Here is a 288358-nt window from a genome sequence, read left to right as displayed (position 1 = left end):
CCGAATTTATAAAATACCTTTATCTCTGCTGTCATTTTAAAACTGCTTATCTTGAAAAATCCAATTTGGCCGTCGCTACAAAATAGCTGATTCCATATCATCTCAAAAAAAAGGTTGATTGAGATATGTGTATCAAACGAGCGAACTTGACTTGGAGAACATACTATGTATTTTCTGCAATCCACTCAATATCGGTATCAAATGAAATGTTTTGACTTATAGAATACAGTACAATGGTTTTATTGTAGAGAAATATTCTAATGAAACAGTAAAAAAAAACTTTTTAAGTTAAACGGTTTAATTGTGATTAAACATAATAATGTACTAAAAGCTAGAAAATAATTAGGCAAGTAGCAGTTAGCAGTTATCACACCTCTCCTTCTTTAGTCTAGGGCATTTATAAGACTAAAATAAAATCGTGGGGCACGTTGGATTTCCATTATCCACAATTAGCGACTTCATCATATGTCCCACGATTTTATTTTAGTCTTATCAATGCCCTAGACTAATGAAGGAGAGGTGTGATAACTGCTAACTACTACTTGCCTAATTATTTTCTAGCTTGTAGTACATTATTATGTTTAATCACAATTAAACCGTTTAACTTAAAATTTTTTTTTACTTATTTTTTTTGTTTGAACACACGCGCTGTCATGTCATTACAATGCATTGCGGTTTTCTCTGGCAATAGCAAAGACTGTTTCGGCTTTGCTCATGATATCGCCTCGAAAGGTAAAGTATTCTTCCTCACGCCGCTTTTGTTAGTTGTATCGTAGGAATCGCAGTCGTTCGTGTATGTCAACGTTGAATTATCGCTTTTTCCTCGAATCACATTTTCTCGCGTCACTGTACAGTTGCCTACTATGATTCCAGCAACGCTTGCACATTGAATCTACACACGTGCTCTCCTCTCCAGCTGGTGTTTCATAAGGACTGATGACATTAGCGTGATTGTGATATTGTAATTTGGTCAAGTGTGATTTGAAGTATTTCAATAATTCACTGTGCTCACTCAAGGCCAGCTCGCCGTCGATGCGCCTGGCTTTAGACGAACTGAGGTTACTTGGGAGTGTGTGGATGGAAGTTCGGTGTAGCGGTCTGTCATTTAACAACATAAATTTAAAAAATGTTTGAAAATCGACCGACGGTAAAAATATTCGAATATTGTTTATACAAAAATCACCACCACTTGTATGTATTGTTTGAAGCAAAAATGAGGAAAAAAAATTTTCATTCTGATGTCTACCAAGTTTTTTGTGCATAATTTCATCAAAATCGGTCGAGCCGTTTCGGAGAAGTTCGGTAACAAACACCGTGACACGAGATTTTATAGATATAAAGATTTGCTTTCTTTGAAAACATGTTCCAGTTTGATCTCATTTACGCGGATTAGAAAAAAAAATCACTGATTCGCTTCGAGAGTCAGATTTTATAGTATGCAACTTTTAGAAACATTGAAATTTTTTACTTGACCAGGCCCTATTAATTTAGGCAGCAAAGGAAGAAGACGATTATCATAACTTTAGTGAAAAGCTTGTAATCGTAGCTCAACATACTAATTGGACTTTTACCAGATAAGGCGTCGTGCAGAAATTACGTAACGCGAGTAGGGGAGAGGGGGGTCGAGATTTCGTTACTTAATGTTACATAAGGGTGAGGAGGGGTAGCCATAATCGTTACGTAACAAAATTTCTCTTTTATTCCTGAATAAATTCAAGCGCCCCTAGCTTCGATTCTGAGACCAAAAGAGGTGTATTTCCGTTAATCTATCGAATCATGATTCTGTCGTAGCTGGAAAACATAAGCTTATTCCGTCTATTATCGCAGGATGCAAAATAAAGCTAGGGCACCTCGATCATGCTGAAGTAGTTCTATGCAGCGTTCCAATATACGTTGCAGTTTGTTCAGGAAGGCACCATAATTAATGTGGATGGAGGACCAGACGAGAACCCTCGTATTAAAAAGATCATAGATATTTTCGATCTATCATTCTAGTCAATTGAATCTTGATGCAATATTAGTTGCTACAAAATCTCCAGCACGCAGTGCATTCAACTGAGTTGGATTGTCCCCCTTTCTCGGCAGGTTAAATACTTCCTCATGAACATGAGGGATCTCACTTGGATGAAAAACTTGAAACAAGGAACCCGGAAATGGTAACAAACATTTTTAGCAGTCGATGGATATCCCGTCAAAGCAGAATATAGGGGAAGGATGGTGAAGACGGACACCTTAAGTAAACGTTGATATTTTCCGTGAATTTCACAAAGAAAATATTTAGCTATCTCACCACAAATTGATAGTCTAGGTCTGGGTCTAGGTTTTTCTAATAAAATTTGTCTTTGAGGTAGACATTTTGCAAAATGAATGTGTCCGGCATTTTTGAAAAAATAAGATTGAGTCGGGAAAGACGGACGCTTGGGGTGGGAAAGATAGACACTATCTTAAAATTCAGGTCTATGTACTCGATAAGTTTTGGTGGTCTTCAAATAGGCCATAAAATGATCGAACAAAAAGGCTACACTGAAATCACCTGAAGGACTTGCAATTTGTCTTATTTTTCCATGTCTAAAATAGCTTCTGGCATTCGGAATAACAAATTCGGATCACGTTTTAAAAACCGCTCTGTTGATACGTCCATGATATATGGCTGCGTAGTTAGTGGGCATCTGTTAAACAAAGAAGTAGGAGATAATCAATTTGTTTTAAAAACGAAATGTTCGTCTTTAGTCGGTGAAGTGTCCGTCTTACCCGACTTGATTAGTATTTTATTTTCATCAATATTTCTGGAGTAAAAATGATAAAACTACACCGTTGCTTCGATAAACTGGAAGAGAAGTGATGGTAAAACACTCATGTAGCGGAAAATACCCAAAAAAATACTCGATAACAATGAGAACCTTATCTTCTGCAGACGAACATTTACATCGAGCTGCGCTCTGTAGATTTTTTTTTGTTTTTTTAAAAAAAAATTAACAGAAAGCCAGCTAAGTGTACACAATAAGTGTCACAGGTATTGATACACTGTATTGCAAGTTTGTACATCATTCAAATTTAAAATAAAAAATGTGATTAATTAAAAATACAGGGGTGTCCGTCTTTCCCGACTTTCCCCTATAAAGTCCGCAAACTCCCAAGTCGACGAGGCGGAAATAGAACAATATCAAGTCGAGTTGTTTGCCCGTCACGTAAGGACATCCCAAGACCTTTTGCAACAACAGGAACTGCTGCGTTGAACGAAGCAGTAGTTATTTTTGTGTATATCAACATCAATTTATACCAGTCCATGTTCCTCTCAGCTAAACGCCAGATGGTTTGAAAGCACCAATCCCAACAGATGTGAGCATTAATTTTCCATCTCGGTTTGTTCGAAATGAACTTGTCGAAAGTTCTTCCGAAGTCACTACTTGCATATAAAGAACTTTCGTCTGAACATTTGATTCCGACGCGGGCAGATATCTGATTTTTTTACGTTGATATTCTCATTACTAAAAAAAAGCTTTAAATTTTTTTTTCCAATTCGTTTATTTGTAAGGCTCAATCGCATAAGCTTTGCGGAGCCGCTAACTCAAGTTTTGTTTATACAAAAATTTCATCTTAAATCTATGTTTAGTAGGTTTCGACCGATTACTCGCGGTTTACTCGAGGTTAGAGGGGCAACAATTTTTGTGGGACGGGTCAGGTTAGGGATATGGATATGAGGTATCATTGTCTCAACCGAGGGTTGCCGCACGCACTGTAGCATTGTGCATAATGACCAGGGATAGCATCTGGTGTTCGACTAGCTGTCGAGGGTGGGCGACGGTGAGATGAGGGGACAAGACAAACAAACTAATAACGAAAAAGAAAAAAAACACAAAAGCATTAAATTCTTATACTAGACCGTTTCACAAACATATAGATCAACTGCATATAGCAGATGTCGCGAGTTCCCAACACGTCTCTAACAGGAACATAGGGTTGTCTTCCTTGGACCTCAAGGGCATTCAAAAGGTACTCTCTGGCTGCGTAATTATCCGTACATTGCCAAACTGCGTGATCGATGACATCGTAACCGTTTCCACACCGACAGACATTGTTTTGAACAAGATTTATTCTGTGGAGGTGCACATCTAGCGAGTAGTGGTTGGACATAAGTCTACTCATCACACGAATGAAGTCACGACTTACGTCCAAACCTTTGAACCACGCTCTCGAAGAAACATTTGGAATAATTGAATATAACCACCGCCCAAGACTTCCAGTGTCCCAATCGGTTTGCCAACTCAAGAGGGAATTCTGACGCAGTAATTGGAAAAATTCATCGTATAAAATCTGTCTATCAAACAATTCGCCTTCCTGGGCACCCACCTTTGCTAGAGTGTCCACCTTCTCATTGCCAGGAATTGAGCAATGAGAGGGGACCCATACAAAGGTTATCTTATAAGATCTTTCGATCAGTGCACTCATCTGCAGCCTCACATTTGTGAGGAAATAAGATGGGTGCCTACTAGTTCTCATCGACTGGAGAGCCTCAAGCGAACTGAGACTATCCGAGAAAATGAAGTAATGGTCTGCAGGCTTGTTGGAGATCATCCCCAATGCGAAGTCGATTGCTGCCAGCTCAGCAACATAAACGGAACAAGGTTCCTGCAGTTTACGGAAGGCGCTCGAATTTTCATTGAAAACACCGAAGCCAGTGGATCCATTGAGGCGAGACCCATCAGTGAAGTATCTTTTCATGCAATTGACTTTTGAGTACTTTCGGTTAAAAATACGGGGAATGTAAGTTGATCGAAGCTGATCTGAGATTCCAAGTATTGCTTGTTTCATCGACAGATCGTATTCAATTGAGGAACTGCTGATGGTGAAGTGAGCACGATCTGGAGTAAACGATGGAAGACAAATATCTGACGAAATATAGTGGTGGTAAATTCTCATAAACCGAGATTGTATATTTAGATGAAGAATTTTTTCAAAGTTTTCAATCAAAAGTGTGTTCGTGACTCCGCATTTCACCAGTATTCTGAGAGAAAGTTCCCAGAATCGGTTCTGTAGAGGAGTTACTCCTGCCAGAACCTCGAGACTCATGTTATGCGTTGAGTGCATACAGCCAAGAGCTATACGCAGACAATGATATTGAATTCGTTCCAGTTTTAGAAGGTGACTTTTAGCTGCTGAGAGAAAGCAGAAAGAGCCATACTCCAGAATGGATAGAATAGTTGTTTTATAAAGTGTTATGAGATCTCCCGGATTAGCTCCCCACCACGTGCCGCAAATCGAGCAGAGGAAGTTGACCCTCTTTTGACATTTTTGCTTCAAATACGTAATGTGGGTATTCCAAGTGAATTTTGAATCAAACCAGACACCAAGGTACTTGAAAGTCAATGATTGGGTAATGCTTTTGCCCAAAAGCTTAAGTTGCAATTGGGCTGGGAACCGCTTTCGAGTAAACACTACCAGTTCGGTTTTCTGCGGCGAGAATTCGATCCCTAAGTTCCTTGCCCAAGAAGACAAGTTATCTAAGGAATTTTGCAATGGTCTTTGCAAATTTTCGGCATGGAGACCTCTGACGGAAACCACACCATCATCTGCAAGCTGTCTAAGCGTGCATTGTTCTGCCAAACAACTGTCAATATCTTTCACATAAAAACTATAAAGAAGGGGGCTCAGACATGAGCCTTGGGGTAGACCCATATAACTATTTCTGGAAGTTGTCAGTTGTCCAAGGGTGAAGTTCATTCGCTTTTCTGACAACAAATTGTACAAAAAGTTATTCAAAATTCCAGGAAGTCCACATCTGTCCAGATTGTCTGACAGAATTTCTATGGAAACTGAATCAAAAGCTCCCTTAATATCCAAGAATACTGAAGCCAGTTGCTCCTTGTGCGCAAAGGCCAGTTGAATATCTGTAGAAAGCAACGCTAGACAATCGTTTGTTCCTTTGCTCTTGCGAAACCCAAATTGTGTACTTGATAGCAAATTATTTGTCTCGATCCATTGATCGAGTCTTCGAAGGATCATTTTCTCCAACAATTTTCTAATGCACGAGAGCATAGCAATCGGACGGTATGAGTTATGGTCAGACGCTGGTTTGCCAGGCTTTTGAATTGCTATCACTTTGACCTGTCTCCATTCGGGTGGCTCAATGTTGTTTTCTAGTAGGGTATTGAATAAGTCTAGCAAGCGTCTTTTCGCGATATCGGGAAGATTTTTTAGAAGAACGAATTTAATCATATCGCTTCCGGGTGAAGAGTTGTTCGATGAAAGAAGAGCCATAGAAAATTCCAGCATTGAGAATGGTCCGTCCAGAGGTCCACTGCTCGGAGACGTTTCTCGAAGAGTATGTTGGGCTGGAACTGAGTCTGGACAGACCTTTTTCGCGAAATCGAATATCCATCGGTTGGAGTATTCTTCACTCTCGTTGGTAGATGAGCGGTTACGCATGTTGCAAGCTACCCTCCACAAGGTTCGTATTGAGGTTTCACGAGAAAGACCTTCAATGAAATTGCGCCAGTAACCGCGTTTTTTTGCTTTAATTAATTGTTTCAGCTGTATTTCAAGCTTTGAATATTCCTCGAAGTGTGTGGATGTTCCATGTCTACGAAAAGCTTTGAAAGCATCGGATTTTTTCAAATACAATTTTGTGCATTCATCGTCCCAGCCAGGAGTGGCTGGTTTTCTTCACCAGTGTTCAAGATAGTCAAGTTGAAATCGTCACATAAATCGTAAAAAATAGCCGCTCTGGCGTCATCATAAGGATCACCCCACCCAGTACCATGAGAGTTCATATCATCCAGAATTAGAACTGGGGATGAGAGAATCGAGACTAGATTCCAAAGATGACTACGGCTAATGTTAGTATTTGGAGGAACGTATACTGAAGCTATGCAAAGTTCTTTATTCTTTGCAGTTATTTGACACAATTTCGACGTCTGATAGAGCTGGGAGAGGTATTTTATAGAAAGAGTAGCACTTTTTGATCCCCAAAAGTACTCCTCCATAAGAATCATTTCTATCCAGGCGAATAATGTTAAAATCGTGAAAGTTGAGTTCAGTGTCAGAAGAAAGCCATGTTTCAGAGAGGGCAAATATATCACAATCATAATTTTGAAGTAAAAATTTGAACGAATCTAGTTTTGGCACTAGACTACGGCAGTTCCATTGTAGCACATTGATCATATCTTCTACTACGCTAGGGGAATTATCCATCGAATGATATGATTGATGCAAGGAGGGGCCATGAAGCAGTCAATTGCTTAAGATAAGAATTTAAAGATGGAAGCAAGGCAGAAATAAAGCTTCTGAGGGGGTCTTGAATTTTTAACGTGTTTAGTATGAAGTCCACAATGTCCGAAAAAGCTATCAATCCTCGATTAGACGCGAATTTTCTACGAGAAGTTCGTGGAGCAGCGTTTTCATTTCTCTCTTCTCTGGGTAATGACGTAAAATCCTTGCTGCAACCAGGAACTGGCTGAGAAGGAGCCTTCGGATTCGTTTTTTTATTACTATTACCCTTGGAATTAGACAATCTTCCGAGGGTCACTTTAGGTTTCTTACGGTGCACCGTTGGTGAAGAGAGCTTTCTTTTTGATGATTCATCCTTTATTGAAGATTCTGGTGCAGCCGTAGTATGACGCTCATCAGAATCAGAGTCCGATTCTTGAGATGACAAAACCGAAAATTGGTTTTCATCTTGAGCGGCTGATGCGGTCTTTAGCATTTCAGCATAAGTCCGCTTGGAGCGTCCAGCGATAGAACGCTTCACTTTATCGGAGTGCTGTTTGTACCTCGGGCACTCATGTAGAGGGTGAGGATTCTCGCCACAGTGGATACATTTTTCCACTGTTTGTGTGCAAGAATCCTCACTATGTTTCTCGCCACATTTACCGCAACGAAATTTGTTGCCCCAGTGGCTAAACGAGTGTCCCAACTTTTTACAGTTGGTACAATTATAAACCCGTGGTACAAACAGGCGCACTGGGAAAAAAATATTTTCTACTTTCACATAGTTTGGGAGAACAGAACCTGCGAAAGTAATCCGAAAAGAGTGCGAGGGCTTATAAACTTTTTTGTTTTCTTCCAAAGATGCTGAATGCAGGTTTCTAACATCCAGGATCTTTACAAGATCACCTATCATCGAGTTTTTGAAAGAACCCGAAGCTTTTTTCAATTCATCGACACTCAGACTCGCGTCGGTTACTACGCCACCTCTCGAGAAGGGATGTAGATGTGATATTCCCTGTTAAAAACTTCGTGGTCAACAATCTTGTTGGCCACATCAAAAGTCAGTGCTTCTACACGCAGTTTATCCGGTCTCTCTTTATGTATCGAGACGCCCGAAAATTGACACAGCAAATCTCTTGAAATATCAAGAGTTCTCAACGATTTTCCCTTGGGCCGAAAGAAAACAACCCATGGTCCCTTTGAGGTCGATTGATAATAGCGCGTCCGCGCAACAATGGCATCGGTAGATGTCATAACGGTTGCGCAAACGGTGCGCAACCGTCTATGAAAAAAAACACACACACACACGCACGCGCGCTCAAAAACTCAACTTAAAACTAACTTAGACTAATAATTAACTGAAATTTAAGAAAAATATATAAATATATATATCTCAAAAAAAAAAATTCTTCCAAAAAAAAAAACAAAATACTAATTTGCGGTGTCCGAACAACCTTGAACACCCCTATTCGAAGCTATACAACGCCGCACGCTACGAGGTAAACACAATAGCGTGACGGCAAAAGTTGTTGTTTATTATACTTCTCTATGATGAAATCGATGCCGCTGGAACCAATTCACAGATCGCCGGTCCAGCGTTGCCGGAGAGGTGCTGCTTCCTCGCTGTTCCGGGTATTAACGGCACTTATCTTGCCACGAACGGTCAAAGAAAAAAAACCAAAGACACTTTGGCGGAGGGGGGAAAAAAACTTCACCAGCCAAAAGCTTTAAAATATTCCGACGGCTTTGACTTTGTGTACAAATTAATGTTACGTAACATAAGTGGGAGGGGGTTCGTCTTGCGTTACTTTTTGTTACATAGAGGAGGGGACCTCATTTTTAGCGATTTTTAGCACGACGCCTAACCCAAATGGTTTTGTTTCATTCAATAAGGCTAGGAGGTGAAGTTGAACCTAATAAATACATATTGAACGAAATGAGCAAGTGATCTTTAATTTATTCAAGAAACGTGAAGTAAAACAATCATATGTAAGTTCACCTGGAGTCGATAAATGTTTTTTAGTGAACTAATGTATTGCGTTAAGCAAATCATTCGGTCTACACATCGCCAAATTTCCTTCTACGGTGTTGAAGAAGTTCAAAACCTCATCTGCCCCAGTGTTATCATTACGAAAGAATTTAAAAAAATGTTCTCGTATGAAATGTATGATATTGCTAGGTTTTGATGATTTTATTAACTGCAAAATTAATCTGTAATAATTAACTGTAGATGATGATGATGGTCCCACCTACTTCCCCTACAGAGGTTTGAGCGAGACGAGTTATCTAAAAGATAATTTAATTATTTTCTCAGCATTGAAATCAGTCCAACCAAAAAAAAAAACAAAGAACTGACTTTATTTACAGATATAAGTTCAAAAAATTGCAATGTCAAATGACAAGCCAACACTCAGTCATGTCCGCCACAGAGCCGACACGGTCCCGCGAGGCCCTTGCAGCCAAATGGTCCACCAGAGCACAAGCCCAACCGCCAGCCTTGTATTGGATTGACTATGAATATCCTCATCCGGAGAAATCGAGAAACCGGACCGGCACTTAGAAAACTTTCAATTTAATATCCTTTATCATCACCAGGGTCATGACGGACATAATAGAGAGGACATAAATACAAATTTAAAAAATTAAATAGTTTACATAATATAATCCGTTCAAAAAAAGCTTCGTCAGGTTAATTGAAAATATTAAAAAAACAAACCGCAAAAAAATTCCACATTAAATTATCCGTTCGTATAAAACTTCGTTACAGACGCCGATCTTCGCCATAAAATTTAAAAAAAAACATATCGGTCGGCTGTTAATGAAACACAGCAATGCCTCTTATATTCTGTAACTGTTGTTGTTCGTTTAATATTATATGTCTTGGCATCGAGTTGAACACATTTGTACATTTGAAATACAACGAATTTTGTGAAGCACATGTCAAGAAATTGGGTGTTCTCAATTCATTCGCGTTTCTTGTGTTATAACTGGGAAAGTCACTTCCTCTTTCAACTCGATCGCACAAATATCGAGGCAGCAAACCGTTAACTACTTTGAAAATGAACACCAATTAACAATCCTTTGCTTCACAAGATAACCATTCCAGAGCGTCCAACATTAAATATGAGGAAGTGAATCTGTTACATTTTAGTATCAACCGCATTATTTTATTTTGCAAACGCTGTAATCTCGATATTTGTGTTTCATTGGCCAGAAATACAATGGAAGAGCAAAAGTCAAAATGAGTAGAGACGATTGATTTGTATAGCTGTATTTTGATGCAAATAGTTAAATCGTTTTTTGATCGGCATAAGATTCCATACTTCTTGGCAATTTTCTTGATGATGTGAGTCAATGTGAGTGTTGAACTTGAGTTTGTATAAACACGCCAAGATATTTAATTTCCCGAATGCGATCAATAGATTCATCATCAATAACAGTACAGACGTTTCCATTTGAACGATTTCGCGAGATTACCATAAATTTAGTTTTACTTATGTTCAATTTCAATTGCTTATACTTCAACCATCTACTTAAAGAATGTAAATCTCCATTCAAATGTAAAACGACCTGATCTAAATCATTAGCTGCAATGAATAACACAGTATCATCTGCAAAAAGATTGATATCACAAAATCGTAAAAATCGTCGCATGTCATTAGTGTACATAATAATTAAAATGGGCCCTAATACACCTCCCTGAGATACTCTGTCCTCTTTGATATTTGGAAAAAAAACTAGGTTTTTCATACCGCAGTAATCAATTAATAATAAGATCAATACTTGTCTAATTAGAGCCTATTAAGTGGCCACTTTATCGAAAGTCAAGAGAAAAACACCAGATTGAAAAACGCTATGAATTACCAGCAACAGTACCGATGCTAAAATATTCATCTGTTGCCAAATTCGTTCCCTATGTTTATAGAAATCACTGCCATGTGGCGATAGCGGCGGTTATATTGTGGTTATGATGAGTATCGATTGGTGGAAGATAGCATCACTAATTATTTCAATGTCAGTCACGGTTAGATGGCATCGATCGTCTCTCGGAGGAAAAAAACTTTTCCATGGAGCAAACGTTAAGATACCAATAAGCTCTATCAAATAAATTGAAACGAAAGAATTGTTTTGTTATTTATAGCATTTTAGAGCCCACAAATGGAATAATGTTCGTTCTTCTCAAAATGGGTGCCCCTTATAGCGTCATCAGAAGAGCGTTTAAGTTTGGACCGATTGGAAAACGAATCTACGATTGAACTTATTCAACCAATAATAATTACAAATGTTGTTTCGCATTTGTTTCACGCAGAAGCGTTAACGTATCATTGAATAATCAAACGTATGTAAACAGAATCAAATCCGATTTCACGGCATATAAATTATTTGCTTACACATAGGAAATAATGATGCATAAAATCCTATAATCGACGCTAAATGTAGAATTAATTTACCTTCCGTCTGGCCGATGGTACGCTTCGATTCCGAAAGAAGTCTTCTCACCCACAGCACAGCAGGTTTCGTATCCTCGACCCAGTTCACTGTCTTTCGGCACACCGCGCCGGATTTCAACGGCTCAGGCGAACCACGGGGAAAAAAGTTTCGAAAACAATTTATGCCACCCCTCCCTCCACTGGTGGCAGCCCCCGAATGCTGATTACTGTCCTAAACATTCATTTATCCGACAGCCGGTCAAAAAGCTGTGGGTGGCCCGAAGCTGGCGGCGGCTGCGGCGGTGGCGTTTCTTCTCCAATTGTTTATCGTGAGGCTCAGCTGCTCGCCGTACGAACTTCGGGGCAAGTCTGGCTGGGGCTGCTACAGAACTACTTTCACTTTTTGTCTTCAGCAGCTTCGTGTGGCCGTTATGGTTCCAAGGTAATAATTTTCAATAGCAATTTCCCCCACGCTCTTATTTTTCCCTGACATTTTGGGAAACACCAAAGCTCTCAAGTTTATCAAAGTGGATGGGGTGAAAACAAAGGGGGGGGGGAGAAGGAAACTTTGCTTCTTCAATTTTCCGCCCCCACGGGTTGAGTACCACAAAAACCAAATTCGATGAGACTTCCCGACGATGAACTTGTTTTCTTCGCTGGGAATGTAATGAACTTGTTCGGTGGTTTCCTTCCAAACAGCACTAATTTTCCGATAACATTTTTTTTTTCTTTGCCTTTTATGTTTCGCCGAGCTCTCTTCGGCTTCGAATGATTAGATCGTAGGCAAGCAGAAGGATGGTATTCGTTTGGTTCACACTCTACAAAATCTCATCATTGCAATCACCCAATCTAATCCCGACACTGTCATTCCAATCTCTCCCCGCACCGATCGATTCGAAATTGATTTCAGAAACCACAAAGCTTCGACACCTCTTCGTTTTCTTCTTCTCTCCACGTTCGCCGATCATCCCGCTATCGGAGGCTCCCTATCGGAAGCCCTATGGGGCCGATTCGGCAGTCGATGACACACAAGCGAGCGGTTTCCATTATCAGCGAGAGCGATTCGACACGCCTGTAATTATGCTTCCGAATGTACACCGACTCCGATAACGTATGTCGTCCCGAGCACTTGAAAATCACTTTCCCATCCCTGCGGAGGACGGTCTTCGCGGAAAACAGATTCCCACATCGCACCTAAACCAAAAAAAAAAAAAAAAAGAAATACTCAGCACACGCCCGTTCTCTATGATATAACACACAAACAAAACAAAAAAAATTAAATGCTCGCTCCTGATGGTATTTTGATTGCTTGCTATTGTGGGGTCCTCGAAGCGTACATTCGGGAGTAACCATTCACCAATTTGTTTTTAATAACAACGAGGCGCTACGCTTCTATCTTCCACACGCGCTCTCTCCAAAAGGGTTTCACAAACAAATCAACCCTTTTCATTTCCCGATTAGTTGGGGCTAAAATATCACCATAACACTATTTCAAGCGTTCAATCGGTTCCCATTTTCGGTGTCAACAAAAAACAGCAATGATTCAAAACCGTCTCTCCTCGGGAAGATAACACGGGAGTTACACACATCCGGTCGTTGTTTGGCCGTTTTGTGGCAGCAGCGGAAACGCGCAACGCTGCGAACGCATCGAAAGCAACACCCTAACTGAGCAGAAGAATTGCTGCCGTTGGTTTCGTTGTTGGGGATGGAAATCGTTCCGCCACTACTGGGACTCCCCACCACCCCTCCCTTCGCCATCAGTGTTACATCTGAGGGAAAGAAAAAAAAACACGGTTGCGTGAAACGAATCTCGTAAAAGCGTGTCTTATCGGAATTCTGCTCGTAAACATACGCGCGAGTTCTGCTCTGAGAGGATACGGATACCGTGCTCTGCTGGCTGCTGGCTGGACATCATCAGCTGGAGAGAGAGGATTTCCTTTGATTTTTGGGAGAGTTTGGGAGCACACATCCCTTCCGACGGGATGCTGTAGGATTCTGTGGGATTCTGTATCGGGAGAAGTGATACGATATAGGAGAGAAGCGAGTTTTCGTATAAGGTACTAGTTGTCATACCCGTTAGAAAATGGGACGATTGTTCTTGAATTCCTAAATTTTTAACTTTTTAATCTTTTTGTCTATCCTGTGATGTTACTTATAAATAATAATTTTGCATTCACATAATTTTGCATAACTCAATAGCTAATTAAGTAAACGCAACCAAATTTGGCATGTGAAGGTTTTAGGGGGCAAGAAACGTTTCTATGGTGAGTGGACACTCCTCCCCCCTCTCTCTCTAAGGGGGGGCTGCCATACAAATGAAGCATAAATTTCTGCATAACTCATGAACTAATCAATAAAATGGAATCAAACATGGCATATAGAGGATTTAGGGGTCGATGAATGCTGCTATGGTGGTTCGACACTCTCCCCCTCCTCTCTAAGGGGAGGCTACCATACAAATGATATTTGTTTATTTGTTATGTTGTTGGAAGAGAATTCCAAGGACAAACATCTCTTACAAATAATGTTTTCCCATATAATGCAGTTGTGTGTGTCGGTAAAACATATTTATTTAGTCTGTCACTTCTGAAGGGCGTCAATTTCTCATACAAATATGCAGGGCATTTTGTAGTGATTATTTTATGAATCAAAATACAAGAACGAGCTTTGATAAAGTTGTGGAATGAGTAACCCAAAAGTTCGCTTTGTAAATGAGAAACACTGTCCAGGCGGCTGATATTGAAAACGAAACGAACACAAGTATTAAGTGCTACCCTTAGCCTGTCCAAAGTGTGCATATTAACCGAAAGCAAAAGAAAGTCACACAATATGAAGTATGGTGAAATAAAACTTTGAAAAAATTTAAGCTTAGTCTCTTTATTCAAGCAATAACCCTTTTATTTGAAACATCGCAAAGTAGCGTAAATCTTGCCACATTGGGACAAAACAAATTTATCCCATTGGACATCGTTCTGAATTGTGAATCCTAGACTAGTGGCATTATCGACTTCGAAATTCGGAGGATCATTATCACTACCACGTTTAATGAACGAAGCTTGTGATTTTTGTGCATTGAGTTTCAAAAAATTAGCGTCTGCCCAAGTTTTTATACATTTTAAATCACCGTTCACTAGTCTACAAATAGTCTCGTTGTTCATACCATTACAATTCATAAATAGTTGAACATCATCTGCGAAATATATAAAAATCATGATCACTTTGCCACCACTGTCGATCAACATCATCATCAATTTTTAGCATAGCCGTTTTGGTACTATGACCCGCACGATAACCAGACTGAAAAGATGTTATTAAACTATGCTCATGCAAATAAGAGCACATTTGAGTTTTTAGAATTCTTTCGAAGCTTTCCGATTGTAATATGACTACTACACCACCCACGCGATAGTAAATAAAATTTAAAATTGTTCAATGCCATAGGCAATAAATCTCCAACGAGGGCGCCGGGCAATGCAAACATAAGTATTATTCGACTACAAGCCTCTTTACTGGGCCAAGGGTCTGTTTATTATTTATGGTTGCGTAACCCGATGCGCACCGAGCGTGGTCGCACGTTTGTTTTCCTTCCGCCTCGCCGCTAGCTTCGGCAAGACCACGAATGGTAAACACATGTGTAAGAGCCGCGCTGGGTGTCGTTTCCTTGTTATTAATTTTGGCATGCGGAACAGATGTTCTGCATATGACTTTCACCAGAGTGCGTCTGACCACGCCTAGAAAATTAAGATTTGTAAATAGCTAGGTAAATAGGAAATTAGTCAGATAATAAAACCAAACGAGCGGCTCTTGGGCCGGCAGTCTTATGGCGGGTTTACATTAGGGAGATCTATAGCTATAGATGGATTTATTCACGTGAAAATACGTGTAAACGGGTGAGAATAAATATGATACACTTAATCGAGGTATATATAACTTGAATAAATTCAGCATATGTAAACGCTTGTGAATTTCTCACTGGTGAGAAATCACTAAAGTTGGATGCAGTTCTACTTTAGGTGAATAATTTCACCGAAAATATGAATATATTCATTATAGATGTTCACGCTAGTGTAAACGGTTGATGCAATTTCTATAAATCTCATCATATTTCTTCACATGAATATATCACTGGTCTAAACCCACCCTTAGTCTCAGCTCAGACTCGGAGTCAGAGCTTTAGCACCAGGGATGCAAAATTTCGAAAGAACTTATTGAAATCGAAAAGCAATTTTTATCAGTGCAAAATATCTCCACCGACACTCTTCTCTTCTTTCTATCGCGGTGCCATTCAGCTCGCGCAGTCCGAAGACATCGGTCGCAAATTTGTTCGCGTCTATTGTAGAGTGGAGATTATACCGTTATCAGTTCGTGGCTGGTGAAGTTATTTCGCCCTTCTCTTTATTGCGCGAGTGAGGAGAGCAGCAATCACTACCAGCGTGAGGAAGAAGTCCTCCACGGCGGACGCGGTGCGTGTGCCGTATCATCGCTGCGTGTGCTTTAGCATCGTCATCGATTCCATCATCGTGTTGTGGTGCGATATACCGTTGCATCTGTGCCGAGCGATTGCCACGCGGTTCGATTGGGACACCGTTTCATTTCATTCGCATTGGTGTGCGATTTAGGTTAATATATATTAGGTTTAGAAATAAAAAAAAAATAAAAATTATATTATTTTATATCTGCCGTAATGGCAGAAGGTCATGTTCACATGGAGATTGAAACTACTGTTTCCTCCTCACTAGCTACAACGGGGGCTGGGAAGTCGCTTAAAAGCGTTCCCCCTCAGAAGATGTCTCTTCAGAGAAAGAGGTAATCTACCTTAACAAGCCCCCCTCAAGAAAATTGGCAAACTTTTCCTCTTCGCCCCCTCAATCTCCCGCTCCAGCTTCCGCTCTACTACCGAACTTGCCTCCCAGCCCTACTGATCCCGCTCCCGTTCAACAATCGACCTCGTCCTCCCCCTCAGTTGTTTCCTCTCCTCGTGTCAAGGTCTATCCAGACGATGCACTTGGAGCTGGTCCATGGGTTGTTTTTTTCCGGCCTAAACCAAAAGGAAAGTCAATTAATGTCATTCAGGTTTCGAAAGATCTGGCAAGATTATATTCCTCCGTGGTCGAAATCTCTAAGGTTAGACCGAACAAACTGCGTGTTGTCGTGAGTGATCGGAAACACGCGAATGCAATTGTGATCGACGAGAGATTCTCCCTAGAGTATCGCGTCTACGTGCCCTCCCATGACGTAGAAATCTCGGGGGTGGTAACTGAAACTGGTCTGACGTGCGAAATGATAAAAGAAGGAGTTGGTAAATTTAAAAGACTCCCGTTGGTGGGTGTTAAAATTTTGGACAGCCGCCAACTAGGAAAAGTATCCCAAGAAGAGGGAAAAACTAAATTCACGCCGTCAGACTCGTTTCGAGTAACTTTTGCTGGTTCCGCTCTACCTAACTACGTCATGGTGGGCAAATTGAGATTGCCTGTGTGACTCTTCGTGCCAAAGCCCATGACTTGCCAAAAATGCAAGTCAGTTGGTCACACTTCAGATCATTGTGCCAACAAGGAGCGCTGTGCCACTTGCGGAGAGCAACATGAGGGGAAATCCTGCAGTGCGACTGAGCATAAATGTCTATATTGCGGGGGATCCCCACACGAGCTCTCAGTTTGTGAAACTTACAAGAGTCGCTGGGAGAAACAGAAGCGCTCTTTGAAGGAACGCTCGAAACGCATTTTTGCGGATATTTTAAAGGGCGCTTCTCCACTGGCCCAACAACAACAACTAATCAACACACAAAATGTCTTCGCCACGTTGCCCGTTGACGAAATAGAAGCGGACACAGCTAACGGGGGCACACCGTTCATTTTCCAAGGGAATCCCCGGCGCAAAAATGTGACCACTCCCAAAGTTCAAGGACAAGCCCCTCCGGTGATACCCCCTGTTAGCATGCCTAAAAAGTCGAGTGCAGCGGAAAGGCAAAATCAGGTTCCTCCTGGTTTCCGTGGGAAAAATTCACCTTCGAATGGCCCAGCACTCGAGGAGACATCAAAAACCCCAACTGTCCCTGTTTTTCCGTCCAGTTCAACTTCCCAATCGGGATTTATAAAGTTGTCTGACCTTTTGGACCAAATCTTCAAGTGTTTTAATGTTTCCGACTCCATCAGAACCATTGTCATTTCAATGCTTCCAGTATTAAAGACAATTTTGCAACAATTGATGCAAACATGGTCCCTCCTTGCAATGATTATCTCTCTTGATGTCTAATTTAAATAGAGAGGTCGGAGATATCACTGTTTTACAGTGGAGTTGTCGTAGTCTTATCCCTAAATTGGATACATTCAAATTTTTAATTCATAAGTTCAATTGTGATGTTTTTGCTCTGTCCGAAACTTGGCTTTCTTCGCGAGATGATCTCTCTTTCCACGATTTTAATATCATACGCTTGGACCGTGATGACAGATACGGAGGGGTGCTATTGGGTATCAATAAGTGCCACTCATTTTTTCGAATTGACCTTCCACCTATTGGAGGGATCGAAGCTGTTGCTTGTCATGCAAACATCAGAGGCAAAGACCTCTGTATTGTCAGCTTGTATTGGCCTCCGAGAGCTGCGGTTAGCCGCAATCAACTTGTTGACATGTGCTCACTCCTTCCTGAGCCACGATTGATCTTGGGAGACTTCAACTCTCACGGAACTGCCTGGGGTGAACAGTACGACCACAATCGTTCATCGTTGATATATGACCTTTGTAACAGCTTCAATATGACCGTTTTGAACACTGGGGAAAAAACACATGTACCTAAACCTCCTGCTAACCCAAGTGCTCTTGACCTCTCGCTTTGCTCGAATTCACTATCGTTAGATTGCAAGTGGAATGTAATCCAGGATCCCAACGGTAGTGATCACTTGCCAATCGAAATTTCCATCACCATTGGGTCGAATTCTTCTGAATCTATAAACATGGCATATGACCTCACAAGACACATTGACTGGAAAAAATATGCGGACGCGATTGCTCTAGCCATCAATTCCAGAGATGGTTTACCTCCATTGGAGGAGTATAACTTCATTTCTCGTTTGATCTATGACAGCGTGGTTCGCGCTCAAACGAAACCCATCCCAGGCTCCACTATTCGTCGAAGGCCTCCCAATCCATGGTGGGATAGCCAATGTTCCAAGCTTTATCAGGATAAATCGAACGCATTTAAAGCTTTTCGGAAACGTGGAACCATTGAGAATTTTCAAACGTATTTGGACCTTGAAAATCAATTTAAAAACTTGATCAAAGGGAAAAACGTGCTTATTGGCGAAATTTCGTGGGAGGTTTGTCACGAGCAACGTCAATGAAAAAATTATGGAATCGCTCTTCATCGAATGAAAGCGAAGAATATTCACATCGATGGATTTTTAATTTTGCACGGAAGGTTTGTCCCGATTCCGCTCCTGTGCAAAAAATTGTTCGAGATATACCACTAGATAGGTGCGATCTTGATTCCGAGTTTTCGATGGTAGAATTCTCTCTTGCTCTCCTTTCTTGTAACAATTCGGCTCCAGGAACGAATAGAATTAAGTTCAACTTGTTGAAACACCTCCCTGATGTGGCGAAACATCGCTTGTTAAATTTATTCAATCGGTTTCTGGAGCATAATATTGTTCCAGATGATTGGAGACAAGTACGAGTTATAGCTATTCAAAAACCCGGAAAACCCGCGTCCGACTTCAATTCTTACCGCCCAATAGCAATGCTGTCTTGTATACGGAAATTGTTGGAGAAAATGATCTTGTTTCGCCTTGATCGTTGGGTTGAAACGAATGGCTTACTCTCAGATACACAATATGGGTTCGGCAGGGGCAAGGGGACGAATAATTGTCTTGCGTTGCTTTCTTCAGAAATTCAAATGGCTTACGCCGAAAAAAAACAAATGGCTTCAGTATTCTTGGACATAAAGGGGGCCTTCGATTCTGTTTCAATAGAGGTTTTGTCGGACAAATTACACTCTCGGGGTCTGCCGCCTCTATTGAATAATATGTTATATAACTTGCTTTGTGAGAAACAGTTGAACTTTTCTCACGGGGATTCGACAGTAAATCGGGTCTCCTACATGGGCCTCCCCCAGGGCTCATGTTTAAGCCCCCTTTTGTACAACTTCTATGTAAGCGACATCGACAATTGTCTTACACAAAATTGCAGCCTAAGACAACTTGCAGATGATGGAGTGGTGTCTGTCGTAGGATCAAACGAATCCGACCTGCAAGGTCCCTTACAAGATACCTTGAACAATTTTTCAACCTGGGCCATTGGGCTAGGGATCGAATTCTCCACGGAGAAAACAGAGATGGTGGTTTTTTCTAGGAAGCATAGACCAGCAAAACCAAAGCTTCAACTTTTGGGTAAACCGATCACTCATGCTATGTCATTCAAGTATCTTGGGGTCTGGTTCGACTCCAAATGTACTTGGGGGGCCCATATTAGGTATCTGAGTAAAAAATGCCAACAAAGAATAAACTTTCTCCGTAATATTACCGGCACCTGGTGGGGAGCCCATCCCGAAGATCTTATAATGTTGTATCGAACAACTATTCTCTCAGTGATGGAGTATGGAAGTTTCTGTTATCAATCAGCTGCCAAAACACATCTCATTAAACTCGAGCGAATTCAGTATCTTTGTCTCCGTATTGCGTTGGGATGTGTGCCCTCAACGCATACCATGAGTCTCGAAGTTTTGGCAGGCCTACTCCCACTAAAAGATCGCTTCAATTTATTATCTCTTCGGTTCCTCATCCGGTGTAAGGTTATGAACCCATTGGTGATCGGAAATTTTGAGCAGCTGATCGAGCTAAATTTTCATTCTGGTTTCATGAGCTCATATCATGAATTCATCTCCATGCAGGTTGATCCTTCTTCGTATATTCCCAACCGTGTTTGTTTTCCTGACTACATCAATTCCTCTGTGCATTTTGATCTGTTCATGAAGGAGAAAATCCATGGAATTCCAGATTATCATCGATCGGGGATCGTTCCTACGATCTTCAATGCAAAGTATGGGCGTGTCAATTGTGATAATATGTAATTTACTGATGGGTCCTCTATGAATGAGTCCACAGGATTTGGAGTGTTCAACGAAATTTTTAGCACCTCACACAGTCTTCAGAATCCTTGCTCTGTGTATATTGCTGAATTGGCAGCAATACATTGGGCGCTGGACAGCGTCGCCTCACGACCTGTTGAACACTATTACATTGTAACGGATAGTCTGAGCTCTGTCGAAGCTATCCGTTCAGTGAGGCCGGAAAAGCACTCGCCGTACTTCCTTGAGAGAATACGAGAAATTTTGAGTGCTTTATCCAGACGCTGTTATGTCATTACCTTTGTCTGGGTCCCTTCACATTGCTCAATTCCGGGTAATGAGAGGGCTGACTCATTAGCAAAGGTAGGTGCAATTGAAGGCGATATTTATCAGCGTCAAATCGCTTTCAATGAATTTTATTCTTTAGTCCGTAAAAATACCATCGCTAACTGGCAACGTAAGTGGAATGAAGATGAATTGGGTCGGTGGCTTCACTCGATTATCCCTAAGGTTAGCCTCAAACCATGGTTCAAAAGTCTGGACTTAAGTCGGGACTTTATTCGCACCTTCTCTCGACTCATGTCCAATCACTGTTCGTTAGACGCGCTACTCTTTCGTTTTAATCTTGCCGATGGCAATATCTGTGCTTGTGGCCAAGGTTACCACGACATCGAACACGTTGTTTGGTCGTGCGAGGAGTATCTTGTTGCCAGATCGAATTTAGAAAACTCTCTTCGGGCTAGAGGAAGGCAGCCCAATGTGCCGGTGAGAGATGTGTTGGCTCGGTTAGACCTTGATTACATGTCCCAAATATATGTCTTCCTAAAAGCTATCGATCTTCGTGTGTGATTGTCCTTATGTCTCCTTTTCCTTTTCCTTCGCGAGAAATCAAATCCCTTCTTACTAACAATAGAATAAGGTGAAATGTAAATACATGTTAGATATAAGATAGTCTTAAGAATTGAGTATGATGAATGTGAGTGCGAATGTGAGTGTGAACATTGTCAACATATCCTTATATCCCATCCTTTTCCTGAAACAAAATGTCACCCTTCTAAACTCGAGCAAGCCGCGAGTAATCGGTTCTCTACTTCATTAACATTAGAATTAATAAAAAAAATAGTGGGTTATATCTATGATATAACCGCAAGGTTCACGTGGAACTACCTTAGCTTAGCAATCATTCGTTTGTATTGATTAAATTCTTGATTGAATGAAACAGTTTCCAAATTCAATTGAGTTCAATATATTTGCTCTGTGAGTGAAAAAAATGAACAAATGCCGTGTAAAGTCAATTCATTTATTGTGATTGATTGTTCTTCGTTACAAGTAAATTTAATGACGGACCTTTTACGTTTGGTATGATGACTAGAACAAAATATATGTACGGAAGAATTATCAAACGTTTGATGAACCAGCCTAAGGCTGAAAATCTTTCCAATAAAGACAACAAAAAAATTATCAAACGATTATTTTATATTACATTTCCCTCTGAAGTTTACATCCCAAAAGTGTACATACTTTCGAATCTCGAATTTGCTTGAAACTGGGAAGTTCATTCGCTTCTAGTGTCTGCACGATTTTCCCAGGTTCCTAAGTTTAGAAGATCATGTTAGGACAGACATATTCCACTCTGCACAAAGGCAAGCGAGGACAAAAGTACTCGCAGTTTGCATTTATTTGCAGAGCCGATTTCCCCAGAAACCTCGGTTTTGAAGTCTGTGTTAGGGAAACACATTTCAATCGGAACATAAATACCCCCGATTTGGATGAATTTGCAATGCCGATTTCCCCTAGGCTGCTTGGTTTTGATGGCTGTGTTAGGGAAACCGTAAATCGGGCCAATCAAAACGATGCAGTTAGGGCGTTTAGATAACGCCTAATATTTTACAGTTATTCAATTGTTTATCTAATGAAAAACAACATTTTGTTAGTTGCGATAGATGCGTAGAAATATTCCCTATCAAGTGATGCAAACATCTCTCCTATCCAGTACGAAATGTTCGAGCTATAAGCATTCGAAATTTCTCATTTTTTCATGCATGTTCTGTGTTTAGGTTTTCATTTTACCCTCCATATATTCCGGTTAGACGTAGTCCCACGTCAAAATGTTTATGTATACTTGTAACTATACAGATAGGAGTTTGGCTCCTTTAAACTTAAGTAACTGAGCCTGTAAAAATAAACGATTTAATAAAAAAATAAAAAATCGCGGTGCCGCGGTGCCTATGACTGCTGGCTCACCATCACGTTTGTTTTGATATAGTTTTCGTTCCATCGACAGAAATATCAGTCCATTCTCGATGTCAGTGAATGCCCAAGCCGAAAATATCACCTTTCATTGCGACCTGGTGAAATTTTCGTTGGTCATACACCCATAAACTCAGCACTCGAATGCGCCGTTGCCCATCGATGTGTCCCGAAAAAAAATAGCGGCACAAAAATGGGACCGGGGCTAGAAACATACCAGGGAAACATATACACGAACACGCGTTTAAACGTCTGACGCGGTGTCAGTGAGATGATATTTCTCTGGATGGATATTTGTTCCCATCCACTGTCAGCTGATCGAAGATGCGTATGAATATTTCGGGTGTTCATTGTCAGTGAGACAGTGAAACGAATGAGTGTGGGGAATAATGCAAAAACCAAATGTTGCACCTGACGGAGTGTCGGTTGCATGTAATAAGGTTCGATTCATTTGTCATGAACTGCAGGGGCATTGATGATTGAATTTGGTGTTGTCTCAATATCTCGCGCTGTCAGTAAAATGAGTGTGAGATTTTGCTACTCTGTTTAGCACAACTTGCATTCGGTGTAAATGATTATTATTTGAAATCCGAACGATCTCCATTTGAATGACTTTCTCATGGCTACCTCGCGCCCCTTTTACATGGCGACCAAGTGACATCGAGCCGTGGAATGCCAATGCGAACACGTGCGAACAGTGAAAAAACTAGCAAAGTGCCGCAATCAGTGAACAATTAGAAATCAGAAGAAGAGAAATAACCGCGTTCTGTATAAGCGTGCAATGTCAAAGTGGTGTCACGATCAAAGTGGTGTTACAGTTAAAGCTCCGGTGCCTCCTGGAAATTGATCCGGTTGTAGTGAAAAAAGGAACAATATAAAAAAAAAACTAACATGCGAAAGAGCATAACGCAGTGCAATAAGTGACTTAATGAACATAACAAGTGGAAAAATTGCGGGAAAGTTATTGGCGTAGTCGAGTCAAGTAAAAAACGTCAGTGACCCCTAAATATGCACATATTTTCACTAGTGAACTAATGTTGAACTGAAGCTGAACAATCGAAGATAAGCAAAAGAAGGTTCCTCATCGAGCGTGATCCTGCATAACATTGAGTGTGCTCCTGTATATCATCGAATATGCTCCTGTGCGATCCTGTATAATCGATGGCCCGTTCCAGTTAGTGGCGTTTAGCGACCAAGCACCCCACCCCCCTCCGCCCCGCAGGCGAATGCAAAACCACATCATGGAGAGGACAGCAGCGAGATAACGTGGCGTAAGTCAGATCCGAAAAAAAAATATATAATAACAATGTAAAGCAAAGATTAAACGCAACTATAACCAGAGTCAGTTTGCAAATGATACAGTAAATAGTTAGGGACCAAGGTGAAAGGAAGGCCTCAAAAAGAAAATAATAATAAAAATATGTTAATATAACATAGCTTTCAAAAAAAAAAAAGAAGAGGATTATATAATTATACAAACTCTTCTGGGATAATTGGTTCATTTGTGGTATTCAAAATGGGACTATTCAGTACAAAACCGGTTGCAAACACGGGCGTTGCCCAAGTCCAGATACTTAACCACCTTGACAACCACAACACCGTTCACGAGGCTCAAGGAGCCATCATTTGTATCATATTCAGTGTTGTAAACGGTCGACATTTCTCTCAACCATCACATACTGCTCTTGCGCGAGAGTAACAGCTCAATATGTATTGCGAATGTGACCAAGAAAGCATTGCTCGGTTCGAACAGTCACCTCTGAAATAAACGCACAGCCGCAAACACGACAATCAATTGAACGTTTTCTAATTCTCTCTTTCTGTCGAACGTACCCAGAAGAGCGGTGAAAATATGCTATTTCCATTCTACCATTCGGGCTCATAACCATCCTTTAATTCCGGCTACTTTGACTGTATTTAAAATGTCATTTGACATTAAAACTGCAGTGGTATGTGTGTGATACACAATGAAAGAACGACCAATTTAACGATGTGTTCTCTCAAACATATGACACGTAGGGTGAACGCTTAGTTGTGACGTCATGACAGCGGCGTGAAAGACATCGACACCGCATAAACCTTTGCTTAGTAATCATTGGCCCTGGACTTCACTTTCATCATCAACGAGCACGAGGTAAGACGTTTCTCCGTTAGAATAGATACGCTGGGTGATTCCCAAAGAAAGATATATTTATGAAACACACATTGGCGATCCTGCCAGGAGTTGCTTAATAAAGCAACATTTAAAATCCTGGAACCTGATAATTTATTGTCAAGGTTTCAATAAATAAAAAAAATGTGAAAAGGGAATCACCCAGCTATTCGAAGAATTTAGTTTATGTCAATTCCTTTCAACGTAAAACTAAAAGTGTTGAAGCGGAACGGGATGTCCGCGATCAGACAGACAGGTTTCAGCGGAACGGGATGTCCGCAGTGATTTGGCCGAATGGAGTGTGTAGAGTAGTGGCGGAACGGGATGTCCGTAGTGAAGGCGGAACGGGATGTCCGCAGTGATGTGACGGAACGGGATGTCCGCAGATTTGCATTGTGATGAAAATTCAAAAGGAGTGTCCTCAGTATTTTGGTGGAACGGGATGTTCGCAAATTGCTCGTAGTGCAAAAAACTCTGTGTTTGAGCGGAACGGGATGTCCGCAGAGTAAAATGCCCAAAATTCAAACAGACTCAAATGTCGTTGCGACTATCCTTCTAGCGTTACAGAACGCCCATATTGGATCAATGTTCCGCAGTGTCTAAGAATACTTAGTCTAGATCTCATAGATTCATTTAGCCAAGAACTACCACATGATAAACTGTGCCAGTACAATTCCTTGCGACATGCTCCCGTATGTTAGTGGCAGTTATATTGCCTTTTCTTTGTGCGGTGTTCATCCCTAAATGTGAGACGATCAACGGAGAAGATATTGTATATTTGCCTTTACTAGAAATGTGCAAGATAACACTGAAACCATGTCGATTGTTGAATAACACGAGTTATTAAACCGAGTATCTAAAAAATATAACGAAACGTTGCATCCCTCCAAGTGTAAAAAAGTTTGGGAAGTGATTAAATTCAACGCAACATGATCTGTGGATTGCATTGCAAGGATCCACAGTACACCGATTACGAGCATCGTCAGATTCATTAACTCGTCGCCTGGGGAAAAGCAATTCAATATGTTCACCATTGCTATTTTTCGTCGTTGATTGGCACAATGCGAACAAATATTCTGCGTTAACGATCTTTGGCTAGCACAGTTCACGCAACATTTTTCATCGTTGCAATGATTTGGTTCGCCACCTGCACCTACGTGTGGCACATGAACTTCAAGGCGACCAAAAAATCCATTATCGAATCACTAAGGATTAATCGTATATCCTTTCAATTGTGTGGTTCTTGCCTCTGGTTCTGAGTGAAGGAAATCACGTAGTTGAGACTTGTTTCGTGGATTATGCAAATCGTCCCATAAGAGGGTTTCTTCCAGATCCTTAGAGATCTTTAGATAAACATGCAATATTATTGGCGAATACTTTTTGTGTTCGAGTATTGTTGACGATAATTAAGTTGAAAATTTCCTGCGAAAATCTTTCGGATGGGAATCTGTTCCATGTTTACATTCTTGTTCCTCGAGGCAACAATTTTCTGGTTTTTTGGGAAGGGGAATCGACAGCAGCATTTTTCGATATTGCTCCCAATGCAAGTACAACATTGCAAAGGTGGGTACCCGATGCAACATCAGTGTGTGGAAAATCAAGTTAGCATGAATAGAGGATTGTTTGGTCGCACGTTGAAGGTTATTTTCTGAAATATTGCGTATTTATCAATCAAGTTAGTTGTACAAACGAAAAGATTACTATTATCAGCGTGTACAATTCTGCGCTTTTTTTTGAGAAGAGGGAAGATGTGTGATACACAATGAAAGAACGACCAATTTAACGATGTGTTCTCTCAAACATATGACACGTAGGGTGAACGCTTAGTTGTGACGTCATGACAGCGGCGTGAAAGACATCGACACCGCATAAACCTTTGCTTAGTAATCATTGGCCCTGGACTTCACTTTCATCATCAACGAGCACGAGGTAAGACGTTTCTCCGTTAGAATAGATACGCTGGGTGATTCCCAAAGAAAGATATATTTATGAAACACACAGTATGCATTCTTCTTCTCTCTTTATTCTGCATTCAAGCGTAGCTGCACACATAAATCCTCCTTCTCACTCACACATCCATACACGATGGATGATATTTAGACGGATTGTTTTGATCAAAGCAACCGACAAACTATTCCCTATCAAGTGCGAATGTGTTGAATGAACGTTTCAAGAGATGAGCGTTCCCCGTGAACACTGTTGTTTAATTACGGAACGATGAACAGCTAATGAATAAGACGGAAAAAAACCGAAATGTCATATGACATTTTTAGGTCGACGGTACTTTGACTGTTCATGTTATGATGTTCATTAATGACACAACACATACGTCTCCATAATTAGTGATACGATGGTAACCATTACCAAGACTGATCATATTGGCTATAGCTATACTATTACTATTAGCAAAAGCGTGCAAGGCCAAGGATGCATGAATAAACATGCCATGAAAGCTGTTAAGGCTCACGTAGCAACTTCTGACAATGTGTAGACAAATCGAATAAAATCTAACAACAAAAAAACAAGCATTTTCTTTTCTTGAATGGAGGAAATCACAAACCTCATCCAATCGAATTTGCTGAAATTTAAACAAATTCATTTGATAATCAATAACGAACACGTCAAAAATTTGCGGAAGTCCACTTTGCAGAAACGTCTTTTCGAGGCCGAAACGCTCGTGAGACACATAAAAAAAAACTAGCATCAAACTTTCTCAACACTAATTACAACGCGGACATAGTCGAAAAAGTCGAGAAAGCAAATTCATTACTAAACTCGATCAAGGTTACAATCGAAAAAGGTAAACCGCGATCTTTTAAGGAGGTATATCTAGCCATATTATTCGCGATTACAATAACCAAGCGAGCAAAAATGGCAAATATATTAGAAATAATTAAAACCACATCCTCAATTGTACCACAATTCGATGGAAACGTGGATAAGTTAAAGGCCTTCACTGACGCATTGAATCTAGGTAAGACGCTAGAAACGGCAGAAAACAAGGCCACAATAATTAATGTTGTTTTGACCAAATTGGAGGGTAAGGCGAGAAATGCTTTCGCCGAGACGCCTCAATCTGTAAGTGACATTATAAAAACAATAAAAAGTAAAATTACCACATGTCCACCAGAACAAGTGTTAGCAAAAATGGCTAACCTCAAGCAAAACGGCAACATTGAATCGTTCTGTTTAGAATTAGAAAAATTAGTATTTAATCTCGAAACTGCCTACATTGCGAAAGAGACCCCGCCTCAAGTTGCTACAGCAATGGCAACAAAAGAAGGCAGCAAATTCTTAGCTGCAGGGCTAAGAAACGAAAAAAACTACCTTTATAATAAGGGCTGGATCTTTTAACTCCTATTCTGACGCCATGACTAGAGCGTTAATAACCCCAGCGCATCAATATTCAACTACTCTGGGTCAAATCAAAACAGAAATCCCGGTAATAATTATCGTCAACCGAATACTAGCTTCAATAATAGATGCCGAAACCAGCATAGTTTCAATCAATCAAGAAATTATCGTCAGAATTATGGGCAACATAATTTCAATCAAGCAGGAAATTATCGACAAAATTATGGGCAGCAAAGGCAGAATTTCAATCGCCAAGCACCCAACCACCAAAATAACAAAGCAAATTATTCAAGAAATCAAAATTTTAGAAGACAACGCGGAAACAACAATTCGCACCGTGCTACACATTTTGTGCGCGTTGCGGGAAACTTAGGGCCCCCGGCGGACAACCTCCAGCCCGTACCGGAGCCAGAACAGGAGGGAAGCACGATAAGAGAACTAACGTTCCAAAACAATCAATAAACATATACAACATAAAATTAACATGCTCTGTGTTCGTTACTTTAAAATTGAGCGTGTGCGAGAAGCCGTGTACTCTGATAATCGATACTGGAACAAATATCTCCCTAATAAAATAAAACACATTAAACAGAGACCAACTAGTGAATAGTAACAATAGATACGTGATAAACGGTGTGACAGATGGGAAAATCGAAACACTTGCTAGTACCCATACAACTCTAAACATTAACAATATGGATATTATTCCTCATCAATTCCAAATAGTAACACAAAAATTTCCTATTCATACAGACCGTAATTTTCTAACAAAATACGAATGCAACTTATGTCTGAAAACTTGGCTGTTAGCCTTTACATAAAATACTTATGGGTCATAAGTTTTCCAATGAATCTATATTGTTTTTCTTTTTCAAAGGTATTATTTTGGAGTATTTCCATGCTTGGGGATATTTGGAATGGATAATGATATTGTTGAACATGTATGTTAATGGATCAAGTAGAACAGGAACGATTAATTTTACAAATTTTATAGGAAGGTCGTCAAGACCCACAGCATTTGACGAAACTTCATAAATAGAATTTATAACATCGTAGTCCTGAATACAACGGAAGTGGAAACTAGCGTCCAAACCAGAATCAGGCATTTGATGAAATGAATCAGTAATTTCATTAGAAATTTTTTTGTGAAAGTTACCATTCATTTCATTTACATCGAAATTTATATCGTTTTGCATTGATCGGCTAGAAAATCCTAATGCCCGAAACTTTTTCCAAAACTCATTAGGTGACAAGCTAGCAGATAGTTGAGTGATGTAATAGTTACGTTTTGCCTGAACCACTAAAAGATTCGTTGAATTTCTCAATTGTTTAAAAAAAGTAAAACCATTTTGGTTCCTAGAAATTTTCCATTGTTTGTACGCAAGATCACGATCAATCATAGCCTTTTGAATTTGGGTATTAAACCAGGGGTTATGGCGAGCTTCATACCTGATTTTCACAATAGGAACACACCTGTCATACAATGATTTCAGGTAATGATTGAATAAATCAACTAGCACATCAGAGTTTTCGGATGAATAGTAAAAACCCCAATCAAGCTTGTTAAATTCTGACACAATCCTATCAGGATTGACCCGTTTGAAGTCACGATAAAAGAAATCATTAGGGACAGTATTTTTATCGAAATCAAGATAAGCAAAAATCAGATCGTGTTGTGACATATTCGGGACATCAATTTGACCAAATCTCAAAATTTTGCTCAAATTGTTAGTTATAATCAAATCGAGCTGCGATGCCCGAGAGGAATGAAAAAAGTCGGTTCATCACCAACTATTTTTAGTGACAATGAAGCCAGATCATCGGAGAAACATTCGGATTTAGGACTCTTACAAAGAATATTTGTGTTGAAATCCCCAAGAAGCAAAATATGATTTTTTCGTAAAAAACTCTGAACAATCTAACAGCGGGTGGTTATAAATTAATCCAACTAATATTTTTTTCAGAATTGATAATAATTTCAACGAAAATAAACTCTATTGTATGACCTTGACGTTCCACAAATAACGATTCCAAAACTTTGAATTTGTAACATTTTCGAATATACATTATTAATCCGCCTCCTATTTTCCCAATTCTATCATTTCTAATAGTGTTATAACCACTGACTTGAACTGAACTCGAATTTTTACTGTCATTCAGCCACGTTTCACATACACAAGCGATATCAACACTAGAAATGCTCATTATTTGAAGCAACTCATCCATTTTTATCGTATTCCTAGCGCATATGCTTTGCATATTCAAGCAACACACTGATACTTTATTAGATATTGCAGCAGAGTTCATAACAATTCCAGGGATGCAAATATTTGTAGAGGTGTTTGAAGAATTAGAATCTGCCATTATCTCGATAATAAACACTGTTCGAGCCATAATCAAAATTTGAATTTACATATAACTTCAACCTGGCTATAGTACTGTAAATCAGAATTTCGTTGTTTTCTATATAAAAACTACACTAGATTGAATCCATAAACATACTTTACTACATTCATTGAATTAATTGTGAAACTACGCTAGATTAGATTTCAAGATCAATTTATGAAACCTAAATTACACACTTTACCCTATTGCCAATGTACACACGCACACCATGACAACAGAAATGTATCAGACACCATATTCGCTTGTTTTTATATCGCAGAGTTAGTCCAATAAAGAACGTTGAAGAGAACAGTCGAGTTTCTCTTCCTATCCGAAACCGGAAAGTTTTGAGCGATCCCAATTCCGTAATTTTGTTTAAGTTGGTTACACGGTGCTTAGTGTTCGCGAAATTCTGGCTGAGGCACAGCCGTCGAGAAATCCCTTCGCGTGCGGAAATAAAATCACGCAGTGAACCGCGTATACATTGGTCCTTCGAACCGGATGCGAAGGTCATAACCAAAAGCCAGAATCAGTGTCCGACTAATATCGTGTAAAATCCGTTGGGTGCACTAACCCACGCCAATCCGCAGATTCCGATCCAAGTGCCGATTCGTACCAATTGTGTTGCAAACCGACTCCTAGTGCCGCCGGCATTACAGTTTTCTTTCAAAGAAGAAAGTGTCCTCCGTATCCAAGCCGATCGACGCCATCGCATTTTATCGCCACAAATTGAAAAGTGTTCCTTTGTGTACCGCACCCAAGCAAATCGACGCCATTGCTGTCCTAGTGTGGCGAAGAAAAAAAATTGTTTCCAGTGAATCGCGCATCCATTCCAAGCAACGCCGTTGCTATTCTTTCGAAATAGAGAAGAAAGTGTTCCACGAATATATCCCAATCCAAGTGCCACCATTGTCGAAAAAACGTGTTCTCAATTGTGTGGATAACCCGAGCCAAATAACACCATTGTCTTTTATCGCAAACAGAGTTTTCCTTTGTGTCGCAGACCCAAGCCAAGTGCCACCATTGTGTAACGTGTTCGCAATTGTGTGGGGAATCTAAGTATAGTTCCGCCATTGTATTTTTCCATCGCGTCATACAAAAAGCGTTCATATGTTTGTAGTTGTGTTGTGATGCGAAATAGCTACGTTATTCACACCAGTGCCCAAAACAAAATCGGAAACGTTCCGACAAATCATATCGAAAAGGATTGTGAAAAATAACGTCGCGTATGCAAATTTAAATCTTTGATCGAGTGATAACCTTCAAAAATGGCCACCAAAAAGAAGCTGAAAGAAAAGTTGATATTGCGAAAGTCATTAGAGTCTTCTCTAGACACTGTAGAAGCTTTCACCGATCAGTGCGATGAGGAAACTGATCCCAATCAAATCCTCGTGCGGTTGGACATGATCGATAACATTTTTCGTGAGTATAATAAAACCCAAAGTGACATTGAAAAATTAGATTGTGGAGAAGCGCCCCTTGCCAAGCACCTGATAGAACGGCAAAAATTTGAAACAGGATATTGTACCCTGAAAGGTTGGTTGATGTCCAGGAAACCAGCAGAAACAATTCCACCAGTAAGCACTTCTGTAATTACTCAGCAAATTCCACCGTCATCAGTTTCACCATCATTCCATCTGCGATTACCGAAAATCGACCTTCCGAAATTTGACGGAGATTTTTCACGATGGCTAGGTTTCCGTGATACATTTAAGTCGATGGTGCACGATGTTCTAGAAATTCCTCCAGTCGCGAAGCTACAGTTCTTATTACAATCACTAGAAGGTGAGGCGCGCAAGCCTTACGAGACGGTGGATATCGAAGCAGCCAACTATCACCCAACCTGGGAAGCTCTCCTCAAACGATATGACAATACGCGTTTCCTGAAAAAACAGTTGTTTAGAGCTCTGCATGATCTCAGCCCGATTAGCAGAGAAAACCCCCAAGATTTCCGAAAGTTAGTAGATGATTTCCAACGTCACGTAAGAGCTCTGGCGAAGTTAGGTGAGAACATATATGAATGGGATACTCCGCTCGTTTGTATGATGTGTTACAAATTGGATCCCATGACGCTCCGAGCATGGGAAGAATATGCCACAACTAATGATCAAGATGATTACGAACACTGCATCGAATACCTGTACCAGCGATTGCGTATTCTCCAGACGGTCTCCTCAGAAATCCAGCATCGTTCACAGGTGACTACGGATAAGCCTACCGAGTTTAGTCAATTTCCGAGAAGATACCCTCCCCCGAAAGCGATTGCAAACGTAGCCGCTCCAAATACGAATACGAATATAAATTTTCCTACTTGTATAGCATGTCCAGAAAGCCATTATCTATATCAGTGTCCGACGTTTCAAACCATTCCCGTAAGTCAACGAATAGAGCTCGTTAGCAAGAAAGGTCTGTGCTGGAACTGTTTCAAAACTTCTCATGTTGCACGCAGTTGTGATTCCAAATATAGTTGCCGCCATTGTCATGAGCGCCATCATACACTGCTTCACCAATCCGCTAATCCAGTACAACCATCCAAGATGTTGTCCTCTACAGCCCTATCCACACAAGCATTACCAGCTGCTAATATGGCAGACCCAAATGGAACAACCCATCCGAATAATGAAGTTAGCGTACCAGTTCAGCACCACTCATCCAATACAGTATTTCTATCGACGATTATTTTTTATATAACCGACAAATTTGGAAACGAGCATCAAGCAAGAGCGTTAATTGACTCGGGGTCCCAGTCAAATTTCATTTCGAAGAAGTTAGCCAACCAGCTGTGCCTGAACCCAGAACAAGTCAACATTCCAATTTCCGGAATTGGTGAAATGACTGTCACCGTTACCAAGTCAATTTTAGCTGATATTCGTTCTAGAGTAGAAGTATTATCGATCCAAACTCGAATTTTTAGTTCTTCCAAAACCAACTGTGAAAATCCCAGCAAATGACGTTAACGTTTCCTCGTGGAACATTCCTGAAACAGTCGAATTAGCGGACCCCTTTTTCAATATATCGAGACGTATTGATATAATATTAGGTGCCGAAAATCTTCATGAATACCTACGGGCAGGTAGGGTTCATCTCAACGAAAATTGTCCTGTTCTAGTCGAAACAGTTTTTGGCTGGGTTGTGATAGGTCGCTGGAACCACACGTTGCCATACCCTTCATCTGTGTGTCATACCGCATTGACGTACCGCAAATTAGAGGCAGTATTAGAGAGATTTTGGGAATTGGAATCCATTCAACCTCGGCGACTTTATTCCAATGACGAGACATCTTGTGAGGAGCTTTATGCAGCAACTACCAAACGAAATGAGAACGGAAGATATATCGTGTGTTTGCCGAGAACCCAAGACACCACAGTCAGACTTGGTGAATCCCGATCCATTGCAGAAAAACGCCTTTTTAGTTTGGAGCGCCAGCTTGCGATAGTGGCGGACATCGAGAAGATGTACCGTCAGATTGAAGTACATGAAAATGATCAACCCCTCACTCGCATACTGTGGCGAAAACGTCTTTCTGATCCAATATCCACATTTGAACTAAGAACCGTAACCTACGGTACCTCAGCTGCACCATTTCTCGCCACCCGCACACTCGTTCAACTCGCTAAAGATGAAGGTGACCGTTTTCCGTTGGCAAAGCAGATTGTCCTCGAAGATTTTTATGTCGACGACCTTATAAGCGGAGCGAATGATCTTCAGACTGCAATTCATCTCCGTCGACAACTAACTGCAATGTTAGAAACCGCAGAACTCAAATTAAGGAAGTGGGCCTCGAATGTTCCAGAAATATTAGCCGAAATTCCTGAGACAGATCGTGGCGTTCAGCCATGCTTCGAACTTTCCGATAAACAAGCAGAAACAACACTTGGCTTGGTCTGGGAGCCAAAGACAGACACACTACGATCCCGAATCAATTTACCACTTCCTGCGACAATCCTCACGAAGAGAAATGTTCTATCGTACATTGCACAAGTATACGACCCACTTGGCCTGGTAGGCCCCGTTATATCCACTGCGAAACAATTCATGCAACGTCTCTGGGCAATAACGACCGATGAGGGAAAGGTCTTTTCGTGGGATGAACCGCTCCCATCGAAACTCCAACGTGAATGGAAGGAATTCCATACTCAACTGAAGCTACTGAGTGAAATACGAGTTCCTCGCTTCGTTTCAGCACCATTTACGGAACATTTCCAGCTGCACTTTTTTTCGGATGCTTCCGAAAAATCGTACGGCACATGTGTATATGTACGTACGGAAGATAAACAACACAACGTAAAAATCCAACTCCTATCTGCGAAGTCCGCGTTGCTCCATTGAAGACACATCAATCCATCGCTCGTTTAGAGCTCTGTGCAGCATTACTCTCCACAGAATTGTACAGTAAAGTAACAGCTGCAATAAAGAAACAGGCTACAGTTTTCTTCTGGGTGGATTCCATGACAGTATTGCACTGGTTGAAAGCCTCACCATCACATTGGAAAACATTTGTCGGCAATCGTGTGTCGAAAATTCAGGAAGCCACCGTTGGATGCTCCTGGCATTATGTACCCGGAAGTGATAACCCCGCAGATGAAATTTCCCGTGGTCTTAGTCCTGACGAATTATACGTGGCTTTCCCAATTAATGGAATATTGGCCAGAGCAACCGCTGAATATCATCCAGCCCCCCGATGAATTAGCTGAGAAGCGCAAAATTTGCCATATTTCAAATATTCCATCACGTCAGCCGACGTTTAGTGACTGGTTATTCAGTCGTTACTCCAGTTATATCAAACTTCGAAGAATTACAGCACAAATTTTACGTTACATCCGTGCGTTGCACAAAACCGCTGCAGAAAATCATCCAACTGGGGCGTGTGCAACTTTATGCCAACCAACAGGTTCATTCTCATATTTTTCATATGAACACATGCAAACAGCCGAAGATTCCTTGTGTCGTCTCGCACAGCGTGATTCCTTTTCCGCTGAATTTGCAACTCTTCAGAGAGATCATCTGGTAGATAAATCCTCACATCTGAAATGGTTAAATCCATTTGTACGAAATGACATCATCAGAATTGGTGGACGAATTAGTCGATCAGCGATTCCCGAAAATGCCAAACACCCAATCGTATTGAGTGGAAAGCACCGACTCACTATACATTTAGCCGAATATTATCACCGAAATCTGATGCACGCAGGACCGCAATTAATGATGAACACCATTCGACAAAAATTTTGGATTCTTGGCGGTCGCAATCTTCTACGCCAGGCTTATCACAGATGTATTACCTGCTTCCGACAAAAACCTAAACTTATCCAGCAAATGACTGCTGATCTTCCTGCATCTCGTGTCAATCCCTCACGACCTTTCTCAGTGACCGGACTGGATTATTGCGGGCCAGTATATACAAAAGCTCTCCATCGCAAAACAGCACCAACTAAAGGTTACATTGCAATCTTCATTTGCTTTTCTACACGCGCAATCCACCTGGAGCTGGTCGGTGATCTCAGTACTGCGGCATTCATCGCGGCTTTACGGCGATTCATCTCTAGGCGTGGTAAAGTACAAGAATTGCACTCAGATAACGCCACCAACTTTAAAGGTACCGCAAACGAGCTCCAGCAGCTATACAAAATGTTAAAGGTGAATGATGCCGATCGCCAACTCATATTCAATTGGTGTGCCAATTCCGAAATCAACTGGAAATTTATACCCCCACGCGCATCCCATTTCGGTGGGCTATGGGAAGCGGCAGTGAAATCTACCAAAACTCATTTACTCAAGCAAATGGGAAATACCGTCGTTACACTAGAAGAGATGTTCACGCTCCTTGCACAAATAGAGATGTGTTTGAACTCTCGTCCTCTCACCGAAATGTCAAACGATCCAGGGGACTTAGAGGCCCTTACTCCAGGTCATTTTTTGGTAGGATCGAATCTACAGGCGATTCCAGAGTCCGACTTAAAACAAATACCGGACAATCGATTAAATCGTTGGCAGCTCGTCCAGAAGCGTATACAGCAAATATGGCGTAGATGGTATCCAGAATACATACAGCATCTACAACGTCGCTCTACCAAAGGATGCAAGCTATCGACTGAAATTCATATCGGTCAACTAGTGCTCATCAAAGATGACAATCTCCCTCCAGCCCAATGGTCCATTGGAAGAATAGTGAAGACTCATCCGGGACGAGATGGAATCGTCAGGGTAGTAACCTTGAAAACTCCAGTAGCCGATAATGTAATGCGACCTGTGGCAAAGATCGCTCTTTTGCCTGAACCAACGAACGTGGAATGTGAATCCGAAGACGAACCAAAATAATTGACAGAGAGAAACCAAGAAAAAGCAGTGAAAATTAAATATTAAAATAGACTAGGCTATTTTAAGGCGGCCAGGATGTTCGAGCCATAATCAAAATTTGAATTTACATATAACTTCAACCTGGCTATAGTACTGTAAATCAGAATTTCGTTGTTTTCTATATAAAAACTACACTAGATTGAATCCATAAACATACTTTACTACATTCATTGAATTAATTGTAAAACTACGCTAGATTAGATTTCAAGATCAATTTATGAAACCTAAATTACACACTTTACCCTACTGCCAATGTACACACGCACACCATGACAACAGAAATGTATCAGACACCATATTCGCTTGTTTTTATATCGCAGAGTTAGTCCAATAAAGAACGTTGAAGAGAACAGTCGAGTTTCTCTTCCTATCCGAAACCGGAAAGTTTTGAGCGATCCCAATTCCTTCATTTTGTTTAAGTTGGTTACACGGTGCTTAGTGTTCGCGAAATTCTGGCTGAGGCACAGCCGTCGAGAAATCCCTTCGCGTGCGGAAATAAAATCGCGCAGTGAACCGCGTATACAAACACTCCAGAAGCAATGCAGTTGTGTCCAGAAATATAAATATAAATTCATTGAAAAAAAAAATTATAACACTTATTCTAACAAGGACGCAAGAATACCATAGCAAAGAAAAAATTATAAACGGTAAAAAAACCAAGTGTAATAAATAATCTTCATTAAAATATAATTCAATAATCGGCAGTAACAGAACTCATCCAAGAAGAAGCCGGTCTCGTATTTCATTCAACAGCTCTCAATACAGAAACTATGGATGGGTTATACCTATGATATAATCGCAAGGTTGACGTAGGACTTCCGTTGGCGTAGTAATCAATTGTATTTCTTCAGTTAGCAGTAATCCCACCTCGGATGATCCTAATTGGGTACTGTATCGCCGCTGCGCAGAGCTATCTTTTGTGTGTATTGATTAAATTATTGATTAAAGTAGTGAATGAATGAAACTATTCACGAAATATAATTGCAAACGAATCCCAATTTAAGTCAATGCATTATGGTAGTAGTTATCGTAGCAAATAGTTACAAACTGTTTGCCTAATCATCAAACAGTATGCGTAGAAGTTTAGTTAGCTGGCAACATGAAGAGATATCTTCCAATGCAGTCTTGAATAATCGAGCCAAAGCGTTGCATTTGTACCCGCTTTTGTGGATCGTGTTAGCAAAACGAATTCCGGAGTGTAAAAATTCATTGGGGTATATAAGTATTGCCGACATGAATGTATCTGCAATGCCGAATTTCACAACTTCTTGGTTTCAGAATCTGTATTGGGAAAACATATTCCGGTTTGCAAAAATGCAAGCGAGTGCAAAAGTACCCGTAGTTTGCATCTACTTTGCAATGCCAATTTTCCCAGGCTCCATGTTTTTAAAATCTGTGTTAGGGAAACATTCCAATTTGTAAAAACGCAAGCGAGTACAAAAGTACTCGTAGCTTGCATCGGTTGTTGCAAAGTCGATTTCCCCAGGCTTTAAGGTTTTGTAGTCCGTGTTAGGGAAACATTCCAATTTGCAAAAACGTAAGCGAGTATAAAAGTACCCGCAACTAGCATCTATTTTGCAATGCCGATTTCCTCAAGCTCCATGGTTATGAAATCTGTGTTAGGGAAACATTTCAATTCGCAAAACGCAAATGAGTACAAAAGTACCCGCAACTTGAATTTATTTCGCAATGCCGATTCTCCCTGGCTCCATGGTTTTGAAGTCTGTGTTAGGGAAACATCCATCCATTCCAGCGATAGTACCTCAATCGTTGCACAATCATAACTGAGTGGATTTCCGAGCGGCGCTCACTTATATACCGATTGGTGTGATTTCAATAGCCTGTTTTGAAAGCAATTTTAGGGCTGTTGAAAAAAGTTTTTGGATCAAAAAGTAACAAGCATATAGCGCGTAGACATTTTATTTTTCGAATGAAGTGTTTATTATATCATTTCGTCCAGTTGTTTAGGAGCTATTAACACTCGAAATCTCGTTCTCCAGCGTAACGCTTTCGTTTTCGAAACTTTGAACTTACACCCCAGTATAGAAATGAAAGACGTAGTCCTACGTCAAAACAATTCGCAGCAACGGCAGGCACCAACAGCAACAGCAACAAACTCCAGTACCAAACGGTACCCGTAGAAATCAGCATACGTTTTGTCCAACGCTGATGATTACTTTCAGGAAAGGATTCATAGGAAAGAGTTAGGGATGGAGAGGACGGAAAGAGAGCGCTTATTTGGATGGGTATATCTTGAGTGATCGGCTATAACTTTCAGGAGAGGAATCATGGTAGGTAGGGGAAAGAGCGTTTTGACGTAGAATTACGTCTTTCGGGAACATATTGGGGTACAAATTGAAAATCTAAAATCGAGCACATTGTGAAAATTGTCCAATTTCAAACGCTTATTGCTCAGTCATTTTATGATGTATTGATGAAATTTTTGCGTCAATCGATTTCGGTACTTCATAACAATTTTTTATATTGAAGAAAATAATATATGTCATGAAACTCACTATCGAACAATTGAAAACCCTCAACCCCTATCCTAACGGAAATACCCACTTCTGATTGGTCGAAATTGACGACACATGCGGCGGGTCCCTATCAGAGACATCAAAACCAAGCTGGCTGGGGGAAATCGGCATTGCAAATATATGCAAGTCGGGGGCATTTTTATATTGCCAGTAAGGTGAGTGATACGATTAATTCTAGGAAATAAAATTTAAATTTGGAACCTTAATGTTGGTTGCTTCGTGAAATTTCATATCAATGACCGATCGTGTATTGTGAAAAATTTAGCACAAGTGGTCGGTGTTAAGTCAGACCGGACCATGTGAGATTTTTCTGATTTCGAGAAAAACGAGCTTGAAGTTTGGCGCTATAAGGGGCTTTCATTGAGCGTTCAAAACAATTACGATACGTTATTCCTGCTATACGCGAGATTCTCCAAATCTGATAAGTGTGGAATGCAGCTTACGTAATACTTAGTTAAATACAATCAATAACTCGAAATTTTTAATTTTGCTTAATTTAACACCGACCAAGTGTAAGTGCAAAATTGTATATGGTAACAGTTGTGTTAAAAATGACATTAAATATGAAACGATTCATTCCAATGATCATTAAAAACCAAGGTGTGTTCCCGCTCAAGAACCGGTCGTTTGATTAAAGTTGTCTGTTATGTTGTGTTCATTTTCACCCAAAGAAAGTTTATGTGGCGAGAAAAATTGGAAAAGGGAACAAACATTAGAAAAAGGTGATTTCCTGTATGCTCTACATTTAGTATTAGTTGTTGTTAGTCCAATTAAAATCCGTATTGGGTTGAATATACACAGAAAGTAAAAATTGTAAAATAAATTTATCTTCTCCATTTCAAATATGTTTTCTCTATATCAAAGTAACATGTTTTTACTGATGAGAAAAATTGATAATTGTGTTCGGTATTGGTAATTATCTCATTGGTGAGTTTTTTTCTCTATTTCATCCGTACATAACTCAGGAGGTATCTCGTCTTGGATCACAGAGGGTGGTTTTCATCATATCGTGTTCCACTTCGGTATATTCTATCTGATACGCACCATCCAACGACTGTCTACCATCCTTCTGTCATCATCACTCGGTAAACACTAGTGGAGTGAACAAACAATACTCAACAACTAAACAAAACGGCCCTTTTCAGGGCCACCAAATCATTAACAAAGAGTTTAACGATGTAACTCTTCAAACTTATCCAAAATCAACAGATAGCCCAACGGAATCCTACGTTGAATGCGGTCGTATCTCGGACACAACCCTCCTGTGACTTTTTTGGAAAGGTTTTAAATCGATTGTAGAAACTCCACCAGCTGATCCTCCGACAATAATTGATGTGGATCCCCATCAGCAGTCTTCATAACACAGATGATCCCGTTTCTCGTGAACACGGATTGCAGCTTCTCCTGATTCTTAGCAGTTAAAGCTTTTGATTTCAAATACCTGTCAGCTGTAGTTAGGTTTTCGTTCAGATATATTCTGTTGCGAGACTTAAACCCAATCTGCTCCAATGTGAGTGATCTTATCCGCAGATATTTATCAGAAAAGTCGTTGCGGTGATTGGTAATGGCATACTGCAGCAAGATAGGGTAATTCTTTCCAGGCGCCAAAGCGGATTTTGAAAGGCGGCGAGCATCGACTAGCGGTATTAGGTTATCGGGATATCCAAGCGTTTGACACCATTTGACGAAGTAAATCATTAGATCTTCGCTTTGTAAGTATGGCACTCCGCTAACGATCAAATCGTTGCTGGCACGAGAGCGAGATATTGCTTCATTCGCTGTTTTTATTGCTAGCTGGTTGTGATGAACAGATGATTTTAGTTCACCAACTCGTTGTCTATCTTCCGACAAATATCTGTTTTCGTGCTTTCTAGTTTTGACGAGAGCATGTCGGCGAGTTGTGAGATAGACATCTCATCACACGCGGTGAGACCATCTTCTGCTCCAAACTTGGCGCGTCTGGTTGTTACACCGTCTTTCCTTGAGCTAATCCTGTCAGACACCAGAAACAGGTACTCACGAGAACAAAAGCAGCAGCCTTTTTCAGAACGTTCAATGCAGCGAAATACTTTTCGTTTTTTGAATTGAATTTTCGAATTTTAAAAGCTGCCTTTCACTGTGTCCTGTTTGTATATCAGTTCAACTTTTAGGAACTACACTTGCGACGAATTTATCAGCGGTGATTCATGAGTGTTGGAGGTATTTGCGTCGGTGCTATATTACTAGTAACACTCCATTACCACATACTCAGACAGACAGTCTCCGCCCAGAGAGGTATCTGAACGGAGTTCCGTAGTGATGAAGAGTAGAGATCCTGTCTACAGCGCCAAAAATGTCTCCGCCCAGAGAGTTATCTGAGCAGCGTTCCAGAGTTGAGAGTAGACTGGCTACCCGATGTAGTAGAGAAAATTTGATCGAATAAAGTCAAGACGGTTGAACTTTACTGATTGAGGAAGTATTTGCGACTGACCTAATGATTAAGCTTTGCCCTATTTATACGGTAGCTATCTCTATAGTTCTATTTGCTTGGATTGCGTCCAGAATATTCGCTATAAACAATCGTGTTTGTATTCCCCGTTTTCTATAGCCAAATTGTTCCTTCCTCTGACAATTTGCTTTGTTGTTATTTACATTGAAGTAGATTGTTGTGGTTTTGTCTACTGGTTTCTGAACAGGTAAGTATTATGTAGTTTGAGAATGTCCTTTTCAGGTGATTGTGCTACGTATCCGTGGATGATGATGAAAGGTAAGTAACAATAAGTATGAATGTTAAATAGATGGACTAACTACACTTTGATTTCAGGTGCCGTATTGTATGTGTAATATAAGATTGTTTTTTTTTTTCAAATGAAACACAAATTTCTGGATAACTCGAGATCTAATCAAGCAAATCGAGCCAAATTTGACATGTGGAGGTTTCTTTCGCGAATCAACACTCCTCCCCTCTCTCTAAGGGAGAGGGGGGGGGAGTGGTGTCCACCATACAGATGAAGCATAAGTTTCTACATAACTTTAAGAACTAATCCCTCCGTAGGGGGGGAGTGGCCTGCATTACTCGAGAATCAATCACGCAAACGGAACAAAATTTGGGATGTGAGGGCTTTTGGGTATGAGAAATGTTTCTATGGTGGTATGACACCCCTCCCTCCTGTGGAATGGAGAGGGGGTCCCATAAAAATATTACACATATTTCAACCAAAAATATTCCAACCAAACATGACAATTGAAAATTTTCGGAAAACTCTGAAGGAAAAAGGGAAAATTCGGAAAATTTAATTCCCATATGTTCTACAATTACATAGTGACAAGTGCTGTTAGTCCATTTGATGTTTGCGCTAACGAAATTGATCTTTGTTCGAAACTGGAAATTTTTATGTGATGAAACGCACTCCTATATCTTCTTCTATCTATACCAAAAAAAAAAAAGGATCGCCGGATGTGTTGATAAGAGCAGAACTCGAGGAACGGTTTGTCCGATTTAGGGCTGTCTTTATTCTATCATATTTTCAGTATAAAACATTTATTCCATGTAACGGAGAAACATGTTATTTGCAAGTGGATGAAAAATCTTGAACGAGAATTGTGTCTGAAAATAATCTGATATTATAATGACGAGTTTTGGTAGAAGTATAAGGAATTTTATAGTAAAAGGTAATTTTAAAGGGTAGATTAGAAAATCAATCAATGATCAGTTCTGCGATTGGACCCACGTGCGATTATGAGGAAAACGTGAATGTAATAACGAAAAATAAATTTTGGGCGGGACGAAGTTTGCCGGGTCAGCTAGTGTAGAATAAACTTGAATATTTTATTTTTTATTTTATTTTATTTGTAAGTATGCATCGACACGAACTTCCCGAATAACACAATATGAGCTATCCTTATTTGTTCCTGATTTTTATTTTCACTCTTTTTCACTGATTTTTGAAAATTATGGTTGGCAACTCTGACTCATACGAGAAATCTGTATGAGAATCCTGTGAACCGAAGGGATTAGGGAAGTACTCCTACCAGAACTTCTAGACTCATCGTGCAGGTCGAATAGTTATTGAAAGAATCAGGGAAATACTTTCTTAATCTAGAGAACGGTTAATCTTAAAAACGGAGCGAATTTATTTGTTCTCTTTCCCGATGATTTTGTTCATTGCGCACATCAAATTTCAACTATATGTACCTAAACGCAAAAGTTATGTAAAAACTAGCTCATTGGCTTCAATTTGATATACAGTGCGGACCCGATTATATACAGTCTCCGATTTCTTTTCACTGTATATAATCGAATCCTGTATATAATCGAAAATTTTTTTATGCATATATTTTCCGTTTTTTGAAAGAAAAAGAAGAATTTAATTGTTGATTCATCCTCTTAAGGTGAAGGTGGAAGCTAGCCACAAATGGCTGCCACAATGGCGCTCATTTTTTTCATCTCCCTCCCTCACCCCTCGCCTGAAAATCAATAATTTTGCGAAACAGTGTGAAGAAAATAGTAATTTTCGCACACTTCCTATCAAGTAATATCAACCAAACTCTAATCGATTACTCACAAGATATTAAATTTTCATCTGCTGTCGCACTGTATAGTGAAAAACGTCGGAAAATTCGAGCAAGTGCTCTGAAAATTAAATTTTCATCTTCCAATCTTCGGCAATGGTTTTGTTTGTGTTGGTGAAAGCATCGTTATTTTTTCGACACTAATGCCAGACAACATCATCGAAACAGCTATAAAAACCACTCAATAAAATGTTATTCCTGAGTCATAGCGTTTCATGTCATGAAAATCAATAGAATAATATTGTGTTGATATCAATACAATTATTATTTTCGCGTTAATGGGTCTATAATGTAAGTTTTAGCAACTTTAACATTGGGTAAGAAAATTTTATTGTAGAGCTCGGAACACTGCCACGGCTGCCTATGCTTTCAAAAACAGTAAACGGAAAAGTATTACATTCAATCAACATGCCTCGGCCAACGAAGAGAAGGGTTAAGACTCTCCAACGTGAGTATGTGAAAACAATACGATCAACGAAGGAAAATATTAAGGAATTATCAACATCGAGTTACTATGCGGAGGAACTTGTTAATACCAAAAAAGCCCCAATCCGCATGTGTTATAAATTTGCTCATGTTACGCTCGCGTATAAACAAAATTTTACTTCATATGCAAATGCACCTTCTACGTATATTTATATTTGCAATTGTTCATCGGAACGTTCATACATTTTACTTTAGTATTGAATTGTTTTTTTTTTTCAAATGTATTCAAAGACTCGTGTCAATGAAGCGCCACACAGTCTGATAAGTGAATTAATCTATTTACGTGTGCTTTGCTCTTCTCTCACAAACACTATTACCCCATTTTTTCACGTGGGTTTACTATTACAATGGCTAGCTTCCACCTTCACTTTAAAGTCTGAAAACACATTTCTCACATGAAAAAAATATTTTTTCCAGAATCTCTCAGGAGGTGATAGATAATCACAGTTGAAGGAAAAAATCCTTCTACGCAGATGTTCGATTTTCAACAACGACAGAGTTGTACAGGGCAACTTCGATATAACGTACATTTCGCTTACAAAATTGTACGTTGTATCGAATTGTACGTTATATCGAAGCATAATAAAGAACCTACAAACGTAGCGTATAATACATTATTGTGTTGCTGTATTTTGGGAATGCTTAAAGGTACAAAACATGTTTAACATCAAAATACAGATAATTCAATGTCCTTTCAGGAAAAAAAAAATTCAAAAAAATTGTCCTCCACTTCACCTTCACTCTAGAAATGTGTACGTTATATCGAGGTAAAATGTGCGTTATAACGAGGGTACGTTATATCGAAGCTTTCCTGTAGTACTGTTGCTGTTGCCTCAAACTGGCTCTACACTAAAAAATACGCTGCGTGAGCCAATTATGTTGCTTTCATTTGAAAGATGCGAAAATTTGGTACAGGATATAGTAGTGGAACATCTAAATTAGTGTATTTAAATAACATTTTGGAAGCGAAAAATTGAAAAGTTAGTAGTTTTCTATGCGTAATTATTTATTTTATCCCAAAAATTCATATTAAACTTGATTCTTCTATAAATAAAATTAAAGCCCTCAAACCACTCTACAATTTGATCTTTGACGCCCAACTTCTATCTTTCTTAATTTAGATGCAATATCGATATAAACAATTCCTGTTTAAAAATCAAGTAAAGTTTTCAAAAATCGCGATTTTTACCCCACTCTACTCATAATAGCCACTTGAATTTCACCTTAACGTTGAAAGGTTACCTTTTTTTTTTAAATAAGTCATACTTGAACTATAGATTTTTTTTTCAAACTGTATATAATCGAGTCCAAAATTGTATATAGTCGAATCACATATAATCGAGTCTGTATATAATCAAGTCCGACCTGTATTGATCAACTGAATCGGCCCAGTAGCTCAAAATATGTGAATTTTTGAAAAAAAAGGCATTTTTGGAAAAAGGGAAAAATTTGATTTTTCGGACCATCGGTTAACTTTAAAAAATCCTAATTTAAAATCGGATCAAAATCATTGGATATGTTATGTAAAAAAACCTCAGCTTTAAAGAAAGATTGAAAAAATATAGCCACCTCTAGTCTAAAGCCATAAAAACAACCAAAAATTAACACAATCAATATTTACGAAATTTAAATCAAAGTTTGTAAAAATTGTAATATGTTTTTCATAGAATATTGGCTTCTACTTGATATGTCGAGCATCCGGAATCGGCATCCGGTAGTTCCAAAGTCATGAATTCTTGAAAAAAGTGGAAAAAAAATATTTTTAAAATGGAAATAGGCACCCTAATAAAAAAATACGAGTCTAATGTTTTGCAATAAGGAACAAAACTACCACATTTAAGAAAATCTGAGAACCGCTATAATGGTTTGACATAGAATTGCTGTAATATCTAATGATTTTGTACATCTTTCATATTCTTTCGTGTTCATATTGATCATCCCTACTGCTACCGGCATCGGCATGAAAATAATGAACGTCAGTCGATGACTACAAAACCAAACTCACTTTACCATCTGATCTTCCACCGCACCGCGTCCTGCCGGAAACGAATTCCCAGCGAACTCTTCCACCCGCTCGCAATTTTCCCATTTTCATGAGAGACAACGGTTGCGGCTGCGTGAATGCGTGGCATACAGTCCCAAAGTGAGCTGGTGAATTTATGCTCACCATCATCATCATCTGGTCACCGTCATCACCGATGACTGTAGTAGCCTGTCATCAGTTTATCTGTAGGTAAATTTTCTCTCTCTTGATTTTATACCACACAGAATCAGGCGAAAGAAAATCACCGCGGCGTAGGATTTTTCATCTCTTGTGTCTCGCAGCGAAAGTGGGAAAGTGCATTGAGAGTGGAGCTAAATTCGATCCCGCAGTAGCAGCAAGTAGCAGCAGCAGCAGCAGCAGCGGCAGGGTCACGGGGCGAAGGCGCTGAGGTTTGGAGTGATTGATTGTTTTGCTCTCTATGGGCGCTAAATGGGCGCTTTCTCGGTTGCAATGTTGCGGAGTGGGTGGTGGGGTAGAGTGGGAGAGAATACTATGCACTCAGCTGTTGCATTCTCCTGAGTTATGGTAGTTTTGTTTTGATGTTTGCTTTGAATGTCGTTCGAAAGCCGAATGATGTGTTTAAGGGATATTACGCCTCGCGTTTTCAATGATTGCTTGTTTTATTTATAATCAATAGAATGCGTTGCTATTAACACTAGGTTTGATGCATTTCGAATTTTATAAGGAAAATTACAAAAATCGGTTACATTTATATTTTATCTCCACATATTCCACTTTTATGCATTGATCGAGGTAAATATATATTGATGTCAATTTTCTTTTTTTCTTCCTTCAAATTGACACGTGTTCGTAAAGATGGTATATATAAAACAGTCCGTAATCCTAGTGTTAATACCATGACTATCGATCAAAGAAAATTGTTACCGCTCCTCGTTTTTCTCGTTTATGAGCAATTCCAAATGAAATTGACAAATAAAAAAACATGAGTATTTTTGATTCGAATGAAAGATAGTATTCCGTTTTGGTTGGAGGAAATATGATTTTTCCACAGCATTTCGGAGTTTCTTGACTCAAGTGAAATTTTTCAAAAGGGCGTATCGATTTAAGTAAGAGAAATCTTTGATCATTTATATCTCAATAACTATGAGTCCTACCAAAATAGTGTTTTAGAAAGAGTTCTAGAATATTGATGAGCAAAAGTGAAGAAAAAAACACTGAGAAAAAAATTAGTTATTTTTTTTTTTAGTTATTTTATTTTATTAATTTTTTATTTACAAGATAAATTAATTAATTTGCAATACATATACATAAAAATGGATTTCTGTCTGTCTGTCTGATTCTTATGGACTCGGAAACTACTTAACCGATCAACATGAAAATTGGTATGTATGGGTTTTTGGGGCCGGGGAAGTTTTTCGTGATAGTTTGAGACCCCTCGGAGAAACGGAGAAACATGATATTTGCAAGTGGTTGAAAAATCTTGATCGAGAATTGTGTCTGAAAATAATTTGATATTATAATGTCAAGTTTTGGTAGAAGTACTAGGAATTTTCTAGTAAAAGGTAATTTTCAAGGGTAGATTAGAACATCAATCAACGAATAATTCTGCGGTTGAACCCATGACAAATAATCAATAATCAAGCAAATGAAACGAAATTTGGCATGTGGAGGTTTTAGGGTACAATAAATGTTTCTATGGTGGTTAGACTCTCCACCCCCCTCTCAAAAAGGAAACACAAATTTCTGCATTACTCGAGAATTAAGCAAGCAAATGAAACCAAATTTGGCATATGGAGGTTTTAGGGTGCAAGAAATGTTTCCATGGCGTTTAGACACTCCACTCCCCTCTCTTATAGTAGGGGAGGGGGGGGTGTATCTGCCATAAATGTGTGTTTCATTACACATTTCTACATCACTCGAGAATTAATTAAGCAAATGCAACCAAATTAGGCATATGGAGATTTTAGGGTGCAATAAATGTTTCTATGGTGGTTAGACACTCCAGGCTCCTCTCTAAGGGTGGGCTGCCATACAAATGAAACCCAAATTTCTGCATTACTCGAGAATTAATCAAGCAAACGAAACCAAATTAGGTATATGGAGGTTTTAGGGTGCAATAAATGATTCTATGGGGGTTAGATACTCCACCCTCTTCTCTTAGGGTGGGCTGCCATACAATTTAAAAACAAATTTCTGCATAACTCGAAAACTAATCAAGCAAATGGAGCCAAATTTGGCATCTGAAGATTTTAGGGGGCACGAAATGTTTCTATGGTGAATAGACACTCCTTCCCCCTCTCTAAGGGGAGAAAAGGAGAGGGGTCTGTCTTTTTTCAATCATATTTTCTGTATCAAACATTTGTTCCATGTAACGGAGAAACATGTTATTTGCAAGTGGTTGAAAAATCTTGAACGAGAATTGTGTCTAATAATCTGATATTATAATGATGGGTCGATTAGAAGATCAATCAATGAACAGTTCTGCGATTTGACTCACTTTGACTTGCGATTAGTAAGAAAACGTGAATGATTGAAGGTATTGATAAAAAAACTAATTTTGAGCTGGACGAAGTTTGCCGGGTCAGCTAGTTTACTATAAAAAAGACAATAAATTAGATTTTTATTTTAAATATCTCGAGAATGGCTGCATTTAGAAGGAGATTGATAATGAGCTTTTTTCTTTTAAATCACATCAGAACTCATAATTTGTGGCTAAAAATGATTGTTAACATACAAAAATTCAAAAATTCAAAATACAAAAATTCAAAAAAAAAATTCAAAATCTCTATAACTCTGTCTAAGACACTGTTCCGGTAGGACTCATAGTTTTCTCTTACTAAAATCGATACGCCCTTTTCAAAAGTTACATCTAAGTCTAAAAATTCCCAAATGCTGTGGAAAACTTATATTTCCTCCAACCCAAATGGAATACAAACTTTCGTTCGAATCAAAAATACAAGTTTTTAAAATCTGCATTTTTAGTTCGATTTCATTTGGAATTGCACTTATATCAAATTAGCGGATTGGAGCTGTAATTTTTATTCTCGGTATAAACATTATGTTTACAGATCTGAAAAACACATCTTTTGTATTCATAACGTTTTTTGTCAGGTCACAAGTGAAATCATCGAGCATATTTCTCTTTCGATTTAAGTTATTCTTCCAACTTCCAAGTAAACTTTTGTGATAGAAAAAATATCTACATATCAACTTATACATCGATGTGCGAGGAAGCCGTACCCCCATGGAATCAATTCGGTCAATTCTCTCGAACGAACGAATGAATAGCAGGAGCGTGACGCGTCATGCTTCATCGATGCAGAACCTCATATTGTTGAATCCAATTCATCAGTATTCGAGACGCCTCTGGTATTGAATTATTCGATAGAACAAACTGCTGCTGGGGGGATAATTTGATAATCAAATGAAACGATTACCTGCCAGTGAACTAAATGGAATGAAAAGCCCTGAACGTAACAGAGCGATATCCTTTTAGATATCGAATCGTAAATGTGATTGTCTAGGGTCAGGTTATTTTTCAACTGTTTTCGTATTTCAGTTTCATGAGAATTTAGAGTGGTGCCTTCTACAGGTTGAGCCATAAGCGAACATTATTTGTTTTCGAATTTAAAAATATTTTCTTTCAAAGAAAAATTGCTTGTCAAAGACAGAAACGTTTCGGTTTATTTTATAATTGATAAACGCCTCAAAGTAAAATTTGATAAATTTATTTTCTATATAATTCTCGAGACTCAGGAAGGTTAAAGTCTAAGGACTTTAGTTTAGAAACTCTTATCATTCAATCGAAATCAACTAACCGCCTTACATCGACGCACCGCGTTAATCGTTCGTCAATCTCTCACACGCGGGATGCGAAACGCAAATCTCTAGATGCTGGCCGAAAATAACGAGATTTGGCCTCCTCGCATGGGGCGTTTAGCTAGTAGTGTGGAGGAGTTCGGAAAATTCCGACACACGCACACACTTGTGCCGGACAACACACACGAGCAAGGCGTACAGTTCTGCGCCACTTAACAGTGTTAATGCCAAGAAAATGCTGCTTGGCATGTGATGTAACTATGGTTGGTCCCCCGCCCACGCGGCACGCACCTCCTCACCGTCCAGTGGGAGGCGAGAATTTATTTATACTTTGTCGATTTCGGTGAGCGGTGGTGTAGTACAAAGTATACTTAGTTGTTGGTTTGAATTGTGGTGGCACTTCCAACGGACGATGATTATGTGTCCCTTCCAAAATAAATTGTTTTCGGAATTGGTTGGGAAATTGTTTATGGGATTTTGAATTATACTGTGTATAATGTGTCCTCGAAATGCTAAACATTTTCAGTTGATTAAAATTGATTAAAACTTTATTTTATTTTTGAAGTTCAATGACTACAAATTACAGTAAAATTATCTGAATTCACAATTCACACCTTCTATCCTTTCATCAGATTGTGTACCGCTGTTTTAAACACCTTGAGCTCCTAGCAACCAGTCGATGAATATCCAACTCGTTACTGCACAAACTAAAGCCAGCAGAATTAGCTCGAGTGCAAGAACTCCGTCTCTAGGTACATCATAAAAATACCTTCAACAGTCGAGAATGCAATCATGTTCTGGAAGATATAATTTTTAAACTGCGTTAATGTCTTGTTAAACAAAACTATGTATAAAACATTAATGTCTGCCTATAGGAAATATACTTGTGTTTTCCCAAAATATCGTCAACGAAATTACCGGAAAACACAGTATGGACTATCCTGATTTCTCCTGATTTTTATTTTCATTCTTCCTTATTTTAGAAGATTGCAGTTTGCAACCCTGACTGTAGGGAACTGTTTATTTGACCTCCTCACAACTCCAGCTTGTAATTTTATTTTATTTTTATTTAGAATTTTTCTTCCGTTTAATTATTCTTGTGTTCTTGAAATATTAATAAACAAATAATGAAATAAATGATGGTTTAATTCTATTTGTTTCTATTTGTTCAGAGCTCGAAAAAACGCCCAATTCGCACATCTTCATTACCCCTCATTGTGTTGTTTGTGTATTAAGTCAGAGTTAAAATAATAGTGCAAACCAATACAAACAAGAGGCGAGCAGTGCTGAAAGCAGCTCTGCAAGCAGGTCGACGCCTTGCACATGTTGGCAAGAAAGTGGCGTCAAGTTGTTCGATGAATGCATGTTGAAGGTCGATAAATCGATTGCAAGGTGGCAGCATTTGAGGTCGATTGTTGACATTTCATCGACCCAATCTTGGCAGGCAAAACGGAATATGGGTGGTAGCCCACAATCCAGTCGACGAACAAAATATCGACCTAACATTGGCCGAAATGCTGTGACTTCTCCGTCTTGCCTACACCCAGAAAACAGATTACTAAAATATGCCAAATCTTTGGTAAGGCAAACATTAGTAGAATGTACAGATTTTCTGTAAATATTAATCAACTGTATGTAAAATCAATGTTAGATGCAATATACATCCTTGCCAATGATTGGTACATTTTACTACGCGGTATCGGTAACTTTAACGATTGTCATTGCTGGAAACCGTGAATGAAATGTAAACAAAACATTATTAACCTAATTGTCGAGCTGATAATTGAGTTGAGCGGAACTACTTTTCGATATTGTTTCTCCACAGAAAAAGGTCGAATTTATCCAGACAGGTGAGTGACGTTCTTGAAAATTAATTCAATTTATGTTCTTTAATCAACATTGATACATATTGGACAGCCAAATAATGATCCATGCTCGTCTGCTGCGGGAGAAAGTGAAGACATTACTTCAATAATGAGGAATCTGGGTAATTCGAGACACTAAAACGAGTCTAGTTGAGTTCTAATTCCACCGCTATATTGTCGGATTTGGTCAAGGGCAACTTCATAAACTGTTTTCCGACGATTGTGATCGGTGGTTCGATCAATTGGATGTTTTCGAAATCGTCAAAACGAAGGTTCCGTTTTCACTGAAGCTGCGCTTCAACTCAATGTTGAAAAGGGGCATAGAACTGGCCCTTTGATGTAGTCTATCGTAGCTGTTTGTAGTAATCATTCAGTATTTTTTTCATAATTTGTAGCCGAGAATCTAACTTAATCGATGCAGGATCAGATGTCGGACGCTGCAATGGCCATGCCTCATGTTAATATGCATTGTAATGTGGTTTAAATCGCATTTTAGATAGTTCAATAAATGACTAAAAATGCATACAATAGATCAATAATTACTGTTATACTGGCTGGTTTCACATTTGTTTACCAATGTTATCGCGTAATATGTACGAATTGGCGATCTAACATACAAATCTACACCTAGGCGGCGTTGCGGTGAAAGTGATGATGGTTTTAAATTTTGCCATGTGAGCTTATGGAAGGTTTGTAGTTCTTTCCATAAATTACAATGTTATAATCATAAAAGATTATTTAATTGCGATGAGTTTGTAAGAAATTTAATTCTGCGCAATTTTATATATAACATGTTATTTATTTACCTCTTTCAGTAGTGAAAACTATAAAAATGTTGACAATGGTTGAATTAAAGAAGGAAATTCAAGAGCACAATCAAACACAAGTAGAAAAATGCACGATTCCTGCATGTGAGAACTACCTTGGAAAGCCCGGAAGTAAAATATACGTGTTTTGTTTTTGAGTTTTAGGTTACATTTTCTTAGTTCAAAAACAAAATCCAGATGTCTCACCGATCGTTTACGTTTTGCGTTAGATCGTCAATAAAGTGCGCTACAAATACAACTGTGAAGTCAACGTAAAGTAATGAAATGTCAAATATTCTCCCATGGAAATCGTATGGTAACATTCACATACACCATCGCCGGCAGAATAAGTCCAAGAGAATATTTGACGGGACGATGACGGTGATGTTGTATGTGTAGCGCACTTAATTCATATCGCAAAAAGCAACTAATTGGTAATATTTACCCAAAAAATAGTCATATATACCAATTTTTCCTAAGAGTGTATAGTTCATTGGTTGAAAATACGAAATGGTATCACTGGTAGTCCGCTAAACTGTCATCTCAAACAAAAACAAATGGACCATATAACTAGTGAGTAAGGAAACTGTTATCGCTTTTTCTTTTTTTTTATCCCATTTATTTATTTTATTAGGCTCATTAGCATTTTAGCTGTAACAGAGCCGGGTTTTAATCGTGTACATGTACATATGTTTATGTTTCTATAAATTGTAAATTACACAGTAGTTAGTAGTAGCCATTTAGGCGTTAAGTTTTCTGTTCCATTTAATTATGGTAAATTGCACGGTAGTAGCCATTTAGGCGTAAGGGTATTCTTTCTGTTCTTCCATTGTTCAGCAGACCGGACAGCAGAGACAGTTGATATTGATCATTGTTGGGTTATTTATAGAACAGCAGCCCGATGTGTCTTGCAGAGCAGAGCAATTGTATGGATGAATCGATCTTATTTCGACCGTGGATCGTTCTCCATCGCTGATTGTTGCGTGGACGTAGTTATTCTATAATAACACAAAGATGGTCAATTGAGGGCCCTGAGTTTGAACTCACGATCGATCGCTTGGTAAGCGAACGCGTAACCAAGTAGCTACGAAGACTCCCTTATCGCTTTTTCATTCATTAATTATTTCATTTTCTTTCAGACTATGATGTGAAAACATCTGGCTTTTCTATAGCCATCAATAGAAACTAGCCGGAAGATGATTTCCCCCATTACCAGTCGCCAAACAACAAGAACAACAGTGCAGATTTTCACCATTATCACAGGAGCCAACAACATCTGCAATTCCAATCAGCAGTATCCTCCAAAAAAAAAATAATGTTCATTCGTGCTATAATACCTTATTGGGATCATGCCTACAGTCAGCAAGTGGAAATCACTCCAACTAATAGCGATATGACACCCTGATAAGGCTTACAACAAATAGGGGCCCGCCACAATAGATGAAATAACTGGTCGTAGTGGAAAATGTACCCAACAGGAAAAAAAAAATCCTCCAAATCCATGCCGGGGACAGCAACAGCAGAATCGAATCCTCGGTCACAAATGTGTATCAAGGAAATAAAAACTATCAACGCAGGAGGTATTTATCAACGAGCTCAGCTGGACTCGAAACGTCAATCCGGAAACCCCGGAATTAAAAGTTCCGCTGTATTGTGGTTATTTGTATATCACAAACACATATTGTTTTGTAATACGTATTTTTTCGAGTAATAAAATGACTAAAATTGATTATGTATTTTCCTTTTAATATTTCATTTCATTTTAATAACAAACCAATACATACAAAAGGCAAGCAGTGCTGGAAGCAGCGCTGCAAGCAGGTCGACGTCTTGCACATGTTGGCAAAAAAGTGGCGTCAAGTTGTTCGATGAATACATATAAAAGGTCGATAAATCGATTGCAAGGTGGCAGCATTTGAGGTCGATTGTTGACATTTCATCGACCCAATCTTGGCAGGCAAAACGGAATGTGGGAGGCCAATTGTCGTGGAAACCGATAAAATCGTTGAAATCATCCAAGTAGACCAGCATGTGAGCACTCGCTCGATTGACCAGGAACTGGGTATAGACCATAAAACCGTTTGGAATCATTTGCAGAAGATTGGATTCCACAAAAAGCTGGATGTATGGGTGCCACACGAGTAGACGCAAAAAAATCTCTTAGATCAAATCAACGCCTGCGATGCACTGCTGAAACGGAACGAGCTCGACCCATTTTTGAAGAAGATGGTGACTGATGATGAAAAGTGGATCACGTACGACAACCTAAAGCAAAAAAAAGTCGTGGTCGAAGCGCGGTGAGCCGGCGAAAACCATCACCAAGCCCGGATTGACGGCTAGGAAGGTTTTGCTGTGGGTGGGATTGGAAGGGAATCATCCACATATTAATCATTTACTAATAGAATAACGAGAAGTTCGAAGTAGGGTGTCTTCGTAGCCTAATTGGTTGCGTGTCCGCTACTAAGCGAACAATCACGAGCTTATAACTTAGGGCCCTCAATTGACCATCTTTGTGTGTTATTCTAGCAGCTACGCCCATGCATCAATCTCTCACTCCACATACGATCGATCTGCTGCGACGGTAATTGGTGCTATTTATAAACACAACAATGGAAGCCTCAGTGTTGTGTATCGATGGAATAAGAATAAATACTCTAACGCCTATATGGCTAATGTGTAATAGATAAAAATGTGTATCAATGAGATAGGATGATTACTTATATATGCGTAATGTATCAACATGAGAAAAAATGTACACGATAAATTCGGCTCTGTTACAGCTGAATTTGCTAGATGAGCCTAGTAATAAAAACAAACAGATAAAAAAAATAATATATATATATATATATATATATATATATATATATATATATATATATATATATATATATATATATATATATATATATATATATATATATATATATATATATATATATATATATATATATATATATATATATATATATCTGTCTGTCTGTCTGATTCTTATGGACTCGGAAACTACTGAGCCGATCAACATGAAAATTGGTATGTAGGGGTTTTGGGGCCGGGGAAGGTTTTCGTGATAGTTTGAGGCCCCTCCCCTCTCTCTAAGGGGGGGATGCCAAACAAATGAAACACAAATTTCTACATTACTCCAGAATTAATCAAGCAAATGAAACCTAATTAGGCATATTGAGGTTTAAGGGTGCAATAAATCTTTATATGGTGGCTAGACTCACCACCCACCTCTCTAAGGGGGGGGGGGGCTGCTATACAAATGAAACACAAATTTCTGCATTACTCGTGAATTAATCAAGCAAATGAAACCAAATTTGGCATGTGAAGGTTTTAGGGTGCAATAAATGTTTCTATGGAACCAAATTGAGCATATGAATGTTTTAGGGTACAATAAATGTTTCTATGGCGGTTAAACATTCCACCCTCTCTCAAAGGGGGGGCTGCCATACAAATTAAACACAAATTACAGGGGGCACACAAACACAAACGTCTGCATAACTCGAGAACTAATCAAGCACAATTTGTGATGTGAGGGTTTTTGAGTATGAGAAATGTTTCTATGATGGCATGACACCCGTCCCTCCTCTGGAATGGAGAGGGAGTTCCATAGAAATATTACATATATTCCAACCAAACATGATAATTGCAAATTTTCGGAAAATTCTGAAGGAAAAGGGAAAATTCGAAAAATTCAATAACCATTAGCATTAGCATTAGCATTAAGCAAGTTGCACAATATCGTAGGTGGTACGAATTCAGAACTGTTACGTCAAAAGCTCGCCTCCATCCGTTACTGACGATTGGGATGAAGGCATGCTTTCTCCAACAGTTAAGAATTGTCCTGGCGACGTCCTTGCAACTGCTGAGGAAAGGGAAGGATTGTTAGTTCGATATTTACTTAAGAGAGATGCAGAGAACTCTACAACCTCTCATAAATGTCTCGGGAGTTTTGGAATGTGTTAGTAGTGAAGGTATGCCATAGGATACACTCAGCCGGTGTTACTGGCGTAGCTTGTGATTGATAATTATGTACTATTGCTATTACTATTACTATTACTATTACTATTACTATTACTATTACTATTACTATTACTATTACTATTACTATTACTATTACTATTACTATTACTATTACTATTACTATTACTATTACTATTACTATTACTATTACTATTACTATTACTATTACTATTACTATTACTATTACTATTACTATTACTATTACTATTACTATTACTATTACTATTACTATTACTATTACTATTACTATTACTATTACTATTACTATTACTATTACTATTACTATTACTATTACTATTACTATTACTATTACTATTACTATTACTATTACTATTACTATTACTATTACTATTACTATTACTATTACTATTACTATTACTATTACTATTACTATTACTATTACTATTACTATTACTATTACTATTACTATTACTATTACTATTACTATTACTATTACTATTACTATTACTATTACTATTACTATTACTATTACTATTACTATTACTATTACTATTACTATTACTATTACTATTACTATTACTATTACTATTACTATTACTATTACTATTACTATTACTATTACTATTACTATTACTATTACTATTACTATTACTATTACTATTACTATTACTATTACTATTACTATTACTATTACTATTACTATTACTATTACTATTACTATTACTATTACTATTACTATTACTATTACTATTACTATTACTATTACTATTACTATTACTATTACTATTACTATTACTATTACTATTACTATTACTATTACTATTACTATTACTATTACTATTACTATTACTATTACTATTACTATTACTATTACTATTACTATTACTATTACTATTACTATTACTATTACTATTACTATTACTATTACTATTACTATTACTATTACTATTACTATTACTATTACTATTACTATTACTATTATTATTACTATTACTATTACTATTACTATTACTATTACTATTACTATTACTATTACTATTACTATTACTATTACTATTACTATTACTATTACTATTACTATTACTATTACTATTACTATTACTATTACTATTACTATTACTATTACTATTACTATTACTATTACTATTACTATTACTATTACTATTACTATTACTATTACTATTACTATTACTATTACTATTACTATTACTATTACTATTACTATTACTATTACTATTACTATTACTATTACTATTACTATTACTATTACTATTACTATTACTATTACTATTACTATTACTATTACTATTACTATACTATTACTATTACTATTACTATTACTATTACTATTACTATTACTATTACTATTACTATTACTATTACTATTACTATTACTATTACTATTACTATTACTATTACTGAATTTCTTCGAAATGACATCAATCCATCATTCTGTGTAACTGACCCTGTAAAAAGAAACGGATTAGTAAAAAATAAAATAAACAACACTATTGGAAGCGCTTAAGGTGTAAACATGGAGAAGGAATTGTCCGGCATCCAAAAATCGGTCATCTTTGGCACCTGCGCGATAGTTCGACAATTCCTATGTCAGGACTGAAACGGCACGAGCATGCAAGATACGTGCAATCCATAGAGCCTAGTCCCCCTTTTGGCATTCAGTAGCCCGGGGTTTGGTGATTCGAAAAATTCAATAACCATATGCTATAAAATTATATAGTGACAAATGCTATTAATCCTTTTGATGTTTGCGCTAGCGAAATTGATCTTTGTTCGAAAATGGAAATGGATTTTAATGTGATGAAACGCCTATATCTTCTTCTATCTATACCAATACAAAAGTATAACCGAATGTGTTGATAAGAGCAGAACTCGAGGAAGGAATTATCTAATTTAGGGCTGTCTTTATTCTATCATATTTTCAGTATAAAACATTTATTCCATGTAACGGAGAAACATGTTATTTGCAAGTGGTTGAAAAATCTTGAACAAGAATTGTGTCTGAAAATAATCTGATATTATAATCATGAGTTTTGGTAGAAATATTAGGAATTTTATAGTAAAAGGTAAATTCAATGGGGTCGATTAGAAGATCAATCAATGAACAGTTCTGCGATTGGACCCATGAACTTGCTCATAGTAAGAAAACGTGAAAATTTTGGGCTGGACGAAGTTTGCCGGGTCAGCTAGTATAAAATAAAAATAAGAAAAAAGAAGTTTGTGAAGGCGCGATCTGGCGTAGTGGTAAAATCCATATCTCTCACGCTAAAGATCACGAGTTTACCCTCCTTTCCTTCCTTTGCGGGTAATTCGTCCCCTTGCTATAAATAGTAGAATAAGTTGAAATGTAAATACACTATAGATATACGAATAGATTTATAAATTGAGTGTTCATCAACATTGTTACAATTTCCTTATATCCCATCCTTCTCCTAAAAATATGTCACCCTCCTAAACTCGAGTACACCGCGAGTAATCGGTTTTCCACCTTACTAACCATAGATGTAAGAAAATTGTTTATATATATAGTTTTAAAATTATATTTAAGAATTCGGCTCCTTTAAACTTAAGTAACTGAGCCTGTAAAAATAAACGAATTAAAAAAAAAAAAGATCACGAGTCAATTCTCACTCCCGACATCCTTCCAAAAATAGAAGTAAAAGTGGCGAAGCAGCCAAAAGTATTTAAAAGTCACTGTATTGTAATAGCGGAAAAAACAGAAGTTATTTCGTAAAATAAATGTTCTATTCTATGCTACCAGTTAGTTCTATTTATTATATTCAGCATTATTAAACTTAATTTTTTTATTCACTTTTAGTTATTCAAACAATATCAAGACTACGAGAAAAATAAGAATGAGAGTAATTTTCTCATTTAGTTCAGAATCGTGCTCACCGCGCGGCCAACGCCGTTGGGAAGTGAGTGTCGCACGCGCGCACCGCTAGCGGCTTAGGGGACAACGCATCATCACCTGCTGCGCCGTCGCCACCGCAGCCGCAGAAGAAAAAAAATCAACGAGGGCCGATCACGAACGAATGGGCCACGAGATGGGCCAAAAATCAAATCCCGTCCCGGTGGTCCTGGTGCTCGTTAGTCGACCACTGGCCTTCGGGCCCGCTTGTCCCCAGAAGATTGAGACCTGTTCAAACGCTCGCGTGTGCACCGCGTTAGAAGCGAAGAAAAGCCAACGGCCAGTGGCCAGCGAAGCAGAAGGTTTGACCTTTGCGCGGAACACGTGGTCCGGTGATTTTCGCTCCAGGAGTTTGTGGCGTATGTGAGGGTGTGTGTGTGTGTGTGCGTGAGCATTGACCCCGTGCGCGCGCTTCCTGAACCGTTTCTCGCTGTTCGATTAATCAGTTTTAACAGGAAGTGGGTGAGTGTGTCCGCCTGGTGACGAAACCGTGGAAAAGAAGTTCCCATTTGGGTGTGAAAATTTCTCACGGTCGGTTGCGCAAGTGTGCTCCCGCGTTGATGTGTAGTGGTGTGAACGGTGCGGGTGCGCGGTTTGGTAGCTGCGCAAAGTGACACCCCGGGAAAAAGAAGGAAAAAAGTGGGTTTTCGGATTTTCTCTTCACGCCGCGATTCCTCTCTCCTCCGTCCGATCCGTGTGAACTAAACACTCCGAAAACCACTTTGATGCATTGTCAACGATGTTGAGGAACGCCGGAGCAGGTATCGCTTGGGGAAGAGAAACTCCAAAAAACACTTGTTTCAAGCGGAGAGTGCTTCAAAGCTAGAGCCCTGTTAGTCTCTTGAAGAAAATCACTGCAGGCTGCACTTTGCCTAGCTACTGTGGAAATCACTCTTTAAAGTGCGAGCTTTTATCCTTTTGCCAGCGAGAAACGTTTCCCGGGAACACAGTTTTTAGTAGAGCGGTGGAAGAGGGGGAAAACGAAGAAGGATAGTGGAACTAGCAAGCCAAAACCGCAGCGCTCAGACGAGAGAACGCAAGCGGAACGTGAAAATCGTCGACTGTGTGTCCTTTGAAGATTCTCCACTCTGACTCTGATGCTGGATGTGGTTCCAACGAGAGGACACGAATCGAGGAAAAAGTAAGTGAGACACTAGTGTGGGATACTTTTTATGCTGAAGGCTTCTATTTCATATCCCCCTTCCCGGTGGGGGTTGGGTTTTTCACTGGATGGGAATAATTGTCTGCCTGGGGTTTTTGTTTTCGAGTGATTGTTGATGGATGGAAAGGAAAATCACCACAAGCGCATTTAGTGCCCCAAGGTTGCCACAATTGCACTGAAGATATTGCAATTGCACTAGAAATAAACTCCGACTGTATCGATGTTGAGCTCAAAATGTAATTCCCCTGTTGCTGTTGGTTCAACTAAAATCTATAATTCCACTGAAGTCTGTCTCACGAGAAGTAAAATGTTTCTAGTTCAGAAATTACTTCATAACGAGACGGATTTTCTCGAGAACAAGTGTTCGCAAAGTTCGCCAGACAAACATTTTTACTTTCTTGTGGGAAAACGAAAAGAAAACATTCGCTGTTGGTGACACTTGCGACCTGTTACATAACAGCGACATCAATAATATTGACAAGATACACAACATAAAAGCAATACAAGCTAAATCGAAAAGAGTTTGGTTGTTGGTACTCCAACCATTGATGTTTGGTCATTTTTGTTTCAAATTTATGTTGAGTAAGTCCGAGATAAATCATGGTGAAAAATTGTGCAAAAATAAAAAAATTGTGCAAAAATAAAAAAAATCACATCTAGAGCCTGAACTCTCTCCTCAACACAGACGCATTAGTTTTTTTTTTTTCAATTAAAGTAGTTTTCATGGAACTGGATCTACTTTTTCGTTCGTTCGTCATAAATAAACCGAGCCTACAAATATACTGCCAAACCATTTTTATCATAACATACATCTCATCAAAATCTACGTTTGGAACATATTTGATTATAATAAGAAAGTCGCACAAGTATGATAGCGAACATAAGGGGATAATATCTCCAGAAGTCATTCTACTTGGACATCGATAGGCATCATCTTGAGAGTTCCTCAGCTCCTTTTATATGCCACTCGTAATAAACTTCATTCACCCACTGGTAGGTAAACAGCGCAAATCTAATAAACTACGAACGAACAACTCGCTTGTTAGCCATTCGTCGCCACTTCTTTCCACTCACCCACTCACTCTCTCAAATCGACTTGCCTGAATGGGACCCATTTTGTATGCAATCAAAGCCCATCCATGCCTTATCCGCACGATTCCGCACAAAGTGCGAATAAATTGTCGTTGGACATCAACAAAACCGTCTCGTTGGAAATGGGTGGTCTCAGAACTGGGTGCTGCTGTCTGTTGCTTCCCGTCGTCATCTTCACGGAGATCTTCTACGTCAGTTTTTTGCTCCGCAGTTTTTTTTTTGCACTATTGAAGCCGGTCATGATGCTGAAGTATGTATTCGCAATCATTTGTCGCTTCGCTTGCCCTCGAGAGATACTCTCGGTGTGGCTCATTTGTGCCATTTCTGCTGTCGGAGCCGATTTTTTGTTCAGTGGCCATGCCTTCGAAATTTGGATATTTGCCTTCTCAACTTTGTGGTTCTTAGCTCAACGTATGTTCATTTTAAACCGCGATGCCCCTAGGACACCTAGGTCACGAAAGTCACTCGATGCTAATGTGCTCATGATTGATTGCATGACTTGTTGAATCATATTCTTCACCGATAACATGAAAGACGCTGAAGGACCAGGGGAATCGGAATGCGATTCGGGCTTTTGAGGAGTTACTGCATTTAGCTACGCTTGAAGGGGAAGTGATATAGCAGCTCCTTCGGTAGATTATGAACGTTTATTTTTACATAAATATATAATTACTAGCTGACCCGGCAAACTTCGTCTCGCCCAAAATTTATTTTTCGCTATCACATTTACGTATTCTTACTAAGCGCACGTTCGTGGGCCCAATCGCAAAACTGTTCATTGATTGATCTTCTACGCTACCTTTCAAAATTACCTATAAAATTCCTAGTAATTCTACCAAAACTCGTCATTATAATATCAAATTATTCTCAGACACAATTCTGGTTCAAGATATTTAACCACTTGCAAAAAACATGTTTCTCCGTTACATGGAATAAATGTTTTATACAGAAAATATGATAGAATAAAGACATCCCTAAATCGTACAATTAATTTCTCGAGTTTTGCTCTTATCAATACATTCGGCGATCTATTTATATTTATATAGATAGAAGAAGATATGACAGTGCATTTTATCACATTAAAATCAATTTCCACTTTCGAACAAAGATCAATTTCGTTAGCGCAAACATCGGATGGACTAACAAAGCTTATCACTATGTAATTGTAGAACATAGGCGAATTGAATTTTCCGAATTTTCCAAATTTTCCATCAGATTTTTCGAAAAATTTTCAATCGTTATGTCGGAATATGTTTGGTGGAAATATGTGTATTATTTTTATGGGGCCCCCTCTCCATTCCAGAGGAGAGAGGGGTGTCATACCATCATAGAAACATTTCTCATATCCAAAAAGTCTCATATTCCATTTGCTTGATTAGTTCTCGAGTTATTCAACATCCCCCCCACCACTTCTAAAGAGGGAAAGGAGTGTCAAACCACCTTAGAAACGTTTCTTGCCTCCTGAAACCTCCACATTCCAAGTTTGGTTCCATTTGCTTGATACGTTCTCGAGTTATGCAGAAGTTTGTGTTTCATTTGTATGGCAGCCTTCCCTCAGAGAGGAGGAGGAGTGTCCATAGAAACCATAGAACCATAGAAACGTTTATCTATCCCTTAAACCTCTATATACCAATTTTGATTCCATTTGCTTGATAGTTCCTGAGTTATGAAGACATTTATGCTTCATTTGTACGACCGCCAGCCTCCTCCCCAAAGAGAGGGGGAGGGGTCTCGAACTATCATAAGAACCTTCCTCGACCCCAAAGACCCCTAGAATCAGACAGACAGATAGACAGAAATCAATTTTTATAGATATAGATTGCATTTGATTTTTGTTTTATACAAATTTCTTACAAGTTAAGTAAACAGCTTATGCTTTGCATTTAAAGGCCGGATAAAAAATATGCATCAAGCACTATGCACGTTTTATTTGATTTCTTTTAAAATTGAATGTTGGACATTATTTTTTAAATTATTTAAAAAAAACCTACTTAACCTAACCTTAACAGTAACCTATGAAATTACTATACAAATTCCGAACAATCAAATTCTCGGAATAGGAGCACTCTCCCCAATTTTCTGAATATATTAGGATGTAAGTAATCCATTATTTTTGGGTGAAATTCAAAACTATTTTTCATATGCTTCGGAACGTCCGATTTGGGTAAAATATGCACCGTTTTGTTGTTAAATTGTTTTAATTCTAATTATAGCTTCATAATGTCTCTATCATACAGGTCTTGGCCCTTATTGGCGAAAAACACTAGCAATAGATTTTTAAAATCTTCTCTTGATTCCAATTTCTTAACACTCTGGAAATTGTGCAACGCGAAAAAAGGTGGTAATCGTTTGATGCCAGGTCCAGACTATATGGTGGATGCATCCAAACATCCCAATCAGGCTCTCGGAATTGTGTGGCCTTGCGTTGTCCTGATGGAACAAAACACCTCTTCTGTTGGGCAATTCTGGACGTTTCTGATCAATCGCTAGCTTCAATCGGTCCATTTGTTGACAGTAGAGATCTTAATAATAAAATTGCACAAAAAAAAATTTTTTTTGAAAAAAATAAAAACAATTTTTTTTAGATTGAAAGAAAATTTCATAAAATTTAAAAATTAACTAATCTGCACGTATTTTATTATTGCAGTATCGGCACCATAAACACCATTTACAATTTCAGCGGCCTGGCTTGCATTTTCACATTTATAAGAGAAAAAAAGTATAAAATGTACCGATTTTTCTCTTTATTGACCTCCATTGTTAACACCCTGTATCTCGCAACTGAATGGAACAATAAAAATACAGCAGAAGATTTTTTTGACATATGACTATGTCTTTGACTTCTATATTCCATGCCAAACCGATACAGTGGTTCTTAGATTTTCGTGAAAAGTGGTAGTTTGTTTCCTTACTGCATAATATTAGACCCGTATTTTTATATTTTTCTATTAGGGTACCCATTTCTATTTTAGGGTGCTCCGAAAAAATAACTTTTCCTCGTTTTTTCCAAAAATGAATTTTATAAAAAAATCATAACTTTTGATTTACTCAACCGATTCGGATGATCGACATATCAAATTAAAGCCATTTAGCTTTATTATATTATATTTGATAATCAAATTATATTATTAAGTGTGTTATTTTTCCAAAACAGACTGTTGATATGTCGATCATCTGAATCGATTGAGTCGTTCAAAAGTTATGATTGAAACAACAAAATTTCGAAAAAAGGGGAAAACCGATTTTTCGGACCACTCTAAAATGGAAATGGGCAGTATAATAAAAAAAAGTTCTAGTTGTATTCATTGTATCGAGTCATACTATAGCTTGTTGGAAAGATATTTTTGCGCGCTATAATATAGTCCTTGACAGTGTTTTGTTTGGTTAAGTCGTTCGTGAGTTATAGTGTCGCAAATATGGAACAAAATAAAGAGAAAATCCGACATATTTTACAGTACTACTATGACAAAGGCAAAAATGCAACTCAAGCTGCCAATAAAATTTGTGCAGTTTATGTACCCGATACAGTTTACATTTCCACCGCACAACGATGGTTTCAACGTTTTCGTTCTGGTGTAGAGGTCGTCGAAGATGCGCCACGCTCCGGAAGGCCTGTCGTCGAAAATTGCGACAAAATCGCTGAATTAGCCGAGAAAGACCGGCGTAGTAGCAGCCGTAGCATCGGACAAGAGCTGGGGATATGTCATCAAACCGTTATTAACCATTTGAAGAAGCTTGGATTCACAAAGAAGCTCGATGTATGGGTGCCACACACGTTGACGCAAAAAAAACATCTTTGACCGTATCGACGCATGTGAATCGCTGCTGAATCGCAACAAAATCGACCCGTTTCTGAAGCGGATGGTGACTGGCGATGAAAAGTGGGTCACTTACGACAACGTGAAGCGCAAACGGTCGTGGTCGAAGCCCGCTGAAGCGGCTCAGACGGTGGCCAAGCCCTCATTAACGGCCAGGAAGGTTCTGCTGTGTGTTTGGTGGGATTGTCAAGGAATAATCTATTATGAGCTGCTTCCCTATGGCCAAACGCTCAATTCGGACCTGTACTGCCAACAACTGGACCGCTTGAAGGTAGCACTCATGAAGAAGAGGCCATCTTTGATAAACAGAGGCCGCATTGTCTTCCATCAGGACAACGCCAGGCCACACACTTCTTTGGTGACGCGCCAGAAGCTCCGGGAGCTCGGATGGGAGGTTCTTTTGCATCCGCCGTATAGTCCGGACCTTGCACCAAGTGACTACCACCTGTTTTTGTCCATGGCGAACGAGCTAGGTAGTCAGAAGTTAGCCACAAAAGAGGCCTGTGAAAATTGGCTATCCGAGTTTTTTGCCAATAAGGAAGCGAGCTTCTATAACAGGGGTATTATGAAGTTGGCATCTCGTTGGGAACAAGTCATCGAACAAAACGGCGCATATTTGACTTAAAACAGATGATTGTAACTAATTTTATGAACAAATGAAAATTTAAAAAAAATACCGCAAGACTTTTTTGACAGCCTAATATTTTCTAGTGTATTGGTATTTGTGACTACCATACACTGAATGATTTTCATATGGGTGTGTGTGCAAGCACTGAGCGTAAACGAATGTTTTCGTATTTCCAACTGTCAAGTTTCTATAAGACCAGTTACGTTTTTCGTTGTTTTAGTTGTTTTGATCAATTAAATCTGGAAAATGCCGAAGGGAAAAGTCCTCACGGAGAAAAACGAAAGACAAATCGATGCATTTCACCAAGAAAATGTTGGTATCAGAGAAAATTTCTCGTCGGATTGGACGATCCCATTAAGTAGTGCTCAATTATTTGACGAATTCTCAAGGATATGGTGAGAAGGAGAGAGCCCCACGTAAATCGAAACTCTCTGACCGGGATAAGCGGGAAATAGCTAGAACAGCCTCGAATACCTCGAAATCTCTTATGCAAATAAAGCAATATTTCAATTTAAATGTTACTCGGGTGACAATTCGTCAAGTTTTGGTAAAAAATACTCACATAAAGAGGGTTTAAAACGTTAAAGCTACTCATCTTACACCATCTCACATCGAAACGCGTCTGGGTTTTGCCAAAGCTTACGTGAATGGACAGTGGGACATGGTATGTTGTGACAAAGAATGTTACCGAAAGAATACATTTTGCTATACACCATAACGAAAAGTTCCTCAATGTATAGGTTATCTTCACTGACGAAAAAAGTTCAATTAGGACGGTCCTGATGGTTTCAACGTGTACTGGCGTAATTTACGGAAGAAGGAACAGTAGGGGTAGTGGGGGCAAATTGGTCATGGGGGGCAAAGTGGTCAGCTGCTTGTTTAGTACTAAAACTATTGACTATAGATGCTGTATTGATAATCACCTTATGTTTGAAGCATTTAATGACTTTTGAGTCACTCTGTACTTCAGTAGTGCGACAGCTCTGTCGAAATATAAATAAAAAAAGAAATTGCTCTCTCGATAGCCATTCGGCCATAGTTCTGTCCGCATGGTATCTAAGGAATTTTGAAATTTAGTTTATTCAATCTGATATGTTGGACAAATCATCAGTTTGGACGATTGTTCACATATTCTAGGAGAGCTGAACAGATATTTTATTTAATCTCAGCGATTAATTAGAATAGCACTCACTTTGATATTTGGGGGCAAACTGGTCATAGGTGAATAACGACTTACAATGTTTTGACGTAGGATTACGTCTTTCGGGAACATATTGGGGTACAAATTGAAAATCGAAAATCGAGCACATTGTGAAAATTGTCCAATTTCAAACGCTTATTGCTCAGTCATTTTATGATGTATTGATGAAATTTTTGCGTCAATCGTTTTCGGTACTTCATAACAATTTTTTATATTGAAGAAAATAATATATGTCATGAAACTAACTATCGAACAATTGAAAACCCTCAACCCCTATCCTAACGGAAATACCCACTTCTGATTGGTCGAAATTGACGACACATGCGGCGGGTCCCTATCAGAGACATCAAAACCAAGCTGGCTGGGGGAAATCGGCATTGCAAATATATGCAAGTCGGGGACATTTATATTGCCAGTAAGGTGAGTGATACGATTAATTCTAGGAAATAAAATTTAAATTTGGAACATTAATGTTGGTTGCTTCGTGAAATTTCATATCAATGACCGATCGTGTATTGTGAAAAATTTAGCACAAGTGGTCGGTGTTAAGTCAGACCGGACCATGTGAGATTTTTCTGATTTCGAGAAAAACGAGCTTGAAGTTTGGCGCTATAAGGGGCTTTCAGTGAGCGTTCAAAACAATTACGATACGTTATTCCTGCTCTACGCGAGATTCTCCAAATCTGATAAGTGTGGTATGCAGCTTACGTAATACTTAGTTAAATACAATCAATAACTCGAAATTTTTAATTTTGCTTAATTTAACACCGACCAAGTGTAAGTGCAAAATTGTATATGGTAACAGTTGTGTTAAAAATGACATTAAATATGAAACGATTCATTCCAATGATCATTAAAAACCAAGGTGTGTTCCCGCTCAAGAACCGGTCGTTTGATTAAAGTTGTCTGTTATGTTGTGTTCATTTTCACCCAAAGAAAGTTTATGCGGCGAGAAAAATTGGAAAAGGGAACAAACATTAGAAAAAGGTGATTTCCTGTATGCTCTACATTTAGTATTAGTTGTTGTTAGTCCAATTAAAATCCGTATTGGGTTGAATATACACAGAAAGTAAAAATTGTAAAATAAATTTATCTTTTCCATTTCAAATATGTTTTCTCTATATCAAAGTAACATGTTTTTACTGATGAGAAAAATTGATAATTGTGTTCGGTATTGGTAATTATCTCATTGGTGAGTTTTTTTTCTCTATTTCATCCGTACATAACTCAGGAGGTATCTCGTCTTGGATCACAGAGGGTGGTTTTCATCATATCTTGTTCCACTTCGGTATATTCTATCTGATACGCACCATCCAACGACTGTCTACCATCCTTCTGTCATCTTCACTCGGTAATCACTAGTGGAGTGAACAAACAATACTCAACAACTAAACAAAACGGCCCTTTTCAGGGCTACCAAATCATTAACAAAGAGTTTAACGATGTAACTCTTCAAACTTATCCAAAATCAACAGATAGCCCAACGGAATCCTACGTTGAATGCGGTCGTATCTCGGACACAACCCTCTTGTGACTTTTTTTTACTAAAGCTGATATACCTCATCGCATTCTGCTCTTGAAGAGGTTCCTTTTGTGACTTTGACCCTAGGAAAATATACCACTCCAACTAAACCAAGCCTCATTATGCGGAACGTTATGTGTTTCTTACTACATTTTTGAATGCATGAGAAAATTTAAATTGGGACTGTAGGTGAATAGGCCAAGCATATTTCATACATGTACCTGCTATATCAAATACGATTTGAACAAATTTGGACGAATAAAACGCATAATTCAATCCCATTTAGCTTGATATGTAAGAGTGACCACTTTACCTTCAAGCAAAAAAAAAAGTTCGATTTTTCACCTTGTTTTCTAATGATAAAAAATGTACTATTTTGATTTTTTATACTAAAAGCCGTGTGCTATCTTGAACAACAATGAGTTGAACTATAATATTCTTCGAAAAACGCGAACTGAAGCGGTATGTGGACGCCGGAAATTGGCATATTCCTTAAGGTGACCACTATGCCCCCACTTCCCCTATTTTTGAACCAGGAATTTTGGTGGAGGTTCATACATGGTTTGGGCGGGATTCTGTGCAATTGGAAAGCTCAAGATAACTTTCACATCATTCAAGGATTACATGCATATTCTGGAATCCTCTCTCCTACCGTTGTTGCGTGGATATCGTCACAAAAAAATCACATCCCAGCAAAACAATGCTATTATTCATATCAGCAAGGAAACTAAGTAATGGATTGAGGACCAAAAACTTAATTTTTTTGACTGGTCGGCTCGCTTTCCAGATTTGAATCATGTTGAAAATCTTAGGGGGATCCTTGTACGCAGAATCTACACTGAGGAAAAACGGTACACTACGATTGAAGAATGGTGATTACGTCTCCTATGAAAACATGGGCAGTTTACCTGAGTACTGTACAGATATTTTCATGATTGGGTCGTTCGAACACTCTTTCAATGTGAACAAATAATAGTAGAAGAATTTGCTACCAGCTATTGAACTTGCTCTAGTATGATCCGGTGTGTAGCTATGTGATCCCCTAATGATTGGCCGACAAGGAACCGGGCTTGTTCACTTTACAGAATACTTTGGGAGTTATACACAGTAACATGATTCCGCGCCAATTACAATTGCACATTCGGTGAGATCTTTTCTTGGGTTTCACGGTCTCCAACATATAGCTGAAAAATTGATGCAACAACTATGCTTAAAGGGTTGGATCAGCTGTAAGTATCTCGGCAGGAATCCCTGATGCTTTATTAGGCTTCATACTTTCGATAGCCGTTTGCGATTTCTGCTAACGCCCAGAGCTAACGCAAATGATGCGACGTATTTTCGGTATCGTACGCTGCGGGAAGTATTTTGCACGACGAATGAAGTTAGATGTTATTAGAATTGACATAACACGGAAGTAGCCTCGTCTTCTTCTGTTGTCTAGAACGAAAAATAAGCTTGAAAGTTGAAACAAAGAAAGATAGCTTCCAGAGTATAGCCAGTGACTTTGATATCTTCGTCACTCGCGATGCAGAATAGGGCGATTAGTGACACTTAAAATTTGTCAACCTGTACACTGGCTCACTTGTGTTCGGCACCATCGATAGGTTTTTGTTGAACACATTGCTACAAAAATGAACATTACACAAAAAACCCTTTTCACTAAGCGGTACCGACAAAAAAATGGGCATTCAGATGACACCAACAACATTTCGGACCCTCGGCAGGGAATAGAGAAAAAAAAGGGTTCCACATGCGGGGGCGTCTGCCTCGCGCCCTACAAAAAAGTAAATTTGCGCGCACAGAAATTTTCCCGGTCAGTAAATCAGTCGATCACTCACACACCCCCGAGATGGTGAAGCAAAAATGTTTTATGGGTAACTCGCCGGAAAAAAAAACATATGAGCAAAAGTGTGGAGGAAAAATCACTCGTCTGCTGACGACGCCCTCGACATGAACATCATGAACTCTTTTCCGCACGCACATGAAGCCGCGTACAACCTTGGAGCGATAGTCATGAAAAAATCGTTATGTGGATTCTCGAAATAAAAAAAAATATCCGTGAGTTACACCGTTCCCAATGCTGACTTTGGTTGAAGTATGGTTAAAGTAGGTTACTGGGCAGGTAGCACACCGTCGGGTACCGTTGGGGGGTGAATGAAAAAGTCAATCATCAACAGACGCGAAAAAAAAAATAAGCACGTCAAGTTCGGGGTTAAACCATCGGCTTCGTTCTAGTTTATTTTTTTACGGGCAGGATTATAAACGCGAGTCTAGCGAAATTGAGAAAAGGACATAGTATAAGGTGTTATTTTATTATGCAGAATCAGCGCATCGTCACCATGTTGGTTAGAAATTCAAAGCCGCAAACAAGTCGTTCAACTCCATCCGAGCAAAAATGCATGCCATTTTTCGAAACTATTTCGGCTGTCGAAATACATCTGTGGCAAACGAAAAACTTTCGCAAGCATTCCGTTTCAAGCCTGAGATAATCCAGAAATGTTATACCATTGTTTATGGGTGACACTCCATCAGAGTTATCCCTTACTCCCGGGAGTGGGTGTGTATATCAAAACCGCGGCTCAAACTCGGTACAAACATTGAATAACAACTTTCCCACAGCCAGCGGACACGGTGTGTATATGTGTCTAATGCCCGGCTGATCGCCACAGGTTTACGTTTGCAAGCTGCACGGAAAATTAAACTGAACAAGAACAAGTTCTGCATTGACCATTACCAGCCACAAACACAACCTATTATAACCTGCTCGGCTGAACTGGGCACCCATCGGAGTCCTGCACACATCCTGACAAGGACGGCCAGGTCGGTGCATGGACATGGGGGAAAGGAATTTTACACACCTCGCACAACCGCTTCAGAGTGGGGACGATCGCCAGCAGTTGAACGGAGCGTACTTTGCCCATCGGAACAGTTTTTCTGCACCACCGGGCTGTGAAACGAAGTTAGTTTAATTTTAGCACCGTGTGTGTGCAACTATCGCTGCTCCCACTCACTTGTCTGCCTGCCCCCCTTCTCTCCAGGTGGATGTTTATAAATGCTGACAGAGCTTTGCCATCGCCTCGCCTCCTCTGAACCACAGTCGTCGGTCAGGTGCTCATGCTAACCGGATTTGGCCGATCACAGCAGCAGATCCCGTTCGAGACGTTTATTTGTGAGGCAAATAATCAATGAGAACGGCCGGTAATTTTACTGATAATTTTCAAACGGGACTTTCTCAAAAATGTTGATTCCCGTGAAAAACAACCCTAAGCAAAATATCACCTCAATCGGACTTCATTTGCTAGTGTCGCACAGACGTCAAAATTTGAGGTTTTTTTTCTTATTATTTCTTATATTGTTCTGGAATACATCGAAACGTTAGAGAAAGAAAACATTTTTGTTGAACATTTGGTAACCATGGAAGTGACTGACCGTTTGTGTGGTATTGAGCAGATAAATAGCGTTGATTGCAGTGCCGAAAATATTCATGTTCACGACATTCAAATACAGTGAATTTCAGTCCATCTTGTATTGATAACCTGCTGCTCAAGTGAGATTCGATAAATATGAAACAACACTATCAATGAACACCAGTGGAATGAACATCAACATCAGCTTGCCATGAAGTTCATTTTACAATCGCCTTTTTTCATTGCGTATTGGTGAAAATCAAAGCATAAAATTCAACGTTAACCAGTTGAGAGTAAAATCGATTAATGGGGAAGAATGACCATTCATCACACAAAATTCTTGTTTTTGGCGTCTTCGGCAGTGGAATGTACAGTATAATTCTGACTATGTTTCATGAATCTACTCCCGATTGACCAGAAATGGCATAACGTCCAATTATATGGGCAATAGGTGAAAATAACAGCAGAGCGGAAAACGACCATAACCTTGTTTTGATTCCCGGCTCTAAATGACCAGCATTAATATAAAACCCCAACGATATGGGAATTGGATGAAGGGCTTCCACAGCAGTTGTCGAGTATAGTATTCCGATACCATTTTGAAAAGAAAATGCTTGCTTATGGTTCATTGTGCAAGGCCCTGAAAAACCGAAAATGGAGTTAGTGAAGTCAAGTTAGACAAAGAAAGTGTTAGAAACTAAGATCTTGTTAGAGCGGAAACGGAAACGGGAACGAAAACGGAAACGGAATGCTCAACGCCGTTCAACGCTAAACTTTGCTCAACCGCTCAATACCGCACAACGATCAACACTCAACGAAAACTAATGTTGCCTTTTCCGGATTCCTTATACTTTCTTTTTTCCTAAATATGGAAATCAAACACCTTTTCAACAAAAATACACTGCAAGCGATGAAGATCAACTTAACGTTCGTGATAATCACCTGAAATTATTGACAGTAATGAAAGTGCCTGAATGTAGGCTTCTCGAAATTCATTTATGCTATTTTCGTTCAATATACTAGACAAAGTTCACGCCTCTCGACTCCTGTGTTATACTCATTAGGACACATATGGTGTTGAGTTTCAACAGAAGAGAATTCATCCGACACTGGGAAAAAGCTAATTTCTTCATTCGTGAATGAATTTTGATAATTTGTGGCACTGGTTGATTGATGATGATATTCTTGCCCTCGCGAGAACAATACACTAGCTAACCTGAGTCTTCCGAAATTTCGTTCTCGAGGCGTTCACGGTTAGTCAAGAAATACTGAGAAAATTCCTCTTCGTCCTTCTGATGCTTGAAAGCTGACGATTTTCGCTTAAGGCATTTCGTTGGATCGGAGTTAAAGAGCAATGATCTCAACAGATCTTCGTTTGAGTTGACTCGGGATGATTTCCTCGTGTGATTCAAACGGGGGTTTCTGATGGTTTTTGGGTAGCTTCCAAGGACTCTTCAAAAAGGTTTCTAATGAGTAGATCGAACATTGAAATAGTATTGGTACTGTGGATCACAAGCATGTGTACGGCCAAAGGCATGTGATACCGGCAATAAAGAACAAAGTGGGGTAGCTTTTTTTTGCAACAACATTGCTTGATATTTTGTATTTTTTGTTTAATCCTTCTGATTATTTTAGGCTCATTAGCATTTCACCTGTAACAGAGCCGAATTTTAATCGTGTACATGTCACATGTTTATCATATCTATAATTAACACATTACACAGTTGCCATTTTTTCGGCGTTAGAGTATTCCCTTCTATACCATTGCATATGGTACACATTTACACAGTAGCCATTTAGGCGTATGAGTTTTCCTTCTGTGCTTCCATTATCCATTTAGACCGGATAGCGGAGACAGTTGATATTTTGTAACATCAATTTGTTTGCCCTGGATATAATTCTTAATTTTAACATTTTAAACAGTTTTTTGACGTAGGACTACGTCTTTCATTTCTATACTGGGGTGTAAGTTCAAACTTTCGAAAACGAAAGCGTTACGCCAGAAAACGAGATATCGAGCGTTAATAGTTCCTAAACAACTGAACGAAATAGTATGATAAACACTTCATTCGAAAGATAAAATGTCTACGCGTTATATACTTGTTACTTTTTCATCCAAAAACTTGTCTCAATAGCCCTAAAATTGCTTTCAAAACAGGCTATTGAAATCACACCAATCGGTATATAAGCGAGTGCCGCTCGGAAATCCACTCAGTTATAATTTCGCAACGATTGAGGTATGATCGCTGGAATGGATGGATGTTTCCCTAACACAGACTTCAAAGCCTTGCAGCCAGGGGAAATCGGCATTGTAAAATAGATGCAAGTATCGGGTATTTTGTATTCGTTTGCGTTTTTGCAAATTGGAATGTTTCCCTAACACAGACTTCAAAGTCATGAAGCCTGGGGAAATCAGCATTGCAAAATAGTTGCGAGCTGCAGGTACTTTTGTACTCGCTTGCGTTTCTGAAAATCGGAATGCTTCCCTAACACAGACTTCAAAACCATGGAGCCAGGGGAAATTGGCATAGCAAATTAGATGGAAGCAGCGGGTATTTTGTATTCGCATGCGTTTCTGCAAATTGGAATGTTTCCCTAACACAGATTTCAAAACCATGGAGCCAGGGGAAATTGGCATAGTAAATTAGATGCAAGCAGCGGGTAATATTGTACTCGGATTGACTATGGATTTGATATGGTATGATACGGTATAGTGGATATGATCGAAGTGGATATTATATTACTTATCGAAGAAATCACAATCATAAAAACAGCGTTATTAAATTATTTGTTTACGAATGCTGAAATCGATCGTCGTTATTGGGAAATTGGAATTGTTGGGAAGGTGGTCTTATTTTCGCAGTGTAATTCCGAGGAGAAATCCATTCCTTCTCAAGCGTTAATAATCCTACTCCGGATCAACGATGATTCCAATTGTCGGGACTTGGGGAGTGGGTACTATTTGTGCTGGGTATTTCCGAGGAGAAATCGATTCCCCCTTTGAACGTTAATAACTTTTTCCGGCTAAGCGAAGTGGTATGATGATCAGTTTATTTGAAAGATGAAACGTCTAAGATCTACACACTGAGAGAAATATTTAGTAAATATGACCAATTTTTTGGTACATGTTACCAATTCATTAGTGATTTTCGACCCTACTAATCATTGGTACATTTTACGAAAAACAATTGGTAAACAAATATGTCAAGCAAAAATTACGATTTTTTATACCGATATTGGATCAATATTGGCCGAACAGAAGCGATTCGTCGGTTTAATAATGGCAGATTTATTGGTCCACCAATGGAACAATATAAGGGTTGAGACAATATTTCTAATTAACTATATTCATTTAAAAAGCTATGTAACTAATAATTTATGCTATATACAAAAGCAGTAATTCTACATTAACAGTTACATAATAATAATCATAACATTGTAATATAATAAAAACAATAGTTCCGTTCTTGACTACATCGATCTGTTTTTATTCCTTTGGGGACAGTGACAGCTGATTAGCAGGCAATCGGCACACTTTAGTAATCCAGCAGATGATTGTTTATCCGGCTGGCTTGTGTGATCACCAGTATTGCCTTTCGTTGCATATAAAACCATTTTCTCGTTGCTTCAATTTAGAGCTTTTGATGATTCGTGATTCGTACGAACTAAAACGAGAGATTAAGATTTCAAATTATGACAAACGGGGAACCAAATGTAGTTACTTACTCATTCAATTCGTCGTAATAGTTCCTTCGTTGTACCCTTGCCACGATTCCGAGTACTGCGCCTACTGTCTGCCGTCGTGATTACAGTAAATATGACTTCTTGTCTTCGATGAACTCGTTGGGATGGAAAAAACAGCAAGAAATTCTGTAAATTTCACCTCTGTATTAACAAACAGTTGACAGTACCAGAACGCAGCACTCTCCCTACATATGTTTTCTCCCATGTCCTGATGAAAACAAGAAACATAAACATGTTAATGATTTTATATTAGTTTTTATTGCCACCTGCAAAAAAAAAGAAAAAAATAGCTTCTCCCCGGCGGAAATATGCAAGGTTTCTCGACCGAGGAGACGGATTCAAATTTATATTCAATGAAAACAAAATTCTTACCTCCGAATTCCAAATTGCACATAAGCAATGGACAACATAATCTAGCGAATCTCATCGAAAGCAGATTTCGCTATCCCAGCTGCACTCCACTTCCTGAGGGGTGAAAATAGTGAAAGAATTTTGTCTCTCGGTACTCTCTTGTGTGGTGTTTTCGCTAGAGTACTTCTGTAGAAATAAAGAAGTGGCGGATTTTAGCTGAAGGGGCTTCTTTATAATTGTATCATGAAGCTGTTTACCTGCAAAATTCGATCGCGAGGAAGTGCTGTTGGCGAAATCACTACGAACAAGCGGAGCACGGACTTTATTTTTGTTGATTAATTTTAGTTTTTCCACTCGATAATTTTCGTTACTGTTACGTTGCTCCAACATGCCATATATTATGTGAATAAATTGTTATCTACGATTAGAAGCTGAAAAAAAGATATTTAGATACAGTGAATCAGAGCAAAAACAAAATGCTTACCTCCAAATCGCTTCGATTCCAGTAGAGAAATGACGACTGCATACACACTTTTGCTAAGCATGAAAACACACAAGGTTACAAATGCTATGTAGTAAAATATACGAATCTTTGGTATGGATGAACTTTGCATCTGACATCAGTTTTACCGAATTTTGGTAATATGTACAAAAAATGTGTTTAGTACAAAAAATGACGGAGATATACAAAAAATGTGTACATTTTACCAATGTTTTAACTACTAAAGATTTGGTAGCTGCATTTACTAAAGTTTTTCTCCAGTGCATGCTTGTTACTTATTGATTGCTAAGTCAACGTTAGTCCTACGTCCACCTTGCGGTTATATCTAAGATATAACCCACTTCTAGTTTTTTTTTTCTACAAACGGCCGCCATGGCACAATTTATTTTCGAATCCCCTCACTTCGTCAGCTTGTAGCTATTGTAATTATGAATGTTTTTTCCGTTCACTTTTTGTTTTATTGTTAACAGATGAACAAATAATGATATAATGGATAGTAAAAATATTCTTTGTTTTATTTTTTCGTAGCTCTAGCGCCCATTCAACACTCTGGGAAAGACGATGATTCCAGCTACATAATGTCAACCGGAATATCTTTAGAGCTTCCATTCTCAAATAATAATTGAATCCGCCAAAACCAACTCAGAAAAAATAATAACAAATCCATTTCCCGGCTATCGTAGAATATTAATCACAGTTTTGAGATATAAATTATCAAAGATTTCCCTTACTAAAATCGATACGCCTTTTTCAAAAGTCACACTTGAGTCAAAAAAAATCCCAATTGCTGTGGAAAACTCATATATCCTCCAACCCAAACGGAATACAAACTTTCATTCGAATCAAAAAGACATGTTTTTCAAATCTGCATTTTTAGTACAATTTCATTTGGAATTGCTCGAAAGCAATATGGGAAACAGTTTCACTACTCGATTTGAATATCAAGAAATAGTTATTGCCAAAAAGCAAATAAAAAATGACCCCTTAGAGAGACTCAATTCCACTTCCCTAGAGCTTTATAGAATCCAAAAGCAAGTCACTCGTCACTTGACATCTATAATATTATCCACAAAGCAGATTTCCAATGATGGAAATCACGCGAACATGATTCGATCCATGATTAATCGAAAACTGCACAGATCGCGATCTGTACAACTTGCGATTTACGATCAATCCTCTCCCTTTCCAACAAAATGATATGCTCTTGGTTACTCTGAGTTTATTGATACATCGCTCCACGGAGTCTAGATAGGTGAATCGAAAAACCCTTTCCACTCGGTTGATATGCAAATCGCAGCAGTATTTTGCTCCACGGAGGCAAGTTTTCTATAGTATACGATTCGCAGTCTCTCGCCTCTCCGCTCAGTTCAGCTTGCCACGACCCGAATGTTAAAATTGGCCCTCCGAATGTGTCTTTGCAGGCGAGACGGGAGACGGATGTGAAGCAAAACCGCACTCGTCATCAGTCACTAGCTTCGGCAATTCAAAATCAGAGCGATGTAATGTTCAGATCATAAATGTTCGTCAGTAGTAAACAGACCGAACAATATCTTATCCCCAGCTTCGCCAACTGAGATTAATCGATTGTAGCGTGCTCTCATGATAAACCATGCATCGTATAAGCAAAGCTTTGGGAGTGCAGACAGTAACGATTACACTTCTATATTGCTTTTGTAAGATTTCGGCAGCTCTCGGTTTATAGTATTCTCTCTGCGTAGGCATAAAAAAAGCGAAAGCATCGCTCGTTGCTGGTGATGTCAATACATCTGACTAGTGGCATATATCTATTTATTGATCGCTCGAAGCAATTTTTTTCCATCATCGGGAGAAACACAATGATACCATTGATTCATCCACACTCAAAACTCCTAAAAAAATTGATTTGCAAATCAACGAAATTGGCTCAGACGGGTTAGAGCAAATATTAACCCTTTGCGGTCGTATTAAATTTAGGCATGGGTGTCGTAATGGTCGGAATTATTTTTCCTTGAAAAAGCAGTGTACATGCAAGATTATGAAAAATAAACATTTTTTTTGTGTACAATTTTTTTTTCAAAATATATATTTTCATTGAGGCTCATATGGCGTTAGCCTGGCGGGGCGGGGAGTTCAATATTTTGACAATTTTTCTTATTATCTATGTTAGTAATATGTAACCGATTACTTGCGGTTGACTCGAGGTTAGTATTACAAGTGTTTTCGTAATTGGGATGTTGCTGTCTCCAATGCTCTATACGTGCCCGACACGGGATACTTCCTATTGGGATGTAGCTGACCATAAATCAGCAACGTCCCCCTAGCGTTTACCCCATATCTGGCGTGGTGCGTCTTCTCGACTCGAGGAATCCAGGATAGAATGGTCACCAGCCGGCGCAATCATCAGCTCGTGTAGAGTTGTCATGAGCGGTACAACTTTTGGTTCTTGTTGAATGATCAATGGACTGCACAACCTTTGGCCCGTGTATCTGCCGCGACTAAGTAAATGTTTATAGATCGGATAGAAGGGATATGAAACAGGGACACAACGAAGGAAACATCATTAAACGTTGACATCGGCGTTTCTGAGGAACAGGTATAGATGAAGCAGAAGATCAGGACCACGGCTACCTAAGATATCCCGGACGGGGATATCCGATTGTTTGCCTTGTGCTCTCAGTGCTCTAGAGAGTTGAGAGCGAGCAGCATGGAACCGGATACACGACCAGACAATATGCTCGATGTCGTGGTAGCCATCGCCACAATTACAAAGATTGTTTGCTGCGAGCCTAATGCGATAGAGATGCGCGTTTAGGTTGTAGTGATTGAACATAAGCCGAGATATCACGCGAATGAAACCACGACCTACATTCAATCCCTTGAACCATTGCACTCGTTGAAACCTTAGGGATAATCGTGTGTAACCAACGGCTGAACTCATCTTCACTCCACATGCGCTGCCAACTTACGAGTGTGTGCTGACGAGAAATGTGGAAACATTCATTATAAGCAATTTGCCTTTCAAAAAGTGTGGCTTCTGAAGCGCCCACCTTAGCTAGCGAGTCTGCTTTCTCATTCCCCGGAATCGAGTAATGAGAAGGAACCCATGCTAAGGTAATCTTGAATAATTTTTCGACCAAACTGTTCTTGCTAGGAAATAAGATGATCGTTTATCAACTTTCATTGAGCGGATTGCCTCTATTGAGCTGAGACTGTCTGAAAAAATAAAATAATGGTCGATGGGCAGTGTTCCAATGATCCCTAGGGCTTCCCGGAATTTGTCAGTGAGTGGTAAGCTCCCGCTCCTTTGTTTTGGTAGGGTAACACGGGGTGATTTGGTCATACGGGGTGATTTGGACCACCCCTATATCTCAAAAAGTACGGCCCAACATAGATTTTTAATAATGTTCTTCTATTGTTGAACCGCATGTACCTAACGTAAAAAAAACTTTCGTAAAATTCGACAGGTGGAAGGAAACGGTAGCATGAACACGGCAAGCACATTGATTGCCAAAAAATGTGAGTTTTCCGATCGTGATTTTAAGGTTTTTCCCGCTGATTAAACAAACTTTTCGTTTATTGTGCAGTAAAGTTCTGTTCGTCTACAGAAGAGGAACAATTTGGTGCAGCGAAACTGTAAGTTTGATAACAATAAATGAAATTAATTGCATTTTAATTTTTGCATGTTGTGTGGGGTGACATGGACACGTTTCTGTGGGGTGAATTGGTCCTACAGGTTTGAGGCTTTTCTTTGGTCTAATTGATTCCAGATGCCGCTGAATTACAAAAAGAGGATGGACAGACAACGCTGGAGAAAGGAGGAAAACGAGGCCATCAAGAGCGGATTTTCTTTGACCAAGCATCGAAAGGGTTTGAAAATGCTCGAACAACAGTGAAAAGACCCATACAGAATTCGACATGGTCTCAATTCAATTTTTCTGGTCTGGAATCTAGCCAAGACACCTGGTATCGATCCCAGAACACTGTTACTGATTGTAACATTATCCCAAATACTTTACATAAACATAAGTATGTTTTTTTTTCGACGAAACACACAGTGGTCCAAAACACCCGGATCAAGTTTTAATGTCCAAAAATCATCTCTTTTATTTTATGATATATTTGGTAGTTTGAATATTAGGCGATTTGCTTGGGTGGTCCAAATTCCCCCTTTTCCCCTAATGGTTTTCACATTATCTGGCCACTGGGGTACACGACCTCATAGATGGATAGTTATATATTGATAAAACATAGTTTTCATGCGGTAATGTCTTTTTTTCGTTTTTTACCTCATTTTTAGTCGTTTATTGCGTTATCCGCGATTTTTGTTGTTTGTGGGGACTTTGCCAGACTATGTCGTGAATATTCAGGGTTCTTGTGTTATCTTGTGTTGTACTTATCGCATCGGGTCATACTATACGGCTATTTAAAGACGACAATCTGTGCTACAAGTGTCGTTTTGACAGTGTTGTGATTGTCCTTTTCAGTCTCAAGTTATAGCGTGTCAAAGATGGAGTCCATCAAGCAAGAAATTCGCCATATTTTACGTTTTTAGTACCTGCGAGGTAAAACTGCAACGAAGGCGGCCGAAAAAAATCGTGTAGTTTATGGACCCGATACTGTAACGATTCGCACAGCACAGCGTTGGTTTGATCGATTTCGTTCTGGTGTAGTGGCTGCCGAAGATACACCCCGTACTGGTAGGCCAATCGTCGAGGAAACCGATAAAATCGTCGAAATCACCCTAGTAGACCGGCATGTGAGTACTCGTTCGATTGACCAGCAACTGGGTATAGACCATGAAACCGTTTGGAACCATTTGCAGAAGATTGGATTCCAAAAAAATCTTTTAGATCAAATCAACGCCTGCGATGCACTGCTGAAACGGAACGAACTCGACCCATTTCTGAAGAAGATGGTGACTGGTGATGAAAAGTGGATCACGTACAACAACCTAAAGCGAAAAAAGGTCGTTGTCGAAGTGCGGTGAGCCGGCCCAAACCATCGCCAAGCCCAGGAAGGTTTTGCTGTGTTTTTGGTGAGATTGGAAGGGAATCATCCACTATGAACTGCTCAACTATGGCCAGACCCTCAACTCGGTTCTCTACTGTGAGCAGCTTGACCGTTTGAAGCAGACGATTGACCAGAAGCGACCAGAAATGATCAATAGAAATGGTGTTGTTTTCCACCAGGACAACGCTCGGTCTCACACATCTTTGATGACCCGTCAGAAGCTACGAGAGCTCGGATGGGATGTCCTATTGCACCCACCGTATAGTCCGGACCTGGCTCCAAGTAATTATCATCTCTTCCGGTCCATGTAAAACGATCTTGGTGATACTAAGTTGGCCTCAAAAGAGGCTTGTGAAAACTGGCTGTCTGAGTTTTTTTTTGCAAATAAGGAGGGGGGGTTTTATAAGGGGGGTATAATGAAGTTGCCTTTTAAATGGAAATAAGTTTGCGAACAAAACGGCGCATATTTGACTTAAATTGGATAATTTTAAGTATATTAAATAAAGCGTCAAATTTCGATCAGAAATACGACATTTCTTTTTCCCCAACCCTATATATGACATAGTAACAGTTAGACTAGAAGAAGCCCAACATAAGTAACACGAAAAGCAAAAATCAAAAAAAAAAGTAAAACTGCACCTGCACTAAATACTGGACAAATGGTATTTGTAAAAAAAAATCATGAAACCTAAGCATAAGAAAAGCATGATTAAAATAGGACAGTTTAAAATTATAAACGCCCACCAGACGCAGACGATTTACGACCTATCGACTCTGATATTTACAAAATAACTGAAAATAACAACGGACAAATTTGTATGAATGACCTTTACGATGGGCTAAATAATATGACAGAAACTACCAGAAGAGAGCGCAAATTCTTAGCGATCAAGGTATACCAAAAGAATTAATAAACGATAAATCATGAAACCAGAAATCAATTATTATTTTTCTGCATGAAAATTCCTTTCAGAACAAATAATCTAAACGGTGCCTGTCTGCGAACAAGGTTTCGGTGAGGGGTACACATTCCAGTCTTTTTTTTCCCACAAAAAGATAGAAATCGTTGTGTCAGTATTATTGAGACGACTAAAAAACAACCACCTTCTGCTGTCTGTTTTCCCTGATTTGGGAACCGCTGGCAGCAGCTTGGGTTTCATTGAGACCGACATAGCAATTTGTCTCATTATGGTTAGAGATGTCTCCAATTGAAAGACTTCTTCTCGGCTTGTGTCTGTCTGTTGTTGTCGTTCATTATCCGATTTGCTAGATTCGCTGGCAACAAAAACCGCTCGGAGACATTCGTAACCAGCAATTGTGAGCATAATGAAATTATTCGTGTATCGCTCCCTCATAAAAAAATATATCTAGATAACGACGTTTCTTGTGCAGCTATCGAGGCATGGTTAGGGGTTGCGTTGGCAATTTAATGTTTTCCGTTGGTCGTATTGAGATGTCACATGTCTGGGTCTCATTTCCTCATTTTATTTCTCACATTGGGATAGAGTTCACATCCTTAGAATAGTAACCAATGTTTCGGATGGATTAGAATGAGGTTATTGCACCCAGCGGAAGAAGATTAAATTTTTTACGGTTTTCTGCAGCAGCCTAGATGCAAGGAAGTTGAAAACTAAATGGGAAATGTTAGCATTCTGTTTTCGAGAGTAATATAACGGTGCGCTCCTATATCAATCTCAACTGTAACAACCTCGACTAGCTCGATTAGGTAGTGGTACAATAATAGTGGTACATCAAAAGAATCGTTGATAAGACAAATTTCACTGAGTCCGGAAGAACTCTCATTGACGACATTGTATACCAAGTATCGCCATGAAAAGTGTCAAATGTCGCGAACCCATCAGCATCTTCTATTGTCTTCGAGAAAAAACAAAAAAAAAGTACCAATCAGAAGTGGTCAAGTACCGCTGACAAAAGGTGCGATCAAACAACGACATAAGCCGTCTTATGTTCCGCTTTCACGACCAATAACAAGCAGTGACTAATGAGCTATTTGCAGCGCCCGAGATGTCGACAAGTAGAGACAAAACATCGGAATGTGTGTCCGCGAAATCATTTACATGATGAAATTCAAACCCACACACAAATACATGTGCAAACAAAAAGGTGATTACGGGACACAATCGCGATGATTCGCCACCCACGCGGTTTGCACGGTACAAAAAAAGGCGATAGTCATGATGGGAAAACAAGTGCCTCTTATTTTCACTTCGGTTTAGCCTTGGCGCGTTGATGAGTAATTATCAGTGGCAGCGGCGAAGAACGGGGCCGACGAAGGACTTGCTAAACTTTTTTTTCCCCACGATCGCTGGCTTTGTTTTGGGGGGCCAAAATGAACGGTGAAAGTTCACACCCGGGTCCAGGATGATATTGCGCTGGGTCGAAGCTGACTGGCTGATGCTAATGGTTTGTTAATGCGCAAAAGGTTTTTCCTCGGCGCGGTCGTGATTGCTGGTTCCCTTCTTGTGTCCAAATGTGCAAAACCGTTTTTCATCTTCACACTAATTGGTGAGTAGTGAAGAGAAGTTCGTCAAACTGACGACAAAGAGTGGGCGAAACATATTGTTTTTTTCTATTGCCTATGATCATTTCGTGAGGTCATTGATGTTGAATGTTGCCTATATAAATAGAATTTGAGATGTTCGTCTTTAACACATTGAGCCCTGAATTGTTTTTGATACGCTTTCTATTCAGCCCACATCAAGAGCATTTTCACAATTTCAGTGTCGGTCCCTGTTCCCAAAGATATTCATTGCATACAAAGAAAATATTCAAAGATTCGAATTGAATGTCCCACAGTCACACATCGTTAAACATCCGAAAACAAACCATTTTTTATATTTATGTATTTTGTAACCATAACTGTCCCGGTTATCAGAATTTTTCTATCGAAAAGTTTAACACCAGTCCCTGGGGACCGGCACGGGGCTGAACGTGTTAATCGTATGTGTTTTTTTAAGAAAATCGAACGGCTGCGGGAAATAGCTCTTACTGAGTTAGTTGGTCACCAAGTTCACTTGTACACTTAGTTACCAATCATTTGTTTTTACATAGGAATTGGTGGATGTACATCAGAGTGTCAATGAAAATGGTCATCTCTAATTTTCAAATGGATTTTCCTTAACACTAAATTCACTACGAGGGCTCAAATAACCTGTTGATGGACGGAAATTATTGGAAGTCTTTTAAGCGGTAATAGCTAAAAGCTAAGAGGATTTTATTTATTTAATAATTCATTTCATATTATTTCATTGAACTCACATTGGTTCCTAATCTGCTTATTTTCTTCTTTTCTGTAAAGCTTAGTGGCCATTATCTATTTAATAAGAAAATTCATATAATTTTCAGAATCCTGAAGTTGATGATTTACAACATACCTTACTAGTGTAGTTTCCGTGCAAATCACTAAATTTTCTATAAATATTAACAATATGTCATCTACTCTTGCTTCTCAATTTCTCACACCATTCTACAGCTTCTACTATCTGTTTTTTCTCTTATTGTTCTATCTAAGCACGGAAAGTACAACTCGTCGAAAACATTATTTCATTTTGCCGAGGGCAATGCGGATTGTTTATTATTCTCCGCAACATAACCCATTTTAAACTTTTTGTTAAATTTTCTTACAAAGAACCTTATGACATCCTCATTTTCCTACACTACTTTTTCTAAAACATACATCGAATATATTTTTCGTTATTTACTCTTCTCTTGTTGTTTTTCACAGAGAAATAAATATGTAATTTGTAATCTGTAATCTGTAACTACCGCAATGGGTCGGTTGACTCGCGCATACATTCACTTGCTACCATAAAGATGGTTCCCGGAAAGAATCGCCGAGTAAATGAAATCAACAGAAACAATCGTAGAGAAAAAAGCTTTATGTCACACAAGCTTACTAAAAATATACTGACGAAAAAAAATCGTGGTCATCGAATAAAGCAGATACAGAAAAAACATCATAAGTGTCGCCACGTGGCCTACGCCAATCATGGAAATCACCGTTTGGCTTCCGTTGTGGCACAATCGTGCTCGATGACAGTGGTATTTGAATTTTGAAGCTTTATTGTTGTTCTAAACATTATATAATCCTGGTGAGGTAATAAAGAGTTAGTTGAATTCTAAAAATCATACCATACGCGTCACGGTACTTACCAACCAATCGGTCGCTTTCGCGCTTATTTTGTACCCCGAGAATACAATAGGTATTAACCCTTTGCGGTCGGAATTAATTTCCCTTGAAAAAGATCCGCCTCTTTCTACGCTAATAATATTTTGTTTTCACCGAGTACTGTTACATATCAAACGTAGAAATTCCATATAAATACAGTATCGAACAAAAAAAAATGCACCAAGCTATATGGCGGTTCTCAATTCCCATTTGCTCTATTAATTCAGAACAAATCTCAATGAATCTTTTGCTTTATGATGGCTGGCTATTTGAGTAATTTGGCGACGCACAAAAATTGTACTGATACAACCATCACTTCAAGAAGGGGAAGCAAAACTCATACTTTTCAAAAATCGTGGCCAAAACAGAAGCACCAAACCTAATAATGCACAGCAGACACTTCATAGTTTACTGAAATCATTTCATTTGTCATACATTGCCTCAGTTAAGTTAAGTATTTCGTTGTGTATCCATTTGATGCAATAACTGCAGCACATCGAGCTGGCATTGAATAGATCAAAGCAATAAGACGACCGATTGATATTTTGGATCATTCTTGCTCGATTCCTGCCATAAAACCGTCTAGATTTATGAGCGTTCGAACACGTATAAGCTCCTCCCATAAATGATCAATCGGATTTAAGTCCAACGATTCTGATGGCTACTTCAAAACTGGGCACATTTTTCCTCGAGAACCATGATTGTTGGCACAGCCGACAAGACTTCGGACCACCGTTTAGCAAACTCGTTTGGAGGTTATTTTGAGTTGCTTTTAAGCTGTAATTTTTATTTGGTTTTAATATAATTCATGTTTAATTTATAAATAATTACGTTTTTAGTCCTGCTTGTGTTAGATAATCTGCTGTCCAACGAAAGGTGCTAATATTTGTATTTTAACTAGATTTGAACTGTGCTGCTTTTAATTATACGTCCAATGTGTTCCTTTGTGATTTGTTGTTTGTCTGAATGTTTACATGTTATTTTTTAGATATTTTAGTATTCGTATGTGTGAGTGAGTGTTTGACAATTGTGTGTTCATGATCTGTCAATCTATTGTTTTTCCGTCTGCAATGTCTTCAGTCATGGGTTCCTGTAACGCTGGATAACCCACTGGTGATTTGTGCTCGGTGCTGTTCGGAACATCCCCCGACCCGTATTGCTGCGAGTTCACTCCAGTTGTACCTGCTACTTCCAGAACTGCCATTTTGACCACTGGCCGATGCATGACTCCCGAAGTTGTCTTCACTACCACACTGCGTACTCGACCATCTCGACCTGGGAATACTCGTAGTACACGTCCTCGCAGCCACCCGTTACGAAGATGTTCTTCAACTAGGACTACGAGATCCCCCACCTGAATTGGTCGGCAGTCGTTGAACCACTTCGTCCGCTTGGTAATTGTTGGGAGGTACTCCTTCACCCAACGACTCCAGAACTGGTCTAAAAGTTGTTGGCATGTGCTCCAGGTTGAGTATGCTCCCAACTTCTCGTCGTCGATGAAGTGCCTCGTTGGTTGATTTACTCCACTAGTACTCAGCATCAAGAAGCAGTTCGGTGTCAGTGCTTCGTGCGCCTCTGATTCTATTGGTAAATAGGTAAGTGGCCGCGAATTCACGATCGACTCTGCCTCGACCAACAATGTCAAAAACATTTCATCGTTCGGCTTACGAATTGTAGACAACGAAGCCAAAGCACTCTTGATTGACCGGACCATGCGTTCCCAACACCCCCCCATATCCGGTGAAAGCGGAGGGGTTGAAACGCTACTGCGTTGCTGTTCTAGTGAACGTTGAAGCCAGACTTGTGTACATTTGCTGCAACTCCTTCTTCAACTCGTTGTTTGCACCAACAAAGTTGGTTCCCTGATCGCTAAATATTTCGGCAGGAGCCCCCCTCCTGTCGATGAATCTCCGAATTGCCAGTTTAAAGGACTCCGTGGACAAGCTGTGCGACACCTCTAAATGCACAGCACGTATAGTGAGGCAAGTAAATATCGCCACCCACCGCTTCACATCACTGCGTCCTTGTCTGATTAACATTGGTCCAAAGTAGTTCACGCCAACGAAAGAAAATGGACGAATGTAGGATGTGGTCCTCTCTGGGGCAAGGGAGCCATCCTAGGTACTGCAGGGACCGCTTTGTAGATCTTACACCATTGGCAAAGTTTTCTGACCTGCCGAAACGCCGCTCTCATTTCTGATACGTGGAATCTCTGACGCATCTCGTTCACTGCTGTCTCTGCGATCCGATGTTTGAGTTGACGATGGTACCAATTTATCAGCAACTGAGTTCCATAGTGGCCTTTCGGAAGGATTACAGGAAACTTGAAGTCTGTTGACAAGTACTCGGAAATCGAAGCTCTACTGTCCATACGAATGACACTGTGCTTATCCAGGAAAGGTGATAACTTGCGAAGCTTGCTCGTTTTCTCCAAACCTAGTTGCTGTTCCATCGGTAGCTGTTTATTTCTAATGAGTGTGATGATTTCATCTCCGTAAGCCTCTTGCTGGATTTGCTTAAAAATCTCTGACTCTGCCTTTCGTAACTCGTCCTGATTCAACCAATTCGTCGTTCCTGCAGTTTGCTTTTTGACTCTGCGGCGCAGCTTCCAAAGATGTCTGAGAACATACGCTACAGCTCGCACCAAGCGTTCCCATATTGAGAACCTTCCGAACACGATCAGCTGCTCAACTATTGCAATTTGATGGTGAATGTGGATGGAGCGAAGCTCTTCTGGTGTCTCTGTAACACGTAGATCTTGATGAGGCCATAGATCAGGATGCTGATAGAGAAAAGCTGGTGCTTGGAACCAGCGACTACTGTTGTTGATAGAAGGTCCCTTGCCCCACTTCGTTGCTTCGTCCGCTACGTTCCAACGAGAAGGAATCCATCGCCACTCGTCTACCTGAGAATTCTCAAGAATCTCAGTCACCCGGAAAGCAACAAACTGTCGATATTTTCTCTGGTCTGAACGTATCCACGAAAGTGCGGTGCTGGAGTCGCTCCAAAATACTCTGCGTGTAATAGCTAGGGTGTGGTATTCTTCGACCGATTTGGCAAGTTTCACCCCAAGAACGGCCGCCATTAATTCCAATCTAGGAATCGATATGGGCTTTAGTGGAGCAACCTTTGTCTTCGCTGATACAAGAACGCAGCGAACTGTTTGTTGTTCGATGATCCGGAAATATGCGACAGCGGCAAAGGCCTCCTCACTGGCATCCACGAAAATATGCAGCTCAAGTGAACGATAGATCTCACTTGAACTGCCAGGAAAGTAACTTCGGGGTATTTGTATTTGCTCAAGTTGCTGCAACAGGGTCAACCAGCGCTCCCATTGACTAACTAGCTCATCGGGTATACGCTCGTCCCATCCGATTTTCGAACGCCAGATGTTCTGAATGAGCATTTTTCCGTGGACCACAAAAACAGCTACCAATCCTAAGGGATCAAATATGCTCATCACGATCCGAAGGGTCTGTTTCTTGGTTGGAATGTATTTACCCTGGATCAGCGGTAGCATTTCTTCGCGAAACAACCCTTGGAACACGAAAATATCTGGATCTGGTTTCCAAATCATGCCGAGAACTCGTTCACTAGTAGTTGACTTGGTCGCTGCGAAGTACTTCGACGTTTCCACGTTCCTTTCCCCGACCCGTGTTAGAAAGTCGCTGGAGTTCGAGAGCCAGTTACGGATATGGAAGCCAGCTTTTGAGTGGATTTCCTTCACTTGTTGCGCAATTTGTACCGCCTCCTTCATCGTGTCTACACCGTACAAAAAATCATCCACATAGTGATGTTTTAAGATCGCTTCAGCCGCTTGTGGAAACTGCTTAGAAAATTCTTGAGCGTTTCGATTTTTTATGAATTGTGCTGCGGATGGGGAGCACGTAGATCCAAACGTCGCCACTTTCATTGCGAAAACCTCAAATTGTTTCGACGGATGATCTCTCCAAAGAAACAGCTGCGCCGATCGATCTTCCGGTTGTATCAATATTTGGTGGAACATTTCCGAAATATCCGCTGTGATGGCGACTTGGAACTGTCGGAATGGACAAAGTACAGCGGGAAGCGGAGTAAGGAGATCAGGACCAGCTAGTAGATTGGAGTTCAATGACTGACCCTGGACCTTGGCTGCAGCATCCCACACTAAACGTAATTTGTTTGGCTTTCTTGGATTGATTACGACGTTCAACGGTAAGAACCAAGTCCTATTCGCGTCTAATGCGGCTAGTCCCACCTGGCTGAGTTTGTAGGCATATTCTTTGGATTGATACTCCTTCATCTGCTCTCGCAATTTGTCGTAAAGCTCTGGTTTGGACGCCAAGCGACGTTCAAGGCACTGGAGTCTTCTTTCCGCCATTGGTCTGCTGTTTGGAAACTGAATATAGTCGTGTTTCCACAGCAAGCCCGTCTGAAATCTCCCCGTAGGTGTTCGAACCGTAGTGCGCACAAGTATTGCACGTGCACGAATGTCATCGTCGCTTTCTACGATCGGTGAAATTGAACCAACGCTTTCCAAAGCGAAAAAGTCCTTCACGAGATCATGGAGCTCCTTATCGGGCGAACGAGCACAGATGTGAAACTGTAACTGGACCTTAGAATCAGGACCAGCGTTGATGGCTCCATAAACCGTCCAACCTAACCGAGTTTTGGAAGCAATCGGTTCATTTCTGGAACCTTCACGACGTTTCCGAGATGTTTTTAAATATGAGTTGTCTAAACCAATTAAAATGGTGGGAACTGCACTTTTATAGTTACGGACTGGTAACCCACGAAGATGAGAAAATTGTTGACTGATTTCCGAATAATTCAATGACTGAACTGGTAGATTCATTTTTTCAACTGTGTGGATCCTTCTTAATGGATGCCGTTTAGTATGCCCATCACCAGAGATTTCCAGATTAATCAGTTGTGACTCGTTTTCTGTACGTTCGATGTCATTTGTCCACTGAAGACAGAGTGGATTTACGTCGCCTCTCACTCCCAATTTCTTTGCGATGTGGGATTCCACCAGTGTGGTGGATGAACCGTCATCTAGGAACGCATATGTATCAATGACTTTGCCATTCCCATGCAGTGTTACAGGCAGTATCCGGAAAAGGATAGTTGGTTGGAGTTTGCGATGCACAGTAACCATACTAGTTGTCTTCGGAACTTCAACGATCTGTGACACCAGTGGCTTTCCAGGATGAAGAAGTTTATGGTGACGTTCCTCACATCCAATCTCACCGCAAGTGGACGCTTTACACGGAAATTTTCCATGAGATACCAGACAACGGCGGCATAAATGTTGCTCTTGGGCGAGTTTCCATCGGTCGTTCAAGGTCATATTTCGGAAAGTGTAGCAGTCCTTAGCCTTATGCCCTTCCTTTTGGCAGACTGGACACGGCTTCGGTGTAACTCCTTTGTGGTTGACTATGCTGATATTCGGCTTATCCTTCGAAATGTCTGTAGCGTGTGCGTTCACGTACAACTTTTCTTTGGGTTTGGGTTTCTCGTGCCTGCTCACGCGATGCTCATCGGCTTCGTAAGTGAAGGTGACGTCACTGACTGCCGTTACTATGTCGTCCATATAGCTACCGAACGTAGTGAGATCTACGACTCGTTGTTGTCGCTTGAAGAGGGACCAATTTAATTTTATGTTCGCAGGCAATTTGTTCACCAGTTCCTGTAAAAGCATGGGGTTCGACAGGTGATCGTTAAGCCCAGCTGCTCGAAGATGTCCGCAAAGATTCTTGCAGGCCAGCCCAAAGCTTATCAACGTGTCCAATTTCTCGGGTTTAGGCGTTGGGGTTGCTCGTATCTTAGCTAACAACGAACTGATGATCAAATCTGGACGCCCATACAATGTTCTCAGTGTATCGATGATCGAAGGTACTGACGACGGAAGCATCAGATAACTCCGGACCGCTTCCAATGCGTTTCCCTTAAGGCAACGTTGAAGACGCATCAAATTCTCTCCATCTGAATATCCACACATCTCTGTAGAATTCTGAAAGCTGCTCAGAAACAACGGCCACTCGACTGGAATCGCCCGAAAAGATAGGAAGTTCTCTGGGAACGACTTGTCTGGCAGAGAGTTGTTGTGAACTGGGACCACAGAATAACTGTCTCGAAACGGTGGCGGGATTGGAAATAGGTGCGATAACCATCGGTGAAACGATTGGTGATAAACAAGCGGACACTGTATTTGCGGAGGGGGGTGGAATGCGATGCTGCGGAGTACTCATAAGCGACGGAACGAACGACAAGGACCGGTCGAAGTGGGAGGTGCATTATAATTTATTGATTCAACTGGCATTGTACACGGCGGGGTTTTATCGAAAATTGAAATGCTTGTTGTATTCGTTAACACACCTCTCTTGATAGTGTCTACTGGCTTTGAGCACGTCTGACTTACCGAACTGCTAACAAGTTCATTACCCTTGTACTTTGGAAACTCATACTCAGGAATTCTGTTGCTAACAATCTGCGATGCCGACAGATTGGGTGCTGTGACTGGTAGTGTGTTCTGAGGTGGCTCTTTCGCCAGCTGCAGCTGTAGACCATCCATTCGTTTTCGCAGCTCAAACAGTTGCTGCATCAGATCATCGGGATGCTGCGTTGCAGAGATAGAAAAATCCACCTGGGGATTCTGCCGGAACGGGTAGTTGTCTAATCCTCCAATGGCTTCACTTTGTAAACCACTAGCGTTGGTTGTGTTGGAAAGCTGCATACCCATATTGCGAGGAACAGACACTCGAGTATTGGCTGAAGCTATATTGTTGCATACGGTACTGATTGGATTAAGAACGGTGGGCTGCAACTGCACATTTTGTACGGTGAGCTCGGATGTGATTGGCATCACTTGCGGTGCTGGTACTGAAAGAATTTGTTTCGGTAGGGTTCCGGTCCGAGACGGAATACTAGTGGGGATTGGTAACCCGGTACTGACACTCGTAGTCGGGACTAACTGCTGAACCCATTCCTGTATCCTTTGTGTATTGCGACGCGATCGACGACTTCTGACACTCCCGTTTTCCTCTTCGTCCAGTTGAGCTTAGAGAACATCGTACTTTTGGGCGAGATACCTTTTCTCCACCTCCTTTTCCTCCTCCAGACGTTGAAGCTCAAGCACTGCTCTGGCTCTGGCACTCGCTGTTGATCGACTGGATCTTGAGCTTGCGACACTTGGGAGCTGTACAGCCGGCGGGATGCAGGCCGCACACACGAAATGTCGATCTTCCGCTTCAATGCTAGTTGTCACGTTAGCACAAGTGTAGTGGTAGTATCGGGTGCAGCGCTCGCATTGTACCATGTTCGCTTCAGCTTCATCCGGACGACCACACGAGCATCGTTCATCGGCAGCTGGAACCGGATTCGAACAAGCGGGAGCGTTCTTCGACCATGGCATCTAGCAAGTTTTTCGCTTAAAAACCTTAAAAGTTTGTTGGCACAGCCGACAAGACTTCGGACCACCTTTTAGCAAACTCGTTTGGAGGTTATTTTGAGTTGCTTTTAAGCTGTAATTTTTATTTGGTTTTAATATAATTCATGTTTAATTTATAAATAATTACGTTTTTAATCCTGCTTGTGTTAGATAATCTGCTGTCCAACGAAAGGTGCTAATATTTGTATTTTAACTAGATTTGAACTGTGCTGCTTTTAATTATACGTCCAATGTGTTCCTTTGTGATTTGTTGTTTGTCTGAATGTTTACATGTTATTTTTTAGATATTTTAGTATTCGTATGTGTGAGTGAGTGTTTGACAATTGTGTGTTCATCATCTGTCAATCTATTGTTTTTCCGTCTGCAATGTCTTCAGTCATGGGTTCCTGTAACGCTGGATAACCCACTGGTGATTTGTGCTCGGTGCTGTTCGGAACAATGATTTTACCAACCTTCTTGCCGTTGTCTTGCTGAAAAGTCCATCCTAGTGGAATGTGTTCATTGGCATATGGAAGCATTGTAGTGTCTAACAATTCCTTGTACACAAGAGTAATCATGATGGCTTGAATTCGACGTATTGGACCGACACCGTTTCGACCGAAACAACCTAAATATATTGTAATTATTTTTCTCAATTTTAAAACTCATGTATATGAATATTTATCCCAGATCATGACACTTCCACCGCCATGTTTAACCGTTGGAACCTGGTATCTTGGATTATATCGTTGTATATATAGTCTTCGAATGTATCTGATGTCGTCCGATGAAAATATATTTAATTTACTTTCGTCAGATCACTGTACTTTCTCCCAATCGGACTTGGACCATGTTCTAATCGTCTGGCAAAACTCGATCGAGCCTTCCAGTTCTTGATGGATATCACTGGCTTCTTTGCAAGTCGATGAGCAAAAATATTCATCTCACAGATACGGCGACAGACAGTCCGGGAACATAGGTTGAGCTGTAGATGCTGTGCAGCATATCGAGTAATGTCTGTTTTAGTCTCCTGTGGGTCATTTTTGATGGCCCGAACCATTGCTGTGTACCCTCTTTTCGTCGATTTTCTTTTCTACCGAGTCTCAGTCCAAAAACTTTTTATAAGTTCTCCCTATTGTCGTGTAGCTAACACCAACCGGTTCAACAACCTCCCGGTTTGTTATTCCAGAACGTTTTGACCTGACGACGGCATTGCGAGCATCGGTGCTCAATGATTTCTTCATCACAGGTAGTTATGAACTATATAACAACAAAACATAACTTTCTGAGCCAATTAAGAAATAAAACAGGAGAAGGGTCTGAACCTAGGGACACGGACGGAAGTTTTACGTAGGACTGTAATTGTTCAGAGCAGTTGTTTTTCTAAATGTAATTCTTTTCATTGTTCAGAAATCGGTGAGTTTAACTCTTTTGAAACTCCAAATAGTAGCCCTGAAAAGGACCGCTCATTATACACTGCGTTTCACAACTATAGAACTACTCATTTTTTTTAAGTTTCCAAAGATATGTAAGAAGTCGGTTGAATTAAAGTATATAGTGTAGAAACCAATAACTATCTTCATTTATAAGACTGGCTATAACAACTTTATTGTTGTGTTCATGCGCGAAACATTAAAAAATCTAAAATTCCAGTGTTACCCAAATGTAGAACCAGATGGAAAGACTCTCACTCTCTTACAAAATAAACATCAATTTCACATGAATTATAATACGTTTCTAATTTGTAGGTCATCCTTAGTTCTCAATCACTTCAAATAACCCATTCGGGGTGGTTCCGATCAAGCTGGGCCATGTTGTAGAGGATACTGCTCGTTTATGCATTTCACATCACTCATACTAACCGTGGCCGTGGAGTTGCCGGCCTAGAATAGCACTTCGGGTCTTGGTCCCTGTCCCTGTCGTATGAGGCGACTAATCGGGTGACAACGCGAGTAAGGGCGCGGTAAAGCCTATTGGAGATTGCACGGGGGAAATACCGTGTACAGGAGCCACGAAAGGAGTGCCAAGCACATCAGGATTGACGCCAGTAAGATCCTGATTACGACATACTGGTTACGACATAGAAAACGGACACGATACGGAAACGATTTCAACACGACGCTAAAGGCTGACAGTCGTACTATCCTGTTCCCTGAGTAAGGAAGGGTGACACCGTCCTGAAATGGCGTTTGGGCTAATAGTGCGGTTGCCCCCGTCCCGGTAATAACTTGGCAAGTCTTCGGGTACGTTCGATGCTCGTCTAGGCCCAGGCACTAGGTACTAGGCGTCAGATGTCACATTCCTGACTTGCGCTGATCTGGCTCTGAACACGGTCCCCATGAAGGACCGTGTCAACCCCTGCATGGCCTCACTGCTTGCATAGATAACCATGGGATCACTGGTAGCGACTATGTACAACGAGCGGAGATAGCGGCCCGAAGTTGGGACCCAGAAAAATATGAATAGTTGCAATAACACACCAACAAACGATGGAGAGGAGAATGTGTTCGCGAGAAGCGGACGAATGCTGAGGTCACCTGTCACTCGAGTAGCCACAACGAGTACAAGCAACACAAAACCACAAGAAGTGTTTGCCGCCCAAGCATTCCAAGGAGATCTTGGCTCCGTACAGAGCCAGTTGTTTACGCTGACCTCAAGCGCATCCCAAGAAGGGCAACTTGGGAGGCTCAGCATCACGGACGTTAGGAAAAAGGTCAACGAACTTTACGAGTTCGTAAAGGACAAAAACAATGTCCACTTAAAAATAAAACATCTGGTGACGAGCATCAGATCGGTCGTCATGGTTGCTGAACGCGAGCATAAGGAGCTGCAGATGAGAGCAGAGGGTGCTGAAAAGGCTCTGCTCGAGGCGAATGAGAAACCCGTCGAGATACTTGAGACGCCGAAGGGTCCTCTGAACACACGATCGGACAAGCGAAGGAGGAACACCCCAGGAGAAGAAGAAGAGCTGAAAAAGGCCAAGAACGATCTGAGTAACGCGAAAGGAGGTGAAAGCAGTGAATGGCGTACTGTCGATAACCAGGCAGAAAAACGCAAAAAACAGAAGGAGAAGAAGAAAAAAGTTGAGCAGGAAAAGAAGAAACTCGGACCTCGAGTGGAGCGAATCAAGGGCGATGCTTTGATCGTTGAAGTGTCAGCAGGAGTATCGTATGCAGCTATCCTTCGGAAAGTGAGAGACGATCCGGAGTTGCAGACACTGGGCGAGAACGTCGTGAAAACTAGGCGCACGCAGAAAGGCGAGATGCTCTTCGAGCTTAAAAAAGATCCAGCGGTTAAGAGCTCCGCTTTCAAACAACTCATTGAGAAGTCACTAGGGGAGGAGGCGAAGGTGAGAGCTCTCTCTCAGGAATTAACCATCGAGTGCCGGTATCTGGACGAGATCACGACTGTTGAGGAATTGAGAACTGCGTTACAGTCACAATGTGACCTTGGCGATGTGCCAATGACAATCCGGCTGAGAAAGGCATACGGTGGGACACAAACGGCCTCGATACGGCTCTCGAAACAAGCTGCGAATAAACTGGTGGAGAAGGGTAAAATAAAAGTGGGGTGGTCCGTGTGCCCGATGAAAGCTCCCCCTCGTATGGCCAAGCAAATGGAGAGATGCTTTCAATGCATGGGCTTCGGTCACCAGGCGAAAAACTGCGGTGGTCCTGACAGATCGAAATTGTGCAGGAAGTGCGGGACGGAAGGTCACGTTGCTAGAGACTGCACCAAGCAACCGAGGTGCATGTTGTGCAAGGAGGAGGACGGAAACGACCACGTCACAGGTAGCTTCAAATGTCCGGCGTACAAAAAGGCGATTGCGGGTTCGCAGTAATGGAGGTTACCTAGCTCAACCTCAATCATTGCGACATAGCACAGCAATTGTTGTGGCAGTCAACAACTGAAACTAAATGCGACGTTGCAATGATCGCAGAACCGTACCGAGTTCCTCGCGATAACGGAAAATGGGTGGTGGATAAAGCAGGGATGGCTGCAATACTTGTGATGGGAAGGTACCCCATCCAAGAAGTGGTGGAAAGCTCACAGGAAGGTTTCGTGATCGTCAAAATCAACGGAATCTTCATGTGTAGTTGCTATGCACACCCAAGATGGTCAGCGGAGCAGTTTCACGAGATGTTGGACGTACTCACGGATAAGGTCAGCGGCCGCAAACCAGTCATCATCGGAGGAGACTTCAACGCCTGGGCTGAGGAGTGGGGAAGCAGATGCACCAACGCCAGGGGGTACAGCCTACTAGAAGCCTTCGCAAAACTAGACGTCACACTTCTGAACGAAGGCACTAGCAGCACCTTTCGAAGGGACGGCCGCGAATCCATCATCGATGTAACTTTCTGCAGTCCATCACTGGCGGCTAATACGAAGTGGAGAGTGTCGGAGGGATACACACACAGCGACCACCAGGCAATCCTGTATAGTGTCGGCCAACGGAATCCCGCAGCGGTACGGGATACAAAAACCTTTGAGCGGAAGTGGAGGACAAAGGTTTTTGACAAGGAGCTTTTCGTCGAAGCACTACGCATAGACAGCAGAACTCTTAATCTGAGCGCCGACGGGCTGACAGGAACATTGGTGAGGGCATGCGATACAGCGATGCCGAGAAGACTGAACCCGACGAATGAACGACGTCCAGCCTACTGGTGGAACGAGACACTCAGCATCCTCCGCGCTAACTGTCTACGAGCCAGAAGAAGAGTCCAGAGGGCACGAACCGATGTAGAGAGAGAGGAGCACCGCGCGTCTTTCCGAGCGACCAGAGCCGCCTTGAAACGAGAGATACGTAGGAGCAAATCGAACTGCTATAGGGAGCTGTGTCGAGACGTCGACGCAAATCCTTGGGGTGAAGCATATCGAATCGTGATGGCGAAATTCCGTAGTTCAACGACTCCCATGGAATTATGTCCGGAAAAACTCGAGGTCATTGTGAATGGACTCTTTCCGCAGCACGACCCACCGACGTGGCCACCCACACTGTACGGTGAGGACGAAGCAGAGAACGCACATGTCACCAACGAAGAACTCATCGCGGTGGCAAAAGGTCTAAAGTTGAAAAAAGCACCCGGCCCCGACGGAATCCCCAATGTGGCCCTGAAATCGGCGATCCTTGCTTTCCCCGACATGTTCAGGGTGGTGCTGCAGAAATGCCTGGATGACGGTCTCTTCCCTGCGGAATGGAAGATACAAAAGTTGGTGCTGCTCCCGAAACCAGGAAAGCCACCTGGAGATCCAGCGTCGTATAGGCCTATTTGTTTGTTGGATACTTTGGGAAAGCTCTTGGAAAGGGTTATTCTCAACAGACTGGTGAAATGCACGGAGGATGACCACGGATTGTCGAAAATGCAGTTCGGGTTCCGGAAAGGAAAGTCGACAGTGGACGCTATTCGGACAGTTATCGAGAAAGCTCAGGTCTCGCTTAAACAAAAACGAAGAGGCGACCGTTACTGCGCGGTGATTTTGATTGACGTGAAGAACGCCTTCAATAGTGCCAGCTGGGAGGCCATCGCCGAGGCGCTACACAGATTGAAGGTCCCTAGCTACCTGTACAGGATACTGAGGAGTTATTTCCAGAATCGGATCCTGGTATACAACACAGACAGGGGACAGATAGTGAAGAATATCTCGGCGGGAGTTCCACAAGGCTCCATCCTAGGTCCTACGCTTTGGAACACGATGTACGATGGTGTTCTAAGGCTGAAGCTACCCAGAGGTGTGGAGATCGTGGGCTTCGCGGACGACATCGTAACAACGGTAATCGGCGAGACGCTTCAGGAGGTGGAAATGTTGGCGACTGAGGCTGTAGACATGATCGGTAGTTGGATGGACAGCGTAAAGCTCCAGATGGCACATCACAAAACCGAGGTGCTGTTAGTGAGCAATTGTAAGGCAGTGCTGCGGGCAGAGGTATCGGTCGGAGGACATACCATCGTTTCGAAGCGGGCGGTGAAGTACCTCGGAGTCATGATCGACGACCGGCTGAACTTCAACCAGCACGTCGACTATGCATGTGGGAAGGCGTCAAAGGCCATCAACGTGGTGGCGAGGATCATGCCAAATAGCTTTGGCCCAAGCAGCAGCAAGAGGCGTCTCTTGGCAAGTGTATCTTCGTCGATACTGAGGTATGGTGGCCCTGCCTGGTTGGCGGCTCTGGAAACCCACCGAAATCGGAGGAAGCTGAACAGCACATTCCGACTCATGGCCATGCGAGTCGTAAGTGCTTATAGGACCATTTCGACAGAAGCTGTGTGTGTAATCGCCGGAATGATTCCCATCTGCATCACTCTGGCGGAAGATAGCGAGTGCTACAAGCGACGGGAAAGCAGAGGTATCCGGAAATTGATGAGAGCGGAGTCGTTGGACAAATGGCAGTATGAATGGGATACGGCAGAAAATGGTAGATGGACGTACAGGCTGATACCGGTACTTTCGACCTGGTTGAACAGGAAACACGGTGAAGTTAACTTTTACTTGACGCAGTTTCTGTCTGGGCATGGCTGTTTCAGGCAATATCTACACCGGTTCGGGCACGCAGTTTCACCCCTCTGTCCGGAGTGTGGAGATATGGAGGAAACACCGGAGCACGTCGTTTTTGTCTGTCCCAGGTTCACCGAAAGGCGCGAGGGGCTGCCTGCACTTCATGTCGAGAATATTGTGGAGGAGATGTGTCGCGACGAGATGATCTGGAATGCCGTGAGCAGTGCAATCACACAAATCATGTCGGAGCTGCAGCGAAGGTGGAGGGCTGACCAAAGTGCTGACAACGTCCGACGGTGAAAGGTGAACAACGGCGACGGCTGTTGCAAGAGATGGTACCTCACGAGAGTAGCTGTGACGGGGTGCGCGTTGTGTTGGAGGGCACCACCTAATCGGCTCTCCGCTGGGAAGAGAAATCCTGCGAGGGTGACTGTGACGGGGCGCGCGTCAAGTTGGAGGGCGCTTCCTAATCGGTGCACGTCTCGACAGGTAAACGGATACTGCCGCGGAGAACAGCAAAAGGCCTACCTGACAACGCCTGATCGTGGCCTGGATGGAGGAACACCGCGAACATTTCGAAGGAACGAGCATCAAGGATGAAGCCACGATCAAAATGGTGAATACCCCACGAGAGTAGCTGTGACGGAGTGCGCGTCAGGTTGGAGGGCACTGCCTAATCGGCGCTCCGTTGGGAAGAGAAATCCTGCGAGGGTGACTGTGACGGGGCGCGCGTCAAGTTGGAGGGCGCTTCCTAATCGGTTCACGTCTCGACAGGTGAGAAACCCCGCGAGGGTGGCTGTGACGGGTTGCGCGTCAAGTAGGAGGGCAATTCCTAATCGGTTCACGTCTCGACGGGTAAATTCAAAATGCCTGCGAAGAGGACATCAGCGCAGTGGAATTAATAACGAATGGAAAGAAAAAAATATTGAGAAAAAGGGAAGGACAACGCTAGTTAGCGTTGAAAACTCGAGAAGTGCATGAGCACAGCCGCCCCCTGAAGTAGTCGCCTAGATGTGGTCCCAGGGGGAATAAGGCAACGAGTAGAGGGCTTGGTTTTTGTGGGTGCGATCCCCACTCGACGTCTGGGTTAACCCTTCCCAGGTAAGGCTGGTAGAGCGTTCCTCACCTCTTAAAAAAAAAAAAAAAAAAAACATCACTCATACTGCTTGTAAGCTGCGCTATTCGTCCAATCACTCCTCATTAGTTTCTTACATGGTTTTGATTTGGTAAACAAGCTGACCAGTACATGAGCTGAAGTCCCTATTCATGAAACCATGCCATGACCTTTCGGACTTTATGAATTGATGCCAAATTACCCAATCATCTCATTGTTTTTGATGCAAAAACAGCAGTAAATGATTCTGAAGTACTTCGTTGTACTTCTGACTGTCCATTTGTATCGATGGTAAGCTATCTAAACCAGGCTTTTTTGAGAAAATCTACACCCACCCAAAAAAAAAATATTCTGTACTCATAACCGTCAAACGGTTTGTAACGAACAAAAAAGAAATATAAGCTTCTGGCAGAAAGTTCAAATGTCTAACCGAAATACTTAATGGATATCAGTGTGACACATAACAGGGTGGAATGAGCTTGAGCTTGAGCTTGGGTAGACTGTACGATTCGTAGTTGCTCTCCGTGATTGACCTGAACCAACCAAATTGCACAAAGAACACACAAAATGACGCTTGTGTGACACATAACAGGGTGTAATGGTGGATAAAGTATACGTGGATCAGTAACCAAAAACAAATTATATCATCATTGATTACATTGAATATGAAGCTTATAGAGAAGAAACAAAACAAAAGTTGAAAATATTTACGGTTTTGTGGTATTTTGAGGTAAAATACACATGAAATCACGAACTTGCGAATTGAAAGTTGTCTTATTCTTGTTATTAAAGGGTGTGTCACATCAAATTGCATCACGGAAAAAACGCTGTAGAAATTTAATTTTTAGGAATTATATCTTCAGCTTTCGCTTATAATCAGATAAGAGTGTATAGATCACGTTGGCCATGCTTCACTGTCAATTTTTCGTAAATTTGGAAAAATGTCGTCGAACGAAAAAGAGCGTCATGAATTAATCCTGTGCACTCATTTCGAGAATCCGAAGTTGTCACATCGGGACATCGGTAATATGCTGGGAATCGTCCAATCCACGGTCAGCAGAGTACTAAAACGATACTTCGAGAACCTAACCATCGACCGGAAGGTGAAGAACGGCAAAAATGGATGCTCCGTCAGTGAAAAAGATCACAAGCGCGTAGTTAAGCAGTTTAGACGGGATCCGAGAAGTTCGGTCTGGGATGTCGCCAATAAGCTGAGTTTGTGAAGTTCATTCGTCCAGCGGACAAGGTTCAGAAGGCTCCTAACCGCGACGAAAGGCAAAACATGGTGGGGAAGACGCGAGCCCGGAAGCTGTACACCGAAATGCTGACGAAGCCGCATTGCCTGGTAATGGACGACGAAACCTACGCCAAAGCGGACTTTCGTCAGCTGCCGGGCCTGTTGTTCTTCTCCGCAGAGGACAAATTCAGCGTTCCGGAGGAGATTCGCAAGCAGAAACTATCCAAGTTTGCCAAAAAGTACATGGTGTGGCAAGCGATCTGCTCTTGCGGAAAGCGTAGCGCCCCCTTCGTGATGACCGACACGGTAAACGGGCAGGTTTACCTTAAGGAGTGCCTACAGAAGCGCTTACTACCACTATTGAAACAGCACGAGGGGCCGACCATCTTCTGGCCGGATCTCGCTTCGTGCCACTATTCAAAGGACGTGTTGGAGTGGTACGAAGCCAACGGGGTCACCTTCGTGCCAAAGGAAATGAACCCGCCCAACGCGCCGGAGCTTCGCCCCATAGAGAAATATTGGGCGATTATGAAGCAGGCCCTCCGGAAGAACCCAAAATTTGTCTAATCGCAGGCGGACCTCAAAAGAAAATGGATTTCTGTTCAAAAAAAACTACAACCTGACGTTGTACAGAACCTTATGGACGGGGTAAAGAGGAAGGTGCGAGCATACGGGCTTGGGCTCGAAGTATGAATAAAAAGAAAATGCCAAAAGTTGTTTAATAGTTTTTATTTTACTGTCTAAAATTTTCAAAAGGATCGGTCTACTGGGCGAATTTCTACAGCGTTTTTTCCGTGATGCAATTTGATGTGACACACCCTTTAGTTTTATTCTAAGGCATCGGGAGCAGTAGCTTTTTCGGTGAAATAATTTTCGTTTGCAGACTCGTATTAAGTCGTATTAGTTTTACTGCTCAATCTATCATAGAAGGAATTGAGCCATTGAGAATTATAAATATGAGTCGTAAAGAATATAACCATTTCATTTCGTTTCAATTTTGTGATGCGATGTCATGCCGATCTCAATAAGTGCTCGCATGATAATCGCAGCCATCCTCTTAGTATTGTAGTCAGAAGTCATTAACTAACTGGACTATCTTAAACTGGACTTATGTATAGCAGGGTGTACGTTAAGTGGGTTGACAAAGCAGTTATGTATCAAAAATAGATGTCATCTTCAATTTGAAGTATTGCTTTTGCTGTTTTGAAGTCCAGTTAGCGAGTAAAATTCGATAATAAAATAAAAATTCTATTGATTTTCAGGCCCAATTAACGAACGTTCACTGTATGGGGGACACAATTTGAGTGATGCGTGAGATCTTGCATCTAATTACTTCAACATGTTTATATTCGAAAAAAGTCTTCCGTCTACTGTACATATTATAACATATATCGTAAGAACGATTCTGCGTCATATGCATTTGAAAACTCTTAATAAACGTTACATTTTTCTTAGAGTGACCCCCCTATATAAAGACCAAAGACGTAGTCCTTCGTCAAAATTAGCACTGACTGCCTTGGTGCATTTTATATTTTGACAGTTTATTGCGTTTTCAGATGCACACTGAATGTTCGAAGTAGAAGTTTGAAGTTATCACCATATTTTTAACACAACATCATCATTAATCGATGAGCGTTAAGGTGAAGGTGGAAGCTAGCCACAATGGCGCTCATTTCTTTCATCTCCCTCCCTCACCCCTCGCCCGAAAATCAATTATTTTGCGAAACAGTGTGAAGAAAATGATCGTTTTCGCACACTTCCCATCAAGTAATATCAACCAAACTCTAATCGATTACTCACAAGATTTTAAATTCTCATCTGCTGTCGCACTGTGTAGTGAAAAACGTCGGAAAACTTGAGCTAGTGCTTTGAAAGTTAAATTTTCATTTTTCAATTTTCGGCAATGGTTTTGTTTGTATTGGTGAAAGCATCGTTATTTTTTCGACACTGATGCCAGACAACATCATCGAAACAGCTATAAAAACCACTCAATAAAAAGTTATTCCTGAGTCATACCGTTTCATGTCATGAAAATCAATAGAATAAAATTGTGTTGATATCAATACAATTATTATGTTTACGTTTAATGGGTCTATAATGTAAGTTAGCAACTTTAACATTGGGCAATAAAATTGTATTGCAGAGCTCGGAACACTGCCACAGCTGCCTATGCTTTCAAAAACAGTAAACGGAAAAGTATTACATTCAATCAAAATGCCTCAGCCAACGAAGAGAAGGGTTAAGGCTCTCCAACGTGAATATGTGAAAACAATACGATCAACGAAGGAAAAAATTAGGGAATTATCAGCATCGAGTTACTATGCGGAAGAACTTGTTAATACCAAAAGAGCCCCAAATCGCATGTGTTATAAATTTGCTCATGTTACGCTCGCGTATAATCAGAATTTTACTTCATATGCAAATGCACTTTCTATATATAATTATATTTGGAATTGTTCATCGGACCATATCGTTCATTCATTTTACATTGGTATTGAATTGTTATTTTTTTTTAATGTATTCAAAGACTCGTGTCAATGAAGCGCCACACAGTCTGATAAGTGAATTAATATATTTACGTGTGCTTTGCTCTTCTCTCACAAACACTATTACCCCATTTTTACACGTGGGTTTACTTATACTACTACAATGGCTAGCTTCCACCTTCACCTTAATGTTCTATTAAAATAGGTAGTGTACGATTTACAACTGGTGTATTTTCTATGTCCGAAACAGTACATCCGTGAAAAAGTTCAGTAGACATTCAAATTCGTCCAGAAAAAAAAATATAAACAACTACTTCGTTGAAAGTATTTAGTACTACCTGATCCGGCGAATTTCGTCCCGCCCAAAAATATTTTTTTGACTCTTCATTGATTGATCTTTACAATTTCCATTTACTGTATGTTTCTTATTACTTCGACCAAAATTCACCACTACATATAATATAAATTTATTTTCAAACATAGATTTCGCTTAAGATTCTTGATTCACTTGCAAATAACATATTACTCCGTTACATGGAATACATGCTTGATATAGAAAAGTTATTTTCATTCATATTTTTTATTTTCCGCCTGAGTATCACTTTCGCTTCATACTAACGGAACACGAAGCTCAATTCCACAAAAGCGAAATTCAATTGAACTAATAACAATGTCATTGTGAAACATATGGGGATAATTTTTTTGACGTAGGATTACGTCTTTCGGGAATATATTGGGGTACAAATTGAAAGTCGAAAATCGAGCACATCTTGAAAATTGTCCAATTTCACACACTTATTGCTGAGTCATTCCATGATGGATTGATGAAATTTTTGCGTCAATCGATTTCGGCACCCAACAACAATTTTCTATATTGAGTAAAATAATATATGTCATGAAACTAACTATCGAACAATTGAAAAATCTCAACCCCTATCCTAACGACACATGCGGCGGTTGCCTAACAGAGACCTCAAAACCAATCTGTCTGGGGGAAATCGGCATTGCGAATACATGAAAGTAGGGGTTGCTTTTGTTCCCACCGAAATGTGTTCTCTAACAGAGACATCAAAACCAGGTACCCGGGGGAAATCGGCATTGCAAATATATGCAAGTTGGGAGCATTTTTAATATTGCAAGTGAGTTGAGTGACACGATTAATTCTAGCAAATAAAATTTAAATTTTATTTCATTTGATTTGATTTGATTTGATTTTTATTCATGTAACTTAAAGAAAATAAATCCTTTTCAACTTCGTTACACTGTGGTGGGATATTCTGATAAAAAAAATTAACATATCATTACAAACTATCATAACAAGTTCCTGAATTTTGAATTTAATTCAACAAATCCTTTATTGCATGCGAGCAAGGTTCCCGAGTAGGCCCTTTTTGAAGCTAGAAATTGTTATAGACGATTTAAGAGCAGGTGATAAGTGATTCCGATATATAACACCTCTCACTAACATTGATTGCCCATAGTAAATAAATGAATGTTGTGGAATTAAAAAAACTCATGGTTCCCGTGTTTCTCATAAACTGAAGTTGTTCAGATAGGTACTGTGACATGCAACTTTTAACAATTTTGAAAAAGTTTATGCATATACAATACACATAAAGTTGAAACTACATCCTAATAAAGTGCTATGTAAGTGTGAAACACTGGAGTATCTCGGTAAATTGTAGACATATCTTATACATGAATTCAAAGCAACCCTTAGTCTGTTGAGTGCGACCGCAGAAGCATTAGTGTAAATGAAATCTCCGTACAAAAAATGAGGAAGAATCAACGACTTGAATAATTTTATTTCCGTGGATTTTTCCAAATGCCTAGTCACTATGTCCAAACGTTTTAAGGAGCCGTAGATCTTACCACATTGAGAATTGATGAAAACATTCCATGACAAATTAGATCTAAATTTATACATGCCTGGCCGTTAGGGCAAGCAACGTTCGTGGATTTCGGATTCAACGATACACTCGAATTGAAGTCTGACACAGGAATGTATTTCTCTTACCAACTAACTTACGAGCTAGGTTCACATGACCGTATGTTTTCTTTACCTGTGTACATTTGGGTGTGTTTTATTTTTGCCTGTTGACCATTGTTGTTGCTTTAAGACAAGCGTCGAGCGGGGCGGTATGTTATTGTTGTTAGTTGTTGAAGGTCGTATACTGGGAAGTTTGGAACGGCTGACGCGTCGTAGTTAGCGTTCAGCCGGGGTTACGTAATTGGTCAGTTTGGGGGATTTCCATATTTCCATATTTTCCAAGAGTTGCTGACGAAGAAATCGGAAAAGTGTTAGGTGGAGATTATGCATATGTTGTTAGATGTGATATGCGGAAAGTGGTTATGGGACATAAGTAAGAATACGGAATTGAGATAGGGTCAGGATGTTTTGTGTTAAATTGGAGTTAGGGTTCATTAGTATGCTACAAAATATAACACCCAGATTATTAAGTTTATCGACATATTCAACAACTTGTCCATCAAAAATTATTTAAGGTGGTGTAGGTGTAGTTTTCCAAACAAAACGGCCCTTTTCAGGGCCACCAAATCATTATCAAATAGTTCAATTCTTCAAACATATCCAAAATGAACAGATAGCGCAACGGAATCCTACGTCAACTAAATGGTCGTGTCTCAGACACAACCCTCCTGTGACTTTTTGGAACGCTCACTCAAGGCATTTCGATAATTTCAAAATCTTTTCTCACCATAACAAAATAAAGATAGCTCAAATCGGACCATTCCTTCCTCGGGTTTTATGCCACCACATTTTGCGCTCCATTTTTGTTTTTAAATGTAGAAGATATAGGCGTGCGTTATTTTGTATGAAAATCCTTTTCCACCTTTGAGCAAAGATCATTTTCGTTAGCGCAAACATCAAATGGGCGAACAACGCTTATCATGATGTAATTTTCGAACAAATGGGAATTCAATTTTCCGAATTTTCCGACCTTCCTTTAGAGTTTTCCGATTTTTCTCTCTACCATATTGATCTATGTGGGCTGAGACAAATACAACAAAATAAAGACGGCTCAAATCCAGTGTTGTTTATCTGGAAATGTACAGATTTTTTCGTTATTTTTGGTACAGATTCTGCACGGTACAGAGCACAGATTTCCGTCAAAAAGTACAGATTGGTACAGATTTTTTCCGCGAGTGAAATTTCTTACATTCGAACAAAGCAACATTTAGGTACATGACGACTTTTACGCTTGGAGCGATTTTTTAAAAATTTTAATCATGATGGTACGCAATCTAGATTCAAAGAAACTATGTATAAGCATTATGAAACACACGAAGGACTTGCAAATGTAAATGCAGTATTTGTAGCAAATAAATGAGTATTTTTTCGTGCTAATTTTCTACAACAAATATTTTCAATGGTACAGATTTTTGGACGAAAAAGTACAGATGAGAAATATCTTTAAACCCTCTGGTACAGATTAAAATGTGGCAACACTGCTCAAATCGTACTGTTCCATCTTCGGGTTTTGCGCTTAGCAACACATTTGGTCTTCCATTTTCAATTATGTAGGTGACTAGCTGACCCGGCAAGCTTCGTCTCGCCCAAAATTTGTTTTTCGTTACCAATACCTTCAAACATTCACGTTTTCTTACTAAGCGCAAGTTCATGAGTCCAATCGCAGAACAGTTCATTGATTAATCTTCTAATCAACCCCGTTGAATTAACATGTGGAGTGGATGTTTGATACAGAAAACATGATGCCAAATTGGGCTCCAATTGCTTGATTAGTTTTCGAGTCATGCAGAAATTTGTTTTTCATTTGTGTGGCAGCCCCCCCTAAGAGAAGGGACAGAAGTGTCTAACCACCATAGAATCATTTTTTGCACCCTAAAACCTCCATATGCCTAATTTGGTTTCATTTTCTTCAATAATTCTCGAGTTATGTAGAAATTTGTGTTCCTTCCCCGGTACCCCTTTCATGTCGATCGGTTCAGTAGTTTCCGAGTCCATAAGAATCAGATATATTAGGCTGTCAAAAAAGTCCTGCGGTTTTTTTTTGAATTTTCATTTGTTCATAAAATTAGTTACAATCATTTGTTTTAAGTCAAATATGCGCCGTTTTGTTCGATGACTTGTTACCAACGAGATGCCAACTTCATAATACCCCTGTTATAGAAGCTCGCTTCCTTATTAGCAAAAAACTCGGATAGCCAATTTTCACAGGCCTCTTTTGTGGCTAACTTCAGACTACCTAGCTCGTTCGCCATGGACAAAAACAGGTGGTAGTCACTTGGTGCAAGGTCCGGACTATACGGCGGATGCAAAAGAACCTCCCATCCGAGCTCCCGGAGCTTCTGGCGCGTCACCAAAGAAGTGTGTGGCCTGGCGTTGTCCTGATGGAAGACAATGCGGCCTCTGTTTATCAAAGATGGCCTCTTCTTCATGAGTGCTACCTTCAAGCGGTCCAGTTATTGGCAGTACAGGTCCGAATTGAGCGTTTGGCCATAGGGAAGCAGCTCATAATAGATTATTCCTTGACAATCCCACCAAACACACAGCAGAACCTTCCTGGCCGTTAATGAGGGCTTGGCCACCGTCTGAGCCGCTTCAGCGGGCTTCGACCACGACCGTTTGCGCCTCACGTTGTCGTAAGTGACCCACTTTTCATCGCCAGTCACCATCCGCTTCAGAAACGGGTCGATTTTGTTGCGATTCAGCAGCGATTCACATGCGTCGATACGGTCAAAGATGTTTTGACGTAGGATTACGTCTTTCGGGAACATATTGGGGTACAAATTGAAAATCGAAAATCGAGCACATCGTGAAAATTGTCCAATTTCAAACGCTTATTGCTCAGTCATTTCATGATGGATGGATGAAATTGTTACGTCAATCGATTTCGGCACTCTATAACAATTTTTTATGTTGAATAAAATAATATAAATATCATAAAACTAACTATCGAACAATTGAAAAATCTCAACCACTATCTTAACGGAAATACCCACTTCTGATTGGTCGAAATTGACGACACATGCAACGGTTCCCTAACAGGGACATCGAAACCAAGCTGACTGGGGGAAATCGGCATTGCAAGTACAGGAAAGTAAGGAGAGTTTTTGTTCCCACCGAAATATGTTCCCTAACAGAGACATCAAAATCAAGCTGCCTGGGGGAAATCGGAATTACAAGTATATGCAAGTCGGGGGCATTTTTAAAGTGTACGTAAGGTGAGTGCTACGATTAATTCTAGCAAATAAAATTTCAATTTAGAACTTCAATGTTGGTTGCTTCGTGAAATTTCATATCAATGACCGATCGTGTATTGTGAAAAATTTAGCAAAAGTGTAAGTGTAAAATTGTAAATGGTAGCAGTTGTGTTAAAAATGACTTGATATATGAAACGATTTATTTCAATTTCATAAATAAAAACCAACGTGTGTTCCCGCTCGAGAACGGGTCGTTCGGTTTAAGCTGTCTGTTTTGTTGTATTCATTTTCAACCAAGGAAATTTAATACGAGCCAGAAAAATTGGAAAAGTGCAAAAATATTCGAAAAAGTGATTTCTCATATGCTCCACATATAGTATTAGGTGTCGTTAGTCGAATTAAAATTTCGCATTGGGGTGAATAAAAGGTTGAATAAACACTTAGAAAATAAAAATTATAAAAGAAAATTACCTTTTTCATTTCAAATATGCTTTCTCTATAATAAAGTAATGTATTTTTACTGATGAGAAAAATTGATAATTGTGTTCGGTATTGAAAATTATCTTATATTGCATTTGTGAGTTTTTTTTTTCTATATTTGATCCATACATAACACAGGAGGCATCTCGTCTAGGGTCACAGAGGACGGTTTTAATCATATCTCATTCCATTTCGGCATCTTCTATCTGATTCGCACCATTCATCGAATGTTTACCACCCTTCCTTCATCATCATTCGGTAAACACCGGTGGAATGAAGAAACAATACTCAATAACCAAACAAAACGCCCCTTTTCAGGGCCACGAAATCATTGTCAAAGAGTTTAACAATGTAATTCTTCGAACATATCCAAAATCAACAGATAGCCTAACGGAATCCTACGTCAACTATGCGGTCATGTCTCGGACACAACCCTCCTATGACTTTTTTTGCGTCCACGTGTGTGGCACCCATACATCGAGCTTCTTTGTGAATCCAAGCTTCTTCAAATGGTTAATAACAGGCCTTCGGGAGCGTGGCGCATCTTCGACGACCTCTACACCAGAACGAAAACGTTGAAACCATCGTTGTGCGGTGGAAATGGAAACTGTATCGGGTCCATAAACTGCACAAATTTTATTGGCAGCTTGAGATGCCTTTTTGCCTTTGTCATAGTAGTACTGTAAAATATGTCGGATTTTCTCTTTATTTTGCTCCATATTTGCGACACTATAACTCACGAACGACTTAACCAAACAAAACACTGTCAAGGACTATATAATACCTTTCCAACAAGCTATAGTATGACTCGATACAATGAATACAACTAGAACTACGCGCTTACAACGACACCTCGCGGAAATACCACAGGACTTTTTCGACAGCCTAATATATACATTCCTTGCCCACATTCTACTTGCTGATAAATTATTTACAAAGATCGAATTTTGTTTTCAGACAACTTTTACATGATTTAGCAATATTGTTTTCAAATATGAAGACGCACATAATTGGAACTGACAACAAAAACAGGTGCCAATGTCACATGATATAAGTTTCGTAAGAAGCAGTACCATCTGAAATATGAATTAACAAAAAGTATTATATAAAAATTATATTTAAATGTTTTTGATTTTATGATTTTCCCACAAACGTTTGCTCCAATGGGACATAGCAACACTTCGCCGAATATAAAAATGACGAAAAATGAGAAAAAACTATTTATTGTTTTTCATTTTTTTGACGTAGGACTACGTCTTACATTAGGGGTGCCATATCAGAAAACAGTTCATGTTTTTATGAAATAAAATTAACGTCAATAACTATTTTTGCTGCGAATAGATTTTAAACGATATGCATACCAATCGAATCGGAAATTTTCTTCAAAGATTTCTTTGATATCCATACATTATAATCCCATAGTCTGTCCATGGTTTAAATTGATGAAAATTGGAAGCATTCCCATTTTCACATACATTTGTTCTGTCCATTTGTGTGCTTTCCCGAATAGAGCTGTCAATAACAGGCAACTTATGCAGCCGCTAGAATAGAAACAACGAAGGGGGATAGCGAAAAAAGAATATTTGCGATGTTATCTCCACCCTTTCATAGTAAGTACGCTGTCGATAGCGTGTATATATGGCATCCCCGCTGAAGAAAATTCTCAAAATCTTTCTGTGCCTAAAACAAGAAAGGTCGCTTATTCTGCTCATTTTGTGTTTTATATTCCCCCTCGAGCTGTGAACGCTAGCAAATATTTCACTTGAAGCAAAGCAGCAAGCAGGCACAGCATGGCAAAGCAGGCGAAAAAAGAGAAGAGTGCAGCAAATGATTATAGATCGCTTCTAGTCATCAGTGTTTGGCTTTGTGTGTGTTGCTTGTGTTCGTTGCGCGAAACTTAGAACTTGTTCATTTCCTGTTTATGTGAATAGCACACATTCGATACTTTTAGTTGCCATTGGTATTTGCTCTCGTGTGCATCGGCTCTGTTCTGATGTATTAAGCTTCTAGCTTTGTTAACGATTTTGACCGATAGTCGAGAAACGATTTCTCATAAACGGTCATTCTCACGATGTTTCATTTTTATCGCTGCAACTGTTTGTTTATTGTTTATATCAACAGACCTCCAAGGTCCCAATGATTTCAACTTAACCTAATTAAACTTAAGAATCGCTGCTTCAACATGCTTCTGGAGGAATCAAACACGGGAGCAATCGTATTGAAGGTGCGCTGTAGTCCCGTTATTCTGGAATGCATGCCGTAGTTCGATCGCTGAGGTAACATTCCCATGAACGGTGTATTTCTCAGACGTCGTGGAGGAACATTGAAGTTCAGTTTTTCCAGGAGTTGCGGGCAATCGATGCGGTTGGTTATGAGATCAGCAACAAACAATGACCTCGCTAGATTTCGTCTGATATGTAGAGAGTCCAGATGGATCAGCAAGCTGCGACTCTCGTAGCTTGGAAGCCGAAGCGGATCACACCAAGGCAACAGTCGTAGAGCGTATCTAACAAACCGTCGTTGCACTGATTCGATTCGCGTCGCCCCGTTCTGAAAGCACGGATATGACGCTTCCATACTCCAGGGTTTGACGAACCAGAGCGCAATACAACGATTTGAGACAGTAGACATTGGTGAAACTTTTGGATACTTTTCTATTAATATTTTAATTAAGTTATACTTTTATTCAAAAAAAACTTTATTTATTTCTCGTCGCTCCACGCGGCCGTCCGCGTCGAGTGTCATACAAGAACTCTCTTAATGCTAGTTACAAAAGTCTTAAGCTAACTTAGCCAACAGTTTGTGGAGAGTTTCATTGGGAGGAGCCAAGTCGACTTCAAAGGGGAATAGCCAATCAATCGAATGCAGTGTTCGATGTGAATGGTGTCAAGAAATAGAATTGCTTACTGCGCTCATAAGCGCGCATATCGATTTCATGAGAAATCGTAAAGTGTCACGACGACTTTGTGTACGGTCGCGTATTTAATCAGAATAGAACTGGGTTTGTTTTGGTTTCTGGTTTATTGCCTTTAGCTGCGCGCGACATGATGTAAGGGTGCATTCATATCGCCCGCGTATGTTGGCTTGTTTACATGGACGAATGTGGGAGAAAAACAATTAACGAAATAATGCAGTTGCGCTTGAGGAATGTTTCGTGGGAATCGTAAATTGAAGTGACCACGCATGAGTCATTTATTTTGAAACAATCAACTGCTTATGAGGAGAAGGATAATTTGTATATTGGGAGTTTTAAGATGGACTTTGGAACGGGGTTTGAAATCATACTACAATACTCTAAAAATGAAACCCAAATTTCTTGATGCCTTTCCAACGATGTGTGAAACGTGTTGCTTAAATTCCAATTTTGAATCTAGAACCACTCCAAGATCTTTAATCTCCGTTCTCCGTTCAATTTTGACATCAGATATGGTATAATAGTGCATAATTAGCTCCTTCTTCCTACCGAAGGTAACCGTCGTACACTTGGAAGGGTTGATTGACATACAATTGACAGAACACCAAGAAGTGAATGTATCCAACTGCCGTTGGAGAAAGATAGCATCGGTGGTTGAACGGATCCGAAAAAATATCTTCAAATCGTCGGCGAATGAAGCTCGGGGTCCCTCTAGCACCAAAAAAATGTCGTTAAAGTAAACCAGGAAAACTAGAGGACCCAAGTGGCTTCCTTGTGGTATCCCAGAAGTTGCTCCGAACGGCTCCGAGCTGTTGTCTCCAACTGAAACAGTTAATCGGCGTCCTTTGAGGTAGGATTCGAACCAACTTAGTAAAGTTCCAGTGACGCCTAGCTTTGCCAACTTGGCTATAGCGATGTCGTGATGAATTTTGTCGAAGGCGGCTGTTAGATCGGTATATATAACGTCGGTTTGGGACCTTTCGACCATGCTGTCGTCGACGTAATTACAAAAAGACAGCAAGTTTGTAGTCGTTGATCGTCCGGGCATAAATCCATGTTGATCCCTACTAATATAGTGCTTGAAAAACGAGAACACTGGATCCATAACAATCAATTCAAACAGTTTTGACATAGCGCAAAGGCTTGAAATCCCTCTGTAGATATCAATATTCCGCTTATCGCCTTTTTTGTGGATCGGGAATATCGTGGCGGACTTCCATAGCTTTGGAAAACGACCAGTTGCTAGAGAAAGCTGGAAGACGTGTTGCAGCGGTGTCAACAAACTGAAGATGCATTTTTTCAGGAAGAGCGATGGTATTCCGTCTGGACCAGGATTAATGGACGTTTTCATTCGCGAAACAGCTGCCATGATCTGTTCAGCGCTAATGTCGAACCAGCTCAACGAAGACTCGAGAGTAGGAATATTTGTGATGGCTGCAGCAACTTGCTCAGCTGGCAGTGCACGATCGACGAACACACTTGAAAAATTATTAGCGAACATCCTGCAAATATCGTCCTTTTCCGAGCTTGTTTCGGCGCCGAATGACATGGTAGTCGGTAGTCCGTCTTCTTTGCGTTGACTCCTTATATACTTCCAGAACTACTTCGGGTTCCGCTTGAAGTTTCTTTGTAGGTTTTGTTGGTAACTCCAGAAGCTACGTTGAATCGTTTTTTGATAAACATGGTTAATGTGATTGAAATGGATTCGCAGAAAGGGAGTGCGATACTTGGAGTACCACCTCAACACTGCTCGTTTCAGAGTTTTTATTCGGCGCAGCTCTGGTGTCATCCAAGGCTTCTTGTTTGTCGCTCTGTCCAACCTCTTTGGAACGTGTCGATCGATTACATAGGCCAAAACATGAGAAAGCGGCTGTACTGCACTGTCAACGTCGTCCTTGGCTAAAACATCACTCCAACTTATTTCGTCAAGAGCGGCAGTGATAATAGCATAGTCAGCTTTGCTAAAATTGTATCTGACACTTGCAGGAACGTTCTCCATAATTATTTCGGTCTTACCAAATGTCATCATCAAAGGATGGTGGTGACGAGCGTGATTCACCAGAGGGTCAGCGGCTGGCAACTGTGTTCATCTGTTAGACGCGTGTTTGATGCCTGTTGAATGGCGATTCACGGAAGATACCTCTCGTTAAATACTCAGTGCAATGCGTGCATTGATATACAGAAACAAATCGCGACATATGACCAATTAGTGTATTGTTCTCGCAAAGGCAAGAAAGAGTCGTTGCTTCTCGAATTGATTGTACAAAACCACGCAAGCCATTAAACCTTTTCAAGATCCCCGAAACTTTTTATTGAAGAGTTATTTATTAAATTACGACGTATTCACAAATAATATCCGAAATGATTTCAAAAAAAAAAAAAAAGGATTACGTGGTCCTACGTCCTAAGCGGTCGGGTCTCGGATACAACCCCTCGAATTTGTTTCATATTTTTGAACAGCACATTTAATATTGTTCGTACAGGTTACATTTCACATTTTCACGTATTTCCAAAGACTGGACACAGTTTTCATGTCATGGTAATGCTATGGAAATTTTATCCAACAATGATGAACGAAAATTCAAAAACCCGATTATTGTTCATTAAATTGCTGGAAAAAATTTGAATCAAAATGGGTAGCACTCGTTAGATGTTTTTTTTGACTCACCGCTGCTACCAAATAAATATTCTTTAAAATGTTTACGGACGCAAACGCTATCGTTTGCTGACGTTTCGTTACAGTTACTGTTTTGGCTGCCATAAAAAAACATTCAGCGTTGCGTTATGTTGAATGAGAATCAATTCTATCGCAACTACGATACCTGCCACCTATTCAGATTGGACAGTCAGAACACGAAGTGTGAGCGAAGGATGCACATGCCGATAATAAACCCAATATCAAACGATGATGATAGTGTTTGCTGAAGCGCGTGAACAGCATCTGTTCGATGAGCGTTTTTTTCCTTGTTTTCGAGAATACGGTAGCTGCTTCACTATCATATTTCACATTCCAATGGGGGATGGTTTTCCGAGAGAAGCAAGAGAAAAAACATGATATCTAGCGTTCTTCCCGCGTCCTGATTGAGCTATATATAATGGTTGACTTTTGTTATAATATACTAATGATATGTTTATTTTTCTCTGTCTTCTAGGTAAGTGCAAACCAATAAATAATAGTAAGTACCACTCATACAAATCATTCCCAATGACAGCGATTCATCGCGAGACCTCATCTGTTCGGTATATTCACTCATAAATACAGTTCATGATAATGTGAGCACATTGTCATAAGTCAATTCCACGGATTCCGCGTGCCCTTTAGGCATACGCTGTTTGAAGTCTCGTTCCAGCGATCCATCACAACTCTTTCTTTTGAATTTGTGGGCGAGCATATCAAAAGAGGACCCCGATAGGAAAGAAGGCAAAACGTGCCGTTCCGTGGGTTCGCTGAAACGCACACACCAAATCGATGTCACATTATCCGGCGAACATGAAAGAAGAAAACGGTCCGACCGTTCTCATCTTCTTGCCGTCACGTGGCTCTCGGCGTGGCAGCTTTCCACCGCAGCCAGTTTCCACCACTGGCAGCTGTGAGTTGAAGCTTCACACATGGTACCCACGGAACGATCCGTTCGGTAAAAACTACCCTTGCCTTGGCTCGACAGGGCGGCTCTGGGGACCACATTGTTCACGTAGAATCAATGCGGAAGATAACGTCGGAAGTGAAAACCATTCCCCCATTCGCAGACACGCACGTACTTGCACACACACACCCACACACTTTCATTCCTTCACCTGGCCCCCCTTCATTCATGCTTACACGAACCTCACCGACAGGAAATGTGGATGTGCTGATAAGGCGTTAATATCCATACTATTGCTGTGGGAAATATGTGCGAGAGTGTTTGTGTGTGTATGTACCCCATTCGCATGGAGTCCCTCTGCGGGACCTCGGGGTTTCTGGGCGGGATGAAGTGTCCCATCTGGTGCGAGCTAACGAAGGCATCATATGCGAAAATAGCATTTTTAAACTGCTGCTTCCGATCCGATCCCCGATGCCTACCAGAAGTCGGGGGAAGGATTTGCGATAATGCTTCTTCTCCCTCCCCCCTATTCTTCCCGCGTCACGGGGTTCAGGTCTGCTGGAAAGATTAACTCGGAGCTTAGCAATTGGGAAATATGATTCCAGAATGGGTTCCCCTATGGGAACACGTTTTGTAGACACGAAAATTGAATATTGTTATGCGGGCTGCTTCGGGAGGGAAAGTGAAAAGTGAGCGATGTGAGGTAATTGGAATCTAAATATGTAAAATTGGAGTAACAAGAGATAAAACGATTGAATGAGTGGCTGGCAGAGTGTTATACTCAGGTAGAAACCTGGTGGGAATTGGCGAAAATGCGATCCGGATTATTACGCATAAAACCATTTACATCATGAAGTATAAACAGTATACACTGGAACACATTGAAAATATAACTATAAAATATAAAATATAAAATATAAATATTACCATCATTTGGATTCGAAATATCAGTCCAAATTTTTACTCAAATGTTAAACATTAACATGTGGTTAATACTGGCAACAGGCATTAGCATTTATACGTTTCGCATTAAAAGATTTGTAATAGCATTGTAGTCAACCCTGAACCAGATTACCTGAATATATCAAATACCTTTTACTGTGCCCATTAGATATCCGAGACCGAAAATCGGTGAAAAAAATATCTCCCGAGAAAAACATGAGTAGCATTATAATGCTCATAACAAACCTATTAATATAAAATTGAGCTTTATGAAGTAATCTTTTGTAAGGTTGAAATTACAATTCCTCCAGTCCCACGTTGACAACTTGCATAAACACCTGGGAGCTGTGAGTGAAGAACAAGGAGATTCCAACAGAATATTGAAGAACTGAGAAGATTACAATAATCATGGACTACTATTGAACCTTCTAAATGATGGTTCGCTGCTTTGAATCAAGCTCTCTCTTCGATTAACTGGTCGCAATTATATGATTCCAACGATGTGAATGAGGCTGTTGATTTATTTACTAGTACCCTCTATCGGCTGTTCTGTGAACATGTTCCCCCACCACGCTCTCGTCCATCACCGCCATGGTCAAACCATTATCTCCGTCAGCTTAAACGAGAGAGGGCAGTAGCATTGAGGCAATATTCAAGATACAAAAACCCTTGGACAAATAGAAGGTTCTGTGCAGCTAGTGCTAGTTATAAGAAGTATAATCGCTTCTTATATGCTAGACATGTTCGTCAGCTACAATCTAACTTCATAGAAAATCCAAAAAGATTCTGGAAGTTCGTGAACAGCAAAAGAAAGGAAGATGGTCTTCCATCTAACATGTTCTTGAAGGACGAATCATACGAGTCCTTCGATGGCATCTGTAGTTTTTTCGCTGAATATTTTTCAAGCGTATTTGACGAAATTAGAGTGGGTCAGGATGAAGTCAGGAATTCTATGAGGAACGTACCAGTGAATGCCTTTAACTTGCGTATTGGTGACATTGCAGTTTCGGACGTTCTTACAGCCTTAACAAAAATGAAGTCCTCGGTTTCAGCGGGACCGGATGGAATCCCAGCAATCATTTTAAAACGTTGTGCTGAAAATGTCTGTGAGCCTCTGAGATTCATCTGCAATAAATCACTTTCGGACTCTGTTTTCCGGATAAATGGAAGGATTCCTTCATGTTCCCAACTTTTAAAAAAGGAGACAAGAGAAACATCGAAAACTACCGTGGAGTTACATCATTGTGTGCCTGTTCAAAGCTGTTGGAAATACTAGTTTACAATATACTGATACACACCGCTAGAACGTATATATCCCCTGATCAGCATGGATTTTTCCCAGGAAGATCAACTACCACTAACCTGATACAGTTCACATCTGATTGCTTATTAAGTATGCATGATGGTTATCACACTGATGCTATATACACCGATTTAAAGGCTGCGTTTGACCGTGTTAATCACCGAATTCTTCTTGCAAAAGTGGAACGATGAGGAATCGAAGGTCGGGTTGTCAAGCGGTTGAAGTCCTACCTTGTTAACCGCCGTCTTCGCGTAAAGCTTGGTTGCCACGAGTCATGCCTTTTTACAAACAGCTCTGGAGTTCCTCAGGGGAGTAATTTAGGACCGCTTCTGTGTTCTCTGTTTTTCAACGACGTGTACTTTGTTCTCCCCCAAGGGTGTAAAATTTTATACGCAGATGACCTAAAAATCTACTCAACAGTACGATCAGCAGAGGATTGTAAGCAACTGCAGGGTTATCTTGATCTCTTTGAAGACTGGTGCAACAGAAATTATCTGGTGATTAGTGTGAAGAAATGTGCCATAATATCCTTCACCCGCAAACTGTCTGCAATCCAATGGTCTTATACTATCTGCGGAGAAACGCTGGAAAGAGTCTCGAGCATAAGAGATCTAGGAGTAAAGCTGGATTACAAATTGACTTTTCGGAACCATTACTCCAGCATCATCGCTAAGGCTAACCGGAATCTAGGCTTCATCTTTCGTGTTCCAAAGGAGTTTCGTGATCCTTACTGTTTACGAGCTTTGTACTATACGTTGGTGCGTGCCAGCTTGGATTCAGCAGCTGTCGTATGGAGTCCCCACCATGAAGTCTGGATAAAGCGGATTGAAGCAGTACAAGCGAGATTCGTTAGATACGCACTACGGTTTTTACCCTGGAACAACCCAATCGAGCTGCCGCCGTACGAGAGTCGATGTCGTTTACTTGGAATGACTACCTTGAAGATAAGGGAAACCACCAGAAACCCATATTAGTTGGGAAACTACTGCTAGGAGAAATTGACGCTCCCAACATACTTTCACGAATCAACCTCAGCGTCCCATCCAGACAACTTCGCCCTCGGCAAATCCTTGGGCTGAACTTTTATAGAACTGAATATGCCCAGAACGAACCAATCAGATCAATGTGTGCTATTTTTAACGAAGTTTATAACTTATTTGATTTTAATGTTAGTGTTAATGTATTTACTGATCGACTACGATCAATGTTATAGTATTAAGAATGTATTATAAAATTCATGTAGACTTTTCTGTTCGATGGATTGTTGAATTCAGCGCATTCACAAACATAAGGAACATGTCGAACAACTAATCAAAACTCGTTTTTTTTGCTGACCTGTGTTACAGACATTATAGTAATGCATCGAAATCCGGACGCTTAGGCGCTTACGAATACTTCAACTTCAACTTACTTCAACTACTAAAAAATATTGACATATCATAGCACTAAAATTAGCGTTCCTATGGAATTAGAAGGCCTTCATCTATGTTATGAATCACAGAACTCCAAAAAATCATGTTATATTTGTTCAAAATCTGAAATTTCTTTCATCGTGTCGTGATTTTAAATCCGGACACTTTATTAATCATGCTTTGAAATCCGGACACTTTTGCTTTTAAATCCGGACACCCGTTTTTTTTTGTAATTCTTTGAGAGAAATTATTTATTAATTATTGTAGAACTTATTAACGGGTGCGTCATAAGTAGCGGGACTAAATGGAAACGGGTTTGGTACAAAAGTTTTTTTATTAATCCAATTATTTATTGTATTTTCACAAGATGACTACTACAAGATGGCGCCATTTATATATATTTTCAAAATCCTATCAATATGGGTATCAAATGAAAGGGCTTGATTAGTAGAATACAGAAATTTATGAAAACTGTAAATCCAAAATGGCGGCCTCTACAAAATGGCGGATTAAATATTCTCTCAGAACCCCATCAATATGGGTATTGAATGAAAGGTATTGACTAGTAGAAAGTTATTCACGAAAAAATGGAAATCCAAAATGGCCGCCACTACAAGATGGCGCCATATTTTTTCAATACCTCATCAATATGGATATCAAATGAGAGAGCTTGACTAGTAGAATACAGTTATTGATGAAAAATATAAATCCAAGATGGCGGATTACATATTTTCTCAAAACCCCATCAATATGGGTATCAAACGAAAGAGATTGAGTAGTAGAACACGGTTATTCATGAAAAAGACAAATCCAAAATTTTGAAGAAATTGATGAATTGTTTTATTATAGAGGTATATACTAATGATACAGATAATGTACTTAAAACTTAAAAATAAAATAATTAAAAAACACTTTTTTAGTTCAACGGTTTCATTATGATTAAACCTAATAACAATATAGATGATGTACAAAAAGCTAATACATAATTAGGCAAGTAGAAGTTAGTAATTATCACACCCTTTCTTCATTAATCTAGGAAATTGATGAGACTAAAAAATCGTGGAGAATGCAACGAAACAACTAACGGTAGATAATGGAAATCTGACGTGGCCCATTTTGGATTTGCATTTGTCGTAAATAACTGTGTTCTGATAGTCAAGCCCTTTCATTTGATACACATTTTGATACAATTTTGAAAAAAATATGGCACAATTTTGTGGTGGCAGCCATTTTGGATTTGTACTTTTCATAAATAACTGTGTTTTACTAGTCAATCCTTTTCGTTCTATACCCATATTGGTGGAGTTCTAAGAAAATATGTATTGCACCATTTTGTAGCGACTGCCATCTTGGATTTACATCTTTCATCAATAATTGCATACTACTAATCAAGCCCTTTCATTTGATACTCATATTGATGGGGTTCTGAGAAAATATGTGATCCAGAATTTTGTAGTGGCCGCCATCTTGGATTTATATATGCTACTAATCAAGCCCTTTCATTTGATACCCATATGGATAAGGGCTGGAATAAATATATATGACGCCATATTTTGCTGGCGGCCATTTTGAATTTAATTTTTTCATAAATAACTGTGTTCTACTAGTCAAGCCCTTTCGTTTATCTACCCAAGCTCAAGCTCAAGGTCTACTAGTCAAGCCCTTTCGTTTTATACCAATATTGATGGGGTTTAGAGAAAATATGAAATCCACCATTTCATAGCGGCCGCCATTTTGGATTTTCAAGATTATGAAATAAGCAGTTTTATTATGACTGCAGAGATAAAGGTGTGTTCCAAATTTCAGATCAATCGGTCAACAGGAAGGGGGTTAAATTTCTATTAATGTAGGACAGCGCTACAGACAAAGTTACAAAGTTATCCACGTACATACAAACGGGTCATATAATCGACACCGTCCTGTATACCGAAGAGTTTTGTGGTTTCCAGGATCGAAAATCTTTGCTCCACACTCCATACTCCATACTAAGGCATCTAACACACCCTTATGCAACTCCTTCAATGAGAAATTTAATCATCAACTTTTAACCGTCCGGATTTAAAATCATTTTCTGAATGCGCTTTTTATTTCGGACATGGGTTTGTGAAATTCACCTTGATTTTTTATTTTTAACATTTTTTAATTAACAGCTAGGTACCATGTTTGACACTAAACTAAATTGACACAATAGTAACTATCAGTCACATCAACTCAACATGCAAAAAATGTCATAATATTGGCATAATATTGAATGTAATGAAAAAGTGTCCGGATAAAAAAGCGTCCGGATTCATAGGCATCACTGTATTCCATAAGTAAGAAATCAAAATTGCAGTGAAAAATAAAAAGACGGGATCTTCAATTCGAAAGCATAACAAATTCACATAATAATGAGATTATAATCTATTGATATAATAAATACCTTTCCTTTTGTGTAATCCATTTACAGGACACCCTGTTTTTGTATCTGAAAAGAAGTATATTTGACGTAGTTATCGTCCATTTAGTTTTTTTTTTCGATGGGTTATATGCATTTCAGTGCAAAAAATGCATATTTGCGTCTAAATTATCCACTTCTCAGATCATTCTCATCCTTCCATCAAATTCTCTAAGTTGCGCATGACATAACTTCTACAGCAACAAGTTTCGACATGCAACTAAAAGCGAAACACAGCCACGTGCAACTGAAAAGGCAAACTGTCCCACCGCAAAGCAGGGAAACAAAAGGAAATCGAACGGTGGATGGCGTCGTTTTGAGTTATTTTCACAGGGAATCTTTTTTCATGCGATCCATATCTACCGCACAAAAACAGTTGTTTTTCCAAATTGTGTACCGAGCACGATTTTTTATAGCTACTGGTGAGGGTTTGCACGATTTTTTATGCGATTTTTTTGTAAGGTCTCTTTCCCTCGTACTAAAAAAGGTTTGCCTATATTCACATTTTCCTACGAAACCAAGCGCCGCACAGCTAGTGTGTGACCCCTTGTTGTAAGCAAGCGGTAATCGAATTCATACCTTTTGCAAGTTGGCAATGGAGAAAACTCGGTACATTTTACAGTGTTTATTTGATGTAGGCGAAAATGCGGACCAAGCGGCTGAAATTGAGAAAAAGATTGTTGGTTACGAATCTGTTAAATCCAATTCCGCGCAATTTTGACTACGTTGATTTAGAGGTGGCCAAAACGGTTCATTTCAGTTATCGGCTCAGAGCCGCTCGTTCATTGAAACGAGCCGGCTCATTTGAAAGGCTCTTTTTTTAGCCGAGACTCTTTTGAATCGCAGCTCTTTTTTTAGCCGAGACTCTTTCGAAAAGTTTTTTTTTTTAGCCGAGACTCTTTTGAAACGCGGCTCTTTATTAAGCCGAGACTCTTTCGAAAAGCGCTCGTCCATCTCTAACATGATTTCGTTCCGGTAATTTCTATAGATGTTCCACGCTCCCATCGGTCACTTGTCGGAAGTGTCGATAACATGATCAAAAGTGCGATCGATCGCATTGGGTATGGAGCTTTGATAGAAAATTAAGTCTTCGAGTAATAGTGTATTGCGATCGGACAAATCACCAAGTTTTTTTTAGTAAAAAGTAGAAAAGTAGAAGAAACCCAAATCAGCACGTGACAAACGTCGAATTGTTGAAAGTTCGAGGTATTCGATGGAATGCGTTACCCAGATATTCAAAGAAATCGTAAATCGAACCTGCAATTTGCTGCCAAGAATCTAAGAATACTCTACAATTATTGTTTCACCACAAAGAAGCACAGTTTGTGCGAAACAACATTTACACGAACTGGAAATTAGAAATAATTAGTAACATTTTGTAAACAAATTGCTTAGTTGCATCTGGAAACTCACAAAAAATATTTCTGTCTGATGAGAAAAAAATAATTCGGAAGGGCCGAAAGGATTTCCTATTTAATTGAATGGAAAGATCTGTGAAAGGAACCATGACATCGAAACCACGTTGTAAAACTAACGTTTTGCAATGCTCTTCAGCTTCATGATATAAAACGGCCTTTACATGACGAACCGAATATCGGAATATTTTAGTGTCTTTCTTCAATAATCCAGTAATTTTGTAACTAATTATTAAGTTACGGTTAACACAATACTATCTGTGTGAACCACCGGGCCCCGTGGGATATGCTGCTTTGCCCCGAGACTCGCAAACACATCTTAGCTCTGCAATGGCTGTAACAAGGAAGGGGTAGAATTATCCGTGTGCCGTGCTCAAATGAGCTGTCAGATCGAGCTCAAGGGTTGCTGTGAAAGGGGTACACATAAAAGCTGGAATGAACGAGTAGGGCGAGACAGTTGTAGCTGGCAGTGCTGTCAACATGCATTCTTGAATCCACACATCCTCTCCCCTCTCTAAAAAATCGGAATCTGGGGAATAAATGAAAGAAAATTTGACTCTCTTCGGCTTTTTCCCAAAAAATCGATGCTACCCTCTTATAAAGCAGCATCATATTATCATCCAATTCATTCTTCAGCTTCCATAACACTAACGATATTCTCTAGTGAGTTTAAAACTCAGGGCCCTCATTGACCATCTTTGTGTTGTTACAGAATAGCTACGTCCACGCAACAATCATCAGCGATGGAGATCGATCCACGGTCGAAATAAGATCGATTCATCCATACAACTGCTCTGCTCTGCCAAACACATCGGGCTACTGTTCTATAAAAAACTCAACAATGATCAATCAACTGTCTCCGCTGTCCGGTGGTCCAACTGGATAATGGAAGAACAGAAAGAATACCCTTACGCCTAAATGGCTACTGTGTGAATGTACCATATGTAATGGTATAGAAGTAATACTTTGCGAATGGCAACTGTGTAATGTGCTAATTATAGATATGATAACCATGTGACATGTACACGATTAAAATTCGGCTCTGTAACAGCCAAAATGCTAATGAGCCTTAAATAAATAAAATGGGATAAAAAAAAACGATAATCTCTAAATTAGCTGGATTACGTCTATTACGTATTGGTCGTTGTGCTTTGTTACGTTTTGAATTGTCTTCCTGAGCTGCGACTTGTCCTGTGGTGGAATCTCTATCGCTGTCTCTATTTGAGCTGACCGTTGTTCTAGAACCCCGCCATAGGTGAACTCGCCTGTGATACGTGTCTTCATCACGTGACCATTCTCATCTCTCGGGATAAGCATACCATTTCGCTCTTCCATCGCGGTATATTTATGAGGATCGAACTGCGATTCTGCTTTCGATTCCTTTTTATTGTTTATCCCAGTTGAAATTGGTGCAACCATTGCTTTACTAACCAGTTCTATACAGTTCTCTCCCAGGCCATTTTGCTGGGAATACAGTAGTATTGATACCGCGCTTACGACAGTATTGTATATGGTCATCTTCATTACAAAGGGGCCTGTTGAAATCTAACCCGTGAACTTTCAGGTTACCCGCTGGTTGCACAAACCGCACACGAGGTCACCCATTCCTCTGCATCCTTCGACATATTAGACCACCATGCGCGTAGTTGCAATATGTTTATAAAAATGGCCGTAGTAGGGTGACACTCATGAGCGATCTATAACGTCAATTTATACCAGTGCGGTCGTCGCGATCCGCTTTATTTAAACCCAGCACGGTCGTCTCGATCCGCTTTTAATTTATACCAGCCCGGTCGTCTCGATCCGCTTTCAATTCATACCAGCGCGGTCGTCTCGATCCGCTTTTAATTTATACTAGCGTGGACGTCTCGATCCGCTTTTAATTTATACCAGCACGGTCGTCTCGATTCGCTTTCAATTTATACTGGCGCGGTCGTCGCGATCCGCTATTTATCACGATTCCAAATCTCTTCCACAAGCCCTTTCTTATAAAAAAAAGTACATCACTTCACATCTTCTTCTCCTACTTAAATGACACTAACGTTCCTTGAGGAACGTCATTATTTTTATTAGTTGATATTCCTACGCCAAATAACACGCCTTGAAAGCATTCTAAGTGGCAAGCTCTAGAATACGCGTGACCCCAGTGCAAGTCGGAGGAAATTTCTTTGACGAAAAATTCCCCCGACCAGACGTCACTTCGACGTAATTATTTATGTTCGAAATTTATTAACGTTCTTTCACTTTATCACACGCTAAATAATCGGCCAAACAGTCAATTAGCTGCGACGGAAAACAAGTAATCGTACTGCAGACAACTCCAGCTCCTGGCAGGATCGTCAATGTGTGAATCACCGGGCCCCGTGGGATATGCTGCTTTGCCCCGAGACTCGTAAACACATCTTCGCTCTGCAATGGCTGTAACAAGGAAGGGGAAGCTCTAGGAAATGTGTGACTTTGCGTTGTCCTGATGGAACACAATACCTCTTCTGTTGGCCAATTCTGAACGTTTCTGGTCAATCGCTAGCTTCAAACGGTTCATTTGTTGACAGTAGAAATTTGAATTTAGTGTATTGCACTAAAAACAAAATAATAAAAAAAATTTAAAAAACATTTTTTTTCAAAAATAAATTTAATTGCACGTATTTTACTGTTGCATTATCGGCACCAGAAACACCACTCACAATTTCAGCGGCAGGATTTTTTTAGTGTGAAATGTCACCTTTACAACGAGTCTCAACGATATTACGCCTGATCAATATTACATCAATATTATTAGATATTGATCATTAAAGCCATCTACCGAGAAAACAATGGATAACTTTTTCCTCAAACTTTTTTTTTTTTTTTTTTTTTTTATCTGTATTATAGTGACTTTCAACTCATTTGGCTGGTTCGTCACTTTTACTTCCATTTTTGGAAGAATGTCGGGAGTGAGAATTGAACTCGTGACCTTTAGCGTGAGAGGCATGGATGTTACCACTACGCCAGATCGGCTCCTTCCTCAACCTAATATAATGCAAAAGTAGCACAAAAATTGAAAAATTGACACTCACAAATGAGGAAAAACTCACCTGTATTCAAAAGTGTTCATAAGCAGAAGCATCTTCTCCATCCAGCAATGGGTAATTTTCTACGCCAACATACTCGATAGGTTCGGCAAATTGACAGCCCTGGAACGCAATCTTATCAATAATGAAGCGCTGTTTTTTTTCCTCATGAAACCACCATCTACTGCTATCTAAAAAGTATTAGAAAACTTTTCTGTGCAGATAGGAAAACACGAACGTGAAGCTTCCCTTTTGAATGACAAAATTCCCCAAACTACAAGTACCCCCTGCGGAGGAAATATAATTTTCCTCCGGTTTTTATACACTGGCTCTCTGTGTCTTTTCATATTTTTTCCGACGCTTCTTTAGTCACAGTCAAGTTGTTGATGCTTAATGCTTTCGCGGCGGCTGCTGCCGCCACTCTTGGGAAGGTTACTATCTCCAACATCGATTAAGGTTGATGGAAAAAAAATCCATAAAAAGAAATATGACTTTTCCGACAGCGGCGCTCTTCACTCCCCCTCTGGTATGTACTATGCGATGTGAAAGTACAGATTTTCCGGATCTGTCTCAGCTTTAGTGTTCCCCTTTTTCTTTCGATTCGATACGCAATGCCGCCGTGACATGCACTTCTTTGCTTCGACGAAAAATTGATGGATGTCTTCGAGGAGTGGGACGCAATGATTTATATTTTCGTTTCTTCTCCTCTCAGATGTTTTCATTTTTTTTCTATTTTTCAGTTCATCCTCGCGCTCCGCCAGCCTCCAAGGAGGCTTTTACATCAATCAGTATCTCATTGCGCCGCTCACTTTAGCGAGTGATTGACTTCAATAAAATAGCGAGGGTATGATTGATATGCCCCCCGCGCAGAGTGTATTTCAGCAGCGGATGAAGGACACAATTTGGCGCGGGAAAAATTATGCTACTTTTCCTCTTAGTGGCACACGGAGGGAGATGCCTGTGTTGTGTAGTGTGTCATCTATCCCGCTTGTTTCAATTGAATACCACATTAAAAGACGAATGTCGCAATTGAGAGATTTAATCATCGACATATTTTTCCTCCGTGCACGCGTCTCATGCATAATCTCCCTTCCGGCTGGTAGTAATCGTCAATGCTCTTATCCCATTTTTTTTTTAACGGAAATAAATAGAAGCCGCGTTCCGACGACGCAAACAAATTATACGTGATTCCCCAGCTGTCGCTCGAATCCTGATGCGCCCGCTGATGTGACATTCAGGATCGTTTTTCACCCACTTAAGTATCACTTCATTCCACCCTGTCACGTCCCGAAAACTTGCGAGGCCCGATTATCGCTCAGTCAACTCTTCCCGGAGCAATTTATTTGTCGCTATTGATTTTCGATGTGTCGCCTTTTTCTTCCTTCCGTTGGGCTCCATTTGCTAACCTCTGACATTAACACGCGCAAGGATATACGTATATTCACCTTGAAACCATCTCTTCCGAGTAGTTTGCGGCTTGTGTGTTTGTCTGCTGGCCTTGTGTGTGTGCGGTATATCGCCTTGACAGCAAATCGATTCAATCCATCTTCTTAATTGTTGTTACTGTTATCATCGTCACATTTGCGTCCTTTTTTCTTCTTTTGTTCCTCTCCATTCACCATGACTCCGTGAGTGAGTGGGTGAATTGTGTGGAACGGTATTCAGTCACATTAAGACGGTGATTATTGATACTTTTGTCAATGTTTCGGAGCGGCTCCAAATTGCTGTCACGTCAGTGATCATTTGTGTAGTAATGTTAGATAAGCAAATGCCTTGTTTTGCTACGCAATCAACACACGTTCGATGTGATCCATTTGTCGGGCAGTTTTTTTCGTTGTTGTTTGTTTGTTTGTTTGATATGTTCAAGGATTTCTTGATGCGATGCAGACTGAATGGGTTAGAGAATTCTGGAATGAAATACAATTTATGTCATAAACATAAGCAAAGGCGTTCATCTTTGATTTGAGTATGCTTCCTATATGGACGGCAGCCTCTTTCAAATCTTGACATCTTGACAGCTCTCATATACTGAATATCGTATTTATTTGTGCCACGGGCCTTCCCAAGATGAATCAAACTAGGTGCAGATTAGGTGTAGTTGGTATCCGTTCGAGTGAACCAATCTGAGAATGACAAACATCTGTTTTTATTTTAAGACATGTAATACATCGATATGGTGAACCAGTTTTCTTTCGTTTTTCTTAAGGCAGTATTCTAGTCTAGAAATTACGAAACAATCAATTTTTTTTCCTTCATATTTCTGTAGTTTAGGTATTCAAGAATATACCCTAGAAAGGATTTAACGAAAATCCCGTTATTTACCGAGTTAGAGGCATTTTAGTGATGCGGTATTCAACCTGGTATGGCCATAACAATGAACTTCAATAGCGTTTTTTTTCGAAAATAGTTTTTTCAAACTGGCCTACACAACATTTCAAGTTCTACTGAACCGATTCATGTCGAATTTAAATGAATACACTCTAAATGCATTTTTTTATTGCATGAACCAATAAAATAATAAATTTTACTATTTTTTTAAAAAATCGGGAAACGTAAGAAAAAACGTTTCAAAAACCTTTTTTTTATTGTCCGAGGTTCATGCGATAGCGGCATCTTTACTGATTCAGAATGAGTTTCAGATAACCAGATAGGCTGGAATCTTGACGCCATGGCACAACTTCATCAGCTTGTAACTATTCTAATTATGAATATTTTTCCCCGTTCAATTTCTGTTTTATTGCTAAAAGATAAATAAACAAATAATGTTGTAATGAGCGCTAAAAATATTCTTTGTTTCATTTTTACGGAGCTCGGAAAAATCTCCGAAATTCGTGCCTGTACACTAGAATACCCCCTCAATACGATGAGGCCCGGCCGAGCTGGGGACCTGATAACGAACTTTCCGTTCGGCCTTCGTCGATCCCGGCGAACTGACTGTGGACATTTCTGAAAACATTTTCTAGCTTTGTTGTTGTCGTTGCCAGTGCCGATGCTCTCCAAACGAGAAGTTCAATGAGAACGGAAAATTCAGTGTCTGACTTCATGGACCGACGCAGGGCTCAACGTGGTAAACCTATCATTTCGTATGTGATTAGAGATGACAGATATGAAGACATGTCTTCATTTTGAAAACGAAAACATTTGATTTCCTATGAGACATTTTATATTTTGTAGACATTTCAAAGACTTTGAGTACATTTCGAAACATATGAAAACTTCTGTACCGTTTTGTCTCAAATTCCGAACACTTAAGCTTTGATGGCCTTTAAACAGTGTCTCATTACTCTAAATGGTACTCATTCGCGAAATTATTTTGATTTTTGGATACAATTGAACTGTCTTTTTTATTCAACTAAAATAAAATTGATTTACAAATACATATTCATGGTGAAAAACTAAAAACATGTTTAATCACTTTTATCTCATGAATATTTTTTCTCTGTTTGATTTTTGTTTTATTGTTGAAAGATAGATGAACAAATAATGATATAATGGATTGTAAATATACTCTTTGTTTTATTTTTACGGAACTCGAAAAAACGTCCGAATTTCGTGTCTCTTCACTAGAATACCCCCTCAATGAATCTTTTTCGAAAAACCTGAAATACTACTACCGCAAACCGGGGGCAAATTGATCACAATTTTCAGAAAAATGTGAATATTTCCGAAAGTTTCTTTTAAATGTATACCCAATTATTTTTAAAATCAGTACTGGCGCTAAGGCCACAAAACGTCAAGGAAAGTTTTGTTCAAAAAAAAAAAACTTTAAGCGTTGATTTGGAAACTTGTTAGCATTAAATTTCAAAATGTAGTATCGGGGTGAAATGATCAATCTATGTTTCTCAGGATTTTCTAGTGTCTTTACAATGTGCATAGAAAATTAATTTTTCTTCACCTGCGGTCATTTAAATGACACTTCAATGGTTTGAGGATACAAAATCCTAATTGAATCCACCTAAAGGTGTGGTCATGCCTTTTCATAGCTCGATTAAAACACTGATCTGCAGGTTATCCGGAGACCATTCGTATTTTCCTAATGTGGCCAAAAACCCTTGAAATGGTCAGCAAGACGTTCAATATGTCGCATGATGGGATTCGGTTCTGGTCAGTCGTGGTGCTTTTTTGTGAAATAGTTTTTTTTTCACTTGTTTGAATAGTAATTACAAGTATTTGATTACTTATTCAACTCATCAAGTATCGGATAGAAGTGAATTAATATGTTTAGCGTCTATAAATATTGTTTTGATGTGTTGAAAATATGTTCCTTTACAATTCAACTATTGTAGCTATGGAAACGAAAATGCTATTCAGAACAATATTAATTTTTATGCAATTTAATAAGTGATTCGTTGAGAGTCATTGACAAAAATAACCTTCAGATGATTGTTGAACATGTCAGATCAAAAAAGTTTAAAATTAAAATGCATAATACCTCTAAACATTTATGTTTGTATCCAGTGATACGTTTGATCAATTTTACCCCGGTGATCAATTTGCCCCCGGATGACGGCACATATGTTTTCATGTAGTATGTAGTATTTTATAATTCAATGTTTTCATTGTCAACATCACATATGTGAACACATCAAAATGGTCTGGTATCAATTTCGCCGGCAACTAAGAAACTGATTACTAGAAACTAATTGATGCTCATGTTTCATTACCTTGTAAATTCTAGATACAATATCACGACCAACAGAGGATATTTTCAGAAATAAAAGTGGCTTTTTACAGAGTGTGTTCGAAACTGAAATAATGAGATTTATTCAGAAATCATATTTCTATGTAGTATTTCAAGCGTACATACATTTTTCAGTCGTATAATTATTTAAGCAATTCAATTTATTTCGATGAAAATGCTTTAAAATATTTTTTTCACAACTGATGCTCTTACCACGTGTTGATTTTTTTTATTCAATGTCCAGTTCCTATGGTGAAGCTTTATTCGTAAATTACGGCACATTTGTCATCATAGGAAGAATACGACCATAAATGTTGTTATGAATAGCACAGCAAGTTATGATTACAATACATATGGGTTTATTTTGATAATGCAAATATTAACGACATTATACATAAAGCGATAAAAATGCGTTATAATATTATATATGATGTCTCCCACCGTTCTAGAGACATCTCAACATTCTGTTAAATTTTTAGAGCGTAAATCATCTGTCAATTTTTTCACTGTTTACATGTTTCTTACCACAAATCGTTGCCACTTTCTTCTCTCGAGTTCCACTTCTCTTCTCTGATAGCGTTCTGTTATTGTAAATGGATTCATGCTAATCTGTCAGACACAGTCTGAGCACTGACTGTATGCTGCTATCGGTTCGGAGCTCTGGATGATCTCAGCCACCCGAGATCCCGCGATTTTCGCTCACGCATACATCGGCGTCTACGGAGATGAAACAGAGACACATACTTGATATGCGCGCACCAGGCTTTAAAAATAGCCTTGTTCGATTTTCAGCAAAAAGATCACCGTCGGCACTCTATTCATAGCTTCTGTCTCTAGTGACTTTTCCTCAAACGGTCGATTCGATTAATGACGCTCAGACAAAATACGCATGTAATTTTTTTTTTGCTTCTGAGGATATGTTTTCTAACAAATATGACCGCGGGATTCTTTTTTATTGTCATTTTTCAAGTTTTGCTCAGTCTGGTTTATTTTTTTTTCGCAACGTTTTTGTTGTCGTGGCATTGGGTCGGCCATGACCGAAGAAATTGGTGTTAATTTTGAGTCTCCGCTTGAGTGTTTATTAAATGTGACAAGGACTGTGCGTCGACCGGCGCGATGAGGTTCACCATAAACGCTGTGTTTGAAACATTTATGTTGATGCAAATATTCAGCTAACAATGTCGAAGCATACACACAAACAACCCAACAGAGCGTCTCGGCGCTTGCCTTGGTAGCAATTTCTTATGATACATTATTATCGGTTATGACGATGAAATGTTACGACTTTGTTTTCCTCAGCATATATATGAGACTGGATGGCAAGCGCGATCGTCCCGGAGTGCGTTTAACTTTATAGAATCAGTTTGTTACCCGTATTTTTTTTAATCTGTACGAAACGAAATTCTTTGCAGCCATAATCTGCTCGATCCACCCCCGAAAGCAGGAGGACGATGACAGTTTGGAAATTACTGGAAATTGCGAAACCGACCGTCGCTTGTTTGTCACGAATTCGCGCGACGAAGGAACTCTCACAGATCAGTTCGCGGTTGACGGACGAAGACGACGAGATGAAATATCGTCCTGGTGGGAAGCGTGGCGAATGATCGGCGGAAACAGAATTATGGAAATTTGCATTTGATTGCCGGAGTCGGAAACGGACATTCTCACGTCCGCTGTCTGTTGCGGTGTCAATCACCCAATGGTTGGGTGATTTCGGTGTGGGTGGTTGGGCAGACGGGGGTTTTAGTGTTTGAAATGTCATCCTTTTTGGTTGGAGGGCGAAGAGCGCGTTAAATTATACAAAATTGCTTCTGATGCTAACGAACAGACAACGCGACTCGTCTTATACTATGCAAAGTTGTAAATGAGATTTTATTACTCTTTGTCTAAGACTGGGGAAAACTTCAACCCGAGGAAAGGGCTGCGTGATTGAAGCGGCGAACCGTGAAATTGAGTTAATATTTAGTTGAGGATTAAAAGAGCGTAAATTTTCGAAACATGTCGAGAAGAGCACCTGGGTGCGAGCTGTCGTTGCCAATGTGTTGTTGTTGGGTACACTTTCGAATGATTGATTTTCTCAAACACGCAAAAATACCGGCAGATGGGCATCTGCACCGACTTTACCCATTGAAGCATTTCCAGCTAGTATGAACTGGAAATTGGCGAACTGTTTTCGACTATTTTTCATTAGAATGAAACACTGCACATGCTCTTGGCTTGAGAGATTGAGTATTTTCCAGGAATATTGGCATACGTTTTTTTTTGCAAATTGTTTATGACTAAAACTTGTACTGAAAGTACATTATTTTACGTTACTTTACACTACTTTACTCTACTTTGCTTTACATTACTTTGCATTACTTTACATTACTTTACATTACTTTACATTACTTTACATTACTTAATATTATTTTTTTTTTCAACGAGTTGGCGAACGAACGTTCAACGAACTTCAAATTCTAGTCAAAAACTGGCTTAATGACCAATAATTTCCAAGCTATGTGAATTCACGCCGATATAATTGAGCCCTGTTTGGGGAAAGAAAAGCACAATTAATCACTGAGTCTAGCCCTTTTATTATAAAATGCTCTTTGCCAATACCCAAAAAAATTCCAAATACCGTTCTGTCATAAATTCCGAATACTTAAGTTTTGTTAGTCATTAAACATTGTTTCATTACTCAAAATGGTACTGTTTCGCGAAATTAATTTGATTTTGGATACAATAGAGCCTTTTTTTTTTTCACTTGACTACAATAAAACTGATTTACAAATATATCTTCCTGCTGATAAACTAGAAGTGGTTCATATCTGTGATATAACCGCAAGGTAGACGTAGGACTACCGCTGGCTCTGTAATCACTATGTCCAAACTATTAGGCTGTCAAAAAAGTCCTGCGGTATTGCCGCGAGGTGTCGTTGTAAGCGCGTAGTTCTAGTTGTATTCATTGTATCGAGTCATACTATCGCTTGTTGGAAAGGTATTTTTGCGCGCTATAATATAGTCCTTGACAGTGTTTTGTTTGGTTAAGTCGTTCGTGAGTTATAGTGTCGCAAATATGGAGCAAAATAAAGAGAAAATCCGACATATTTTACAGTACTACTATGTCAAAGGCAAAAATGCATCTCAAGCTGCCAATAAAATTTGTGCAGTTTATGGACCCGATACAGTTTCCATTTCCACCGCACAACGATGGTTTCAACGTTTTCGTTCTGGTGTAGAGGTCGTCGAAGATGCGCCACGCTCCGGAAGGCCTGTCGTCGAAAATTGCGACAAAATCGCTGAATTAGCCGATAAATACCGGCATAGTAGCAGCCGTAGCATCGGCCAAGAGCTGGGGATAAGTCATCAAACCGTTATTAACCATTTGAAGAAGCTTGGATTCACAAAGAAGCTCGATGTATGGGTGCCACAAACGTTGACGCAAAAAAACATCTTTGACCGTATCGACGCATGTGAATCGCTGCTGAATCGCAACAAAATCGACCCGTTTCTGAAGCGGATGGTGACTGGCGATGAAAAGTGGGTCACTTACGACAACGTGAAGCGCAAACGGTCGTGGTCGAAGCCCGCTGAAGCGGCTCAGACGGTGGCCAAGCCCTCATTAACGGCCAGGAAGGTTCTGCTGTGTGTTTAGTGGGATTGTCAAGGAATAATCTATTATGAGCTGCTTCCCTATGGCCAAACGCTCAATTCGGACCTGTACTGTCAACAACTGGACCGCTTGAAGGTAGCACTCATGAAGAAGAGGCCATCTTTGATAAACAGAGGCCGCATTGTCTTCCATCAGGACAACGCCAGGCCACACACTTCTTTGGTGACGCGCCAGAAGCTCCGGGAGCTCGGATGGGAGGTTCTTTTGCATCCGCCGTATAGTCCGGACCTTGCACCAAGTGACTACCACCTGTTTTTGTCCATGGCGAACGGGCTAGGTAGTCAGAAGTTAGCCACAAAAGAGGCCTGTGAAAATTGGCTATCCGGGTTTTTTGCCAATAAGGAAGCGAGCTTCTATAACAAGGGTATTATGAAGTTGGCATCTCGTTGGGAACAAGTCATCGAACAAAACGGCGCATATTTGACTTGAAACAGATGATTGTAACTAATTTTATGAACAAATGAAAATTCAAAAAAAAATACCGCAGGACTTTTTTGACAGCCTAATATATGCCCGCATTACCCGCATAAAAAAGTTCTATTTTTCGGGCTTTAGAAAGTAATTTCAGTAAAAAAGTCGCAGTAGGGTTGTGTCTGAGACACGACCGCATATTTGACGTAGGATTCCGTTAGGCTATCTGTTGATTTTGGATATGTTTGAAGAATTACATCGTTAAACTCTTTGATAACGATTTGGTGGTCCTGAACAGGGCAGTTTTGTTTGGTTGTTGGATATTGTTTGTTCACTCCACCAGTGCTTACCGTGTCATGATGATAGAATTTAGATGGTGCGTATCAGTTAAAAAATACTAAAGTGGAACGAGATATGATGAAAACCACCCTCTGTGATCCTAGACGAGATGCCTCCTATGTTATATATGGATGAAATAAAGAAAAAAACTCACCAATTTAATATAAGATAATTACCAATACCGAACACAATTATCAATTTCTTTTCATCAGTAAAACATGTTACTTTAATATTAAGAAAACATTTGAAATGGGAAAGGTAACTTACAACTTTTACTTTCTGAGTGTTTATTCAACCCAATGCAAATTTTAATTGGATTAACAGCACCTAATACAATATGTAGAGCATATGGGAAATCACTTTCACCTTGGTTTTTATTTATGTAAATTGAAATAAATCATTTCATATATCAAGTCATTTTTAACACAACTGCTACCATATACAATTTTACACTTACACTTGTGCTAAATTTTTCACAATACACGATCGGTCATTGATATGAAGCAACGAAGCAACCAACAATAAAGTTCCAAATTTAAATTTTATTTGCTAGACCGACTTTCATATATTTGCAATGTCGATTTCCCCTGGGCACCTTGGTTTTGATGTCTCTGTTAGGGAACACATTCCGGTGGGAGCAAAAGCTCCCCCTACTTTTATGTATTTGCAATGCCGATTCCCCAGGCAGCTTGGTTTTGATGTCTCACATAGGGACCCGCCGCATGTGTCGTCAATTTCGGCCAATCAGAAGTGGGTATTTCCGTTAGGATAGGGGTTGAGGTTTTTGAATTGTTCGATAGCTAGTTTCATGACAGATATTATTTTCTTAAAAAATAAAAAAAAAGGTATGGAGTGCATAATTATAAATGATGTCCAAGTTGCGCAATTATTATTCTCATTCTCAGAGAAAAATTTATAACTAGCTTCTTCTTTCAGATTTTTCTCTAACAAGCGCAAAGAACAATGAAAACGAATCACGTGAAAAGTCGGTCTTGCCAAATGTGATATAGTTTATGACGATTATTTTCCCACAGAAGCGACATATGTTCTTGGTATGATATAGTCACAGAATCAATCAATCGATTGAACAGAATATTCCATATTCTCAAAAAACATTGTAGTTATTCATGGTCATCGAATATAGTATATAGAGCAAGTAGGTTCGGTTGAATTTCATTTTTTATTAGGCAACACTGTACAAATGGCTGAAAAAATATTTTTATAAGTTTTCTAATCAGCAGTCAGTTGATTTCATTCGGATTCAACAGAAAAGTAGTCCTGAATCGAATCGGAATCCATTATTATCGTTGCCCGCTTATTTATATAGTTGATAGAGTTGTATTGTATAGAGTTGGATTTGGGTTGAAGTTGCAAGAAACTCGACCGAATCGCTCTGGGCGACGAAAGCGTTGAAATGTTGTGATCGAAGAAAAATGTAAAAAATGTTCAGCCAAAGTAAACCAAGTTCAAAAATGTCGCCTAGAGTATGAATCTAGACTTATGTACGCAGCAAAGAGAGATGGACTGAGAATCAATGCTTGTGAAACCAAATACATGCTGGCTTCCGGATCCGGGGACGACAGCACCCGATGAGGTAGTAGTTTAGCGATCGACGACGATGAGTTCGGTCCAATTTGTCAAGCTTGGCTCAATTGTAACGTATAATAAATAAATGAAAAACAAATTTATTCCTCATCCCAATAACTCAATTTTGAAAAAAAAAAATGTCACATGGTTCGTTTCAGCAGAACCTCGACCGACTATTTAATAATAGGTCGGTGTTAAGTCAGAGGGGACCAAGTCGCAAATTTGAAAATTTCGATTTATTGATTACATTTGGTTAAGCATTATATAACCTACATACCAAATTTATCAGATTTGGAAAATCACGCATACAGTAGGAATAATGGATAGAAATTGTTATGATTGATCAATGAAAATCCCTCATAGTATGCATTCAGATCGGACCAAGCACCATTTAACATTGCGAAATGGCTCTATATCACGTGCAGACAGAGTGGACCATTTGACATTCATTTGTATATTGAACTAGCTGACCCGGCTAACTTCGTCTCGACCAAAATTTGTTTGTTGTTATCAATACCTACAAACATTCACGTTTTCTTACTAACCGCAAGTTCATGGATCCAATCGCAGAACTGTTCACTGATTGATCTTCTATTCGACCCCGTTGAATTTACCTTTTACTAAAAAAATCCTAGTACTTCTACCAAAACTCATCATTATAATATCAGATTATTTTCAGACACAATTCTCGTTCCAGAGTTTTCAACCACTTGCAAATAACCCCCCCTTAGAGAGGGGGGTGGAGAGTATAGCCACCATAGATACATTTATTGCACGCTATAACCTCAATATGCCTAATTTGGTTTCGTTTGCTTGATTAATTCTCGAGTAATGCAGAAATTTGTGTTTCATATGTATGGAAGCCCCCCATAGAGAGGAGGGGGGAGTGTCTATCCACCATAGAAACATTTATTGTACCCTGAAACCTCAATATGCCTAATTTGGTTTCATTTTCTTGAATAATTCCTGAGTAATGCAGAAATTTGTGTTTCATTTGTATGGCAGCCCCCTCTTAGAGAGGAGGGGGAGAGTCTAACCATCATAGAAACATTAATTGCATCCTAAAACCTCCACATGTAAAATTTGGTTTCATTTGTTGGATTAATTCTCGATTAATGCAGAAATTTGTGTTTCTTTTGTATGTTTTTTTGTATATATATATATATATATATATATATATATATATATATATATATATATATATATATATATATATATATATATATATATATATATATATATATATATATATATATATATATATAGATTCAAACAATTTCCAATCGCTGAATTCAAACCAACAAAACTTTTTATTGAAGCTAATAGGTACCTTGTCGAAATGTGCTTGAACCCGTTAGTGTAAGATGTGCACATTCTGAGTATACACTGCGTTTCACAACTTTAGAACCACTCATTTTATCTGAATTTCCAGAGATATGTAAGAATTCGTTTGAATTGAAGTATATAGTTTAGAATACACTAACTATCTTCATTTATAAGACTGGTCATTTCAACTTTATTGTTGGGTTCAGGTGCGAAACTTTGAAAAAACTAAAATTCCAGTGTTTCATAGCTATAGAACCAGATTTAAAAACTCCCACTCCTTTACAACATTAACGCCAATTTCACATGAATTACGATAAGTTTCTAATTCGTAAATCATCTTAAGTTTTCAATCAGTTCAAATAACCCATTCGGTGTGGTTCGTTTTTCTCGAAATCATAAAAATGTCACATTGTCCGGTCTGACTTAACACTAACCAAATAATGCTCGCATCGCATCTCGAAAGGCAGTTTTGGATTTGCTATTGAATTAATTGACCACAACTATTTTTGTCCACTACATCTACATCTACATCTAGATAAAAATTTGTTCCTAAAAAAAATCCAAAACGTCCATTCTATGTACAAAAAAAAGTATTTTATTTGTAATGAAAAAAGGACAATTACTTATCGGGCAACCCAATATATCTCTCATCGGAAAGAAATATTAACTTTCATGTTAATTCAGGTGTTATTTGAGATACTTCATCAGAATCTGGTGTAGATGTTGTATCCCGTTATGGAATGTTGGTGAGTTTTCCGGTACAAATGTTCCCACGAGCTTGCGATGGGATTAGAGTTGGGTGATTGTTCCCAATCCACTCTTTGATTAGCATCGAAGAATATTTCGGATGTTGATTATGGAAAAAGTTTTTTTTTTGTTTTATCGTGGTCTAATTTTCCGACACTGGCAAGCAAATGGTCCTGTAAAATGTTTCGATATTCAAAGCGATCCATTGTGGTCTCAATTACCATGCCTAATCTCTGGAATAGTAAAAATACTGAAAGTACTCTGAAATAGTTATTTCTCTGCAATCAAGAACCCTATAAGTGCGTAACACGCTTTAAAAATAAAAATTATGAATGAAAATTTATTTTTCAGTTTCAAAAATGTATATAAAAATGTAAACGTAAATATGTGTATTAGTAATGTATGAAATGTATGTGATACAATAACACGCTAGTAGAAAAAACTGATAATTGCAATCATCAGTGCAATTCCAAATGAAATCGTCCAAAAAATGCAGATTTTAAAAACATGTATTTTTGATTCGAATGAAGGTTTGTATTCCGTTTGAGTTGGAGGAAATATGAGTTTTCCACAGCAAATGGGAATTTTTTGACTTAGATGTAACTTTTAAAAAGGGCGTATCGATTTTAGTAGGAGAAATCTTTGATAATATATATCTAAAAAACTATTAGTCGTACCGAAATAGTGTCTTAGAAAGAGTTATAGCGCATTGATGTCTAAACATGAAAAAATATACACTGAGAAAAAAAATTAGTACTCTTTTTTTTTATTTACAAAAAAAACTTTAATTTGCAATATCCAAAATACGTATTTTTTAATTTTTTTTAATTTTTTTCATATAAAATAGAAGTCATTTCTTCTTCTTCTTCAATGGCACTAACGTTCCTAGAGGAACTTCGCCGTCTCAACGTAGTATTACTTGCGTCATTTTTATTAGTACTTAGTTGAGATTTCTATGCCAAATAACACGCCTTGAATGCATTCTGAGTGGCAAGCTCTAGAATACGCGTGATCACAGTGCAAGTCGGAGGAAATTTCTTTGACGAAAAATTCCCCCGTCCAGAACGGGAATCGAACCCGAACACCCGGCATGTTAGTTATGACGCTAACCACTCGGCCAAGGGAGCACGTCATTTAGAAAATTTAAAAAATGGGTCCAAGATGGTAAAACTATTTTCGACGAACTTTGTGGAACATCGAATTTTTATGAATTTCCGAAACTTCGAATTTTTGTATGTTAACAATCATTTTTAGCCACAAATTATGATTTCTGATGTGATTTAAAACAAAAAAGGTCATTATGAATCTTCTTCTAAATGCAGCCATTCTCGAGATATTTTGAAACATACTTATTGTCTATTTATTGTCTTTTTTATAGTAAATATTCCCTTTTAATATGTTTGTCGTGTTATACCGTCATGTTCATGAAATATTATGAATTTGCTGATAATTTCCAACAACTTTTCCAAATACATCATTATGGTAAAAATATATGTTTAGGAGTTACGTTGAAAAACATTTGAAGACATGTGGGTTAACACAAAACGTAGCGATATTAAAAAATCTTTCTTTATCTTAATACAAACTTTCAACATATTATTCGTGTTACACAATCAAAACACGAACAGTAGAATTGAAATCCCAACAACAAATAAACCTTGTTGATTCAACCGGACGTTATGGGTACAAATATAAATAACTTGTTTACGTTATGCCTAGATTATACCTGAAGTCAGGTATCTCTAAGCTACCTCTGTATAGATATATAAAGTCAGGTACCTTTAAGGTACCTCTATCTTCTTATATATAAAATTCTCGTGTCACGATGTTCGAGGTCAAACTCCTCCGAAACGGCTCGACCGATTTTAATGATATTATACTCAAAAAACTTGGTAGGCATGAGAATAGGTCGTAAACTATATATGATACCGTTAGGACCTATTACTTTATATTTGATACCGATTAGGGTGGTCCCATGCAAATAAAATCTGAATAACTTTGTTTTCGTATTTTTTTGCATAAATTTGGCTTGAAAAAAAATTATAACCATATATAACCAATTTTCACCCTCATCTCCTTTTGTTATCGCGATATATGTATTTTTATATAAACGATACCAAATAATTGATTCGTCGTTCGTTTTTTAAACAGGACGAATTTATTTACGTTGTTTAATGCCAGATGGCACTTCGCCCTCTTCATCGAATTTCAGTTTTCAATGGGCTCTATTACAAAATTACACGTATATCGTCCAACCTGTTGCTGGATGTATACGAGATTTATAGAAGAATCGTTAAGTTCGGACTGTTTTCTAAGTATTTAAACAACATCGAGTAATGATTTTCATCCAAATTTAAGCAATTTAAAATTATTTTCGTGTCTGCTAATCTGATACAGATTAAATTGCTCCACGAATACGGATTACTTATTTTGAAGTTTATTTTGCGCCGAGGCAAGGTTGCTACATTTCATAGCACGAATGATCAGATTTCTGAATGCAACAGACGAATCCTGAGATCCGATCGATCCGGTCCATTTCTCTGTACATCATAGATCTCATCTCCATCTCCACATCACACTCAGGTTCGGGAAGTTCCCACGGTCCAATGCAATACACGGTCAAATCTTCACGTTTCTGCTCGATATCCACGTGGAATCTATCCTTCATCGATCACAATCAATTAATTTTATAGATCGTTGAAACATTTGAACACACATGTATTGCAATACATTAGTAATTTTTTATTCAACAGTCAAAATATTCACTAGAAGTAATTTATATGGCAGCAAATCGTTTGCCGGGTCAGCTAGTAATGTATATAAAGTTACTCATATTCAAACATCGTTCATCAGTCGAACTATCTTCCTTATAGAGTGAATAACAGTATACCACAATGGAATACAAAAATTTTTTTTCGTGTTGTAGTCTGTTTCCGAAAAACGGTAAGAAATGTTCATCTGAAAAACGTTTCTTAACCTTGTCAATGGTTGAAAAACTTAAGTCAATGGGATTCAATACCCTTTTAGATACATCATTAAAAATTTGCGGATCATGCCGTTTATCTGTATACTCTTCCAAACCAAAGCAGTGTAATGCTGAGGAGAAGTTCAGTACAGCAGTAGGAAATATTTTAGAAGAAGTGCCATCACTAGTTTGTACATTCCATGAAAATGTAAATCTTATGCTTCATAGTCTCAAAAAATATTCCTTTAACATTGAATGCAAAGAATATATGGGAAAGATACTATGTAACATATCAAATAAATCAAAATACTGTTACCTTCGTGAATGTAAAAAATGCCCAACAATGGACGAGTTTGGAAACTGGTTTCTAGATGAGCTTCAGGAACGCAATTTAATTGAAATCACATATGCACAATGGATTTCTACTGATCGATGCGACATAGAAACTGTTGTAAAACCGGTGGAAGAATTTGTATCGTATTTTTGCGAAAGAATAGATAAATTACTTACTCATGATTACATTAAAACACAACAGTCCACATTTCTTAACAATATAAAAGCTAATTTGCAAGAAAATGAGGTTGTTGTGATTTTCGATTTTTCCGAAAATGATTCATTTGTGCTTCAAGATGAAGTTTAAAGTCATCACTGGAACAATGATCAAGCAACAATCCATCCATTCGTTGTTTATTATAGAGATGAAAAAGGTTCTCTGGCAAATTTAAGCCTTGTAGTTATATCTGAAGTTTTAAGACATGACACAATAGCTGTGCAAGTATTTATTTCTAAATTGGTAACATTTTTGAAACAACAAATGCAGGTAAAAAGAATAAAATTCATGTCGGATGGTGCTACATCCCAGTATAAAAAAAGAAAAAAAAAATTGCGAGTTTATGTCAATCTAAATCGAAATACGACATTGACGCTGAATTGGTGGTACATTAAAATGGATGGCAACAAGAGCTAGTTTGGCTAGGCAGCATGAACATCCCATTACGAGCGCAAAAACGTTAGTTGACTGGGCTAGCAAGCGAAAAGAAGACTATCTTACAAAGCTGTCATTTCCATATATGTCACAAGAAGAATATGATTAGGGTGTGGAAGAGTTGAGTAGCATGTATGATAACACCAACAAATTCCAGGTACCCAAAAGTATCATTCTTATGCACCTGTATCCGAGAATGAAGTAGCAGCAAAGTTGTACTCTAACGACAATGCAGCAAGTTATCATTATGTGTATAGAAATATAAGTGTCGGGGATCATAAATTGGGTTGAATAATTTGGACGGCAACTCTCCTATTTCCTGCTGCGTACACCGTTTGGTGTATAGATGACACTCAGTACATAGCACTTTTCTCCATAAATATATTACACAGCTCAAGTTCTTCATATAACATTTCACAACATATACAATTTATTTACAATTCATTTATCTCATAAAAACTACACATATAAAACATAAACCGGCTAGGCAAAAACTCTGGGAAGCTCAGCGGATTTGGGATACTTAGGTCCAACTAACTACAATGATAGCTGCTCGTTTCAAAACATGTTTGCCTCGCTCTTCGTCGACGGGGATGACGTCATCTCTCTTCTCTTCGTTGGAATTAAATTTTTATAGCGATCTCTTGTTTACACTCTCTTATTTTTACGAAACAACGATGCGAAAAGGAAAGCAACTATCTCCTGTACAGGGTTGCCTCTAAATGTTATTTCCAGACAATAAGAAAATAATGAAAAAATTGAATTATATACAACAAAATGGTCAGTTGATAAAAATAAATGTTGATAAAAAATAAATGCTAAAAATTCTAGTATCATTATAAGTATCTCTTAAACTCTGATAAATATAGGAATTATTTGACCAAATTGTAGAGAATTATATTTTTTCCTTTCATAATTGTTGTGTTCTTTTGGCGCAACATGTATAACATATTAAAAGTTTGTATTAAGATAAAAAAAACATTTTTTAATATCGCTACGTTTTATATTAACCCACATGTGTTCAAATGATTTTCAACGTAACTCCTAAACGTATATTTTTACCATGATGATGTATTTGGAAAAGTTGTTGGAAATTATAAGCGAATTCATAAAATTTCATGAACATGACTGTGGCGACCATAGCTGCAACGAACCATCATCAGGATGAAAAACAAATTACAGTGTAGGTTTGCCCCGTCCTACCTAGAAGTTGCAGGCCTTGTACTTCTCACTACTACTTAAACATCGTAATATACCCATTTTTGAAAAACAATAGGTATAAAAGATAGAATTGATACGTGCAGATAAAAGGTTGCAGAAAAACGAAAGTGTCCTGATCGAACGGAATTATTTATTTCAATATTAAAATTAGTTGTAAAAATCGTCATATTTCTATTAGTAAAAAAGTTATACAGGTAAACAGATTAAAACAATAGTTAAAATGTGAACTTAATATCTAACTTAAACTACTTACAAACTATAGTTACAGCACTCACGTGTAACCGCAGAAATTATAAAAAAAAACTTTCACGAATTACCCTAAAGACACTAAACGTAAGTTGATAAAAAAAAATTATTTGGATACAAATTAAAAACCGATGAAACAAAATACTAATTCTAGTTTGTAAATTTATAGGAAATTTATAACCTTACAACAAATTATAAAATAAAGGTTATCGATTCGGAAGACGTCTTTGTTGTCTCCGCAACAATGACGGTATAACACGACAAACATATTAAAAGGGAATATTTACTATAAAAAAGACAATAAATTAGAAGTATGTTTCAAAATATCTCGAGAATGGCTTCATTTAGAAGGAGATTTATGATGACCTTTTTTGTTTTAAATCACATCAGGAATCATAATTTGTGGCTAAAAATGATTGTTAACATACAAAAATTCATAAAAATTCGATGTTCCACAAAGTTCGTCAAAAATAGTTTTACCATCTTGGACCCATTTTTTAAATTTTCTACATGACTTCTATTCTATATGAAAAAATAAAAAAAAAAATAAAAAAATATGTATTTTGGATATTGCAAATTAATGTTTTTATGTGAATAAAAAAAGAGTACTAATTTTTTTTCTCAGTGTATATTTTTTTCATATTTAGACATCAATACTCTACAACTCTCTCTAAGACACTATTTCGGTACGATTCATAGTTTTTGAGATATAAATTATCAAAGATTTCTCCCACTAAAATCGATACGCCCTTTTCAAAAGTTACGCTTGAGTCAAAAAAATCCCAATTGTCAATTCTCATGTTTTGTCATTTGTCGATTTCATTCGGAATTGCTGATCAGAAAATTCATAGAAAATTTATAAAGCTAGTAAGGAGCAGAACTAAGTGTTTTAAGTATTGAAATAAGATCGGTAACAGTTTTCATTCCGGTACTAATGCTCTTATAACGTTACTTTACAAACACGTTTACATCGTTGACAGACGTCGACACAGCACTTTCGTCAATTCGAATTGGAAATATGTTTCCATTATTTTCAGTCATTCCTGCAGAGATCAAAGGATAGATATTATTAACAACGAGACGGTTCTCTGCTCTAACCCAACGAACATCACCTCTGGCAGGTGTACCGACTCGATCCCCCATCCCCACCTCCTGCCCCACTGACACAATTCCTCCTGCGCAAACACATTAGTCCGCACGCTTCCGGAAAAACTGCAGTGACGTGCGTCGGGCGGCCCACGGATCATACGCCGCGAGAAGTTTCACAACTACATTGAGATCGCATCACATTTGTACCTGCGGTATGACGAAGGCAACGATCTTCTTCTGATCGCCTTGCACCATCGCATGCGAATATTTTTCGGTACATCATCCTACGGAACGTCGCCCACTCCCTCCTCGTCTTCCCAACGGGATCGAGAGAGCTACCGAGCGACGAAAACTGCCAATGTGTAAGTTCTGCAGTTTTCCTCTTGCGAAGGCGAAATGTATTTTTCACCGCTGGCCAAGCGGGAATTTATAGTCGAGCGTGCAGTCATCTCCTGTTCGTTCGTCCGTAAATAAGCCGATTGCACAGAGTTCCCATTCCTCCGTCGGAAAGATATCGGTGGAAAATTGTTCAAAGTACATACAGCCAGCGAAGAAAAGCACTGTGCGAAAAGAAAAACTGCGCGCGCGTTCGGTGTGTCCGGGTGCATATCTATAAAAACTTCAAAGGATTTGTAGTTTTTTTTTTCCCCGAGCAATAGTTGATGCGGTTTGAGAGAATTATTTATTTTTTCTTTGCTTCTGCAAAGGGTGAATAAAACCGGGACATCCACAATCCCAAACGAGTCCAATCAGAGCAAACGGGGGAGGTATTATAAGGGACTGAGATGTTGTGCCCTCGTCAGCTGTGAAAAATCATGCCTTTGTTTTAATTAAAACAAGTGAACAGAACGCGGAGAAGGATTTGCTGGTGCCCGCTCCACAAGCGGAAGGAAAATGAATCAAAAGTTTAAATAATGGTGTATGGTGGACAGAGAGTAAAAAAGGTCGGTGAAACGAAATAACTGTTTGAATAAATACTGAAGATAAGAGAAGGAGCGAAAAATAAGCGATTCATAGACACCACTAACTAAAAGTGATAGAAGCGAACGAGAAGAATTATTCCGGACCGCAACTCAGCAAGGAAGCAAGTACGTACATCAGGAGGGAATGGGGAAAGAGGGTCTCCCGCACTTTTCCGCCGTTACTAAGGGTGATACCAAGTGACCTTTTTAGAGCTTCAGTGGGACGCCGAGGCTAAGCTGGCAATATTGTTTGGACATGAGCTGCGATATTTCGAACAAGCAAGGTACAATCCGCTTTTCACAGATCTGAGGGGTGGGAAAGGGTAAGCTCTGGTCTTAGCGGAATATGATGAATACCTGATTCGGCATTGTGTACTCCCTTGGGCACAATGCCGGAACAAGTAACAATAGTGTTATCTTGAGCATTGAGTTGCATTAACTTGGATTCGGGAGCGGACCACAGAAGCGGTCCTTCGGTGGTTCATTTTCCCACACACTTATTATGCAACAAACTTATTGGGAAAATGTTTGCTGAGTTCCTGTGATTTGGGGGGAGAGCAGGAATAAGATTTTAAGCGCGGAAAAAAGTCCGTCATATTGTATCATCATTTCGCTCAGGATCCACTTGATTCACACAATGCCATTTGGGAATTCCCTCACGTGAAACCGCTCCACGCTTTTATGTGAATGAACCCAAATTGGATTCGTATAGGACATAAAAACAGGAAACCTGCTCGTCGTTACCGCCCACCAACTCGGCGGAGAGCCTCACTCGACGTAATTACACCTCCGCTGCTCCGTTGACAACGAAGGCGATTCACGAGCGGTTGTGTGTGTGTATGTTTATCTGTCGGGATAGGAATCAATCGTAATTCGGAGACAACGCCTCGACGGTTTCGAACGGGGGGAAGACAATAAAAAAGCAAAATCATCCCAAGAAGACAAAACAAAATAAAAAAAGCAACATCTTATAATCAAACAGTGAATCGAGCAAATCACAATCGCGGGCGAAACGACACAAAGAAGTCACCGCCTAAACGTAAACATTCCCGACCACCCACACCCGATTTTACATGGATTTCCAGGGATGCCGGAGGATACGGGGGACGCTAAAAAAATGCAAAATAGCCTCACAAACATGAGTAAACAAAGGAGCCACAATATTCGCGCATGTTACTGCCACAACGTTCAAATGCGTCAAACAGTTTTCGCGATCTCAAAAACGGAAAAACCCATCCCGTCACATGTGCGACTAATCGTTTTCCGTTGGTGGTTTCCACGTCGTAAATCACCCTCCGTCTCCACGGACTGGGCGATCTTGAACAACCTCCGTTGTCTGGATGCGATCGTTGACATTGAACAGTTCGATTTTTTCGCCGAGTCGAGCGCACTTTTCCACTCGAAAATGCGTCTGTGTATGTGTGTGCACATATGTGCGCGTATGTTGGTGTGTTTTAATGATCCCAATCGTGGAGCTATTTTTGGACAAAATAAGTCATACGAAAAACCTGCGCGATCGCTCTGACGTGTTTGTTGGTATTGGTTATTTTGGCATGTTTGTTGTTCAATGGCGAAGCTACCGCGGATATATAAACGGACTAAGAAATGACGACGACGAATAGTGGGTGGAAAATTGAATTTGGAAGGAAGCGATTTATGAGCTAAAACAGAGCGAACGAATACCGGATTTTTATTCTGAATGAATATGGCTTCGTGTATTACACGAATCTAATTTGGGAACGATGATGTTGCCGTTTTTATGACGATCATCTCTGTGGGCCATAATTTTCCTGTTGATAGTGGAGTGAGTTTAACCTTTGATTCATCGGAACGATTTTCAAACATACTCATTTCGCTCGAATTTGAAGTTTTTAGGATTTTGGAAAAAAAAAACTATCTGTGAAAGACATTAACGTTATTCTCTTTCAAAGTTAACTATGTTCAAAGCAGTATTTGAGGGCATTTGTTTGCTAATAAGTGCGCTTTCGTCAATATTCTTCAAATGTCGCCATACGATTACTGCAAGTTTGCATGTAGCCAAAATTCGTATGTGAAATCGATTGTGTGTTGATGGATGAAATGTTATACATATAGCTTTTCTGTTCTTGTTTTTTGAGGGACTTTAGCCCGATCATATGTTCCTTTATATCATTAAATCGAAAAAATTTCATTAAAATCGAAGGTGAACCATGTAATGTCGTGTGTGCCCAACGATCATATTTATTTCTTTTAACTTCAATACAATAATACGCATAACTCCACTCATAAGGCTCTGTATAGCATCTGGCTGCAGTTTTTTCTGTACGGAAACTCACTTTTTCTTCATGTCTTCCTCAGATTTGACCTTCTTGTGATGCTTCCTTAGTGCCTGTTTCATAATAGACCAGTACTCTTGATGGGTTTCGTTAGTTTCGGTGCGCACGAAGCTAGATCCAGTCAGAAGATTGTAGGATCCTCGTGTTGTTCAACAAAGGAAGCAGATGCTTCTTTAGACACTCCTTGAGATCGATCTGTCCGTTTGCAGTCCCAGTAGTCACGAACGGCGCACTCCGTTTGCCACATGAGCAGATCGTTTGCCAAAATATGTATTTCTTGGCTAACTTTGAAAGTTTCTGCTTCCTTACTTCCTCCGGAACATCTAACTTGTGCTGGACGGCGAAGAACAGTAGCCCCAGAAGCTGCCGAAAGTTCGCCTCGACGTAAGTCTCATCATCCATGATGATGAGGCTTCATCAGCATCTGGGTGTACAGTTTCCGGGCCCGTGACTTTCCCACCTTATTTTACCGTTCGTCACGATTTGAAGCCTTCTGCTCTTTTAAGTATACAGTCCCTCTCGGTCCTGGGCTCTCTGAACCAAAGACTTGGACAGATTCAACTTTTTGGCCACATGCCTAACCGAAGCATTGGGATTCCGCTTGACACTTTCACGACACTTGTGGTTCTGATCTCTAATATAACATTCATTATGACCGCATTCTCCTTCCGTTTGAAGCTCAGAGTTTCGTAGTAACGTTTAATCATAGGGAAATCACGGGTGAGACGGACAGTGGGGGTATAATGGACAGGTGGTTGATTTGTATAGTTGCATTATGAATTTAAAATTTCTGTTGATGGGAACCCCTTCTACATAATATTCTATAATATTTAAACCAACCAAGGAATACTGATCAAAAGTGGAATAGGGCAACAAAAACCGAAAATCAAATATGAGTCCGCGTCTGGATGTAATTTTTCCGGCTTCGATATTAACCCTCCTGTACTCGCGTGCAAAATCATAACACGTATACTCGCGCACGGTGTCCCAGACCGAAAATTGAACTTCTCTGTAATGTTGCCATAGTGTATTTTTCATGCTTTATTGGCATTTTGTTTAAGAAGAGGGTTTGATTTAATTGAAAAACTCAAAAAAAATATTTTCTTCGTCCTTATTTTGTTTTAATAGTCATCTAATTCAGCCTCCTCAAGATAGAATTATTTTTGATACTCCAACACAAATAACGAAATTCGAATTTTCCACTGTTGATTATAAAAAGTAAGCAACTGAATAAAATTCATGAAAGTATAATGATCTATAAAATAACATAAAAACGTATTAATCGATTATGGTTTCATTGGAGTAAGAATCAGAACATTGCATAACTGCATGCTCGAAACAAACATATTTTTTTACATTTCATGCATTTGTTGCGTGTTTTTCGAGTCTTTTATCGAAGAGAAGAATGTATAACGACCTTCTAGATAATTACCAGATAATAAAGGTTCTGGAATACAAAGTTTGCATATTTCTAATATTCTTTGTCTCTGTTTTCTTGGTAAACTAAGAATTAATGCCTTTTTTTAGATGGGGCATAAAAAGATGATATAAAAGGATTTCTAGCAACTTCCTTTTCTTTTCTTGTTTTCTTGTCGATATTGGCCATCATAAAAAAATATCCCCGAAACTATAACTGTTAAAAATTATCATAAGCTACCGATTAGTTTATAGTTTACTGTTTACTATTCTTCCACAAGTGAAATTCTTTCACAAGTGTGTATATGAATGACCATTACATTTAGCGAAAGTCAAACATTTATATTTTGCTTTTGAACGTATGAATCTATCGACGACTATATCGACGAATAGTTAATAAATGGATCCGTTCAATCCAGTTACAAAAGGCACTGAAATCAAATAAGAATAGTCCGGTAATGATCTTATGCATTATATTCAATAAATATTACACGCCACTAACATTAATTTATACATTTCATTCAACAATATTCTAGAATATGAAAAAACGCACTTGTCCAAAAAAGTTACTCCTATACTCGCGTCGGTGTGTCAGACCGAAAGTGTTAAAAAAGTGGCACACATCCCCTTTGTACCAACACGTGCGATAGAGAAAATCGCAAAGTCGTAGTGTTGATATTTTCTGAGAAGTGAACGAATGATTGATTTCTCGGTCTGACAGACCAATGCGCGAGTATAGGAGTGTTAAGCATTTTGAGTGGTTTAATTGCAAAATTAAATTCGCTGATGGGTATATTTCGGTTTGTGAGTTGACAGAGAAGCGATATTAGGTATGTACGGAAGAGTAAATTCATTCGTGAGTGGTAAATTCAAATTATTGAAATAACTGCATTGGTATGGTTGAAATGGACAGTCACATCCATAATCACATCCAATGCATGATGGAAAGTGGAGGGAAGAATACCGTTTTGTCTTATATTCCGAACAGCTAAATTCCGAACATTTCATTTTTAAATATAAATTTACTAACCTTTTAAGTTATAAATAACTGAATAATGAAAACACAGACATTCTATGAGGTATAGGCTTCATTTTGACATCATTTACATATATCGATACAGCCTATAATTTATAATATTATGCATTTGCAAAAAAGTGACAGTGAAAACCAATGATAAAATGTTTGCGTTCGCAAATTCTGTATAAACCGAGTATCGTGAATTTTACAATTTGTGTAGTTTTTTCATTTTTTTAAACATAAAAAATAGATGAATTTTTTTATAAAACATTTGGCCTACTATTTCGAAAACAAGTATTGTTGACGTTGGGTCAACGGTGGGTGGGAATAAGAACAATCCAATTTCTTGAATATCGATACCGCGTATTAAAAAATTCCTGAAATTATTACAATTTTGTTCAGCTCTGATTTTCACAATAAAATGACATTTACCTACGTTTAGTGCTCTTAAACCCTTATTATTTTTCAGTCCCTGTTCCTTTCCTTCGAAAAGCGTTGGTAGCGAGAACTACGCACAGCCCTGTGGACGTGGAATATCTGACACTCAACCGGATTTTATTAATCCTATATAACGGCGTAAATGCACGTTCAGTTGAATATTAAGTTTTAACTATACAATTAAATTTTGGTTTGATTTCTCACCGTTAAGTATGGCTGTATGGAATAGAGAGACTAGCTTTTTAATTCAACACGAGGCCTCGCAATTCAATTGCTGAACCCCAATGAGAGCCTAGGAAATGCACGTAAATAATGAGCGTATTCATAATAATCATAGGAAAATAGTTTTACCACTTCAATCTAGCTTTCGTAATTCACTATATCAATCTAACTAGAATACTATAAATTCACGAATATTTGTATAATTATCACTTGTTAAGATGCGTATCTATAGCCTTTTCTGCCCGATTACAATGTACTATTGTTTTTCTCCTCTATTTGGTGGTCTGACATTTCTCTGGCAGTCCGTACGCATGAAGCAAAGCTTCTGTGAGATGCGCCGACCGAGGGGTCGTGACAAGTATATTGAACTGTAAGAAACTGCTTTTAAGTTTTGGAAAACATGAGTTTCCAAAGATAAAATTGAAGTTCTCCTTAACATGTCCGTCTTACCCCCATTTTCCCTACGGCTCACCGTTGACTGCACGATTTCGATTTGTTTTCCAATGTCCCGATGAGAGAGTTGATGATTTTCCAGGTGCTTGCGCAAAATCAATTCGCGACGTTGCTTTTCCGGTGACGCCATTTTTGCTAATTTTCGAAAAACTGGAAGCTATAACTGTATTTTATAGCTTCTAGTTTTTTGAAAATTAGCAAAAATGGCGTCACCAACACAATACACTCTAAACTACTTATACCCAAGTTTTCAAGAGAAAATACTCAATGGATAATTTTTTACAGCGTTTTTTCTATGGTGCAATTTGATGTGGGACACCCTTTATGTCTACGCAAAATTTCAATTAATTTTACCCAACGGATCAAAATTAAAGAAAATTTGAATGTTTGTGGATTTGATACGGTTCACCCTTTGGGTAGAAATTTGCATCTAGAACTCAACATTTAATCCCTAGACAAAAACCGTCTTCGACACAGCTGTTACAAATAATAAAGCGCATATTTCCACGTTGTTAAACAGCCATTCCAAGCCAAACAGATATAGTGGTTCAAGGATTTTAGTGAAAATTGGTAGTTTTGATCCTTATTGTATACTTAACATATTAGGCACGTATTTTTTCATTTTTTTTTTCATTTAAGGATGGAAACTCATTTTTTTCCCTTTTTTCAAAAATTCATTACTTTTGAACTACTGGACCGATTCAGATGATCCACATATCAAATTGAAGCTAGTCTTCTTTGGAGAAACATAACACTTGGGAAAAGATGGATTTCGTTTTCGTTAATATTGATTGTATTTGTTATGTTGAAAGTTTACATGTTTCAGAGGCGGAAGTTCATGATTAAGACGGATTGATTAATACATGCATAGCAAGGTAACCACTTAAAATAAATAGTTTGAATCACGATTTACTAGAATTTGTTTAAAAAACATTTTGCAAAAGTTGTTTCAATATAATAACGGATGGTTCAAGATGTTAAGAAAGACTTGTTAAGAATCAATTCGGTTCTAACATGCTTTTACACTTCAGACGTCCGAAGAAGTCAATCCATATTTACAACAAATTAAGATGGTTTTCAGCAAATTAAAACAGGGAAAAGAACAACTGTTACTTATCAGAGTTACAAGGTGGGGTTATTGAGGCACCGAAGGATCATTTAATTTGATTGTACCACCTTGGTGGTTGAAAAGACTTGGTCACCATGGTGTACATCAACAGATACGCAACTGACTATTGTTAAGGGGGGAACCTGGTCTGGAAGGTCGAAAAAATCGATTTTTTTTTGCATTTTTGGGAAGCTTATGCCCTCAGAAATTTTGCCCCAAAAGGATTTTATCTCGTTATTTGATTTCGTCGGAAAATTACAGCCAAAAGTATGTTTTCACCTCAAGGTATATTGCTGTACGAATTTTTAATTGCGTTTTGCTCGAGACCATGCTTTTTAAACTGGTGGTATCTCAGGATTTACTTGACTGATTTGGCTGATGTTTTTTACCAGCATGTAAGAATGAATTATTTAGAGTGTTACATAGCCTTTTTTTGATATATAATTTTTTCGATTATTTTATGAGCTTCTAAACAGCGATTTTTCATGAAAAATAACTCATTTTTATCAAAAATATGGCGGTCATTTTTGATAAAAATAAGTTATTTTTCATTTGACAATTTTTCGAATTTTCAAAAACCCCGGTTTAGGTCACTTTTATGTCATTAGTCATTATTCGTGCACTCCAAAAATTGAAAAAAACATAATAACCAAAATACCCGGATACTTTAACTTATTTCTAACACCCGAAAAAAAATCACGAAAATTCATTATTGTTCGACCTTTCAGATAAAGGTGTGGTAGTGCTTTATTCTCTATAGTTATTTAGTTGATCTGAATTGAATGAAACTGAAAGTAGCGAAAAAGAATTGAGTGTAGAAATATAATTTTAACTGCAGCAATTCAGAAATGAAAGATACGTTGGAGAGGCTTGAAGAAGTAATTATTCATGTAAGTTTCTATAAATTGTTGCACAAGCTAAATTATTGTAATTTGTCCTTTTATAGTTTAGAGCCGTTCGAGAGCAAAGTGGTGAGCTCCAAAAAAGTAGTTTAAAATATCAATTCACTCGATAATCATATTAACAATATCTTTCTGGTGCATTTTTAGTTCTTTTAGGTTATCATATCCTTCATTTTCATTCCCAGAATTTCATACCATCGCAGCGTGGTATGTGCACCCAAACTAGCGTTGGCAGAAAACATTTCATCTTTGGCAGAAATGATGCCATTTCATGTGCTGGAGAGTCAAATGCGCAAATAATGAGTTGTTTTAAAAGCTTAAAAATAGTTTGTATGTATGCGTGCCGACATCTTTTTCTGTTTCCTTTTCTCATTTCATTTGGGATTGTGCTAAAAAAATAAAGTCCATACGACGTCAAGCGGAATCGAACCGAGGCCGGCTTGAATGCAAAGCTATTTTACACGACCACGCTATCCACATGGCTAATGATGCTTCAGCAGTCGTTCAGCAAATAAGTGATAATATTGCACCTGATTATAAAATGAAGTTGGGAAGTGTTTTCTAAGAGTAAAAAAGGAGCGCATGAAGGAGAACAATATCTATCTCGGTCTGGGCCGTGTTTATGGCAAAGTATGCGGAAAGCTTATTTGTCTTTTGTTTCGCCCACTCGTATTAATCTTATATTGCTGTATTATGTATATTATACAAATGCTTACCAGTATTTGTGAGTCATGACATTTTCTGTTATGTTATGTCTCATTTAATGTCATAAATCGGGATGACAAAACATGAGCTAAAATCAATTTTGGGTGTAATGCTGCAGAATCCGGACGGCTTTTGAATCCGCACATTTTATCATTAAACCATCAATATCATGACAAAACAAAATCATCCTTGGCAGGTTTAATAGATGCGACTGATAAGTACTATAGAGACAATTCAGTGTAGTGTCAGAGATAGGACCTAGCTGAAAAAAGGCATAGATCAGAACAAATAAAACAAAAAATCCCAGTGTTCGGATTTAAAAAAATAAAGAAATTCAGAAGATGATTCTAAATCCGAACGGATCAAGAGTTCACGATGGAATTTCTTATTGCAGGAATTCCATAAGAGCATGTTACAAGTCCTAAGAAAAAATGAAGCAAGGGTTCTCGATGTTTAGTTTCAGATTATAATAGAATAGCAATGAAATAATTAGCATTACAAAAATCAATAACTAATTTCTCTCAAAGGAATACTACTGGAAAAATTCGTTTGGAATATGAAACAATAGTGTCCGGAATTTGAATCATGTTTGAAAAGTCTGCGGATTTTGATTCACCACACAGTTAGGAAACTTTCATATTTTGAGTAAATGTAATATGATTTTATGAATTTCTGTGATGCATAACATACATGAATCCCTTCTAGTTATATTGGAATGGTGCTGTTTCATGCTATGCTATAGCAGTGTTTTTTTAATAGTTGATGTCATTCTCATAAATGGTTAAGTGTCCGGATAATTGTATGAACAAGTTCACGGTTAAAACCAACATTTTGTCACTCAATTGTGTAACAAGTTACTACAGAATACGATCCCCCGTAAAAAGGACTGATTCAGTGCCGCACTCAGCCTCCGAAAATAATGTATTTTGCCAATGTTCATTGTGATGTATACTTCTGCTGCGCAAACAAGGGTTCTCCCTGAGGAAATGATTTATATTAAAAACTCCGCTCACAGTGTTATCTAGACACGTTCAACCTCAAAACAAACTTGTACCATACGAGCTTAAATCAGCAAAACCCCGCGGCCGATTGTAAATTTTTGTCACGTATTGTCTCCTTCAACGCCCCGTCTGTTGCAATCAGTGTCGTGATATGCTACCTTACCCAGTTATGTTCTCGCTCTCCCCTCGAGAGATCCCGAGCCACGGAAGGAGCAGTGCGAAATCAGGATCCCGAACCTGCCTGGCTGCCGTGCGCTGAGATGCTGACAGTGATTATCAACCCATCGGGGTGTTTGTGGGAAACAAATCTGAAATCCAGTGTGGGTCCTGGGAATCCTCAACCCACCACCAGTTGAATTTTCCACGGAAATGAATGCTTCCGTTGTTTGTGATACTGTGTGTAATCCGGTTGTAGCAATTTTTTCCGACTAACCGATTTGCGGCGGCGGCGACCGATACCTATCACTGCTTTGCTGGCACTCTGGCAGCCACCATTCACGCTCCTCAATCAGCAGGAAATTGAATTAATGTAATCCACTCCTAAACCTTATTTATAGACGGCGAAAACCGACGGCGGCGACGCTGACGCCGACGCCCCGTACGAACGCGCTCTCTGGCTGTTGGTCTCATTATAAATATGTTGTTTTTCGGTGCGTATTTTTCCTTCGGATATTCCTCCCCCCGAGCGATGCTTTCGACGACATTATTTAGGTTTATTCGAGAGCAAATTTATCGTTTGCAGCTGAAGTTTGAATTTGAATTAACGAGGAAGCACTGGTGTGTGCCACCAGACGCATTACCCGGAAAAAGATAATTCTTTTCGCGGAATTTCTTCCTTTTGGTTATATTTTCCCAATAATACCGATGGATAAAGAAAATACAAACAACGCGTTCGAAGGCCGGACAAAGTTTGCCGAAATGTGTGCGACGAGCATTTCGACCAATTTCACCTTTTGTTCTACAAAACTCTTAACCAGACGCCCACCGTCACGGTGCTCCGAACAGTCCTATTTATGTTATTTTCATAGCGATATTCGCGTGACAGTTTCCTTGAGGAGTTGAGATGAACGAACAGCACTTCGTCCGAAAGCAGTTTCTCGAAATGAGGATTTAGGTCACGAGGTGTTAACGGACGAGAGCAGACAGACAACGGCGTGTAACCTTCCGACATCGGCCCGACTGTAAACAAGATTTGTTTACCATTTAATCGAACCTTTATTCCAATAATGGCGCATTCTAATAGTCGATGGGCAGCGCTTAAAACAACACAAATTCTCCGTCGGTCGTTCCCTTTGTTTGGTGAAGCGTGGGAGACGCGGCTAAAAATAATCGCCATTTCCCGAAACAGTCCACCGGGAAAACATCTTCAACGGTGTGTGTTTGTATGTGTGCGCGTATGTCTCACGAGAACAAACGAGTTTTCATGCACATTTACTTGCTCAAAGTGGTTTGGGCTCCCGTTTTTCCCATTGCTGTCTATGTCATTCGGAAACACGCAGAATGTTTCCATAGCATTTTTCCGTCAATTTAAAAAAATAATGGAAGAGAAATGTAAACCTCCCACAGTCCTCCCAACATTCCACTGGCAATCGTCCGCGTCCCTTAGGCACACCCCTCCCCATCAATTAGTATCACGTCTGTGTATATCCGGAAGGAATTTTTATTAATACCAATTTTCTTTGCCCTTTCTTCTTCTTCCTTCTCGTTGCAGTGAAAAATGGAGCAATTTGAACAACTTTTAACGTGTTGCGTGTGTCTCGATAGATACCGCAACCCGAAGCTATTACCATGTCAGCACTCGTTCTGCATGGAGCCGTGCATGGACGGCCTCATCGACTACGTGAAGCGACAGGTGAGTGAAATCGACCGACCAGCAGAGCAGACCAACCAACCAACCAACCAAACGACCACTCGATTCCGGGTCGGAATCAGAGCATGGGGTAGAGAAAATATTTTCTTAACATTGCGCAACGAATGGAGTGCAACAACCAGCCCGGATGTTTATTGTTTCGATCTGCATGATGACAATTTGCCAGTGGTGTTTGCCAATGTGAGCAGAAAACAAAATATTTTTAGTTTGTTTTATCATGAAAGCTCGAACGTAGAATCATGCGTTGTCTGTTTCGACAATAATAATAAACTGAAAATATGTGTTTTCTCCGAAAGCATTAACAATTTTTGACGTAGGACTACGTCCTTCATTTATATACTGGGGTGTAAGTTTAAAGTTTCGAAAACGAAAACGTTACGCCGGAGAACGAGATTTTGAGCGCTAATAGCTCCAAAACAACTGAACGAAATGGTATGATAAACACTTCATTCGAAAGATAAAATGTCTACGCGTTATATTCTTGTTACTTCTTGATCCTAAAACTTGTTTCAACAGCCCTAAAATTGCTTTCAAAACAGGCTATTGAAATCACACCAATCGCTAGTGCCGCTCGGAAATCCAATCAGTTATGATTGCGCAACGATTGAGGTACGATCACTGGAATGGATGGATGTTTCCCTAACACAGACTTCAAAATCATGAAGCCTGGAGAAATCGGCATTGCAAAAAAGATGCAAGCAGCGCGAATTTTTATACTCGTTTGTGTTTTTGCAAGTTGGAATGTTTCCCTAACACAGACTTCTAAACCATGGAGCCTGAGGAAAACGGCATTGCAAAACAGATGCATGCTGTGGGCAGGGTTGCCAATAATATTATTCAAAAAACTGGAAGATTGCTCTCAAAAAAACTGGAAGAAAACTGGATCCTGAAGTACCGTTTTATTTTAGAAAGATTGGCTATGATTTATATAAAATAATTTTTTTTTATCCATTCCAATGCTGAAGAAATAAAATTTTCTTTGAAGCTTCAGGTAGTAATTATATAGAGTTCATAAAACTGTAACTGTAATTACTGTGAAACGATATTTGTGGGACGGTTTTATTTCGGCAAAATTTGAAGAGTCTCGCATTTATCGCTTCATATCCATAAAATCGCTGATCGAAGATCGTCGACAAAACTGCGAATAGTTACTTCAAAAAGGTACGGATTAAAGGGTGTGTCACATCAAATTGCATCACGGAAAAAACGCTGTAGAAATTTAATTTTTAGGAATTATATCTTCAGCTTTCGCTTATAATCAGATAAGAGTGTATAGCTCACGTTGGCCATGCTTCACTGTCAATTTTTCGTAAATTTGGAAAAATGTCGTCGAACGAAAAAGAGCGTCGTGAATTAATCCTGTGCACTCATTTCGAGAATCCGGAGTTGTCACATCGGGACATCGGTAAGATGCTGGGAATCGTCCAATCCACGGTCAGCAGAGTACTAAAACGATACTTAGAGAACCTAACCATCGACCGGAAGGTGAAGAACGGCAAAAATGGATGCTCCGTCAGTGAAAAAGATCACAAGCGCGTAGTTAAGCAGTTTAGACGTGATCCGAGAAGTTCGGTCCGGGATGTCGCCAATAAGCTGAATTTGTCAAGTTCATTCGTCCAGCGGACCAAGCAGCGGGAGTGCCTGCGTACATACAAGGTTCAGAAGGCTCCTAACCGCGACGAAAGGCGAAACATGGTGGGGAAGACGCGAGCCCGGAAGCTGTACACCGAAATGCTGACGAAGCCGCACTGCCTGGTAATGGACGACGAAACCTACGTCAAAGCGGACTTTCGTCAGCTGCCGGGCCTGTTGTTCTTCTCCACAGAGGACAAATTCAGCGTTCCGGAGGAGATTCGCAAGCAGAAACTATCCAAGTTTGCCAAAAAGTACATTGGTGGCAAGCGATCTGCTCTTGCGGAAAGCGGAGCGCCCCCTTCGTGATGGCCGGCACGGTAAACGGGCAGGTTTACCTTAAGGAGTGCCTACAGAAGCGCTTACTACCACTATTGAAGCAGCACGAGGGCCCGACCATCTTCTGGCCGGATCTTGCTTCGTGCCACTATTCAAAGGACGTGTTGGAGTGGTACGAAGCCAACGGGGTCACCTTCGTGCCAAAGGAAATGAACCCGCCCAACGCGCCGGAGCATCGCCCAATAGAGAAATATTGGGCGATTATGAAGAAGGCCCTCCGGAAGAACCCAAAAGTTGTCAAATCGGAGGCGGACTTCAAGAGAAAATGGATTTTCTGTTCAAAAAAAAACTTCAACCTGACGTAGTACAGAACCTTATGGACGGGGTAAAGAGGATGGTGCGAGCATACGGGCTTGGGCTCAATGTATCAAAGTTACTTTGATATTGAAATTACCAAGTTTTGGTATTGAGAAGCTATTTCTCTAATTTTTTTGGTATTATTCATTGGCAATTTACTTCTTATATAAAACTTGTCCAACCCAAATTTTAGTATGAAGATCAAAATGGGGTATCCTTAAATATTACCTCTTATGGTAGACAAAAGGTTTGAACTTACAAGGTTACAACATCTGAAATTTATTTAAATTGAAACAAAGTGTAGCTCATTGGGTAGGCTGTTAAATAAGATAGAAATTGAGTGATAGCCTGTTTTTGAAATAGTTTGATAAGTTTCCAGCATTCGGTTTGCTCTTCGTTTTAGCATTTTCCACAAAACACCGACGAATTGAACGAAATGGGAAAAACCAAATAACAACCTCGCCCGTTGCAGAAGTCCATAAGGTACATGAAACACGACTAAAAAACAGTATAATTTCACTACACGCACTGCGTGCTAACCGTATTGAATTCGGAAATATAAGCAATACTGAGTTGACTATGTAAGAAAAGAGAGATCGATCCAAGGTCGAACGATAAATGTAAAAAAAATTGCTCAAGGAATAGGTAGGTGGAGGGAGAGATAATATATATCATTGTAAATTTATTTTACATAAAATGGATAAAACTAGAGCACACATATAAAAAACTGGATAAAACTGGACGATATTCCAAAAAACTGGAAGATTTTAGGGTTCAACTGGATGACTGGATCGAGGAAAAAAAACTGGAAGAATCCAGTTTAAACTGGAACATTGGCAACGCTGGCTGTGGGTACTTTTGTTCTCGTTTGCATTTCTGAAAATCGGAATGTTTCCCCAACACAGACTTCAAAACCATGGAGCCTGTGGAAATCGGCATAGCGAATTAGATACAAGCAGCGGAAATCTTTGTACTCGTTTGCGTTTTTGTAAATTATAATGTTTCGCTAACACAGATTTCAAAAATATGGAGACTGGGAAAGTTGGCATTGCAAAATAAATGCAAATTACGGATACTTTTATACTTGCTTGCATTTTTGCAAACCGGAATGTGTTTTCCCAATACAAATTCCGAAACCAAGAAGTTGGGAAAATCGGCATTGTAGATACATTCACCATGCATTACTACACTCCGGAATTCGTTTTGCTAACACGATCTACAAAAGCGGGTACAAATCCAACGCTTTGGCTTGATTAAGACTCTGCATAGGAAGATATCTCTTTATGTAGCCAGCTCACTGAACTTCTACGCATACCGTTCGATGATTAGGCAAAATGTTGATAACTATTTGGTGCGATAACTACTACCAATGATGCATAAATTGGCTTGAATTGGGATTTGTTTGCAATTGAATTCGTAAATGGTTTCATTCATTCACTTGTTTAATCAATAATTTAATCAGTACACACAAAAGATAGCTCTGCGCAGCGGCGATATCGTACCCAATGAGGAACATCCGAGGTGGCATTATTACTGATTGAAGGAATTCAAATGATTACTAAGCCAACGGCAGTTCTACGTCAATCTTGCGGTTATATCATAGGCTTGGTGGACTACTGAGCTTCGCCATTTACGTAACCGTTTGCGAAAGGCTCGCAAAAAACACTTCAATTGCAAATCAGACGAAAACAAGAGCATCTTACTTAAGATGGAAACTCATTACAGAGAATGTCAAATTTCATGCTTCCGTGAGTATGTAAATCGTGTTCAGTTAAGCCTAATAGAAAATCCGTCGGGTTTCTGGTCTTTTATGAAAAACCGAAAGAGGGATCGATCCCGTTAAATGTTCAGTACAACGACTGCACTGCAAATACAGCAATCGAAGCAGCAGATCTATTTGCTGAGTCTCTGCAAAACGTGTATTCCTCGGAATATTCTGCTAACTCTCCTGAAAGTACCAGGGATATCCCATACATTGAAATGCATTTGCCACCAATGACAGTTACTCGACATGACGTACTTGGCGTGCTAAAAGGTCTCGATACTAGAAAAGGGGCTGGTACTGTTGGTCTATCGCCGTCCTTCCTCAAAGAATGTGCTGATTCTTTAGCTTTCCCTATCGCCATGCTAGCATGCAAGTTGCCGCTATAGTTCCGATACACAAATCCGGGAGCATCAACAAAGTTCAGAACTATCGCGGTATTTCCATTTTGTGCTGTATTGGGAAAATTTTCGAGAGGATTATCCATGGAGTACTGCTGAGAAATCCGCAGATACTTATAAGCGTGGATTTATCAAGAAGCGCTCCACGACATGTAACCTGATGAGTTATACATATGGAGTGAACAAAGTCATAGAAAAAAGCGGCCAAGTCGATTCCATCTACGTTGACTTCTCGAAAGCCTTCGATAGAGTTCCACATGAGCTGATGGTCAACAAGATGTCTCGAATGGGCTTCCCTTCATGGGTGACTGAATGGATCCGATCATATATTACTGATCGTAGAGCTTACGTTGAACTCGGTTCAACCCATTCTAAGGAATTTGCGATTACTTCCGGTGTGCCACAGGGAAGTATATTGGGACCTCTTCTCTTTGTTCTGTTTGTGAATGACCTGTGTCTACGATTCCCTCAAAATTGCTGCTGTTTGCGAATGATCTGAAGATATACCGGACCATCACTTCAGCTCTCGACTGTTGCGCTTTCCAAGCCGATATCAATGAACTGCTGCGCTGGTGTTCTAATAATGGTATGGAAACAAATATTGCGAAGACGAAAATAATCTCCTTCACACGTAGACAGTCGTTCATTCGCTTCGACTATAGTACAAACTCGGTCTCCCTTGAGCGTGTAAACTCTATTCGTGATCTTGGTGTGATAATTGATAGCAAGCTGCAGTTCAACGAGCACATAGCACGGACCACGGCCAAAGCGTTTACAGTTCTTGTACTTTTAAAACGTGTACTGTTCGCTTGTGCGAAGCATACTGAAATATGCTGTCCCGGTGTGGGCTCCGTACCATGCAGTACAGTGTATGAAAATTGAAAGAGTCCAAAAATGTTTCCTGCGCCACGCTCTACGCCAGCTACCGTGGAGGGACGGTTCCAGACTTCCGGAGTATACCGATCGTTGTAAACTAATCGACCTTGAAACACTTGCATCCAGACGAACTAAACTGCTACGACTGTTCGTGTTTTCACCTGCTGACAGCTAACATAGACTGCCCGTCTCTTCTTCAAAATGTCAACATAACTGTACCTCAACGTCGACTACGTAACCAGCTTTTTCCTTCGCTCCCTACGAGTAGAACGACGTATGGATACTACAATCTACAATCTTTTTGTGCATGTTTGAGAGATTTTAATAATGTTAGTGCAGTGTTCGAATTCAATATAAATAAAGCTGTTTTTAAACATAGACTTAAGAATATAGGTTAAGATGTAGTCTGTACGAAAATTCGAAGATGAAATGAATAAATAAATAAATAACCCATCCATATTTATAGTTCAAGTTGCATTTATTGACCACTTATTCAGTTCGAACAAATTGTTCAGTACTTTTGGCGACATGAATATTTTATTTTTACAGTCCAGTTGCTATCGGACCATTTCGGATTTTACACTTTTTTATCAAGCATGCTATTTTGATGGAAATGAATCCTTTTGTAACTGTTTTTTTAACCAAAATGCCATGTTTCGCCACCGTTGTTCTGAGTGGAGACATCTTGTTTTTACTTCCTTAAATAATACCAGTATCTGTTGTATCCACCAGGACCAAAAATTTAAAAAAAGTAATCAAAAATTAATGTTTCAGTAAGCCAATTCGTGTGAGGCTTAGCTAAACTTAATCATTTTTCGGTGTGAGAAGATACAAGATTAATCATTTTTAGTCTTTTTTGTGAGGATTTTTGACCAACATTTCACGAATTGTATCTCGAGAAACGTCCACTCTCAAAAAACTGTTTGGTTTGCATCAATGCACAATGGTCCAGGAGATGTATTCAAGTGGAAATTAGCATTTAGAGCTCGACAGTTATTCTCTAGACAACAACTTTCTTCGACAAAGTTGTTACATATGATAGAGCACTAATTTTTCTGTTATCAAAAATAGGGTGAACAAAATTGTCGATGAAGTAAAAAATCTAACTTTCTTATCGTTATAGATAGAGATAGACATAGTTCGACAATGTTGTTGTCCAGGTTATTTGAGATATCTTTGTAGAACAAAGTTTTTTCTATCTCTTGAGATAACTGATATAATGCTTTTTTCTATGTTACGTTAGGGTCACCATGAAAAAACAACAGTTTATTTACTCTAACTTTTATGTTTCAAATTCTGTACTGTATTCAGAAGACTTTTAGAACTTACTAATACAAACATTTTGCGATACAGAACTTGTCAATATCTCAACTTAACTCAAAGTTATTGATATTTCTTCCCAAAAAATACGCTCTCTTCAATTGTTTTTCATTCTTTATGGGGCAAACATAAACAATGTTTATTGACGGCATTTGATAGAGCATATTTCACTCTACATGATATGTGATTTTCAACACTGTGTTATGTTTTGTGTCTGAGTAAATTTAAATTGAAATCATGAGTTTTTGGGTAGAAAAACATCAATAACTTTGAGTAGGATTAAGATATTGACAAGTTCTGCATCGCAGAATGTTGGTATTAATAAGCTCTAAAAGTCGTACGAAGGCAGTTTTGATGTAGAATTTGAAATATAAAAGTTAAAGCAAAAAAACCCGTTTTTCATGGTCACCCTAATGCAACTTAGAAAAAAGCGTTGTTCTACAAAGTTGGTCAAAATAACTGGGGCTATAACATTGTCGAACAATATTTATCTCTATCTATAAAGATAAGAGAGTTAGATTTTTTATTTCATCGACAATTTTGGTTACCCTATTTTTTTTTTTTTTTTTCTCTATTATAGTGACTTTCAACACATTTTGGCTGGTTCGTCACTTTTACTTCCATTTTTGGAAGAATGTCGGGAGTGAGAATTGAACTCGTGATCTCTGCGTGAGAGGTATGGATGTTACCACTACGCCAGATCGCCTCCACTACCCTATTTTTGAAAACATAAAAATGAGCGCTCTATCATATGTAACAACTTTGTTGAAGACAGTTTTTGTCTAAAAAACAAATATCTCCCACAATGATGCTTTTGGCACTTCCTATCTATGTTAGCTTTAACTTTTATATTTCAATTTCTACATCAAAACTGTCTTCGTACGACTTTTAAAGCATACCAATACCAACATTTTGCGATGCAGAACTTGTCAATATCTTAATCCTACTCAAAGTTATTGATGTTTTTTTATCCAAAAACTCATGGTTTCAATTTTAATTTACTCAAACACAAAAAATAATATAGTATATATCGGTTCGGTTTTTTCAAGAGATTTCAAGAGATTTCGAGAGAAAAACTTTGTTCTACAAAGATGTCTCAAATAATTGGAGTTACAACATTGTCGAACTATGTTTACCTCTATCTATAAAGATAAGAAAGTTATATTTTTTATTTCATCAAAAATTTTGGTCACCCTATTTTTGACAACATAAAAGCAAGCGCTCTATCATGAGTAACAACTTTGTCTAAGACAGTTTTTGTCTAGAGAATAACTGTCAAACTTTAAATGCTAATTTCCATTTAAATGCATTTCCTTGACCATTGTGCATTGAAGAAAGAACCTCCAGATGATTCAATGATCATCTCACATAAAAACAGGTAGTACGTTTGATCTGAACATTTGTGAACAGCTCAACTCAACTGTTAAAAGCGCTTTTGAAGATTACAGCTTAAAAACAGAGTCGGACATAAAATCTAACCCGAAAAGTTTCTTTAATTACATAAAAACAAAATTAAAAAGCAATGGTATTCCATCACGCATGCACCTTGACGATACCGTGGGGAATGACCCCGAAAAAATCTGCAACCTCTTTGCAACATTTTTTCAAGAAGTTTATATTGTAACAGCTGAGGAGGACCGAGATCGTGACTTCTTTGCATTTCTTCCAGAATTTCCATGTGATGTTGGAGTCAGAAAACTTACATTGAAATTTTTGACGCATTAAATAAGCTCGATGTCTCGAAAGGGCCAGGTCCTGACGGAATTCCACCGGTTTTTATAAATAATTTGGCATCTGAATTAACTCATCCACTTTTATGGCTTTTCAATACGTCATTGGAATCAGAAAGGTTCCCAAAAATATGGAAAAACTCTTTTCTTGTACCAATATTCAAATCCGGTAATAGATCTTATGTAAGAAATTATCGTGGAGTAGCAATCATTTCTTGCATTCCAAAACTCTTTGAAGCCATAATAAACCAAAAACTTTTTCAACAACTAAAGACACGAATTACGAATAAGCAACACGGTTTTTTCAAAGGACGATCAACAACAACAAATTTGCTGGAATTTGTCACATTCACTTTGAATGCAATGGATAATGGTAATCAAGTTGAAGCTCTATACACTGACTTTAGTAAGGCTTTCGATCGTGTTGATATACCCTTACTCCTTCTTAAACTTAAAAAAATAGGGATAGAAGTCAAGCTATTGAAATGGCTAGAATCATATTTGACTGACCGCACCCAAATGGTAAGATTTAATGGGGAAATTTCAAAACCAATATTTGTTACATCCGGAGCTCCTCAAGGCTCTCATTTGGGGCCACTTTTGTTTCTTTTTATTTGTTAATGACGTTTGCGTTTTTCTTAACAGTGTTGGCACTTATCTACGCAGATGATATGAAACTGTATATGGAAATAAAGAATGAAGAAGACTCTCAAACATTCAAAAATGAAGTTGACATAGTTTATAATTGGTGCACTAAGAGTTTATTACAGCTCAATGTTAGGAAATGCACTTTGATTACTTTTACAAGAAGAAGAACACCATTGAACAATGGTGTTATACTGGGTAATCAACCCATCAGTAGATGTCAACGAGTAAGAGATTTAGGTGTGATCTTAGATTCGAAACTAACCTTCGTGGATCATTATAATACAATCATCCATAGAGCAAATAATATGTTGAGCTTCATTAAACGCTTTAGTTACCATTTCTACGATCCGTACACAATAAAAACATTGTATATTACATACGTCAGATCAATTCTCGAATACTGTAGTATTGTATGGTCCCCCTACATAACTTCACACGAAGAGAGAATTGAATCTGTACAAAAACAATTTTTGTTATTTGCACTTCGTAAACTAGGCTGGTCTTCATATCTTCTACCTTCATATGAAGCACGCTGTATTGTAATCAATATTAAAAGCCTAAAAGAACGTCGGAACTCTGCCATGATTCTATTTATTTTTGATATCATATCACAACGAGTGGACTCAGAAGAAATATTAGGGAACCTAAATTTTTACGCACCGATTAGGAACCTGAGAAACCCTAACACTTTTTACATAGATTATCGAAGAACGAATTATGCCAAATATAGTCCTATTAATCGTATGATGAGCCTCTGTAACGAACACAGTGAAACAATTGATGTAACCATGTCAAGGTCAATGCTCAAAGACTATCTGAATAGAATAAGATATCGTTAAATTTCACTGTAATATTTGGGCAGCATATTTAGTCTACGCTGGTTTGACGAAATAAATAAATAAATAAAAAAATTGATTCTGTAACTTGTTAAAACCGTCTTTTAAATTAAACGGATAAATTATCCAGCCAGCTCTCTTTAGATTTTTAATTTTAAATAAGTAGTTTTAAGTAGTATTAAGAATGTATGGGCCTACAATTTAGATTGACGACAAAAAATAAATAAATAAATAAATAGATAAATTTGCCCCCGGATAACAATACTTGAATGAATGAATCGATCATGAATAATAACTGAAACTAACCTAGTGATAGAATTAATTTTACTCTATCAAACCACGGCTAATGTGTAAAATGAATAGAGGAAATGATAGAGTAAATGTAAGGTTCGTACAAATTCATCCGTAAAACGAAGAATCAATGGATCGCAAATACCGAAAATACCAATATCCACTGAGAACTGCAGCGCATTCAAAACGTGCAGAAGTGACTATGTACAAAAACTTCGCGCAACCTTAAAAAACAGATAGCAAACAGTTCAAAGTAAAATAAAGTGAGTTCAGCAGTATGATCCCGAAATGCCGTGGAAAAAGGGATAAAAATTTAATTAAACCCGGAGGGAGTAATATAAAATTGACGTCAATTTTGGGAGAGAAAAAAGCGAACAGCAAAATAGCAAAAAAGTTGAACAATCTGTTTGTGTTGTGTGCGGAAGCATAATCCTACAGCATTCCACCGTTTTTGTAGCTGGCTCATGAAATTTATTTCATTCCAATATGGATGGTAAAATTCTGAGATCCATGAATTCAAAGAAAACTGATGGGATGGAGATTATTTTGGAATCATATGTGTAGGAACTAATGTGTAGACGTAAATATTTTGACTAAATGAATCCTATTAGCTACACACATACATGGTACATTCCATCATCAGATCTTACAAGTTTAGGGCATACTTTTATTTTAAACATAACTTCAAGGTTTACTACTATCTAGTTTGAATCCTAACCTGGGACTGATATTCTTACGATCACATGTTTAACTGGTGATCTGGCTTGGTTGATTTGTTTATCAATTCATCCAAATTTCAATTTTAGAATTTATCAAAATTATTTTAGTCGAATTATCAATGAGTATCAGTATTGAATAAAATGTACATTTTTTCATCTTTCAGGTAAAATGTCCCGAGTGCCGTGCGGAGCACCGCATCCCCTACCAGGGGGTGCAGGGCTTCCCGACAAACGTTACCCTGCAGCGCTTTCTGGAGCTGCACATCGAAATCACAGGCGAGCTGCCCGATCCGACGTCCGGTAGGTCCCCTTGATTCCACAATTTCAAAATTACATTGGAGCTCTAGAGGCTGACACTCATTTTCGACAGGTCAAACCATGGAACGTTGCAACGTGTGCTCGGAGAAGGCTTACTGTGCGCTGTGCGTTCACTGCGACAAGAAGATCTGTCCGGACTGCAAGGGCGCCCACATGGACATCCTCCGACGGGAGATCAATCGTATCAATAACCAGGTTTAGACTCTTCAAGTCATGCTCTACCGTTAAATTTACTTAATTTAACTCCTCGATTTTCACACAGATCCGACGTGGTCTCCACCGGCTGAAAGAGGTGCTCGCGGTGGTGGAAAAGAACACGCAAAACCTGCAGAACAACTGTGGCAGTGTGTCGGAGGAGATCGACGAGATCTACCGTCGGTGTCAGAAGGCACTCAAAGATCGCACGGATTTTCTGCGCAGCGAGATGGACAAGTACCTGTCGACGGAGCTAAAAAATGTAGTCACAATGAAGGAAAACCTGGAGCTGGAGATCCAAAACATCCAGAGCAATTCGGATCTGGCCGAGAAGTTTATGAGCGAAAGTTCGGTGGAGTGGGATGACTGCGAGCTGATGGACACGAAGGAGATCTTTCTGCGAACGGTGGACTTCATTCGGAACTTTGACTGTGAAACGACGGACTACAGCAGGAAGGTGCGGTTTATTATGAACATCGATCCGAACAAGTTGATAATGGAAGTGTCGTCTTACGGGGACCTGAAACTTCCAACCGATCCGGTCGGCACGAGCCAAAGCCAGAGCGCATTGCTGCAGCCTCCTTCTGGGCCGGGATTGATGCGATCCAAGAGTGATCACCGATTGGCCGCACAATTCCGCCAGCAGGAAGCTCAAGGATGGAATCCGGATGAGGAACCTCTGCTCGGCGGGCGTAAGTTCGGCGAACGGCCGGTCAAGCCTCCGCAAGAGAAAGAGAGGTACGGCAATGAGTCTAGATATGGTCGTGGAAACGATTATGATTATGACGATGAACCGTCGAATAGGTCAGCGAAGGGACGATTCCGGTCACGGTTCGCCCGAAATCATCAGTTGGACAATGACTCCGACAACGAATCCAAGCAGGTTCGTTTCAATGAGAAGGATGACAAGTCCAACCGGGTGACGAGCACGGAAGACGTCGCCAAAGGTCCGCTGAGTGGAATCTTCCGCTTGATGGACTCGCCGCGGGTAATGAAGCGTCTTCAAGATTCCGAGAAGGGCAAGGTTAAGAAGGCTGCACCGGCAGTAACTCCAGCGATGCCGAAGCCTTCACCGCTCGCCGTCAAACCGAAAGTAGCCACATCAAGACAACTTTCCGAAGACGATGAGATTGCGAAGATCAAACGACAGAATAAGGGCGCATCTACGAGCTCGACAGTGACGCCAGCGTCGCCAGTCGCTACGGAACCTGAACGACCTGCTGCCGAAAGAGTTTCAGCGTTGAAGGGTCGGGTCACTGCAGCAGCAGCAGCATCCGCTAGCGACGACAGTGACTCCACACCTTCCTCACCGACGCGGCGAACTCCTGCGAATGTCGAGGTGAGATCCGATGAAGAATCGTAGCTTCACTTTTATAAATACGATTAGTTTACTAGAAGATGAATACACTTTGATGGACAGAATACATTACAGCTTTGAACCCCAAAAGACATCTTCGATGTTCCACCGTTAAGTATTATTTTTTGTGTCTGTGTAAAGAGAAGTTTTAGTCTATCGCGCGCTACTGAGCTACCGATTTCGTCTCTAGAAGTCTCGATTATAACAGCCTCATGTGCAACGAATTTGTGATAGCATCCCTACACATTTCGACCTTAATCGAATTCGCAGTAAATACTATGTCATTTTAAGATGTACCACGTAAATAACTACTTCATTTTGCATGTTCTCCGACAGCGACCGACGAAAGCACTTCGAGGCAAACTAAATAAATTTAATCATCTCTCTCTTCTGTTCGTTCGAAGCCGGTGAAAAAAATCAACTACACACAAAAACCACACACACACCGATCACACTATTCTCTCCATCCGAAAATGGTCACTCGACGCGGACCACAACTTTGCGACCTTTTGCGCGTCAACGAATCCGATGTTATGCTAATAGAATCAACCACAATTACCCATAGCGTCCGCATGCCTCTCACTCATCAACTCAACCTATTCCCGTCTTTGTCTTTCATACCATGACCCATCGAGTAGGCCGACAGTGATCAGGACGAATCGGAACGTACGAGTCGTTCCCGTCAGTCCACAAAGTCCGCAACACCGGCTCCCCAGAAGCAGCCTGTGCGTTCCGCCAGTAGCGAGTCGACTTCCAGCGAATCATCCGGTGCCTCTCCAATGCCAACCCCAACGCGAGCGGAAGAACCTAAGCCGAAGGGATCGATCCTGAAAAATGCCGAACCCGCTCGTACCAATGCTTCGCCAGCCACACCCTCGAGCGCCCCCGCGGAGAAGAAACCCTTCCAAAGTCGCTTCCTGCCGCAAACTCAACCACAGCAGCCAGAGAAGAAGGAAGAGTCCGAGAGTAGTAGCGAGGAGGAAACCTCCTCGGAGGAAGAATCCGAAGAAGAGGAAGAGGAGGAAGAGAAGCCAACGCCAAAACCAACTCCAGCACCTATTCCAACTTCCCCGCGTGTGGAACAACCCAGTTCACCGCTTCTCAGTCGAGTTCAAGCTCGTGAGGCTGCCGTAGCTGATGCAAGGAAAACTTCCCGCGACGAACCTCGTTCCAGTGGGTACTCTAGCCCCACCAGCTACCGCAGCAACTACGAACGGGACGAAAGTCCCAAATATGGTTCCGCTTCGTCTTCCACCCTTCGCTCGCGAACCGCAGCCCACGTGGAACCCGAAGAGAACAAATACGGCAGCTCCGGGTAATGTTTTGTTTGACTCGCTTCACTATCCGCTTGCTTTTTTCTTTTTCTTTCTCGGTTCCTTTTGTAGGACACATTCCCTCCTTTCAGATATACCAGTCGTTTTCTTAACAAAAGCAAGAGCACCGCTGTGGTTGCCCCCGAAGACGAAGGTGATGATTCCGACAGCCGTCTGGGGAGCAATCGCAGTCGCTTCACGGCCCTGCAGGACCGCCGGAATCGATTAGCCAGAAGTCGATCATCGCACAACTTCGGCAACGATGATGAAGATGATGAACCAGTGTCTCCGACTACTTCATCGCCCTCGGCGTATCTCGCTTCGAGGTTAGAATGAGATTCTCATTGCCTTTCAATCACTGATTGAATACTGTTGTCCATATTTTTTCTAGATACGGTGCCGGATCATCGCTCGCTTCGCAACCCGCCGACCTGTCGCGCAGCCGTTCAACGCACGCGTTGAAATCACGCGAACCGTCGCCGGATCGCAGCACCGGTACCGACAAGGATGGTGCCGCCCTCAGCTCGTGGGCCCGCTATCTAAAAAACAAGTACGGCAATCGGAACGCCAAGGACAGCAAAGACACACCTTCGTCCACCTTGTCTGCTACCTCCTCGTCGCTTTCCTCGCCGTCCACCTCTGCGTCATCGTCGTCCGCAGCCGCTCGACGACTGAGCCTTGGCCTCCCGCTGCGCCAAACCGACATCCTCAGCTCCGATGACGATTCAAAAAACGGGGTAGGCTCCCCTACCTCTCCTACGGCGGCAGTAGTCGGTATACCAGGGGCAGCAGGTATGTCCCCTAGGACGCAGTATCTGCAGAAGCGCCGACAACTGTTCCAGATAGGAGGTCGGGGGAGCGAACCAGGTTCCTTCACGTGGCCCCGCGGCATCGCCGTGGGACCCGACAACAGCATCGTGGTAGCGGACTCTTCCAACCATCGCGTACAGGTCTTCGACTCGAACGGTATCTTCGTGAAGGAGTTCGGCCAGTACGGCAACGGGGACGGAGAGTTTGACTGCCTGGCTGGGGTAGCCGTCAACCGGATCGGCCAGTTCATCATCGCCGATCGGTGAGTAGCGTTAAATCGGTATCATTCGACTGAATTTATGGTTGTGCTTTTCCTTTGAACAGATACAACCATCGCATCCAAGTCCTGGATCCGTCCGGACGCTTCCTGCGTTCGTTCGGTTCCCAGGGTACGGCTGACGGCAAGTTTAACTATCCATGGGGTATCACTACCGATGCGTTAGGCTTTATCTACGTTTGTGATAAGGAAAATCATCGAATTCAGGTATGGACGGCTTACGGTCGATGACAGGGTTATAGAATCATTCATGACTTGTTCCACACACAGGTATTCCAATCGGATGGCACATTTATCGGTAAATTTGGCTCTGGTGGCAAGGAGGAAGGACAACTAGAGCATCCGCATTACATCGCCGTGTCCAACACGAACCGTGTGATTGTTTCGGACTCCAACAACCACCGTATTCAGGTAAGAGTTGGTTTTAACTTGGTTACAAAATCTATGTTAATAAGGATCGAAGCGTGATCAAATGTTGCTTTGAATGGTGAAAGTATGGATAATCAAGTATCATTGCACTCGGGATATTTTGACTGATCTGTGTTTATTAGGGCGCCAAGCGATCAAAGTTGGAATTTTTTGAAAATCAAAAAATCAACCGAGGGGGGAGGAAGGAAATCGGGGTTTTCGAAAAAAAAATGATGCCGAATATCTTAAAATTGCATGTCGAGATCTAGTGTCATCTAGAAATTTTTTTTTTGTCAAAAATCGGCATTCTGGGACTTGGTTTTTTTTCGGAGTACGAAACGAAAAGTTGTTGTTCTGGTGCAAATAACAATAGTAATCTCGATTTTTCATTCGGAACTTGCTACGAAATATTGATTTGCACGATAATATACCCTATGCAAAATATTAGCTCACTCGGACTTTATTTACTGATGTCGCAAACTTTAAAATTTATTTTTTTTGAAAAACGAAAAACCACCCAACATTGAGGTTTTAGTTTGATACCAAATGTCTTAAAATTGCATTATTCACCTAGATTTTCAGTCATCTCAAAAAAAAATTTTTTTTTGGCGCTTTGTCGTTTTTCCGCCTGAAAAATCGATTATTGACAATTTTTTTTAGATAACTGTAAATCTAGACATGTCATGCAGTTTAAAACATTTGGCATAATTTTTTTAAAACTCAAATTTTAACGTTTGTAACACCAGTAAATGAAGTCCGAATGAGCCTTTATTTTGCATAGGGTATATTATTGTGCAAATCAACATTTCGTAGCAAGTTCTGAATGAAAAATCGAGATTACTATGCTTATTGGCGCCAAAACAACAACTTTTTGTTTCGTACTCCGAGAAAAAACTAAGTCCCAGAATGTCGATTTTTGACAAAAAAAATTTTTCGAGATGACACTAAATTTCGTTTCATGTAATTTTAAGACATTTGGCATAAATTTTTTTTTTCGAAAACCCAGATTTCCTTCACTATTTTATCGATATTTTTTTCGATTTTCAATAAACTCAAACTTTGACCTCTTTGCGCCACTCTCCCTTATGTCCGATTGAGTTGAAATTCGTCATAGGGTGTTTTTTCGAGGTGGTGAACATTTTTCATGGAGTCACTTTTTGAAATTCGGGATGACCATTTTCATTGGCACCCTAGTGCCTAGTGCCGAAGTGTGACTTCGAACCCGCTTCAGTTACTAAACTCAGCTTATAGAGGGACCAGTCTATTCAAACTGTGTTAGAATGAGTACATACACCGTAAAATCTCGGCACGGGTCACTTTACACTTTGTGACTCGAATTACCCTCATAATGTAAAGTGACCCGTGCCGAGGGATGAATGGCTGAGAGAAAGCTATCCAATTGAGCCTCTGAAACTAACGCTAAAAAAGTTAGATATGTTAAGAAATATGTATGATATTTGAACTTCAACGGCCGAACTGTTGTCTACCATCCACTAGCAGGGCTTCAAATGCCCATATAGCCATTAGATGCGAGAAATATTTGAACAGTGAGTACAGAATCAACAATCTAAGAAATCTGGAGCTTAGTAGTCGCTTTGAATACCATTTCGGATTTGAGGCGTCGTAAGAGACGACGAGTCTGGTGACAACGCCGTTTCGACGCGATAGAATCCTAAGGAGATATTTCGGGAGGAATTCTGTGTGACCCTGAGGAGAAATTAATTCCAAGCTATTTCAAAGAAGGCTCAGATGTAAAGCACGTTATCCCATGAAGGACCGTGATAACCCATGCATGACCTCCCTGCTTGCATAGATAACCATGGGATCACTGAAGCGATCATACATTCCGAGCGGAGATAGCGGTCTGGAGAGGAGCCACGCCAAATCAGCCGGCCTCTGTCGCGACCCTCTCCGTTATATTTTTTGATACATTGTACAAATGATCGGTGTTAAGTCAGACCGAACCATGTGACATTTTTATGATTTCGAGAAAAAACGAATTTGAAGTTTAGTGGTATACGTAGTTTTTATTGGGCATTCGAAACAGTTTCGATACGTTATTCCTGCTGTACGCGTGATTTTCCAAATTTGATAAATGTTGTATGTAGTTATCGAAATGCTTAACCTAATGTAATTAATAACTCGATTTTTAAAATTTTGCGACTTGGTGACTCAACACCGACCGTATGGTGACAGCTACCGAAAATCACAATTCTCATTATCAGATATTCAAATGTAACATCTAGGACACGACCGCATTTTCGACGTAGAATTACGAAATTATATTACTCACTTGTTCATCACTTCTGATATAATTTTTTTTTCGGTGCTCGTCGGCAACGATGTTTCTCCGATGACCACCAAACAAGTAGAGATGGGGTTTCAAATCGCGGATTGCATATTTATATCAAACTAGCTAACCCGGCAAACTTCGTCCCGCCCATTTACTTGATTAATTCTCGAGTAATGCAGAAATTTGTGTTTTATTTGTATGGCAGCCACCCCTAAGAGAGGGGGGAGGGGTATCTAACCACCATAGAAACATTCATTGCACCATAAAGTTTCCATATGCCCAATTTGGTTTAATTTGCTTGATTAATTCTCGGGTAATGCAAAAATTTGTGTTTCATTTGTACGGCAGCCCCCTCTAAGAGAGGGGGAAGGAGTATCTTACCACCATAGAAACATTTATTGCATCCTAGAACCTCCACATGCCAAATTTGGTTTCATTTGCTTGATTAATTCTCGAGTAATGCAGAAATTTGTGTTTCATTTGTATGGCAGCCCCCCCTTTGAGTGGGAGAAGGACTGTCTAACCATCATAGAAACATTTATTGCATCCTAAAACCTCCACATGCCAAATTTGGTTTCATTTGCTTGATTAATTGCAGAAATTTGTGTTTAATTTGTATGGCAGCCCCCCCCCCCCTTTGAGTGGGGGAAAGACTGTCTAACCATCATAGAAACATTTATTGCACCCTAAAACTTTCACATGCCAACTTTGGTTTGTTTGCTTGGTTAATTTCCGAGTAATGCAGAAATTTGTGTTTCATTTGTATGGCAGCCCCCCCTTAGAGAGGGGGGAGGGGTCTCAAAATATCACGAAAATCTTCCCCGGCCCCAAAAACCCCTACATACCAATTTTCATGTCGATCGGTTCAGTAGTTTCCGAGTCTATAAGAATCAGACAGACAGACAGACATCACTCCATTTTTATATATATAGATAGATAAGTTGGAAATGGGCAGAAACGAATGTGTCAGTTGCTACGGGAAAATAAGCACACAAATCGGCAGAACAAATGTTATTAATAATATTATTTCATAAAAACGTGACATGTTTTCTGATTTTCACTCTTCCTGAAAGACGGAGTTCTACGTCAAAAACATGAAAAATAACATTTTAAATGCAGCTTTAACAAACTTACCAAAAAATTGAATTTAATATTGAAATTGTTTGTAGCACAAAAACAAGTCTCCATATATATTAAAATATTTTTATTTGTAAAACATTTCATTCAATAAAGTTTTACTATGGTGGTGTGGTTTCGGACTTACCAAAATTGAGATATGAAATTTTGACGTAGAACTACGTCTTTCATTAAGGGTGCCAAATCAGAAAACAGGTCACGTTTTTACAAAATAAAGTTAACGTTAGTCACTATTCTTGCCGCGAACGGATTTTGGCGATTTACATACTAAACGAATCGGGAATTCCCTAATATTCGTTTAATATGATATACATTAGAATCCCCTGGTTTGTAAATGGTTCAAATTCATGAAAACCAGAAGCGTTTCCATTTTCCCATACATTTGTTCTGCCCATTAGTGCGCTTTCCCGAACAGAGCTTTCAACAATGAGCAACTTATCGACGAGCAACGAAGGGGAAATCGTAGGATTTAAAGTCTCCGTGGACAAAGGAAGAGAAGAATGAAGGGGAACACTTGCCTAGAGTATAAACAGTGGATCGCGCTGAGCCAAACTTTCAGGGAAGAATGACCTTTGGGTTAAGGTCCCTTAAAAACAAGAATCGAACCGTGACTTTCAGTTTCGTTCTGTATTCAAAACAATGAACATCGCTTGTTCTTCCTTGTTTTGCGTCATCACCTGTCTTCGTTTTGGATTGAGCTGTGGACGCCACCAAATTATTCACTCGCTGCTCGGGTTGCCTGTGATTTGGTGTCGCATGACGGTAGCAAAACTCTCTCCACCAATGATGACAGCTACGCTAATCGAAACCGGCAATATTAACTGAAAAGGGCTTCTGTTGAGGAGAGCGATATATGGCTTTGTGTGCGTACGTACGTGCTTTATAACCCGTACGTAAAAATAGTGCATCTTCTCTACGCTGAAATCCCATTTGTATCTGCTTCCGTATGCATTGGCCCTGTCACGATGCAACCATCGCATAATTTTGGATGCTGTGATTTTTGGTGGTGCAAATTATGCATCCGTAAAGATAAATATTAACAAGGAGGAGAGATAGCGGGAATGAAATATTTGCGCTAGAGTATTACTAATGAATCTCTTCTTAGGCAAATATTCAGTCTTTTTCCAAGCGGTCGATATTGTTTGTTTTCCGTCATCATAAAGGCTTCGTTGGTGCTTTGACATTGCATCAATGCATTAAACTGACGTTATGGCGAAGCGTTAAGGTTGTGCGTCAGAAAATTATTTGGGAATACTATGTCTATGTCAATTGCGAAAAAGGCCACCGAAATAGTGTTCGAGGTAAATTTTCAATGGATTGACATGATATGAATTGCGACATACGATCAGCTAATGTATTGTTCTGCGAGGGCGAGAATGAATCATCAATCAATTAACGTCAACTGATTCTACAATGAAAAAAACATTTCAGAGATTATTTCACTAAGTAGTTGTTTCTAAAATTTCACAGCATTATAGAATAATATCCGAAGTTATGAACATGCGATAGCATGCGTTACATGCATAACAGCGTGGTTCTACGTCAACAATGCGGTCCTATCTTGGACACAACCTCCTATATATTTTTTAAACTTATAGAACTTCAATACTCTGCGGAATCGTAACAATTTAAGAAAAGTAACACAAAAAATGGAATCTATATGCGATTTAACATGAAAAACTATATTTAAAGTTTTAGGACTAACAGTTTTCGAGAAATAAAGATAAATAAAAATATTCATTATCGAATGAGTACTATCTCGAAAATGTGTTTTGGGTCCTTTCAAATAACTTTTTTCAATTTTCTTTAAATTAATTTATTTCACCCATACAAGTTGTACAGGTTTAGATCTATAAATTTTCTTAGACCCTTTTTCGACCACTGAAAATTCATCTGAAGATAAATAAAAATATTCTTTATCGAATGAGTACTAATTAGATAGTTCTTTAGATAATTCTTTAAAATATTCAATTTCTCCCATACAACTTATTTTTTATTAATTGGTTCTTTTTTACAGGCTCAGTTACATAAATTTTAAGGAGCCGAATTCTTAACTATATTTTTATAACTATATATGAACAATTTCCTAATTATATGGTTAGTAAGGTAGAAAACCGATTACTCGCGATTGACTCCCTCCCATACAACTTGGCCTATAACTTTACTCAGACTCTTTTCCGATTAATCAAATTGTAGCTGGAAGATAGGTGAAATATTTCTCTATCGAATATCTTCGATAACTCTATTCGAACAACTTTTTTTGATTTTCAAAATTCTGTATATTTTCCTATATTAACCCATGCTCACGTTTCAGTCTATAACTTTTCTCTGTGAAAAAAATGAATTATGTGGAAAGATGAATGATTCAATTCCCTATCGAATGAGCATGATTTTAAAGGTTGTTACTTGATAAACAATCAATTTATTTCAACTGAAATAATTCATTATTCATTAAATCCAGCAAGACGTTGAACAGAAACTTGCACGCAACAAAAACTTTTATCCGCTGAACTTTCATCCGCTTACTTCACACATAGAGGCGAATGAACTGCAAAGTTTAAAGCCTCTTAAAACCTTGCAAGCAAAGCAAGCATCTTCACACAAGTCAAAACGTGCGGTCCCAGGCGTATGTCTTACATATTTCTTCCCGGTCCTTAAAGTGTTAAAAGATTTGGGCTTTCGTATCTCGAAGCGATTTAAAGTAAGCATTATTAGTAGATGTATTACTTCCCTGAATAAGCTACTATTCAAGCTATTTCATTTGATACCCATATTAATGGGGTTTTAAGAAAATATGTAGTCCGCTATTTGGTAGTGGCATCCTTCTTGGATTTGCTTTTTCCATAAATAACTGTATTCTACTAGTCAAGCCCTTTCATTTGATACCCATATCGATGGGATCGATGAGATTTTGAGAAAATATGTGATCCGCTATTTTGTAGCGACCGCCATCTTGGATTTTCGAGATCATGAAATACGCAGTTTTATACAGACTACAGAGATAAAGGTGTGTTCCAAATTCAGATCAATCGGTCAATAGAAAGGGGGTCAAATTTCTATTGATGTGGATTAGCGCTACAGACAAACATTTTACTAACATACAAACATATTACAGGGCAAGCTAAATAAAACCGTTTAAAAATAACCAAGCAACTTGAAATAAGTTGGGTTCTTTTCTGAAAATGAAACTAAATCAAACTGTGATTACCGGTGATCTCCATCGGTTTTCAGTGACTTATTTAAGGCTTACAGCAATGAAGCTATCCTAACAACGCGTAAAACGTCGTAATAGCTGTTATAAAATATCCGGAAACTTATTACACTTACGTGTTACCACAGTCGTAGCACTGTTTGGACAATTATTGCTGGTTAAACCCTAGCATGTGCGCCATTATGGAACATAGCTTCCTTCGTAAATATAAAGTTATGAACTACAAACTTGATTCGTCTCCATAGATGATTGCTTACTTCGAAACAAATTCGAACTAAATATTAATCGGATAAAATATTTCTTCTCTCTGTTCTTTATCTCTCGCTTGGGTGTGGTGCTTTCTCTGTGAACGAATTTCCATCTGAGAATATAATTAATATTCATCATTATTTTCCTGATCATGTTTACGTACTTCTTATCTTACTCTCATGAGGCTTTGGCGCCTTATTTAGATTCTTTCACCTTTTATCTGGTCATACATCCTTTTTTCGTTCTCAATATGATTGACACTATTTTGTGATAAAACGAAGATATTTTGTAATATGGAAATTATATCAGTTTATATTATTTATAAATTTCCTAATAATCTAATGATTTTTTTTTATAAAGTTGATTTTGCTCATTGATAGCAGATTTTCTCAGAATGAACTCGAACTCGAATTGATTCAAATCAAAATTCAACATAGGACAATTATTTAGGTTATTATTTGGTAATGTTGTTGTACAGTTCGCAGTCCGAATCTTGACTAAATTGTAGTTTTTAATTCAGGAGTCCCCACACTTGAAAACGGTCAATCAAGTCAGGTAAAGATAGTTTCACAGTTTCTCGATTCATGAACGCGATTTTGCCTCCGCCTTCAATTCGTCGGTTTCTGAAGTTGTTGAACTTTTCAATCGCAATAGGTCAGAATAAAAATTCTGAATCTCATGTTTGAGAACCACTTTTATTGTTCATAAACATTTGATTCACTTTGTTAAAAAAAAGTATTGACGCTCAAAGATATTACATTCCTGTCGATACTGTCCGACCCTCTCCGATTTGATTGAAACTTTTTTTTCATATAACGAAGGCTAACCAAAACGACTTATTGTTATAATGTGAAAGATTTTATCTGAGACTTTGCTCGAGTTGCTAAAACTTGAGTACTACCAAGAAAAATGACGCAAGTCTCATCTCAAGAAGAAGACAATTCTACATTGAAACTGTATGTCTTTTCATATTAGGCTGTCAAAAAAGTCCTGCGGTATTTCCGCGAGGTGTCGTTGTAAGCGCGTAGTTCTAGTTGTATTCATTGTATCGAGTCATACTATAGCTTGTTGGAAAGCTATTTTTGCGCGCTATAATATAGTCCTTGACAGTGTTTTGTTTGGTTAAGTCGCTCAATTCGGACCTGTACTGCCAACAACTAGACCGCTTGAAGGTAGCACTCATGAAGAAGAGGCCATCTTTGATAAACAGAGGCCGCATTGTCTTCCATCAGGACAACGCCAGGCCACACACTTCTTTGGTGACGCGCCAGAAGCTCCGGGAGCTCGGATGGGAGGTTCTTTTGCATCCGCCGTATAGTCCGGACCTTGCACCAAGTGACTACCACCTGTTTTTGTCCATGGCGAACGAGCTAGGTAGTCAGAAGTTAGCCACAAAAGAGGCCTGTGAAAATTGGCTATCCGAGTTTTTTGCCAATAAGGAAGCGAGCTTCTATAACAGGGGTATTATGAAGTTGGCATCTCGTTGGGAACAAGTCATCGAACAAACGGCGCATATTTGACTTAAAACAGATGATTGTAACTAATTTTATGAACAAATGAAAATTCAAAAAAAATACCGCAGGACTTTTTTACAGCCTAATATGTATAAAATTTTGTTATACCTTGACAACGGTTAATGTTTGGAAATAATTTTCACAAGATTCTTCATTATTTTTTGTGCTTCTCTATTTTATTTGTGGAATTTGCTTTTTCAAAGAAGATTTGTTTAGAATTAGGATGAGTGAAATATTCGGAATCATTTCGTACTATTTCCCACATTTCTATGAAGGCGATATGGCACTACTTGCTCCCATGTTTTAGAAAAAAAAATATCATTGATTTTAGTTAAATAAAAAAAACAGTTAATGAGTTCTGAGATAAAAAAGTTTCAATTTTTGAGTTTTTCAATCAAAGTTAGTTTTTCGAAGGTGCATCTTAGATTTCGACTTTCTTTATCAGCATTTAATGTAGCCAATTCTTTTTTTTTATGTGTAAGTGCAGGTGGAGTCCATCATATTTCCAAGTCAACTCTTATAATTACAAAGCCCCATGCTGATGCATGCAGAACCGACGATTTCGCGTCAGAAAAAAAGCCCCATGCTCCGCGTCTGCTTGCCATCGCCAGATAGCAAATCACACCTTGGATCAGCAGCAAATGAATTTCACTGTCAAGACCAATTCCCTCCGATTCGAACAATTTGACAGTCTGATTACTTTCGTGCCTACCAAAAAACGATGTCACCTCGCCTCCCACCGCTGACTGCCAAATGCGCAAAACAGTACAGGTGTAATAAGATTCCATCTTGATCCTGCCTTGTACCTATCCGAATTCGGTCAGCGTTCATTGGCACGGCTAACTCGAAGCAGACCCTCATCAAGCGGCACAGTGGCAAGTAAGGTTGGAGCGGGGTAAAACCTTAAACAATCGCCAGAGATAGGCCCGGGAAAAATCATTGCTGTTATTCTTATTCCATGTAGGACACGTTCTCCCCGCCTGACATGCTGATTAAATTCCTGAGGGGATATTAGTGACGGGCAGGACGTACGTGCGGCCAACCTTAATGAAATATTTGCCTGCCAAGTGTATGCGCTTAGCACTAATTTGCTCCGGCATTTTTTTTTGTCTCTTCCCTTTCAGATCTTCGATGTCAACGGTCGGGTGTTGACCGCCTTCGGCGGTGAAGGCTCCGACGAGGGTCAGTTCAAATTTCCAAGGTATGTAAAATTCCATGAATTGAACAGGGATTTTTTTCGATGGATTAGTCAGTCGGATTTTCTACGGTTTCTACGATGAGGTTGAAGCGGTTAATATGACTATGATGATGGGTAATCAGCAATTGATAGTTGCTGGGGAATGTTTACTTTGAAACAACAGGCAATGCAGGTTTTTTTTCTGATTACAACAAGTTATCCTGGGGATAAAAGAGGGAGAAGCTGATGATTATACTGCAGTCGTCTATATTGACTGGTCGTCCTGAACAAGCGGAAATTAACTTCCAGAGACTACCTACACCATGGCTAAAATTTCCCTAGGGATGCGCAATTTGTTTGAATGTCATTTTGGTTAGTTGCAATATCGAGTTCGGAGCTGTTATTATCGGAAAAACTTGCATTTAAACTGAGCTAACCATCTGAACCATTTTGCAGCTTCGGCCAACACTGAACAAACGTTAAAACATTTCCGATTTATTTTCTTCTGGAATCTTACGCGCAAAAATATCAAAAAAACCTAATTAAACACGAAGACCGCATCGTCATATATGGAATTAAAAAAAATCCTAAGAAAAAATATTGATTGCATGGATTCCTAAAAATAAAAACCGTTTGGTTCCATTTTTCCGTTGTGCACCATAGTTTTTTTTTTTCATTTCTGATGTTTATGCTTCATAGTGTAGGAACCAAAAACGAACTGTTTATATTTATTCATTATGTTCTTTTTAACATGACATATCAAAAAATAAGAAGTGAATGCTTTCTTTGTTCTTGTTTGTATGTTCTTTAGTTTATATTCACTCGACAAAAATATTAGAGGAACAAAGTGCGAAGTTGAAATTTTTAAGTGATTTTTAACACGCTGTAACTTTGGGAAAAATTCAACGCAAAAAGATGGAATTCATATCCATGCTCCAACTTTAAATTATATAAGTATTAGAATATTCTAAGTACACACTTTAATCTTAGTGTATGTAGGCGTAGTGGACAAAATTTTAATAATACGATAGAATGGGAAGAACAAATAATAAATTAAGCTACAATGTCTTTCACATTGTTTTCACACGTCTTCGAGAAAACAAAAGAAATTGCTACGAGAAAATCACTGCAACTATATTTTCCTTATATCATGTTATACTGTGTTGTTTCGCGTGTCCATGTGATAAATATTGTAATAAATGTTTCACTATAAATTTTGCATGTTGCACGGAAAATAATGTTGAAAAGAAAGATTTTCGTTTAATAAAAATATCTGTTTCGAATATATCACGTTTCCATTTTATCACGCAAAAATTTTTTTGAGCGTGATATAATCGAAACGTCACTGTACAAGGTTGATTTCTGGCTTACAATAGAAATGCTGATATACTGCTATTTGGCATTAGAGATGCTGAATGAGGGCTTTAAATTTATGCTTATGGTAAATTGTACGTTTATTCTGAGTCGTGATCGGCAGTCATCGAGTGCAGACGCATTCTCGTTTGTTCTACGCATTATTTTATTTGGCTCGTTTTGGTTCGGCAGGAGCAGACGTGTTCTTGATATAGAGGAGATGTGTCTAAAACGCGCCTGCCGGGCAATCTGACCAGCCTGATTTTCTCGTAAACCAGCAAGAATAGAAATGCAATGGATATAGGCAATCGTGCTAGTCAATGATAGAATCCCACCATGCAGGTTTTACATTTGTAACAAGCTTTGAAAAAATAAGCAAAATAATTTTCTTTGGACGCAATTTTCGATGTAATTTTCTACATAATTTCTATAAGGTTTTTGTTGCTTGAAACCGATTCAGACGCGATAACTGTGGGTCATATTCATTGAGTCGAGTTCCCAGTGAATATCTCAGATGAAGAAAATGGTAAGAAAGGACTCATTTCCTTCTCAATTTGATATTTTCCGCATCAGCTTACCATCGGGCAGTATGGCATACCCTCGATCGGGCCAATTTGCTCGCTTTCGGCCGTAAACATTCTCACGAGAGAAATAGCTTGTATGATGCCAGATGTTTTTTTTCAAATATCTCTGCATGGCACGAACAAATGTCTTCAAATGTAATCATAATGAACAAAAATGAGCAAACCATCACGATTTTTCTAAATCATGTTCGGTAAATCACACACACAATTGTTTTCACATACTTTGAAATGACCTCAGTATGTTTTCACAAAATTAAATGTCTTCAAAACGAAAACATGTCTTCACATCTGGCATCTATATTATGTGCTCAGAGAATGCAGGAAAGCAAGAGCGTGGACTGGAGAATTAATGCACGAATACTGGGAGAACACGCTCACCGGAGGAACGGTTTCTTCTCTTCGTTGGTGGGCATGAAGGGAATAGATTTATGGAATCTCTCATTCATACAAGCTGTTTCTCTGAGCTTTATAGTCTCTGAGAGAAACAACCCATAGCACCTTACAAAATAAAATTCGTAGCAATTTTTGTTATTTAGTATCTAAAATACAGAACGATTACAGATGACTTAGGGTTAACTAATCCACGTACTGACGTAGTTGTTACCTTAAATTTCAAGAGCACGGTCAAGATAAACCCATTCTCGCTTAGGGGGTGCGTATTACGCACTTCTCCTGTATGTCGGTTTTGTCAATTGGTTTTACAGTCGAGGTTTTGTGATGTGTAAAGAAATGGTAGTTTCGGTATGCAGGAATGCAGGTTCATGTGTGCATAGTGAGAGAAACGCAACTCTCTTCAATGCGTCGCAGTGATGCGTGCTGTATTTGTAGCAGTGCTATGAGCGCAAAATGTGCCCGCCTACAGGAACGGCGCAATGAACAAGCTAAGTTTTTTGCCATTTTTTCTTTAATAGTTTCATCTTCTGCATTTTGTATGTATATTTGCAACATATGCAATGAGAAAAATTGTATGCAGCAGTGTTCTAGTTCTAGTTCTAGTTCTAGTTCTAGTTCTAGTTCTAGTTCTAGTTCTAGTTCTAGTTCTAGTTCTAGTTCTAGTTCTAGTTCTAGTTCCAGTTCTAGTTCTAGTTCTAGTTCTAGTTCTAGTTCTAGTTCTAGTTCTAGTTCTAGTTCTAGTTCTAGTTCTAGTTCTAGTTCTAGTTCTAGTTCTAGTTCTAGTTCTAGTTCTAGTTCTAGTTCTAGTTCTAGTTCTAGTTCTAGTTCTAGTTCTAGTTCTAGTTCTAGTTCTAGTTCTAGTTCTAGTTCTAGTTCTAGTTCTAGTTCTAGTTCTAGTTCTAGTTCTAGTTCTAGTTCTAGTTCTAGTTCTAGTTCTAGTTCTAGTTCTAGTTCTAGTTCTAGTTCTAGTTCTAGTTCTAGTTCTAGTTCTAGTTCTAGTTCTAGTTCTAGTTCTAGTTCTAGTTCTAGTTCTAGTTCTAGTTCTAGTTCTAGTTCTAGTTCTAGTTCTAGTTCTAGTTCTAGTTCTAGTTCTAGTTCTAGTTCTAGTTCTAGTTCTAGTTCTAGTTCTAGTTCTAGTTCTAGTTCTAGTTCTAGTTCTAGTTCTAGTTCTAGTTCTAGTTCTAGTTCTAGTTCTAGTTCTAGTTCTAGTTCTAGTTCTAGTTCTAGTTCTAGTTCTAGTTCTAGTTCTAGTTCTAGTTCTAGTTCTAGTTCTAGTTCTAGTTCTAGTTCTAGTTCTAGTTCTAGTTCTAGTTCTAGTTCTAGTTCTAGTTCTAGTTCTAGTTCTAGTTCTAGTTCTAGTTCTAGTTCTAGTTCTAATCTCTTTCCTTAGCAGTTGCAAGGACGTGGCCAGGACAATTCTTAACTGTTGTAGAAAACATACCTTCATCTAAGAGATATTACTAATCATCAGCAATGGATGGAGGCTAGTTTTTAACTTAACAGTTCTGAATTCGTACCACCTACGATATTGTGCAACTTGCCCAATTCTAATGCTAATGCTAATGGTAAATTGTACATTCATCCCATATCCAACCTTCAAAACTGTCATAGAGAAAGCAGTTAAAATTTATCACAGATTCCAAGCAACACTAGTTCTATTGTTGTTGCTGGCGGAACGCGAATAACTCAAAAAAGGACATATGTTCGTAAATTATTTAAATGTGTTGAATTCAAATTTAAAATATCTTGAAAGCCGATGGTTTTAGGATGTCTATTATCACGAGCTTCTTTATTTGATATGTCATCTAACACCATTTCACATTATCCCAATATTCGTAATTTCTTGAAATAGTTGAGATTTGAACTAAAAATTCACATTGAGGTTTTTTTTCTCTGGAACATTCTCATCCTGGAGATATTATTAATATTTCCGTTATGATTTCAATTTTTCACACGCCAAAGATGAAAGAAAAATGCATTATTTTTGAATTTTATTTGCAACTTAAAAAAAACTTTAGTGTACATTTTCTTACGAAGCCTCATTTACTCCCTACAACCAATGTTGCCATATGTACAGATTCATCTGTAAATGTACAGTTTTTTTTCGATTTTTGGTACATATTCTGTACGATACAGATTACAGATTTTTGAAGTGTTTGATTTACAATTAAAAAAGTAAAAATGCTCCGTAAGGAAACATTTGTTACGAAGAGTTCGGGTTGAGTAGCGTACTGGAGTGGACGTGTGTTTTTGCGCTCCGTGCTTTGACCTTTATGTGCTTGCGATTCCTGCCGTTTTAAAGTGTCATGACCAGTGAAACTGATGAACATTGTTCTAGTGGAATGAAAACCAGTGAAATTCGGTTGAATTCCATGTTTTATAGTGAGATAAAAATAAAAAGTGACATCTGATCGAGAAAAGCCATTTTTTTTCGGCTCGTAATTATTTGTTAGTTAGAATTTTCTCTAACGTTGTGCTCCTGATTGTCGGCACTCTCGCAATGTGCTTTTGTTCGTCACGCTCTCGGTTTCGTGTCTCTCTCAGTTCTCGCGCTCTCAAATGCGTGTTGTGTTCTTATCGTCGCGTAATCGGTTTCGGGAAGACTGTTTACAAATATATGTTATGGGAAAATCTATGCTTAGCTTCATGTGATTGATTTGGAGTTGCTAACGAGTATGAAGATGTTCTTTGTTTTTTTTTGCACCGCCGTAGTGAACGTATCACTTCGAAAGAAAGCGCTGACATCGCTGGACTGAGGATACGAGCTAAGTTATATTTTTCATTCCTATCTCATACATATTATAAACATTACATTTAATTTATTGTGGGTTCCTGTGGGTGTGGGTAGAGATTTTATTCCATTTCATTTCATATAGCAGCTGTGTGTTAACGGTTCCAGATTTGAGTACAATCATAGGCAAAACAGGAGTTCCCGCTGCAATCAGTGACTTGAATATGTGGAGGTGACGGGCGGATGTGTGTGTGTGTGTAGCGTGTTTCGAGAGCGAGTGGCGGATTGATCCGGAGAGTGAGATTCATCACCCTCTCTAGCGAGTGCGTCCTAATGTTCGGTTTTGTTAACTGGGCTGCAGCAGTTGCAATGTAAGCTGCCATTTGAATTCATCTTGAACTCTGAACTCCAGGATTTGCCTCACATTATGGAGTTGTCAGAATTCACTTTATGTTGCGTATCTAAAGTAGTTTGTGTAGATTGTGATTAGCTTGTATTGTTGCCAAAAAAATATTATTCTCTGCATACAGAAGGACTTGGAAAATGGAGAAGGATTTGGTCACTCAACCCTACTGTTCGCAAATGTTTGTATATGTGTTTGTATGTATTTGTATTTATTTTTTTCTCTTTTTTTCGAGTTTCTGCTGTACTATAAACTATGTTGTTTTTTTTAATTCTGGATTCCATATAAGGTGGTTGCAGAATTATAATTTCAAATGTCTTTCCTCGTCGATTCTATGTTGAGCCTTTTTTTCAAAGGGTCGAGGAACTCGGATTTTAAAATCAGATTCAGTGTTCATACACACACTCTCGTGTACTGTGATGGTGGATGCGACTGTGTGCGAGAGGTGGCCGTACGAGATGTTAAGGTCGTGGGATTGCAGCTGCATTGAATGATATTGGTGTGTATGCATTGCTTTCCCTCGCTTTGTTCGGACTTGCTGCTTCGAGCGGGCAGAGTGGTTTGGTAGAGGCGAATGAACTTCAATGTTTAAAGCCTCTTAAAAACAAAGAAAGAAAGAAAGAGTGGTTTGTTTTTTTTTCGTCAGTTGTGCAGTCAAATTTTTGTGTGAGCTCGAATCCACTGTCAACGTAGCCTTGAGTGCAGTTATGTTGAATCCGAGTACATACGATAGCTAAGGTAAGGAGACGAGCTATTTTGTTCGCTTGATCTGGCCGATTTCGGGTGGCGCGAGGGGACACTGACAGCCGCACCGGTGCAATTCTGTGTAGCTGTTTACTTCTCGCGATTGCATACGATTCGAGTGGCCCTATTTTCGCACACAGGTTCATCAAATTTAACCAAAATATGGAACCAGTGTGAACATAGTAGCTTTAGTGTGTTAATTTATACTCTAATTGAGGGTGATTGTTTCTAGATGAGTTCTCCCGGTTACCTTCTCAGGTTTCCCCACAGTTAAAACTTCGCAGTTGCGATTGGATTTCGATAACAAATATGTGCAGAAAAATTTGAAATCTAATTAATGTTACAAGTTTTCCTTCTCAGGATACCTAAAGATCTCTGCCGCGTGTTGAGATATGAGATTTTCAAAATTTAGTTCCATTCAATAGATTGCGTTTACATAATCACATCACTTACCACAGTGAATCCTGATTCTTACCACTTCCCACTAACAATTATCCCTTCCTTGATAAACGCTAGGGAACCACGCTATAGAGGCGACCCTTCTGGCCTTCGGGCGGCGAATATCATACTAACATTCCTTTCCTTCCCCTGGTGAATGTAAGGACGTGGCCGGCGTCGTTATTGACCATTTAAAGCTCGAATCACCGAAAATTGCACAACGAGAATGATTTGCTAGTCCCAAGCGTCATTCTGTGTGTTCTTTGTGCAATTTGGTTGGTTCAGGTCAATCACGGAGAGCAACTACGAATTGTACAGTCTACCCAAGCTCAAGCTCAAGCTCCGTAAGGAAACATTTGTTACTGAAAACATACACGTAAGGGTTACCTGGAAAAAATTGTCAATTCACTCGTATTTCTGAAAATTCGAGTATTTTTTTAATATTCTTTCTATGCTTCACTCCTCGGTAACTTCGAGCGATTTTTTCTGGTTATAATAACAACAAAACGTGGAGCAGCTTGCAACTTTTTATAACTTACTAGCTGAACCGATAGAAACGATTCGTGCCCCCTAAAATCTTATGAGAATCACACAGACAGACAGAAATCCATTTTTACATATATAGATAATATGTAGCTCAAGTTAAGCAAAAGTGTATATAACAATCATCACAGAAATAAGTAATGTGATGCTTGAAAAATGAGTAAATTCTAAGTTTTTCATCCTAATGGAACAGATTTTTCTATGCAACAATTTTTTGAATAAAAAGTACACATGAAAAAGATGTTTACCCCTTCTGATATAGATGAGTATGCGATAACACTGCCTACAACTCGTTCCTCAATAACTTTCTTCTACAACCAAAGAGATCCGAGCTATAATAGTTTTAATTACTCTCTGTTTTGACTCGACACTTTGCTAAGGCAAATTTAATTCGAATCTTTCTAATTTGGCGATCCTTAGGAATGGAAATGCTCAAAAGTATGTTTGTAATTACCATTTTACATTTTTCTAAGGTTCGACTTCCAAGACATGTTACAATATTTGGTGCGTAGTTTTTTGTTATTGAATTGCATTTTTTTTTTCATTCAGTTGGACTAGATGAGATTGACTACACCAAGTATGGAATATATGCATATTGTTTTGGAATATTCGTCGATATCATTTCCAATTTCCGCGCAAAGCTCATGTCGTTTGCATACATAGATTAGTTACATAAATTCACACACAATTCACGTAAGATTAGAGGAAATAGCGTTCATGTACAAAATGAATAGAAGGGATCCAAGATGAGAACAATGAAGAACTCCTGAAGTGACAGTGGAATCCATTCACAGTCTGTTAAGTAAGAATAAAGCCTATTTGAGTATCAATGTTCAAATTGCAGAGTAGTAACGGAATGTCGATACGGTCATACTGAGCTAATGACTACCTGCTTACTACAGAAGTCATATTTTCAATGTGCCACCAATTCCAGACAGGAAGTTCTAGTAACGGCAACTGTTAGGGAACATCGAGAACTTGTAGAACTTATAGATATCATTTGGTTGAGCTCTGGTTCTTATAGTAACTGTACAGAAAGATGAAATTCATAATTTAGACCTTTTCAAAAGAGTATTGCATCGAAGCTTTTAATTTTTTGACGTAGGACTACGTCCAACCGGAAGATATAGGGGGTGAAATGGAAATCTAGGCACTGAACAAGTAGGAAAAAATGCAAGATTTGGAACGCTTATAGCTCGAGCATTTCTCAATAGATCGCAAAGGTTTTTGCATCAATTGATAGGAAATATATCTACGCATCTATCATAATGAATAACATTTCATTTTTCTTGAGATAAATAATTGAATAATTGTGAAATATCAAGCATTGTCAAAATGCACTATGTGCCCATTTTTGATTGGTCCATTTTGTGCTCCTCAAATCGTACCGACCAAAACGGGCAACCAGAGCAGCAGCGAAATAGAATGAAGCGCGATTGGAAAGGAAAAAGAAAAAAATGAACGAAACATTGGTCGCAGTCTCACACATGCGTATTTCTCGGCTGGCTCGAGAAATACGCATGTGTTAAGTCAGCTTAAAAATCCCCGCTCTGCTGCCGTAACGATCATTCTTTGTGTGGACACCGACTGGACAACATCGTTGCTGGACGGGCTGGACGGCGAGGGATCGAGTGCCTTTCTCAAGGCAATGGGGGCGGAGGTGTAATGCAGGAGTTAGAGTAGAGTTTTCAAAGGGCCTTTCTCAAGGCTAGAGACGAATGAACTAAAAAGTCTCTATAATACAAAACCACCACCACCACCGTAACGATCATTCTCATTCAAACCGTACACCACATCGGTTCGCATCACAACACATCAACAAACCAACCCAAGCAGCCTTGTCTGGACATGGTAAAGGAGGAAAAGTGAAGGGAAAGGCAAAATCCCGCTCGAACCGTGTTGATCTGGAGTTCCCCGCAAGGGTAGCTAGGCCGAGCGCGTTAGTACCAGTGCACCAGTCCACCTAGCCGGCGTTATATAGTTTCGGCCGCCGAAGTGATCGAGTTAGCTGGCAAAGCTGCTCGCGACGATAAGAAAACCCGCATTCGGAACAGAACACATTCGGTTCGGTGGACATCAAGACAACAGGCAGTTGCAGCGAGTGGCAAGTGGCAAACGCAATCGCAAAACGGCATCAGGTAGCAGAAGAAAAAAGTTTGTTCTTTATACAAACTGCTTTGGTGGCAAATCCAGAACAAGGCGGCATCGAGTGCGTTCGAAATGGTTTTTTTTCAAAACCACGAGTACTAAGTTTTCTAAATTGGAACCATTCCATAAAACAAGGCGCTTTTCAGGGCCATTAAACCTTCCAAAAAAGAGTTTAGGAAATACAGTTCAATGCTTTCTAAAACAATATCCAAAATAATAATAAAACACAAATTGATTGTTTCATAATTTGTTTGCCAGGATATGATGAGTATGTGAATTTGGCAGTTGTTCTGAGCTTATTGATTTTCACCAATTCTTAAATTGCTTCTAGATTGAAAGTACAGTAATTTACACTTATCTCGACATTTAGCTAATTGGACGGACCTGTAATGCGACATATTTAGTTGGACATTTTTGTAAACATAGAGTTCGGGGTCCAAATTATGACCCCACATTGAAAGTTGACACTATACCACTGTCATCGCAAATGTTCAATTACAGGTTAAAATTACCTGCAATCCGATACTGAGTGGTGGTAATGCGACGTGCCATTGAATGTAATTTACTGTAAAATATGTCACAAGCTGGATGGGAAGAAATTTTCCAACTGTGAAAGCTGTGGCGAGTGGCAAATGCAATCGCTAAACGGAAAGGTTTAGCCGAACCAGATGGGGATATCGAGTGATAGCAAAACAATAAACTCTTTAGATTGAAGATTATTTTGTGATCCTGAAAAGGACCCTTTTTAGCCTGCATGTGAATCCAACGAGCGAACAAATCGTAATGAATGTATTTTTTTGCCATCGCTCCCTTTTAACGCTCATTCGTTCGTCTCGTTGGACTCGCCCCTCTGGCTGAGTCTGCCGATTTGTCTCTATCCTGTGAGTGTGTACCGCTAGAGTATAAAACACGCGGACCCCAAAAAAATATATTATTTTCTTTCAAACCGTAAACCCGTGTGGTTGTACGGCATCGGCATCGTTGACGTAACAAAGGAGGACAAGTTAAGGGAAAGGCAAAGTCTCACTCGAACCGTGCAGGTCTCCAGTTCCCTGTTGGTCAGATTCACTAATTGCTCCGCAAGGGTAACTAGGCCGAACGGATTGGTGCCGGAGCACCAGTATACCTAACAGCGATTATAGAGTTTCGGCCGTCGGAGTGCTCGAGTTGGCTTGCAAAGCTGCTCACGACAATCAGAAAACCCGCATTCAGAACAGAGCAGCTTCAATTCGGCGCTCATCAAGGCAACAATTAGTTTCTGTGAGTGGCAAAGTGTTTCTCCGGCACGTCGCATTAAATGTAATTTACTGAACAACATGTCACAAGCTGGATGGGAAGAAATTTTCCAACTTTGAAAGCTGTGGCGAGTGGCAAACGCAATAGCTAAACAGGAAGGTTTAACCGAACAAGATGGGAATATCGAGTGATAACAAAAACACAACACCAAAGGTTCTTTTCAGAACCATCAACATATTCATAAAGAGTAAACAGTAAACTAATCCATTTTTCAGGTAGATAGGTAGGTATTCACGTAGGAGAAGAAAATAAAACAATATATTTAAAATACATATTTAACAAAAGCTGTCCCCATTGTATAGTCCTACGTCGCTCCGGTTATGTCCCCGACATTACCCACCTGTCTTTTTTATAATATTTTAGTTTTTTCATAATTATTTGGATTTATTTCAAGAGGTAAAAAAATATCGGTTCCAACGTCCATAAGCTGTTACATTTTTAGCATCTCTCGAGTCTTCTTTGCAACTACTAAGCGACGGCAGACGCTAAATACATTACGCTACTCGCCAGTTTCCCTCGGTATTCTGTTTGGATAATCTTACGACGACTTCATCGCAATCGAGACCCCTCGCCTAACAATCTTCATGGATGATAGCACTGGGGACGGTAGTTATTGTTTATTTATCTTGCACCATAGTTATCCCGCAGCAGTCTCCTTTCCCCCGCATCGTCGGTCCAACTGTCCGATATTACACTACATTGAGCGAATATTATTGTGGCAGTATCTTGCGAGCATATTTTCCGCTCCCTATCGGTGCTTTTCTTTCCACCCGCCCCCGCCCGAGACCGCGTTCGATTCTCGCGAGCAGAGCGAAAAATCAATTTATCTTCCGCCCACTTCCCACCGATTCGATTGATGTGTTGTGGGCTTTAAGCCGCTTTTCTTCGTTAGCAGCCGCTCACTACGCCTCGCTCAGCTTCAGCATCAGCAATTGGTTGTAATATTTGAAGTCTGTCACAAACTTGGATTTTTGTTGTCCTTCCATTTCTCGCGCTGGGAAAATGATTGCTAAGCAGTTTTTTCTCTCTCGCGTTGGAATTCGAATGAATGGGCATCAATCAGTGAGAAATCGGTACGCGAATTGATGAAACGAATGATTCGACTAGTCGGCGAAATAACCGCTTACTTACTTCCTGCTTATTTGTAACGCGCGAAAAATTGCTACAATTTATCTTTGTAAACACAAACAAATTATTCTTTCGGTTGAATTGTTGCGGGGCGAAGAGCAATAAGAATTAAGATTTTTGAAAGGGAATTTTCGGTCGGTTGAAGTGGGATATCAATGTACAAATTGTCTTCATTCTGCCGTCAGATTCAACTCTTTCACGTTGATTTTTGATGTTCGAAGTTCTAATTGACACCGAACTGCAGTCGATTTTCCCCTCTGAGGGAGAACAAACGGACCTATATTTGCGCAGTATTTGCAATCAGAAACTGCCAATCAGCTGCTTCCGATACTCGACTGCCCAATTCAGTGGCATGTTGTGGTTTGGTCTAATGCAGACATTTCCATTCGACCATTCGCCACAGAACCACACTGTTTGTGCGCATACGAGTGTACACTCATGTGCTAACTTGTACTCCCCATTGGGCTGTTCGCCTGAAAACATCAAACCAACCACTCTAATTCTGGTCCAACTACACCACTGTTGGTAGGCAGCATCAGCACAAAATTCCGGAAAAGGGTGGCGTAGTTAATTCTCGTTCAATTTCCACCATTGTTTCGGCTTCCCACATTTCGGGAAAGAAATATTGAACTCCACGAGGAGTGGAGGGGAAGGCATCATAAATCAATGAAGTTCGCCAGAGAATGTGGAGTGAATGCCCCCAACCAAACTTGCCCATTGTTACGAGTTTAATGTTGCTTCTCTCCACGCAAGAGAATCGTATCATCCAGCGGTTAAACATTCCACATTTCTGACATTCGCTCATGATTTGTTTCCCCAGTGGGAAATACACACATCAGCTCAGCCCAACAGTAGTAAATCGATCATTGCCGGATTCTGCTGCTGCTGCTGTAAATATTTGCTCTTCCCAAAGTGGATTTAGTTGTTTCGAAAATTTCGTTACAACTTACTCCTCGGAAACCATTTCTCATCCGCAAACATATGCAGAATTTCGTTGCTAATCGTGGAAACCAATTATCGTAATGTTTGCTCAAAAATACCATATCCGAAAAATGCGAAGCCAATCAATTTTTTTCCCCCCTCCCGCCAGAACATATCGGCCCGGATCAATTTTAATCCGGAAAAAGGGTAAGGCTCACGCTTACGATCAAATAACTTTTCAGTTCTCAATTTGTATGAAAATTATAATGAAAGAAAATGCACATCCGTTTTCCGCCAGCCAGCCAGCAGGCAATTTCTCCTTCCAAGAAGCGAAGGTTGCTGGAATTTCATCCGCACATGAATGACTGGAGAGCGCTGGCAGCAAAGCGGTTCCAAAGCGGATCTCATTAAGGGTTGGGGCGGTGGTGGCGGTGGAAAATGAGCGGAATCGATTATTACAATATCTCAATTATCATTCCTCGTTAGTCCGGCCCAGATATTGCGGCAGATAGTGCTCGTGATGGGAATCAATTTCGGACCTTCCGCTGTCACTCGCGGGAGGATGCCGTAGAAGGGGCGAGAGGGAGAACCGGAAGTTGCTGCTGTTCCTCTGGCGGTACTCCTTTGATCTTACTTGATTAGAAGTTATCATAAGGGGTGGTTTTCTTGGGCGGCGGTGTGCTTGATGCTGGTGTATTTTGTAATATTTCCTTGTTCTGCTTATTTTGTTCTTCTAATGAGCAAACTTAGTTTGATAACACTTGTGATGGGAAGCTCCTCGCATTAGTCCCTACGTCGCAGCAAAACATCGCACTCTACGTTCGATCCGTTATAGAGAACCATACAAATCCATTAGACATCTAAAAAAAAAAACCATTACAAGGACTATCCAGAAAGTAGCAGACGTTTTTGACTTGCGCTGCAGTGGGTGGGGCCGAAGCTAGGAAGATCCAAAGTTCTTTTGGAATCGAAAACAAGCACCAACTCCAGCCCCTCTGCTAGATCTTTTACTTATAGAAATCGGAAAATCCTAATTGTAATAAACGTGCGTAACGAGAATTTCTTTTAACACTTTGCGGACCGCTCACGAGATTTCTTGTTTTCGCGTTCCTTCTTTACGGACTTGTATGAATTTAGCCAATAAATATTGACGTAGGACTACGTCTAACCGGAAGATATAGGGGTGAAATGGAAATCTAGGCACTGAACAAGTAGGAAAAAATGCAAGATTTGGAACGCTTATAACTCGAGCATTTCTCAATAGATCGCAAAGGTTTTTACATCAATAGATAGGAAATATATCTACGCATCTATCATAATGAATAACATTTCATTTTTCTTGAGATAAATAATTGAATAATTGTGAAATATCAAGCATTGTCCAAATGCCCTACTATGTGCCCATTTTTGATTGGTCCATTCTGTGCTCCTCAAATCGTACCGACCAAAACGGGCAACCAGAGCAGCAGCGAAATAGAATGAAGCACGATTGGAAAGGAAAAAGAAAAAAATGAACGAAACATTGGTCGCAGTCTCACACATGCGTAATTCTCGAGCCAGCCAGTCAGCTTAAAAATCCCCGCTCCGCTGCCGTAACGATCATTCTTTGTGTGGACACCGACTGGACAACATCGTTGCTGGACGGGCTGGACGGCGAGGGATCGAGTGCCTTTCTCAAGGCAAGAGGGCGGAGGTGGTAGCGCTGAAGTAGAGTTGAGTAGAGTTTTCAAAGGGCCTTTCTCAAGGCTAGAGACGAATGAACTGCAAAAGTTTAAAGTCTCTATAATACAATACCTTCCTTCCTTCCGTAACGATCATTCTCATTCAAACCGTACACCACATCGGTTCGCATCATAACACATCAACAAACCAACCCAAGCAGCCATGTCTGGACATGGTAAAGGAGGAAAAGTGAAGGGAAAGGCAAAATCCCGCTTGAACCGTGTTAGCCTGCGATTCCCCGTAGGTGAATTCGCCAATTACTCCGCAAAGGTAGCTAGGCCGAGCACGTTAGTTCCAGTACACCAGTCCACCTAGCGTTATAAAGTTTCGGCCGCCGAAGTGATCGAGTTGGCTGGCAAAGCTGCTCGCGACGATAAGAAAAGCCGCATTCGGAACAGAACACATTCGGTTCGGTGGACATCAAGACAACAGGCAGTTGCAGCGAGTGGCGAGTGGCAAACGCAATCGCAAAACGGCTTCAGGTAGCAGAAGAAAAAAGTTTGTTCTTTATACAATCTGCTTTGGTGGCAAATCCAGAACAAGGCGGCATGGAGTGCGTTCGAAATGGTTTTATTCAAAACCACGAGTACTAAGTTTTCTAAAATTCCATAAAACACGGCGCTTATCAGGGCCATTAAATCTTTCAAAAAAGAGTTTACGAAATATAGTTCAATGCTTTCTATAATAATATCCAAAATAATAATAAAACACAAATTGATTTTTTCATAATTTGTTTGCCAGGATCTGATGAGTATGTGGATTTGGCAGTTGTTGTGAGCTTGTTGATAGTTGGGGACTTTCCTGATTATTCAATTTTCACCAATTCTTAAATTGTTTCCAGATTGAAAATACAGTAATTTACAATTAGTTCGACATTTAGCTAATTGGACGGTCATGTAATGTGACATATTTAGTTGGACATTTTTGTAAACATAGATCCAAATCATGACCCCACATTGAAAGTCGACACTTTACCACTGTCATCGCAAATGTTCAATTGCAGGTTAAAATCGCCTCCATTGCGACACTGAGTGAAAACTATATGTTCAATTGCAGGTTAAAATCGCCTCCATTGCGACACTGAGTGGTGTTTCGGCACGTCGCATTAAATATAATTTACTGTATGTACAACATGTCACAAGCTGGATGGGAAGAAATTTTCCAACTGTGAAAGCTGTGGCGAGTGGCAAACACAATCGCTAAACAGGAAGGTTTAGCCGAACAAGATGGGGATATCGAGTGATAACAAAACAATAAACTCTTTAGATTAAAGATAATTTTGTGATCCTGAAAAGGACCCTTTTTAGCCTGCATGTGAATCCAACGAGCGAACAAATCGTAATGAATGTATTTTTTTTGCCATCGCTGCCTTTTAACGCTCATTCGTTCGTCTCGTTTGACTCGCCCCTTTGGCTGAGTCTGCCGATTTGTCTCTATCCTGTGAGTGTGTACCGCTAGAGTATAAAACACGCGGACCCCAAAAAAATATATTATTTTCTTTCAAACCGTAAACCAGTGTGGTTGGACGGCATCGTTTAACATCGCATCGCATCACATCATAAAAAGAAAACAAGCAGCAACGTGGACGTGTGGACGTAACAAAGGAGGACAAGTTAAGGGAAAGGCAAAGTCTCACTCGAACCGTGCAGGTCTCCAGTTCCCTGTTGGTCGCATTAACTGATTGCTCTGCAAGGGTAACTAGGCCGAACGAATTGGTGCCGGAGCACCAGTATACCTAACAGCGATAATAGAGTTTCGGAGTCGGAGTGCTCGAGTTGGCTTGCAAAGCTGCTCACGACAATCAGAAAACACGCATCAAGAACAGAGCAGCTTCGGTTCGGCGTTCATCAATGCAACAACTAGTTTCAGCAAGTGGCAAACGCAATCGCAAAACGGAAGCAGGTAGAAGAAGGAAAAAGTTTGTTTATACAGACTGCTTTGGTGGCAAAACCAGCCACCGTAAAACACGGCGCTTTTCAGGGCCATTAAACCTTTCAAAGAAGAGTTATTGAAAGTTTTTCACAATACCAATGCATTCTAAAGTGACATAATATGACATATAATATAAACTGATTTATTTTGTTTATGCTTGTTCTTGAACTTATTGGTGGTTGGGGTCTTTTAAATTGATCATTCAGTTTACACAAACCCATGCATGGTTCCCGAATTGAAAGTGGCTTCAAATTACAACACATTGTATGTAGGATGGCATTCACGAATTTTCTCGGTAGCAAGAACTGCTTTCTTTGGTTGATAACTGATGTTGAAAATTGACTGACGTTACATCTGCATTGTATAGAAACATAACTAAGGAGCAACATGATGAGCTATGTATTTCCTGCTGCTCTGTTCTTATTTTAAAGGACTTGAATCCGAAGGTCATCCGTCCCTGTATTTACTGTTGGTTTTTCAGAACGCTTATAGCTCGCTTATTTCTCGACGGATCGTAGAGTTCGTCTCCAAAACCTCGGTTCTTTTTCATGTTTTATCTACTTTGTTTGCGGAAACTACAAATCTTACAATTCATTCGTCTCCGAAACACGGAAACAGTTTAAGGTACGGTAATGTGCTCAATAGTGAAATATATGATAGTGAATGAGCTGATGACCACCTATGCAGCCATCATTTTGATTGTACGATATGTGCATACGCCGAAAGATGCCCGGCGTTGAACATTTAATACGTAGAAAGTCTTCGGAAAAAAATCAAGAATCAACTATAAGACAGTGAGAAAAAATTGAGAAAGTTTGTAAAAAAAAACGCAAAAACACAACACCAAAGATTCTTTTCAGAACCCCCAACATGTTCATAAAGAGTAAACAGTAAACTAATCCATTTTTCAGGTAGATAGGTAGGTATTCACGTAGGTGAAGAAAATAAAACAATATATTTAAAATATATATTTAGCAAAAGCTGTCCCTTTTGTACAGTCCTACGTCACTCCGGTTATGTCCCCGACATTACCCACCCGTCTTTTTTTGTTGCGTGCAAGTTTCTGTTCAACGTCTTGCTAGATTTAATGAATTATTAATTATTTTAATTGAAATAAATTGATTGTTGATCAAGTAACAACCTTCAAAATCATGCTCACTAGATAGCGAATTGAATCATTCATCATTCCACATAATTCATTTTTTTCTTGATCGTGACAGAGAAAAGAAACCTCTTTCAAGCATAATTTACATGGATTTACACGGAATATTTCAGAAATTTGTATTTCGATTTATGTAGATGTAGTGGATAAAAATATCGGGAAGAAATGAGAAATCGATTGCTTTCTGTTTTTGACGTAGAACTACGTCTTTAAATAAGGGTGTCAAATCAGAAAACAGGTAACGTTTTTATGAAATAAAGTTAACGTTAATAACTATTTTTGCCGCGGATGGATTTTGGCGATTTACATACCAAAAGAATCGGAAATTCCCTATGATTCATTTGATATGCTATACATTACAATCCCATGGTGTGTAAATGGTTAAAATTCATGAAAACTATAAGTGTTTTCATTTTCCCATACATTTGTTCTGTCCATTTGTGTGCTTTCCCGAACAGAGCAGTCAATAACGAACAACGATGGGGAAATCGTAAGACTTAAAGTCTCCGTGAACAAAGGAAAAGAAGAAGAACGAAGGGGAATATTTGCCCAGAGTATAAACAGTGGATCTCGCTGAGGCAAACCGACTGAACAACATCATTGCTGGGCGAGCTAGACTGTGAGGAGTGGAGGAGTAATACGAGGAAAAAGTAAACTTTTCCAAGGGCCTTTTTGAAGGTTAGAGACGAATGAACTAAAGAAGTTTTAAGTCTCACATGTCGCAGTTCCGGATTCAGCTGTGGACGCGACCAAATTACTGACTCGCTGATGTCTCTAGCATTTCAATAATTGCATCAAACTGACGCCATTGCATTAAGGTTCTGAGCTACACAACTGTGTGGGGAATCATCAAGCTAGGCTATCGTCAGCTCACCAAGAAAATAAATGTTCTGGAATTTTGTCTGTGATTTGGTTTCGCATGACGGTAGCAAAACTCTCTCCACAAAGGATGACAGCTAAGCTGATCTAGACCGGCAATATTAACAAAAAGGGCTTCTGTTGAGAAGAGCGCAAAACGGAGATAAGTGTGTGTGCATATTTAATTGCTTCAAGCCATCGATGTTAGATATTTGTGTGTGTACGTGCGTGCGTTTTAACGTATTGCGCTGTTGCGGGTGAACATGTTGATCCGAACGTGGTGACAAGGAGGGGAGATAGCGAGAGGAAATATTTGCGCTAGGATAATAGTAATGAATCTCTGCTGAGGCAAATAATCAGCCTTTTTCCAAGCAGTTTACATTGTGTGTTTTCCGTCATCATAATGGTTTCGTTGGTGCCTTTGACATTGTATCAATGCATTGAACTGACGCTATGGTGAAGCAGGTGTTAAGGTTGTGCACCAAAACATTATTTGGGAATACCAAGTTATTCAATAAGTTATAATAAGTTATCAATTTACTTGGGTTCGCGTGCCAGTTGCAAAACTCCCTTCAACTAGGATTGCATTTGCGCTAATCTTGATTAAAATGAAGCAGTGTTACTCTTTTCGAGGTTGTTGAGATTAACAGAAAAAATTTATTTCGTTTATTTAATCACCAAGAAAGTAAATGTCGTTCTGGAATTTTGTATGTGATTTGGTTTCACTTGCCAATAGCAAAACTTTCTAAGAATGATAACTGCGCTTATCTCGAGCATGTATTGTTCTGCGAGGACAAGAATGAATCATCAAACAATAATCGTCAAATGATTCTACAAGGAAAAAATATTACATGGCGACCAAACTGTTAGAATGGTTACTTCTGAAATTTCGTAGCATTATAAAATAATATTCGCAGTTACAAACAAGCGACTTGAAATTAACTACAGCGTAGTTTTACGTCTACAAGGCGGTCGTGTCTTGGACACAACCTCCTATCATTTTTCAAAGATAGCAAATCCAATTATCGTTAGCAACTATCTTTCATTTGATTTCTATAACGTTGTTGTGGACCATTCAGTACTGAGATATTATTGTATGAACGAAAAATTTCGAATTCGTATTTAATAATAAATAGTTCAATAAATAATCATCGAAAAACAGTTTTGAAAACTAATGAATTCTATACATCCAGGTTTTTCTTACGCGGGTGATAGAATTTTGTTATAAATTGTCGCAGTACACCATAGTAGATGTACTTTGAGTATTTTCTCAAATTTTCATTTTGAAGCCTATTTAGAATGGGAAAAAAAGAAAAACTCAGTTTTTCACTATAGCTCTTATAGTGAACCATATAGGAGAATTATCTTATTATTATCTGAAAAAATCACACATATCTAGAAAAGGCGTAGGAACAGATTTAAATACGAATTAAAACAGTACTGAATCTCGAAATACTAAACAAATTTCAATATTTCAAGATTTTTTTAGTACTTTATTTTTTAGGAATTTATTTTTTGATTATAATTCTCGATATATCATAGTAAGATGCCCTATAAGTATTTTTTTCCATTTTTTATCTCAAATCTATTGAGAATGGCGTGCTAAAAATAGAAAGGTACGTTTTTCACCATAGATCCTATGGAAAGGGATTCGAAAAATAGTCAAAATTTGTATTCAATAGAAATTTTTACTTCCTTTTTACTTTTTTACTTCCTTACCCAGTCAGACCCTTACCCTTTCTCGTGAACGTTTTGGTCAATGACTATTCTCATACCCTATTCGGACCAATGAAAATTTGGCTAAAGATAAATAAAAATATTCTTTATCGAATGAGTACTATCTCAAGAATGTGTTTTCGGTCCTTTCAAATAACTTTTTTCAATTTTCTTTAAAATAATTAATTTCTCCCACACAACTTATTTTTTAATAATTCGTTTACTTTTACAGGCTCAGTTACATAAGTTTTAAGGAGCCGAATCATTAACTATATTTTTATAACTATATATGAACAATTTCCTGATTCTATGGTTAGTGAGGTAGAAAACCGATTACTCGCGGTTGACTCCCTCCCATACAACTTGGCCTATAACTTTTCTCAGACCCTTTTCCGATTAATCAAATTGTGGCTGGAAGATAGGTGAAATATTTCTCTATCGTAAAACTTCGATAACTCTATTCGAGCAACTATTTGTTGATTTCCAAAATTCTGTATATTTTCCTATATTGATCCATGCTCACGTTTCAGTCTATAACTTATATCCGTCACGAACAAGAAAAAAATGGATTATGTGGAAAGATGAATGATTCAATTCTTTATCTAATGAACATAATTTTGAATGTTTTTACTTGATAAACAATCAATTTATTTCAACTGAAATAATTCATTATTCATTGAATACAGCAAGACGTTGTCACTTGTCACTTGTCACTATGTAATTGTACAATACTTGGGAATTTAATTTTCCGAATTTTCCCTTTTTCCTTCAGAGTTTTCCGAAAATCTTCAATTGTCATGTTTGGTTGGAATATTCTTGTTTGAAATATGTGTAATATTTTCATGAGACCCCCTTTCCATTCCAGAGGAGGGAAGGAGGTCCCATTCCATCATAGAAACATTTCTCATACCCAAAAACCCTCAAAAACCTTCGTTTGTATGGCAGTCCCCCTTAGGAACGGGGAGGAGTAAAATCACCATAGAAACGTTTCGTGTCCCGTAAAACCTTCACATGTCAAATTTGGCTCCATTTGCTTGATTAGTTTTCAAGTTATGCAGAAATTTATGTTTCATTCGTATGGAAGCCCCCCCTTAGAGTGAGGGGTGGAGAGTCTAACCACCATAGAAACATTTATTGCACCCTAAAACTTTAATATGCTTAATTTGGTTTCATTTGCTTGAATAATTCTCGAGTAATGTAGAAATTTGTATTTAATTTCTATGGCAGCTGTAACGCCCGAGCGGTCTGGGGCACTTTTCTTTTTTGTTCTATCGAGAGAAACAACTGTTCTTCTCGATGTTCAACTATCAACTCATTTATTTTTTCTCTCTAATGTGTAGGGAATTTTCAACTTGCACAGTATGGAAAATTCCATCGTTCCTGTTGGAAAATCCTTGGTTGGATTCTCCCCTATCTTCAGTAGGAATCTTTCTTATTGTAAATACTTATTCATATTGAAATTATCTGAGATGTTCTATTCGTGGGAGAGGGTCACTGCATCTCCCCCTACTCAATGAGTTTTAGGGGAAACTAGAAGAGTTTCCTCTAAAATTGGTCTGTGAGGTTATTTTTATATATAACTGATTGTATATTATTTCAATATTTGTGTGTTCTTCGTTTGCTATGATATCTGTATTTATTTATCTCAACTCCCTCAATTCTGAAATTCCGCAATTCCAAATGAAAAATAAAATTATCATATCTCCATAAAATTTTCCAAAACGCCTTATCGATAAACACTTGTGCTTTTACAGCTACAATAAAAATAGTTTTCTTTTCTTTTCAAATTTCTTCGTATAATACGTTTATTAATACTCCCCTATTTACTCTTTTAATTCATTCATCATATATTTGAAGGGTGTGTATACCTCTGTGCTCCCGTGGCCGAGTGGTTAGCGTCATAACTAACATGCCGGGTGTTCGGGTTCGATTCCCGTTCTGGTCGGAGGAATTTTTCGTCAAAGAAATTTCCTCCGACTTGCACTGTGATCACGCGTATTCTAGAGGTTGCCACTCAGAATGCATTCAAGGCGTGTTATTTGGCATAGAAATCTCAACTAAGTACTAATAAAAAATGACGCAAGTAATACTACGTTGAGACGGCGAAGTTCCTCTAGGAACGTTAGTGCCATTGAAGAAGAAGAAGAGTATACCTCTTCCATTATTTTCTTCGCATTTATAGCGCTATTTCGTTTCATTCATATGTTTGATAATATAATTTTAACCCACATTTTAGTTACTCATGAACTTTTAAGTAAGTATTGGGACATACATGCCGTTACAGGAAAGAATTCCTAGTTTTCCAGCCCTTCGGTACATTCAAAAGCTATGATTGCGATTGATGGACACATTTTTGTTAAATTGGCTGTAGACATATATGGCTCAATCTTTTACTTTTTTTTTAAATTCCACTTCGAAGTGTGTTTATTAAATTTGAAATCACACCTGTTTAAATCTCGATAAGTCCATTTCCCCAGATTGCCCTGTTCTTACTTTTAAAGTATGGGAGACAGGAAAGTTTTTTCCAAACAAAATAAGCAGTTTTTACAGAATTGAAGAAATACTTTCAACTAATAATTTCCCTTCTTTGATTCATGTTTCTCAAGACTTGTTATCTTGTTATCCTGTAGCTTGTCTTTAGGTAGTATCATGTTTCCTATATTTAATAATTCCATTCATTGATTAGCCCTCGCCAGATTAATTTTATTGAACGATTAGCATATCCTTAATATCATTCAGTTTCAGTTGTTATTCACATAGAAATATGTATATATATTTTTTTCGTTTGTTAATCACAATTCACGCTAATTTGTCTTGCTTTTCTACATTCATTGTTAATCGAAAACCATCTTAAAAATTAGAAAATTAACTTCTAAACTTATCCATGTCCATGTTTCTACAACACTCGGCCTATTAACAGAATGGACTACTATTTCTCCTATAATAAAGTAGCTTCTTACCGCCTCCTTTGACCAACAGATGGTTTTCCATATTCACCCGTCTATGCACTATTAGGTATTTATCAGCTGCTATTGTTTTTCCGCCGTTGTAGTTACCTCGACTTGTGTAAAGTTGGCGGCCAAAAACCAGCGGCTCGATATTCTGCTGCTCGAAGTTCCCCCGGTGCTGGTGTGGCTTATGTGTTCACTTCGATTACCAAGTCAAAAAGGTTTTGGTCGCACTAAATTTCCGGCAGTCGTACGACCTATCTAATAACTTCCTTTCCTCGAAAATCCGCTCAGCGTTGAACGGAGGACACTTTAGCCACCATTAGATTAACTTACTTGCGCAGTGGCATTTAATTTAGGAATTATCTTTTCTTGTTTTGGTAAGCACTTTTTCGGTTCAACGTCACATTTTTTTTACTCTTTCGATCTCTTCATTTGCTTTAGCTTCGATCTCACATGCACCAACATGGGTCACAAAGAATAATTCTTGATAGCACAAAATTTCGTCCCTTCTGGCAGCAGCGGAACGCCAAAATACACAACAGCAGCAGTTAAAATTGAAACACTTCTATGGGTGGGCTGCTGTCCCCACTTGGACAGCATCCCACCGCTGTCACCAAATGTAAAGCCCGAGCGGTCTGGGGCACTTTTCTTTTTTGTTCTATCGAGAGAAACAACTGTTCTTCTCGATGTTCAACTATCAACTCATTTATTTTTTCTCTCTAATCCTCGATCCCTCTGTGAGGATGTACAGAACTCTAAAAACGTTAGAACTAACTTACTGGCTACCTGCTATGTGTAGGGAATTTTCAACTTGCACAGTATGGAAAATTCCATCGTTCCTGTTGGAAAATCCTTGGTTGGATTCTCCCCTATCTTCAGTAGGAATCTTTCTTATTGTAAATACTTATTCATATTGAAATTATCTGAGATGTTCTATTCGTGGGAGAGGGTCACTGCACAGCCACTCCTTAGAGAGGGGGAGGGATCTCAAACTATCACGAAAACCTTCCCCGGCCCCAAAAACCCCTAAACACCAATTTTCATGTTGATCGGTTCAGTAGTTTCCGAGTCCATGAGAATCAGACAGACAGACAGAAATCCATTTTTTATATTAGGCTGTCAAAAAAGTCCTGCGGTATTTCCGCGAGGTGTCGTTGTAAGCGCGTAGTTCTAGTTGTATTCATTGTATCGAGTCATACTATAGCTTGTTGGAAAGGTATTTTTAATATATACCGCGCTATACTATAGTCCTTGACAGTGTTTTGTTTGGTTAGGTCGTTCGTGAGTTATAGTGTCGCAAATATGGAGCAAAATAAAGAGAAAATCCGACATATTTTACAGTACCACTATGACAAAGGCAAAAATGCATCTCAAGCTGCCAATAAAATTTGTGCAGTTTATGGACCCGATACAGTTTCCATTTCCACCGCACAACGATGGTTTCAACGTTTTCGTTCTGGTGTAGAGGTCGTCGAAGATGCGCCACGCTCCGGAAGACCTGTCGTCGAAAATTGCGACAAAATCGCTGAATTAGCCGATAAAGACCGGAATAGTAGCAGCCGTAGCATCGGCCAAGAGCTGGGGATAAGTCATCAAACCGTTATTAACCATTTGATGAAGCTTGGATTCACAAAGAAGCTCGATGTATGGGTGCCACACACGTTGACGCAAAAAGACATCTTTGACCGTATCGACGCATGTCGCAACAAAATCGACCCGTTTCTGAAGCGGATGGTGACTGGCGATGAAAAGTGGGTCACTTACGACAACGTGAAGCGCAAACGGTCGTGGACGAAGCCCGCTGAAGCGGCTCAGACGGTGGCCAAGCCCTCATTAACGGCCAGGAAGGTTCTGCTGTGTGTTTGGTGGGATTGTCAAGGAATAATCTATTATGAGCTGCTTCCCTATGGCCAAACGCTCAATTCGGATCTGTACTGCCAACAACTGGACCGCTTGAAGGTAGCACTCAGGAAGAAGAGGCCATCTTTGATAAACAGAGGCCGCATTGTCTTTCATCAGGACAACGCCAGGCCACACACTTCTTTGGTGACGCGCCAGAAGCTCCGGGAGCTCGGATGGGAGGTTCTTTTGCATCCGTCGTATAGTCCGGACCTTGCACCAAGTGACTACCACCTGTTTTTGTCCATGGCGAACGAGCTAGGTAGTCAGAAGTTAGCCACAAAAGAGGCCTGTGAAAATTGGCTAGCCGAGTTTTTTGCCAATAAGGAAGCGAGCTTCTATAACAGGGGTATTATGAAGTTGGCATCTCGTTGGGAACAAGTCATCGAACAAAACGGCGCATATTTGACTTAAAACAGATGATTGTAACTAATTTTATTGACAAATGTAAATTCAAAAAAATACCGCAGGACTTTTTTGACAGCCTTATATATAGATTGATTGTGACTTGTGGTTCCTGAAATTGATCTGAAATTGAAATTGATTGAAAAAGGAAGTTCCCTCCTGTACTCGCGTGCAAAATCATAACTCGTATACTCACGCACGGTTTCACAAACCGAAAGTTGAACTGCTCTATAATATTGCTATTGCGCACTTTTTAGACGTTATGGGCGTTTAATTTTGTAATAAGTCAAGATATGTATTTTTGTATTTTTTCATGAAAAGTATTATAAAAAAAAAGTCCTACATTTCATTCTTCGTAGCAGTTTGGCTGAAAAGTTCATAAGTTTGACGTCTAGATGGCGCTTCTTGCAAAAATCTACTTGACTATCATACAGCACCATCTTTCAATAGATACGTGTCAAAATTTGACAACAATCGACAATTGGCTCGTGAGTTACAGCATTTTTTTTTTCTTTCTTTATTAAAAAGATTTTCAGCCAAAGGCTGGTTCATCTCTAAAAAGTTACAACATTGAGAGTGGAGCAGCTTTTGTTATTGTGAAAAAAAAGGAAAAATCCGAATTTCGTGTATTGATTGTAAAATTGCATGAATTGGGCTTCGAATTGCTTCCGCATCAACCGTATTCTCCAGATCTGGCCCCCAGCGACTATTTTCTGTTCGCAGACCTGGAGAGAAAGCTCGCTGGCAAGAAATTTAAGACCGATGATGAAGTGATTACCGAAACTGAGGCCTTTTGGAGAAAACCCGAAAGAGGGCTATAAAAATGGTATAGAAAAGTTGCAAGATCGCTATAATCGCTGTATTGCCCTCGAAGGCAATTATATTGAATAATAAAATTGAGTTTTGCAGAAAAAACAGTCTTACTGTGTTACCTTATAAACTTTTCAGCGGAACTGTTACAAAGTATTGTAGGTGTTATAGTTTTCGAGCTAAGACTTTTCCTCTTTTCAAAAAGTAGCCTAATTCTATCTTGGAGATTTCAAGTACGCAAAGTTGCTCAAATGACCATTCCTTTACACCCACAATGTTTCACTGCAATCTGAGATGGTGCTACAAATGACCAATCGAAAATCGCGGATAGTGCGAAAAAGGACTAAACATGAAGTGCAAACACAAAAGAAAAGTTATTTCAACGCGAAAACTATGTTTTATTAATATAGAAATCATTAAACTATCCATTTGTAAGGAGTTGTACACCAGTGGTCAGATAATGTGTAAGTCATGAAAAAAAATAAGAGAGCAAGCTCCCACCTCTCACTGACAAATTTCGGGGAACTCTATAGAATTACTATGGAACTCGCTTTCGCGGATAAACCGCGTCGCGGATCATCCGCTCGCGGATAATCGGGGTTCTACTGTATTTTATTTTTGATTTCCGGAAAATTTGAATAATTTGTATAATAATTCCATATTGAATAGCTCATATGGCTCAAATGAAAGGGCTTGACTAGTAGAATACAGTTATTTATGAAAAATATAAATCCAAGATGGCGGCCACTACAAAATGGCGGATTACATATTTTCTCAGAACCCCATCAATATGGGTATCAAATGAAAGGGCTTGACTAGTAGAACACAGTAGATAATGAAAAATCCAATCCAAGATGACCGCAGCTCTCAATTGAACAATTTCTTTTTAATAGTTTCATTCAGCTTGCCCTTTTTGTACGTATGTTTGAGTGTTTGAAAAGTTGTCCCACATTGATAGAAATTTGATCTCGTCCCTGTTGACTGATTGATCTGAAATTTGGAACATCCCTTTAATTCTACTCTCTGGCTGAATGGCTTGACTTGGAGAGTGCACTACATTCTGAAGAACATAAATTCGAAAAGGTCCCCGCCACAAAATGGTCGACTATGTATTTTTTGCAATCCCCTCAATATCGGTATCAAATGGAATGATTTGATCAATAGAATACAGTATATCATCAAAATATTCCGAAAAAAGTTAGGCAAGAAATAAAAATTTTAAAAAAATATTTTTTTAATGGTTTTAATGTGAAGAATTATACTAATGATACAGATAATTTACTAAAAACTAGAAAATAAAATAAGTAAAAAAATGTTTTAAGTTAAACGGTTTAATGTACTAAAAGCTAGGAGATAATTAGACAAGTAGCAGTTTGTAGTTATCACATTCGTTCCTTAATTAATCTGGGGACTAAAATGAGACTAAAATAAAATGGGGTATATAAACAACTAACTGTGGATAATGGAAATCCAACATTTATCTCTTACCTATTTCTCTTCGGAATTCTATTTCTAATATATTTTCTATTCTATTAGTCAAATCATTTCGTTTGATACCAATATTGAGAGGATTGCAAAAAATACATAGTCGACCATTTAGTGGCGGCGACCTTTTCGAATTTATGTTGCTTATTATGTTTCGTGTTCTCCAAGTCAAGTCATTCAGCCATTTTTTAGCGACGGCCGAATTGAATTTCAAGATCAAGGAATACACAGTTTTATAATGACAGTAGAATTAAAGGTATATTCCAAATTTCAGATCAATCCGTCAACAGGAATTTTCTATTAATGTGGGACAGCTCTACAAACATTTAAACATACACAGAAACAGGTCAAGCTGAATGAAACAATTTAAAAAGTAATTAGTTGTTTGGGGACTCCGACAATCTTGGAATTGAATTTTTCATGACCTGCTATGTCCTACTAGTCTAGAACATTCTTTTGTTACCCATATTGATGAGATTTTTGAAAAAAATATATATGGCACCATTTTGTGGTGGAGGCCATTTTGGTTTTGCATTTTTCGTAAATAACTGTGTTCTACTAGTCAAGCCCTTTCATTCGATACCCATATTGATGGGATTTTGAGAAAATATCTACATAACCCGCCATTTTGTAGCGGCCACCATCTTGGATTTTCAAGACAATGGAATACGCAGTTTCATAATTACACCAGAGATAAAGATGTGTTCCAAATTTCAGATCAATCAGTCAACAGGAAGGGGATTAAATTTCTATTAGTGTGGGTCAGCGCTACAGACAAAGTTACAAAGTCACAAACATACAAACGTGTCAACTTAGATAAAACCGTTTTATAAATAAGTGCAAATTATAATTATATTACGTTTACCGAGAGAAAATTCGTTTTTTTATGACTCGATTATCCGGAGGATTCGATTATCCTGAGTGAAAAAAAAAATCGATACGCTTTATTTTTTTTTGTTAGGGTAACCATTTCCATTTTGGGGTGGTCCGAAAAATCCATTTTTTCGCATTTTTGCCAAAAATGATTTTTTAAAAAAATCATAACTTTTGGATCACTGTACCAATTCAGATGTACGTATATATACACATATATCAAATTAAAGCCAATTAGCTGGTCATTTTTGTAAAAATACTACAGTTGCAGAAAATTTTAATTATGTTTTCGTTCTTATTGATTGTATTTGTTTTTGATAGTTTTCATGGTCTCGGGACCAAAGGCGCTTTTTTTAAAATATTTCTCTGGAAAGCTGAGAATTTTCCACATAGCATATCTTGAAATGAGAGAGGCGTTTTTCTTCGTTTTTGAGTTATTATTTTTCAAAGATAACCGATGGTTAAAGCCAATAAGCTAGTCTTGTTTGAAAAAATATTACATTCTAAATAGAAATGGATTTTGTTTTCGTAATTATTAATTATATTTGTTTTCTATAGCTTACCTCGTCTCGGGACCAAGACCGTCATTTTTTTCTATATTTTTTCCTGAAAGCTGAGTTTTTTTCACATAATACATCCGAATACCAGAGAATGGTGTTATTTTTCCTTTTTTAAGTTATGATTTTCCAAAGTTAACATGTTTTCAGTTCTCGTTCAATAATTCTATGCGACTAAACTGGATGTATGTGACTATAATCCAATTAATTGGCAAGAGTGTTTTTTTTTTCAAGAAAGGCTAGCTAGTAGGCTTTAATTTGAAATGTCGATCATCTGAATCGGTCCAGTAGTTCAAAAGTAATAATTCTTTAAAAAAATCATTTTTTTCGGAGAAAAGCGAAAAATGTTTATTTGAACCATCAGGTAAATTTGAAAAATCATAACTCAAAAAAGAAAAAAAGAGGGCCTCCGGTTTCGAGATATGTTATGTGAAAAATCCTCAGCTTTCCATAAAAAATATTAAAAAAATAGCGCCCTTGGTCCCGAGACCATGAAAACTATAAAAAACAAATACAATCAATAATGACAAAACCAAAACATTTTTGCAAGCGTAGCATTTTTCCAAGAATGACTAGCTTATATGCTTTGATTTGTTATGTCGACCGTCTAAATCGGTTCAGTAGTTATGAATTTTTGAAAAATGTCTTTTTTGGAAAAAAAAAAAGGGGGAAAAAGTCGATATTTCGGATCACCCTAAAATGAAAATGTGCACCCTAACAAAAAAATAAAAAAATATGGGTCTAATAATTTGCGACAAAGAACAAAACTACCACTTTTGACGAAAATCTGAGAAACACTATATCGGTTTGGCATGGAATGGCTGTATATTGAAAAGCAACGTTTATTTATGTGCAATTTTTGAAAGGCATCGAGATCGAAGATCAATACCGTTTCGGTAATGTACCCGATATAAAAATGATTCAATGACACTGAGTTTTTTGGCCTTTGGGGCTTCTTTTTGTATGCGCTTATGAGAATGAAGTCGCATTATCCTTGATATGATGATGTGTTAACTTACATTAGTCATATCAAGGTAACGTTCGAATTTGAACAAACGCTTTCAAACGCGGCAATTATTAACCAATTGATTGAACCGAATTTGACACAAAATCCGTAACATTGATAGGAATCGATCACTCTGCTAGGGACATAATCAAAGCCTATCTACATATATAAATATTTCAATTTTCTAAAAATACTGCTGAAGAACCTTGAAAAATGCATAAATCCACATCTGTTCGGTTGATTGAGTTTGCATAAAAAGCCTCAACAACTCTCATAAACGAGTTAAATCATTCGATGATTGATAAAGGTATTGTTGTTCGTGTACTCCTTACACCCTCAACAAAATTAGACTTTGAAGTTTTATTATGATTATTAAGCAAAATCTTGTATTCTCGTTCCGCTTCACTGCCCCAATAAACATCGCTTCCCATCCAGCCGATCACTCGAGAAGGCCACCAAGGTGGCCAAGTTCAAAGTATAAATATAGGCCGACTCATAACGACAAGGCCTTGCCCCCCGGAAACCATTGAAGTTTGCTTGCAATTTCCCTCGCAGCGAAACGGATCTGAAGAAGAGGCAGGCGTGTGGAAAGTTTTCTCCCCCCACCCGTGTGTTCGATCGGTTGTGGTCACTTATCGTCCAACCGCACCGAAGCTGCAAACGCTCTTCTAGAGCCTGGCGGTAATGAGTCCCGGTTTTTGCTGTACCGACGATAAGGAATGCGTTGAGATTCCAGCGCTCCTCTTCGGCCGAAGTGTTTGCTTTCCCTCACACCTGACCTCACAACTTGAACTCGCGACCCGATATAACTTTTGGCCTCTCGTTTCGACTATTGAAAAAGTTTTCATCGCTGATAGCCACTGTTTTGTGGTAGCGCAGTTGTAACGCCCCCCTCCCCGCGTACATGCTGCGCTCCTCCGCCGTTTCGGTGCAATCTGTGGCGAAGGCTTTCGCCTTCGCTACGCCCATTTCGGAGATCGGAGAGAAGCGAAAGTTTTTATCAGAAAGTTTGCTTCAGTTTGAGCGTAGAAGTTATCCGATTGTTGTATCTGATCCTCCTGCGGGTGATAGATTTTGGTATTTGGCTCGGTTTGTTCGGTTGTAATTTGTTGCCGCTGTTCGGCTTCCAGCTGCAGGAAAAGTTATAAAGATTGTTTAATTTGTCCTGGTTATGTTCCGATCCGATTCTATTTCGTTGGTAAGTCGCAACAAGAAACTGTCATTTTAACTGAAATTTGCGGGAATCCATTGCGAACGATATTGGAAACAAAATTGCTTTCAGTCATTTCTGATTATCCCTCCATTGTTTTGTACCTCCCACTCCAGTACTCGCCATTCTTGTTTCCCATCTATATCATAATTATGGCCACCCCTCGCTCTGTTCATGAGCGAAATAAAAAGGCTGATTTATTAAATTTAAACGTTAATTCAATAACTCCCTATAGCCATCATTCCTCATTGCTTCCCTCGGCGCTGTCAGGGTCCTGACCACTGCCGTGTCTACGCTACGCTTCGCTACAAAACCGATGCCCCCGTGGTTCGAGTGCTGACGGAAGACTGTTTGCCAAAGTTGACTTTGCGAGCGGAAATGTAATAAAACACGGGCAAAAATTACGCTCGCAATTTGTTTCCCTTCTTGCGAAGTTGAAACCACTTCTGGGATCTTCGCGCGCCCTTCGGTCTGCGGTTGGTGTCGCCCCGGTCGGAGGAAATCAAATGAGAGAAGGTCAGCAATTTCCTACCCGCGACCCACTTCCTGGGCAAGGGATGTATCCTCTTGGCAGGTTCATAGTGTTTGACAATGAAATTCATCACGTGGAGTTTACTCACGAGATTGATTTGTCATGTCCGTTCATGACTCTGTCAGGTATTCTTTATCCTAATGATGGACTGAGGAAATTATCTAGATATTGATCCCTTAGTTGAAGTAAAATAAGAAAACTTCGGCAATTGAATTTAGTGATTTTTGAAACAGATTTCCTCAAGTTATTGTTGAAATTATATAAATATTATTAAATCGTACTTACTAGTCATAACAATATCCTTTTCAATGGATTTTATAGGTATACTGCTGTACGGAATCGTTTCAGATGTGGGTTGAAGAAATGTCAGCCATTTACGCAATTCAACGGATATCACATTTAAATCGAGAGCGATTTGTTGCATCACGGTTTCATATTTATACACCTGGCAAATTTAAATTGTTAAGTTTTTATTCCAATCTAACGTGAGCTTTAAAATTATAATTCGCTCAACACCTTTTCGTATCATTTAAATATGTGCTTTTTTGTTTTGTGTACCTTCCCGCTGGTGCTTGCGGTCTGGAAAAGAGATCATCCAAGAGGGACGTACCTGGGCACCCAGTCTTTAATGATCTATAGTTATCTGTGAAATTTGTGAATCATAAATTGTAACTGTGTCAACGGTTATTTTGTCATCAACATGCGTATCCGAGATTTAAGTATAGGAATGTAGAATACTGATTTTAGGTTGGAATTACAGAATCCATATCCACGACTCATACATGCATGTTTCGAGCCATGAATATGGAACAAACGTCACGATTTCAAATTTAGATTGTCTAGTTTTAAAAATTGCAAACGAAGAATCAAGGATCAGGGGTCGAAGAAACACGACCTGGAAAATCGAAAAATTCGAATATTTTAATTTTGCCTTTGAACCCCAAAACATATAACAATTTATTTGTAACTAATTTGCTTCATTCGTTACATCGCATTGCAGTATAAGCGAGGTTAAAACGCATTTCGTACCTGGTTTTTTTTTATCTAACGGGACATTTATTTCAGGATTTATAAGGCCGATTTGGCTGAAATGTAAAATGTAAAAATGAGGAAGGTTGTGATTGTGTGATGAGTTTGGTAATGCATTCCATCAGCCACTGTGCATAGCATCAGGATGTTTTGGGATGACCCTTGGCTTTTTATCAGACCGATTTTGTTCGTTTGAAAACGCCTATTTTCGATAGCATTCCTCTTTTAATTCTACTGTATTCGACAGTGGCGTGGAGTACAAGGAGGGGGGGGGAGCCCTCAGAGGGGGGACAACCACGACTATGACATTAAAAAAAATCTTCCAAGTTTTTGAATGAACGTCATACATCATTGCTTAATTATATTATTCAGTGAAAAAGTATAAGAGTCTGTGCCTGAGGGCACGAACAAAAACTTAACGTTGGACCGTTATTGTTTGAAAAATATTTTTGAATTTAAAGGAAATAATTTGTTTAGAAATTTGTAGATTTTACTAACATCTTATTCCAAATGGAGGCTATGAAAAGTTTCATTTGTTATATTAGGCTGTCAAAAAAGTCCTGCGGTATTTCCGCGAGGTGTCGTTGTAAGCGCGTAGTTCTAGTTGTATTCATTGTAGTCATACTATAGCTTGTTGGAAAGGTATTTTTGCGCGCTATAATATAGTAATAAATAGCAAATATGGAGCAAAATAAAGAGAAAATCCGACATATTTTACAGTACTACTATGACAAAGGCAAAAATGCATCTCAAGCTGCCAATAAAATTTTTGCAGTTTATGGACCCGATACAGTTTCCATTTCCACCGCACAACGATGGTTTCAACGTTTTCGTTCTGGTGTAGAGGTCGTCGAAGATGCGCCACGCTCCGGAAGGCCTGTCGTCGAAAATTGCGACAAAATCGTTGAATTAGCCGAAAAAGACCGGCATAGTAGCAGCCATAGCATCGGCCAAGAGCTAGGGATAAGTCATCAAACCGTTTGTATACGCGGTTCACTGCGCGATTTTATTTCCGCACGCGAAGAGATTTCTCGACGGCTGTGCCTCAGCCAGAATTTCGCGAACACTAAGCACCGTGTAACCAACTTGAACAAAATGACGAATTGGGATCGCTCAAAACTTTCCGGTTTCGGATAGGAAGAGAAACTCGACTGTTCTCTTCAACGTTCTTTATTGGACTAACTCTGCGATATAAAAACAAGGGAATATGGTGTCTGATACAATTCTGTTGTCATGGTGTGCGTGTGTACATTGGCAGTAGGGTAAAGTGTGTATTTAGGTTTCATAAATTGATCTTGAAATCTAATCTAGCGTAGTTTTTCAATTAATTCAATGAATGTAGTAAAGTATTTTTATGGATTCAATCTAGTGTAGTTTTTATATAGAAAACAACGAAATTCTGATTTACAGCACTATAGTCAGATTGAAGTTATATGTAAATTCAAATTTTGATTATGGCTCGAACACCGTTATTAACCATTTGAAGAAGCTTGGATTCACAAAGAAGCTCGATGTATGGGTGCCACACACGTTGACGCAAAAAACATCTTTGACCGTATCGACGCATGTGAATCGCTGCTGAATCGCAACAAAATCGACCCGTTTCTGAAGCGGATGGTGACTGGCGATGAAAAGTGGGTCACTTACGACAACGTGAAGCGCAAACGGTCGTGGTCGAAGCCCGCTGAAGCGGCTCAGACGGTGGCCAAGCCCTCATTAACGGCCAGGAAGGTTCTGCTGTGTGTTTGGTGCTCACGCTCAATTCGGACCTGTACTGCCAACAACTGGACCGCTTGAAGGTAGCACTCATGAAGAAGAGGCCATCTTTGATAAACAGAGGCCGCATTGTCTTCCATCAGGACAACGCCAGGCCACACACTTCTTTGGTGACGCGCCAGAAGCTCCGGGAGCTCGGATGGGAGGTTCTTTTGCATCCGCCGTATAGTCCGGACCTTGCACCAAGTGACTACCACCTGTTTTTGTCCATGGCGAACGAGCTAGGTAGTCAGAAGTTAGCCACAAAAGAGGCCTGTGAAAATTGGCTAGCCGAGTTTTTCGCTAATAAGGAAGCGAGCTTCTAGGTACAGGGGTATTATGAAGTTGGCATCTCGTTGGGAACAAGTCATCGAACAAAACGGCGCATATTTGACTTAAAACAGATGATTGTAACTAATTTTATGAACAAATGAAAATTAAAAAAAAAAATACCGCAGGACTTTTTTGACAGCCTAATATATGGATTGGTATTCTACAAACGAGTTGTAGGAGTTGAAGTTGTATTGAAAATTTCGGAACCATTGGGCAGGTTGATTTGAGGAAGTTGGGCGCAATTAAAGGCGTAGTCCTACGTCCAAAATTTCACTATAGTCAAGACTCTATCTTGAGTTTTTTTCGTTTTGTATGGAAAAAATGTGCTGATTTGAGTAACAACCGTTCATTAACTGGAGAGAAAACCCTTATAACTTATGTGGACAACATTCTTTTGCTGAGAATCAACAGTATGTGATTTTTTGGGACTGTTTGGGACTGTGTTGTCCTTTTTCATTGTTTCAACTCATCACTGGGATGCTTCTGACCCACATACGTGTGATGACAAAAAAGTTGTCCGAAAATCGACGGAGATTTATGCGCACTACGATGGACTGATCAAACCCATTGGAGTTTCGTGAGATCCTGCCGAAAACTTTAATACCGTTCTGAATCTATTTCGGACAGCATCATATTTCGGACACTTTGTTCTAATAACTTGAAATGCTTAATGCACTGATGATCTAACTATCAAATTAATATCTCAATTGATTCTTTAGAGTAATCCCTTGGTTTCACTATCATTTCATATGAGAACTTCATTTGAATTATAACATAATCGTCAAAAATATGACAACACTACCCATTATTGTTTTTGTTTGACGTTTGCTTAACGTGAGCACGTAGAATTAATATATTATTGAGAACGATAATAGATCGAGTGCACGAGTGTAACGACTTTTTCCATTTGCACATAAATAATGAGTAGCTTCGTGCTTAATATTCTCAAAAAAATCTAGATTCCGACGAATTGGCAAACTATAGTACAAACTCAAATAATTTTATCCGCTAGATTATATTCACCACTATTGTCATATCGACCTTTTTTGCTTTAGGTAACCTTGTGCCCATACGTTTCTGCATGTTCAATACACTCGCTTTCGTACATCTGGAGGGTTATAATACGGGTCAAATCGAGAATACCTTTGATTTTTGAATATTTGCTCACCAATCGATCTTTCGAACATCTCAACCACAGGATTAACCCCCGTATTCGCTGAACTTCCCTGATTGTACATGAATCTTTATGCTCTTCTCAGTTTTTGCTACTGTTATTCCCTTTCTTTTGCGGTAAATGGTAAATATAAATAACAGTTGTAACACCAGAAAGTGAGTTGAATACCCCATTTTCCACGTGTCATATTCAAAAAAAATTCGAGAGGTTGTATCCGAGACACCAATATTTAGGACGAAGGACTACGCAATCTTTTTGTTTTTAATTTGTTGGTTTATCATTTCGGATATTATTTGCGAATACGTCGAAATTTCATAAATAACGCTTTAGTAAAAAGTTCGGGGACCTAGAAGCGGTTTAATGGATTGCGTGGTTTTGCAGAATCATTTCGAGAAGCAACGATTCTCTCTTGCCTTTGCGAGAACAATACGCTAATTGGTCATCTGTCGCAATTTGTTTCTTCATATCAATGCACGCATTGCACTGAGTGTTTAACGAGAGGCATCTTCCGTACTTCGCCGTTCAACAAGCATCAAACACGCGTCAAACAGATGCACACAGTTACAGCGATAAAAATGAAACATCGCGAGAATGACCGTTTAAGAAAAATCGTTTCTCGACTCTCGGTCAAAACCGTCAACAAAGCTAGGAGCTTGTTGCATCAGAACAGAGCCAGATGTACTTGAAGTGAAATATTCGCTAGCGTTCACAGCTCGAGAGGAAACATAAAACACAAAACAAGGAGGAAAAACGAACTTTGTTGTTTCGAGCACAGGAAGATTCTGAGAATTTTTCTCAGAAGAGATGCAATACTTATACGCTAGCGACAGTTCACTTACCATGCAAGGTTGTAGTTTACTTCGCAAATATTCTCTTTTCGCCATCCCCTTCGTTGTTTCTATTCTAGCGGCTGCATAAGTTGCCCTTTATTGACAGCTCTGTTCAGGAAAGCACACAAATGAACAGAACAAATGTATTGGGAAATGGGAATGCTTCCAATTTTCATCTATTTTCATCCAATTTTCAAACTATTTAAAAAAAATTAAAATCTTAGAAAATTTCCGATTCTATGGGTATGCAAATCGTTAAAATCCATGCAAAAAAAGTTATTAACGTTTACATTATTTCATAAAATCGTGACCTGTTTTCTGATTTGGCACCCTTAAGGTGAAGGTGGAAGCTAGCCATTGTAGTAGTATAGGTAAACCCTCGTGTAAAAATGGGGTAATAGTGTTTGTGAGAGAAGAGCAAAGCACACGTAAATAGATCAATTCACTTATCAGACTGTGTGGCGCTTCATTGACACGAGTCTTTGAATACATTTGAAAAAAAAAACAAATAACAATTCAATACTAAAGTAAAATGTATGAACGATATGTTCCGATGAACAATTGCAAATATAAATATATATATAGAAGGTGCATTTGCATATGATTCTGATTATACGCGAGCGTAACATGAGCAAATTTATAACACATGCGAATTGGGGCACTTTTGGTATTAACAAGTTCTTCCGCATAGTAACTCGATGTTGATAATTCCTTAATATTTTCCTTCGTTGATCGTATTGTTTTCACATATTCACGTTGGAGAGCCTTAACCCTTCTCTTCGTTGGCTGAGGCATTTTGATTGAATGTAATACTTTTCCGTTTACTGTTTTTGAAAGCATAGGCAGCTGTGGCAGTGTTCCGAGCTCTGCAATACAATTTTATTGCCCAATGTTAAAGTTGCTAAAACTTACATTATAGACCCATTAAACGTAAAAATAATAATTGTATTGATATCAACACAATTTTATTCTATTGATTTTCATGACATGGAACGCTATGACTCCGGAATAACATTTTATTGAGTGGTTTTTATAGCTGTTTCGATGATGTTGTTTGGCATCAGTGTCGAAAAAATAACGATGCTTCCACCAATACAAACAAAACCATTGCAGAAGATTGAAAAACGAAAATTTAACTTTCAGAGCACTTGCTTGAGTTTTCCGACGTTTTTCACTATACGGTGCGACATCAGATAAAAATTTAATTTCTTGTGAGTAATCGATTAAAGTTTGGTTGATATTACTTGATGGGAAGTGTGCAAAAACGATCATTTTCTTCACACTGTTTCGCAAAATTATTGATTTTCGAGCGAGAGGTGAGGGAGGGAGATGAAAGAAATGAGCGCCATTGTGGCAGCCATTTATGGCTAGCTTCCACCTTCACCTTAATGTAAGACGTAGTCCTTAGTCAAAACAGTGAAATGTACAGGGTGGCGCATACGTCACGCAACCGATTTGCACAAAAAAAAGGAGGTTGTGCCCAAGATACGACCGCATTGTTGACGTGGAACTACGCTGTTATTTTATACAGGGTTTTTCATTTCGGGCTTCCGAAAGTATACAGCCCTGCGCTGACAACCATTTGACATAGATGTCAACCAAAGCGTCATATCGTTAGTTAAATGTCTGCCATTTTACAATATGGATCGTATTAGCATCGCACAACGTGTTAATTATACTACAAAAATGATGAAAAACCGGCAAATGTTTTTCGAGCATTACGGACGGATTTTGGTCGTCATGGACGGCCTACAGAGCACACAATCACTAATGTAGTGCGTAAATTCGAACAAACTGGATCCGTAGCGGATATTGTGAAACCTGTGCATCATCGTAATGTGCGTTCGGCCGAAAATATTGCTGCTGTTGCTGCCAGTGTGGAGGATGACCCGAATGTTTCGATTCCACGGCGTGCTCAGCAATTGGGCTTGTCAAACACATCATTGTGGCGAATTTTGCATTTGGACTTGCACCTACATCCAACTGGTACAAAAATTAGAGCGTGGTGACCATGGAATGCGTCGGGCATACGTCGATTGGGTGAACGAACAACAGCAGCAAAATGCTGAATTTTCACATCAAATTTTCTTCAGCGATGAGGCACATTTCGAGCTCGGTGGCTATGTGAACACCCAAAATTTCCGTATATGGGGCTCAGAATATCCACACGTGATTGTTGAGAGGCCATTGCATCCGCCAAAAGTCACTGTTTGGTGCGCATTATGGTCTGGTGGAGTCATCGGGCCGTATTTCTTTGAAAATGAGGACGGCGAGACGGTAACTGTGAATGGTGAGCGCTATGGCCGCATGTTAACCGATTTTTTTTTGCCACAAATTGAAGATATGGATACGGATGACATGTGGTTTCAGCAGGTCGGCGCCACGTGCCACACAACACGACCGAACATGGCCATATTGCGAACGAAATTTGAGGGACGCATAATTTCGCGTTTTGGTGATGCCAATTGGCCTGGACGGATCATGCGATTTGAACCCGCTAGACTTTTTTTGTGAGGTTATGCGAAAGACCGTGTCTATGCCAACTCTCCGCAAACTCTTGAACATTTGAAAGACAACATTCGTGAAGTTATGACCGAGATACCGCCCCATATGTGCCGAAAAGTCATCGAAAATTACCTGTTCCGGATCAAGGTGTGCGAGGAAGCCCTAGGTGGACATTTGAATGATGTTGTATTTCACACATAATGGCATAAGCCAATCTTTAATTTGAAATAAAAGTTTCATCGAAATTCGAATTCTAAGTGTGTTTTATTTCAATTTACTTTCGGAATTTGAAGTTGGAAAACCCTGTATAAGCCGCTTGTTTATACTTTCGGATATTATTCTATAATGCTGTGAAATTTTAGAAACAACTGCTTAGTGAAAAAATCTTTGAAATGGTTTTTTCGTTGTAGAATCAGTTCACGATAATTGATTGATTATTCATTCTTGTCCTCGCAAAACAATACACTAGCTGATCGTATGTCGCAATTTTTTTCATGTCAATGCATTGAAAATTTACCTCGAACGCTATTCCGGTGGCCTTTTTCGCAATTGTCATATACTCGGCTACAGTCAATTATATACATGTTGCACCAGCACCATTATTCCACATCTCATAACTACATCAATATATCTTTGGCACCGTATGGGAAAAACAACAATGACAACACTTGCAAGTATCAAATATCATGCTATATGCTATTTAGTATTGCCTCGAAGGAATCGCACCTCTAGGCATCGTTCGGGACAAGCGCCGCTGTCATCCTTGGTGGAGACTGTCAAGCGAAACCAAATCACATACAAAATTCCAGAACGACATTTACTTCCTTGGTGACTCAATAAATGAAATGAACTCTTTCTGTTAACCACAATAACTTTGAAAAGAGAAGCATTGCTTCATTGTGATCGAGATTAGCGCAATTGCAATCCTAGTTGAAGGCAGTTTTGCGACTGGCACGCGAACCCAAATAACTTATAGTGTTCCAGTAAGATATTCAAGATGCTTGGTATTCCCCAAAAATGTTTTTGGCGCGCAACCTTAACGCCTGCTTCGTCATAACGTCAGTTTAATGCATTGATGCATTCTCAAAGGCACCAATGAAGCCCTTATGATGACGGAAAACAAACAATGTTTACTGCTTGAAAAAAGACTGAATTATGCCACACAGCGTGTACTCTGCTGTAACACCCATCGATGCGAATTCGCTGATGAGTTTGTCAAGAGCGACCGCTTTTACCACCAGCGGGGGGAGCTTGATTTTGGTTGCAGCCTGGGTAACGGCGTTTACATTTTCGACCGACGCGCCGAAGTCGCCTATTTCGCTGTTGTTCGATGCGGTGTCACACTCGCGAAGGCTAGGTTCAGTGCGAGCGCCTTTCATTGCACCAAGTATTTCCCTCCATTCTTCTCCTTTTCCTTTGTTCACGGAGACTTTAACTCCTACGATTTCCCCTTCGTTGTTCGTTGATAAGTTGCTTGTTATTGACAGCTCTGTTCGGGACAGCACACAAATGGACAGAACAAATGTATGGGAAAATGGAAACGCCTAATGTTTCCATGAATTTTAACCATTTAAAAACCAGGGGATTCTAATGTCTAGCATATTAAACAAATCTTAGGGAATTTCCGATTCGTTTGGTATGTAAATCGCCAAAATCCGTTCGCGGCAAAAGTAGTTATTAACGTTAACATCATTTCAAAAAAACGTGACCTGTTTTCTGATTTGACACCCTTAATGAAAGACGTAGTTCTACGTCAAAAAATCGTATAAAAAACTGTCTCACGATATAAAATCATTATTCTCGAATAAAAACGATACAAAGTCGACAACGGAACCGCTCGATAGTTGCAGTGCGATCATTTTTTTTCCTTCATAGAGCGTTGCGTGACTTATGCGCCACCCTGTATAGGTTTTGAATCAGGCTCGAATTCTGATAACAGTTGTTATTCTTCTACAACAGTTTTTGATACTACTGGGTCCTTAATTTTATATGCAGACACTTTAAACTATCGATTAGAGTTTTATAAAGATTCGCTACATTCACTACAATTAATCAAACTAATGGTTGCTGTGGTTGAAGGCTCCTACAGAAGAAGATTATAAAGATAGCAACAGATTCTATTTCTCTTTATCTCTCGTATTTTAAGTTTTGCAGCAGGATCACTAGATAAAGAAGGTTACAGGTGAACTGATTCCTTTCAGAATTTGTCTTTGTTCTATCTGAACGTAGATTATTTTCATGATTACTCTTACCTTTTTACGAGTTAAAGGTGCGAGCAGTCAGTGTTGCACGGTTACGTTGCATACGAATTTTTGAGTCCGTTGCTGTTGGGCAACAACTCTTCTCATAAGAGTATCATTGGATTGACTAGTCGTAAAAGATCAAGCCACGACTAATAGTGTCGATTGGTCACAATCCGGATACCAAAGTAGTTCACATTGGGGAGCTCCAAGCTGACCTTCCACTGGACTGGAAATAGGATAATTGAAGATAGTTTATTGGTCCAATAGTTTACGAACAGCTTAAGTGTCGTAATCGTAATTCAAAAGCGCTAGGTTATTCTCAACTATCATTATTTAGAAATACTCCAGATCCACATAAGCAATTACAAAAGAAACTCTTTGTTGGATATTGTTAGTCGAAAGAATGACTATCGCGATATCCTGATTGTTGTCATGTTTATGAAAAAAAAACTACTTAAATACTTCAATAGTGGTTTTTTAGGATAAGATGACATTGAGAAAATTTTGAATAACTGTAGGATTATACACTTATTATCATAATCAACTATCAAGTTTCGTGATAAATTTGATGTATATTTGAATAATTAGCTAACCCGGCGAACTTCATCTTCCCCGCAATAGATACTCTAATTTAACCCTTTGCGGTCGTTTGTCTGCTCTCAGCCAACACAGTAAATTGTCACACTATTTTTTATCAAAGATGTACCTAATAGTTTACATTTTTTCTCAACGAATTTTAATGTATAGTGAACTTTTCCACGAATATATACGAAGTTTCTATGACTCTATAACTATGACTGTACTCGGTATAAAAAAATATTATTTATTTATTTATTTATTTATTTATTTAAATCTGATTCATCTGACATCTGTGGTATTAATGAATAAATATATAATAATATAGTACAATTATTTATAAATTGACGAACTAGTTAATCTGTTTTTAAAGCGGCTGGATGTCTCGCCGAAATCAAATAGATCCTCCACCAATGTGAAAGATCGAATAATCGACGACAGCGGTTCGTTGTATCCGAGTAAAGTACGATGAAATCTGTTCTGTAGCAAAGATCGCTGTCGGAGAGGTCGTTGAGCAGCACGAAGGTCCAGTAATGAAAGTAGCCGAGGAGAATCAACTTCCCCATTGAACAGCTTTGATACGAAAACTGCCTGTTGTATTCTGCGTCTTCTCTCAAGAGTGTCCAGGCTTAAAAGTCTGCATCGATCCGGGTAAGCAGGAAGATTCAATGGATCGCGCCAAGGTAGATGACGCAAGGCCAACCGGATGAATCTTCGCTGTACACGCTCAATACTCAAATTCCAGAAAATCACATTTGGAGTCCAAACAACGGCTGCAGTTTCGAGAATTGGTCGTACTAAAGCGCAATATAAGGACTTCAAGCAGTATGGGTCAGTGAAATCCTTCGCAATCTTCGAAATAAATCCGAGCTGTCGGTTTGCCTTGGCAATGATTGAGGTGTATTGAGCGTTGAAGTTCAATTTCTGATCCAGCACTACTCCGAGGTCAGTAACTTTTTCAACTCTTTCAAGCAAAGCACCGTCGATGCAGTAATCAAACTGTAACGGACTTTCGGAACGATGGAACGTCATGACGGAGCACTTCGGTACGCTGATAATCAGTTTGTTTAGATGGCACCAGTCAACAAACACATTCAGCAAATGTTGCAAGCGTTGGCAGTCTTCAGCTGAACGGATCATGCAGAATATTTTCAAATCATCAGCATAAATTAATTTGCAGTTCAACCCTAATTTCGCAGCAATGTCATTAAAAAATAATATGAACAACAAAGGGCCTAAGTTGCTTCCTTGAGGGACTCCAGAAGAATTGCAGAAGCACGAGGAAACGCAGCCATGAATTTTAACGCGCAGTTTTCTTTCCGTCAGGTATGATCTCATCCACGACACGAGTTTTGCAGATGATCCGAGACGTGATAGTTTAGCCAATAGTATGTTGTGGTCGATCCTATCGAAAGCCGCCTTCAGATCGGTATAGATGACATCGACTTGAGCCTTGCCCTCCATAGCAGTAATGCAGGTGTTGGTGAAGTTCAACAGATTCGTGGTGACCGACCTGCCGGGCATGAAGCCGTGCTGATCGGTAGAGATGTAACGCTTGGATTGAGTAAGAATAACTTCACTGACGATGATCTCAAATAGCTTGGACGCAGCCGACAAACTTGTTATTCCACGATAGTTCCTGACGTTTCGATTATCACCGTTTTTGAAGACAGGAAACATGAAAGACTCCTTCCAAATTTCAGGAAATACTCCATCATTGAGTGATCGGGTAAAGATGACAGAAAGTGGCTCGGCTAGATCAGCAGCGCAGCGGCAGAACAATACCGATGGTATGCCGTCAGGACCCGGCGAAAGCGAACTTTTCAATTTTTTTGCAGCGGAGATCACCATGGCAGGAGTGACCACGAACGTCGTCAAACTTATGACGTCCGAAGGAACACCTAAGGAGGCAAACTTAACTTGAGCTTCACTGGCTGGTATATGGTCAAACACGGATGTAAAGAACTTGGCAAAAAGCTCACAGCATTCAGTATGAGTATTCGCTTCGACGTCGTTATAGAGCACGTTGCTTGGGAGGGTTGAGTTTTTCCTCTTACTGTTGACGAATTTCCAAAAGTTTCTCGGATTTTGTCGCAGATTGGTTTGCATTCTCAAGACGTGGGCCTTGTACAAAGTTGAATTCAGCTTACGATACGCATTACTTGCATGTTGAAACCTGAGTTTGCTGTCAGACGATTGTAGAACACGATGTTTTCGCTGACAGGCGTTTTTTTCGCGTTTCAGCTGTCGAAGTAAAGCCGTACTCCAAGAAGGCGAAACTGGACGTCTTCTGTGGGGTACATTCTCCCGCAACTAACGTTGAATGGTGAAACAGAAGTCGGAGGCCATTTCATTAACATTTTGACAGGCATTCAGGTATGTCCAGTCAAGAGTGGGGAGGTGATAACCAAGTGCATCGTAGTCGATTTTTCCAAAATCGGGGGTGTATTCATCGGCAACAGGATACCCGTCACTGTACTGGCACGTACGAGGTACTGGTAGAGATATTTCCAATGGTGGATGATGCGTATCCACGGGTAACAGTGCAACCACAGCTGTATTGACGATTACATTACAGCCATTTGAGCAAAAAACAAGATCAAGAGTTCGATCTAGTTGATTGCGGTGCCAATTGACTTGACTTAAATTCAAAAAGTCCATTCCATCGATCAGAGCAGCACTCGACGCAGATACCGTCGAAGGTAAAACTTCGCCGCCAGCACTCTGCAACCACTGTAGGCGAGGTTGGTTGTAATCACCACAAAGCAGCACCTGATGCAGCACCTGATCTACACATGTAGCATTGTCACAAAGATCACGAACAGAGGCCACATGTTCATCTATCAACTCCACGTCGCGACTACGATCAGGTGGGATGTACACAGCACCGATTGCTAATCGTTTACTTCCGATGACAATGACGGCAAACACCTGTTCCAATCTTTCCCCGTGAGGCGTGTGGATTTGCGTACAAGAAGAGCGATGGTGAACCGCTATTAATACGCCACCGAAGCTCGTTTTATTGCTGTTTATACAACTACGGTCGCAACGAAAAACGTTAAATGTCGATCCAAAGATTTGCAGAGAATCGATACGATCGTTTAATCCAGTCTCTGTTAATATGATGACGTCGTAGTTACAGTCCGTAACCGCCAAAAGCAAATCGTCGATTTTAGTCCTAACACCTCGGACATTTTGGTAGTACAGCCAAACACAATCGACAGGGGCAGCAACGGGTTGTGGTGGCAACCATACATTGGTTGCATCGCTAGAACCAGTGGACGGATGAGAATCTGAAGAACTAAAAACACTGTCGTACTTGCCGAGAACAGCGTGGTGGAAGACCCCTTCTCTGACCCCACTCACAGGGCCAGGACGACTGCTGAGCGATGGCTGGAGGATCTCGACTGTGGCAGGGGGATTAGGGGCTTCCATGAAGCCGGTTTCGTAGGGTCCTGGAGATGAAGTTTGTTGTGCAGAGGATTCATTATGGTGTTGTGGAGAACCAGAGGTAATAAAGCTGTAATATGAAGGTTTTTCAGCGTATCTGGTGCTCGTAATAGGAGGGTACTTGCCAGAGAGCGCAAGTTGGAAGACTCCGTCTCCAGAACTGAACACAGGGCCAGGACGACTTGGAAGCTGGTGATTGAGGTTGTGATGCAGCGCGACTGTGCCAGACGGATAAGGGTCTTCCATAGTGCCAGAAATGGTGCGTCCTGTGTTCTTTTCTGATGCTATGTCGAACCCAGACGAGATGAGATAGAGCCGTTTTTTTGGTTGAATTCAAAAGCACGGACAGCGACTCCTTCAGGCCAGTACCAAGGATCGCCGACCACATTATATAAATCTTTACTGACTGTCACTTTAAACGAGACGAATGAAAGGTCATCCAGACTTTTCCCACGAGGAACGAGCTTGGTGACTTTGATCAACGAAGTGTCCACATTTGCAATTTCATGAATGTGTTGCTTTACGTCACATTCTTTCTGATCAGGAGTAAACGGAGTTATGTAGAAAGCGATCACATCGTCGGACGGTCCAGCTTTAGCGACACTTAAAGTACCACTATTACTTCGTGCAACATTGTTACCTTTTTGAGTTTTACCATCGTGCAAAATATTCTGACCGAAAATGACAGAATTGGTTTGATTACCGTTACGTTCAGATCGAGCGAGGGACGATTTATTCGAGTTAAGCGCAGCCGGTGTAGATGCAGTCGCGTGAGATTTGGTGCTGGACTGCTGGTTCGATAAAATATGCACTCGCCTGTTACCCACAACGATTTTTTCAGATTGTTGTCCTACTGAATTATTGACTTCGTCTAAAACCTCGAAAAAGGATGACTCATCACAGGATCTCGACCGATTGATAGGATCTATGGTATCATCGAGATTCAACTGATCGATGTTCTGATGAAAAGTCGATTTTTCTAGCGTTTGGTTGTTTAGCTTGCCTTGCTGTTTGGAACCATAGAGCGTTTTGTTAATGGTTCGAAGATTATCGCCATAATTGCCCAAGCGCGTATCCATGGAGTCAGTACGTATGAGCAACTCTCGTAAGGCTTTGATAATTATTTTCTCACGATTAAACACAGAAGGGTTGAAGTCCAGTCGGCAAGAATCGCAAAACCAGAGCAGTCCAACTTTCGCTGAACATGCTGAATACTGCAGTTTTGATAAACCAACACAGGTATGATGAAAGATGAGGCCACATGAGCCACTACAATTTATTACCCGGCCAGAGCTTAGAGATCGTGAACAGACTTGGCACGAATCCATATTAGAAGGAGATCGCAAAATCAGTTGTGATTACAACAGTTACAAAGTCTCCTTAAACGACGGTAATAATCAAACGCCTACCGTTATACAGCACGCAGATGAACGTAAAGCTTTCAAGCTATTTGTTTTACTTCGAGCGAGAGATGACGAAGAACGAACAAGAGCGATCGATGGCGGTGTCAGAATGATCAAATGTGCAAAACACAAATCACAAAAACACTAATACACAACACTGTGATATGTGGAAAAGCACCGGAATGATATAATGCCGGCTTTTTATTGTTCGTACAACAACATGTAATATTAAACAACACGGAAAACAGTCTTAATTAGCGAATGATTACTGGGACGAAAAAAAAACATAAACAATCGGTGTGCGAGTGTGCGAGCATGGAATGATAAGAGGGTCTCACTACAAAGGAAATTAATTTCACAAGGGTTAAATTATTTCGAATCGTGATAAACGGACACCAAACCATTTTTATTAATATAGATACACTCCAATTTCAATCAGAACACCCTCGATACCTTCCGTGGTGACGTCTGTAATAAGAGTTTTGATTCAATATCTTGATACATTATATTGTATTACAAGTAGCATTCATTTATCATCAATTCAGTTCGAAAAAGAGGCACAGTGACTACTGAGACTTGCAAATGTATACATTGACTCAAACTCGAATTCGCCCAGGGTTGCCATAATAAAATCTGTGTTTTTGATCTCAAAAAATCTTCATAATGTCTCTATCATAGAAGTATTGGTCCTTACTAGCGAAATATTCTGGCGATAGATTTTAACAATCTTCTCTTGATCCCAATTTCTTATCACTCTAGAAATTTTGCAATGCAAGGAAAAGGTGGTAGTCGCTTGGTACAATGTCCGTACTATATGGTGGGTGCATTAAAACATCCCAATCAAGCTCTCGGATTTTTTTGGCCTTGCCCTCCATTGTGACCACTCTATAAATCACAACTGAATGGTACAAACAAAAAACAGCAAAAGTTTTTTAGTGTGAAATGTTGATCTCTAGAATGTTTCTGTTGGATCTTTCAACACAGAAAGATTTTAATTTGGATGAGAAATTTCCCCTTGTTTTCGACTTTCAAAAGTAGTGAAATGCGATCTACATGGTGGTGTACGAATCCGAGTTTAAGTCACTGTATGACCTGTGTTAAATTCACTGGCACTGTGAATTCCACACTTTTCAATCAAGCAAAAAACTTCAAGTTGATTAATGTCAATTGTTGCCTTATGATATTTTTACCTTATCGTTTCGACTTATCACTTGAAAATCCCGAAAACGCAGTTTTGATTTCATCTACAGTGGCTTCTCCCGACGTAAACACTTTGGACTAGGATCCCCTAACAATTTTCCAATATATTAAAGTCCGGACAACCTAGCTTGCATAAACAGTACTCTCAAGAACCCGGAGGGTGTCTTTTCTATTCATTTTTGATAGATTTCAAAGCAATTTTTTGATTCCTAGCCGCGTAAAATCCGGCTTTACCAGCACCATAAATATGAGTGGGAAAATATCTTCCTTATTCCGAAAATCACGTCAGTGTCCGTGGAATTCAGAACCATTGAGGTTGAACTTTTTTCGTTGCTTAAAATTGTGAAAGTACCAAGAATATTAATTGACTTGCAAAACTGGTCAAAGCGATCATAATCACAATAAAGACTTCAGAAAGTGAAATTTTTTCGAGCCTACCACATCCCATTGCCGATTCATGTGCGTTTCAGAGAGCATCAATCGTTTTTAGATGTGAGAAGGTGTATGATTAAGGGTTTTACCTTTTTTAGTCCTTTTGAAAGGCACGATTTTGACCAACTTCAAAGGCTACCTGATTTTGCATAAATGATTTCGAGTAATTAGAGGCATTTTGGATTATTTACCGTTCTAGATTGAACAAATTCGATTTACTAGGAGTTTATTTAGTTTTATAGTTTAATTGTTCAGTCTTCGAAATTTTTCAAGTAATTTTGTGCTGCTTGACGTAATCCAACTCTTATGAATAACAGCCAATTTGACGAGTAATTTCCGTGACTCAAGCTTTTTTCCCTTGTGCTTTCTCCGTAAGCACTTCTTCTTCGTAATCTTCAAATTTGGATTAGAAATCCAAAAAACTTGAAACGATGAAATTCATCTGCTATTAACCAAAATACCAAACCATCCTTCAATTTTTTGTCATCTATACAAACACATTTAGTTATAAATTGAAATCACCTTTGTCTGAAGTGACAAATAACAGACAACATTAAACTACACTCATTAATTTCACGCCATATTCGGAAGAGTTTCCTGAGTATTTTCTCTGCAAAGTAACTATTTCAGTTCTATCTAATGTAGCTATTTTCAAACTACAAAATAGAGAAAAAAAATAGAGAAAATAAAATCGAACACTCGAAGAACATCGCTGAGACATCATTGTTCACATTCTCTACATAAATCTTCCTAAGAGGATTTCAAGCCCGTTCCACTGACCGCGCAACGATAAAGAAAAAACCTGCGGAACTACGTCACGCCAAGGGATCGTTCCGAATACAGGAAATGTAAAAAATTGAATCATAATTACACGATTCGCTTTGCTTCCTTCGCACGGGAAAAGAAATAAAAAAAAAAACACAAAAATTTGATTACATTTCATCCCGAGCGAAAATGAGACATTCCTCTCCTTCATTTACCATATTCTACGGGCTACGGTTCGCTACAAACGATTATTTCGATGGCAAAGCGACATCTCAAACGGTTTCCGGTTCCCGCCTACGTTTCGATTACAGCTTTTTTTTACCTCATAAAGCTTCAGATGGGATGGTAAATAGACGAGGTTTAGGAAAAATGGATACATATTGGTAAAGCATGTCTCTCAGATGTTGCAAAAAAAAATGAGCTAAGGTCAACCGCACATCATAGGGGCGTTTTTTCATCTGAGCGGCTTATTCCATCGGTTCATTTTCAGTTGCCCGAAAAGGCGCCAATCAGGTTCCATTTTTCATTCGGGATAAAAGATAAATAATTTTCCGATTCTATCATGACGCCATCCCCCGCAAATGCGAACGAAGAGTGATTACCGAGCAGAGATTTTTCACTTGTCCGGCCCGCGACACATGATGAAAATATATGCTTCAATCATCAAATTTTACCGCCCCCTTTTCCCTCGGTTCTCGGTCGGTTTAGCCGCGCATTTGCTTGACGTGAAATCAAAAGTTTCGGGCGGACACCCCGTTGTGCTCGTCATCAGCACTGACTGATAAGCGGAGATAAGCGGGGGAGCCATCCTAAAGCACTGCATTGATTGAAACGAAGTGACAACACACCGAAAAATGATTGATTGTCACTGCCGAATAATTTCATTAAACTCACTCCGTGATGTATCATCCGCCGGCTGGAGCTGCCTTTCTCTGCCGGTTTCGGATACATGTTGTTGAGCTATCGCTAGATTTGAGACCCGGCGCCAAAGGTCAGACTCCGCTCTGGCAGCAGCTCATTTTTCCTATAATTCGATTTACATTTTTCATTAGTTCTCCTCTTTCGTTTATTGGAATTCCTACCGCACAGCGAAAACCACACACACACACACGCACCCATCCACCCCCGCACAATTTTCGAAGAAATCAAAGAAAAACTTCCGACGATCCATCATACCATTTGATCGGGGCTGGCGGATAAAAGCTCTACCATCAGTGGCAAACTGATAATCTAATGCGTCCAATTTTCCTTCGTGTCATTACAGAGGCGTGGCGGTTGACGACCAGGGTTACATCTGTGTGGCCGATTCGGGAAACAACCGGATCCAGATCTTCCACCCGGATGGCAGCTTCCTGCGTGCCTTCGGATCGTGGGGCTCGGGCGACGCCGAATTCAAGGGTCTCGAAGGAGTGGCCATCATGTCCAACGGCAACATTCTGGTGTGCGATCGGGAGAACCATCGGGTGCAGGTGTTCTAGATGGTCGGTAACATTTTTTGCCACTTATGCACGGACGAGTTTACACAACTAATCGCTAATTGCAGACCGAGTAACGAGTCACGTTTTGCCTACGCTGAATAACCCAAGTTCCAATCAGAGAAACAAAGAAAATTTCCATCCCTCCCACACGCACACACATACACACATCGTTCGAGCTACTACATCAAGGATGGTAATCAAACTATGCGCTCTTCAATTTCATTTTTTTTGCGACCCACCAAAGTGAGAGGAATACCAATTTTAGCATCAGTTGTTCAAAGTGGTCCATCTTCCCTATTTTCAGCCCCACACACTCCCTCTCTCTCGTTTCTTTCCGATTTCGCTCTCCAGTTTTCCCCCCAGTGTCAACAAACCCAACACAATTTCCCACTAACTTTCGAATGGGGCAGCATGATCCGACCCCTGACGGCGGGTGGATTCGATATGCTGCACAGAATAAGAATAAAAAAAATATGTTTTTGACCATTTTCCCGTGACAACTTCAATGAATAGTTCGTCGTAATGTTTGCATCAGAATGATACTAAAATGATTCATTGAAAAAGAAACGATACAAATACCAAATCATCCCTTCAAAAAATACGATATGTGTAGGTAGCCGAAGCAAATCAATTGCAAGTGAAATACTTTGTCACCAAATAAGCAAAACTAGTGTAATAGTAAAGTTTTTTTTGAGTTTGTTGTGTTTGAACAGCTGAGAAACAAAAACAAAGCGACCATTCATTATTTGTATCACAGCCCTTGGGTATTAATTGGCTCAAACGAATGAAGAGTTGATTAGATGTCATAACATTGGAAACGAAAGTAAAAAAATCCGAAAATCCAACCGATATACACATCGATACACCACGAGTGTGCTTCGACGTTGTAAGTTAACCCTTTATAAAGCCTTTATAACAAAATATTTTTTCCGCCTCAGTTGGAATATTATTTCAATATTTTATTAACCAAAAACTTCTGAATATATCTGGCAATACTCCAATTTTTTTTGGGCTGCTAAAAATGTACGATCAAGTTTTAGTAGTACCGGTAAGTTTCTTGTTTTTTTTTCTTTTCAAAAATTAATACTTTATTCTGCAAAAATGGTTACAAATTTAATATTCAAAATATTGACCATTGACCACTACCTTTTTCGATCGATGCTACATGGCCTGGTTGGCCAACACTTCTCCAATTTTGATGAAGTCAATAATTGGATCGATTCGTGGTTAGCCGACAAACCGGCCGATTATTTCCGCTAAGGGATCCGTGAATTTTCAAAGATGGGAAAAAGCTGTGACTAGAAAAAAAAAAATAATAATCGGCCGGTTTGTCGGCTAACCACGAATCGATCCAATTTTTGACTTCATCGAAATTGGAGAATTGCTGGCCAACCAGCACATGTAGCATCGATCGAAAAAGGTAATAATCGGACGGAGCAATGTCTGGAAAATACGGCGGGTGGGATAGGACCTCCCATTTCAGCGTTTCCAAGTATGTTTTGCCCGGTTTCGCGACATGCGGCTGAGCATTGTCGTGCTGCAAAATAACTTTGTCGTATCTTTGCTCGTATTGTGGCCGTTTTTCCTTCAGTACACGGCTCAAACGCTTCAATTGTCATCGGTAGCGGTCCCCCGTAATGGTTTCATTCGGTTTTAGCAGCTCATAGTACACCACACCCAGCTGGTCCCACCAAACAGACAGCATAACCTTCTAGCCGTGAATATTTCGCGCGGCCGTCGATGCTGATGCATGGCCGGGATATCCATACGTTGTCCGACGTTTAGGATTGTCGTAATGGACCCACTTTTCATCGCCAGTAACGATTCGATGCACAAAACCCTGAAGCACGTGAAAAAACGGCGTTCGACGTCACGTGACTTCAATTCATACGGCACCCAATGTCCTATCTTTCTGATCATTCCCATTGCTTTAAAACGATCAGATATGGTTTGCTGAGCTGCTCCAAGTGTATCTGCAAGTTCTTGTTGCGTTTGTGACAGATCTTGATCGAGTAAAGCCTCCAATTCTTCATCTTCAAACATTTTTGGCGGTCCGGAACGTTCTTCGTCTTCCGAGTCAAAATTACCACTTTTAAACCGTGCAAACCACGTCTGACACGTTCGCTCAGTTGGAGCATCATTTATAGTTTCTGAAATATAAGGCATTTTTGTATGAAGACTCCCGAAAAAAAAAAGTTTTACTCGTAACATTTTTGCGTGTAAATTCTCGCGTTTGACATGTTCTTGACTTGTTTCTAAATAGAACAAAGGTTTCAGAACATGTTCCGTGTTATGGATTTCTTTTCACTGTATATAATCAAATCCTGTATATAATCGAGTCAAAAAATTGTTTTCTTTTAAACGCTTTTTATGCATATGTTTTTCGTTTTTTGAAAATAAAAGAAGATTTTAATTTTAAAATCAAGTCATAACATACCTTTCTCATATAAAAAATCCGAATTCATTCAGGATGTGATAGAGGATTATATTTAATGAAAAAAAAATCCTCTACGCATATGTTCGAATTTCAACAATGACAGAGTTTTTGAGCTTTTTAGTTGTTTCGGATTCTGTTGTCTCAAACTGACGCTACATCGAAAAGTATGCTACAGAGGACAATTCTGTTGCTTCCATTAGATAGATGAGAAAATTTAGTACAGAATATAGTCTTGAAACATCTAAATTAATGGATTTGAATAAAATTTTGGAAGTGAAAAACCTCAATGTTACTCATTTTTAATGTGTTATTATTAATTTTATTCTAAAAATTCATATTGAACATGATTACTTCTGTCAAACAAATTAAAGCTTTCTAGCCGCTCTACAATTTGTTCTTTGACACTCAACTTCTATCTATCTCAATTTCGCTGCAATATCGATATAAACAAAATCAAATCCAAGCAAATGGCAAAAATCCAAGCAAAATCTTTAAAAATCACGATTTTTCCCCACTGTACATATAACATCCACTTAAATTTCACATTAACGTTGGAAGGTTACATTTTTCTTTGAAATAAGTCATATATGAAATGAAAAAATTTTTTTTTTCAAAATGTATACAATCGAATCCAAAATTGTATATATAGGAATCACATATAATTGAGTCTGTATGTAATCGAGTCCGACCTGTATGTGTGACTTGTAGGAAATTGCATGGGCTTTGCATATTTATTTTTTCAGTAATTTAAAAACAAACGTTTTTGAGAAAAATGATATCTAATTTTTAATATTATCTGAATGATTTTTTTCAATTTGTTCGATATTTTTTAATGAAAACCTAAATAATTTCTTTAATTTCATTCCTCAACCAACACGGCTTTTAATGTGAAATTTAAAAAAAAAATCAAAATTTCTAAAAATTTCTCACACAAAATCTATCAGACCTACAATATTTTAGTTAAAGAATGACATGTAGGAAATTATATAGATTTTCATTAGAGATATCAAACAGATTTTTGAAAAAAAAATCATTGAAACAAAAAAAATTGAAAATCAAAATAGAAAATTAGATAATTTTTTAAAATCCCTATTTAGTTTACTATTTAAACGTAGTTTTTTTCTTTTTTTTAACACCATAATAAACAACTTGGAGATGAAAATATGGAAAAAATACTCAAAATGCATCCTTCTATGATGAACCACGGCATATCGTCGAATAAAATTACCATCAAAAGTTCATTTTTTGGGGTATTTCTGAATTTTGATTTTTATACGAAATTCGGACGATTCAACAAATAGATCAGCTGCTGATATGTTTAGTTGTTTGAATTTAAGTCGACGAGCACAATAAAATCATCAATTTCATGAAAATAAAAAAAAAGCAGACGGTGAAAATTAGGAAACCTCGATATAAAGCAACCTCGATATAAGGCAACTTTTTTAAAATGTCTTAGAATTAAAAATAAACAAACAGCATAAATTATTTCAAATAAATTTTTCTAGTAAGTTTTTAAACAAATAAGTACCGTACAATGGGGTAGCATGTTTTGTGAATATGTTATATCTAAACTCAAGAATATTATATTTCACATTTTCAAAACAAGTACTGGCCTAGTTGAAACGGAAAGAAATAAAGTTGTTAAATAATAAAGTTGAAATAATTTAGTTCTGGAGATATCCGACGCATATCGATACATGGTTGAATTTGTATTTAATAGACATTCATTTCATAAAGGTAAACAATGACACCAATCGGTACATTTAGCTGATTGAAACCTTTCAGGAAATATGTTTATCTATTCGTGTTACTTTTACCTGAATTTATTTCATTATTTTTTAATAAAAAGGAACTTGTGGGAAAGCAATGTATGGATTGTTTTGTATTACAGTTCACGACAATTTCTCTTATGAAATACGCATGCATATTTTTGGGCGGTCTTTCCACTTGGTACCATTATGGCATTTTTTAACTTTTAGCATAACTTTGAACATGTTTCAAGAAAAAAAAATCAGGACAAAGGAATTCAGAGGCCGTTTTGAGATAAAGTAAGTCAAACATATAAACTATTAAATAAACATTGATACTAGAGATGAAAGGGATATCCGGCCTATCCGGCCAATATTTGCTATCCGGTCGGATATCGGATATGAGAAAAAATCCACAATTTCCCATTAACCCAGATAAATCATAATAAAATAGCTCATTAGCTAGCTAACATAGCATAGCAAAATCATTTAAAAATATGGTTTGATTACTGAAATGCCATTTTTTTCAAAATTAGATTCATATTTACTCATAACATTTATTTATGAACAGTACTCAAAATTACCCAGTGGTAAACTATGATGAATAAATAATAAGCTTTCAGAAGTTGATGATAAAAACCAATTACGCTTTGCTTCGTACACCAGGCCAACTTCAGAGAACAGTATTCGCAATAATACTACTGCAAGGAGCTGAAAGATAAACTCTAGCCCTCGATTGACTGCTAAGATTTTAATGACCACCAAATGCAAGGATCACGATTGCGATCGATTCTAATTCTAATGTTTTCACATTTCATCGAGTTCGTTAGCAACGGAATTTTTTGCCCCGAACGCGACGCTAACTATTATTTTCATTTTCCACTTCGTCGAAATAGTCCCAAAAGGTTTTTCGTGTGTTTCGTGAATAGGATTTGATTCGGTTTCGTCTCTTTTGTTTGTAAATACAGGTCTTGAAAACGACGATGAGTTGTTACTCTCAGAAGATTCGCTGCAAGATATTTTATATACTCCAATAACTTTGCCAGCAAGATTGTTTTGGTTCACTCCTAAATAGTCACATCCTTGGGTCTAAAAAGATTGCAATTAAGTATTTCGGAGAAGATCAGTAGTTGAATCCTTATCAGAATGAAAAACCTGTTGAAGATTCCTTACAGAAAACTTGATATTCTATTAAAGGATATCCATTCGAAACGGAGAATTTATTCAAAGTTCATTAATTTTTATGTAAAAATCTGTTTATTTCATCTAAAATGTAATCATTTATTCGATACATGCACACATGCAGTGTCTTCCAGTTTCGTATTCGCCGAATATCCGGCTATCCGGCTTTGAAGCTAGCCGGAAATCCGGTAACCGGTATCAGGCCAAACTACTATCCGTTTCATCACTAATTAATACTAATTTCACTTCAATTTTTTCAGATCCTTTCCTCTACTTAAAACTGATCATGTTTGTCTACGAATATTATCTTAAATGGGCATAAGAAAGATTTATAAATACTGCTATGTGATAGAAAATTAGTACTACTAAGTACAAAATTAGACTACCTTTTTTAAAAAGGTCAATTTTTTTCTTGATTTTTTACATTATAACTCAAAAACTATAAAAATATAATTCGAATCAAAGGATGAAATGTAGAAAATTGTTTGAAATTTTATAAAAAAATAAATAAATTATTTACGAAAGAAAAATTTCTCTGAAAATAAAATTATTTGAAAAATTAAAAATCATTTTTCCTCAAAAACGTTTTTTTTTAAATTCTAAAAAAAGCTATATGAATAGCCTTCATGATTTCCAACATGTCGTCCATACATCGAAAGATGGGCACTTTTATAGGGAAAAAGTTTTTCTAACCACAACTTTTTCATGTTCTCTTTGAAAAATTTACAACTGATCCTAATTTTGTTTAAAGTAAAGACAGCAATATAGTGTATTCCACAAAGTTTTAGATATTATTCAAATATGAACTTTCGTAGAAAAAAATTCTTCGAAAAACTTTTTCCCTGTAAAAATGCCATCTTCCGATGTATGGGTGACTAGTTGGGAATTGTAAGGGCTATTCATATCTAATTTTTCAGAATTAAAAAAACATGTTTTCCAGAAATAAATTTTTTTTTCAATGAATTTTTTTCAACAATTAACTTGATATTTTCCAATGAAAACATATATAATTTCCTGCATTTCATTATTTGACTAAAATTTTGTAGGTCTGATAGATTATATGTGAGAAGTTTTTGGAAATTTTTTTCAACTTTTTTTCAGATAATCTTTCTATAAAAACTATAAGATCTACAAAATGTTAGTTAAGGAATGAAATGTAGGGCATTTTTTATGTTTTCATTAATTTTAAAATCAAAATTCATTTTTTACGAAAACCTGTTTTTTTTTAATTTTTTTTATTTAAAAAAAACGGAAGAATATACACACAAAAATGTAACGAGTAAAACATTATTTTTAGGGGTCTTCAAACCAAAATGCCCTATACTCCAGAAACTATAAAAGATGGAAAGTTGACGTCTTCGACGAAAGTTCATATTTAAATAAGAATAAGTTTTAATAAGAACTTTGTCGAATACACTATATTGCTATCTTGAATTTCAACAAAATAAGGTTTAGTTCTAATTTTAACTCAGAAAACATGAGAAAGTTGTTGTTATAAAAACATTTACCTTGTAAAATGCCCATCTTCCGATGTATGGACGACTTGTTGAAAATTGTAAGGGCTATTCGCATTTTTTTTTTTTTGAATAAAAAAAAAAGTTTTTGAGAAAAATGAATTTAAATTTTCAAAATAACATTTTTTTCAACAAAATGTTTTTTTCAAACAAAAAAAACAATTTTTTTAAACAATTTCCTACATTTCATCTTTTGGTTAGTTAATATTTTGTAGGTACAGGTCGGATTCGATTTTCCGGAAACTCTATTATCCTGAGACTCGATTATCCGAGATTCGATTATCCGGAATTTAAGACTCGAGTATCCGGAGTATTTTATTTCTGATTTTTTTCACAATCCTATCAATATGGGTATCAAATGAAAGGGCTTGATCAGTAGAATACAGTTATTTATGGAAAATGCAAATTCAAGATGGCGCCCACTACAATATTTTTTTTTTAACAACCCCATCAATATGGGTATCACATGAAAGGGCTTGACTAGTAGAACACAGTTATTCATGAAAAATGCAAATCAAAAATGGCCACCACCACAAAAAGGCACCATACTTTTTTTCAGAGCGCCATCAATATGGGTATCAGATTAGTGCTCGACTGATAGAACACAGTAGATCATGAAAAATCAAAGTCCGAGATGGCCGCAGTTCCCAAATAAACAATTGCTTTTTAATGGTTTCATTCAGCTTGCCCTGTTTGTATGCATGTTTGAGTGTTTGTAGAATTGTCCCACATAAATTGAAATATGACCCCGTTCTTGTTCATCTGAAATTTGGAAAATACCTTGAATTCTACTGCCATTATAAAACTGCGTATTCCATTATCTTGAAAATTCTATTTGGCCGCCGCTGAAAAATGGCTGAATGGCTTGACTTGGAGAATACACTACATTATGAACAACACAAATTCGAAAAGGTTGTCGCTACAAAATGGTCGACTATGTATTTTTTTGAAATCCCCTCAATATCGGTATCGAATGAAATGATTTGACTAATAGAATACAGTACATAATCAAAATATTCCGAAGTTAGATAAGTGGAGTTAGGCAATAGAATTAAAGGTATTTTCCAAATTTCAGATCAATCAGTGATCAGGAACGGGCCTGGCCGGGTAAGGGAGTAAATAGTGCCCCCAAACCAAATCACCAGCTGTATGTCAAATATTGTATAGGATAATTAATAAGAAGTTTTGGCGGTTTATTTGAACCCCTATGTGGTTTGACGTAGGATCTATAGTGAAAAACGTTCTTTTTCGTTTATTTCACGCCATCCTCAAAAGCTTCAAGATAAAGATTTGAAAAAAATATTGAATGTGCATCTTACTACGGTGTATCAAGAAATTTTTTTTCAAAAATTGAAGTACTAAAAAAATATTGAAATTTAGAAAAAAAATCGGGATATAGAGATTCAGTACTACTCTAATTCATATTTAAATGTGTTCCTACGGCTTTTCTAGATATGTGTGATTTTTGTCACATTTTTTTCAGGGTTGCACGGTACAAAAAAATTTTGTTTTATATTTCCAAAGGGTCTGGCTGGGTAAGGGAGTAAAAAGTGCCCTCAAACTAAATCACCAGCTGTATGGAAAATAAGGTGTATCGATCAATATCTTCAAACAATTTTTTCATCAAAAAATTTAATTATAAACAAAATTAAATATGCGGTACAAATTTTCTTTATATATTTTCTGGCTGTTGCTGCAGGGGCACTTTCACTGACGACCCTATCTGCAACTAGAAGCACGTCTACCAACAACACCAAGCAGATACATACCGTCAAACTCCAATGAACAATAGAAGGTTTAGCAAGTGCTCACAAGAGAAGAACGTGTTCTATTAAATTTATGCAACTTCCCCGTTGATTACTATTATAAATAGTTTGTTTTGTCACTAAAAGCCAAGTACACTCAGGTTTCTACAACAAAAGAGGTACTAGTTAGTGCAGGTTAGAAAAATGAAATGATTTATGCTTGAAGTAAATTATATTTTCTATAATTACCCAGCGAACCACTGTTACCGTTAGGGTTATATTCAACGCGTGTCCATTGTATAATATATTCAGGCACACTGTAATGTATGTGTTATTATTATTCCATATTTTGTAAAACTAATTCAGATATTTTTGGCTTGAAACTGATCATTAAATAAATCACGGCTATCGGAAGAACAGTGCTTTTTCCCTGACTTACACGAACACTGGCATTTCGAAATTTTGAAAAAAAAATATAACTTTGAGACCCGCTTCTGTTCTAATTTCTATTAAATGCATTCGTATGTTTCCTACATGTGGTGCAATTTTTTCCTGAATGTTTAAGAGCAATGCGAGACACAAACATAATTTTCTTCATCGTCTGCATTATTATTTTTATTTTCTTGAAATCGATTATTTTATTTTATTCGTGGTTTTCAATTGTAAGATTAAAATTCAAAATAATAATAATAATTTGGATGCTTTTAAGTGTTTTTCTCATTAATCCGAATGATCTTTCCACAAGGACTTCATTTTATCTCACAGAGCTCTATCGTACTGATGACTCCTATGAATTTGGTAAACCATCTAAATCCATTGTAAAGATAATCTCATATATTTCAAGACATGAGAAAAAATCTTTGTACAGCGCAATGCTCTAAATATACCGACAAAATTTAGATGTACAAAAAACAAAATTTAAATAAGTATCAGAGCAGTACTGGGTCTCTAAATTCAAAATAAACTAAAAATGCCCAAAGGCCAAAACAAAATTTTTTTTCGCGCAATCCTTTCAAAACTTTTCCTTTCCTTTCATCCTTTCAAAGCATTTTTCACCATAGATCCTATGATGTGCCATATGAGGACTCAAATATACGGTACTACTGCCAAAATGTTTTATTTAGTACTCTATACAATATTTTCCATACAGCTGGTGATTTGGTTTGGGGAACTTTTTACTCCCTCACCCAGCCAGAACCTTTGAAAATTCCTTTTTTTTTTTGTGCCGCGCAACACTGAAAAATTTGTGGAAAAAATCACACATATCTAGAAAAGTCGTAGAAACACATTTAAATATGAATTTATCTCTAAATCCCAAAAAAATTCAAACTTTGAATATTTTTTTTAGTACTTCAAATTCTGATAATTTTTTTTTTTTTTGATAATTTTTATTGATACACCGTAGTAAGATGCACATTCAGTATTTTTTCAAATTTTTATCTCGAAGTTTTTGAGGATGGCGTGAAATAAACGAAAAAGTACGTTTTTCACTATAGATCCTACGTCAAACCACATAGGGGTTCAAATGAACCACCAAAATTTCTTATTTAATATCTTGTACAAATTTTGGTGATTTGGTTTGGGAGCACTTTTTACTCCCTTACCCGGCCAGGCTCTTACAATTAATGTGGAACAATCCTACAAACACTCAAACATACATACAAACAGGGCAAGCTGAATGAAACCATTAAAAAGTAATTGTTTATTTGGAAACTGCGGTCATCTTGGACTATGATTTTTCATGATCTACTGTGTTCTACCGGTCGAGCACTTTCATTTGAAACCCATATTGATGGGGTTGTAAAAAAAATATATGGCGCCATCTTGTGGGGGCGGCCATTTTGGATTAGCATTTCTCATAAATAATTGTATCCTACTAGTCAAGCCCTTTCATTTGATACCCATATTGACGGGGTTTTGGGAAAACCTATATTGATGGGATTTTGATAAAATATGTACATAATCCGCCATTTTGTACCGGCCGCCATCTTGGATTTTCAATATCATGGAATACGCAGTTTTATAATGACACCAGAGATAAAGATGTGTTCCAAATTTCAGATCAGACGGTCAACAGGAAGGGGGTAAAATTTCTGTTAATGTGTTATAGCGCAACAGACAAAGTTACAAAGTTACAAACATACAAACGGATAAATAAGTGCAAATCATAATTAGGGGAACTGCGTGTAAAATGAACAGGTGGGGTAAAATGAACAGGTAGTCAAATGACCGAAAAAACAGTAGAAATTATTTCCAATTGCTTATCCACCCTGTCCTATAAGTATTTCAAGTCTTTTGGACCACCCTGTACCGATCAAGAACTGTCAAAAAGTGAAAAAGGTAAACAAAACCAAAATCACCTGCTCAGTACTGGCTGTGATGTAAATTTCTGCTCGTGATTAATAAGCTTTTTTGAGGTGAAAAATTGATATCCGTTCAATTGGTTGATCCAGTTTTGTTCACACATCGTATTGTCGTTGATCTATCGAAAGAAGTCGTAGGTCGTAGGTATTTTCATCAAAAACCGTTTTAAAAAAGCCCTTGAAAAAATAAATTGCTGCGGGGGCAAAATGAACAGTGAACGATGGGGGTAAAATGAACAGTGTGTCTAATCACAGATTCTTCCCCAGATGACTCGGGTCTACAAACGAAAAACCGAAAGGCAGAGTTGGACAAACACACAAATGGCAGCAGCAAAACATGCTGTTGGATGTGGAATGTCCGTAAATGCAGCATCCATCAAGTACCAGATCCCACGAATAACGCTCGCCAGGTGGATAGTGTCACCACAGAAGAAAAAAGGCCTGGGATCGAAAAAGTCGGTTTTCTCAGCCGAACAAGAGACGGAGCTGGTTCAACACTTGCTGGATTTGGAGGCCCGATTCTATGGGATCACTATGAAGGACGTACAAAAACTGGCGTATGAGTTAGCTGAGAGGAACGGTATTCCCCATCCATTCAACCACAAGCTGAAGATGGCCGGTAGGAACTGGCTTGATGGTTTCCTTCGACGGAATCAAACCCTTTCCTTCCGGAAGCCGGAAGCCACATCTGCAGATCGTGCACGGGGCTTTAACAAGGTTTCCGTGGGAGCATTTTTCGACCTTCTTCGGAGCACGCTGGACAGCCATCAGTTTCCGCCGGCGCGTATATTTAACGCTGATGAAACCGGAATAAGCACCGTAAGCTAGACAGCTTTTTTATACCTGCTCAAATTTAACAATTACAGGTTCCTCCGAAAAAGCTAAAAATTGCTGCTAAAAAGGGAAAGAAGCAAGTAGGTTCCTTAACATCGGCTGAGAGGGGCGTACTGACGACGGTTGTTATGTGTATGTCCGCAACCGGACAGCATGTGCCACCGTACATGATTTTCCCCCGTGTGCGCATGCACGATGCGCTTAAGAGAGGAGCACCGAATGGGACAAAGTTCAATTGTAACCCTTCCGGTTATATGACCAGTGAAGTCTTCCTCGATTGGTTCGACCATTTCCTGGAGAACGTGAATCCCACCAAGGAAAACCCTGCACTCCTAATCATTGATGGACACAGCTCCCATACGAAAAATCTGGCATTTGCCGAAAGAGCTCGTGCAAATTTTGTCACTGTTCTTGTATTGCCACCACATTGTAGTAACAAAATTCAGCCCTTGGACGTGGCATTCATGGGGCCTTTCAAAAGTTACTGCGCAGCTGCTTCTGAGAATTTCATGCGTCAAAACCCTGCAAGGACTATTGGACTTTACGACGTCTCTGAGCTGATGGGTACCGCGTTTCTCAAAGCAGCTTCTGGTAGTGTGGCAACGAGCGGCTTTCGTAAATGTGGCATTTGGCCATATAGCAGACATGTCTTCAGCAACGATGACTTCGCTCCATCTGAAGTAACTGATCAACCAGAAGCCACTGTGATGCCAATTCCAATGGTAGTTGATGACTCCACTGTGCAGCAAGTACCTCTTCAGGTTTCTACCAATGTTTCAGTTACTCACTCAGGAAACCAATATTGTACTGATGAGGTTCAAACGGATGGACCCGATCCTGCTAGCGTTCAAGTTGGCCCAGTTTCTGAAATTTCTCCGAACTCATCGTTCAATATTATCGGAAATTTTACCTTTGCCGAAGATGTCAGTTCCCAGAGCAACGAAGCGAAAGCGCAAGTCGGAAAAAGCTGTGGAGATTACCGGCGACGTCTACCGTCAAAACCTGGCTTCTGCTGAGGCAACAAAAACTATCAAGTCCATCAAAAAAGGACGAAAGCCGTCAAAGAAGCGAGCCAAGGGTAAAACATCGGATGAACAGTGCGAGGATACTTTGTGTGAGCTGTGTGGAGATTGTTTTTCTGATTCGACCGATGGTTATGGCTGGAGGAAATGCCTATCGTGTCTTAATTGGTTCCATGCTCAATGTAGCAACGATGATGGGTTTCAATGCCGCATATGTAACTGATTTTTAATTGATTGTTTTGAGTTTCTTCATGGCAATAATTGCCTTGCAAATGATCGTCCTGTTATTTGAATTTGTTTTATGATTTTTGTTGAACGAATAAATGATTTTACCCCTGATCTTATGTTTTTTTTCATCACATTTTAGAACACATTTGTCATCTTTATTCAGAACATTTTCCTAACGTCTTAATTATTTCTGAAAATTTCCGCCGAAGGTTTCCTTGTGTATTGTGTGTAATCTTAAGTGTATACATTCTTCTATACATTCCACGTTAGACGATAACAGTATAAAACAAAATGTTTGAATAACCCCTATCACATGTTCATTTAACCCCCAATACCTGTTCATTTTACCCCCAGTACCTGTTCATTTTACCCGCACACAAAAAAACAGTATCGTTTTTGGTGTTGTTAAAAATACAAAAATTATCATTTAAAAAAGTCATTATTCAAACTTTGCGTTATGCATGCAATAAAAATAAGACTAGAACGTTAAATTTATGCGATTTCCGCAATGTTTTGTTAGTTTTTCGAAGAAAAAAGCCTAAAATTGCTTAGGGTGTTCATTTTGCCCCCAGTTCCCCTATATAACGTTTACCGAAAGAAAATTGTTTTTTTTTTATGATTCGATTATCCGGAAGATTCTATTATCCGGAGTGAAAAAAAAGTCAATACTCCGGATAATCGAGTCCGACCTGCATTATAGTTTTTGTGTCATATTTTTTTGTAAAAATTCAAGATATTTTTTTTTGGCCTTTCCAAAAAAGTAGTCTAATTCTTTTTTGAATATTTCAAGCATGCAAAGTTGTTTAGAAGACCCATGTGCTTACGCCCACAACGTTTCGCACACATTCCACATTTCAAAGCTGTACTGTGTCTCAAAACCTATTTTAAAAAATCCAAAATTTCGGATAACCAAAAAATTGAACGCAGCACGCTTCAAACCTCGAAAAAAAAATCACAAATCAAAACACGTGCATTTAAATGAAAATTATGTTTCAATGGATCTGAAAATAAAATAAAAAATTTGAAATACCAAAACAATTACGGACTCGATTAAATATAGTTTGAAAAAAAAATATTTTTTATATTTTAAATATGATCCCTACATGTACAGAGATTTTTAGTAAATTGATCAGCAGCAACAAATTTAAAAATACTTGGAACTTTTGGCCACAAATGTGCTATGAGTCTTAAGCGCAGAAAATCATGGCTTTCGCCTGATGGATCAGTACCAACCACTGCAAAGCCAAATCGTTTCGACCGAAAGACGATGCTATGTGTTTGGTGGGACTATGAGGGTATGATGTACCATAAGCTATTAGACTAGGTGATACGAGGAATACTAAACTTGAGTTTTGCTTTGATGGAAGAAAAGTCCGAATGGGCCCGGAGACACGGTAAATTGACATTACAGCATGACAACGCACCGGCACAAACCCCAGCAGCAATAAATTCCCTTATCAATGAAACGTTATCGGACCGGCCGTATTTTCCCGATCTTACCAGGTCAGTCTGTCATCTGGAAGACATGAAATACGCGAATGGTTTTCCTCGAAACAAAAAAGGTTTTGTTGGAAAGGAATCCACAATTTGCAAGAGAGGTGGAAGAACTGTGTAGAATCAAACGAGGATTATTTCGAATAAAAATATTTTATGTTTCTCTCCTAAAAAATATGCACCTTACAACTTTTATATTTGGTATACTTGATTAAAATAAATTTTCAATAGAAATATTTTTTCCAAAAATTTTACGAAATACTACATATACTTTTCAAATGACCCAATAAAAATCTCTACAAAAATGTGAAAAGTGTACGAATAGAGTTCCAATATAAGCTCACTTTATCCAATTGAGATCTTGAAACAAAGCGTTGAGTTGAAGTTAAAAAAACATTGAATTACACTCAGAACAGAAAAAAGCATTTGTCCATCTGAAAGGAAAACTACTCTGATTTGAAAAAAAGGTAAGTGAGACTGCAATCTCATTTGCACTTGTTGTTCTGATTCAGTACCGAAGTGAAAACAAACACTACTCACGATTATTTCCAACACCTCAAACATCATATTCCGAGCAAATCACCGGCGCTGATCTCATTCCTCACTCTAGCATATAATTGAATTTCCTCAAATGCACACATTGTTGTACAGAACTGCTTTCTCTGCTTGGGACCGCCGACACTTTCAATCCAAATTAATTAAAATTGTAATGAGATTTCAACGAGTGGTGTGGAAAACGCGCGATGTCCTTAGCGTGGTGGTGGCAAGGAAAATATTCGTCTGGTAGAAGGTGCTAGTTCTTCTCCGTGTGTGTGTGTGTTTTTTTTTCTTCTTCTCCCATCCATAAGATAAACGGAACAAAACGGTTGCAGCATCGATGGCCGCGACCGCCAGGATTCCAATTCAATTTGTCGTTGCCTGCGAATGCACATTTGATTACGTTCCGCTGCTGGCCATCTGTTTGCAGCTCAGAATGGAAGATTTTATTGAATTGCAAACTACTCACAATATCAACATGCATCGGAAGTGCAGAATAGCAGAATGGGAAATGGGATACGGGATATCGGAGAATATTTCCTGCTGCACTTAGCGATATAAGCTTTTCGATGCGCTTTCGCCGCATTCTTCTCCACTTTCGTACAGAAGTCGTTGGCTATCCGCATGAAAAGGCATTCGAATTCTCAGCCTTCCGTATCCTTCCTTCGGCTCCAGCTTTGGTGAAGCTTTGTGACGACGGTTTGTACCTCAGTTTCATAACAATATGCAAGTTTGTGTGGGGGATCCAACTGAGTGGTATTTGCATACGAATTGAGTTTCGAAAGGTGAAATCATTTTGATTCGAGTCGATAGGATGTCATTGGATTCCAATTGAAGCCGAAGCTACGGGCTGACAAGATTTTGCCGTTAAAATATGGATCGGAGACTTAGCCTTGGTGATTGAGTTCCAACATGTGATTTAGGGAATAATAGAAACACAAATTCAATAAGGCGGGATTGGCGGAGAAACGCCTCCTCCCATTTTCAATAGCTTCAACGCCGTAATGCAAGTAATTCAATCAAGACCCGAGAGCTTCAATTTCGATGCTCATCACCGCGAAAATAAATGGTACAAAATATTCGCTCCCACAGAAAGCGAAAAAAAATTGAAACTCTATGGAAAATAACATGAGCGGAACGTAATACAACCGTAGCGCTTTCCAATCCCGTGCTAATGGAGATGGATTTATTGAAAATGTTCATTTTGTCGAACGGTGTGCCATTTTCAACAGTAGCATGTCAAAAAGGACTATAATGATCGGGCGACGCGATGAGATGTTCAATGAAGAAGGATAACCGGATGAAAGGCGGGGGTGGACATCGAAAATCCCAAATCTAATACGCATCGAGAGCGCTTCCTTCGTCATATTTTTTTTGTATTTTTGCATCGAAGGAACGAACGACGACGGATCATTGCACAGAAAAGAGCTTGTCAAAAAAAAATTGGAAAATCGAATTTCCCCCCAATGAGGGCGGCAGCTATCATGTCAGGAGAAGATTCTTATTTTCCTCTAATTGACAGATCAAAAGGGAAGGATTAGACTGTCATATTTGATGATGGATAGGCATATCGACGGAGGTCGATAGGCGGAAATAATGAACGGGAGATGGAGCAGACACAATCGGATAATTTTGGGTAGGTTTGGGTAGGTAGCCTATTAAAGGAAGCCTCGAGTTTATTTTAAATATCTAGTGTCGGAGGCTAGTTGAGAATATGTCAATGGAAATCTACTTTGTTAGGAAAATACGACTAAACTAATAAATGCCATTTGACTATCACTTAGTCAAATAGAACATATCAGGTGTCCAGGTATGACTTATCGCATTTTTCTATTAAAAAATTAAATTTTTTTGTAACTCTATCAGAAGCTACAACATTGGGCCATCTTGGGAGATGCCATGGACAGAAGCAAATAGTAATCTGAGGGAGAAATGTCAGGGAATTATGGCGGGTGAGATAGTCAGGACCCGAAATATTCTAAGGTGAAACATGAAGATCAACTCTACTCTCAGTAGCTTCGCTTCGACTAAGACTGCTTTGGCAGTCGCCGTCCACAGAAAGTGAATTGACTAGAAAATGAATTGACTAGCGTTGAGAGCGAGGATGACTGATGAATTATTCTAGCCAATACGTATGGTAACTGACGTGACTAATGAATACAAATCTGTCTCTCCATTCAACTGACTTCAACCCACACTTCCTTTCCCCCCTGACACTAATCTCTTAGGCCGAAGACATAGTAAACGCGATGCGGTGCGGGCGCGGGTGCGGGATCGATTGCGGGAATGCTCTTTTGTTTACGACTGTAGAAATCAAATGCAAACCGTCCGGACCTGACATAGTAAACGCGATCCGAATTTCAATGCGGCGAAACTGTGTGTGGAGAGATTGGCCGGGAGTGAACGAAAGTGATGTTTGCCAAACGATTTTCATAAATATCTTCGAACAATTATCAATTTTCAATTTTTCTCATCATTAAAAACATGTAACTTCAATATAGAGAAAACATATTTGAAGTGGAAAAGGTTTCACTTTCTGAGTGTTTATTCAACCCAATGCGGATTTTAGTTGAATTAACAGAACCTAATACGAAATGTAGAGCATATGGGAAATACCTTTTTTGAATATTTCTTCACTTTTTTAATTTTTCTCGCCGCATTAACTTTCCTTGGGTGAAAATTGGGTGAGACGTAATCCTACGTCAAAACCCATTGTACGCTTCGAATCTGGCGTTGTCCTCGTCCCACGATGGGTCCCAAATGGTGACGATGGTGGATGAAGGTGATACGGCTGGCGGAATATCACGATGGATGGTGGAAGGTGGAAATACGTTTCGGGAGCGCAAATAAAAACGTCCGCACTCTTTCACTTATAACTCGCTTATATTCTGGTAGGAAAAACTGGCACAAGGCCAGTGAAAAAACCTACTTCCTTTCGTGAACATGTGTTGTGTGTTTTTAGTATCAGTTTTGTGTGTGTATGAGTGTGTACGTTTTCGTGCAGTTTTTGACGTCTATGTTCGTTGCAACATGACGTGTTGCCAGTGTTGCTGTTGCGTGTTATATTAGCGTGTGTGAGTAGTGTAGTGTATTATTATGTGTACATTTCATTTTAATTTACATTTCATTTCTTAATTTCATTTCATTTTAATTCGTTTATGTGGAGTAATCGTAGTAATCGTTGCTGTCGTCATCGGTTGTTCGTCACAAGGAGGCATACTGTCATACGGTGGATGATTGCGATCGAACACCCATATATAAAGCTTGTCGTTGCTACTTGAAGATGTAGAACACTAGACGAACCACTTGAAATATAGTATCGTATCATAATGTAAATTGTATTATGAAATGAAGAAAATTCAAGTCGAATGTTCGCGCTCCAGCTAAATTTTTTTTTTTTTTTTTTTATATCTGTATTATAGTGATTTTCAACTCATTTGTCTGGTTCGTCACTTTTACTTCCATTTTTGGAAGAATGTCGGGAGTGAGAATTGAACTCGTGACCTTCAGCGTGAGAGGCATGGATGTTACCACTACGCCAGATCGCCTCCTCCTCCAGCTAACATGTAGACAACAGCAGTTTTATTGCTGATACCACATACAGCGGTTCCACTCGATACAAAGTCCAAAGCAAAATCCATTCGAAGTGTCGATGGGGTTGTGAATGGCAGATATCGCACACAGCGGTGCAATTCTGTTCAGTGGAGGCACCATATTCCATGTCGTCTCGTGGAGAGTGTTTATTTGCCTCACACGCAAACATTATTGCTGTGCTTATGCGTTGCCGAAGGACGCTTGAAATGATCAATGCGATGGTCACCGGGAATAAGTGATAGTCGCTAGGGGCGAGGTCTGGGGAGTAAGGAGGATGCACAGTCCATTTAAATTTTTTCAATTGCTCTTGAGTTACGCGAGCAGAATGGCGCAATATTTTGGTTTGGAGTTCTTAGGAAGTTTAGATATCTGATGTATGAAATTTAATACGCTGAGCCGATACAGTATCAAAAATGGAAATCATTTGAATATCGAACAGTATTACTTCATAAAATTCAACTTCAACAACCATTTTCAGCACTTTCGTGTACTGCCGTTCTACGCATAATTGTCCCACGGTTCATAGGTATTGCATAGACCATAGTATAGTTATGCGTAGAACGGCAATGTATCGGATTTAGTATCACTGAGTATGATACCGGAAAAAGCACTCCGAAGGGTGCAAACCCACATCACACTTCAGGCAAATATACGTCGTACATCGGTTGCAATACGCACACCTTCGTTGGGTACCAGTTGGATTCGTATTAATGAAATGATTTATTCCATCAAACCTAACTTCCGATGACTTCGAGTGTTTAGGCTTGATCTGCATGAACACGATCCTTGCTGGATTTACGCCACTCATCCGAATTTAAGCTCTCCGCTTCTTGCTGTTGCTCTCGACATTCACTTGTTTGCCAAAATCGGAAGGGCCGTCCTCCGAGTCACTATCTCCAGCATCCACATCGCTGTTTCCACCGCTTGGGGGCACGATGGCAAAGTCAATCTCATTTGTTGACACTAGATTTTCGAAGGCGTCTTCGTCCAAATCAATCAGATAATTGTACAGCTCCTCCGGATTATCGGGAAGCTGATATATCCTATTGAGAAAAAAATATACCGTAGTTGCACAGCGTATGAAATTTCATACGCTTAAAAGTAAACATAGATTCCTTTACGGTTTCATAATTTTCTTCGGATCTTTTTTTTACACTCGTCTAGTAGTGTTATGTCACATATTTGAGCAATTTAGAATTCTTTAAGAGGTAAAACTTTGATAAATTTATATTTACTTTTGCGACTGCATTAAACTCGAACTTTGCAAGCTTCAATACACAACAAAACAACAAAAATGACAGATAAAATGACACTGACACAAAAAAACACTCTTAAATTGTCATGTGGTATCATTTCAAATGCGCTTAACACTTTAGTTTCATCAAAAACAGTTTTTCAAAAACGGGCATTATTGCGTAGAAAAAGGAAGAACGAATTCGTCCAATGGCTTGGACAAAAATGGAAAAAACGCTGGACACTAATGGGTTAATAAACCTGGGATTTGAGGAAATTTTGTTCCATCTTGGAACTATTGCACGCTGGTCTCCGACGGGTACTCGACTTCACAATGGCAAGAGTCGAGAAGAAACAAGTATTGGGAAAGCAGCATAAAATCGTCCTCAGTGTTGAGTTGTCATAGAACGAGCAACAAATTTATTTTCAGAAGTGATTACAGACTGATTTGACAGTCATCGTGGTACAATATTGTACATTCTACGAACACAAAGTATGTGTTTTAATGATCGGTAATATTGAAATACAGTTGGATTTAAATTATTGCCCTGATTGAAATATATATATATATATATATATATATATATATATATATATATATATATATATATATATATATATATATATATATATATATATATATATATATATCGAAACATTATATGCGGCAATTCCCTGGATTCATTTCTGACAAACAACAGCCTCAATTTGTGAAAACGACGGGTAATCATGGCGCTGTAGGAAGTGTGACATTTTTCAATCCCCAAAACAACGCCACCACATGAGTCTCGCCGGCCCAGACAAATTATAGGAGTTTTTAAATTCGTGTCAACAATAGGCATTCACTTCAAAAGTAATGTCCATCGTCCAGTAGCAACAGGCTGATTTCGGAGATGGGGAAAAAAGCGAAAATGGAAAGATCATTTCGTAAAGTGAATACCCAATCACACGCCAAAGCCATATGAGACCAGAACGAAAACTTTTCACCAATTGACTTCCCTTTTCGGACAGAAATTGTGAGCATCTTCCCATTTCTGTCCAAGCCATTGGACGAATTCGTTCTCCCTTTTTCTGCTCGGAGAAAGGCGGATTCACGACAGAAGGTCAATTATGAAAAGTTTACTCTAACTTTATTTTTCTTCCCCACTCGTTTTTCACGCCAATATAAGCGGAAGTGAGTCTGGAAGTGGCAGCAGCAGCGCACCGAAAAAGAGAGCGAAACAAAGTCAATACATTGGAGCTGACAGAAACGCACACCGCGAAGAAATTCGAAACCGTCAGATGAAACTTTTGCGTTAACCTAGAATAACACAAAAATCCACCATATTCCCCAGATTGAAAAGTTTTTCATATCCTGTCAGGACACACGGGAATCACTCCCGAGGGCTCTGTTGCCAGACGGTTGCGACTTATTTTTTCGTTTGTGTTTCCACACATTAGAGGACTAGAAGTTTTTGACAATAGGGGCCAAATAAACCTCGGAGCGTGTGTTGAATACGAGTGAATTTAGAATTCGCAACACTTCTCACCTCTAATTACATCCATTTTCACATGCCTTGAACAGAGCCTGTCTTTTGCGACATGTATTTTCTCGCATGTTTAGAAATGTGAAAAATGGAGAAACTTGGAACGAAGTTAGAACTTTTCGAATCGCTACACCTCTGGTAAAGCTTTGCGCAAATGCATTCGTCGTCAGTTCGCATTTGCATGTGTATCACCCCACGGGGGCGAGTTTTGGCGGAGTTCTGTTCTATGCTGTGGAAATTTCATTTATTTATTTGCTTTATAATTTGCAACGATTCTGCTTTGCCATGGCTCGTCTCGATGTGTTGAGTGCATAGCCGATCCGTTATTCCTGCTGTACGCGTGATCATCCATATCTGATAAATGTTGTATTTAGCTTACGAAATGCTTAACCTAATGCAGTTAATAACTCGAAATTTTCAATTTTGTGACTTGGTCCCTTCTAAATTTACACCAACCATATATGAGGGGCTTAGAATGAAAGGGGTGTAAGTGACTTGATCGATTTCTCTTCATCAACTTTTTATTTAGTTAATAACTCAACTGCAAAAACTTTCCAATTTAAATTTGCTATAGAATCCGATAGATGAGGTTCTGACCTATTTTCCACATTGGTAAATACAGCTGGGAATGTATTTGCAGCTAAGTTATGACCCAAAGAGAGAGTCGATGTAGAGAAATCGATCAAATCACTTACACCCCTTTCATTCTAAGCCCCTCATATATGGTTGGTGTAAATTTAGAAGGGACCAAGTCACAAAATTGAAAATTTCGAGTTATTGACTGCATTAGGTTAAGCATTTCGTAAGCTAAATACAACATTTATAAGATATGGATGATCACGCATACAGCAGGAATAACGGATCGGCTATGCAATCAACACATCGAGACGAGCCATGGCAAAGCAGAATCGTTGCTTCTCGAAATGATTCTACAAAATCACGCAAGCTATTAAACCTTTCTGGGGTCCCCAAAAGTTTCTATTAAAGAGTTATTTATGAAATTTCGATGCATTCTTAAATAATATCCGAAACGATAAACAAGCAAGTTAAATAAAATGATTACGTAGCCCTACGTTCTTCGGGGTCGTGTCACGGATACAACCCCCTAGATTTTTACGTAGGACTACGTCTTTAGCAAAGGTTAGAATACAGGGCACGTTTTTGTGAAATAGAAATAGCAAATACATTGTTCATTCTACGGACAATGTGGATGCAAAAATAAAAGACGGGTGGGTAATGTCGTGGACATAACCGGAGAGACGTGGGACCTTCTCATTTCGCGCTTCGCTTCGCGTTATCCTCTATATGAGAATGTAGTTTCTATGCCCATTTTCGTGCCGCTCAGAGAACCACATTGCATAGAAGCGCGATGCATGTATAAGAGAAGGGCGGAAGATACAACATTTAGTCACACCCCGATCAGCTTGATATGACGTTGAGAGTTTATTTCAAAGTGTTGTGCTTTGTACATTTTCGAGCCGTTCAAACTCTCAACACTCATCATCATGCTGGTCGGGGTTTTAGTATTTAATTATAGAGGCTTTAAACTAGAATGTTGTATCTTCAGCCCACACACCATTCTAGTTTGAAGCCTATATGCATCGCGCTTCGATGCAACATGATGCCACTACATTTCCAAAAGCCATACCATGTATGCTTACTCTCGAATTGAATGGAATGAAGCAATGCTGCTTGTGGCATTAGAAAACGTGTACGAGTAAAATCGACCTTTTTCATCGTTACATTGTTCACTTGTTTTACTGTTTCCACTATATATGTCGCGGACAAAAACGTACATGGTGATCTCTCCTCTTAATTTGGGTATTCGGAATCAAAATCCATCCATCAATTCAAGAGATATTAACGTTCTTTCACTTTTTTCACCCGAATCTTTGAAATAGGCCCCTATATTGATAGGTAAGACGTAGTCCCACTGTTGTGGTACGAACGATCATTATCGTCTCGCCGTGTTTATTTTAAGATTTAGCGTCCTGGGAGGTAAATCCATAAACATAGCGAGACATGTTTTTATGATCGTTTCGCCTCATGGCATCATACCAGACACTCTATACAGACGATCGTTATCGGCACATCATGTTTATGTTGGGATACAGCCACGTGGGTGGCAAATCCATAAACATGACGAGGGTTTTACTATCACCATCCTGGCAAGTAGATAGATAATAAGGATTTGTGAAGCAAAACGGAGTAGGTAGATAATACGGATATACGAACCAACAAGAAAAGGAAAATAAACGAGAGGCAGTAGTCCTAAAAGAGATCCCAACGTGTAAGGTCTATTATGAGAAAGAGCTCCTTCAATACCACGTCAAAATGCAATCTAAGTATCGCTCATTTTCAATTTATTGAGTGTAAACAAACTGTTCGCGATTTCATAGCATTCATGATTCAGTAGCTTTCCATCTAGTGACCAGACAGCAGCGGGTTTTTCCAAATAGCTGAGAGTCCAATTTAGCATTCCAAATTAGCTTTTTCAAGGCTAGAAGCGACGAAACTGAGAAGTCTCGAAGCATCTATAATTGAAACCAACGCACACATTATCATGTCGGGCGTCCATTTTTTGTTCAATTTCTGCTCTGGTCGGGGACTTTTTGCCAGAGCAAAAACGGATTCTTCCGATTTACACTGGTACACGAGTGTTCATGTGCTTGTCACTCAGAATATATTGAAGGTGTGTTATTTGCCATAAGAAATCATAACTAAGTACTAACAAAAACGAGACGACAAAAGTTCCACTGGGGACATTAGCGCCTTTCGAGAAGACAGCTCAAGCAATCATCATCATTATTCAAGTCACAGTCTTGCTCGAGCTAGCAGACAGTAGTTTTTGCTGATGTCAGACACAGCTGTTCGATAGAAAGGAAGAATGGAAAATAGATGGATTGTTCCGTGGATACACCGCTTCGATTTTTATGCCGTTGGTGGAGAGTGCTTCTGTATTTTCGCACCACATCATTTCTGCATCTGTAAGTTTAGAATTTCGAGCGTTGCGTTTGGAATGCAAGGATTTGAACCCTTATACTGTGATATACTTGCAGCTCAGTTATCAAAGTCCACCCGCTACAGTGCTTCCAAAATGACATTCGCTGACACACTAATAGTAACTTACGTAGTATTGTGTAAATGCTATAATCAGGATGCCACATCATCCCCTTGCACAAAATGAACAAAACCTAATACAGACTAGGACTCAATTATCCGGAATTTAAGACTCGATTATCCGGAGTATTTTATTTTTGATTTTCGGAAATGTTGAATAATTTGTATAATAATTTCATATTGAATAGCCAACATGGGTATCAAATGAAAGGGCTTGACTAGTAGTACACAGTTATTTATGAAAAATGCAAATCCAAAATGGCCGCCACCACAAGATGGCGCCATATATATACTTTTTTCACAACCCCATCAATAGGGGTATTAAATGAAAAAGCTTGACTAGTGGAACACAGTTTTTACGATAAATACAAATCTTACCAAATCTACTAGTCGATCCCATCATTTTATATACATATTGATTGGGTTCTGAGAAAATGTGTAATCCGCTATTTTCCATAAATAACTTTGTTCTACTAGTCAAGCCCTTTCATTTGATACCCACATTGTAGCGGTTCTGAGAAAATATGTAATCCGCCATTTTGTACCGGGAAGATGTCTCTTCAGAGAAAGAGGTAATCTACCTTAACAAGCCCCCCTCAAGAAAATTGGCAAACTTTTCCTCTTCGCCCCCTCAATCTCCCGCTCCCGCTTCCGCTCTACTACCGAACTTGCCTCCCAGCCCTACTGATCCCGCTCCCGTTCAACAATCGACCTCGTCCTCCCCCTCAGTTGTTTCCTCTCCTCGTGTCAAGGTCTATCCAGACGATGCACTTGGAGCTGGTCCATGGGTTGTTTTTTTCCGGCCTAAACCAAAAGGAAAGTCAATTAATGTCATTCAGGTTTCAAAAGATCTGGCAAGATTATATTCCTCCGTGGTCGAAATCTCTAAGGTTAGACCGAACAAACTGCGTGTTGTCGTGAGTGATCGGAAACACGAGAACGCAATTGTGATCGACGAGAGATTCTCCCTAGAGTATCGCGTCTACGTGCCCTCCCATGACGTAGAAATCTCGGGGGTGGTAACTGAAACTGGTCTGACGTGCGAAATGATAAAAGAAGGAGTTGGTAAATTTAAAAGACTCCCGTTGGTGGGTGTTAAAATTTTGGACAGCCGCCAACTAGGAAAAGTATCCTAAGAAGAGGGAAAAACTAAATTCACGCCGTCAGACTCGTTTCGAGTAACTTTTGCTGGTTCCGCTCTACCTGACTACGTCATGGTGGGCAAATTGAGATTGCCTGTGCGACTCTTCGTGCCAAAGCCCATGACTTGCCAAAAATGCAAGTCAGTTGGTCACACTTCAGATTATTGTGCCAACAAGGAGCGCTGTGCCACTTGCGGAGAGCAACATGAGGGGAAATCCTGCAGTGCGACTGAGCATAAATGTCCATATTGCGGGGGATCCCCGCACGAGCTCTCAGTTTGTGAAACTTACAAGAGTCGCTGGGAGAAACAGAAGCGCTCTTTAAAGGATCGCTCGAAGCGCACTTTTGCGGATATTTTAAAGGGCGCTTCTCCACTGGCCCAACAACAACAACCAATCAACACACAAAATGTCTTCGCCACGTTGCCCGTTGACGAAATGGAAGCGGACACAGCTAACGGGGGCACACCGTTCATTTTCCAAGGGAATCCCCGTCGCAAAAATGTGACCACTCCCAAAGTTCAAGGACAAGCCCCTCCGGTGATACCCCCTGTTAGCATGCCTAAAAAATCGAGTGCAGCGGACAAGCAAAATCAGGTTCCTCCTGGTTTCCGTGGGAATAATCCACCTTCGAATGGCCCAGCACCCGAGGGGACATCAAAAACCCCAACTGTCCCTGTTTTTCCGTCCAGTTCAACTTCCCAATCGGGATTTATAAAGTTGTCTGACCTTTTGGACCAAATCTTCAAGTGTTTTAATGTTTCCGACTCCATCAGAACCATTGTCATTTCAATGCTTCCAGTATTAAAGACAATTTTGCAACAATTGATGCAAACATGGCCCCTCCTTGCAATGATTATCTCTCTTGATGTCTAATTCAAATAGAGAGGTCGGAGATATCACTGTTTTACAGTGGAATTGTCGTAGTCTTATCCCTAAATTGGATACATTCAAATTTTTAATTCATAAGTTCAATTGTGATGTTTTTGCTCTGTCCGAAACTTGGCTTTCTTCGCGAGATGATCTCTCTTTCCACGATTTTAATATCATACGCTTGGACCGTGATGACAGATACGGAGGGGTGCTATTGGGGATCAATAAGTGCCACTCATTTTTTCGAATTGACCTTCCACCTATTGGAGGGATCGAAGCTGTTGCTTGTCATGCAAACATCAGAGGCAAAGACCTCTGTATAGTCAGCTTGTATTGGCCTCCGAGAGCTGCGGTTAGCCGCAATCAACTTGTTGACATGTGCTCACTCCTTCCTGAGCCACGATTGATCTTGGGAGACTTCAACTCTCACGGAACTGCCTGGGGGGAATAGTACGACGACAATCGTTCATCGTTGATATATGACCTTTGTAACAGCTTCAATATGACCGTTTTGAACACTGGGGAAACAACACGTGTACCTAAACCTCCTGCTAACCCAAGTGCTCTTAACCTCTCGCTTTGCTCGAATTCACTATCGTTAGATTGCAAGTGGAATGTAATCCAGGATCCCAACGGCAGTGACCACTTGCCAATCAAAATTTCCATCACCATTGGTTCGAATTCTTCTGAATCTATAAACATGGCATATGACCTCACAAGACACATTGACTGGAAAAAATATGCGGACACAATTGCTCTAGCCATCAATTCCAGAGATGGTTTGCCTCCATTGGAGGAGTATAACTTCCTTTCTCGTTTGATATATGACAGCGCGGTTCGCGCTCAAACGAAACCCATCCCAGGCAATCCATGGTGGGATAGCCAATGTTCCAAGCTTTATCAGGATAAATCGAACGCATTCAAAGCTTTTCGGAAACGTGGAACCATTGAAAATTTTCAGTCGTATTTGGACCTTGAAAATCAATTTAAAAATTTGATCAAAGGAAAAAAACGTGCTTATTGGCGAAATTTCGTGGGAGGTGTGTCACGAGAAACGTCAATGAAAAAATTATGGAAAGTGGCTCGAAACATGAGAAATCGCTCTTCATCGAATGAAAGCGAAGAATATTCACATCGATGGATTTTTAATTTTGCACGGAAGGTTTGTCCTGATTCCGCTCCTGTGCAAAAAATTGTTCGAGATATACCACAAGATAGGTGCGATCTTGATTCCGAGTTTTCGATGGTAGAATTCTCTCTTGCTCTCCTTTCATGTAACAATTCTGCTCCCGGATCGGATCGAATTAAGTTCAACTTGTTAAAAAACCTCCCTGATATGGCGAAACATCGCTTGTTGAATTTATTCAATCGGTTTCTGGAGCATAATATTGTTCCAGATGATTGGAGACAAGTGCGAGTTATAGCTATTCAAAAACCCGGAAAACCCGCGTCCGACTTCAATTCGTACCGCCCAATAGCAATGCTGTCTTGTATACGGAAATTGTTGGAGAAAATGATCTTGTTTCGCCTTGATCGATGGGTTGAAATGAATGGCCTACTCTCAGATACACAATATGGGTTCCGCAGGGGCAAGGGGACGAATGATTGTCTTTCGTTGCTTTCTTCAGAAATTCAAATGGCTTACGCCGAAAAAAAACAAATGGCTTCAGTATTCTTGGACATAAAGGGGGCCTTTGATTCTGTTTCAATAGAGGTTTTGTCAGACAAATTACACTCTCGGGGTCTGCCGCCTCTGTTGAATAATATGTTATATAACTTGCTTTGTGAGAAACAGTTGAATTTTTCTCACGGGGATTTGACAGTAAATCGGGTCTCCTACATGGGCCTCCCCCAGGGCTCATGTTTAAGCCCCCTTTTGTACAACTTCTATGTAAGCGACATCGACAATTGTCTTACACAAAATTGCAGCCTAAGACAACTTGCAGATGACGGAGTGGTGTCTGTCGTAGGATCAAACGAATCCGACCTGCAAGGACCCTTACAAGATACTTTGAACAATTTTTCAACCTGGGCCGTTGGGCTAGGGATCGAATTCTCCACGGAGAAAACAGAGATGGTGGTTTTTTCTAGGAAGCATAGACCAGCAAAACCAAAGCTTCAACTTTTGGGTAAACCGATCACTCATGCTATGTCATTCAAGTATCTTGGGGTCTGGTTCGACTCCAAATGTACTTGGGGGCCCATATTAGGTATCTGAGTAAAAAATGCCAACAAAGAATAAGCTTTCTCCGTACAATTACCGGCACCTGGTGGGGAGCCCATCCCGAAGATCTTCTAATGTTGTATCGAACAACTATTTTCTCAGTGATGGAGTATGGCAGTTTCTGTTTTCAATCAGCTGCCAAAACACACCTCATTAAACTCGAGCGAATTCAGTATCTTTGTCTCCGTATCGCGTTGGGATGTATGCCCTCAACGCATACCATGAGTCTCGAGGTTTTGGCAGGTCTACTCCCACTAAAAGATCGCTTCAATTTATTATCTCTTCGGTTCCTCATCCGGTGTAAGGTTATGAACCCATTGGTGATCGGAAATTTTGAGCAGCTTATCGAGCTAAATTTTCATTCAGGATTCATGAGCTCATATCATGATTTCATCTCCATGCAGGTTGATCCTTCTTCGTATATTCCCAACCGTGTTTGTTTTCCTGACTACATCAATTCCTCTGTGCATTTTGATCTGTTCATGAAGGAGAAAATCCATGGAATTCCAGATTATCATCGATCGGGGATCGTTCCTACGATCTTCAATGCAAAGTATGGGCGTGTCAATTGTGATAATATGTACTTTACTGATGGGTCCTCTATGAATGAGTCCACAGGATTTGGAGTGTTCAACGAAATTTTTAGCACCTCCCACAGTCTTCAGAATCCTTGCTCTGTGTATATTGCTGAATTGGCAGCAATACATTGGGCGCTGGACAGCGTCGCCTCACGACCTGTTGAACACTATTACATTGTAACGGATAGTCTTAGCTCTGTCGAAGCTATCCGTTCAGTGAGGCCGGAAAAGCACTCGCCGTACTTCCTTGAGAGAATACGAGAAAATTTGAGTGCTTTAACCAGACGCTGTTATGTCATTACCTTTGTCTGGGTCCCTTCACATTGCTCAATTCCGGGTAACGAGAGGGCTGACTCATTGGCAAAGGTAGGTGCAATTGAAGGCGATATTTATCAGCGTCAAATCGCTTTCAATGAATTTTATTGTTTAGTCCGTAAAAATACCATCGCTAACTGGCAACGTAAATGGAACGAAGATGAATTGGGCCGGTGGTTTCACTCGATTATCCCTAAGGTTAGCCTCAAACTATGGTTCAAAAGTCTGGACTTAAGTCGGGACTTTATTTGCACCTTCTCTCGACTCATGTCCAATCACTGTTCGTTAGACGCGCTACTCTTTCGTTTTAATCTTGCCGATGGCAATATCTGTGCTTGTGGCCAAGGTTACCACGAACGAACACGTTGTTTGGTCGTGCGAGGAGTATCTTGTTGCCAGATCGAATTTTTGAAAACTCTCTTCGGGCTAGAGGAAGGCAGCCCAATGTGCCGGTGAGAGATGTGTTGGCTCGGTTAGACCTTGATTACATGTCCCAAATATATGTCTTCCTAAAAGCTATCGATCTTCGTGTGTGATTGTCCTTATATCCTTATATTCTCCTTTTCCTTTTCCTTCGCGAGAAATCAAATCCCTTCTTACTAACAATAGAATAAGGTGAAATGTAAATACATGTTAGATATAAGATAGGCTTAAGAATTGAGTATGATGAATGTGAGTGCGAATGTGAGTGTGAACATTGTCAACATATCCTTATATCCCATCCTTTTCCTGAAACAAAATGTCACTCTTCTAAACTCGAGCAAGCCGCGAGTAATCGGTTCTCTACTTCATTAACATTAGAATTAATAAAAAATGTTTATATATACTTGTAACTATACAGATAGGAGTTTGGCTCCTTTAAACTTATGTAACTGAGCCTGTAAAAATAAACGATTTAATAATAATAATAATAATTTTGTACCGGTCGCCGTATTGGATTTTCAAGATCATGGAATATGCAGTTTTATAATGACACCAGAGATAAAGATGTGTTCCAAATACCAGATCAAACGGTTAATATAAAGGTGGTTAAATTTCTATTAATGTGGTACAGCGCTACAAACAAAGTTACAAAGTTACAAACATACAAACGAGTCCAAGCTAGATAAAAACGTTTAATAAATAAGTGCAAATCATAATTATATTACGTTTACCGAGCGAAAAATTCGTTTTCTTTTATGATTCGATTATCCGGAGTGAAAAAAAAAATCAATACTCCGGATAATCGAGTCCGACCTGTATATGAACACAATATTTATGAAAAAAAAAACAATTTTGTTTGTTGTTACAACCCCTCGGTGTTGTGGCGCTCCTCAGATATCTGTGCCCCCAATCAAAGCCGCACGCCCATGCGTGTAAACTGACAGAAGTATAGACGAACAATGATCTATTGAATATCGTAGAAAAAGGTGATGGCCATGCATACAACGTGCTGTGAACTATATCTTAATTGGAAAATGTCTAAAGTAGTTATGAAATAAGAATAATTATCTACGACTAGTGTAATATCACAGTAAAAGAACTGAATTAAAATTTTACGTCTATTATATAAAAAATCAATATCCTATTCTAGATTAAAAACTAAACTAAAGCTAACATTTGAGCTTAACCTATAATTGTTATATTCTACGAATCGGATTGTGGGTAGAGGTGATTAGTCCTAAAATAATAGCTGAAGTGTGCTAATCAAGATATTAGTTTCTTAGACCTACAGCCAGATCGAATATAGGAGTTAGGTAACGAATAAAAAAAGGAGAAGATTGACTAAAAGTGTAATAGTAAAGGTGGGACCAGAATGCCGCGTTGTGCGTCGCTTCTCGTCAGTTTTCATTGCTTGCGTTTTGTACTAAAACATTTGTTTGACGCAATCGGTTGATTTGTAATCACAATCTAACGTTCGCGTCACCGCTTTACATATAAAACAAAAAACAAAGCAAAACGCTCAAAAGAATTAATTCAACGAGTGAATCTGTAATTTCTTACAATTATTCTATGTTTGCAGATTACGTGTAGTCAAAAAAATTCGATCTGAAAAAATACATGAGCCGACATCGAAGAGCAGCTGGCGCCGTAGCTGCTATTTATGTCACTCGGAATAATATTCGAGGCACCGGCTATGGTAGATGGTGAGTTCAACCTACGAGCCAAAACCGCGAGCAGGAGAGATTTTCGATATGCTGATGTGACAAAGAGACGTCGATTATTTTCTGAACTCGACTTATGTCTCTTTAATGTTGTGTAGCCATTAACATAACATTAAAGTGGCGATGCCAATTATAATTTACGCTTCATTGATGTTGGTACATATAGTGGAGATGGCGATGGAGGAGATTTTACCAGCGCTGAGTTAAGAAACTATAGTAATTAGCCTGGTCCTTATATCGTGTCTGACCCCTACAAAGTATTTTCACATCACATTGTTGGTAACACAGCATTTCCTCTAAAGCCCAACCTCATGCAGCATCTTTCGGTTGTTTATGGAAGCTTCAATTATCGGCTTTATCATGTTAGAAAAACTATTGAAAACTTAACTCATCTTGGTTGCATGTTGAAAAATATCCGGAAAGACAATATAATTACTCCAAGAAATAGCTGACATATATGTGGAAGTGGTAACAATGCTCCACAACTCCATGAGTGCAGTGGGTTGTGAAGGTTCTATGAATTTAAGGGAATGGCGTTCTCAAGTTTCATTTCTTATGGATTTGTCAGCTACAGAAATTCGAATAAGGAGCGATACTAATAAGGCTTCGTATCAGCTACCTGATTTACTGCTTACTGGTTATGTATAAAAGATAATAAAAAATAAAACAATTAAAACAACAATTTCATTTTTATTTTATTCTCGCTGTTGGCGACACCTTTCGGAAAATTCTCTCAGCAAACTCCTTTTTTGATTTTGAGTCAGCTTGAAGCTGTAAAGTAAATTTTAAACTAACATTATAAATTTCTGACTTATAATTTAGTCTCCTTTTAAGTGGCCAACAATTTTAATATTTTGTATTTAGTCCTATTAGTGATTTTCAGCTCATCTTTATGTCAATTCAGTTTTTAAAATTGTTTACAATAACACACATTGTTCACAATAACAATAACAAAGAGTTTTGGCTCAAATCTATTGGCTCACGTTGTATGAGGGGCCCGTCGTCGTTTTGTCGTAACACTTGCATTCCGATTGATAATACTTTTAAACATTTGAAGATTTATTGAGGTCACCGTTTTTATTCAGATGTAAATCGGTGAGGCATCAGCATCGGCATCTCCTCCATCTATTCGCAAATGTATTTTACGAGGGCATCATGTCTCGTAGGTTCTACTACACACATTGTTTTCGCCATAAATCGAACGGAAATTGAAAGCTTTGTGCTACCGTTTGCCAGAGGCACTCATTTGTTTCCACTAATTCGATGAAATTTGTTTCAAACTCGATTTTCAACAAATCTGAGAACGTAGAAAAATCTTGTTCTTGTTGTGTGCACGACATCAATTGAATGTTGTTAAAAACAACACATTGACATATTCAACGCAAGCAGTTTAGAACAAACTCCAGCGTTTAGTACAACGATGCTAATGGCGCGACGCATCATTGTGGACGACTAGATGGGAACTAAGATAAGATCAGACAATAGGGGGTCTTTTACGGACCAAATTTCTGTCAGATACGGACCAAATTTCTGTCAGTCGTTCTGATTTCTGATTGGTCGATTTCGATAAATTTTGTAAACAAAGTCGATTTTTCCAGTGTTGCCAATAAAAATAAATTACGTTGGGTTTGTATTGAATTTAGAAAAAAAATGAATTTAATTGATATTACGATACTTAGTTTAGAGGAAATGTGAAGGAATTGTATACACGTTTTACCTAATTATTTTGTTACTATATTTTGATTGAATTGAAAAATTTATATATATATATATATATATATATATATATATATATATATATATATATATATATATATATATATATACATCCATTTCATGTCAAACCGATATAGTGCTCCTCAGATTTCCATGAAAAGTGGTAGTTTCTTTCTTTATTGCAAAATATTAGACCCGTATTTTTTATTTTTTCGTTAGGGTGACCTTTTCTTATTTTAGGGTGGTCCGAAAAATCATTTTTTTCAACTTTTTCCTAAAAGTGCCTTTTTTAAAAATTCATAACTTTTGAATCACTGAACCGATTTAGATGATCGATATATCAAATTGAAGCCAATTAATCTTTTTTGGAAAAATATTAGGCTTGCCAAGAAATCGAATTTTGTTTTCGTAACTATTGATTGTAGTCGTTTTTTGTTATTTTTATGTTTTTTGTTTTTATGTTTTTATATTTTATGTTTTTTCTTGAAAGCTGAGGATTTATTACATAACATATCTCGATATCAGATAGGCTTTTTTGTGTTTTTGAGTGACTTTTCAAAGTTAACCGGTCGTCCGTAAAATCATTTTTCCACTCTTATCCAAAAATAATTTTTTGCAAAAATTTATTACATTTGAACTACTGAACTGATTGAGATGATCGACATATTAAATTGAAGCCAATAAGCCAATCTTTTTTGAAAAAATATCACACTTACCGGAAAGATAGGATTCTAGTCGCATAGGTCTAGTCTAGTCACATAAGAATATTGAACGAAGACTTAAAACATGTTAAATTTACAAAATAATGACTCTAAAACGAAAAAAACACCTCTCTAGAACCCTCTTTCCAAGTTCAATACTTTTTTCAATATTTTTTCTATTAAAAATCTACCTCATTGGCTTCAATTAGATTTATTGATCATCTGAATCGGTTCAGAGGTTCAAAAGTTATGATTTTTTGAAAAAGTCATTTTTGGGAAAAAGTGGAAAAAATGAGTTTTCGGACAACACTAAAATGGAAATGGACATAAGTTTAGTTTAATAATAATCTATTTGGTTTCTGATACTAATATATTTTATTTCTACCATGCCATGCTCCTGCTATCAAATTTTCGTTTCCTTGTTTTTTTGTTTTCTCCGTTTTTTAAACGAAAAGATATAATTTTTTTTATAATGTCATTCCTTGTTTTTTCACAATGGAATAAAGTGGATGGCAAAACATACATTTCTCCTGCCATTTTCTTCGGCAAATCAGCTTCGTTAGGTTCCAAATGCGATTTCATATTCGGAATAGAATTTCCATTGCTAAGAAGAAATTAAAAGTCTCATCATTCACTATGCAGATGGGAGAGTTAGAAGCTGTAGCTCGCAAATATGAAAAAAGAGACGGTTGATACAATCTAGGTTGTGTTTTGCTGACTACCAATCTCTTGTTACACTGCTGACATGTTCTTTCCCGCTGAATAATTTTTTTGATGATGAAACCAGCTATATAGAACAACGAATTTTGTTCTGTTCTGTCGAGAAAAGTTTTCGCTTCATCGACGTTGTACTCATAGTCGAGTTCAATATTCATATCATCCACATTATCACTAGAATTAGATGAAGCTGAAATTCGATATGATGTCGATGCTGCTTCATTGTCCATCAATTTCTGGGCTGAACATTCTTCACGCCGCTTTGATAGCAAATCTATCAATCCAATAAGATGTTGTTGTGTATCGGCTGTATACGAAGCATTCGGTACTACGGTCATGTATTGCGAAAGAGTCACAATTTTCAAGTTATTGCTGAATTGCAATGGAGTTGGGCGTCGTTGCTTTGCACGAATCAATGAGAAAAGACTCTCCAGACAATCTTGGACGAACCGCGATGTAAATATTTGTGGGTGTCCTTCATGCAAAAGCCGATCTGTCAACCTCACAATTGCATTCGTGCAAACGATTACACTTGTTTGCCATGGTTTCCAATGTCCGTGTCCTACTTGGAGATCATACATTAACCGCACCATGGTCTTCAGATGAGCGATATCCTCGTCATATTGCATAGGATCATTCAAACAAAATACTTTTTCTTCTGCCCTATTATTGATAAGCTCGAACCATCGAGCAAAGTCTTCTATGAAGCATGCGGTAGTAAGAAGCTCCGGTAATTCTCGTATTTCCGCATGAAACTTCAATGCTGCAGCCACCGTCCTGTTGCAATATTTTGTTGCGTTGCATACTTTCATTTTATCTATTGAAGATGTTCTGTTGTCAAAGCACACATCCGAGGCCGTTAGTCTGTGACAAAGCCGCAACGTGTTGTTTATTTCGGAGTTCACGATTGTGGTTAAATGGTCTCGATGAACAATATTGGATGTTAGCTTTTTTTCACGAACATACCAATCCGGAACTTTCAGGTAGACATTGTTCAACCAGCCATGTACTGTATTTTTAAATACGTGTACGGGATCGGGTATGATCTCTAGCATTCTGTTCTCAGCGTTTGGATGAGGTATCGCAGCATTTAATGTCTCATTTTTGCGACGAATATCGATCCCCAAATCCTTCCACATGCGCTGGTTTTCGGACCCGGAATCTGTTGTTATAAAATGGACACGCAAACTGATTCCCTCTGCTCTTGAAACTGCAGACAATACAGCATTCTTCAAAAACTCTTTTTGTATAGAGTTGCCGGTGTACTCGAAAGCAACCACCTGTTTCCAGCGCGCTGCGATTCCAACTAGCATGAATACCAAAGCTTTACAGGCTAAAGTTTTGGACATAGGAAGCGTTGTTGTTCCAACAAACTGCTTCGTATTTTGGCAAAACTCATTTGCCTCGTCTATGCTCATTTCGTCTAGAACCAATCCGCAGTCCTTTTCTTCAACCGACATTGTGGAGACTTTATGTTGTAGCAGCTCGAATATATCTTCAAGAATACCTACAAAATATCATTTCATATATTAACATGCGATGAGACATATGATTATAATTACATACCAGGACTGAAACGAACTCCTTCAATTTGGCGTAGTAGAGTCCTCGTGGATGGGAACGGGAAGCCTTTTTGAATAAGCTTGTCGTATCCACCTTGACATGCAAACCGAATTTGTAAATTTTCCGTAATCGTTTCATTGGGCCAACTGTTAATAGCTTAATTTGATCTTCTCTGAAAAGCTTCTTCAAGGGTTGTTTTCCACGAATTCTCGAGGTCAGATATCCGCATTTTTTCTTCCATTGTTTTACAATTCTATTAACGGTTACATCAATATAAAATATTAGAAAATAACGAAATATTTCTTCCTGTAGTTGTTTATCTCCTTCATATACGTCAACCAAATCATAATTGTTCTCAATACTTTGTATCTCTTCCCATTCCTCATTCGCGGATGCAGCTAAGGTCGGAATTTTCGTAACTCCATTTTCATTGTATTTCCCATCAACAAAATGAGCCTGTATATATACTAGTATTAGGATATGTTTTAGAATTAGTTTTTAATACTTACGCTACATATTCTTGTGCTTGATTTGATTTCAAAGAATGGAACTTCTAATTCACTGTTCACGCAAAATCGAATCCATTCTTTCCGAATATTTTTGTCTTGAGGGAACCGATAAAATTTATACTCAGGATGAGTATCCGTCCTTCGCTCACAATTTAAGGCTTTACACTTCATTTTTATTTTTGAATTACGTTTTGTATGAATAAAATAGCTTCCTAACGTTGTTTTGGTTGTATTCCTGCTCATATAATAAGATAGAATGTTTTGGTTCAGACAATGAGAATCTGCATAACGCTGTAACGGTTGTCAGATTAGATTTATTTGCTAAAAAAAAATCCCAAATTTGTTTTGGAAACGATTATATTATAGATATGGGTATTTAAAAGACTTATTTTATCCTTTTAAAGCATATTTTTGAGATTGTCTATTTGAAAATATGCAATAATCATTGAATTCGCACCAACCAAATGTTACGATTCATTAAAATAGAAATTTGAAAAATCCGATATTTTATAATATTTGGCAGCTCTGGCATCTTCATGTCATGGCTTCGTTTTTGGACGACGAAGAAGAGTAAGAAGCCAGTTGTCTGGTCTTGTCTTAGGATGGGAACACACATATTCAAAATGAACTGTCAAAGTACAATTGTAGCGACGCGGCGTATAACGCGACATTCTGGTTTCACCTTAAGAATTAACAAAATTTCTCATTTGATGTTCTTGTCACAGGATATTAAAATAAAAATCTCTTTCTTCTCCGTCGGCGAAAAGTAACATAGTGTGTAACATAGTCATGTTTCAAATATATCTCTTTACCTCAACTTTGTTTTCACAATGCTCACAAAGCAATTAACTATATAAACGAATGGTTCCCATGATTCGTTCGTTTTAGCAGGACCGCCAATGCCACTTGCAGCTCAGTTATCAAAGTCCACCCGCGACAGTGGTATGACAGAGTTGCCATATTAAAATAAAAAAAAATGCTTAAAATGCCGGGGGTTCGGGTTCGATTCCCGTACTGATCGGGGGAATTTTTCGTCAAAGAAAGGGAATTTTTCGTCAAAGAAAGTTCCTCCGACTTGCACTGTTGTCACACGTATTCCAGAGCTTGCCACTCAGAATGCATTCAAGTCGTGTTATTCGGCATAGAAATCTCAACAAAGTACTAATTTAAATGACGCAAGTAATATTACGTTGAGACCTCTAGGAACGTTAGTGCCATTTAAGAAGAAGAAGAAGAAAACTTTGGTACCTATTTGATTGAAAACACAAAAAAAAATCATCGAATAAAATGCTTTTCAAATGAAGCGAATAAGAATCAAACTTCGGACACTAAATCAAATTTCGGACAGATTGAATTCAAATTTCGGATATTTTATTTTAAAAATTTTTGAACGAAAATTACATTACCCTTGATTATAATTTATAGTGAACTGCGAAACACTTACCAAGCAATCACAGTAAACTGTTAACGATGATGAGAACTGATGAAACACCAGAGGAATTTAAATATTTAGGAACGGGTAAAAACGTCAAACACAAACGATAATGAGTAGTGTTGTCAGATTTTTACCGATTATGTTATAATTCAAATCTAGTTCTCATATGAAATGATAGTGAAACCAAGGGGTTACTTTAAAGAAGCAATTGTGATATTAATTTTATAGTTATATCATCAGTGCATTAAGCATTTCAAGATATTAGAACAAAGTGTCCGAAATATGATTCAGAACGGTGTGCAATCGAATTGCAAAAGATTGTCAGGGAGTGTCCAAATCGATTGGTACAAAAATATCATGGATCCCTCATGACATACCTGAGCAAAAAGTGACTGAGGTTTTTTTTTATTTGTACTCTCTGAATGTTTCCGTAAACGTAATCCTTCGTCAAAATATGTGCGCACAGTATGAGTGTACTTTTGAAATTCACATTAATGTACATTAGTAAGAGAAAGATAAACATCTACAAGGTCATTCCAATAAAACACATCGAGTAAGCCAGTTCACGTAAAAGTTTCTCTAAAAGTTCTTCTTTAGTTGGAGCTAACCTAATTCCCAAGTGGCTGGAAAGTTCCAGTTAGAAGTTGTCGCATTTTCCCACTATTATTCATTGTCGTCGTCGTCGCAAATCGGCCGAAGCAGTTCGCCGGAAGGTAGCGGAAGCATCTTCCCGCTATTCTATTGTCGTAATCCACGTCGCAAACCGGCTGAAGCAGTTCGCCGGACAAGCAGTGGAGGAAATTTCTCACTAGTATTTTGTCGTCGTCGCAAACCGACTAAAGCAGTTCGCCGGAGAAGTAGCGGAAGCATCTTCCCACTATTCTCTCGTCGTCATCGCCGTCGCAAATCGGCTGAAGCTGTTCGCCGGAGAAGTAGCGGAAGCATCTTCCCGCTGTCATCATTGTTGGCAGACCAGCAGATATTCGCCCAGCAGCAATCATCATCGTCGTCGTTGCCGTCGCCGATCATATTCGGCTAGCAGTAGCAGATTTTGCTTTTCATTGCTGCCAAGTAGCAGCTAAATTTACCAACCGTACAAAGGCGGAGTATTCGTCACACCACCCGACATCGACATCGCTTCACAGCCAGAAGCAGGAAGTAATTATCTCTATCCCGTTAGTGGAGATCAGACAATCAACTCGACGTCGTCAACCGTCGGCGGCTACAAAAAAGAAGGAGGTACGTGATACGTGGATCACGTCGTTGCCCGCACGAAGGAAAGCGGTCGGATCACTCCAGAAGAGGTTAGGGTAAGGTGGTACACACAAGCAGAAGACAGGTACGTGGAATTTTGTTTTCTTTGGTGAATTTTATAAATAAATATGACGCCCCCGAAACAAAAGACGACGAAACAAACGAAATTGAAGATATTGTATCGTCGGCGGACGAACATTATTGATTCCGCGAATTTCATCAAAACTATTGACGATGATTTTGATTCGTCAAAAATGGCTCAAGTGTCCATTCGCATTCAACGTCTTGATGCGTTATGGCGAGAGTTTGAAGAAACTCAAGATGAAATTGAGCTTCTTGAAGTTGAAGAAGATGATGTCACTCAAGAGAGGCAAGATTTTCAAGCCCTTTATTATGAGTTGAAGGCATCGCTGCAGAGCAAAATTCCTGTGCAACCACCCTAACCACCCCCTACTCCTGTATCAACCTCGTCTGCTGTTCAAATATCTTCGAATGTTCGCCTGCCGGAAATAAAATTGAAAGAATTCTCTGGGAATCTTGATGACTGGATTTCTTTTCGTGATCTGTACGTTTCGCTTATCCATTCGAGCATGCAACTTACGGCGGTGCAGAAAATGCATTACTTACGAGCTACACTTTCTGGCGAAGCAGCTCGTATCATTTCATCGCTCGAGATTTCAGCCAACAATTATCTCGTAGCGTGGAAATTATTGAAGGATCGTTTCGAAAACCCTAATTTGTGAAGTGAAGCGACATGTTTCTGGCCTTCTTACGATTCCGTCGTTGAGAAAGGAGTCTGCGCAGGGACTTGCAGACCTTGCTGACGAATTTGATCGTCACGTTCAGATGTTGGATAAAATTGAAAATTCTGCGAATCATTGGAATGCCTTTCTAGTTGAACGACTGAGCCAGTGTCTTGACGCCGTTTCACTCCGTGAGTGGGAGACACAGGTTTCAGAAAGTGATAGATACCCTAAATATGAAGAACTTTTGGAATTCATCCATAGAAGATCGCGAATTGTGCAAACTCTCAAGCTCTCCCAATCGACAAACACCCAATCTCACGTAGAATTGAAGACGAAGTCTCGCTTCACCGCCGCCCACGTTACTTCTGAGAAATTTAAGAAGTGCCCTAACTGCAAACAAGCGCATTTCTTGTTTCAGTGCGAATCTTTCAGAAAAATTTCACCGCAACAAAGATTTGAATTTGTGAAGAAGCACGGGCTTTGCATTAACTGCCTCAAGGGTGCACACCTCGCTAAGGATTGTTCCAGCGGATCGTGCAGAAATTGTTCCAGAAAGCACCACTCCTTGTTGCATTTACCACCGATTTCTTCGTCATCGACGCCGGTGTTACGTGCAGAAACAACCAACCCTTCAACACCTGCGTTGGTTGTACAATCTGCTGAAACAATCGACGTGTCGCGATGCGCCTCAAACGCTGTCGTTTATCCGTCGTCGGTTGAAAACGTTGCTTCACCACTCGCGAATGCGTTCCGTACAAACGCACAATCGTTCTCGGTCGGTGTAACCCTTTCCACTCCGCCGGTTAATGTCTTAGTCGATGATGATTCACCTCCCATTTCTTCCTGTCAAAGTGCTGAAGTGAATGAAATCTGTAGTCGTGGCACTGTTATGCTGTCAATTGCGTTAATAAAAGTTAGAGATGCTGACAATAAATATCACCTCGCCAGAGCCCTACTAGATAGCGGCTCCCAGCCAAGCTTCATCACCGAGTCACTCTGCCAGAAGCTTCGTCTAAAGCGCACCAAGGTCAACGCGCCGATCAGTGGGATCGGCCAATCAACAGTGAACGTCCACTATAGAGTCACGTTGTCACTCACCTCACGTTACGGAGATCATCACTTCAGCCTAGATTGCCTCGTCCTGCCGAAGTTGACCATGTCACATCAACATTACGCGATGGAAGATTCCGCGTAACTTACCCCTGGCTGATCCCAAGTTCAACATCAGTCAAGGTGTTGATATAATTATCGGAGCTGAGTTGTTTTTCTCGCTCTTAGAAAATCAGCAAGTCTTCCTAGCCTCTGGGTATCCGCTTCTGCAGAAGACGGTTTTGGGTTATATCGTGTGTGGAAAGATTATAGATCCTGCTCCAGATCCACATGGATGGAACCAGCCATATATGCATCGACGATTCACTCGATCAGCAGCTCGAACGCTTCTGGGAAATCGAAAACTTCGATGTCGGGAAGACCTACACCCACGAAGAGCAGCTCTGCGAAGACCATTTCCAACAAACCGTTGGTCGCGACCAAGATGGAAGATATGTAGTCCGTCTTCCGCTGCGGGAAGCGATGCTTCCGTTGATTGGAGATTCCTACCCAGTTGCACTTCGTCGATTTCAATCCATGGAAAAGAAATTTATGGCCGATGAAGCTCTTCGAAAAGCATATCAAAGTTTTATGTTGGAGTATGAAGCACTTGGTCATATGGAGGTGAATCCTTGCGCGTCGCGTGGCCCACAGTTCTTCCTGCCTCACCATGCCATCCACCGTCCTGAAAGCTCCACCACGAAAACACGAGTAGTGTTTGATGGATGCTGTCGATGTTCCAGCTTGTCGCTCAACGAAGCTCTTTTTGTTGGTCCCACTGTACAACCAGCTCTGTACTCCACAGTTGTAAACTTCCGTATGCCTCGCTATGTAGTTACCGCTGACGTTACGAAAATGTTCCGACAGATATGGATCCATCCGGATGATCGAAGGTACCAGCAAATTTTGTGGAGGTACAATCCATCAGAACCGATACGAACATACCAGCTAAAGACCGTTACGTACGGCCTCGCCAGCTCCCCATTTCACGCTGCTCGGGTGCTCAATCAGTTGGCCATTGACGAAGGAGGACGTTATCCGTTAGCCGCTCAAGTCATTCGCAACGGGACATACGTGGACGATGTACTCACAGGCCATGATAATCGCGATACACTTGCCGAAACATGTAACCAGCTAATGAAGTTGCTTGAATGCGCTGGGTTCGTGCTGAGGAAGTGGGCAACAAACGACATCGCTGTCCTGTCTACCGTTCCCCGTGAACTATGGGAAACATCGCTTGAATTCGAACTGGATCGATCGCCTACCGTGAAGACATTGGGGCTTCTCTGGTCCTCAGAAACGGACACATTTAAATTTAAAATTCCAGTCCTGTCCTGTCGCAACTGGATGTCGCTACCAAACGCATCGTCGTGTCTGAAATGTCCCAATTATTCGATCCTCTTGGCCTGTTGGGACCCATGGTGATAAAAGCGAAGATGTTTGTCCAAGTACTCTGGGCAGAACACATACCGTGGGACCAAGAACTGTCCGAAGAGAAATCGTACCGTGCGGAACTCAGTCTACTCCAGTCACTCTCCGTACCACGCAGAACAGTGTTGAATCACCAGTACAGTCTGCACTGCTTCTGCGATGCTTCGAAATTAGCCTATGGCTGTTGTATTTACGTCGTTTCTTCTGATGACTTCGGACAGCTTCAATGCCGCTTGCTGACAGCCAAATCTCACGTTGCTCCACTGCGCGGTCAAACCATCCCTCGGTTGGAACTCTGTGCTGCGTTGCTCGGCAGTCAACTTGTCGACAATATTCGTCAAACTACGAAGTTCGTCGAACCCCCAACATTTTGGGTAGATTCTAGCATCGTGCTCCACTGGATAAAGTCGAAGTCGAATGTCTGGAAGGTTTTTGTCTCAAACCGTGTCGCTGAAATACAGCGCCTCAACAAAGGCTGCATATGGAGACACGTTCCAACTGAATTAAACCCCGCTGATTGTGTTTCAAGAGGGATGATGGCTGGTCAGCTTTTGAAGGATGATTTGTGGTGGCATGGTCCGAGTTTTCTCAAAGACCCCGTCGATTGTTGGCCTGAGTGCGTGGTTTCGATGCCCGATGCTCAGGAAATGATGAAGGAAGCGCAGCAAGGGGTTGCGTTGCACAGTCGCGTGGTTGAATCTTCCATCTTCGAACAGTTTTCCGACCTTGGCAGATTGGTCAAAGCCACAGCGCGCTGCTACCAATTCATGAATAACGTCAAACTGCCGAAGAATCAACGAAGTTTTGGTCTACTTTCTCCAGAGGAGTACGAACACGCACTCAAAGCTCTCGTTCGCCAAGCTCAACGAGAGGTATTTCTTACTGAGTTCCGTCTATTCGAAAAGAACCAACAGACAACAGAACCTAGAATCGCGCATAAATCACCACTGAAAAACTTGAATTTGTTCCTGGATCAGTTTGGATTGCTCAGAATCAGTGGAAGACTAAGAAATCTTAACGCGCCCTACGACACTCGCTTCCCGATACTGTTGCCTGCTAAACACAGACTCAGTTGGTTGATTGCCCGATCGATTCACGTCCGCACACTTCATGCCGGACCTTCTCTGCTGCTCGCTACCATACGGCAGCGCTTCTGGCCACTCCGGGGTCGTCAACTCGCACGAAAAGTGGTTCGCCAATGTGTGACCTGTTTCCGATGTCAGCCACAGCCAACTCAGCAGATTATGGCACCTCTTCCGTCTGTTCGAGTTACACCTGCTAGAGTATTTGAGTTCTCAGGAATGGATTACTGTGGGCCGTTCCTCGTTCGTCCGTTAAGTGGAAAGGGTGCGTCGGTTAAAATGTACGTCGGTCTTTTCGTGTGTTTAGTGGTGAAGGCAGTGCATTTCGAGATCATCGCTGATCTTTCATCGGCCGCGTGCATCAACGCCGTCAAGCGATTCGTCGCGCGTCGCGGTCGTGTGCGTGAACTGCATTGCGATAACGGTACCGCGTTTGTCGGGGCAGATCGAGAGCTCCGACTGCTGCGTAAGGAATTTCTCCGCCAACTTGACGCCGAAGAATGGACAACCTACTGCCTGGAGAGCGGAATCATATTCCGCTTCATCCCGGCTCGATCACCGCATTTCGGCGGAATCTGGGAGGCTGGATTCAAATCATTTAAGTTCCATTTTCGTCGCATCATGGGCAACCGTTCTTTCTCCGTGGACCAGTTCCTGACCGTAGCTGCTCAAATTGAATCCATTCTCAATTCCCGTCCTCTGTCGCCACTTTCCGAGTCTCCAACCGGAAGAAAGAAAACCTGAAAAGAAAGAAAATACCTGGAAAAAAAAAGATTTAAATTAAATGAATTTATTATATACACATACACATAAAATTACCATACGCACCTGAAATTTCATTTACCTTGATCCACACAAAAACACACAGCCCTACAACTGTCAAAACTACACTTCCGCTATATTGTGAAAAGTCATTCCAATAAAACACATCGAGTAAGACAGTTCACGTAAAAGTTTCTCTAAAAGTTCTTCTTTAGTTGGATCCGAAAGGCGGATATTGTAGAGCTAATCGACGACGCATTAATTACGGTTTTTGCTTCTTTTCGCTTCAGATTACCCCAAAAACTACAAAACGTTCGACTAAAAAATTTTTTTTAAATGTCGATGTACTCTAGTACAATATCTGAAGCAATCAAAAGCGGTTTTTTTATTAATCCGTTTAGTTTTACAGGCTCAGTTACATACGTTTAAAGGAGCCAGATTCTTAACTATATTTTTACTAAAATATATTAACATGTTTCCTTAATTCCATGGTTAATAAAATAGGAAACCGATTACACGCGGTCGACGCGAGTTTAGAAGGGTGACACATTTTCATTAGGGAAAGGATGGGATGTAAGGAGATTGTAATAATGTTCACACTCACACTCACATTTACATTCTCATTGAAGCTAACATTTCACACTCAATTCTTAAAACTATCCTTACATTTAATATGTATTTGTAATTTAATTTATTTTAATGTTAGTAGGAAGGGAACCGAAAGCTCGCGTAGGACGAAAAGGAGGGGAAAAGGATGTAAGAACAATCACACTCGAAAATCGATAGCTTTGAGGAAAACAAAAAGCGAATTGATTTTTACAATTTTAAGATGGAAGAGAGCTTCTGTAAATTTAGGAGTGTGTTTTTGTTTATTGGCGTAATGATGATAATGTATTGAATTATGGAGGCTGTTCCCAGGTTAACTGGGTGCAAGAATCCGTGTGAGCCGAACGAATAAAAAGACGCGTTTTAACCTTTAAACACAGGTGTTGCCGATGACCGATGGTGATGTTAAGAGAGGCTGAGCCTAATCTTTGGTACGTTTTATGCCTTGCCTTTCAAGCCGATTATGAAGAAGGTTTTTCTTTTCGACTGTGAAAGCGAGGTTTTACGGTGTAAAAGTGAAGGTGAAAATTTGTTCGGCAGTTCGGATTGGATTTCGTAGTCCTAAGTTGAGAATGCGGTTGTGTCTTGGGCACCATACTTCTCCTTTTGTTTGCGGCTTGCGACACTATGACTGAATGCCGCTGGTTTAAGTGCTTTAGGTAGCAAAGGTTTCTTCTGACATCGGGCGTATTGTTGAGAGATTGCTGCTACAGATGTGTATGTGAAATGCAAATGCGAATCGGGTGATAGAAAAAACTGTCTAGTTCGATGTAAGTGAAAATTTTTCAAAAATCAGAGAATAAAAAACACAACAATTGTCTTATTATTAGAGATTTTTATTCGCAACTGCATTCACCTCCCACTGCGTTTTCATTACCTCGTCTATATTGATCCGATCGTCCGGATTCGGGTCTAGTAGATTGCGTACCAATCGAATCGCCTCCAGCGAAATGACCTGCTCCACCAGCGGCTCGAAGCTAATCTGCCGATTAAGCTGCTTCTTCGTCATCTTCTTGAGATTACTCTCATCGAACGGCATCGTCCCATTCAGCATGATGAACAGTACCACCCCGAGGGACCACATGTCGGCAGCTTTCGGATCGTACGCCTTCCCACCGACAACTTCAGGCGATGCGTAAGCAGTAGAACCACAGAACGTCTCCGACATAACGACGCGGCCTATCTCATCCATACAGGTTCGCGCGAATCCAAAGTCGGACAGTTTCACGTTCATAGTCCTCGTGATTAGAACATTTTCGCACTTGATATCCCGATGAGCGATGTTCAGGTGGTGCAAGTACCGAATGGCATCCGCCATTTGGAAGAACCATACCTTAGACTGCAGCTCCGGAATCGCTCCATACTCGCGAATGTAGCTCAGTAAGTCACCCCTTTCGGCCAGTCGCATAAATATAAACACACGGTGACCTCTTCTCATAATACGGTGCGTTTGAATAATGTTGGAATGACTTATCCGTCCAAGAACGTGTAATTCTCGGGGGAGAAATTTTTCCGCGATCTCCTTCGCTTTGCTTTCGTCCACAATTTTGCAGGCCAATTCCAAAGGTTTCCGAACGCCACCATTGTCCTGTGCGTAATATTTGGCACGCCAAACCGTTGCGAACGTTCCCTTGGCTATACGGCGTCCAAGAATGTATCCCCTTGTCTTTAGTGCAAGGGCATCGGGAATGTTCTGGGCTTCGGAGTAATTATGAATCAATCGAGATGATTTTTTGGAAGACTGCTTCGGATCTACTGAGAGGTTGCTTTCTCCGAGGCAAATTGACATTCTTGAGGTTGTGATGAGGGCAGCTGCTTTATTTGATTTTTGTTACTTGTTTCTTGGGATTTTTCGTTATATTAGAATTTTCCTCCGATATTGCGGTGAGAGCTGAAGATGAAAAGCAACCGGAAACCAATTCACGAGCTTGTTCAGGAAGAATTAACAACCGTTACTCTGACATGTCAGCTGCTAGTATCAGTGATTGCTGAGATTCATTAAATTTGTATTACTCGAACAATATAAAGTATTTCAGCACTAATAATTGAATAGGAAAATACAGTAGGAACTTTCCTTGATGTTCGCCTCGCTATATAACATCCGCTTATCGTGAGCCGAGTTAATTATCGTTAACCAACTCTAGTCCCATCCGAAGGATTATTGTAAAAATAGGGCAAAAATTAATTCGTACCGCGGAACGCTTACTCGAAACAGTGCACCCACACCTCAATCCCGGTAACGGCTATCAACAGCTCCATTTAACGAGAGCCAGTCGCAATCGGAATTTCGGGTGACGGAGGCTGAATTTTACACAACCATAGTAATTAAGTTTTACCCGGTTTCTGACACCCAACCGAGTTTCTTTTTTCTATCGAATTCCTGTCTCGAGCGACTGTGCTCATGTACCTGGAAAGCAGTCAACCAATGCCAACGGAAAACCCTTTCAAAAGTCACACGTTCACAGGCCTCAAAATGACTCCAGCGATTTTGAAGAATAGGGAGATAATGTAAGTATCATCACAAGATCAACACAATGTTTTTCCAAGACTCTTCCCAATCTCTTGGCAAGTAAGAGTAGGGGCTAGAAATGAAGCCAATGGTCAGAAGGATTATGTCCGAGCCGAGACAAGACACAACCGCATATTTTGACGTTAGACTATTTGTTGCATATTGATTGTGGACATGTTTGGAATAGTTCATGATTAAATTTTTTGATAATAACTTGATGGCCCTGAAAACGACAGCTTAATACAATTGTTGGATATTGTCTGTTCACTCCACCAGTGGTACAATCGAACGATGATGGCAGAAGGATAGCCTAAATACGTAAAAGGGAGCTTTAGTTGGACAAATATCGCAATATTATAGATTGCTCAACCCCGTTTTCGAATGATGTGTGAACAAAAATTTTAGATTTTCATATTTGAAGATTTAAATAATTTGTTTTAGTTTTGAAGCTATTTTCATCAAAACTGCTACCGGATAGCGTTACACCTACACTTATAGTGGGACTGGAGGAAATACGGACAGGTTGAGAAGAACTTTCATACCTCAAAAACAAACACCCTATGCAAAATATCAACTCAAGGGAGACTTATAGGAGAGTGCGGTGCAAAGCGGTCAAAGTTTGATTTTTTTTTTGAAAATCGAAAAATTGCGAGCTAACAGTAACAGATAACAGTTTCTACACTACGTTTCACAACTATAGAACCACTCGTTTTTTCTGAGTTTCCAGAGATATGTGAAAAGTCGGTTGAATTGAAGTATATAGTATAGAACACAATAACTATCTTCATTTAAAAAACTGGCCATTTGAACTTTCTTGTTGTGTTCAGACGCGAAAAACTAAAATTCCAGTGTTTCATAACTATAGGACCAGATGGAAAAACTCTCCTTTACACTCCTTCAGAAAATTAACATCAATTTCACATGAATTACAATAAGTGTCTAATTCGTAGGTCATCTTTAGTTCTCAATCAGTTCATATAACCCATTCGTGGTGGTTTTGACCAAGATGCGCCATATTGTGGTGTGTATCTCGTTCTACGCAGAGGATACTGCTCGTTTAAACTCTTCAAATCACTCATACTGCTTGTAAACTGCATCTACTATTCGTACGATCACTCCTCATAACTTCTTGATAGGGTTTTGATCTGGTAAACAAGCTGACCAGTCCATAATATGAAGCCCCCATTCAATAAACCATGCTTTGACTTTCCGAATTTTATTAATTGATATGAAATAAAATGAAAAAAAAAAACACCCTTTCTGATATGCCGTTGGAGCAGTTGTTCGCACGTTCGGCGTTCGATATCTCGTGGCTTCAATTCATACGGCACCAATGTCCTATCTTTCGGATCATTCCCATTGCTTTGAAACGATCGGATATGGTTTGCTGTGCTACTCCAAGTGTATCTGCAAGTTCTTGTTGCGTTTGTGACGAATCTTGATCGAGTAAAGCCTTCAATTCTTCATCTTCAACTTTTTTGGCGGTCCGGAACGTTCTTCGTCTTCCATGTTGAAAGTTACCTTTTACTCGGAAATTTGCCAAGCTAGCTCACCTGTACCGTTTCTCAGGGTCGGCTTCCGATCTATCTCGGGAGGGCTCATACTAACACGCGTAATCAAGAAAGACAATTGAACGCCACCGAAATAGAAGAACTGGTCTTATTGTGAATTAACTTAAGACTGGATTTACTATAACAAGTTTTATTTTCGGGTTAGTAATGCCCAGGTGCTCCGTCGTCGGCGGTCGTTGGGATTGGGAAGAAGAAGGAGGAATAGCATACCTTCTGTTGTTCTCGGTAATACAGGGGTGTCAGATTGATTCCCTTTCCAGCTGCGTCTCACGGCCAATACCGTCCTTTTTGCTTGGTCCCAGCGGTAGAACACTGTTTCAAAAAGCGGCATAATACTGCCTCGTGGGTGCGTTGGGTTCCCGAACGGCAGAATTTACTTTGCCTCGGGAAGGTTGAACCTTCACAGCTTTTCCCCGTTAATCGTGGGTAGAACTCGTGTCGTCAGGTGGTGGCGTACTTTGGCTTCACTACTGCTCACTGCCTCCAAACTCACGTCTATCTCACTTTCTATCCTGGACCTTAATGCCCGATCCAAGGTACAGGTACAGGTATTGAATTAAAGAGACTTTAAACTCTGAGAGTTCATTCGTCACTCCCGATCCAATCGTTTCCGCTTTCCTTTTAAACTTCCTCGTTTTCAGTTCTTCTCCTCCTTTCCCTCTGTTCCTTCCATCCTTCCTTTTCCCGGTTACTGCCAGAGGCACTGACAGTGACAGCTAGGTGGGATTGATAATTCACCCAAGCGTTACCCCGTTTTTGCGGCACAGCGGGCTTGAGTTAGTGGGTACAATTTTTATTGGCAAAAAAAAATACATTTAACGACAATCATCATTTAGACCAGTCACAAAAAAAAATTTCTACAAAAAAAAACAAGCACAAAATTCTACAACGGTAACATTGAATTGTTCCGTATTTCGACGGTAACAATGTCAAAATTAGTCTGACACATTCGCTCAGTTGGAACATGGTCACCATAAACTTCCACCAAAATGCGATGACTTTCCGCAGCTTTTTTCTTCATATTGAAGTAATGAAGTAACACTCCCCGCAAAACCACTCTCGTTGGTACGAAATTCGACATATTCGAAGTTGCAAAAAACTATATTGTTTACGCTTCAACTTTTTGACATATACTGAAAAAGACGCGCATTTGTTATGCCGAAGATGATATTTTTTCCTGCCAACGCTAGTTTGGGTGTTGAAGTTCGGTGTGAATAAATTGTAGAGCTGTTAGAGAGCTTCAATTTGATTGGTAGAAACAATCATGTTATTATGTATTTTGACATAGGACTATGTCTTTGATTTCTATATAGGGGGTCACTCTACGAAAAATGTAACGATTTATGAGGAGTTTTCAAATGCATATTACTCAAATTCATAATTGCGAAGTATGTTGTGTTATATACCATTAGACAGGAAATTCATCCAGCTTTTTTTTTTGCTTTAAACATGAACATTGAATATAGTAAAAAAAAAGTAAGAATTTGACCATTAAAATGGGTATGTTTTCTTTCGATTGCATAACCACTCGCTTTCCTCCCTGACGCAACGAGCAACTTTTTGCCTAAATTCTGGCGTTAGCCCACAATGTGAGTTCATGCATATAATGAATTATTCTCCATTTACCGATAATAGGCATTTTTAAGTTATTGTATTGTATTGCTCAATCAATTCATGCTCAAATCACGTTTTTACCGTGTAGGTCTTGCTACTAACAATTTATGTAATGTTGGTCCAGGACATCATGATATCGAGCATATTGTTTGGTAATGCAAAAAATGCAATTGAAGAATTTAACTGGCTACTGATTAGGAGGTTCGAAAGTTTATATTCACGCATATCACATTGTGATAGCTTGAGTTGTCGCGATCTTAATATTATGCTCCTCATATATGTCTTGCTAAGAAACCAGGTTCACTTCCTTAAAAGCACAGGCCCATTCTCCTTCCCCTTAACTTTTTTTTCAGGGCTTCCATTTGATGTATCAAAAGAGAATAAAATACAGATTTTGAGCAATGAAAAAACTCAATCCAAATGCAATTACTACATACAATCACAGTCCTATGTCAAGATCACGTCCGTGCCCCTAGGCCCAGACCCATCCACTTTTTGGGGTAAAATTATTAATAACACTTTAAAAACCATTAACTTCTAATTTTTTACTTTATAATTTAGATGTTTTACAACTATATCCTGTACTAAATTTACTCATCCTTCAAATGCAAACAACAGTCAGCTCGCGCAGTCCGGATCCGCCGGACGCAAAGTTGTTCGTGTCCGTTATTGTGTTGGAACAATACCGTTATCGGTTTCGCTGAAGTGATTGTTTCGCCCTAACGGGGTTTCCTTTTTTGCGAGAGTGAAGTGATAAATAATCACAACCAGCGGAAGGGAGAAGTCCTCCACTGCGGGCGCTGTGAGCGTGTGCCGTTCCATCGTCATCGTATTGTGGTGCAATACACCATTGCTGTTGTGCCAAGCGATCATCACGTGGTTCGATTGGAGCACCGTTTGGCAAACTTTTCCACTTCGCCCCCTCAATCTCCCGCTCCCGCTTCCGATTATCTCACGAACTTGCCTCCCAGCCCAACTGTTCCCGCTTCCGCTCAACAATCGACCTCGTCCTCCCCCTCAGTTGTCCCCTCTCCGCGTGTCAAGGTCTATCCAGAAGATGCATCTGGATCTGGCCCATGGGTTGTTTTCTTCCGGCCAAAACCCAACGGGAAATCGCTCAACGTCATTCAGATCATGAAAGATCTGACAAAAAATTATTCCTCCGTGGTCGAAATTAGAAAGGTTCGACCGAACAAACTGCGTGTTGTCGTGGCTG

General features: G+C 39.3%; 10 protein-coding genes across 20 annotated transcripts in view; 6 read left to right on the top strand and 4 right to left on the bottom strand.

The window, feature by feature from the left end:
- LOC129771077 (5-hydroxytryptamine receptor 2B-like) overlaps positions 1–13288 on the bottom strand; it is a 396880-nt gene extending 383592 nt beyond the window's left edge. For 2 of the 4 annotated variants that reach the window (XM_055774387.1, XM_055774390.1), the window contains exon 1: positions 11658–13288. The gene's annotated coding sequence lies outside the window, so the exon portion shown is untranslated. The remainder of the gene's footprint in view (positions 1–11657) is intronic. The other 2 variants (XM_055774389.1, XM_055774388.1) reach the window with 2 other exon arrangements.
- Positions 13289–32102: 18814 nt separating this feature from the next.
- LOC129767095 (uncharacterized) lies at positions 32103–33785 on the top strand. The gene has a single exon (XM_055767716.1). It carries the CDS (start codon positions 32103–32105, stop codon positions 33783–33785), a length of 1683 nt encoding a protein of 560 aa, XP_055623691.1.
- Positions 33786–36039: 2254 nt separating this feature from the next.
- On the top strand, positions 36040–37152 carry LOC129767094 (uncharacterized). Its single transcript, XM_055767715.1, has one exon. The coding sequence runs from the start codon at positions 36040–36042 to the stop codon at positions 37150–37152; it is 1113 nt and encodes a 370-aa protein (XP_055623690.1).
- Positions 37153–60339: 23187 nt separating this feature from the next.
- LOC129764389 (RING finger protein nhl-1) lies at positions 60340–236704 on the top strand. Of its 8 annotated transcripts, none has more exons than XM_055763416.1 (14): positions 60355–60635; positions 61099–61314; positions 159743–159883; positions 170917–171052; positions 171123–171265; positions 171333–172003; positions 172070–172604; positions 173261–173937; positions 174028–174261; positions 174327–175007; positions 175070–175229; positions 175293–175433; positions 184959–185035; positions 235771–236704. In XM_055763416.1, the coding sequence occupies exons 3-14, from the start codon at positions 159749–159751 to the stop codon at positions 235982–235984; spliced, it is 3804 nt and encodes a 1267-aa protein (XP_055619391.1). In that variant the 5' UTR covers positions 60355–60635; positions 61099–61314; positions 159743–159748; the 3' UTR covers positions 235985–236704. The 8 variants fall into 8 exon arrangements, with proteins under 8 accessions (XP_055619387.1, XP_055619391.1, XP_055619392.1 ...); XM_055763411.1 differs by having other exon boundaries at positions 60356–60635; positions 171333–172604; positions 235771–235987; positions 236050–236704; XM_055763412.1 differs by having other exon boundaries at positions 60340–60475; positions 171333–172604.
- Positions 87824–88492, bottom strand: LOC129767093 (uncharacterized). Its single transcript, XM_055767713.1, has one exon. The coding sequence runs from the start codon at positions 88490–88492 to the stop codon at positions 87824–87826; it is 669 nt and encodes a 222-aa protein (XP_055623688.1).
- Positions 88832–93743, bottom strand: LOC129767092 (uncharacterized). The gene is made up of 3 exons (XM_055767712.1): positions 93713–93743; positions 93179–93639; positions 88832–92704 (listed from the first exon to the last, which is right to left on the bottom strand). Exons 1-3 carry the CDS (start codon positions 93741–93743, stop codon positions 88832–88834), a joined length of 4365 nt encoding a protein of 1454 aa, XP_055623687.1.
- A 10560-nt stretch (positions 236705–247264) lies between the features above and the next one.
- LOC129767091 (uncharacterized) lies at positions 247265–248823 on the top strand. The gene is made up of 2 exons (XM_055767711.1): positions 247265–247792; positions 247840–248823. The coding sequence occupies exons 1-2, from the start codon at positions 247295–247297 to the stop codon at positions 248821–248823; spliced, it is 1482 nt and encodes a 493-aa protein (XP_055623686.1). The 5' UTR covers positions 247265–247294.
- A 29035-nt stretch (positions 248824–277858) lies between these two features.
- Positions 277859–278992, top strand: LOC129767090 (uncharacterized). Its single transcript, XM_055767710.1, has one exon. The coding sequence runs from the start codon at positions 277859–277861 to the stop codon at positions 278990–278992; it is 1134 nt and encodes a 377-aa protein (XP_055623685.1).
- An 11-nt stretch (positions 278993–279003) lies between these two features.
- On the top strand, positions 279004–280824 carry LOC129767089 (uncharacterized). Its single transcript, XM_055767709.1, has one exon. It carries the CDS (start codon positions 279004–279006, stop codon positions 280822–280824), a length of 1821 nt encoding a protein of 606 aa, XP_055623684.1.
- Positions 280825–282273: 1449 nt separating this feature from the next.
- Positions 282274–283405, bottom strand: LOC129764397 (testis-specific serine/threonine-protein kinase 1-like). Its single transcript, XM_055763426.1, has one exon. The coding sequence runs from the start codon at positions 283235–283237 to the stop codon at positions 282275–282277; it is 963 nt and encodes a 320-aa protein (XP_055619401.1). The 5' UTR covers positions 283238–283405; the 3' UTR covers position 282274.
- Between the last annotated feature and the right edge of the window lie 4953 nt (positions 283406–288358).

This window comes from Toxorhynchites rutilus, chromosome 2, assembly GCF_029784135.1.
Source record: "Toxorhynchites rutilus septentrionalis strain SRP chromosome 2, ASM2978413v1, whole genome shotgun sequence".
NCBI lineage: Eukaryota > Metazoa > Arthropoda > Insecta > Diptera > Culicidae > Toxorhynchites > Toxorhynchites rutilus.
Note: the sequence above shows the minus strand (reverse complement) of the source record. Positions and strands in the feature narration are given on the sequence as shown.

Coding starts and splice junctions, on each gene's coding strand:
- LOC129767095 (XM_055767716.1), top strand. CDS start 32,103: ATGGCCACCAAAAAGAAGCTGAAAGAAAAGTTGATATTGCGAAAGTCA.
- LOC129767094 (XM_055767715.1), top strand. CDS start 36,040: ATGAACACCATTCGACAAAAATTTTGGATTCTTGGCGGTCGCAATCTT.
- LOC129767093 (XM_055767713.1), bottom strand. CDS start 88,492: ATGGTCCGGTCAATCAAGAGTGCTTTGGCTTCGTTGTCTACAATTCGT.
- LOC129767092 (XM_055767712.1), bottom strand. CDS start 93,743: ATGGGTTCAGCAGTTAGTCCCGACTACGAGT. Junction 93,640..93,712: donor AGTTAGTCCCGACTACGAGT/GTCAGTACCGGG, acceptor AAATTCTTTCAG/TACCAGCACCGCAAGTGATG. Junction 92,705..93,178: donor ATGAACTTGTTAGCAGTTCG/GTAAGTCAGACG, acceptor CGTTGCCTTAAG/GGAAACGCATTGGAAGCGGT.
- LOC129764389 (XM_055763412.1), top strand. CDS start 159,749: ATGGAGCAATTTGAACAACTTTTAACGTGTTGCGTGTGTCTCGATAGA. Junction 171,266..171,332: donor TCAATCGTATCAATAACCAG/GTTTAGACTCTT, acceptor ATTTTCACACAG/ATCCGACGTGGTCTCCACCG. Junction 173,938..174,027: donor AACAAATACGGCAGCTCCGG/GTAATGTTTTGT, acceptor CCCTCCTTTCAG/ATATACCAGTCGTTTTCTTA.
- LOC129767091 (XM_055767711.1), top strand. CDS start 247,295: ATGGCAGCAGCAAAACATGCTGTTGGATGTGGAATGTCCGTAAATGCA. Junction 247,793..247,839: donor ATGAAACCGGAATAAGCACC/GTAAGCTAGACA, acceptor TAACAATTACAG/GTTCCTCCGAAAAAGCTAAA.
- LOC129767090 (XM_055767710.1), top strand. CDS start 277,859: ATGGATGGAACCAGCCATATATGCATCGACGATTCACTCGATCAGCAG.
- LOC129767089 (XM_055767709.1), top strand. CDS start 279,004: ATGTTTGTCCAAGTACTCTGGGCAGAACACATACCGTGGGACCAAGAA.
- LOC129764397 (XM_055763426.1), bottom strand. CDS start 283,237: ATGTCAATTTGCCTCGGAGAAAGCAACCTCTCAGTAGATCCGAAGCAG.